Source organism: Drosophila takahashii, chromosome 3R (genome assembly GCF_030179915.1).
Source record: "Drosophila takahashii strain IR98-3 E-12201 chromosome 3R, DtakHiC1v2, whole genome shotgun sequence".
Classification (NCBI taxonomy): Eukaryota; Metazoa; Arthropoda; class Insecta; order Diptera; family Drosophilidae; genus Drosophila; species Drosophila takahashii.
In genome coordinates this window covers 26,799,185-27,009,620 of record NC_091681.1, presented here as the reverse complement: position 1 = coordinate 27,009,620, position 210,436 = coordinate 26,799,185, and the positions used below count along the sequence as shown (strand labels likewise).

The following is a 210,436-nucleotide window of genomic DNA, read 5'->3' as shown; positions in this document are numbered from 1 at the left end:
TTTGACCATATTGTAATATGTTCTAAGGCCCCTTTGACCATATTGTAATATGTTCTAAGGGCCCTTTGACCATATTGTAATATGTTCTAAGGCCCCTTTGACCATATTGTAATATGTTCTAAGGCCCCTTTGACCATATTGTAATATGTTCTAAGGCCCCTTTGACCATATTGTAATATGTTCTAAGGCCCCTTTGACCATATTGTAATATGTTCTAAGGACCCTTTGACCATATTGTAATATGTTCTAAGGGCCTTTGACCATATTGTAATATTTTCAAAGGGCCCCTTTGACCATATTGTAATATGTTCTAAGGCCCCTTTGACCATATTGTAATATGTTCTAAGGCCCCTTTGACCATATTGTAATATGTTCTAAGGCCCCTTTGACCATATTGTAATATGTTCTAAGGCCCCTTTGACCATATTGTAATATGTTCTAAGGGCCCTTTGACCATATTGTAATATGTTCTAAGCCCCCTTTGACCATATTGTAATATCTGTGAAGCCCCCTTTGACCATATTGTAATATGTTCTAAGGCCCCTTTGACCATATTGTAATATGTTCTAAGGCCCCTTTGACCATATTGTAATATGTTCTAAGGCCCCTTTGACCATATTGTAATATGTTCTAAGGCCCCTTTGACCATATTTTAATATGTTCTTATGGGCCCTTTGACCATATTGTAATATGTTCTAAGGCCCCTTTGACCATATTGTAATATGTTCTAAGGCCCCTTTGACCATATTGTAATATGTTCTAAGGCCCCTTTGACCATATTGTAATATGTTCTAAGGCCCCTTTGACCATATTGTAATATGTTCTAAGGCCCCTTTGACCATATTGTAATATGTTCTAAGGCCCCTTTGACCATATTGTAATATGTTCTAAGGCCCCTTTGACCATATTGTAATATGTTCTAAGGGCCCTTTGACCATATTGTAATATGTTCTAAGGCCCCTTTGACCATATTGTAATATGTTCTAAGGCCCCTTTGACCATATCATATTGTAATATGTTCTAAGGCCCCTTTGACCATATTGTAATATGTTCTAAGGCACCTTTGACCATATTGTAATATGGTTTAACGGGCCCTTTGACCATATTGTAATATGTTCTAAGGCCCCTTTGACCATATTGTAATATGTTCTAAGGCCCCTTTGACCATATTGTAATATGTTCTAAGGCCCCTTTGACCATATTGTAATATGTTCTAAGGCCCCTTTGACCATATTGTAATATGTTCTAAGGCCCCTTTGACCATATTGTAATATGTTCTAAGGCCCCTTTGACCATATTGTAATATGTTCTAAGGCACCTTTGACCATATTGTAATATGTTCTAAGGCCCCTTTGACCATATTGTAATATGTTCTAAGGCCCCTTTGACCATATTGTAATATGTTCTAAGGCCCCTTTGACCATATTGTAATATGTTCTAAGGCCCTTTGACCATATTGTAATATGTTCTAAGGGCGCTTTGACCATATTGTAATATGTTCTAAGGCCCCTTTGACCATATTGTAATATGTTCTAAGGCACCTTTGACCATATTGTAATATGTTCTAAGGCCCCTTTGACCATATTGTAATATGTTCTAAGGCACCTTTGACCATATTGTAATATGTTCTAAGGCCCCTTTGACCATATTGTAATATGTTCTAAGGCCCCTTTGACCATATTGTAATATGTTCAAAGGGGCCTTTGACCATATTGTAATATGTTCTAAGGGCCTTTGACCATATTGTAATATGTTCTAAGGCCCCTTTGACCATATTGTAATATGTTCTAAGGCCCCTTTGACCATATTGTAATATGTTCTAAGGCCCCTTTGACCATATTGTAATATGTTCTAAGGCACCTTTGACCATATTGTAATATGTTCTAAGGCCCCTTTGACCATATTGTAATATGTTCTAAGGCACCTTTGACCATATTGTAATATGTTCTAAGGCCCCTTTGACCATATTGTAATATGTTCTAAGGCACCTTTGACCATATTGTAATATGTTCTAAGGCCCCTTTGACCACATTGTAATATGTTCTAAGGCACCTTTGACCATATTGTAATATGTTCTAAGGCCCCTTTGACCATATTGTAATATGTTCTAAGGCCCCTTTGACCATATTGTAATATGTTCTAAGGCCCCTTTGACCATATTGTAATATGTTCAAAGGGGCCTTTGACCATATTGTAATATGTTCTAAGGCCCCTTTGACCATATTGTAATATGTTCTAAGGCACCTTTGACCATATTGTAATATGTTCTAAGGCACCATTGACCATATTGTAATATGTTCTAAGGCCCCTTTGACCATATTGTAATATGTTCAAGGGGCCTTTGACCATATTGTAATATGTTCTAAGGCCCCTTTGACCATATTGTAATATGTTCTAAGGCCCCTTTGACCATATTGTAATATGTTCTAAGGCCCCTTTGACCATATTGTAATATGTTCTAAGGCCCCTTTGACCATATTGTAATATGTTCTAAGGCACCTTTGACCATATTGTAATATGTTCTAAGGCACCTTTGACCATATTGTAATATGTTCTAAGGCACCTTTGACCATATTGTAATATGTTCTAAGGCCCCTTTGACCATATTGTAATATGTTCAAAGGGGCCTTTGACCATATTGTAATATGTTCTAAGGCCCCTTTGACCATATTGTAATATGTTCTAAGGCCCCTTTGACCATATTGTAATATGTTCTAAGGCACCTTTGACCATATTGTAATATGTTCTAAGGCCCCTTTGACCACATTGTAATATGTTCTAAGGCACCTTTGACCATATTGTAATATGTTCTAAGGCCCCTTTGACCATATTGTAATATGTTCTAAGGCCCCTTTGACCATATTGTAATATGTTCAAAGGGGCCTTTGACCATATTGTAATATGTTCTAAGGCCCCTTTGACCATATTGTAATATGTTCTAAGGCCCCTTTGACCATATTGTAATATGTTCAAAGGGGCCTTTGACCATATTGTAATATGTTCTAAGGCCCCTTTGACCATATTGTAATATGTTCTAAGGCACCTTTGACCATATTGTAATATGTTCTAAGGCCCCTTTGACCATATTGTAATATGTTCAAAGGGGCCTTTGACCATATTGTAATATGTTCTAAGGCCCCTTTGACCATATTGTAATATGTTCAAAGGGGCCTTTGACCATATTGTAATATGTTCTAAGGCCCCTTTGACCACATTGTAATATGTTCTAAGGCACCTTTGACCATATTGTAATATGTTCTAAGGCCCCTTTGACCATATTGTAATATGTTCTAAGGCACCTTTGACCATATTGTAATATGTTCTAAGGCCCCTTTGACCATATTGTAATATGTTCAAAGGGGCCTTTGACCATATTGTAATATGTTCTAAGGCCCCTTTGACCATATTGTAATATGTTCTAAGGCCCCTTTGACCATATTGTAATATGTTCTAAGGCCCCTTTGACCATATTGTAATATGTTCTAAGGCCCCTTTGACCATATTGTAATATGTTCAAAGGGGCCTTTGACCATATTGTAATATGTTCTAAGGCCCCTTTGACCATATTGTAATATGTTCTAAGGCCCCTTTGACCATATTGTAATATGTTCTAAGGCCCCTTTGACCATATTGTAATATGTTCTAAGGCCCCTTTGACCATATTGTAATATGTTCTAAGGCCCCTTTGACCATATTGTAATATGTTCAAAGGGGCCTTTGACCATATTGTAATATGTTCTAAGGCCCCTTTGACCATATTGTAATATGTTCTAAGGCCCCTTTGACCATATTGTAATATGTTCTAAGGCCCCTTTGACCATATTGTAATATGTTCTAAGGCCCCTTTGACCATATTGTAATATGTTCTAAGGCCCCTTTGACCATATTGTAATATGTTCAAAGGGGCCTTTGACCATATTGTAATATGTTCTAAGGCCCCTTTGACCATATTGTAATATGTTCTAAGGCCCCTTTGACCATATTGTAATATGTTCTAAGGCCCCTTTGACCATATTGTAATATGTTCTAAGGCCCCTTTGACCATATTGTAATATGTTCTAAGGCCCCTTTGACCATATTGTAATATGTTCTAAGGCCCCTTTGACCATATTGTAATATGTTCAAAGGGGCCTTTGACCATATTGTAATATGTTCTAAGGCCCCTTTGACCATATTGTAATATGTTCTAAGGCCCCTTTGACCATATTGTAATATGTTCTAAGGCACCTTTGACCATATTGTAATATGTTCTAAGGCCCCTTTGACCACATTGTAATATGTTCTAAGGCACCTTTGACCATATTGTAATATGTTCTAAGGCCCCTTTGACCATATTGTAATATGTTCTAAGGCCCCTTTGACCATATTGTAATATGTTCAAAGGGGCCTTTGACCATATTGTAATATGTTCTAAGGCCCCTTTGACCATATTGTAATATGTTCTAAGGCACCTTTGACCATATTGTAATATGTTCTAAGGCCCCTTTGACCATATTGTAATATGTTCTAAGGCACCTTTGACACCTTTGTAATATGTTCAAAGGGGCCTTTGACCATATTGTAATATGTTCTAAGGCCCCTTTGACCATATTGTAATATGTTCTAAGGCCCCTTTGACCATATTGTAATATGTTCTAAGGCCCCTTTGACCATATTGTAATATGTTCTAAGGCCCCTTTGACCATATTGTAATATGGTCTAAGGCCCCTTTGACCATATTGTAATATGTTCTAAGGCCCCTTTGACCATATTGTAATATGTTCTAAGGCACCTTTGACCATATTGTAATATGTTCTAAGGCCCCTTTGACCATATTGTAATATGTTCTAAGGCCCCTTTGACCATATTGTAATATGTTCTAAGGCCCCTTTGACCATATTGTAATATGTTCTAAGGCCCTTTGACCATATTGTAATATGTTCAAAGGGGCCTTTGACCATATTGTAATATGTTCTAAGGCCCCTTTGACCATATTGTAATATGTTCTAAGGCACCTTTGACCATATTGTAATATGTTCTAAGGCCCCTTTGACCACATTGTAATATGTTCTAAGGCACCTTTGACCATATTGTAATATGTTCTAAGGCCCCTTTGACCATATTGTAATATGTTTTAAGGCCCCTTTGACCATATTGTAATATGTTCAAAGGGGCCTTTGACCATATTGTAATATGTTCAAAGGGGCCTTTGACCATATTGTAATATGTTCTAAGGCCCCTTTGACCATATTGTAATATGGTCTAAGGCCCCTTTGACCATATTGTAATATGTTCTAAGGCCCCTTTGACCATATTGTAATATGTTCTAAGGCACCTTTGACCATATTGTAATATGTTCTAAGGCCCCTTTGACCATATTGTAATATGTTCTAAGGCACCTTTGACCATATTGTAATATGTTCTAAGGCCCCTTTGACCATATTGTAATATGTTCTAAGGCACCTTTGACCATATTGTAATATGTTCTAAGGCCCCTTTGACCACATTGTAATATGTTCTAAGGCACCTTTGACCATATTGTAATATGTTCTAAGGCCCCTTTGACCATATTGTAATATGTTCTAAGGCCCCTTTGACCATATTGTAATATGTTCTAAGGCCCCTTTGACCATATTGTAATATGTTCAAAGGGGCCTTTGACCATATTGTAATATGTTCTAAGGCCCCTTTGACCATATTGTAATATGTTCTAAGGCACCTTTGACCATATTGTAATATGTTCTAAGGCACCATTGACCATATTGTAATATGTTCTAAGGCCCCTTTGACCATATTGTAATATGTTCAAAGGGGCCTTTGACCATATTGTAATATGTTCTAAGGCCCCTTTGACCATATTGTAATATGTTCTAAGGCCCCTTTGACCATATTGTAATATGTTCTAAGGCCCCTTTGACCATATTGTGATATGTTCTAAGGCCCCTTTGACCATATTGTAATATGTTCAAAGGGGCCTTTGACCATATTGTAATATGTTCTAAGGCCCCTTTGACCATATTGTAATATGTTCTAAGGCCCCTTTGACCATATTGTAATATGTTCTAAGGCCCCTTTGACCATATTGTAATATGGTCTAAGGCCCCTTTGACCATATTGTAATATGTTCTAAGGCCCCTTTGACCATATTGTAATATGTTCTAAGGCACCTTTGACCATATTGTAATATGTTCTAAGGCCCCTTTGACCATATTGTAATATGTTCTAAGGCCCCTTTGACCATATTGTAATATGTTCTAAGGCCCCTTTGACCATATTGTAATATGTTCTAAGGCCCTTTGACCATATTGTAATATGTTCAAAGGGGCCTTTGACCATATTGTAATATGTTCTAAGGCCCCTTTGACCATATTGTAATATGTTCTAAGGCACCTTTGACCATATTGTAATATGTTCTAAGGCCCCTTTGACCACATTGTAATATGTTCTAAGGCACCTTTGACCATATTGTAATATGTTCTAAGGCCCCTTTGACCATATTGTAATATGTTTTAAGGCCCCTTTGACCATATTGTAATATGTTCAAAGGGGCCTTTGACCATATTGTAATATGTTCAAAGGGGCCTTTGACCATATTGTAATATGTTCTAAGGCCCCTTTGACCATATTGTAATATGGTCTAAGGCCCCTTTGACCATATTGTAATATGTTCTAAGGCCCCTTTGACCATATTGTAATATGTTCTAAGGCACCTTTGACCATATTGTAATATGTTCTAAGGCCCCTTTGACCATATTGTAATATGTTCTAAGGCACCTTTGACCATATTGTAATATGTTCTAAGGCCCCTTTGACCATATTGTAATATGTTCTAAGGCACCTTTGACCATATTGTAATATGTTCTAAGGCCCCTTTGACCACATTGTAATATGTTCTAAGGCACCTTTGACCATATTGTAATATGTTCTAAGGCCCCTTTGACCATATTGTAATATGTTCTAAGGCCCCTTTGACCATATTGTAATATGTTCTAAGGCCCCTTTGACCATATTGTAATATGTTCAAAGGGGCCTTTGACCATATTGTAATATGTTCTAAGGCCCCTTTGACCATATTGTAATATGTTCTAAGGCACCTTTGACCATATTGTAATATGTTCTAAGGCACCATTGACCATATTGTAATATGTTCTAAGGCCCCTTTGACCATATTGTAATATGTTCAAAGGGGCCTTTGACCATATTGTAATATGTTCTAAGGCCCCTTTGACCATATTGTAATATGTTCTAAGGCCCCTTTGACCATATTGTAATATGTTCTAAGGCCCCTTTGACCATATTGTGATATGTTCTAAGGCCCCTTTGACCATATTGTAATATGTTCAAAGGGGCCTTTGACCATATTGTAATATGTTCTAAGGCCCCTTTGACCATATTGTAATATGTTCTAAGGCCCCTTTGACCATATTGTAATATGTTCTAAGGCCCCTTTGACCATATTGTAATATGTTCTAAGGCCCCTTTGACCATATTGTAATATGTTCTAAGGCCCCTTTGACCATATTGTAATATGTTCTAAGGCCCCTTTGACCATATTGTAATATGTTCTAAGGCCCCTTTGACCATATTGTAATATGTTCTAAGGCCCCTTTGACCATATTGTAATATGTTCTAAGGCCCCTTTGACCACATTGTAATATGTTCTAAGGCACCTTTGACCATATTGTAATATGTTCTAAGGCCCCTTTGACCATATTGTAATATGTTCTAAGGCCCCTTTGACCATATTGTAATATGTTCTAAGGCCCCTTTGACCATATTGTAATATGTTCAAAGGGGCCTTTGACCATATTGTAATATGTTCTAAGGCCCCTTTGACCATATTGTAATATGTTCTAAGGCACCTTTGACCATATTGTAATATGTTCTAAGGCACCATTGACCATATTGTAATATGTTCTAAGGCCCCTTTGACCATATTGTAATATGTTCAAAGGGGCCTTTGACCATATTGTAATATGTTCTAAGGCCCCTTTGACCATATTGTAATATGTTCTAAGGCCCCTTTGACCATATTGTAATATGTTCTAAGGCCCCTTTGACCATATTGTGATATGTTCTAAGGCCCCTTTGACCATATTGTAATATGTTCAAAGGGGCCTTTGACCATATTGTAATATGTTCTAAGGCCCCTTTGACCATATTGTAATATGTTCTAAGGCCCCTTTGACCATATTGTAATATGTTCTAAGGCCCCTTTGACCATATTGTAATATGGTCTAAGGCCCCTTTGACCATATTGTAATATGTTCTAAGGCCCCTTTGACCATATTGTAATATGTTCTAAGGCACCTTTGACCATATTGTAATATGTTCTAAGGCCCCTTTGACCATATTGTAATATGTTCTAAGGCCCCTTTGACCATATTGTAATATGTTCTAAGGCCCCTTTGACCATATTGTAATATGTTCTAAGGCCCTTTGACCATATTGTAATATGTTCAAAGGGGCCTTTGACCATATTGTAATATGTTCTAAGGCCCCTTTGACCATATTGTAATATGTTCTAAGGCACCTTTGACCATATTGTAATATGTTCTAAGGCCCCTTTGACCACATTGTAATATGTTCTAAGGCACCTTTGACCATATTGTAATATGTTCTAAGGCCCCTTTGACCATATTGTAATATGTTTTAAGGCCCCTTTGACCATATTGTAATATGTTCAAAGGGGCCTTTGACCATATTGTAATATGTTCAAAGGGGCCTTTGACCATATTGTAATATGTTCTAAGGCCCCTTTGACCATATTGTAATATGGTCTAAGGCCCCTTTGACCATATTGTAATATGTTCTAAGGCCCCTTTGACCATATTGTAATATGTTCTAAGGCACCTTTGACCATATTGTAATATGTTCTAAGGCCCCTTTGACCATATTGTAATATGTTCTAAGGCACCTTTGACCATATTGTAATATGTTCTAAGGCCCCTTTGACCATATTGTAATATGTTCTAAGGCACCTTTGACCATATTGTAATATGTTCTAAGGCCCCTTTGACCACATTGTAATATGTTCTAAGGCACCTTTGACCATATTGTAATATGTTCTAAGGCCCCTTTGACCATATTGTAATATGTTCTAAGGCCCCTTTGACCATATTGTAATATGTTCTAAGGCCCCTTTGACCATATTGTAATATGTTCAAAGGGGCCTTTGACCATATTGTAATATGTTCTAAGGCCCCTTTGACCATATTGTAATATGTTCTAAGGCACCTTTGACCATATTGTAATATGTTCTAAGGCACCATTGACCATATTGTAATATGTTCTAAGGCCCCTTTGACCATATTGTAATATGTTCAAAGGGGCCTTTGACCATATTGTAATATGTTCTAAGGCCCCTTTGACCATATTGTAATATGTTCTAAGGCCCCTTTGACCATATTGTAATATGTTCTAAGGCCCCTTTGACCATATTGTGATATGTTCTAAGGCCCCTTTGACCATATTGTAATATGTTCAAAGGGGCCTTTGACCATATTGTAATATGTTCTAAGGCCCCTTTGACCATATTGTAATATGTTCTAAGGCCCCTTTGACCATATTGTAATATGTTCTAAGGCCCCTTTGACCATATTGTAATATGTTCTAAGGCCCCTTTGACCATATTGTAATATGTTCTAAGGCCCCTTTGACCATATTGTAATATGTTCTAAGGCCCCTTTGACCATATTGTAATATGTTCTAAGGCCCCTTTGACCATATTGTAATATGTTCTAAGGCCCCTTTGACCATATTGTAATATGTTCTAAGGCCCCTTTGACCATATTGTAATATGTTCTAAGGCCCCTTTGACCATATTGTAATATGTTCTAAGGCCCCTTTGACCATATTGTAATATGTTCTAAGGCCCCTTTGACCATATTGTAATATGTTCAAAGGGGCCTTTGACCATATTGTAATATGTTCTAAGGCCCCTTTGACCATATTGTAATATGGTCTAAGGCCCCTTTGACCATATTGTAATATGTTCTAAGGCCCCTTTGACCATATTGTAATATGTTCTAAGGCACCTATGACCATATTGTAATATGTTCTAAGGCCCCTTTGACCATATTGTAATATGTTCTAAGGCCCCTTTGACCATATTGTAATATGTTCTAAGGCCCCTTTGACCATATTGTAATATGTTCTAAGGCACCTTTGACCATATTGTAATATGTTCTAAGGCCCCTTTGACCATATTGTAATATGTTCTAAGGCCCCTTTGACCACATTGTAATATGTTCTAAGGCACCTTTGACCATATTGTAATATGTTCTAAGGCCCCTTTGACCATATTGTAATATGTTCTAAGGCCCCTTTGACCATATTGTAATATCTTCAAAGGGGCCTTTGACCATATTGTAATATGTTCTAAGGCCCCTTTGACCATATTGTAATATGTTCTAAGGCCCCTTTGACCATATTGTAATATGTTCTAAGGCCCCTTTGACCATATTGTAATATGTTCTAAGGCCCCTTTGACCATATTGTAATATGTTCTAAGGCCCCTTTGACCATATTGTAATATGTTCTAAGGCCCCTTTGACCATATTGTAATATGTTCTAAGGCCCCTTTGACCATATTGTAATATGTTCTAAGGCCCCTTTGACCATATTGTAATATGTTCAAAGGGGCCTTTGACCATATTGTAATATGTTCTAAGGCCCCTTTGACCATATTGTAATATGTTCTAAGGCCCCTTTGACCATATTGTAATATGTTCTAAGGCCCCTTTGACCATATTGTAATATGTTCTAAGGCCCCTTTGACCATATTGTAATATGTTCTAAGGCCCCTTTGACCATATTGTAATATGTTCTAAGGCCCCTTTGACCATATTGTAATATGTTCAAAGGGGCCTTTGACCATATTGTAATATGTTCTAAGGCCCCTTTGACCATATTGTAATATGTTCTAAGGCCCCTTTGACCATATTGTAATATGTTCTAAGGCCCCTTTGACCATATTGTAATATGTTCTAAGGCCCCTTTGACCATATTGTAATATGTTCAAAGGGGCCTTTGACCATATTGTAATATGTTCTAAGGCCCCTTTGACCATATTGTAATATGTTCTAAGGCCCCTTTGACCATATTGTAATATGTTCTAAGGCCCCTTTGACCATATTGTAATATGTTCTAAGGCCCCTTTGACCATATTGTAATATGTTCTAAGGCCCCTTTGACCATATTGTAATATGTTCAAAGGGGCCTTTGACCATATTGTAATATGTTCTAAGGCCCCTTTGACCATATTGTAATATGTTCTAAGGCCCCTTTGACCATATTGTAATATGTTCTAAGGCCCCTTTGACCATATTGTAATATGTTCTAAAGCCCCTTTGACCATATTGTAATATGTTCTAAGGCCCCTTTGACCATATTGTAATATGTTCTAAGGCCCCTTTGACCATATTGTAATATGTTCTAAGGCCCCTTTGACCATATTGTAATATGTTCTAAGGCCCCTTTGACCATATTGTAATATGTTCAAAGGGGCCTTTGACCATATTGTAATATATTCTAAGGCCCCTTTGACCATATTGTAATATGTTCTAAGGCCCCTTTGACCATATTGTAATATGTTCTAAGGCCCCTTTGACCATATTGTAATATGTTCTAAGGCCCCTTTGACCATATTGTAATATGTTCTAAGGCCCCTTTGACCATATTGTAATATGTTCTAAGGCCCCTTTGACCATATTGTAATATGTTCTAAGGCCCCTTTGACCATATTGTAATATGTTCTAAGGCCCCTTTGACCATATTGTAATATGTTCTAAGGCCCCTTTGACCATATTGTAATATGTTCAAAGGGGCCTTTGACCATATTGTAATATGTTCTAAGGCCCCTTTGACCATATTGTAATATGTTCTAAGGCCCCTTTGACCATATTGTAATATGTTCTAAGGCCCCTTTGACCATATTGTAATATGGTCTAAGGCCCCTTTGACCATATTGTAATATGTTCTAAGGCACCTTTGACCATTTTGTAATATGTTCTAAGGCACCTTTGACCATATTGTAATATGTTCTAAGGCCCCTTTGACCATATTGTAATATGTTCTAAGGCCCCTTTGACCATATTGTAATATGTTCTAAGGCCCCTTTGACCATATTGTAATATGTTCTAAGGCCCCTTTGACCATATTGTATTATGTTCTAAGGCCCCTTTGACCATATTGTAATATGTTCTAAGGCCCCTTTGACCATATTGTAATATGTTCTAAGGCCCCTTTGACCATATTGTAATATGTTCTAAGGCCCCTTTGACCATATTGTAATATGTTCAAAGGGGCCTTTGACCATATTGTAATATGTTCTAAGGCCCCTTTGACCATATTGTAATATGTTCTAAGGCCCCTTTGACCATATTGTAATATGTTCTAAGGCCCCTTTGACCATATTGTAATATGTTCTAAGGCCCCTTTGACCATATTGTAATATGTTCTAAGGCCCCTTTGACCATATTGTAATATGTTCTAAGGCCCCTTTGACCATATTGTAATATGTTCTAAGGCCCCTTTGACCATATTGTAATATGTTCTAAGGCCCCTTTGACCATATTGTAATATGTTCTAAGGCCCTTTGACCATATTGTAATATGTTCAAAGGGGCCTTTGACCATATTGTAATATGTTCTAAGGCCCCTTTGACCATATTGTAATATGTTCTAAGGCCCCTTTGACCATATTGTAATATGTTCTAAGGCCCCTTTGACCATATTGTAATATGTTCTAAGGCCCCTTTGACCATATTGTAATATGTTCTAAGGCCCTTTGACCATATTGTAATATGTTCTAAGGCCCCTTTGACCATATTGTAATATGTTCAAAGGGGCCTTTGACCATATTGTAATATGTTCTAAGGCCCCTTTGACCATATTGTAATGTGTTCAAAGGGGCCTTTGACCATATTGTAATATGTTCTAAGGCCCCTTTGACCATATTGTAATATGTTCTAAGGCCCCTTTGACCATATTGTAATATGTTCTAAGGCACCTTTGACCATATTGTAATATGTTCTAAGGCCCCTTTGACCATATTGTAATATGTTCTAAGGCCCCTTTGACCATATTGTAATATGTTCAAAGGGGCCTTTGACCATATTGTAATATGTTCTAAGGCCCCTTTGACCATATTGTAAAATGTTCTAAGGCCCCTTTGACCATATTGTAATATGTTCTAAGGCCCCTTTGACCATATTGTAATATGTTCTAAGGCCCCTTTGACCATATTGTAATATGTTCTATGGCCCCTTTGACCATATTGTAATATGTTCTAAGGCCCCTTTGACCATATTGTAATATGTTCTAAGGCCCCTTTGACCATATTGTAATATGTTCTAAGGCCCCTTTGACCATATTGTAATATGGTCTAAGGCCCCTTTGACCATATTGTAATATGTTCTAAGGCCCCTTTGACCATATTGTAATATGTTCTAAGGCCCCTTTGACCATATTGTAATATGTTCTAAGGCCCCTTTGACCATATTGTAATATGTTCTAAGGCCCCTTTGACCATATTGTTTTAAAAGCAGAAGCATTTTAAGCAAATCTTTTAAATTCATTACTTTTGAATTAAAAGTTTATGAAATACGCATCCGAGTTTACTTTTATAATTTTATTTAATTTTTAATTTTTATTGAAGTATACAATTTAAATGCAATTCAGGGTCTAAGAGTAACAATAATTTTATTTTGTAAACAAAAAAGCAAGCACACAATGCCTAGAAAGAAATGATTTACACCGAAATCATTCAATCCTTTAATGGTCTTTACCTTTCTTTCAATTTTAAAAATTTATATTAAATGAACAATGTTTAAGCACAGACAACGCACACTAGGAAAATTATAAATCCACTTTCTGAATCCACACCAAAAATTTTGCCGTATATTCAGTTGTATGGGCGTTACACCTCTTAGTGTTTATATTCTCTTTGCTTTGATCATATTGAAATATGTTTTAAGGCCCCTTTGACCATATTGTAATATGTTCTAAGGCCTAAGGTTCTAAGCCTTTGACCATATTGTAATATGTTATTTGCTTTCCCATTTTATTAAGTTCTTAAAATAATTTGACTACTTTAATAATGATAAAATAAAATTGTCAAATTTTTTAATAAATATTATAAAGATCTTAAAGGCTGTTACAAAAATCGTTCATTAAATGAAAGTTCTAGATTTTTTCAGTTTTATTAACTTGCCGGTCTGAACTTATATGTGTCGACGATGGCGGCACCCAAAGCGCTCATAAATCAAAAAAAGCTGTTGTTTGCTCGCAGGCAGCAAACCACCCGGCAGCCCCTTTGTTGTGTGTTTGTGTGATGTGTGTATAAATCACAAAGCATGTCCTTTGCCAATACAAACACAATTGAGCATGCATATGCAACAGCAGCCGGAGAAAGAGAGGGAGGACGCGATAGAGAGAAGGACAGAGCAGAGCAAAAAGTAGTCAAAGAAATTGCGTTAAAAAATTTGATTAAAAAGTTTGTCGCCGATGGGCGTTGGTATTGGTGTGTGCCTCACTGTGTGTGGGAATGTGTGTGTGTGCCAGGCTGTGGGTGTAACTGTCACAGACACACACTCTGCCGGCCATTGTGCTTATCGATACGCGGCCATTGCCATTCGAACCCACACTGCACCCCAACCCCCTGGTCATGTTATAAATCTCTCAAAAGCCAAACAAACTGGGCAAGAATTCAATTTTACAAACTGACAACTAAGACAAGGCACAGACCGCAAGGAAAAATCGCCAACCAAGGTGCCGATTGAGGTTCGAATTTAAGTTAGGGCGGTATGGCACTTTATAAAAAAAAACAAACATTTTTTTGTTGAGATTTATTGACTGTTTTCTGTACTATAAAAAATAAAATAAAAAAATATTTAAAATATTTTAATATTTGTTTTGAGAATTAATCTCTAAAGATTTTTAGGCAAAAAATATTATTTTGTACATATAATCCTTATGCGTTTATTCAAGTAAAAAAGTGTAGCACCCCCTTAGCGAATGGATTCCAGTTTTATAAAATAATGTTTATAATTAGTCCAGAGACGTTTGTCAAAATGCTTGTCAGTTGCAAATGTTTTTCTGTGTTTTCTGTGGCCCACTAATTGGGATGGAAACGTTGGAATAACTTTCACCAAAACTCACACAGACACCCGCACACCCTCCCACAACTTGAGCTGCGTTGGCCGTGTCACACCTGTCGTATGCGCAATTAAAAGTTTGCTTTCACTTCGATGTTCCTTGGTTTCCTTTTTATTTTGCCCTGCTGTCGAAAATGTAATTGTCATTTTATAGGAAACGTTGAACGTTGTTAGCCACGATCCGTCCTTGCGCTCATTTACGTGCCGGTGTGTGTACACTATACGGGTATGTGTGCCTTTTAGTTGGTCTAATGAAATTAGCATTGTTAGAAAAGCCTAGTACTCAGTTCGGCTAAGAGTTTTACTAGTCGAAAAATATTAATATTTTAGGGTGACCGAAGTTTTCGGAGTTCATCCGCAATGCATGTAGAATGGTCTTACTCTCAGCAAGCAAATTAACTGGCGCCAATTTTGAAATATTACAAAATGATTAGCCGACCTAGGTCGCAAGCTTTAAATTTGCTGTTGGAATGAGGATATGTATTGCTGCAACTCCTATAGGCAGTTTTCCATTGGTTTTTGGGGTTTTCAATCTATTTATAATATGTTATTGGCACACCGCTTCTGCACAAACACAGCCAAAGATCAAATTTTTTATTCTTTGGGCCGCGGCTAAAGGCGTTCATCAGAATTCATCCGCTAAATCTAGTATTTTTGTGGTATTTTCTTACTATTTCCTTAGCTCAACTGAGTACCGCGGTGAAAAAAGTCCCCGGCTAAGGGCTTTAGCTACCTATTTGCCTCTCGCTTACTCCTATGCTTAGCTAGCAGTTTTCGTCGTACTGAGTACTAGGCTAAAGCGGCAAAAAAGGGAAGGTGGAGGAAAACTAACAGTTTTCGTATCCATTGCAACAAGTTCAAGGTTCTGCACTCACACACACGCACCGTATGAGATTGTGGCAAATGCGGCACTAACAAGCATTTTCCTACTCATATCCACAAAGGAAATAGGTTTTCCGTTGCATTTGTTACAAAAAAAAAGAGAGCACACACTGGGCCAGAAAAAGCGGAGAGAGAAAGGAAAAAGCCAACTGGAGGCGGGCAAAAAATGGCTTTGTGTAGCAGCAGTTCCCAAAAACCAAAGCTTAGGCTGCCAAATGTGGAAAGAAAATCACGTCGCAGCCTTGCAACAGCAACAAAGTGCTACAAAAAAATGCGTAACAATGGCACCAACCTTAAATGTCGGCCTGAAAGTATGTATGCTGGGCTAAATGCCAGCCGCCTTATTGGGCCAAACGAAATCATGTGGCCAAAAAGGCAGGCGCTTAGTTTTGCGGCTGGCTTTTACTTTTAGCATTCGGCTTAGCTGGAAAAAGGTGCATGGTAAACTTTTAAGCCTGACTATGTGTGAATCCAAGGCCAATGAGACTAAAAAAGAATTAAATGTTGTCAGAGAGAAAAATTTAGAATTTTTAAAGTGATTTATAAAGGAAAAAATAAGGAAATATAGGGGGAAACCATTTTATATGAACTAATTTTAGATCATGTCTAAAACGTGTTTTATAAAACTTTAAGAAAACGAGATATTGAGAAAAATTGTTTTAAAAAAGCGTTTTCTTCGACATTTTTTTAACATATTGAAATAATTCTTTGAAAATTAAAAATAAATTAAATTAATTACATAACTTGCAAACTATCCGAGCTTTCCACCAATTAAAATAGTCCTTTGTATGTCCTTGGCTGAAATTGCAGGATATGCAAATAAATATTCGAGTCCGTCAACGATTTCCAATCTTAACCTGCCGCACACATTCGCATCTATCCGCGCATAGGTGAGAGCTTTTACTCCGTGTGTGCGCGAGTGTATGTGTGTTCGTGAGCTCAGGAGTGTTGTAATTGAAATCGCATCGAGACGTGAAATGAAACGTAAAGTCATCGAATCAATTGAAATGAAAATTAAATTAAATGCATGCGCTCATACATTTATTCATATGCCTCAGACGCAGACGCACACAACGGCACCAGCACTCACACACTGACACAAACTCGAATCTTAATTAAACACGGATACGCATATTGAGTTCCTTGAAAGGCAAAAGCAATCGCCTGACTTCTCCAGTGTGAGTCTGTGTGAGTGCGAGAAAGAGGGAGAAAGCCGGATATGTTCGGAGAAAGAGACGAGGATGGAGTATGCTTTGCTTTTACGATTTTGCCTTTCAGCTGAAAACATTTTTTCATTCATATATGAGCAAAGTATACCCGACTTATGCACAATATATGGGGATATATGTCAGGCGACAAAGGTTTTCAAAATTGTAATGCCTACAAAATATATGAAAATTATTAAAAATCAAATACAAATGATAATGTCATAAATTCTAAAACTTTTTTATATCATTGTAGATATAGATATTTTTTTTAAAACAATCATTTAAAACATATTTTTTATGAAATTAACATTACGGTTCATTTTAGGTTTCGATGTAGATATAGTATTTAATTTTATTTATAACAATCAAAATAAGTAAGGGGTTACCTAAAAGGGCTATAAGGGTCTTTGGTCGCCTGCTTCTTATCATTACATTGAGTATACGTATATAGGCTTAATGACTCCTTGGCATGCTTTTCCACACACGTATTCATAAAAACTTTTCCATACACTTGAAGCGGCATGGAAACTTTTTCCCGGCACTGGCCAAGGCCAACTTTGTTCGGCTTCTTTTAAGCCTTAATTCATTTTACAATTCTACTGATTCGATTAATTTTAATTTTATTAACCTGCACCCTGACCGCGTGTTTGTGTGTGCTTTGTTGGCTCTCGTTTGTGTATGCGTTTTCGTTTGATTTATGAAATGTTTTCACAGCAAATGATTGATTGATTGATTGATCGATGGGCGAAAGAGTGACTGAGTGCATGTCTTTGATGTGTGGCAAAGAATAAATTTCGGTTTTGGGACGAAAGCAACGATAACAGATGCTAATTGAGCGTGAAGTTTTCCGAGCTTTCCCGGCCCCGCAAGTTCATGCGAGCAAAGGAGGAAATGAACATGAAATGTGTCAAGACAGCAAAAGGAAAACCGCAGCCACGCAAAACTCAAATGAATTTTATTAAATTGAAATGATTTTGAGAGTGTGTATAGATGTTTCTGTTTCTGGGTTTCTTTGTTGTGTGCGGCGTATTTATTTAGGCAAATGATTGCAAAGAGCTGCAAATGAAATTTCAGCGGTTGAAGGAATGCTTTTAAGGCGGAAAGCCCTGAGCTTCAATTGGCAGTGAGTGAAGCTGGGTGAAAGAAAAATAACGAGCGGCAGATTAACGTCGGTGGGAAGGTGAATCCAAAGAAATCTAATAAAGGCGCCTGGCCATCGTCAAATCGAATTTTAGCTCATCCAATCGTCGCATAAATTTATGGCATATGCACAGGATGTTTATGTGGTCCTCGGGTCCTTGGCCAAATAATGCAATTACAGCGCCAATCGAATCTCCATCAGTCCACCGTATAAGGGAATTGAAAAAGAAAAATAAATAAATCTTTACATATTCTTATATGTTTGTAACCAAACAGAAAAGCAAATTACTTGTATCAAACAGAAGGAAAAAGTAGAGGATTTTATATAACATCAAAAACCAGTAGGATTTTTACAAAATTTGATATGGCATATAAATTTTATTTCAATTGTAAGAATTTCATGAAACAAATTGGCTTTTCTACACATTTTATAAAAACTGCTGACACTTTGCTGACAAAAACATTGCTTTTTTTAAAGACTCGCACTGTACATTTTTATTAAATATGTACGCTTGGTGAGTAAGCTTATGGTATTGTTTAATAGTTAATCTTATTATTATGTTTGTTCAGTCGCCCACTGGCTCGATACCTGAATGGTAGCAGTCTGATCTTGAGGCAGCTTCTCATCCGAAAACCTCTGACCTCGGCTCGCCTGCTGGCCAGCCAAGGATCGAAGGATGTCAAGGCGAGTGGACCCACGACAATTGGTCCCGGTGGTAATATCCTGGTTCCTCCCGTCACCCTGAAAGTAATACCCTTTCGCATGCCCCCCGATTTGCCCTACGACGACCGCAATATGTTGCTCGGGCGGGAGTTGTCGCCACACTTGACCATCTACAAGATCCAACTGACCTCGACCTTGTCGGCCTTTTTGCGTATTAGCGGCTTTGTCCTGGCCGTTTTCGTTTGGGTTCTGGGAATAGGAGGCCTCTGCCTGCAAGGCGATATGGATGGATTTGTGAAAAAGGTCGAGAAATGCGACTGTCACGGTCTTGTGACGATGACCAAGGTTATGGTGGTTATGCCATTTGCCTACCACCTGGTTGCCGGTACCCGACATTTGATCTGGTATTTAAACAAATTCCTCACGATTCCGGAGATCTATGCTACCGGCTATGTTTCTGTGGTCCTGTCGATTGCGCTGGCGGCCGGTTTGCTAGCCGTTGACGTCGGCGAGAAGGCCAAGGAGGAGGTGGATCTTAGCAAGCCATTGAAAAAGGGCCAAAAGGCACCACCGAAAAAGGACGAGAAGAAGAAAGAAACACCTAAGGACGCCAAAAAAGATCCCAAGAAGGATACAAAGGGCAAAAAGAAAGAAGACGAGGGCAAGCCAGCGAAATGATCACAAGGGAATTTCGTTGTAGTACAACATCACTCTGAAATCCAGGACACTTTTAACGGAAATCGCAATGCTTATTTAGTATGATTTTAAAATTTAAAGGTATTAAATCATTAAAATAATAATAAATTATTTAAAATATTAACTTATTTAAATATAGTTAAATTGGTTATTTTCTAAGCAACTTTCAGCCACAAGAAGTACGTTTTCATCAAAGGAAAACACAACTGTATAAAGAGTCAAGTCAAAAGCCATTTTTTCGCCACTTTCAAGTTCAACAACGCCACAAAATCATTCTGCACTCAAATTTCATTCTAAAGTAGGCAACAGCAATCAAGTGCAGTATTAAGAAATTAACCCAGGCAGAAAGTTGCTTCGGCCACGCCAACTTCAAGTCAAAGATGGTAATTAGAGTCCATGGAAAACTTGTCCAGGCCTTAGGGAAAATATGAATATGTGTTGAGGTGTATGTCTATATATGCATATGCAATCAAACAAATTTCTACACTTGCACAAATTAAGGATTTTTTGTTAATTATAAAATAATAAAACGGTAATAATAACATAACATTTACCAAATAATATTAAAAAAATATATTTTATTTTATAAGAAATTAAACATCACTGTTGAAAGCCCCAAGTCAATTTAATATGAATATAAAATGAATGTAATTATAAGTTATGGATCTTTAAATACAAGTCTTAAACATTTTTGTGGTATCGATTTAAGATACATATCACTATGGACGGCAGTCCATGTAGTGACGAAGCGCACCAGGAGAGGGTGCGAAGGCGACTACTATATATACACGAAGAAATGAAAATCTACTGTGATGGTCCGATCATAATGAATGATACACCTATCGAAAGGTATTGCGAAAACTAACAGGATTGCATACCAAGACTCTAAGAAAATCAATTGGCTTGGGAGAGAGAGACGTGAAAGTGAAAAAGTGAATATTTCGAAATTTGGAGCTGTTGGGGCCGGTGGGGATAATTGCCCCCTCTCAATGTTTTAGTTGTATTCCTTTTGAAAATACCCGTCGAATGAGGGGTCATTTGTCAAAATCCGACAAAATCCGTTCAAAAGTTATAGCCAAAATAAGATTTTCTTCGTCTTCCCAAAATGAAAATTTAATTCTGTTTGTCAGTTTGTCAGTTTGTCAGTTTGTCAATTTGTCAGTTTGTCCAAAACATGTTTTCTAAGTTTTGAAAATTTGATATGACGTTCATCACATCGATATAAAAAACTTTTGTTCTACCACTTTTGGAAAAACTCGCTAGTTTAGCGGGAAAACAGCTATAAGTAGCTAAAATTCGGAAAGCCGTAACTTCTATACTACTAAAGCTACAGACTTGTGTTATATCTCGTTTGAAAGGTATTTTTAAATGCTATAAACGCTTTCTATATGCTTTCTAAGATTTTCTCATTCGGCACGCTGCAATAGAAAATGCCTATGAACGTAAAAAGGCTAAAATAGTATGCTAGGGCGGGCCGAATGAGAAAATATTAGAAAGTCTATTTAATGACGAGTGTAATAATTTTTCGTCACAAATGTTGATATCAGAACTTTTGTATGTTGAAGGTGCGATCGTCACTAGTTTTTTACCTCGTTAAGAGGTGTTTTTATTTGATTTGTTATAACGTGATTTTGATATATTTTCCAAGATTTTTCACACTTTGTTTCGGGTGCAGCTAGCCTTCGAGTGGGGACACGCCCATAGGCATTTTTCCACTCCACTTGACTGTGGTCGGCCTGTGTGCGTGCAACAATTGTGCGGCCTGGGCAACTTGGCCAACTTTCGGGCCAAACTGCACGCAATGCAGCCACAGCCAGTTGAATGAGTTCAAGGCTTTTTTGGGGTTTTCCCCTTTAATTATGAACCACTCAACGCCAGTCAAGTGTGGTTGTTGCCATTATTTTTACTCTGGCTCCTGCCTTTCTCCGGCCACTTTCCCCCGCATTTGGCCCCAAGTTCAAATGGGTGAAAGTTTTAGTTGTGTTTCTGTATTTGTTGCTTTTTTTCGCCCCTCTTCAGCTTGCTTAGCCCTCCCTTTTTTTGTTTCATTTGGGGCGAGGGACAGAGGGATTTTCCAAATGCGCCACACGATACGAACGGCTGCTTGGGTCCGACTGGGAAATCTATGCTAGACAGGCCTCATTATGCTGCTAATGGTTTGGCTCAAACTTTTACAGGTAATTATCGACACTTTGCAGGGCATTTGCTGCTTGATCGTTGTTCTTGTTGCCACCGAGGTTTCCATTTGCTTTTGCTGCTGCAGTTGAAAAGTTAAGCACCGCATTCTGGGGGGCAGGGTCCTCAGCATTTTGCGGAAGATGGGGCACAACCGCTTCAGCTTTTTCCGACTTGACTTTTCGGGTAATTAAGTGTGTGGCCAAAATATGCTTTAAACGTTGATAACATGGCGTATGCTTGATGTTGTGTCTACTGGGAGGTGGCCACTTGAACTCCCTCAACTGTAAAATGAGTTATGAAAAGTTTAGTTTGGACCAAAGTTTTTGTTTTTCAAAGGCAATGATTATTGCGGTTTTTTTTTTAATGACTGGCTGTTGGCCATTTTTTTTTTAAGTTATATTATTCTAATTCAAAGATTTTAGAGATAAAAATATGTAAATAGTCTAAGGCTAAGAAGTAACATTCATTTATTGAATACAATTTAATTTCCTTTTTTAAAATTACATTAATAACTATAAAAATGTTAATTAACTGCAGATTTATAGAGATTTTTCATTATTTTCCCTATTACCTTTGTTAAGTGCTTGACTGAATCCTCATTTCTCCTTCGAAATGCGTTAATGAAATCCCGCGAAACCTCCTCCTTTATTGGTATAAAAATACCTTCGACTATGAGTTCACTAAATTTTTATGCGTGTCGCCAAAGTGCTGAGCAAATACCCGGGCAGCGATTTTAATTGAAAAATATTTACCCACACTAAGCTTTCCAGCGTGCTTGACATTTTGACGCGGAACTCAATGACCCCACTACCGTCTATTAGGTATTTCAATGACAATGCACTGCAAAAATTTGGCGGTTAATATTAAAAAACTATAATAATTTTGATAAAGAATGTTTTAAACATTATTTAATTTATATTTTTAAGGATTAGAATCATATGAAAATTCTAACACTAGATGAACTTTAAAGTTCTGTCCCTAAAATTAAGTTGTTTTAAAATTTCCAAGTGTAAACTGGATTTAATTAGTTCTCATTCGGTTGACTACTTTTTGCTGCTGTGTAAAGTTCAATTAATATGCGAATGAAATCCGCTTAAACAAAAGGAAAGGCAAGAGCAAAATCGGGAGGAAAACGATGCCAATCAAGGACCGCCCATTCCATTCCGCAAACCCGAGTGATTTGCGACATTTTGTCATTTTCGCTGATGCAAAGCCGACACTCGAAATCGTCGGAGGAGGCTGAGGAGAAGCGATGGAACGTTCAAGTACACTAATTAAGATCAAACGTTTCGGGGGTCCAAATGAGATTCCATCGCAAGGGGCCAAAAACTACCCTCCATTTGGCGGCCATTGTTGTACGTATATTCATATTAAAATCACATAATGAAGTGTCAGCGAAAACGACGCCGTCGCCCCCTTCAATCAAAGATTAACGTCAAAAGTTGGGATGCGAGTGTTCAATCAAAACTCTGGAGTGCCAGTCAGCCCTCCCCATCCATTGTGTTCGCTGTTTGTAATTTATTTGGCCGCAGGCGGCCATCAAAAGGTAAGAAGTGTCCTTAAGTGGTTGCCTTGGCTCGACTCATTTCGGCTCATCTGATGGCTTAGACGGGACTTCTTATTCTCCGCCTTCGTCGCAGGTCGCACCGGTAATTAATGAAAAGTAGGCACTGGGACAGTTGGGGGTAACTAATTAAAGATCCTTAATAAAGTTAATGGATTCCGCAAAGACAGCGGCCAAGGGTCCAATGAGCTGTGAGCTCTTTTCTCTATTTATAGCCCCGCTTATTTTTCTACTTCTTTGTTAATGTTTCTGTCCCTTCGCCTTCCTTTTTCTTAATTTTCTTCATAACTTTGCATTTGTATTAAATGAGGTGTAGCGCTATGTGACGCATTTAATGCCCTCGTCAAGGGTATTTCAAGTATGGCTTTGAAATAGGACTAAGAAAATGTATCACTTAAAATTAATTTAGCATTCGTACACCCTTGAAGAGGTCACTCTTAATTCCAAAATAAAGCAATTAGGTTTAATTGAGTAATTGATGTTCGATGTTAATTCGAATGTGCAATTTTGTCATGTATTCTTTTTATTGCAAATCAACGCTCTACATTTTTTTCTTGATTTTAAATCACTTACAAAAAGGTGAACCGGTTATTCTGAGCAAGACTTTTTAAATTTTCTGCCAAAGATAACTTTTGGCGTAATATTAAATATTAAAAGGCAAACTGTGTTTTACCTACTGAAAAATGCATGGGACACAATAGCAGCAGTGGAAACAAGAACCGAAATGTTGACTATTCGCGTAGCCAAAATTTCAACGTTATTTTCATTTATAGTTGAGAACTCCCTGTGTGTCTACGATATATGAAAAATTATATTTTGTTTGACATTTCTCCTTTATTTTATATTTTTTCTTCTGCTACTTTTTTGCAACTCAAGCGTTTATGACACATTCAGTCAGAAGTCAGGAAACCAAAAGGAAAATGTGTTAGGGTAAAGTTATAGAAGAAATATTACTACAGTAGAAGATCGAAAGAGAGATTTTCAAATGTAAAATAAAATTAACCAATCAATAATTCATAGTAAATTAATTTTGGTTTTGACTATTTAAAATAATTTAATTTCCAGTTAATTTAAAAATATATTTTATTTTAGGTGATATATTTTTCAAACCTTTCTGCAATTAAATAAATATTAAATAATTTAACTATGTATTTATTTTAGTTACTATACCTAAATGCTCTATATGTTTGTGATTTTCTGGCCAAGGGGGTGGAGCTCAAAAATTTAAACGTACATAAATATATGAAAAGTTAATTTGAAAAAATCTCTTTTGACAGCGAATGGCGAACAGCAAGAGCCAAGGATGCGAGGTGTTGTTACAGCTCCTCGGTTCTATTTGCTGCCCCTGCTGCTTTTTGATGCTTTTGCTCCCGAGTCGCAGTCAGTCACTTGCAGGATGCTCTCGTCCTGCAGCCATACACCGATATATGCTCACACACAAAACACACCAGCACACACACACACGCAACCGTAAACGATGAAAAATGGCTAAAAGGAGAAATATACGCGATATTCGCTGGCTCTCTCTCTATGGGGAAAATGGGAAATGGGAAAAGGGGCGCTGCTGGTTGTCCTGCTGTTCCTGTTCCCGCTGTTTATATAGCCTGGGCTACGTGTATAAATAACGGTAACATTTTAAATCAGTCGAGTGACTGCAGGAAAACGCCAAAACGAAAAGCTCAAACTGGTGCCAACATCTGACAAGCGGCCCTAGAAGCCAGAAGCTGAAGCCCCAATCTTGGCGTCCCCAGGATCCCGAGGAATCAGGAACGGGGAACCATTTCCTATTCAGCTCTTTCGCTGACATTGATGTGCATGTGTGTTGTTGTGTGTGCGTAACCGCAAAAATTTCATCCTTCATACATTTCCGAGTATGTGTGAGCTGGACTTGTCCTTTTCCCCTTTCACGTTCACGACCATGTCCATTTCGTGTCTCCTTGTCGCTGTCCTTGTCTCTCCTGTATCTTCCTCTCTCTGTCTCTCTTGGATCCTTCAGCTCTGACACTCTTTTCACTTTTTTTTTCCTGCTGCTTCATATTTTCTGCAAAATTTATGTAATTTTAACCCATTTTTTCGCACCCTGCCATGCTGCTGCTGCTGCTGTTATTAAATCTTGTCGCAGTTGTAATTGGTTTTTTAAATTTTAATTAAAAGCCAGAATAAACGATAAGTTTGGACCGAGTGGTTGGTTGGACGGGTTTTTGTTCTTATACACATGTGTGATTTATGACAGCCAGGGATTAAGCGATGTCTGTATTTGGAAATAAATAATCAAGCAGCCAGCGCTTTTCCTTGCTTAAGAGTATAGGGTGAACATTACTCCAAGCTGACAAGGAGCTGTCTAAATGAGTTATCAATTTTATTATATTTTAAAATATTTTATTAAATTTTATTACATAATGGAGGATACTCTTAAGAATCATGCAAAAAATAACTAACTGAAATTACGATGTTATCCCAAGTGACTTACCAAATCAGATCAGATTGATATGTTCAGGTACACTTTATATTGTTAAAGATCAAGTATATAATATTATATAATATATAATAATATAATATAATATTTTTTCTAAATTTTTATGAAATAGCTGATATGATATAATATCAAGTTGATATGTTTAAATCATATTGGCTTTTTATTGATATAAAATAAGATAGAATTAACCGTATTTCATATCGAATTTTTCCTGTGTATTCAAAATCGGTAGAGTGAATAAGAGAATCATTAAATCCCCAAAAGCCCATGATTTTTGGGCAGGCGTATTCTAGTGATTGTTTTTCCTTGGCCATTTCATTGATTTTGGCTGCAATGATTGCCAACTTTGTCATTGCCAATTGAAGTACTGCAGACATAAATCAGACAGAGGCCACAGGCTTCTGCAGTAGTTGCAGCTGCCGCCGGGGAGACCACAAAATGTCAGCCTTAAAAATGATCCGCTGCAGCTGCGACTTCCGTTGGCCATTAAGGCGCCCATCGTGTCCGGGCTGTATAATTGTATTAAAGGTAGAAAAATTACAGGTAGTTAAGCCAGGACACGATTGCCTCCTGCCACTGCTGCTGCTCCACGTCCTCGTCCTCCTGCTCCTTGCAGCTCCTGTCTAATTGAATTTTTCTGCGCAACGCTCATTTATTAATCCGATTTCAATCGGCACAGAAATCCCCAAAACACCCAGCTGTGGGACATTGCAGTCGCCCCACCGAATTAATGGCATTCATTAGCCGCATTTAGATAGCCATCACAACGAAATTGAAACGAAACTGAAAACGAAAACGAAAGCTAAGCTAAGAAATACGAAATTGCATTGCAGTTGGATGATATTTTACTTGTCCTGTCTTGAATTGCAGTTTATGAGGTATTCACTAAGTTTGGGATAAGGTTAATCTTATCGAATATTGGTGGAAGTATAACAATATGTGTGTTAAAATAATTGTACTACTTTAAAACTATGTAAATGGATATTTTATAGCCTGGTATGATTTTCTTTTACCCCTTTAAGGCCAATTCTTTTGCATGATGGAATGGGATTTAAGTTCTTTCGGTGGATATCCAATTAAATTGGGTCAAACAGCACCGCATTTCCCAAGCTATCACTCTAGGACTCCGCTTCTCGTTCTTGCCTTATTTGGACGCCTTTTAATTAGCATGTTTATTTGACTTTGCTGGCAAGCGGAAAGTTTTCTAGGGGACTAAAGGCGCTCAGCCTTCGTCCCGGGCACACGTGCCGTATGTGTAATGCGAGTTTCGGGCCACGTTGGCCTGTGGATGTGTGGGTTGAGCGGAGCAGCTGCTTGTGCGTCGAGTGTTGATTAAACAAATTGCAAATGAGTTTCGGATTTTTTTTGCGGCCCTTGTAGTTGTAGTTTCCGTTTTTGTTCTGGCTAAATGTAAATAAACAAAGAATTGGGTAAGACATGCACTTGAATAAACTCTTATAAAACTAAGCAAACAAAACGGAGAGAGAGAGGCAAACGGTTGTAGTTAAATGCACAAATAGACGGCACATGTACTTCTCTGTGTGCGAGCTGTGCAAATGACAGTGAGTTATTTAAGAAATGCAATTTCAATTAAATATGCAAAATACTCAAAAGTCTAATTTAGACAATTCTCAATGCCGTCCGGGAAAAGGAAGAAGGACGGCAGCAACAATGCGCAGATACTTAAATATTTATATAACCAAAGGGACCGAGGAGGGCGGTGGGCGGGGGGTGTGGCACAGAGAAAGCGGGGCGAAGCTGCAGCAACAAAAGTTTGTAATCAACAATTTGCATATTTGCTTTGGCAATGGCAAAAACTCTCTCTTCCAAGCCTCTCTCCTGCACCTTGCGCGCATTTCCCATTGTTCCTCCCCTCGCAGAATCCCCACTCGTAATACCCAGTAATCGCGGGGCCCAAGGGTATATTATAGTCGTAAAAAAATGAATTAAAATAAATCCATTAAATAGAATAGACAACTTATGGATACTTTTCCTACTACTCTTTAATTTTATAGTAATGAATCTTAACTCCAAAAAGTATGCTACAAAGGATTGCCGGGTATTCTACTTTCGAGTCCTCCGCTTACAATGGCATTTCCGTTTTTTTGTTTTTATTTCTGCGTTGTTAACAGTTGTTAGTTTTAGTTGTAGTTGTTGCTACTGTACTTTACACAGTTGTTTGGCTGCTTTTTGCACGCTCTTAAGCATTGCGCGGGCATGAAACTTACTTCATTTGCGTTTATGTGATTTTCTGCTCTAATAACTTTAAGTAGAGTGAGAGGCTTACCCAACAATAAAAACTACATTACAATAATAATAATAATACTGGGGAAAAAAAAAAATTAAACTCTCTGCCGACAAACCGAATTAAGCCGGCCCACAAACCACTTCAATCCACTTTCGTGTGAACTTTTTGCTGCCTTGTTTGCAGCTTTAATTTTTATGTTAATGCCGAATGTCTAAGGGTCAGGAATGGGTTAAGGATATGATTGTGCTCGTGCAAGGTTCAATGTCAAGTGACCAATTTGCTGGATTTTTAAAAAGGGTAAAAGTCTGTGGGTTTATCTTTATTTTTGGCTTGTAAAAGCAGAAATATGATAACACTTAATTGATTTCTTATAATACTTTTTTAGAACTATACTAACAATTCAGAATATTTTGGTTCATGCTAAAGTAACAGCAAATGAAATGCAACCTATAACCCACTATTTAACTTATCAGTGATGAGAACTTTTGGGCTTTATCAAGTCACCAAATCAAGTGCCTAGTTTAAGCCTTTATTGGCTCCAGTGACTGCCATACGCTTAGGGCTTAAATGCGGCCGTACCAGCCTGGACCTGCCACTAAGTAGTCGCTGCCACTGGGCGCCACTAACTTACTCACTCGCAAAAAGGGGGTTGGAAAAGAGGGAAAGGAGGTCCCTGGGCCCCCTGTCCATTCATTCGCTCGGCCATTCAGCGTTTGTTGGCTGGATAATTATGTTGTGCGTGCGAGATTTATGCGCAGACCCCCCGAGGACCTCGAAAAACACGGAGTTCGGGTCCAAATTCGCAAAGCCCGCCCAGGATTAGAAGGTGCAAAGACGCCATTTTCGGATGGAAGCTGCCGCCGCCGCCATTACCACTGCTGCTGCTTCTGTTGCTGCCGCTGCTGCTGCATGTGTTGCAAATAAATTGACTGTCTGTGGCGATGAGCAAACAAAGCGGACCAGGCCGAAAGCCCAAAACCAACGACCCCGCTACCAGGTCCTGTCCATCGACCATGGCCACTAAATAAGCAGGATCGTGTAGGTGCAAATGGATGTGCGAGGGTATTTGGTATGCGTGCCAGGGGCGCAGCTTCGAGGGGGCATTGGCATGGGCTCTCTGGCAGGCTCTACATTGATTTCGCATTCATTGGCTGATGAAGAGTTTATCGCTGTTTGGCTTCTCCCGCTTGTCGACTTTGGCTAGTTGACGTTGTACTAAACGGGATTTGCTCTAGGCTGGATGGCTTTAAAAGGTTTTTGATAAAGAATAATATTTAAAAAATTAATTAAGAATAAATTCCATTAAAATTACCTGATTTTATGAAATGGATATAAAGTAAATTTTAAAGGTTATGTTTTTAAAGAAAACCTTTAAAAGGTTACCTTTAAATCACTCAACTGGAACTCACCGTAAATCCAGCCCCTTTTTTCCAACCCAACTGCGACCCTGTCTGGTGAGTGAGTATCCGTGGAAGTCGCTCCAATATTCAATATTGCAGGCTCGTCCTATGCGTGCGTGCTCTGAAATTAAATGTCGTTATAAGTAGGCATTTATATACAGAGTAAGACGGTCGCTATATGAAGCGAAACACTCACACCCTTGTAATGCTATATCTCTGTGCCATGTCAGCGTGTGTGTGTGGTGTGCCATTGTGTGTGTCTTTCAACACACAAAACAAATATTGAATGAGAAATAAACGCAAGCTAAATAATACAGAATGTCCCCCATCTTAGACAACGCATTTGCCAGTCAGGCAAAGTTGATTCTAAAGAAAGCTGACGCCGTCATTAACTTCGATAGACTTTTATCTTTGCCTTAGTCTTCGGCCTAGCAATTTGTTTTGTTTCGTGCAGTGGTTGTTGGCTAAGCAAATTTTTTTTAAATTTACAACAGATTTGGTTATAGATGCATTACACTGATTGTTAATTAGTTTTAAGGGAAAATTAGTTTAAAACTTTTTAGAATTATTATTAATAATTAAAACTAAAAATAAATTAAGTGGTTATGAAACTGTAAAAAAAGAAAACGCGAGTTCTTTAGCAAAACGTCAAACTGTAATTGTTTTAAGTACACCCAGAAAAAAAAGAACGAAAAAAATCAAGAACATTTTTCTTGATTTACGAACAATCCGTTCGCTATTTTTCGTTCATGAAAAACGAACGCCGCGGGGTCAAATCATGAACTTATTGGTAAAATTATGAACGCGTCACAGAAAAGTGTTGAGCTTTGAACGATTGTGGTCAGATTATGAACAATGGTTCTGAAATTGCGAACGCTGTTCATAAACTATTTCTTTCCCGGACCGAAAAACATGCAAGTCTAGTGCCCCGTTTGTCCGTACTTGAAAAATTGGTTCCGTGGTCCAGCTGTTAGACCGTCTGCCTTTGACATAGAGTAGCCCAGGTTCGAGTCCGCGAGAGGACGTCGTGAATCGTAAGTTTTAATAAAATATTATTTCTAATGTTAATATGTACTTCTAATAATAAATAAACTATATGACAACAACAAATTCTAAAATATAACATGTATTAAAAATAATTCAACCACTAAAAAAAAGAATATTAAATACATCTCTACCAGGCGCACAGTAAAAACAGCAAGTGGCAAGTAGAGAAATCTTGTTTATTTTTGTTTTTTTATGAACTTTTTGTTCTCAAATTAACCCCAAAATGTTCTAAAACTGACCCCATTCGTTCGCAAAACATGCCAAATATTTCGGTCAAATTTTATGAACAAGCGTTCATGAACTGACAACAAACGGGCTTACGCACTTTTTGACCCCGTTTGGGCTTGATTTTTGAACGTTTCGAACGGATTTTTTTCTGGGTGTAATAAAAACAGTGGTTTAACTAAGCTAAAATAAATACTCAGACTTAAACGAATGATGTCTTAACTTAAGTGTTCACGCATTCCTTCCTGACTTCAGAGCGCACTGCACCAATTGATTGGACATAGGACTATTATAGGCACTAGCCCCGAAACCCATGACACTCATCTAATTATTCTCTCAATTATAAACCGAATCTCCAGCATCACCGCCCCCTTTCCACCCGCCGCCTTTGTGTGGCTGGTCGGGGCATTGAAAATTAGTGACATGGCGCATGCATTAGTGAGCGCTCGAGCAGTCGATGGCAATGCAAATCATTGTCATCGCAGGGCGCAACCACACACAATATCCCCGCCACACCCCCGACACCCCCGGAGAACCCAACGCAAACCCCAGACCGAGAAAACCCCAAACCCTAACCCAAATCGAGAAGACCCCCTTGCAATTTCCGCACAAGTTTGTGGCTGCCGCGGACCCCCAAGTCGTGTGCTGCAAGTGTAATGAGCTTTAATCATAATTGATTTAGTGTGTGAGCCCTGCTGCCTGCCTGTCATCAATGCCAGCCGAACCGAACTTGCCAGACAAATTATGACGACAGTCAGCTGCCCCGACTGTTGAGTTCATTTTTCAAACGGCCAAAAGTTGCGCCGCTTTGCAGCTCAACACTCGCTTATTGACTTATAGCCAAGCTAAAAGCCGAGACCCACAAAAAAAGAGGAAAGAAGTAAAGGAGTCGAGCCTGCCACAAAAGCCAAAAGTTTTCGGCTTCTACGCTTCGCTCTTCGTTCCTCTTTCTGCGCGAGTGTATGCAAATATTTCCAGCCAGGGAAAACTTTTACAATGGAAATGCGGGGGTTTTCACTTTGCCATTCAGCGTTGTGTGCTTTTAACAACTGTTAAAATCAATTGCAATATTGATATGGCCTCGTCGGATTTGGTGATAGATTTAGATTTAGTTTCTTAGAGAATTTTAAATGTTGTTTATAATGCTTAGACTTCTTAGGCTTGTCAGGTTTTATCCGGTTTTTTATGTTACTGTGACTATATCCTAAACGGTTATGGGAACCCATTGGTTTAAATATTTCAATGTTAGTTTTAACAAAAGTGTTATCCGAAGAAGTTTTAGAACCATAAAATATACTGCAGCTTGAGGAACAATCTAAACAAAAAACTAATTCCTGATGAACTTTGAAGTTTAATTCCAAAAAACCCAACACCAAAAATGGCTGAGAAGAATTCAAGGGAGACAGTGAAGACCGGCCAAGACAATCATTTGTCAGCTGCAGCGCCACTGATTGGCCATTTAGTTATGCGCCGTCATAAAGATAAGCAAGCTGGTCCAAAACACATTCGGATAAGTCTGGAGAAAATGACACCAAGGTAGGGACCACAATAAGAGCACACTGCAAAAAATAACATATTTTAAATAATTTATTTTAAACTTAATAAAGGTACTGTTGTTTTAACGATAAAATAATTACTCGATTTTAACATTTTAAATTTAAATTGGACATTGTCTACAAGTTTTTATTTTTATATAGTTCGTCGGAATCTATTTTTCACAGTTCTCAACCTTTTAAAACACTGCATTGAACTTCTTGTTTTAGAATTTAATAACATTTTTATTATCAAGCTTTCATATGAAAATTAAAAATTATTTTCAAACTCTGAAAGGAAGATTATCGTCTGAGTGCATTCGAAGGCAGCTGAGACTTGGCATTCATTAGCACTGGTCGAGCTGCCATCTGTCGCCCATGGTCCATGTTCCATCCTCGATGCTCCTGTCCTTAGGTTAGTTAGTGCGAAATGCAAATTTTCATGGCTGCACTTCACTAGCTTCGAGGCTCGAGATCCACTGCCACTTTCCCACCGCTTCCATCTCCGTTCTCCGTCCGAAAGTTCTTGACTTTGGCTTTTTTGTTTGTTTAATAAATTTGCCTCGGCAAAGACAATTTTAAATTCTTCTAGCAATTGGCAAACAGCAGCCACAGCTACAGCCACAGCCACAGCCATAGCCCAAGGGCAGCCGGAGATGCGGAGATGATGCCGGGGAGAGATCGGGGACAGGATTTGGGTCCAAAGCGGATGCAACCCCATTACCGAGGGCCGAGGACAAAGGAAACCAATTAACAGACGCCATTGTTTCACTTGGTAATTCAACTAAATTGCATGGCATTGCAGCTGTAAGCAAATCTACCGGAGCTCCAGCTTCCTCCCACAGCTGAATCACCTCGCCATTCCCCCAACCCCGACCATTCAGAACTTCTCATTCTCATTCAGGATTCGGGCTGGCTTATTGGTACAACATTTCCAGCAATGTGTGCCAGTACCACCGGACGTGGAAGTGGACGTGGATGTGTAGGTGGTGCCAGTAGTATAAGTAGATGTTGAGTGCTGAAAGATAACTGGCAGCGGTAGCGAGTGGAAACAAATGAGTTGGAAGGGAATTCATTCGAATGGGGCATTGTGAAGAAAGGGTAGTGTTACTTGTGTGGTCTCGGCTTCCATTTGATTTTCGGTCGAAGCCAGCAGGATATTGCAGAGAGAATGCCACAAAGGCTCTGATTCGGCTGATTAAAACCTCTTTGGGCAATTGTTTTCCTCCTTTGGGCAGGCTGAACAAAAGCTCAAGGAAATAACGATTGTCTCTCACTTTATGATCAGGTCCCCCCGAACCATTTGCATTTCGATTGGTTCAACTATTTTTATTTGTTTTACTCGGAATTGCATTAAAAATAAAGTAAAATAATAATATAATTACAATTATACAAAGTTAAAGGTGAGAAAAATAAGATCGTTAAAAAGTTATTCGAGCGTGGGCCAAGATTTATTTTGTATACACCCAGTGAAAAGAAGAGATAAGAGTCTGTACTGTAGACTCTCTAGGGTAGTAAAAAAAAAGATTACTTTTGGTCTTAGATCATTTTAATTTTACAAATTTAAAGGGCATGTGGTAGGATGGCATATTTATTAGTAAATTGTTTAAGAAACTAATGGTAATCTGATATTCTAATTTTTATTAATTGCCATAAATTTGTTTTATTAATCAAGCTGATACAATGAGTGACACTGATAGTCAAATTATTTTCCTTGAATTAGAAATCCGAATCTTAAATTAAAAAATCTTAAATTATACGTCTCAAAAAGTAAGAGATATAAACAATAATATCTGAATCTGAATATCTGAATCTCATCAGCATCATTGGTCTAAATTGTATATAATAAGGTATATTATTATATATTATATTATTATATTATATTATTATATTATATTATTATATTATATTATTTTAATCACTATGGACGGCATTATATAATTATTGGACCTCGAATTTTGCACATTTTTATAGGATAGGGATAGATCAATTCCGAAAACACCAAAGTTTGTTTGTTAATTATATTAAAGTATAGGTTTGTGGTTTTATAAACAGGCTTTCAAGGCTGTATTTGCAACTGTATCCATTCAATGAATTTTTCAGTCCTTGTGTAAATAGCTGCTGCTCCACACGGGCTGCTTCCTCCATAGGAAGTAATGCCTGCTAAATACACGAATTCTTCGTCACCGCGTTCCATGGATGCCATGAGCGGGCTGCCAGAGTCCCCCGTACATGTGTCCGATCCATCCTGCCCACCGGCACATAACTGAACTGTCGTGTTGATCCCCAAAATGGGGTAGCGCCGTGAGCACTCATATGAGTTTCTTCCCTTGATTTTGGCCTGCGAGAGTATATAATTCGGATCCGATCCTCCTGTAACGCCCCATCCGGCTATTTGCAGGGGGTAGTTTGAAAAGTAGTGAGTCGTAAGACTGGCGCCGGGCAGAACGCAAATGGGTTGGATCGCCCTGGTATAGCTAAAGGGGTAGAAAGATAGATTGATATTAAAAATCAAAATGGGTGATACCACCTCTCACCGTACTGGCTTTTGAAGACGCAACAGGGCTATGTCGTTATAGTACTTTCCATCGACGACGTTATAATTGTTATGCACGATTGAGTTTTCCACGCCGATATCCAGATGTGGTAAGGCACAACGACGTTTCCCATTTGTATCTTGGCAGTCCGGATTGGTCCGGATATTATGCTCGCCCAGGCGCACGCCTTGCAGCACGAAGCCATTTCTTTGTAAACTCTCGTCGATCACACAATGGGCTGCAGTCAGGACGTATCGGTTGTTGATCAGGGAACCGGCACAGAAATGCCTCCATTTTGCGCCATTTCTGTAGAGTAGCATTGCCATCCAGGGGAATTCGTTGAGAGCCGCCTCTTTGCCACCAACAATTCGCAAAGCGCCACTGCTTTGACCGCAAATCGTGCTGTTTGGCAGAACGTCACCTTGCATCGGGCAGCAGATGTAGACCCTCTCCAGTAAGGGCTTGTCGCCAGACCCATCATAATTGCACTGTCCGTCCTTAAATAAATGCTCATCGGCTGTCGTCATTCCGCTGGGCAGAAAAAACGGAAAAAGAGATGAGCACAGGTCGATTCGGGTGCATTTCTCATCAGGTTGGCAAGTGTGAAAGCCTGTTAGGGATTATATTTAAAGAAATAAAAAAAAATGTTAGGTAATCACTTTCCAGTTTTTAATTTGTGTAAACCAAATATTTGTTAATTTATAAAATATTTTCTATTATTTCGAAATGTTTTAACACAAATACGAGGATTTTTGCGAACTCAAGGTCAAAGTTGGTTATAAATAACTCAACCATTTTAGCATTTCAACGCACTTTTTGGAGGAACAATTTATTTGTTAAAAGTCTTGGTTTCACTCTTAGTTTGTAATATCCCTGTCTCTAATTACCAGGATGGGCTAAAATTGCCACAAGAAACGCAAATAGAACGATTAAAATATAAAACATGTTGAGCCGTTGAGGCTTAGAGAGATACTGACCAATAGCTGATTCCATTGCACAGACTTTATAATTGCCTTATCTTGTCCACGAATTCTAGAGATGCAATAACAAAATATTTTTGGGTTCGGTCTGAGAGAATTCCGACGTTCTCAAGTGAGCTTCATAAAGATTCGGGTATAAGTGATTACTATTAACGATTCGCCCGAAAGGTCGCTATGGTGAGCATCTATAGCCGAGTTATCTATTAGACGTTGCTATTTTAATTCAGATTAAAAATAAATATTATTATAGAGTTCAGTTTCATGTGATGACGATATCACGCTTTCATTTCGTGGTTTCAGCCGTGTAATTTGGAAAACACACGAAAGTTGACTATGATTTAAGCCTCAATAAATGAGTTGGCGAGGCACAGTCCTAATTAATTTCCTAAACAGGTTGATTTTTATATGGTGCTTTTAAGAAATCATGATTCTCATAGCATAAACGTAGTATATGTTCGCTTCAGGATAGACATTTAATATGATTCCCTGATCCCTTTCACACAATCATTGCAGTCTGTTTAAAATTAGCAATGAGTTAAAATTTCAAAGCGGAAGCTTAACGTATTTTCTTCAGTTGGCAACCAAAAACGAAGCCGAAAAACTAATGCCGAATCCCAAAACCGCAGCCACAGAGACAGCCACTGGTAACGAGGAACTTTTCATTAGCATTTGCTATAACAAATTCTGGCAACTCACTTCCTACCCAAAAATTCCACTCCCTCACGCACACGCCCACTTCCACGCCCACGATTGGAGTCCTGCTGGCGTCCTGAAAGCCAAGTGCATTGTGAGCGGGGCAAACATTTTCATTGGTTTTCCTTTCGTAGGGAAGGGAAGTGAAGGGGAGAGGGAGCGGATTGGTTGGCGGCGCATTTGAAGCGCGTCGAAAATGCATTTGCCCAGCGAGCGATCGAAAGCGGTTCCCTGCCTGGATGATTATCCTGTGCAAGTGTTTCAGCCTCTGTGTGGGTGTTTTTGTTTGTGCGGGTGCGAGTGTGTGTGTCTCTCTGCCTGTTTGCCAGGATAAACGACGTAATCCACACGAAATGGAACTTTTCACATTTAACTGCTGCTGCTGCTGCTGCTTCTGTGCCTTTCCATGCTCACGTTGGCTTCAAAGGTGGGGGAAATGGAAAATCGGGCAAGGGCAAGGGAAAAGTTTGGGAGGTGGTCAACGGCAGCTGGCAAACTTGGCCGGTGAAGAGTGAGAGGTGCCAGGCTTGATAATGAAAACTTGAATCATTGTAGGCAAACTGCAATGCCTGGACGGTCTGCGAAATGGGCTGCCAACTAGGCGAATGCGCAATGTTCCTGCAAACGATTTATGATATAGAGTTAACAAAAATTATTAAATCATACCTAATATCGTATTATTATAATCAATTTTTATTTATTTTAAACAGAAGTCTTGCCTTTAAAATCTTGAAATTATAAATTAACAAACGGAGGGGTCATAAAGCTGTAAAACTATTTTTACGAACGTATGGCAGTGCATCGGGAAATGCAGCCGCATCATCAGGACGTAATGATCGGTCCCTGAACTCCGTCTGCAGACTCCCTCCCTGTCCTTTTCTCAACAGTCTCCTTCTCGCTTTTGCTGCCTGCCTGTAAAGTGTTTTCGTTTCGTTTTCGTGGTCCGTTGCGTGCCAAATCTATAAGGGCGTGCAATGGCCGCAAAAAGTTGCAGGACAGAATGGGTTGGCTTGGTTGAAGATGGGCGTGCACTGTTAGGAAACACCTAAATTATCACGATATTTATGAGAATTTAAATTTAACTAGAAAGTTCTCCGCAAATAAATTACAAAAATATTTTAAAATGGTCTTCAAATTTTGTTTTCAAAAGAACAAATTAATGTGAAAGGAAACACGTCGCGGTTAAATCGATATGTGCATGGTAAGCTTATTTCAAATTTATTTGGATAGAATAAAGAATTTTTTAACAATTTTCTCCCAGTGTAGCCAGTGAAAGGGAAGGGCTTGTGACGCTGAGGGATGGTGTTGATGCTGATGCGGTGGAGAAGGAGTATTGGGTAGGGGACAACACTCACTGGCCATTGCCTGCGTCAACCTTTAGTAGCCTTTTGATGACTTTTTGCCGCCGATGCTGCTACTGTTGTTGTTGTTCCTGCTCCTGATGCTGATGCTACTCTAGATGTTGTTGCTGGAACCGCAATTTTCTTGTTGTAGTAACACGCCCCATTGTTCTTGTTGCTGCCGTTGCCGCTGTCGTTGATGGCGTTCAAATGAAAACTTTTCCAATTATTGCGGTGAGATGCGAGCGCCGAGGAGTCGGAGACAACAGGGCGGGCGTAAAAAGAAGAAAGCCAGAAAAAGAAGTAGAAGAAAAAAAGGGAATCCCGGCTGAAAGAAAAATCATGGGGCAGACAAACAAGTAAATGAGCATCAAATCGAACTCGTGCGGCGCATAATGAGTGTTCAGTTCACTTCAGATTGGTTTGGGGTTTTTGTTTTTGTCCCGCTCTGCGGTCACCCCACTTTGCAGTGCCACCCCGGTCATTAATCTAATTTGATGCCACAGAACGCCTACGGGCTGGTGAAATTTAAAATGATTTCTCAACCGAACTGCTGGGGTCCCCTGGTCCAAGGTGTAGTATATCGATCAAAACACTCGGTCCGGCCCACCAGTTAATGATGATGACGCCCAGACAATGGGACCCAACAACCACAATGACACCCACTAAGCTGTGCGGCACGCTTCATGACAATGCAATGTGGGCTGCCTGCTGTTAATACGCGACCGGAAGTGACGCCATATTGTTTTCAGTGCCTTCCTCTTTTTTATACCCTTTTTTGGACGATAGCATGGCCTTTGTGCATATAACAACCGGGGCAAAAACCTTTTGTTTTCAGATTTTATAAACATGTTGGACAATTCTCTTTCAGAGTTAATAGTTCAAAATTTAAATCACTTTAATTTATGTTGCATAATTTAATTTTATTTATTATTCATTCAAGAACTTTTATTTGTTAGAGTATTGAGAGCTTCGATTCCAAAAACCCGTAATATCCGAAATATATTTTTCCCTTTTGTCATTTACCGCCTGGCTTTCCCCCATGATGACAATGTGTTTTTTCTTCTTGGCGTTCCTGTGGGTGGGGATTTTGGATTCGTGTGGTGTGGGTTCGCAGGGCTTAACAATGGGAAAAGCGGATATAATTTTGTTTGCACGCGGAAGTTATTTGTTGTTTCGCCGCCGCCACTGCTCTTGGTTAAATCCTTTTTGCTTAACTAAATCACCAAATTGATTAATAACACAGGCCAACAGTGTTTTTGGTGCAGCCCTATGGGCATTAAATTGTGTTAATACAGACGGATATAAGCATATCTGCATACTTAGTTTTCGAGTTTAACGGGTGGTATTTGTGCAATCGCGGTTTGATATCTTCGAGGGTCTGTGCTCAGTTGTAATAAAACCTATGCCAAAAAATTGCTTAGATGCCCTTCTACATAATTGCATTTAAAGTTCCATCATTATTTGAGTTAATAAAAGCCTAAGAGCCATTGAAGTAATTTGTTCACCTCTATTTACAACCAACTTGATGCGGTGAACAGGCTTAAAAAAATACAAGGAAAAATATGTGCCCTAAAATATTTTACATGCATGTAGAGGCGTCTTTTGCCGAATTTTTGAGATAAATCCCACTATTGTACTTCGAAAAATGGAATTTATAGAATTTTTTCCGTAAGAATGGGAAATGTAACAAGTATTTTAGAGTCACTCTTACGTAACGAGTGTGTCGTGATTTTACACAGTAGGCTTTTTAAAGATAACAGTGGCGTCGCCTTAAAATTGTGGTGGGGATTTTTTTTAAGGCATATTAACCCCTTAAAAATATAATTTGTCTATGTTCGGCGCCTACTGCTAACCAAATTGAAAGGCACATTTTTACGAATGTGTCAGATCAAATAAAAACACCTCTTAACGAGGTAAAAAACTAGTGACGACCGCACCTTCAACATACAAAAGTTCTGATATCAACATTTGTGACGAAAAATTATTACACTCGTCATTAAATAGACTTTCTAATATTTTCTCATTCGGCCCGCCCTAGCAAACTATTCCAACCTTTTTCCCTTCACAGGCATTTTCTATTGCAGCGTGCCGAATGAGAAAATATTAGAAAGTCTATTTAATGACGAGTGTAATAATTTTTCGTCACAAATGTTGATATCAGAACTTTTGTATGTTGAAGGTGCGGTCGTCACTAGTTTTTTACCTCGTTAAGAGGTGTTTTTATTTGATATCAGAAGTTTTTGTTTGTTTACTTTTGCTCTCATAGGAGCTAATATATACATTTAAATTTAAATTGGTCAATCATAATTTTTAAACTATTGTATTTTAACAAATTGAGTTAAAAAGGCGTTGAAGTATTTCAAAATACCTTTTAAACGAGGTATAGCACATGTCTGTACCTTTAGTAGTGAAGAACTTACAAACTAACGAAATTTAGCTATTTTTAGCTCTTTCCCGCTAAAGTAGCGGCTTTTTCCAAAAGTCGTAGAACAAAAGATTCCTATATGGAACTCTTAAGTGCAAATTTACTGATTCCATGACCCTAAAATACAGTTCGGATACCCTCCCACAAAATTCAATACTCAGGGAGCGTTAATTGTTCGAGCTGGCAACAGTGGCTATTTTCGTATAAAAATAACTATTAAACGTGACTTTTTACAGTAATGTGTTATATACCAAAATTTAAGGAATCTCAAGGGCTATACAGTTTAAGGTTTTAAAGAAAATCGTTAGAGCCGTTTTTGAGAAAAATAAAAAAAAGCTAAAAAAAAAGTTTTAAAAAATTGTCTTTTGTTCATATTTTTTTAACTATTACATTTACACAAATTGCATATAGAAGGCGTTTATAGCATTTCAAAATACCTTTCAAACGAGATGCAGCACAAGTCTGTAGCTTTAGTAGTATAGAAGTTACGGCTTTCCGAATTTTAGCTATTTATAGCTGTTTTCCCGCTAAACTAGCGAGTTTTTCCAAAAGTGGTAGAACAAAAGTTTTTTATATCGATGGGATGAACGTCATATTAAATTTTCAAAACTTAGGAAACATGTTTTGGACAAACTGACAAACTGACAAACTGACAAACTGACAAACTGACAAACTGACAAACAGAATTAAATTTTCATTTTGGGAAGAAGAAGAAAATCTTATTTTGGCTATAACTTTTGAACGGAGCGTCGGATTTTGACAAATGACCCCTCATTCGACGGGTATTTTCAAAAGGAATACAAGTAAATCATTGCGAGGGGGCATTTATCCCCACCGGCCCCAACAGCTCCAAATTTCTAAATTTTTACTTTTTCACTTTCACCGCTCTCTCTCCCAATCCAATTGATTTTCTTAAAGTCTTGGTATGCAATCCTTTAAGTTTTTGCAATACCTTTCGATTGGTGTATTACTCATTACGATCTGACTATCACAGCAGATTTTCATTTCTTCGTGTATATATAGTAGTCGCCTTCGCACACTCTCCTGGTGCGCTTCGTCACTACATGGACTGCCGTCCATAGTGATATTTATGTAAAATGGGATTTAAAAATAGTTGTTACTTTTTAAGTTCTTACGGAAAAAATTCTATAAATTCCATCCTTCGACGTACAATGGTCTTATTTGTCTTAAAAATTCGGTGAAAGACGCCTCTAGATGCCTGTAAAATATTTTAGGGCATATATTTTTCCTTGTATTTTTTTAAGCGTGTTCACCGTATCAAGTTGGTTGGGAATAGAGGTGAACAAATTACTTCAATGGCTCATAGGCTGTGATTGACTCAAATTATGATGGAACCTTAAGTGCAATAATGTAGAAGGGCATCTAAGCAATTTTTTGGCATAGGTATTATTACAACTGAGCACAGACCCTTGAAGATATCTTAAATCAAAAAATTAAATGTTGCTATTTTTTTCAAACCGCGATTGCCCAAATACCACCCGTTAAACGCGAAAACTAAGTATGCAGATATGCTTATATACGTCTATATTAACATGTTTTAATGCCAATAGGCCTGCACCTTTTAATAAAGTCCATTTTGTTGACCTGTGTAATTGTCGTCATCGTCAATGGCGGCCGTGACTCTTTGTTTATATAAAAGTTTAATTAAAGTTTAAGCGTTTGTTGCATTAGCATCGCCTTGCCAAGCCGCTCTTCCATTCATTCTTAGCGTTTCGTGGGCGTTTTTTGCGGCTGGTATATGTGTCGATTAATTACGCGTCTCGTCTGTGCCAGTGTTGCAAAGTTTAATTAGTTTCGCTTTTAATTGACAGTTGAAAAAGTTCAGGCAGCCTGCCGCATGTCAAATCGAAGCGGCAGGATGATGGCTGTGCTGGGAACTGGGAGCTGGGGGCCCCACGTCTATTAGTGTTCGCTGGCGAAATCTACTCCAAATTGGCCAGGGAAAGAGTGCGAAAATTACTGGGTCGTTCGCCACGGCAGTTCAATGAAATTTGATACAGTTATATAGTTCACTTGGCATTGTTTATTGCTCATCGGTTGCAGTTAAGTTCTTGAAGAAGCGGGAAAATTTATGAGTATTGCCTTAGGCTCATAATATTTAGTTAACTTAAAAATATAAAATGTAAAAAATATTTACAAATGAATAAAAACTATTTTATTTAATATCTCTTGACTTAAATTTGAAACGTTTGTTATTTTTTCATATATATTTTAAAATCTATCCTCTATACATCATCAAACTCCTTTATTGTTCCCAAAAATTCCAGACACAGCACAGTTAACGCATTTCCATTTAAAATGTCAGTGGAAACAAACATTTACACTTTGTCTTAATTGTTTGGGCCAACAGGCTTTGCATCTTGAAAGGACTCCACTGCTGTCGTTAGCCAGGACTTAAATGCTAACGGCTTCCGTTCCAGCTCCTGTTGTATTCCCACTTTTGCGGCTGTTACTGTTTCTACTTTGGCAGTTGGTCGTAACTGTTTCTTGTTGCGTAAGTCAACAGTCGCAATGTTGTGTTAATGCCGGCTATACGTTTCTGCCCCCACTATCCCACCATCCCCCGCCATGTGCTGCGTGTGAGTGAATGTCCTGTCATTTGTTGACCAAATAAGTACATGGCAAGCAATTTGTATTTGTTTTACTTCTGCCAAGTGCTGAGTCCTGTCCGGTTCTCCAGATCTCCAGCTTGCCGCACGCACCGAAGCCAAAAAGCAAAGGACTCAACTAATTTCATATTAAAACATCGTTTTGCATGCAGGGACACAGTCAGTAGCCCAGCATCGGCAGTCCAAAAGCCAGGACACATCCCGTTTGCCCTCAGTGCGAAGCGTTTCTAATGAATTTGATGTCCTGGCCGAAAAATTCCTTGCCCTTTTGCCCAGTGTGTGTGTGTGTGATTGTGTGATGGGCTGAGACGGGAGCCACATAATTGTCGGCCTCATTCCAGGCAGCTGTCAGGAGACAATAGGGCCAACAATGCAATTAACATTTATGGGATTTTTTAGACCTCTTCCTCTTCCCCTCCACTCGCTTTCCAACGGGGGCGTCCAACTCTCCAGGCCCCCGAAAATCAAAGTCGGCTCGATAATCCAATGAGTCGGCATTTCATTCGATTCTATGCCTCCTCTCGTTCGCTCTCAAACGATCCATAATAAATTGCAAATAAATAGACAGTGAAAGTGAATTACAAATGAGCCGAGGCGCAACGAAAAAAGGGACACCAAAGCGGCCGACAAACCCCGGAATTATCGAAAATTTTTACTCATTATTGAGGCCAGAAGGGCGGACCATAAATTTATGGGCTGTCCCTTTTTAGCTTCGACCAGGAAATTGCCCAAGCCAACAAGCTGAAGTCAGGAGTAATGCACTGTGAACGAAGCTGTTTCATCAATCAGTCTATATAATTAAAAATAAAGAAAATATTTCAAATAATAATATTTTAAAATAAGAGTACCTATAAAATCATGCGCGAATAATCGGGAGGATATATGAGGATATTGGGTATTAAAAAGTATGCAACAAATAATTAGTTTGGAAAATACCCCCCACAACAAAATCCTGAATCCGCTACTGCATAAAATTATACAAAAAACCACAAACTCAAATAATATTAATTCATATATGTTTAAGGTAAAATCTTTTCTCTCAGTGCCAAGCTTTCAGTTAAGCGCCATTGAAGCGCTTCTAATCAAAAGGAGAAATGCCATAACAGATACTCAGGCTTATATATATGTAGAAGGCCAAGTCTGATTCTGATTCCGGCCTAGGTCATGTGCGAGTATTTGCGTTTGGCTATTTTCAAATGTTGCTCTGCTCGTCGTCGATTGGCAATGTAATAAGGCTTTGGCCGCATCATCTGTCCATGGCATTCCGCACACATAAACCTCCTTTGGTCTCTCCGAATCGGATGCGAGCACAGCGATGATTGAGGCAGTGAATAAATCACGAGCCAAGTGGCATTAGATTGGCCAAAGAACGTGGAGTGTTGGAGGCGTTTGCCCGATGAAAATTTCATAAGACATAGGTTTTAAGTAATTAATAAATAAACATGTGGCTATCTAAACCAACCATTGGTTCATCACTGATTTATTTTCTAATATACATTAATAAATATTTTTGAACTTCACTACACAAAGGTTTCATCATTTAGTTTAAACTTTAAATTATTTGGTTTGCTTAATTTCTCATGCCATTATTAGTGATTAATCCTGATCATTCATTTATTCCATGCCATCCTTTAATCCGTGCCCTTTTCCTGGTCGCCGCGCATTTCCAATCGAATTTCCGTTGGCTTTGTCGCACGCCTTGATTTCTCATTTATCGACTTTCCACTTTATTTGAGCGGCTCCGGCTTTGGATTGACCATTGACCAGACAGCAGTTGGCATCGTGTTTCATAGGTGCCACGCCTCCAGCAACCAACGCCGCCCCCATTGACCATCCACTCTGCGGTTGAGTGGGGCATCATTATTATGCCATGCACAGTTATGTGTGCCTGACCCGAACGGAAAAATATGTAAAAAGGCCGCGCAAAAATCCTTTTCCATTTTCCATTTTTTCTTACTTGCTTTTATACCCTAGCCCAAAATTTGACATATAAAATTCAACTTTTGTGTGGAATTTTTGAGTCCATCTGGGGGCGGAATGGGCGGTGGGTGGTGAAGGTCACAGTCTGTATGTGTGCGTGTGCCTAATGTCAACTTTTGGGAACCGCCCTGGCAGCAGCTCAATTTCGCTTTATGTTAATTTAAACATGTGCCGCTATGCGCATAAAATATGAACTCAACCTCTCGTTCAGCTTTCTCTTGGATTTTCCCCGCTTTTTTGTATATTTTTTATCCAACACCCCCCTGCCCCTCAAAAAAAAAGGATATCCAGAATGTCCAAGTTGCTTTGAGTTCTGGCCCCTGCTATTTGTTCATTGTAGTTTCGGGTCAAGTTAGTTTTATTTTCTGTGCGAGAGAGTGTGTGCCCAAAGATTTTCCTTTTCTCCTTTTGACCAGGGAAAGGGCAGAGGCAGGGGGGCGTGGCACGTCTGGCATGTGTGGCCAAGTGATTTGTATCTGTGTGTGCTGGTCATATGTTTGCCTGTATATGTGTATACATCTCTCTGATTTCTTCTTGTTGATTTTTATGTTAGCATACTTTTTTTCTGGCCAGTATGTGTCTGGCAAACAAGGTTCTTCCATATCTGTTGTTATTTCTACAGAGGTGCTTTAATGGGTATTATTTCATAAATTTTATATACTTCTTGCGAGCAAGCTGAAACAATTCAATTTATTCGGTCTGATTGAAGAGAAGAATGCGAAATCCTTTAAAAATATTTTGAAGTTTAGAAATACAAATTAATATATTATGTTGCAGGACATCTGCTAGTCGTCCTTATCCTCCAGTTATGAGCCACTCTTAGTCAATTTCTTTTTCATTTGTGGGATAAACATGAGATTAGTGCTTGTTCCTCGGAACTTGCTCCCCACAATCCCTTGACCTTGATGCTAAATTATGTTTGCCTACATGATTTTCGGTTGGTTTTTATTTACCTTTTCTGTTTTTTTTCTTGTGGGTCCTATGAGCTAAAAATTTTCATTTTATTTCGGTTTGCTTGTTCGGGGTCCCATTTGTTGTGCAGATGTATGTGCCATTTAAGTAAATTGAAATGCAGGCAGTTTTCTGTTTGTGTACGCTCATGTGTTTCGGTCAAAGGCCTTTGTCTTTTTCTATTTCTGTTTCATCTTCTAATTATGAGCGTTTTTAATTAAATGCTTAGGTTAAAAGCATTAAAAGGTCTCGTTTTAATTAAAAATGTTTCCAAGAAATCAAAGGCTGCGGTGTGCAGGGGGGGTAATCTATCTGGGCAAATGTTTTATAGGGATGGGAAGTTGTTGTCGTGTCCTCGGCACATTTGTCAATTTATATTGCTTTCACTTGGCTTTCTGGCTCACTGTCCCTCTCCCTCTGACAATTTTTCGCTGCTCGGGGGCATTTATCAAAGCAATTGCCATAAATTTGCAAGTGCCCCAGCAGATTAACAGTCGAAATAGGCTATCTCTGGCTCTCCGGCCCTTGTTGCTCCACTGTCGAAACAACAATTTGTGGCAAACAAAATGCAAAATTAACTGCATTTTGCAGGGCCCATCCAGCGAGTGTGTATAGAGGATATTTGACCCTATCTGCGAAATGCGAGTGTGCAACGTGCGCCACTTAAAACTTTCCCACCACTCAAAGCCCCTAAACCACCCCTTAACCACCCCCTTACCCCCCAGCACGCACACAATGACCGGCTTTTGAATAGGGCTAATTGTATTGGTAATGCGCATGAAAGCTTTTGATTATGGCCGCCATCGTGAGTCGCCAATCTCTACCGCCTCTCGAACTCTCTCACTCCCTTGCTGCCTCACTCCCATTCCATCTCTGATTAGCTTTTACAAATTGCAACAGTGTCATTTGTTACACACAGCAACAGCAGCAACAACAATGCACAGTCCTCACTGCATTTAATTTATTTGCAGTGCAACAGAACACTGGCCCAACAACACGAATAGCAATCGCAATCGCAACACCACGGCAACAACAATGACTCATTGTCGTGTGCGTATTATTGGCTTAGTGCCAAAAAAGTGTCAATGCATAAAATATTTATTGTCTGACCAGGACAAACATAAACGAACGATTGCCATAACCACCCGAAAGGGGGCCACAATTTTCACCCCCCTCCCAACGGTTTTCACTTAGATCTGAACCAAATTGACATTGAACACGGGGAGATGAAATGAAATCAGGCAGGCAATTTAATTGAATACGAATTAAAGGTTAAATTGTTCGGGAAACTATCCAAAAGGGTTGCACTTGTAAGGTTTAAAGTTAGGAATTTTCTAGAATTTTCATAAACAGATAATTAAATATATATTTTTTTAATTGAGATAACTATTGAAATTGAACAAAATATATTTTATAGTTTATTTCCTACTTTTTTCCCTTATGAACACGGGGAGATAAAATATAATCATGCACACAAAAAAATTTGCTTGGTAAAATTGACAAACAAAGATAGTTACGTAACTATTAAAATAGTTACGTGTATTTTGTTTTTGCTTTGGGTTTGTGTCTTTGCTAATTGTGTGTATTTTGTTGTTGTGAAATGACTATTTACTTAGTAGAATTGACAATTTTGCTGGTTGGGGCCTGTTTGACAATTATTACAGTTGATTTTACTAAGTTTTTTTTTTTGTGTGCAGAAACTTAATTAAATATGAATTAAAGGATAATTGCTAGGAAAATTATTGAAAAAAGGCTTCAAGCTAGGAATATTTCAAATTTTGAGACCCAGATAATTAAATTAATTTATTTTAACTCATTTTATTCAGATACTTGTTGTATTATTTCATTCGGTTCTGTTTTGTTTTAAACCCCGTCAGCTCAATCCAATTGTTAAGACTTCAATAGACTATTGAAATTTTAAAGCTACCCTGAACCCAAGTAAGACAAACTGTTATCTTGCTATCAGTTTCCTTGGAGCAATTGCCTTGTCACAGCTCAATGGCAATTAAAGAACTCCTCCACTATGCATTGGAACTTCCAATTTTGCTAAATAAACAAACTTTGCACAAGACAAACAAAGTGACAGGCGGACGGACAATGGCAAACTGTTCGTTCAGAGCTGGAGCTCCTGCTCCTGCTGCAGTTCCTCTGCAGTTTCTCCGGTAGAAGAACAACATTTAAAATGCTCAGCTTTTCTCCTCAGAAAGGACTGCTAATCAACGACCAGAGACCCAAACGGCTGCCATTTATCTCAGCCTTTTTTCGGGGCGATGCCAAAGTTTTGTTCTCATTCTCGTTCTCGTCGGACTCTTCTCCTGTTTTTTTGTATCTCAAATTAATCGATTTAATTGAAGACTGCAACGGGATGTAAGGAGAAGTTGTTCTCGACTCTGCCACGTTATTTCAGTTTATTTACAATTGAAATTTTCCCAAAGGAAGCGAAGTTCTGCACAGGAGAAAATCGAAGCGGTATCAGTATCGAATTTTCCAATCAGTTTCTTTATAATCAAAGTAATCTTGATGATGATAGCACAGTGTGCTAAGCACACAACACTAACTTGGATTTTTAATTGATTAATAAGAGGCCTTTTTTTGTTATTCTTTTTTTTGGTAAAAAAGTATTATTTAAATAAATTAACGTTTAAGCAATTGAGATTTCTCTCTGTGATATTATTTAACATCCCCAGCGAAAAACAATCAGCTGCCGGTTATTTTGGAAGCGATTGATGCTGTCCGATGGGGAAAAGAAGGAGCATTCAGCGGCTGATGAAGCATCTTTGCCTGGCAGCGTTGAAAGGTGCACGAAATGGCGCACATTCGCATTCCCTTTCCCATTCCCAGATAAAACCGAAGGTGCAGGAGGTGTCTCTCCTGGAGCTGCTCCTCCGCCAAATGTAAATAACTAAGCCGCCGGCAAGGTTGCCCGACCCACTGAAGTCGTGTAGCACTCGTAAATAGTTTTTGCCTGCGAGTGAAAAGTAAACACATTTAGTTTGAGTGCAAATCGAGTTTGAATTTGCTTAAAGGTGCACAGCGCCGGAGCCTAGACTTTTAGCCCCTTGGACCCGTGTTTCCTGCTTGGGCTGAGTGGTGGTGCTGTGGAAATGGAGCAAATGGAGCAGCTCTCGCCAGCAGCAACTAACTAGATTTGCCAAATGCATTAAGCGTGAGCGAAAGCAGGAAAAAATATATTTGGCCCAGGCTAAATGTGCGGAAGGTGCTGCTCTCCAAGAAAATATGGAGTAAAGTGGAAAATGTGCAGTGAAAAGTAGACGGCAGAAAAAAGTCCAAAAACTTCATAATTAAAAAAAATTCCCACTTTAATAATTAAAATAATTTAAAATCTAAATTATGTTTAAAATTCGAGCTGCAGTTATCACAAATTTAAAACAAATAATTTTTATTTTATTTGGTATGTACTATACCATTTAAATAGTTCCCAAAAAGATTTTTTCTACCCAACTTTTCAACCCTCACTATTCGTCCCTGACTTGTTTAACAGAACTCTTTTAATGGCATAATGTCAGCTGTCTTCCGTGTACTTCTGCATTTACTTCTTTTTTCCCCAGCCATTTCGAAAGCTGAACAATTCAATTAAATGCTCAGCGAAATTATATTTCCACTGCACGCCGCGAGAAGTTTTTGTTGAATATTGCCAGTGACAGTGGCAGTTGGCAACTAAAATAGAACTAATTCCATATGCCTTGTAGCCAATTGGCAAAGAGACTGGGGAGCGGTGGGGCGGAGGATCGGAGGAGACTGGCAAACAGCTGCCCAACTTATGACATGAAAATAATGTGGGCGAAACAATGAATTATGCACTTGGAAATAAGTTTGGAGCTCGGTAGCGGCTAAATTGGAACGCGCGACGATGCGGTGTGGCCGAAACAAAACCAGTTGGCAAATCACTCATAAATGGCCCAAAACTGGGGCTCCCTGTCTCTCTGGTCATGGCTGCAACTTGCAACTTGCAACTGGCAACTTGCAACCACGGCCTGAACTGCAAAACTGGTAAACTTTTCGGCTGGCTGGCAAATGGTTGGCAGACAAGGGCAACAACAAAATTCGGTGCCATAAAATGTTGCCAAATGCAAAATGCGTGCATGGGGCTCATAATAATTCATAAGCAACATTTTGCAATGGCAGAGGAGATGGTCCGCCATCCCCTCACTCGGTTTTTCATCCACGCGAATTTGTGTGTGTGGCGCGTTATATTGCACAATAAACGCGTTAAGTTGAAAGTAATGCATCAACGTTTTGCGCGCGCCCCAAAAATGCAGTCAGAAATAACACTAGTCTACAAAAAAATACTTTTTTCCAAATCTTACATGTAAAGAAAATGTTATTATTAACATTTTATCAAATTAAATAAAAATCATCATGTAAAATAAAATTTTATTTTAATGACAATTATTTTGAATTCTTTAAAACTGTTTAATAAGTAATTTGTTTCATAATTTTAAAACCACTCTTGATTTAGAGTTACAAAATGTGTAGCCTAGTGTAGTGGCAGGAACACCAGCCACACGAGCAGCAACAATGCGGAGAATGCGCCTCCATATGTTGCCATCAGGCAGACTGACAAGGATGGAGTGAACATAGGCGACTGGATGAGGGCGCCAAAGCTTTTGAAAGATGAAGGAGCAAATGAGGTTGCAACAGCGGACGTGGAAACTGAAGCCAAATGCAGCCAAGGAAAATGAAGTGAAGTGCGAGGCAGACATGAATATGTTTGCCAGGCAGCGACTTTAAGGAGTTGCCACCGATCTGCGGATTAAGTAGTGAAAGGTGCTTCAGAAATGAGAAAGCCAAGCTCTAGGCGATTGGATAGAGACATCAGAAATATTTAATGGGATTTTAAGTAGGGCAACTGCGAAGCTGTATGTAGGTATTAAAGAGATTGAGGAAATAAACTTTTGAAATGGTTAAAGTAAAATCGATTGTTACTTAAAGAAGCTTTAAATTAATCAGACACGGTTTTGATATAATTCTGTTGGATCTGTAACCAATTAACAATAACTTCACAGCTAAAATATTTAAAAATTATAGGTCTTCTCTGGGGTTTGCTTTCTGCCGAGCGTAATTGCGCATCAAAAATAAATGTAAATGGTAAATAAATAATTATTCGATATTTATTATCATTGTAATTTAATCGACATGTGTTGTGCTTATTTTTGAAGCCATTATTAAATTTCATCATGGCTTAATACATTTAAAGATTTTTAAAACGTTTTTAAATGGAAGAATTTTGTTAAAGAATCAATAACGATTTTTGTCTAATTATTCACAGTTAAATATATAAAGCCAAGAACAATCTGTTAATCAATTTTGTGTTGTTACCCTGCCTTATACTAATTAATAAGAACTTTGAACCCTCCAAACAGCGTCAAGGAACCTCAGAGACCTATTTTATAAAGAAATGCCAAGAGAAAAGAAACTTAAGCTCCATGAACAATATAACTTGTTATTTGAAACGCCAAAATAGTAATTTTGGTCGGCAACATGAAAGTAAAATTATAATTAATAAATCCATCATTAAGCTCCCGCTGGTGCTGCAGTGGCTATCCCGCTGGTTATTTTCACTTTTGTTTATTTTTTTTTTACTGTCACTCCACTCATGTCGAGGACAGGCAGTGCCACGCCCCCTGCAGTGTTAATAAAATGCGTGAAATTTCCATAGCCAGCTTGGGGGCGTTTATGCATCAGATGTGTTATGAATTTCAATGGGGCGTCAGGAAAAAATATAGACCGAATTCGAACTGAAAAAGTGCACTGCAAGAAACGAAAAAAAAGGAGTAAGTAAACGAGGCTTACTGGCATTGAGTGCGTTTTTGCGAAAGACTTTTTCTGCTATTCGGGGGCATATAAAGTTCTTCACGCTTTCGCTGACATTTCACATTACGTAAACGTATTTATGCAAATGTGCTGCGAGTCCTGCTTGCTACGTGTTTGAGTCCTGCTGCTCCTGCTCCTTTATCCTTGTCCAACTACTCACTACATATCAGCTTCTTTCGCCGAACTTCGGGTTGAGTTGGTTTTTTGTCGATGCGCCATATTTGCATGCATTTTAAATGACTCGGATATCAATTTTGACATATCACTTGACAGCTTAAAAAGGTTTATGTATTTATACAAACGAACACGCCAAACTGACTGTACTTTCTCTCTCTCTCTCTGCTTTTCCCTCTCTCTCCCTCACGCACAATGAGTATTGTGGACCTTTTTTCATAATAAAAAAGGCGGATTTTAAATTTATTGCTTCATTAAAGCTTAATGCCCAACGGCATGAGTGTGCGTTTTCGTTTTATTCATGTATGTATGGATCAGGTGAAATATTCAGGAAGCGGCTCTCACTTTTTCCAGTCCTTGTATTTCGTTACTTCCTTCACAGTTAAACAATGTTTTTAGGCGGCTTTAAAGCATTTGAAAGTCATCCAGCATTAGTTCCCGTGCGTTAAGTTTACCGGCGATATTTTATTGTTAACGCCACCATTGCGATGTTGCAAAATTAATACATTTGTAATGTAAATGTTTTGTTGCCGGGCGAACATTGAATAAAATTGCCCTGAAAATGTGCATGTAAAATGCATGTTAGGTATTCGTGTTATTAAAATGTAAACAATATTAGCTGAAAAACGGCGAAAGCCAGCCTAAATTCGTTGACTTTCCCTGCAATAATAATGCTTTAAAGAATCAATTTTAAGGTCGGTTTTTCCGGGGAAAAGTTAATCATAATGCTAGACCGAAGGAGAGGGCGGGCGGGGGTCAATCCATTAGTTTGGCCCACAAAACTCAAGTCGAAAAGTCAGAGTAAATAATTAAATTTGCTGCGTAAATAAAACTTGGAGTGTCCGCCAAAATGGCCAAAATGTACGGACCAGAAGCCGAGGAAACCACTTGAGCAGCTTGTCTACAATGTCAAAGGCAGGCTCTCCGACAGCCTCGGCTTTCAACCGACTTTCCCCCGACTTTCTCCGCACACTTTCGCCCCCTTTATCTGTCAGCTACTCCGATTGTGGAGCTGCTTTCATTTGGCATTCAGTGAAATTGCTTTTATTAGCGTATAAATCAACAGTGCAAAAATCGTAGCATACTTTCCAGCAGTCCGGCGTTTAAATTAAATTTATGCGCCATTTCGACTTGTTTACAAGTTGTTTGGCCGCCAGAGGAGGAAAGCCAACCCGAAGACAAAACGGACTAGCAAAATGGGTGAAGAGGCAATCGTCGTGTGGCGATTCACACTTGAAAAGTGCATGAAAGGCCGGGCTTAACGACTGCTCGAAGGAGTGGGGTCCTTCTCTCCCCGATACTCGCGCCATTGCCCATTATTATGCCCAGAACATAATAATAAAACTATAAATTAAATTAACTCATAAAAATTCCGTGTGCATAAAAGGGCAAGACCCCACCCAGCGTCCGAAACCCAAATAATAACTTTGTTTTTGTTGCAGCCCGCTAAGGAAACCGAGTGGGTGGCCAATGGGGGCGGCCATCTATCTATCTGTCTATCCGGGGCGATGTCAGTCTCAGGCTGCTGCGTTGTCCAAAAACTGCCCGCCAGAGACCGTTCGCCACTCCGTTCCGTTTCCCAGCCTTCTGGCTTCCTTCGGTCTAAAGCACTGAGAGAAACAAACCGGTAAATTCCTAATTTTCTATTTTAAATTATATAAAAAAATTTCTAGAGAAAAAAATTAAAAGTATTATAAAATATTACTTTCTTTGATTAACTTTTGATTTTAATTTTTCAAAAATATAAAAATAAATAATCAGTAAATACAAATTGTTGAGAAATATTTTTAGTCAGTATAACTAAATACATATGGAGATTTTTAAAGGGTTTATATTTAGAAAATCCTAAAAGTAAAATAATTAGACTAGGAATTTATATTTATATGCTGAAAACATGATCTCTTAATTCCAGTCTAATTATTGCACTTTTAAGAATTCGTTAATTTTTTCTTAGTACAAGATTATAAACATTTTTTTTTCAGTGATCTGTCTGACATTTTTCCACTTGCCCATTCTGCACTCGGTCTTGCTCGCATTTTATGGGGCATACATATAGGCGCTTTGGCTTGTAAGTAGCATGTAAGTCGGATGATTTAAATTCTTGTGAGCACACCAAAGCAAACGACGCTGCTGCTGCTGCTGGCTCCTCGGTGCGATATATAAAGCGTCAGCGCGCATATTTGATTTGATTTCATTGCCAGAACTGAGACTGGAACTGCCCAGTAGGCCATTCCATTGAAGAGGACGCGACGTGCCTGTAAATATTTATTAATGCTGTGCAACTTTCCATTGGGCTGAGAACGAGTATCCAATGCGATGCTTCTTCAGTGGCTTTGATTTTTATTGAACTCGGTTTGAAAATGATTTTGTGGACGCTGCCCAGCCAAACTTTATTTCAAATTTTTATAATCCGAATGGAGTGGCAAACAAGGAAATTGATTTGGCGCTCATCTATGGCTTTGAATTGGCTTTGATTTGAAAATTGCCTAATTTAGTGTAAAATATTTTTAGAAATAAGATAAGCGGTAATTTCGTGATTATCTATTTTTAAGGTTGACCGTAATTGGATAGTCCTCGTAATTAATTTTTGATGATAGTTTAAAGCGACCGATATTACATAATTTCCCCATTTATTTTATTCTACTTTCTTCTTTTTCTGTATTTTCCTCTTAGTTTTACTATCTGCTAATCTGTATTCCAGATGTTCGATAATTAAATACTTGATGCGATTCCTTAAGTGAAGATGAATCAAGTCCTTTTGTCTTAGCTTAAAGGTTTTCTTTGACTTGGCAATGCGTTTCTTGATCCGAATGATTTTCAAATGCTTCTTTGACCTTTGCTTGCTGATAAAGCCGATTTCCCGCCATGGATTGTTCATATCATTGGATTATCTAATAGGCTACAGCTGAAATTTTGTAACAATGCCGAACCAAATTCAATATTGATTGCTAAATCAAAACCAAATTTAATAAACTTCAGCAAGGGGGCAAACAAAGCGTAGCCGTCCGACAATAACAACAATGAATGCATTCAGCTGCGGAGCAAGAGGCTGTGATGATGACGTTTAAAGCAATTACAAGGGAAACCAAGCCAAAGTCCACGCCCACTGCCGCCCCTCTTGAACAACAATGTGCCTACAAATGCAAATTGCGCCCTGGCATACGTTGCGTATACGTAACGCCAAATGCCAGCGGCAAGAGAGCGCCAACAACAATGCATTTTCGCATTGCGTGAACAAAATAGTTTTGTGTTGCGGTTGTTTTTAGTGGCTCCACGGGTGCAAGTGCAAGCGGGTTTTCTGTGGGCGGTTAACGGTGGCCTGGGCTCCGGGGTGGGCGTGGCAGGCGTTGGACAAGGACTACATCTACTACAACTACTACAACAAGTGCAATGGCAATTACTGGGCGTGTAGCAGCAGCAGTCGTCGTAAGGCATGAGCTCAAAAGCAGAGACCAAAGGGGCAAAAGCTAGAGTTGCAATTTCTTTTCGCGGGCTTAACAAATGCATAACCAACTAGGAAGAACAAGCATGCAGCTGGGCCACTTGTAAAGGCAACGAAATCAGAAGTTCCCTAACTCAAAATTAAATGTGTTGAAAATATATCATTTAAAATATAGTCAATCATAAATTTTGAATTTATTATAATATACATTTTATTTATAATTAATCTGTTTTCACTTACAACTAATATATTTCTTTTTTTATGATTTCAATGATTAAGAAATACTAATTTATCTATGTACATTTTAATAGATAATTTAAAAAGAATTTTAGTTCAAACTTGTTTTCCTTTAGCTAAGAGAATTCATAACACATGCATTAATACCCTATCCTAAGCTAACCCCGCGGCATTGTTGAGTTTTGTTTGGTTGATTGCTGGCTGCTCGGATGGTGGGTTGCATTGTTGTGTACATAGTGCAGAGCTGTTTCGCGTGCTGAGCATTTAGTGACACATTTTAGTGGTTGCCGGGAGCAAATTGCAGGTGCAAATCGAAAGATGTTGTCGCCAGGCCAACGGATCGCACATAAATGGTGAGTGGCCCAGGCCCATAATCTCAACCACCACCGGGGGGTTCACCAACTCAAAGCCACTCCCACACGCATCAAATCATGGCAGGGAAAACCAAAATTGACTCGAAGAAAATGGGGAAAAGAAAAGACAACACTGATAGAAATTATATAAATTTATGTTCTAACTATTTTATAGAAACATAATATTATTATGTTAATAACATCTTTAAATTCACATTCAGAAACTTAGAGAACGCATTTGAAAACTTAAGGTCTTTCAAAAATTATTTTTAAGAAACAGCTCAAAGATTACTGCCTTTTTCCTTCAGTGAACTTTTCCCATCCTCAGTCGTGTATAAATAAAGCTCACAAAATAATAGAAACCGGCTTGGGTGAACCGTAAAGAAGGGAGTGGGCTGCCGAGGTCAAGTTCGGAATCCATTTGTGTGCATTTCAGTTTCGGTTTAAATCAAGAGCGGGACACAGCTCCGGACAATCATTCAGGCTGACAGGATGTGCGCTTCACTGCGCTGATTGTGAGTCGAAAAAGGCTAACGAAATGCGAATGCCCATGCACAGAAGCTAATATATTGTGCAGGATTTCGTATAGTGTTCTTAAAGCCCAGCCATCGCCCCTCGAGGCCACTTTGCTAATTGAATTTATGCCGACGCCACTTGACAACTTCCTGTAACAAGCGGGGGGATGGAAACCCCTACCCCTACCCTTACCCTTAGCCTTCGTCTGGCAACAGTTGGCAACGTGTTAATTTAACAAAAATTACAATTGCAAGGCAGCCAGGCATCAGGCAGCCTCCTCCGTCTCCATTTTTATCCTTCATCTTGCCTTTTTGCTCATTAAGCATATGGCAACAAGGTGTAAATATGTTTGCCACCGCCACTCCGTCAGGCTGTAATATTTTTTTTCCCAGTTCGCACAAAAAGCACAGCCAAGCGAGCAGACATTTTCACCGCCGCCACCCTCTCTCCCTCATTTTCCTGCCCACTTTTAGACCAGCGACAAGCCTTTCTGCGTGTCCTTGTAGTCGGCTGTCGTCTAGGCTGCTTGCCATGACAATTTAAATGCCTGTTGTCTGCGCACATCCTGTGCAAAAAAGGGGTGAGCCGGCAGGTGGAGGGGGTGGAAAGTAATAGCCGCTTCTAGCTGCGGTTCCTTTAGAATCATTTTCCATCTTATCGAGGGTAGCAAAAGGGCTATTACAGGCCATCTAAACGTTTGAAATAAAAATATTGAAATTAAAAATATCAAAAACACAGCCCTTAGCTCTTTATTAAGAAGTATTTATAACCAATTCTAGATAAATTTAAATATTTTTTGAAACTTTTTTTTAGATTTTTATCTAAGCCATGCAATATTAAAAAATTTAGAAAATGAAGGGGGCTAACATTTCTTGTTAATTTGTTCTAAACTGATTTAATTTCATCTCTCGAATAAAAATTCTCCTTCAACGAGTCAACATTGTGTCGAGTCTTTTACATCACTCGTAATTGTTAATAAACAAGTTTTTTTATGTTGTATTCACACTTTAATGAATTGCATGTAATTACAAATGTATGCGCTGTTGATGTCGCGGCTTTCGCAGTCTTCGCTGGGGGTTTCCTTCTTCAATTTATGGAGAAGTGGAATAGGTCGAGTGGCGGAACAAAAGTAAAACCAGCGAAGGGAACATTGCCATTGTGGTTGAGATTTCAATAAGTGGGAAAACGAAATGACTTTGTCAATGCAGGGAAAGAAACTTTTAAAAAACCATTAAATATTATCAGGGTCTTTAAAAAGGTATTAAATGGATGAGCCTGTGGAGCGGGTATCTTTAAATTAGGATTGCTTTCAAGTTTTATCATTTTCAATATGTTGGTGAAGCTAAATGGAAACTTAAATTTCCTATAACCTTATCGCTTTTACAAAAATATTCCCCCAAAAGCAAGCTTTATTTTACTAAATTTATTTATTAATTTTAATAGTTTTGAGCAAATGTTTAATATCATAAACAAAACCATCTAAAAGACACATAGAAAGAATTCTTATTAAACCAAAATTACCTTTACTTAGAACTATTTCCTTGCAACCCCAAACTTTAAGCATCAGATAAGAAAGCTGGGAAAAATAATTTGCGGATGGCATTAGAACCCATCTCCGCACTTGGGGTTGCTCCATTTCGGGAAACCAATTTTGTCATATCTTTTGCATGAAATGTAAGCCACTAATTAAAACTAAGTGGCGGGGGCGGGACATCGTCGAAAATATCGCGCCCATGCCGTAACCTCTATTAACCCGAGCGACGCCCAATTACACTTTCGGCTACCGTTTTCCTTTTTTTTACGCGTTCTCATCGTCGAGAGTGTGCGAAGAAAAGTGGGCGGAGGCGCGCGGAAAATGGCGCTGACTACCCTCGAAAATTTTTGACATTTTGACAGGGCTACAAGTTTACAAGCACCGCAGGCTACAAGAGGCAACATCATCGGCAACAACGCCAGCACATGGGAACGCATTACGCATACGCAGCGTGGCCGGGGAATATGCGGGGTGTATATGTGCGAGACCCAATTCTAATTTGTTATGTAACTGTGTGTGCAGGCGTTTGGGTTAGATAGAAAACCGTATAAGTGATGTTATAACGTGCGGAGTTTTCGGCGCTTCAAGCATTTTGACCCGGCTCATTATGCTCCGTGCGGCAGAGGAGATGTTTGGGTGGTTTTTTAGTAGAGAGGCATATAAGAAAGTTGATTACTAGTGTAGTGCTTGCTTACATTACGTTGCTTGTTCTTCCCAATCACCACACCCTTGATGTGATCGCTATAAACGGAGCACAATATTTTGGAAAATAAATAAATAAAAATAAAAGAAAAAAAAAATAATTTTTAAGAAATTATATCTTTAAATGAAGCTATTTTACAATTGCTTCCATTTAAATGTTTTTAATAATTTGTTATTCTGCAAAACTTTTTAGTTAGTAGCAGTTCTTACAGCAGCATGTTGATGCCTAAAGTTTGGCTGTGAATTAAATATGGCAAAGTTTAATTTAATATCTAGTTGCAAAGGGTATTCAAAGCTGGATAGTTTGGCTCGAGGCGCAGTAGTTTTGAAAGGCCCTCGAGCGGTGTCACCTTGCGCCCGCCTGTCATCCTGACAAATGGCGCACGTTTTACATATGTAGTTACCTCGAACCCTCCTAATTTTCCTCCTCCTCCTCCGCCCACTGCCCCGCCCACTCTCTCCGGCGGACTGTGTAAATGTTATACAAAATGCCGCAAACGTGTGCGTGGCAAATTTGTAAAGTGCAAAATTTATGCGTAATGTGAGGGCGTTACGAAGGCGACCCCCTTTCACTGCGGCTTACAAGTTTCAAGAGGTCTCGGGATCCCTAGTTCAGTACCTCTCTCACTCTCTTTCTAACACTCGCCTGCCGTCTCTTTCTTTCGCGCAAATGTGGGGTGTGAAGTTTTTGGCATATTCAAGTGCGAAAAGTTGCAATTTGAGGCTGCTAACCAAAAAATATAACTGTCTAGTCTAAAGCCGAGTGCGAGCATATATGTGTGCGCGTTTAATTTTCTCACCAAGCTAAAATGTTTTCGGTGGCGCAGCAACATCCTCCATCCTCCAGCCTCCATCCTCCGGGCTCTTCCTCGCGCACTCATGCAAATATTTGGGTTGACTCTGGTGCTTTTGCTATGGCAACCGACGAAATGGCGGCAAAAGGTTAGCAAAATAACTTCATATGCTCACCGACGCATATTTGGATTTGGTGAAATTCATTAAAGTTTATGTTTGCCTTCGTGTTAGGACAACAATAATGTCGATTGCTGACTTTTAGGGCCTGCCTTTTTGCGCTTAATGTGTTAAAACTAATTTAAATTTATTTCAAGATGCCGCCGCCTTGGAGGAGAACATTTTTGGGCCTCTCCCACGCACACCGTTCAAGGGTTAATAAATAAATTACATTTACGTGCACATAAATCCAAGGAGTCAGGGGCCAAAAGTTCAAAGCACAAGGCATAATTAAGTGTACGAGTGTGTGTGTGCGCCGAAGAACTTGGTGATTGGCATCTATTTTGTGTGCCGAATGTAGCATTAAATTAGCCAAATTACAGCGATCTGGGAATCCTCGAGCTGCGGTGTCGAAAAGGGATGCCATGCGTTTTTAAATGCGTCGAAATGTCCCTTTCCTTCGTTGGGCTTGAATAATTCTGCTAGAAACATTTTTAATTTCGGCTTGGACCAAGGAATAACCTTTGTGCTATTATTTACAAAACGAAACCAAATTGTTGAAAGATTTATAGGAGGCGTGGGTGAAGCTGGTAGGTTCGAAAATAGGCTGGGAGTTAAATATTTGGGTGCTGACAAAATGGGCGATGCACTAAGAATTTTTCAAAATAATAAAAAAGCCTAGAAAATATATACATTTATTTTACAAAGCTTTTTAAATTAAATTTAAATTTATTAAAATAAATATATTTTTTTAAGCTACCTTACCTTTTTAATTCTTATTTTTTTTATAAAATAATACATCTTTTACATTAAATATAAATATCTAAAATATATATTTTTTAATCCTATTATTACTGTAGTTATATCTATTGCCTATAGGCAATCAAAAATCCTTGAGAGTCAAAAGTAGCCTAACCGTTTCCGTAGCGTGTCACACGGCCTGCCACAAAATGTACACTAAAATACTTAACAATGCAAATAAAGCATTGAAATTTCTGTTGCGTTGGCAGTTTAATTAAATATGAGGTAAATACGTTTTTGCTGGGCCCACTACCATAAAAGAGGACATGCACAAAAATTGCATGAGACCGGCTAAAAGGGGGTTTGAGGAGGGGATCAGGGGTCAGAGCGGCGAGGCATGAGGCACGAGGCACAACAAACAAGGGGGACAAACAGACAAACTAGTTAAAGTGTGTTGCCTGTTGGTTCTGCTGCTGTTCTGTTTCTGTTTGGCAGACAGGCCAAAGGCCACAGCTAAAGACAAAGGCAAAAGGCAAGTGGGCACAGCTTTTGGGTGGTAGGGTGGTGCAGCCACTGGAATGCTGGGCAACAAAAATATGGGTAATGGGGGCGTGACCCCAAAGCGACACAGACATTTAAGTGAAAGCGTTGAACGTTGACACGCAACGAGCACAAAAGTTGAGCCGCCTCGCTTTTTTCGGCTCCTCCTTCAATGTTTCAGCATTCAGTATTTAATTTCATTTGGCAACTCGTGCGTTTTCAACGCCCCCTCTTTTTCTTTCTTTTTGTTGATAAATCGAATTGTACAAATTGCAAATTGTAAACATGCTATAAATTAACAACTTGCAAATTAAATTAAATTTCATTTCATACTCGGCATATGGGCTATGGGCCGACTGTTGCTGCCATTCCGACATTTCTGGCTGCCAGCTGTGCTAATGAAATTTTCGTAAATAATTGCTCTACTATATAGGCCGCCTAAAAAGGGGAGTGGCGTTCGGTGGTCCAACTTGGCAGCGGTTTGTTGCCCTCGGACGGGCGACGCATTAAAACTAATGCTGATGCGGCGCTCAAATCGTGAGTGGGAGCGAGAGGATCAGACAGACAGTCTTAGAGACGAGCTTATGGACAAGTCCATAAGGCCGACCGTTAACACCTTGTAGCAGCAGCCACGTCCAAGTTGCCTAATGCCAAAGCTCAGAGCCATTGCCACAAACTGTGTCAGCAAAGCAATTTTTAATACCCTAGACATTTCTTAGGAAAATTGAGGGTTTATTAGCTGTTGAAAAGATATACTTTACTTACTTTTCTTTTTATATTTTTTTATTTTAACCTATAGTTTAAAGATAAAGTGAGCTTAATATATTTTCTAAAATATTTTCACTTTAGTAAATAAAAAACTTACAAAGGTATTAACTTTGTTGAAATTATTCATTTTATCTAAATGTGAATTTCAGATGGCATTATATGTTTTGAAAATTTAGATTATTATCATTTTAAAAAAGGTAAACATTTTATTTATTTTTTCACGCTTGCCAAATAATTTATTGTAAGTTAGTTCCAATAATATCTTATATAATATTTATTAAAAAATATTTTTTTTATTCAAAGTATTTATAATCTGTATTTTCTAGTTAATTCGAAAGCAGGGTATTTTATTGTGTTCCATACCCACCAGTTACCTTCAATTTTCGGTGTGTGAGTGTGACCCCGAGCAAGATGTTTCCACCCGCCCTAAAACCCCAGACCCACGCACATGCACACATATATAAGGGGAAGGCTAAGACATTTCGAGGGGGAGGACATCCCAGGGGGTGGCAGAGGGTTAAGGCGGGGGCAAACCTTCATATGACGGCGGGAGTGTGTGTGGGTGGTGTGTGAGGGTTTGTGTGTACGAGTGTGGCTTTTGGTATATTTGTGCTATGTAAACGTGTTTTTTGACAGTAATAGTTTGTAATATAAATTCACACCAGCATGCCAGCGCCAAAACGCACAAAAGGAAGCATCCTCTTTTCTCTGCAGACTTCCAGACTACCAACCCGGCACATCACATCCACATCCTTCCCTCTGCCACGGACAGACAACAAAGTATTTTGCTACGTGTAACAAAAAAGCCATTTAAGCATTTTGAGGTCGGCGGCAAATACAGGAGTTCGTTCGGAGGGGACCTAACCATTTAATGGCTCCACACTCCAGGGGAGAACTTCTGCGATGTGTGAGCTGCCCTCGGCTGATCCCTTTTTAATGCACGCTACACACCGAAAATATAAAAAAGCCAACTTTCTCATTACTTCAAAACAATTTTCCATAAATCGACGACCGCGAAGATAACAGATATTGGTAGCGTTTCCTTTTCCAGATGTCTGTCCACTCGAGATTATCGGTCTTTTGTGCGGAAATCTGGCAATGGAAATGGAAAACTGAAACTGAAAACTGTCACATGGCCAGTGGCCATGTCCTTGTGCATCCTTCGCGCCCATTCAGTCATCCATTCGCATTGTTGATGATGCACATTTCATGTTAATGCAATTAAGTTTTAATTGTTGAATTGTTGATCTTAACGCATGATTTCATATTTATGCGCATTAATGTGAATCGGTTTGGTTTGGCCGGTTTCACTCGCCTCATCCTCGTCCTCATCCTTTCTTTCCATTTCGATTCGCTTCCGTGTCGGTCAGCATCGTTGTCATTGTAATTGCGCGTCCGATAAGCAAGGCATTTAAATGTCGCATTTATTGTAATTACACAATTCTCCCTCTCGCTCGCTTTCCCACTCCCCCTGATCTCATTTTTTTTCCATCCCCTTTTGTAATCATTTTTGATATGCGTGAAAACCCATTTGACTTTGTATATGGATTTATTAATGCCCCGACAAATGGGTATGCTGAAATATATGGAGAAACGTAAGTGTTTTTTTTTTCCCTTTATAAAATAGATTTAGTTCTAAAATATTAAAATCAGAGAAGATATAAGCATAATATTTGAAAACGTTATGGGAAAGAAATTAAGAAAGCGATCTTTCTTACTATAAATAAATGTAAAAAATTTAAATAAATACGTAATTTTAATTTTTATTATTTTTGAACTTAAAAAATATAAAACAATTTCTGAAATGAAACGTTAAAATATAAAACTATTTTTTACAATTACATTAAAATAAAAAATTAATTTTTTAATTTATGTTAAATTTAACGAATATAAGTATATAAGTGGTCTGCCTTGACTTTTCATTAATTTGTTGCCCCTTAATCCTTCGGACTAAAGTCGCTGACATGTATTGTGATCGGCTTTTGTTTATGTGTTTTATATTGTAATGAATTGATTCATCTTTGCCGAAGTCGGGATTTACGAGCCAGTGACAACAAAAATCTGACAAATAGCGTCGAAAAAACAGATTAAACACCAGAGTGATCTAGGATAAATTGCTGGGGAAGAATGTAATTAAAAAGAGGAAATGGAAAGTAATAAAAGGTTTTCAGGGCGAGCAAATAAAGCAAGTTCAAAAGTTCACCGTTCGCCCCACTAATTGCTTTAGTTTTTTATTGCACTTTTCTAAGGCAAGCCAAGAGGTTTGGAATATTCAAAAAATATTTCTCTTATTACACTTTGCAGCAGCAGGTGCTACTAGTGCTCCTCATGTTGGCTCCCAATACTCGTAACTTTCAGCTTTGTGTGTGGCAGCAACTAACCTGGAATTTGTCATAAGACAAGGGAGCGAACGAGCGGGTTTTTATTAAAATCTTGCCAACTTGCGAACCTCTCAGCTTTCCGCTTTTTTCCCCTGTGCTTTTAGTTTTAACACGCGGTATTTTCGGAAAATAGGGGTAGTGTGGATTTGTTGGAATAAAAACTGAGATTGAAATTTCAAATATTTTTCTAATTAACTAATTAAGATAATTAAGATAATTGGAAAATTAAAATTAGTTATGAATTCAGACAAACCAATTTTTAGAGTGATACATTTTAATGGGGCAGATCTGCTATAGGTGTAACTCAGAAACATCAAAAAATATCATGTATCTTTTAGTAGGAATTGTTTTTGTTAACCTATTTTTACATTTAGTTATACATTTTTTTTATAAAACTGGAAAAGGATATTTCATTTTCGTGGCCGGGAATCTGAAGTTTTTGCTTGTTGTTTTTGCTGCTGCCTGTCACCAGGCATCCTCATATTATGTTTTACCTCCACTGCTCGTTTTACTTTTTGTGTTTTCCCGGCGCCTTTGTTCTGCTCAACCACATGCAACAAAGTCAAAGTTTTCAATCACATGTCAAACGCCGACTTGACTTGGGTGCTATATGCCGTATATGGGTGATGTGCTGTGATGTGATGTCGGGAGATGAGTTCGAGTGCGAGTTTGGGGCACGTCTTGAGTCCTGGCATTTTCAACAGTTGCCACATATTGCTCATAAATGTTGAATACTCGGGAGCAGCGCCCTTATCCCTTCGTCTTTCTGCTTTCTCCGCCCTGCTCCCTTTCACTTTTGGTTAACCGCAGCCGCATGCTGCAAAACTTTCGCCTGTCACAATTTATGTGCCAGCCACATAACCCCGAGTCTTCGGCAAAGTGTCGCAATCAACTGGTTGAGGTAGTTTCGGGACCCATGCTATACCATACCATACCATCGCTAGGAACGAGTGCCAAAAGATTTGCTTAGCAAGTTATTAATTGCCTGGGCGAAACGAGGGGGTGCTGACAAAACAGCTGCATAAATAATTAAAATTTTCCACTTAAAAATCACACAGAAAATCGGTTTGTTTTGTGCCCATTTCTCTCGTTCGAGGATAATCAACACGACCCACCGCAAAAAGGGTTAAGGGTTTCGTTTGTGCAAGTGTGAGTGAGTTTTCGGGCGGCCAATCATCATTAAAATTTTGGCCCAAATTAGAGTTGAAATAAAACAATTTTTGTCCTATTTGCTTTACGTCCTGTCGATATTTAGTTTTGGTTTTCATTTCTTTTCTCTTTTTGCAATTTCTGCTGTCCTGTTTTTGTTTTCATTTTGGCTCTCTGTTTTGTTTTTCGGGTCATTTTACGGTTCAGAGCAATCAAAATAAATGTTGAGGGTTAAAGGGGGTTTTTCTAATGTTCCCATTCTCGTTTTCGTTCACGTTGTTGTTATTGCTGTTTTTGCTGTTGTTCTGTTGCTGATATTATTGAAATGAATGTTGCCTGTTATTGTTGCCATTACCATTGTTTTTGTACTTTAATAAAATTACCTTTTCTCTATGCAAGGGGGCGTATGCGGGTCCTGAGTTGTCAAAATGTTCGACGTAACAAATTGCGTTGAAAACCGCAAATGCAAAATTTTGTTTACTTCCAGTTCACATACACGCATACAATAGCACAACGAAATTCAGGCATATTTACGCATACCGACACAGGCAATTGATTAGCATATTCAATTTTAATTATTGTTAAAATCTATTTCAGCAGAGAATTCCCATGAATATCCTTCCATGGGCGAGAAACCGTAAATAATGTTTACATTTTGATTGATCAATTTTATGTTGTGGGCCCGAAAATTGTGTTTCCCTTTGGCTGTGTGCAGATTTGGTTATTGGCATTGTTAGATACAATTTTGGGGTTTTGCAAATGTTGTGATTGAATAAAGACCAAATAACCAGAGACCCGAGAGGAGAAAGTATTTTTGAATTGCATTATTTTTACAATGCTGACATTTTTCAGATCAATATTGCATTAAAAATGTTCCAAATATATCACCAATTGAATTGTACTTATACATAATTTTGGGAGTGTTGTACGAGAACATTGAAAAGCACTTAAGGAGCGCACAATATCGTTAACGTATATAGGCCACATAATTTTGGTTTTTATTTAGCCTCATTCTTGACTACTTTTTACGTCGCTTCTCAACGGATTCCATTCTCTGTTTTTGCACAGAGCAATAAAGGGCATATTGGAATTTTTATGCTGGTAGTTCTAGATTGGTTTTATAAAAACCAAATTTTAAAATTTTTATTTTCCAAACGATTTCAAAGAAAATATTTAATCATTCTTAACTTCTTTAAATTAAATTCTTAAATAAAATAAAAAATATGTATAAATAAAATTTCTTAAAATATGTTTTTTAAGTAAAGTTAAAGAATTTAAATAGATTTACAAAAAGGTAGAGAGTATATTTCAGTCGAAACAAAGCCTTGAATCTTCTTGCTTTATCGTGGGCTCTTCGTTTTTAAATCTGTGCATAAAATATTGCTACAAGTAATATTTCAACCATTTAGTGGCAGAGGCAGAATTCCAATACCGAGAACTGGCATTTGCATACTTTCCTACGTTCGCCGTCTCTTTCTTCTCCGCTCGCTCCCTCTCTCTCGCACACACACATGGCCGAACCCATAAATCTTGGTGACTGGCGGGCAACTGGAAACTCAAACAGCTTCACTTCTGCATTTGATTCATGAATAACTCCGCTTTTCCCTCGGCCTCTCGTGTTCTTTCACTTTCCAATTTTGATAGATTTCCCCCGTACTTGAATGGAGTGTTCATATTGAAATGGGAACCGTCGTCTTCCGCTGGCAGGCTGCAGTTGTCATGATCCTCATAACTAGACTCATTTCAGCACAACTACAGAGCTGCAACGTGTGCTGCAGTTTAACGCATCCAATTTAAGGCAAATCAAATAGTAATCCAATGCGAAGTCCGGATTTCGAAGACTGGGGCTGGGCAAATATTGTGCTGGGCCATCAACATTGTTTCAAGCAGTTTGACAGTGGTGCCCAGGAGCCACAACAACAATAATTGCAATAATAATAATAATAACTGACCAAACACTGGGCAGCAGGAATCCTTCGCCTTCGCCTCGCTTCATGCTTGCCTAAGTAAGTTAATATGCCATTTGAATGTTGTGATTTTGAGCTGTCCCAGACAGACTGCAATGAATTTTAATTAATTAAATATTGTTTGTGTCCAACTCTCACGTAATGTGCATTAACCACAATGTCGGACTACTGCTTGCCCTCCTGCCCTTCACCTCTTCACCCTCTTAACTCATACTTGATTGCCCCAGAGGTCTGCAGATGGTCAGGAGCAGAACAAACCAGACCAGGACAAATGTTTGTCCAACAGCGGTGGGGCATATTTTGATATTGCAACATTTTGGAATATTGGTTTCTGCAAAATCACATGAAATATCTCCAGCTTGTGGCCTAAAGTGCAGTTAATCAGTTTGTCCGCCTGGGCAGGAAAATATGTCGGTGATGGATTCCTTTGCAAAGGCAGTGATTCCTTTCTGGTTTTGTATAATTAAAATTGGGATTTTTGTTGTAATTAACTTGGGACTTTCATCACAACTGTATTAATGTTTAACAAACATAATCGAATAGCTGCTAATATTGTGTGTCAATAAGACGTCTTTGTGAATACACACACTCATAGAAATTTTTACCCTAAATCGCCCTAAAAAACTGACTTTTCGCCCGTGGATTTAGAAAATCGCCCATAAATCGTATCCGCTGGCGATTCGCCCGTGTATTTAGAAAAATTTTCTAAAAAATCCCGATGGAAATTTGGTTTAATTTAGGGTGATTTTTCTTGAAATAAGAAATATTTTCCTGTTTTTAGGGTAATTTGCCCTAATTTTAAGGTGTATTTTTCTAAAATTAAGGGCGAATTTTCTGTTTTTATAGGCGAATGCCCTAAAAAATTAGACAAATTAAAAAAAATCGTGTTTGAGCATGCTTAACTGAATTTGGGAAGCATGTTTTTTTTTTAATCGTCTATATTCTGGGAGCTGGGACTGCTTTAATTAAACAACACCGGCGGAGGACACCGTTGCATATTATTGTATTGGTGTGTAGCTTATATGGGAGCCGCGTTAAGAGGGGGGCCCGATCTATACAGCACAGCCGTTAGAACTGAAAAATCATGTTTGTAAATGAATTAGGGAAATAAATATGAGGAGAAAAAACAACTTACTTTTTTTGGTCATTGCGAGAATCGAACCCACGACCTCTCGGTTTAGAGTCTAACGTCCTACCGCTGCACCACAGACCCCTCGCGCAAGACGACGAACAAACTCTGCACACATCTTATTTTCTTGAGGTCTACGTTATAATATGACTAAAGGCAACTAAACCGTATATTTTTTTTCCTGACGACTGTGACAATTAGTCCCGTTTTCTTGCCCGCAAACACAAAGTATGCTTTTAACTCAAAACTCCCATACGTTTTTAAGGTTTAAAGACTACTTTAATTTAAAATTCGGACGAAAAAATGTCCTCAGTATTATAATGTTTACAAAAAAAAAAAAAAACATAAAAATCAAGTTGAATCACACAGGGTTCGAACCCACAACCCCACGACCTTAGTCCTCACATAGCAAAGTTGAAAGCGCAAGTGATTAGACCGCTGGGCTACCGAATTTCACACTTTTGGAGTGATTTTTAAGGCGAATCGCCCTTGTATTTAGAAAAATTTTAGAAAAAAAATTAGGGCAATTCGCCGTTGGATTTAGAAAAGGTCAAAACGAAGCAAATCGAAAAAAATCGCCCTAAATATTAGAAAAATAGAAAAATTAACCCTAAAAATATTTTTTTATGGTCACCTGCCTTAAATTTATGGCAAATTTGTCGTAAAAATAGAAAATTTTTCTCAGTTCAAAGGCGAAAAATTTTTTAGGGCGATTTTCTAAAATGTAGAAAATTATTTTTATGAGTGCATACTTAAGATTAAAATATTAGTTTAAAATGATTTTTATTTGAATTAAAAAAGGATTTTTTTAAGGATTTTTCTTGCATTATTGTTGTTTTTACCCCACAAGTGCTTGTAGAAGGACTTTTCCAACTTAACACATTGAGTTGATGTTTAAACAACGATGTAAAGTTCCCACCTAGTGACCTTTCATCACTGGCCGAAAGGGCAAACCGAGTAGAAAAGCTACCCTACCGAATAAGATGACGAAGGTTAATAAAAGTCAGGATTGGACTAACATATGTTGCCCGAGAAGTGGCCAGAAATGCTTAAAGTTTTGTGCTCGACAACATTGTTGCTACCATAATCTAACATTTAGAGGGGGCGAGGAACGGATCCTGCCCAGAGTATCATCATAAACGTTTATTACGCCCATAAATAGGTGAGAAATTACGGTGTTTGTTTTCCAGCTTCCGTCGAGGTAGCAACTTTTCTTTGAGCTTCATCTTTGGCTGCAATTTTGTTGCCTCACTCAATTTTCCTGAATATTTCTTGCGTCTCTCTTTGAGATACTTAAAACTGGCCGCAAATGATTAAATAGTTTGCCACACCCTTACCTTAAAAATCCTCGTTTTACATTGTAGCTTTTTCTTGTGCGTTTTTGGTCGCCAACAAAGTTCTAAAGACGAGAAAAGTGTATCAAGTATTTTGAACTAAAAGTTAAGTATTTAGAGCGCATAGTTACAAGACAATTAAAAAGACCTTATAATTAACTATTCAAAAATATAAAACCCATATAAAATCGAATTAATAAATATTTAATAAAACTTTATTTAAAAAAATAAATTAGCATTAATGTGACGATTTTCTGGTCACATTTCGCGGAACATTTGCTGCCAAGCATAGATTTTTCACACTACCATATAGGGGGTATTCCAGAAGAAGAAAATAAAGTTTCAGGGAGTGGGGCGTGGCAAGTTGACAAATGAGCGGTAATTTGTTGCGACGTAAATTTGAATGGAAGTGCCTTGATTGCCACTTGAGACATTTGTGTGGCAACAGCTGCCAGCGAAAGGGATTCCTCTCGTTCTCGTTCTTGGCCTCAGTCCCATTCCCATTTTCGCTCCCATTTCCACTTTCTTTCCGACTTCGGTTCCAGTCTGCTCTCATCCTCCGCCAGGATACTCAATTTTCCAACAGCGCCGGATATGCAAATTATAATGATATATTGGCTGTGAAAAATTTGCGCGACAGCAGCTACCCGGCCAAAAAAAAAAAATGAGAATGGTTTTCGGGGAAACTTTTCAGCCAGAACTTACCGCTTAGCTGGGGACACAAAAGATGGATATCTCAGGCATATTGGTTCAAACTGGGGGTCAGTTACAGATTGTTGGTTCCTAATGATAAATGTGATTCATTTGAAGGCGAATTTTGCAATTTGAGAATAGGTTGCATATTTATTTGGTAATAAGTCTAGGATAAATGGTGACGGAAAAGAATTCCCACAAAATAATTTTGCTAACCTGCTTTATAAAAATAAACTGAGCTTAAACAATTTTTAATGACATTTAATACATATTTGATCTTCATATACTAAAAAATATTCAAAAAAACCATAGGTACTTGAATTTAAATATTAATGATAAATTCAAAAAAGATAAGGGTTTTGATTTAAGCATACGTACATTTTGTGCAATACCCAATAATACGTATTTTATTACAACTTACCTCAAAAATAAAGATTTAAGGGGTATCAACAATTCCCTCGAATCTTTCCCCTAAAACCCTTTTGTTGCTTTATGCCTTTTGTCTTCTGATGCCGTCGACGTGGCTTAGGATTACCGCTAACGGTAATAAATAGACCTGCCACGCGTGTGTAATTTAGACGGGCCGGGAGACAGCAGGACAGCAGACTGCAGGAGGAGCGGCCAAAAAGGAGTGGAGCGGCTCTGCTCTACAGCAGCCATGCGGCGGTCGTTGACAGTAATGAAATTATGACATTGCTAATAACAGAGCCTCCCGACGTGGCCACTGTTCTTGTTGTTGCCCTTGCTCTGTGTCTTGGCCAAAAGCCTTGAAATATGATTAGCCGACATTCGCCGTTCGCCACCTGCCATGCAGAAAACCCTTTTTCGAGGCGTCCAAAAAACATTTTTTCTTCCTCTCCGTCCGTCAGTTGAAGTAATTTATATTAATTAAAATTTACGCTGATGAAATGCTGTTGATTAGACTTGAAAGAAGCCTTCAGACTGCAAAAAAGGAAAGGCAGAAACAAATTGCGAGCCGTTCTGTTTGACAACACTATCTGTTTTTGCTTTATTTATTAAGAAATATAATATGTTCTTAAATTTTAAATATTTACATATTAAGAGCCCACAAAATTGGATTTGTTTCCACAAAAACAAAAGTTGCGTTCTTATTTTTATTGAAAAGTTAACCAATTTTGGGACTTAGAAACATAACTGCGGCCCAGCGCTAAAATTACTTGTTTGCTTTTGTGGAAACCATAAAATACCATCTGAAATAGCCATAAAGTTTTTAGTTTTCATGTTTCACTCTTATTACCCAAATCTGCTGACTGCGCAGATGGCGACGGAAACTTTTCCATATGTCATACGCAAAGCAAGCTGAGTCTTAAAAAATGTCCCTGTGCTGCAAAATATGGCTCTATGTGGCAATGCAGAATGAAAGAAAGTCAGAGAGTTGGGCCAGGCAACTAAGCAGAAATGTTAAGACGAGGAGGAATTCTTAGGGAATGCATATACACTTCCAGCGAGGACGGCTATTATTTATGAGGTCCCTAAATTAAAACAACAAGAAAATTTTAAGTACCAAAAGAATTCAGCCATAAATAATTTAAAAATAAATATGGTTTGTATTAAAAATATTAGAAAATTGTGTAAAACTTTCCCATTTGAAGAAGATTAAAACAGATTTGTATAATAAAGACCTTAGGCCATTTCCTTAAGATTTGAATAACTTACTGGATATAGTAGCTCCTAACTGAACCCCCTGAAGTAGGCAATTGACTTTAGTCTCCGCATTCAGAATCCCATCGTAGCGAACATGCATGGCAGTAATTACCCCGAATGAGGTGGGCTATTTCTTGCTCCTCCCAGCTGGTGATGATCGGGCTACAAGCTCGCGCATTTGTTGGTGGTGTCAGATGCTCGGGCTGCAGGTCCCAAAACCGATGCCTTCGCCAGCTGGCTGAGTGCTACAATAAATCACTGTGGGGCATTTCTTTAGCTGGGCTGCTCTGCTACTGCTGCTGCTCGCTCTGCCTCATGTCTTTCGCTATTATTTCGCTTGACATTGCGCTTGTCTTGCATGTCCCAGTACCAGTTTTAGCCAGAGTCCCAGTGCATTTGTGTCAGCGAGCGCATAAGGCAGCTGGCTGCTGGTGCTTTTGCCTCCAAACCGACATTGAGTTACAAGCAACAAACGTATTTTGACAAGTGAACATGCACAGGGCCAAGAGACAGAGCGTTAGAGACAGAGAGACAGAGACCGAGTTTGAGCCAAAGCCAGCCATTCATGCAATATGCGGGCGGGCGAGCTGTTTCCACCAACATGTCCGACATGACACACATGGAGCAGCAGCCAAAGGACCGGGAGAGTTATGGAGCCATTTGCTTGTCTGTGGGCCGGGATAACTTGAGACATTTGCTGCTGCTTAAATTACTCAAAATTTATGCATGTGCCCTAAACACACGCCCTCCCCCCAATGAATACACTGGGTGTGCATATACTATGGCCACTTCTGAAAGTCAATCTCATGTCAGGCAGCCGACTCATACTCATTTTCCTCCTGTTCACACAAATCAATATTGCTTTGCATAATCAAAAGCAACAGTTAACCGGAAATCCTATCAAAAGGTTTCGAGTCGCTGGCAGATGCACAGGAAAAATATCCGAAATTGAGTTTTAGTTCCAGGAAACTTTTGTCTTATTTTGATTTGAGCATGAAGGGTGTATTAGTAGTTCTTGGAAACTATACCAACTATTTTTGGAATTCCAATTGAAAAATCAGTAGTAAATATTAAATAGAAAAGAAGTATTAAAATAAATTTGCTTTCTATAAACATAAAATAGTGCTAATAAATTGAGAATAAAATCATAAGTCCCTTTAACATTACTTAATATATTTACGCAACATTATTTACCTTTTTCGAACTTCATCTTTAATAGACTTAAAATTGCTAGAGAAGACAAACTACAAATTGACCCTGTTACTCGTGCTGTACTTCCTTTGCATATTGTGTAAATATTAATGCTCTCGGCTGCTGCCACAGTCATCGGGATCATTAATTTTTCTTAGTTGAAAACGGAGGCAGTCGGTGTCTAAGAACGTGTCCGCTGTTGTTCAGGCATCGCGACCTGCCCGAAAAATTCCATTCGGCATTCCAGGGGAACTTCTTGTCACCTGAGGGGAGATGGGCGATGTGGGATGGGAGATGGTTCATGAAAAAACAAAGCCTTCGCGCTGGTTGTTAGCCATGATTGGCGGGGCGGCTAAACTGGTGGCCAGAGTGAGGCTTAGCTTTCATCGCCTCTTTGTCACACGGTCCATTTTGTTTGCCATTTGCGATGATAAATCGACCGGCTGCTGCTACTGCTGCTGCCTCAGGTCATAGGTCAGTTATTGGATATATTGCAAATATGCGCGCTGCTCACTTTGATTGATGGTCTGTTGACTTTGGCGGAATTTGTTTGATTTGCAAACTGTGTGCTGGCTGCGACTTTAAAGTTGCCTCCTGTTTAAATGGCCCGCCCACACATGGCGAAGCTGAGAAACCACATACAGGTTTTTAGCCGCTGGCAGTTGAGCTCCTTTGCTGCCAGCCAGTTGGCCCTGCCTCTGCCTCAGTCTCTGCCTCAGCTTCAGCCGCATAGGCAAATATAAAAAGATCATAAATTTTCATTCAATTTAATGCCTCAGCAAACAATTTTTATAGTCGGGGCACAAACTGTCAGAGGACTTGGCTGCAGTCAGAGTTCTGAGCTGCTGGCAGCTGTTTTAACAGCTTGTTTTGTGGCCTCCTTCATAATACAAATACCAGTTCATATATGCGGATATATATATGCGGAAAATACATTTTATGTGGGCGCCCATTTCATACATGATAGCATAAATGGCTCAATGCAAAGTTGTCTGCCAAAGGAGTCTAACCGGGGACCAGGACCTCCAGAATCAGGACCCTTTCAAGCTGCCGCAATTCTCCGGCTTCGGTTCTGTTTTCTGCTATCTGTGCTGCAAGTTATTGACTTCAAAATGGTTGGGGGCGCAGAACAAAACATCTCGGTGCTCATGGAAAATAAATAAACTGCGGAGTGGTCCTGACATTACGCATCTGAAAGGTTGATTTCATTTTGGAAGCATACTATTATGTACTTCACTTTAAGTCAATTTTAAAAAGCCATAAAAAATTCACCTGGAAGTATGGATAAAACCATTTAAATTATTTATATTTACATGCCTAAAATCTTTCACCACCCTTTTTTGTTCGCAAACTTAGTTTTAATTTTATTACAACTTTTATATGACTTTCGATTGTGCTTACTAATTAAGTTCTATCCTATCAACTTTCTAAATTGTCTGCAATAGAGAAGATAAATAATTAATAAATGCTAGCAGAGCCACCGACAGATGAAAAGTATGCTGGGGATTTTATTTTGGACAGCTTCTAAGCTTTAACTTGATCTGCTTGACTGTACGGCTTCTAGTGCATATCATAAATCACAAAATTAATCCTTCTTGAGTTTATTAGCGAACATTGACGTGGCTCGTTATCTGCAATGTCCCAAAAGCGGGGCTGCCCAGACAGTCGCAACAATAAATTATGCGCACATCGAGCTCTTCTCCTCGGCCTCCCCTTCAAGTTGAGTCGTTCTAATAAAGTTGGCAGTCAATTTATTAGTGACCAAGTACAGTTTCACGTTTAGAACTCCATTGGCTTTTCCTAGCTTAGCGATTCTTTAGGGGAATTGGCTGAGGCCTTGAGATGATAAACGATTTGTCTTTCGATTGCCAACCTCAAAGCCCTGGTTCAATGCACAGACCTGACTTTGAAAATGCAAATGTCTCGGTATAATAAATATATAAAAAAATACTCCCAGCCCGGGGCACAAGTAGTCTAAGGCCCGTCTAGACACAGCCGATGCGATTCCTGATGATGAAGTTCAAAATAAGGCTGCGTGTATTTCATCGCCTTCAAAGGCCCTATCGCAGCAGGTGGCGATAATGAAAAATTGCACATAAAAACATGAGTTCAAGGTATCAATGCGACCTTAAGAGAGTTTAATGTATGCACCTTAAATACGAATGAAGCAAATAAGAGTATAGACAGTGGATTTATGTGCTTTCTAAGAAAGTAAATCTTAAATTTGGATTTGGAATGCTATTTTTATACGTAGAGTAAAATTTTCAATTTTGTTGCGTTTACTAATACCTATCGAAGTGTACAAGAATTTTTCAAATCGGACCTTTCATTAAAAAGTTATGAGAAAAAACTGAAATGGCTGCTAGGTGGAGCCAGTAAATTTTTAAATGTGTCTGGCGCTCACATCTTTAAAGATTTTTTAAAAAGTATGAATGCAAAGTTGTTGTGTTTATTTTCTTTAATTTTAAATTTTTAAAATCGGACTAAATCGGACTTCTCTTTTGTTAAAATTAGAAAAGGACTCTGGCGATCTTTCCTCAAATGCACAACTAGTCATTAATTTTGGAAGGAAAAAGTATAAAATCTTAGAACCAATGCTCTCCATTACTTCATGACTTTAAGTCCTCTGAATGAGTCACAAGAAGTTAATCCAAAGGAAGGACCAAATTGGCATTGAAGACATCGGACTCTCGGTAGTTGTCACGCCAAGCATCCTTGAGCAAAGTTTAAAAATCCTTTCATCCCAGTGCTGAATGGCTCAATTTCCTTTCTCTCTGGCCCACTTTACACTTAGTTGCTACTACTTCCACCAGTGGCCACTCAAGACAATTGCGTATTCGACATGTGTGCCAAGGCACTCGAATGCGAAATCTTAGCCGGCTACGTTCGCTGCTGGGCTTGCATTAATGGGCAAATTGAGCCCTAATGACATAATTTACTTTTTTTTCAGCTAAATAAAAATGTTGTTGCCAATAAAGCCATCGAAGCATTAATGCGATGCCGAAGGGGAGGGAGGGGGAGTAAATCGGGAAAAAGAGATTGGCAAGTGGAAATAACAAATTGAATTTCAACAGCAAATTATTTTGAAACTGATTTCGATTCGATCGGTGGGGTGGGTCAAGAGCGTGCGACAACCAGTTTAAAGTATCTCCTGCTCAGGAGCAAACATTCTTTCGCATTCCAAGGAACTTTTCCCCGGCTTTCCCTTCGCTTTTCTTCGCTTTTCGCGCTTGGCTTGCAAGTCACGTGTTGCCACAACAACCGCCAAAATTGTCAACAGCGAAAAATTGTGCGGGCGTGAGTTCGGCGGTGGCTTTGAAAGTGGGCGGCGTGTCCTGTTAAGGGGGCGTGGCTGCTGCAAATGAGCGCCAGCAGCACAAAGGAATTTCCGGTAGTTAAAGCGCTGCCAACGATTTCTCAGCTTTCTCAGCATATTTTCATGAATTTTCTTTCATTCTTTTTTATTTTTTGTATCTTTTGCTTTGAAAAGTATATTGTATATTTCGCTTTCTTATTCAAAAGAATTGCTAATGAAATAAGCAGCGCAATGTCAATTGGACCGCGAGCCAAAATATAGACACCCACTAAGGGAAAATATTCTTTTTCCCTCTGCGTTCTTTGAGTGGAAGTCATAAAAGAACTTACACAAATATATATGTCTCTGTATAAATAATAAATAATATGCAAATGTAATAAACAAAGAGACGATGATGAAGAGCGAGCCAAACTGTTGAATGAATTCTTAAGCACACTTGACCACATTAAGATGGTCTGGGCCGAGTGCTCGGTCTCGGATATTGCCTGGGTTTTGGTTTGGGATTTAACAAAAATATGGACAAAAAGGAGAAAAAACATATTGAAAAGTTGACATGCGTCGTAGCATAGGCTTTCTATTTATTTTCCTCTTACCTACCTATTAAAATGTATGCATATTTTTACGGTGGAGACTCGCTTTTCGTTTCGTTTCGTTAGGCCGGCTGTCAAAATCACGGAAAGCCAACGAACCAAAAAGTTGATATATACGCCAGCATATATATGGCCATTCGAAATTCTCGAAATGCGGATCAGTGTGTGTTTTTCGGGCCAAGTTATGCAAAATGGCACCCGAAAAACTATGGCGAGAACGGCGGCGGGGCAGCGGCAACGCATTCCATGCAAATGTTGGCAAAACAGATTTTTAACCACCTATTTTTTTCGACCGCTCCTTTCCCGGAAGGATTTCTTGGCCAGCTGGCTGACAGAGTGACTCCCGGGCTCGGATAGTTAGTCCCTTACCAAATTGGCTGCCAGCCAGCTTATGTAGATTTCAGCAAGCCAAACACGTGCCCGCATCCAACTTGAGTTTCGTTTTCAGTTTTCGGTTTCTATTTTCGTCTGAGCAAGTTGATGATGGCTTAGTTTGCATTGGACTGGGGATAGGAACAGGGATGGTTTTGGGGCAACCGCTTTTTTGGACTGAAGCCTACAACTTGGTCTGGCTATATTTTTGTAATTTGCATAATTATATGTGTGATTTATGGATTTAAAACTGTATACTTAATACGCCTCGTCCCCTGGATGCCCGGTTCATCTCTATCCCCATGTTTGATTTGTTAGTTCTTTGGCTACTGCAAGTTTGGTGAGCTGGCCTAATTGGATGGACTTTTGTTTTCTCTTAGAAATTATAATTTTAGGGATGATTAACTTTTGAAGTAGGTGTTTTTTTTTTATAACTAGCTGAAATTTTAGCTAAAAATAATGTGTTTATTTATACAAAAAAAGATAATGATTGTATAGATTGTAAGGGTTTACTATCTTTAGAAATCTGGCACTTGAGTGACAAAATTACGATACTGTAAAAAGTTTTAAAGTTTAATTTAGGGTGCCAACCAAGTTTATTACACATATTGAATAAAATAAGTATTTTTTTTTTAATTTTTACAACAAAATGTTATTATTTTTTTCAGATCTTAAAAATCCTAGTATAAAAGCCTTAAAAATCGTGTGTTATTTATTCAGCCGAATATTTTGAAGGGCATTCGGAAATCAGGCAGCGAAAAGAGCAAATTAAATGTGTATAAAAAGAAATATTAATCAAAATGTTTCAGAGGATGCTGCGGCTGGTGCTGCTACTGTGGCAATAATTTCAATTTTCGCTGCAATGTGACAGGCGGCAACAACAGGACAAACAAATAGCGCGGCAGATGAAAGACAAAAGCACAGCCAGCACACAAACACTTGTCCTGGAAGCACACAGATACGACACACACATACATACAGGGATCAGGAGAGGGTGAAAGTAGCGTCCGCATTGCATATGCAACATGTTCGAATTCCTTGCAATGGATACGCCTTCCAGGCATCCGAGGCTCCACTGTACCACTCCACCCTGCCCCTCCAGCTCCTTGCCACTTGTCGCTGCTATTGAGATAAGGAAATTTATTGGCTGCGCATGTTCTTTGTGACAGATTTCGATTTATGTGCCTTTATGTGCAACGATTTTTTCGCTCTGGCTTTATTTAAATTTCTCTGCCTGTTCTGTGACCGCAGGCATTCCGCCCCCTGCTCCCACCCACTGGGTTGACATTAAATGCTTGCTTACCTTAAAGATATGCTGAGGGGCTCGAATGGAGGAGACTGTTGGCAGACATTGCAATAAGCAATGAGCTGCAATTGAAAACTGGCAAATTAAAACGCGTCGGCATAAAAAGATTCATCACTTCGAACTATGAATACTCTACAAATTCAAAATATTAGCAATATTATTTTTTTGTAATTTATATTTAGTAAGCTCGACTCATTTTATACGACAAAATTATTTCCAAAAGTTGATCCTTTGAAGTTAAACTTATTGGGTGATACCTAAAGTTGTTTTGCAAATATTATTTAAAGTATTTGAAAAGTATTTTAAAACAAAATTGCATATCACATATGTATTTAACAGGGTTGGTAAAAAAATCGTACAAAAAAAAATGTAATAAGGGAAAATATAGAAAAGGAATTTAACAAAAATGTTGGAAAAAAAAAGAGGCAGCTGGTATAAGAGAAAAAAAGGAAGAAAAAATGTTCAGGCGATAAGAAGCCGGTCAATACAGAGCAAAATTCAATGAATTGTGCATGTGGTTAATGTCCATTTGGCAGCCTTTTGCCAGCCCAGCCATCTGCACTTCGATTTGCACTTCTTTTGCCGTCCAAGTCTGTCTTTTAGCCGGGAAATCTGGCCTTCTGCTGGCCTACGGACTACGGTATATGCCATATATATATGTGTGTGTATATGCATGGTGTGGCTTCTGTTGCTGCCTCAATCCCATTTAATGCTGCAATCAGCTCTGCCTTTTGAGCCGGCTGCTGCTGCCTTGCCCTGTCTGTTCTTGGCTTTATGTTAATCATACGCTCTGTGGCAGCGGCCACTGCAGGCCATTCGCAGTTTCATGCTCTCACTCGCCGCCGGGGCGGTTCGACATTTTTATGACCACATCAAAGGCGGACGTCATAAAAATAACTTTTGCTCTATCGAGCGGGCTCAATCTATCGTATATCATCGATGAGGGCTTTCCGCATGTGCCAGTCTTTTTGCAATTAACGCTCTTTTTGTTGCAATAATGCGAAATTGCCTCAAAGTTTTTGGGGGCCAATTAAAACCCTGCAAACGAAAGAGAGAGCGAGAGCAGAATTGCCTCAATTAAATTGAAAGCTTTTTAATCGTTTTACTTTTACTTTTACTTTCACTTCGAGAGGTGAGCGGTTTTCCGTCTTTGAATCACTCCCTGCAAATTCTCATCTCTCCGCCCTTGGGAAACTTTTTCTGCCTTCGTATTTATGCTCTGTTTAATTGCTGTGAAAAAATATTTTAATTATATGCACAAGCGCAAAAGAAATATTTTACGAAAATAGCTAAACGAAACGAAACGAAAATTATGCAAACGACTGCTGGCTGTCGCTTTTCATTTTAGGTGACTTGCACACGATTTCAGGTTATTAATTAGCATTGCAAGTTTAATTGGCTCCGGCCAAGCGACACTTTCCATTTGAGAAAATCTCCTCGCCCCTCGGCCGGTGTTTACTTATGCCGTTTGACTTTCCCTTTTCCGGGGCAGGGGAAATTTTCACTTCGTCTTGGCACTTTTCTTGAAGGCTGCACACGTCAGGCTCGGCTGGCAAAAGTTTTGTTTGTCATAAACGAAAGCAACGTTGGCCAAAGTTGAAACAAAAAAAGGATGGCAGCAAGAAAAACAAGACCAGAAGCAGCAACAACCCACTGACGAACGCAAAAGTAATGAAAAGCCAGCCAAAGTAAACGAAAGGCACAAAAAATACATACCGAAAAAAAGGTTGCAGCGCCAAAGTTTAAAATACCCTGAAAAAGTTTGATTTCTTAAAATTTTCGGAAACTTAATAGAATTAAAAAAAACAGTTTAACAATTGTTTAAATAAAATATAGGTATGTTTTGGAAAGAAACTTTTCGGAAACTTAAATGTAAATTATTTCAATCGTTCAAAAACATATTTAGAATGTTATAAAAATACTATACTTGGTTCTACGATCCAAGGTACGACACTTCCTTATTAAGGGTGTAGAAAAAAAGGTCAAAAATGGAAAATCAGCTTGGCTTGGCAACTGAAAAGAAACGCAATTACAAACACAAGTCAAGTTTTTCAGTGGGCCGAGAGAGAAAATCGGAGGCAGAACTGACAGATAGACTGAGCAAGGAAGCTGCAATAGAGAGCAATGTAAAAAGGGATCAAAGTTGCTTTTGACTGCTCGTAATTTAATTAAAGACCATTCCCTTTGTCATGCCCTTGCCTTGTCCTGCGACTGAGACTCTGAGACAGATACTCTGGCTCACTCAAAATGCTCCTTGCCGCTGACCAAGTGACTAAGCTGGCCATTTGCCTGATTCCTTTCACTTGTCTCTGCAGACTCGTCTTACGGTTTCAATTTCAATTTTCAGTCATCAAGTGGACTGTTTACGAATGTCGCTTGTCCTGCAGACCCTCCGACTGTTTTGTGATATTATCCAATTGGCAATAAGTGCCCTGCCCTTATGATGGTTTCGTTGACATTTTAATTTAGTTTGAATTAGGCACCACGAAGAAAGGGAAAAACAGGAGCTCGATTATGAAAGAGATGCTTAACTGATTGTTTTATTGTTTATTTTACATTTCTACAACAAAAATATTAAACTGAATACTGCATTCATTTCTAATATTATTAATCGATCCTTTTAGTGTCTAAAACAACTCTTGACAAAAGCAGTGACAATCGGACCTTTCTTTAAATTTTCGATAAATCAAAAACTTTCTGATTTTAAATTCCAATTTATTAGATTGTAAGCTGTAACTAATAAGTTTCGTTAACCCATTCCTTATAAATTAAAAAAAAACGATAGATTTGATAAGCTACCTCATTTGTATAAAAACAAATTCTCTAGAGAAATATTTGTCAGCCTTTTGCCCATCAGAGCTTAGCTTTTCGACCTTTGGCCAAAGTTCGACTCTATTCTTAGAAAGGGATCAGCCCCAACCACTTGACCTTGGACAGATGATGACGAAAGCGTTTTCTAATTAGCCAAATGGCCATTTATTGTTACAGCTGCTGTGTGGAAGCTTCAGTGACAGCTTTTGGCATTGGACAGCGTTTGTTACGTTTGTTCGCAATTCAACAATCCCACCCACTCCCGTTCACCACCCACCGAAAGCCAAGTGCATTTTTGTTTATTTGTTAGACTAAGCTGCTGTTACATCTTGACTCAAACCCAAGCCTCCTGCTTTTGGCCAACAGCAGTTTGTCTTTCGCTTTTCATTTTGCCAGCGTCTTTCTTTCGCTTTGTTTCGTTTCGGATGGTTCATTCTGTTTTGCTTGCCGCCCTCGCTTTTGGCCCTGCATTCGTTTCAATTAAACAAATCCCCTTAAGTGCCAACGAGTGTACGTGCAGTGGGCGGGGGTGGTTTGAGGGTAGGGTGGTTAGTAGGGGTGCAGCATTGGGGCCACTTTGTCAACACAGACTGAAGTCTGGGATCTTTGCGTTAAACAATTAAAGGAATGCACTTGAAAAAAGGCCATTACGTATACGCCGCGTAAACAAAGCACTCATATCGGTGGGAAGTGCACGGAAGAAAATGGATTGCATACAAGAAATATTACCTTAGGGCCAAAGAAAAAATTTTGAAAATGTTACGGCCCATTAAAACTTCTATAGCTTGAACAGGAATTGTATTACAAATTATCTTTAAATGTTATTAAATTAATTAATCAATTTGTGCTATTTTTTGTCTTCAGTGTTTTCAAATCAAAGGTGCATAGGTAGCAGCGGCGGACGGCCAATGCGAATGCGTTGTCTGATGACAAGTGTTTGATGTGTCGTGCTTCCAGCTTCCAATGCCCCTGGCCCGCATATATTTGCATACGTGGGATCTGCAGGTGGTGGCTGGGATGGCAGCAGGGGATCCAGAGTTGCGACAGGATGTGTCGGGGATCCGCAGGATTCCGGATTCAGGCTGCAGGAAGTGCAGGAGTGCAGGAGTCGCCGCTGCCACCGTCACCCCTCACAAAGTATAACTAAGCGCTGTGGATTTGATGATGTGACGTTGAGTAAAGATGATGGATTCATCAGCGTATGCAAAATGCTGTCACACGCTTTGTCGTCCGCTCCTTCGCATCATCATCCAACCAATCCCGCTTCCATTCCCGTTCTTTATCATGTCCTTGGCTGTCTGTGCGCTCATCAACATCAGCATCAACATCATAGTCGGGACGATGTCGCCGGCGATGATAAACGAACGTGATTTTGTTGCTGGCTTTCTGTCTTTCCGTCAGTCCCGTTCAGTCCCGTCCCGTCCCGTCCCGGCACCTCTTCCCGCCCTATTTTCTGGCCAAATCCGTCTGCTGGCTGGCATTGCATAAGTTTCAGCGTTTCAGCGTGCGGCGCATAATGAAAATTTCATGTAAATGAGCATGAAATATCTTTTCCATTTCAGTCAGCCAGTCAGGCAGTCAACGTTGGCCAGCGAGACAAATGTCAGCTTATGAATTAAAATGCCTTATGATGCTGATTTTATTTCGCCCTCAGTCTCCCTTTGTTTTGCTCGAAATCTGTTCTATTTGTCTGCCCTGCCGGGCCATTTTGTGTATATAAGCCAGCGGATAATTGTCAGCGATCTTATTGCAGTTGCCAAACGTTCGACTAACGATCCAAATTCGCCTTCTAATTAGCGCGAAGGGGGGAAAATTAATCCACTCAAGGCAAAGGAGCTTGGCCTCGTGTCGAAGCACTTTGAGCTGTTCCACCCCACCTCCCCATCGCGAACGTAAGCCACTTGATAATGAGCATGACACCTTGACGCCAAGGGCTGCACCACCCGACCGCCGAGATGTCGTGGCTTCACTGACCTCTGGGCGGCAATTTAACCACTAATTACATGCAGTGTCAGGCGGGACGGGCCCAACTCACCTGGGGTCATAATTAGTGTAAGCAAATGTAGAAAAGAAATCTTAGCCGAGGCCAGAAAGAAATGAAAATGAACGGCGACTAGGCAAAGAAGCAAGAAAACCGCGGAGAAGAAAATGTTTAACAAGTGAGAGCAAAGTACAGTGCTATAAAATGGAAAATCTGAAAAAAATAGCCAGAAACTTACAAAATAAAATATTGTTCAATTAATTCCTTAATTATTTGTTAACATCCTGAAAGCACTTCATAGTACCTAATTTTAACGATCTACGAATTTTTGGATGGATTTTATAGTTAGGAAGAATATATCAAAGGGAAACTTTTAATAAATTTATTTTTGTTTTTTTTTAAATTATCTGGCGAAATGCTAGGTAAACCGACATACCTCTTTTTACACTGGGTGCTAGAAGTATAAGAAAAATTGAAGAAGAACTCAAACTGTGCACAAAGTTTCGGCCAGGTCAGGTGGATGTCTCTCGGCTCCGCTGCTTCACAGCGCATTTGCTGGCCAAAAGGTGTGAAAACACAAACAGTTTGTTGCTGTTTTCTGCATCTTCGCCGTCCGCCGCTTATCCCTCGCCTTTCTATCACATTTCTCCTTTCCGCCGTCCTGCTGCCAAACTGTAATTAAAATTAATTGGAGGCTTTGGCTGTGGTCAGCCCAAGCCGGGCTCACACAGCACCTTAATTAACACGCCTTTGCCGGAAATTCGCTAATGAATTTTCACGCTTTAAAATTCCTAGTGGCAAGCGGAGCTAAGGCAAACGGCCACTGCCGCTTTTGGCCTTTCTGTAACTTCTGTTTACTTAGCCAGCATGCGCAGAAGCAAAACTTGAGCGAAAGTATCCCAAAAGCGCACTAAACAAAACAGTCAATAAATTGTTTACATGGCAAATTGATCCCCAGCGTGCATTAGATGAGAAAAAATGAGTTGACTTTGAGTGAGAACAACAAGCCAAGGCGAAGGACCGCTTCGGAATGGAAGCGGAAGAGCTGGGAGCTCGGCCCTGGACATTTGGGCCATTCATAAATATCAGGATCTGGCAAATGGTGCCGGGGCATCGACTTGGCCAAGATAGTTATCTGCCGGGTCGTGTCCGAAGTGTTTTATGTTGAGATAGGTCGCAGAATGCCTAAGAGGCGAATACGTAACATCTGACATGCTGGCTACAATAAGAGTCTCATTTAAGTTTGGGGAAACTACTCGAGTTTAATAAAAAGAAGAGAGAACGCTATAGTCAAGTACACCGACTTTCAGATACTCGTTACTCAGCCAAAAAAAGTGCAAGGGAAATGTAGATATGCATGCAGCCAAACGATTGCTTGCACTGCTTGATTTACATTATTTGCTCTCAACTTTTTAATGAATGATCGGATTTGAAAAATTTCGTCAGCATTTCGATAAGTACAAATAAAAACAACAACATTACATTTCAACTTTTTGGAAACCAAAGATGTGGGCTCCAGACACATTTAAAAGTCGTTTAAGGTGATTAAGCTACGAGTAACGGGTATATTATTTACTATTATTTGGAAATCACATTACCTCGAACACTATTGTTCGCATTGAGAACAATAAGAATGTCTAATTTCGATATTGCAGCTAATATAATGTATACATTTACCTAAGCTTAGCCAAAGCATAAGCTCCTGACCAGATAACCGTGGAATTAACCCCATTGTTTGTCCCGATAATGTGCCTTCGATGGCCTGTCGTGTTTGCTTTGGGCCAATGTAGCCAGAGAGCCATTGCTTGACCCAAATATTTATGCGCTAACCCACCAATTTGCCTATTTGCTGATGGGCTAAGTGCAGACGCACTAATAATATGTACAGGCCGGCCAGCTGAAAATGGCTCACTCGCACATGAAACGCAGTTAAGCTTAATAAGAAATCGATAATAATCAAAGCTATGACAGCTTTACAGGCGGTGTGCATGATAATCATGATGATGATGCTGCCACCGCCGCCCCAGCTCCATCCATTCCATTCCAGTCCATGCCATTCCAATCCAATCGAATATCCAAACCAATCCAATCGTCTCACTGCGTTATTGCGGATGTGCAACGCGGCGTATGAAATTAATGCCGTTGCGGTTTGTAACACATTAATTGATAATTAATTAAACATTGCGCAAAGCGGCGGGTCCTGCGGCTAAAAGTGCATTTTATGCCCAATCCCATGCCAAACAATGTCACGCATACGCACTGTGGCCGGCCAATTCCCCTTCTTCTTCGGTCACATGATAAATAGGAGCTCTTTGATAGGGGAGGCGTGACAGCTCATAAATGTTAAACATGAATTCCGAGCAACATACTCAAAGTGCGGGTAATAATCTACTGATTGGTCAACGAGCAAATCCTTGTTTGAGTTGAATGCAAAATAATTTTCTGGCCAAAGTGCAGAATGTTGTTATCGATTTACTGTCACAAATATCAAGTTTGTTGCACTGCTGTCTTAAAATGCAAAGGTTTTTAAGAGTTTAAGGATTCCTTAAAAAGCCGTTAAGCTAGTTGCTGTTCTATAAGTTCATTTAATCCCACTAATAAATGGGTTGCAAAATAATAATTAAATATGTTCTGTAAATAACAACCTCTCGCAAAATTAAATATTTAAATCTTAACGTGTTTAAAGACACAAATTATTTGCTCTCCTTGACTGCATGGAAAACATTTAAAGTGTATCCTATAAGATGTAACTAATCTGTGAAATCCTCGGGCTTTAGAGAGTAGCAATAAACGAAATAAAATACAGAAAGTGTGTTGAGCTAAATAAATAATAGCAATCCGTTGGACCTTGAATAGATTTTCTGACATCGGCACGGAATGCACTTAGACTAAGCCAAGCTGAGCTGAGGGAAAATAATGACAGGGAGCAAATAATTTTCCATTTGGCCGGAATGGCCTTGAAATGCAATCGCAACCCCCCTCCCACCGGCAGGCGCACATAGTTTTCACCTGAGCTCGGACTTGGATTTTGGATTCCATTCCATTCCTGCCAAGGCAAACTTTTCCACCTCGTTGGGTCATGCAGCGCGTATTTGTGTCATGGCATATTTTCCCAGTTGCGAGGTTGAGTTTGCCCCGAATTTCCTTCTCTTTTTTTTGTTGCTCGGCGCTCGGCATTCTTTCCTCTCGTTTGTAGCATGCCCCAGATGCTTAAGGCTTGTTCCAGGCAGCGACTTGGCCGCATATTTGCAGCTGCACCACCATCTACCAACCCCACAGCTCTGCCACCATAATGCCGCACATATTTCGGTGTGTGCAAAAGTTGAAATATATTTCATATTTTACTTGGGCCCGGGGAGTTACGGGCTCTCTTAGCCGTACTGCATGGCGTATACGAAATGTGTAGTGCAGCTTCTTAAGAGTGCAATAAAATGTTTTGTGCTCGCAAAACTTTTGTTTCAGCTTCGAACGACTGCCGCTGAGTTTTTAGTTGGATTTGCAGTTTTATTTCGTCCTGCGCGATCTCTGTCTCTCTCTCGCAGCTTCCCAGTGTCCTTCTGCTTCTAGTCCTGGCTCTGTCCATATGAAAAGTGTCGCCAAAACGCGCATTAGACACTTTTTCCGGCATCGGCAATGCCACAGCGATAAATGGCATCCAGATGGCAGTTAAAGTTTTCGGGTTTCGCCAAGTTTGACTGAGGTGGTGGCAAACTCTTTCTGCAGCCAAAGCAATTGCTGTTTGAAAGATTTTGATGATGAGAGAAACACAATTGATTCACTTGAAAGTTGCTAGCGCCAGAGTCCATAAAGCTTTCGTGGGATTTCACTTCAAATCGGGATGTAAGCTATGCAGAAGGGATTTAATATTACATTTTACCAAAATATTGATACAAATATTCCATAAATTCCTTTAAGAAATAATAAGCTAAGCTCTTTTTGTGGACCCTCCAAAAATTGACTGCCATCCGCTCGGAGATTCCCTTTTTCCATTTTGGCGCTAACAAATGGGTTCAATCATATTTGCATCAGTTTAGACAAATTGAATACCCAGCTCATTTGTAAGTTGGCCAACATCCGGTGGAAACCCGAAAACCGGGCAAAGCAAGATAAATGTTTTCTGTGTCAGAAAACTACTTTTGCAACGACTGACACACTGAGTGTAATAAAAGTCAAACGTGGTCGCTTTTGTGAACTAATAAGACGAGCACCGGATATGAGAAACTCGGCTACAGATACAGATACAAATACAGATACAGATACGGATAGAGCTGCAGAAGCCAGCAAGGGAGGACACAAGTCCGGGGCTAATAGATCATTAGTTAGCAGTTGTGCTGCTGTGACCATTTTTGGGGTTGTCTGGCATTCCTTTTCGGCTCGGACCGAGCCATTTGAATATTTATTGCAGGCGTAACTGTAATTTATTGGCCAACATTTGTCATGCGAACTGCAAGATCTCGGTACTGTACTTCGTTTCGAGTTCCATCTGCATGTGAAGCATTTGTTAATTATGCCATAGCTAAAAACAAGGAACAACGCGCTGGCTTCAAAGACATTTTAATATCGAGGGGTGGATGCCAAAACTTTACCACTGATGATTATGTTGATGACAACGTTGTCGACGTCGCCGGGGGGCGGGCAAAGAATAATACTCGCCCGCGATAAGGCAGTCTACGAGTATCGAACGAGCAAACAAAGCCCCGCCAAGTCAAAGTGCAATGCAGCATAAAAAATGCAGGAAAAGCAGGGGGCCCCAGAAATGGTGATGGGAAATGGGGCTGGGAAATGGGTTCGGTTCGGGGAGCAGACGCGTCGAGTGCATTGACAGCTGACAGCAAAGAGGCTGAGCAGGCCCCGAGTTATGCATACGAGTACGTCTGGGGCAGGAAAGGGTGCTCCGTTGCTTTCTTTTGCAAAATTGCTTGTTTACTTCAAAGCAAGCAATTCCTGGAGCATCAGCTGCGTCATGGCGCAAAACAATGCTGTCAACTTGGGCGTCGCTGCCATCGCACAGCGCCATCAGCACGGCAGGAGGAGCAAGAAAAGTGGCAAAACTTTGGGAGGTATACCACTGGCAGATACCCATTAAAAATGGCGGAAAAACATTATGATTTTTGTTCGATTTTTTTTAAATATCTTAATATATATTCATAATATATTTATTAAGATATAAATGATTTATAATATTTTAATGGTGTATAAACTTTTTTAACCTTAACCAGATACCATTGAAAAGCCAGGAAAAATAAAGGATTTTTTGCGATTTTCATCTTACTTTGCCAATATTTTAAATTATCATTTTATTAAAATCTCAACTCGTTAAAAAATAGCCATCGAACGTGAAAGGCTGTTAAGAAGAATAATTCGAATAAAAATTCAGGACAAATAAATTAATTCTTTTCATTTTAATCTTATCTTGCCAATATTTTCTGACTTAAAATGTGCTCATTATATCAATCAAAATAAAAATTCTTTATAATCATTATTTATTATCAATATATTCAAATTGTCATTTTATTAAACTCATTAAAAAATGGCCATTGAAAGTGAAAGGCTGTTAATGAGAATAATACAATTATTTATCATGGTATATAGATACCATAAGTGTCGATGGTATAGTTTCTAAGACAAATTGTGATCGCTAAAACAATTTTAATATTTATTCATCAGTCCAAAAACCCAACAAATAACCTCTACTTCCACCAAGTGCTGGGTATAAGGAGGCAGCAACAATGGCCAAGAAGCGAGTGCTTGAGACTGGCTCGAGGTCCCCAAGCTCTGCCGAGTGCCCCGGCGGATATTGTTAGGGAAATTGATTGAAAGTTTCGAGCATCTTAAAAGTAATGGTAATGAGATTGTTTTGCTTGCACTCGCATTGCTCGAATGCAGCTCACATGTGCCGAGGATGGAGGAGGCCGTAATCCCCGAGTGCAATAATTATAAATAGTGCTCGAGAGTGCGGGCCTGTGAGTGCGATTACGGATTGCCTGGCTGCACTTCGTTTCGTTTTGCTTTGTGGATGCTCTGTCAAATGTTATAAATACGCCTGCATTATGCGCCCCGATTCTGATGAATGGGTGTCCAACAAATCTCCCCCCACTCTCCAACCCACCAGGCTCCCTTGGCCAGGATAAACTGACCTGGTTGCCATCGAACGGAACGGTGTTTGGTGCTTGGTCTGCGCATAACAAATGGCCAGCAGATAACAATGGATGGTGGGTACAAAAGCGAAGAGGAACCAACTGAAGGGTTGTTCAAGTGCCAGCCAACCAACCAGCCATCCAGCCATCGAGGGAGCCTGATTGAGGTCCCTTTCATATCCCGTTCAGCATGGATCGATGGTGCCTATAAATATGCATGGGTATATGTGGCAAAAAAATGCTGCATTTTATAGAATAAATGCGGCCTCTCAATTCAAGTATTTTCTTTCTTCGCCAAACTCTATCTTAAAGCTCTTCCGTTTGGCCAACAATCAGATGTTTCACACCGCCTGGCAAATATGTTTAATTGAGCGTAGACTTTACAGTTTTTAATTTTGCCAAATCTGTCACCAAAGCAAAGAGCCAACGACATTTTCTGCCCGATAAAGGGCGTCACATAAATTACTCCGAAAGGAGTCTCCCAGGGCTGTCGGACTACAAAGTGACATATGAGGCAGTCCGGGACCCGAACTTTGTCTCATTCTACACTTTGCAAATAAAAACAAATTTGGAATAATGCATCATGTCAATAAAATATTTCTTGTATTTCTTTTATCAGAAAATCAAATTGGTTAGAAGTCTATAAAATGCAAATAAATACTAAGAAAATATATTTAAGCCTTTAAGAACTAAAAATACAAATAAATTCAAGTGTAACTCTGAACGAAGTCGTTATTTTTGGACTACAGCTTCATTTTCTGTCCGTCCAGCAATCACAATTTCTGTCTCCCGTTCTCTCCATTTTGGGAGCCATTGTGTGTGTGTGCTTTTTAATTTTGGACCAAGCGAAACAAAGTAACGCAAATACTTTGAAAGACCGAGAAAATAACCAGAGAGCAAAGACACGAGCATCCCGGTTAGCTTGTCAAACATGACCATTGCCATTGCCAGGCCACAAATCCATGTGATGTCTCCTGCTGTCGTCTTATTTCTCTTAGATCTACGCTTCGCTGCACATGCAAACGTTTGCCAAAAAAGAAAGAAAAAACGAGCCCACGACCAAGGAAAATGAGGAAAGCCAAATGGAAGAGATGTTTGTGTCCCGCTCACATACACATGCCCAAATAACTCATACGCCATGTCGTCGCTTGTCCTCGCCTGTGTCCATTTGAGTGCACAATTTGAAAAGGCTACTTGCCTTGCTTTTGGCCTTGGGGCCTCCGCTGCAAGAAGACGCCAACAACATTGCATTGTCAATTTATGTCCGCTAGTGTGAGTGTATGTTTCTTATTGTACACAGAGGAAAATATTAGGTCATATTTAAAGCCAGTGAAATGATAATAAACCTTGGTATGTCAGCTAGCTAACAATAATACCTACACGCAAAACTAAAACACGTCGGGGTCAAATCGATATGCGCATGGTATATTTCTAGTATTGCATACGCATTCGAACTGACATGTTGCTTACATTTCGAGCATATCGAATTGAGGGTCCAGCATATTAACTCAGTAATATTAAGTCATATTAATCAATCATCGTTGATATCAAGTTTTTTTTTGGGTGCAAAGGACAACATACCTGAAATATAATAGAAATCCTTTTTTCTCTCACTGCATTTGTGTGTGCATTAAAATCGTTGCAACATTGCTGCAGTGAAAGCCTTGTCGCTAATGGGCCGAGACTTCTTTTGAGCTCTCATCGCTGACTGAGAAGGAATAATGCCACCAAGGCAGACATCTGAAATCGGTAATCTGAAATCTGAAAAATCTGTAAGCCCGCTCTCAAAGTAAAAATACTCAGCTTTTCATTGAAATTTTGTATGGATTTATTTGGTTGAGTTCATTCAGTTGTTTGCTGTTCAGTTTGTTTCTTGTGTCTCAAGTTATTATTGTATTCCTTGTATTCATTGGGATAGGGGAGGGGTATTTTCAATATCGTTTCGAGTGCTTAATAGTTACATACATTCATAATTCATTTGTAGAGTATATGCCTTGCTTTAGACTAAATCATTAGTATATTTTACAATTATTTTTTATGGCTTCGTTTAGATGTTAAATTAGCTACACTTAGTTTTTAGATTCATATTGGTTGGAACACTTACATGCAGAAATATACGCATAGATGATGACCGACCTAAATATGTACGTTTGTTTGTATATCATTCTAATTGATGTAAGAGAAATCACTTGTTTCTTTTTTTAGTTTTTGTTTATTTTTTGGTTTTTGTTCTTTTTGTCTTAACTAGCTTGAAATGGAAATTGCCTTTGCCATGCTGGGCCATTATTCTGTCTATTACAATTACAGCTCAACTTGTTGTTTAGAGAAGTATAGCTTTTGTGTATTCACTTCTCCATTCATTAAACACAAATATTAAAATGTAACAATAATTTACAAGGTGCATTTATTTCGTTATTTTTTATACCTTTACACAGTTCAAACATTGATTTATACATTAAAGAGAAAAAATACAATTTGATATATAAATGCAATTTACAAACAACAAATTTCCCCTTTATTTTTCTTTATCTGGTTTTTGTTATTTTTTGTTTTCAAAGTTTACATACCAACGATAGGTCCTTGTTGTGTTTTCTTTTTTTTTTTTTGTTATTTATAGTCTTTTGGAGTTTCTCGTAAAGAGTGCGCAACTAATTTACATTCATTAGTTTGCATCGCTTTTGTTTGATTTGCTTTTGGGTTTTGTAAAATAAATTTGATTTACGATTTTGCTATTTACACATTAATACTTAGTATTCATTTATGCTAGGCTAATTGCAGCTAATTTGCGTGTTTTTAAGGTGTGAGTGTTCGTTTTATTTATACTGTTTACCATAGATTCGAATAATGTAATTTATTTTCAATATAATTGCCAAGAAGTTGCGCCTTCGCGTTGCTCGCCTATCTTTGGTTGAGTGAGTGTGAGCTTTAAGTCTATTATATCAAGGATATACTTACTAATTATATGCTAGATGTATGCGATCTTTGAGCCTAATTGCTAAGAACTGCAGCCCTTTAAGTGCCAGCTGACATTTACAAACATTTACAAAGTCTCCTTGGAAAATCAATTCATACCTCTCGCTTGTGTGGATTAATCTGTTGAAAAAATATTGCATAGACTGTTTGTCCATCTGAGTGCTTACTGTAAGGAAGGAACATTCTTCTTCTGCTGCATCATTTTCTTGTAGACCTAAAAAACTAAATTTCTCTGGCTGCGTTAAAAATTTGTCTCTTTAAGTGGGCACGGCACTGCTATAAATAATGTATTCTTCTTCTCTGCCTATGCTCAGTAATCGATTTTGATTTATTAATATTATTACTGGATTGCTGAATTTATTGTTCAAATATTTATGATGCTTTACGGTTACGTGTAAATAATAGTCTCATTTTTGTAAAAAATAAACAGTTTAAATTACAAACACAGTTGCCAAATATTTTCAGATATTTTATAGTCGAATATTAAAACTTGGGCCTATATAAAAACAATAAAATAATTAAAGAGTTCAAACAATTGGAAGTAGATGGTTGACAATAGATGTGTATTAAAAAATTTGAATGATGTTCAGAAGATTTAAGGGATAATATGGCAGCCTTGCGTTAGGGTTTGCTTCTAAAAAATATTCAGTTCCTCGACGAGCACACAAACGATACCATACCATTCCATTCGCTTCAATTCTCCTCAATGCTGCAATTTAATTCAATTCAATTCGTTTTGGCAACACTTAGCCTAGACACCAACCACGAAGAGCTCAAGACTTACATGACTAGTTAATCGTTAGTTAATTTGGGATCTGGGACTGGGAACTGGGTACTTGGGCGGTTCGGATTGGATAAATCCACGGGTGCCTGGGAGACCTTAGACGCAACTCTCCTGCTGCGAATACATGAGCGGGGTGCGAACGGTGACGATTTCGCGCGAATAGGACTTGCCCACGCCCGAAAGTCCCGATAATGAACTACTGGGACTGGCCACTGCCGCCGTGGTGGAGGCCAATCCACTGCTGTTGCTCGAGACCAGCATTTGGCCATGGGCCATTTGCTGCTGCTGCTGATGATGATGCTGCTGCTGCTGATTTTGCTGGTGTTGCTGGTAGGAGGGCGGCATGTTGGACGCAGGATGGTGGTGCAACTGCTGCTGCTGCTGCTGCATCATTTGCATCATCGAAGCGGAGTTCTGCGGACCGCCCGCCAGCTGCTGCTGTGCGTGATGATTGTGCGGCAGAGTGTGGTAGCCGCCAGGATGCTGGGGCAGGGTGTACATCTGCACGGTGCCGGGCGAGACGGTGGAGGGTGTGCCGTGCGAACCGGGCGAGGAGATGCCCTCCCTCAAGCCCGAACCAGCTGCACCTGCCTGCCCGGCCGTGTCCACCTGCATCGTCTTGTACGCATCGATTTGCGCATATATCGTCGGTTCCTCAAAGTAATCGTAGTCGTACGTGGGCGGCGGAGCGTGCTGGTGCGGATGCTGCATTCCGCCCGCATTTGGCTTGTGGCGCTGCAGGGTCGCCGTCGCCGGAATCGTGGGCAGCAGCTTCCGCATACTGGACCCGTGCGGCAGGGTGCCACCCATCAGGGGGTGGGGGTGTTGCACCTGACCCTGCTGCTGCTGCTGCACCACCTGCTGCACCACCCCCGGCTGCCCCTTCTTGGAGGCGCCACTGCTGCCGGACGGCATGTTGTTCAGCGACAGCTCCGCGTAGTGCAGCTCATCGTCCTGCGGGGGGGAAAATGAGTGAGGTAGTTAATAACTGTCATCAGAGGTCTGCCAGGAATTTTAAAGGCACACAGCTGGATTGAAGTGTACAGTCGAAACCCCAAAAGGGAATTCTTTTCGTCACTCTTTGATATCCTATTTTTAATGTCTATTCCCATTTCCTTTAAAAAATCTAAATATTTATTATTTCAATTTATAATTAAACTCTAAGTTGTCGCAAACTTTATTTAAACTTCATTTATTAAAATGAACTTTATTTATTCAAATAAACTTTATTTTATAAAATTAATAATAATAAAAAGTACTATTCATCAATTAGGAAAATACTGTAGAAAATGCTTCCTTCTTTACATTTCTCCTGATTTAATCAAATTGTTTTCAAAGGCATTAGGGTTTTCCGGGAGTTCTTAGAAATGAGCTACACAAAATCAAGGCATTTGTCAAGGTAATTACAAGCCACACAAATTTCAATTAAATTTAAAAACAACCAATTTGGCCTTCCAAGAAAGAACAGGTGAACACAGGCAAGATAGCTCCTTAAGGGAGATACCTTCCCCAGGGTGAAGCAGAACGGATTCTTTGCAAACTGTTCTCCGGCAGGGCTATAATCACAAGTTTATTTTCTAATCTGGCCCAAATTGTTTTCAAGAGCATTAAGATTTTCGCAAGAAATTTGCGACATCAAATCAAAGCATTTGTCATGGCAATGTTGTTGGCACTCGGGGGAGTGCTGTTCGTCATAGAGTAGTTCGACTGTAATTAAAACTTTTCGGTGGCCAAAAGTTTTGGGCCGACTGGCGGCTGCCGACTCACCTTGCTGCTCTGATAGGTGCCACTGTCCGCCGAGTTGGCCGGGAGGATTCCGGTGCCGGATGTTGAGCCCGGCTTGCAGCTGATTTCCACCTCGCTGGTCGTCGAAAGATGTCCCGATGGCGTTTGTGTTGCTGATTTTTGTTTATATTCGCCATCAACTGGATGGAAATTTTCAGATGGGGGGGAAACGAAACCAAACGAAACGAAACAGAATGGAGAACGCTTAGTTAGTTCGAAAAGTTTGAGCTGGCCATCGTCGTTTGCGTCGTCGTCGTTTCTGTTTTGTTGTTAAGTAGCCAGAGAGCAAGGCAAAAGTTTCTGGCCCGGCCGACGCCCTCAAATCTTTTGGTGATTTTCGGCAGCAAGTTTTCTTCCTGCCCAATTTTCCCACCGCCTTGGCTTTCGCAACAGCAGCTTCCTTTACTTTACTCTACTTTTTTTTGGCCATGAAATTGCTTTACGTTTGGAAAATTGATTAAATTGTTGTGCTGTGCTGGTCTCCTTCTGCTTTTGGCTGCCGCTTGATTTCTTGATTGCCATTAATCAAGCGAGCACGTGCAGTGAGTGAAATTGCTGCTGCTTTAGCTGCTTTGGCGAAACTCCACCCCTGTTTTTCTGTTTAAAGGGGTCTTTAAGGCCCTCGACTGCAGACACACGAGCAAACAAGCTAACCGGCGAGGACCTGACAGCAATTAGCTGTCATTTAAATATTTCAGCACTGGCACAAAAATGCAGCCAGCTCTTCAGGTCCTGTTTGTTTTGCCTGCATGAGCCGAACGGCCTGTCAAATGCATTTGCATAAGGGGAGGCCTCAAGCCAGCGTCCATAAATTGTGAGCAGAACAGAAGCCCGGGCAGACGCCATTTATCTTGAGGGGACCGGAGCCAGAAACCAGAAAACCAGAGGGATGGGGTTACAGAGTTACGGGGAACTTACCCTCATTGTAGGGGACAACATCGGGATTCTTCTCGTCGTACATCTCCTCGGAGTGACTCAATGGCAATGAGATTTTGTCCTTAATTTGCAAATTGCCCGGACGTGAGAATTTCGCATTCGGATGTACGAATTTCTGTTGCTGCTGGTGCTTGTGCGAGCGCAGCTTCAGTGCGGCAATGGTGCCGATTCCGATGCACACGATGGCCACCAGAATGCCCACGAAGATGCCAATCGAGAGGATCGGTGTCAGCTCAAAGTTATCCGGACTCTGGGCGCTGCCCTTGTACGAGGTCAAGGCGACTGCAAAGGTAAATTGGGTGGAAATTGTAAGTAAAATAAATAAAATTTTATTTTATTTAAATTAAATAAATAATAAAAAACAAATAGTAAAAATTATGTACTTTCTTTTTTTTTTTTTTTTGCTATTTTATATTTTGTTAAATATTTTCAATTTAATTTGATTTTTTTCTTTATTTCCCTTTATTTAGTACATTTTCTATTTAATTTTAATAAATTCTTTAAATCTTTAAAAATCATTGCGTACTTTTGTTTCATACCCCCATTCAATTCTAACTTCCTGTCCCAGCAATGGAGACTAAAAACCATTCCTTTGACTCAATGAATCCTCTGCAAATGCTGATCATAATCAAGCTTAACCTTTGCTCAGAGCATCCACTCTTTGACCTAGCCAAGACAATTTTCTTTTCTGATTTCCATCTCTGGCTGGCTTTCCTTCTGTTTGCTGTTTGCTTTGCACTTTTCCCCGTTGCCATTGCTCCGACTGACTTTATGAAAAATTGAAATGTCGGCTCAAGTTGTTTACACAAAATGTGACTGCCCCTCCGAGTTGCTCTTCCCGCTTTCCGCTTTTCGACTTCCTTTCCTCCTTTCCGCCCTCAAAAAGGGAAATGTACAAAAATGAAAATAAAATTCTAGTCAGCTCTTCCTTTGGCTAATTAGCATTACAATTTCCTTTTTCGTTTAGACCCCTTACCCTCAATAAAGAACTCTCCTTCCGCCTTCTGCCAGTCCCAATTCATTAATGCTAATCATTTCAGATTTTTTGCGCTACTTTGTGGGGGCTGCATAAAAATTTGCGTTTACTGTCCCCAAACTGCAGGCGAAAGTTTTGTGTCGCGAAATTTACAATTCATTGAGCAGTTTAGCGTAATTAAATTGCGAGGTGGCATAATAATCATAAAACCCGGAACAATCTTTGGCGGGAAACTGATACAGAGGCTTAGCCGAACGCAAAGTTATTTCGTTTTGTGCAAAAGAGAGTATAAGTCTTGATATTAGCATAAAAAATGCATAAAACATCAAAGTCACTGGAAGAAAAAGAAGGCAACTTTATTTACCTATAGATATATAGTCTTTATAAAAATAAACTTAACTAATTTTCAAGTTCTATATTAAATATTCTAAAATATTTAATTTACAGATATTTTTTTAAGAACTTTGCAGATTATTTTACCAGTTTTCTCATAATGTTAAATACTTTAAAAATTCATTGTTTTTAAGGGTGGTATATCGTCACTTACCAGTCTGCTTCTCGGCCGCCTTTAATGTGTATCCATCAAGGGCTATGGCATCGCTGCGTCCGCGTCCATTAACGGCATACACATAGATCCTAAACAAGCGCCCGGCATCCAATCCCGTAACGCTCAGGGCCGCAAACTTGGCACTGATGTTGGCCTGCAGCTGACCGCTGTGCTGATCGAAGATTTCCATAAGGAACCACTGCCGCATCCCGCCATCGAATCCTGCGGAAATAGAGGGAGACAGCGATTGCATAACTTGTCACGAACTGGGGCTTACTTAGCATATTGGCTGGGATTCGCAAGGGGACGGGACTTTGAGCTTATTAATATTAAGTAGTTGCCAATCGACGGCGGGTCTTATTTATACTTTGCTTAGGGGTTTGCCCGGATTTATTTATGACTCCAAATGCTTGGCCAGGACTTTTGTTTGTGTATTTCTTTGATGCCAGGTACAACAGATAAATGGCATTATCATAATGTTCTTCTGTGATTGGCTAAAAGTTTTAAGCTGCAAAACTCAATCAAAATCAGTTAAAGTTAAGGTACCTTGATGAATATTATTTTTAAGTATTGGAAGTTAGTAAGAAAACCCCATTAAACTTTATAAAACAATTTGATAAGTGCTTTGGGGATAACAACTTATTTTTAGATTTCCCGTTTTCCCTAAGCATGTATCTATTCCTATCTGTTTCAACTGCCTCTTAATTCATAAAGTATTTCCCAGAAGCACTCAACCAAAGGTCAAACCTTTGAGTGGAGCTCACTCGTAATTGAAGGGGCCCTCAACTCTTTGCCGACCGCCGTCGAAATATGTATTCACAGTAATCTAAAGTTACATTTTAAATGCCATTTAATCACACCACAAAAGAACTGGCCAAACCCACTCGAGTTCGCCCCTTTGAGTGGTGAGTGTTGGGTGGAGGGGAGGGGCGGTTTTGGCCAGAAAGTAAGAGGCTAATGTTGGGCCACTTCTTCAGCGGCTGCCTTTGCTTAGCTTTGGCAGCTCAAATGGCACTTCATTGTAGACACAAAAGCCGACTTAAAACACTTGCGAAAAATGTTAAAATATTTTGCAATAAAGGCAGCAACAGCAGCGGCCAGTGAAAAGGTTCTCGGGGGGCGGGCTCCTTCGACCAACTAATTCAGTGGGCCACACGCCCCCGGGCCAGAAGGGAAGGAAATTGTTGTGGAAAATGTTTTATATGTTGCTATGAATTTTAGTTGTTGTTGGCCACTTTTTCAGCCACCCGAATTCGCCGGCACAAAGAAAAAGGGCACGGAAATAGAGTAAAGAGAATGTGCTTGGCCTTTGCCTCAAAGCGTCATTGTTCGGAGGGTGGTTGGGTTGGTGGGTGGTTCGCTGGGTTTATTCCATTCTTATTTTCTACCCTCCTCCTTCTCCTCCTCGTCGGCGGCCATTTTGTGCGCACTTTAAAACGTTTAGCTAATGAAATTTGCCGCAGCTCCGTTGTCAGAGCAAAAAAAAACTTCATTGTAATGGGTTAATTTTATTTACTTGGCTACAGCAACAATGGATGCTGCGCAAGTGGAGTAAAAATAATAAAACAAGAGCGGACACAAGCAGAAGCAGTAGTACACACAGAAAAATAATTCCTAAAATAATTAAAGCTTATGATTAGGTTAATATATACCAATCGAAATGTAGAAGGAAATATGTAAATCGGATTATTCTTTAAAAAGATTAAATACTAGAATGCAAGCAGTGCAAGCAGTCGCTTTGCTAGTGTCGCTGTAGAGCTTGCATATCTCCATCTCTCTCACACTTTCTTTTCCTAAGTAAGAGGGTACTCGAAAATAGCGTTCTGTCTTGTTTAAATTAATAATCCTACAATTTCTTCAATAAGTAAAAAATTTTTTGAAATTCGATATGTTCTTAGAATGCAATTGCTGTTTTTTATATTTCCTTTCCTGCTAAATTAAATTGTTTCCCAGTGCAGCAGCATCGTCAGCAGCGAAGCAAAATGTTATAAACTGAAATTTTATTATATTAAACCGACGCTTGATGAGTTTGGTTAGTTGCCGTTCCCGTTGCCGCTGCCCTGTCAGTTTGTTATATTTTTGTTTTCCGAGCAAAGAAACAGTAGCAGCAACAGTGGCCAACCGAACTTGGCCCCCTAAAGATGTGGAGTTGTCTTCAGCGGCGAACATTGGATTCAATTCGAGTCGGGCAGAGTTGGTTTAAGTTCAGTTCTGTTCGGTTCGGTACGGTTCAGTTTGAGCCGAGTTGAGCTGCGGCGACGGCCACGTCGAGTTGAGTTGGCCAAGTTGCGTGCTGGCTTATTAAAGTCGACCGCAGCTAAAGTTGAGTTATTATAAAAACAAACGACCAAGGGCTGTGGGCGGGGTTTCAGCAGTCGTTCGCCTTAATGTAGAGTGCAATATAAAAAGTATCGCATTGTGCGCGCTACCCTGATCCTGATGCTGCTGCTGCCGCTGCTCTTGTGTTGTGCTTAAACAACTTGCGTTAAAGTTTTAATGATGCTGATGACTATGATAATAATGTGGAGCCACTAAATTAGCAGCCTCAGGGGCGGAAGAGGGAGCGGAAGTGGGAGTGGCAGTGGGAGAGATGCGGTAATAAGGCGAACAATGGCTTTTCGACGGAGAGAGGGGAAGATGGGGTGGTAGCAGCTTAAAGCCATCACTGCAGTGCATACGTAATGATACCTAAAGTTCGGTCATCAAGTATACGCAGTGTAGTTGCTAACCGACAGATAAGTAAATAGTTCGGTGTTTTTTTTAAAGTTAAATGATTTAGAGATTACTTTAAGAGTACCGAGTTTACATATTTTTTTGATTTTAGATAGTGTTAATTAGATAAATAAGTATTAATATTGCCTTTTAAATAAAATTAAAACCCCTAAAGATGCATTTATTACAAAACAAATTAATAACTAAAATTGCAATATTTTAAATTGAAACTTTAAAATTTTAACTGACTTTATAATTAAAGATTAAATACATAGAATGATTACTACCACAAAAGTTAACCCAGACGGCATTTCAAACGTAAAAATGGAAAAGCTCAAGCATTTCCGTGCCAAGTCTCGTAAATCGCAACAATGAAGGCATTGCCAAGGAATTTCCCAGCATTTTCCCATTCTGCAGCGCGTAGTAATGCAATTACACATTACGCATACGCGGAGTGGGCAAGCACTTGAGACAACATTAAGTAAGCACAACAATTGCGATTGCCAGCAATTGGTGGAAAACATTGAGCGCTTTAAGCGGTGCGGAGGGGGACTAAAAAAAGAGAAAAGAAAAGTGGAAAGCGGGGGCGTAACAAACAGTAACGGGAAAGAGCGCTATTAAGTATGCAGTTATTATGCGCTTTTTGTTGCACTTCTTGCAGCAGCCGCCTCGTTATGCAACGCTTTGATTTGCGTTGCCTTTTCGCAGGATCCGCTTGCCTTTCCCTCCGGTTTCCCCCCGGTTTTCCCCCTAGTTTTCCCTCTGTCTCCGGTTCGGCACTCAAGGACTGCATAAATGCATCATAAGCTCAGAGCTGCTGCAATTTGCGAGGACATTTCTCTGTCTGCGCTAATGTGCAACTCTATCGCTGCGAACTTTGAACTCGGGGACTGCAATTTGTGCTGCTTATTTTGCGCTTTGCTGGCATTTTTCTGTCTTTGCGTTTTCCACTCTTGCGCTGCGCATAAAATATGCGAATTGAATTTGTATTTAAAGTTTCCGCTCTCCTTGTGCTTCTTCTTGTTCTTGGGCAACTGTGGAAGGCAGCAAGTTGCCTAACAAGCCAAAACATTTTGTATGTACAAATTTGCGCTTAACTTTCGGCCGTGCCTTCAGCTCCTTCGGCTCACTGTTCATCACTGGGCTGCTTCTATTTTATTTATTACTGAAAATTTTAAACTGGAATTGAAATTTTAGCAACATTATTTCTAACCCCTCCCGCTGCCTGCCCTCTTTAGCCATTCTACGATGCGTTTCCTTTCTAGTTTTATGCTTTCATTGCGTTTTTATTATTTGTGTCTGCATCACGAAAGGAAGTTGGCTCTGCTTTACGATACTGTGGATGTGTGCGGGTATACGAATACGAATCGGTATCTGTATGAGTATGAGTGGATAGACATACTCGTAGATGGCTGCCAAAGTGCACTTAAGTTGCTCATGTATTTTAAATGAGTCTGAAAAGCGTTGCAGGAAACTCAACATATACACGTTACATTGCTCGCACACTCGTGCTCATGCTGCAAAGGAAGTCTCAGGACATGACCACTCCCCCTTTTCGGTCTTTTTGGCCCTGTGCAACACCCAACGCCCACTGCCGCCCCCCATTGACCAATGCCTTTTTCGGCCATTGATTGGCTCATCAGCAATTATAGAAACAAAAAGGAAGAGCGACCGAAACGAATGAAAAAGGGCAACAAATTGGCTAGCAATTTGACGTATATGTATATATGTAGGATCGTATTCTATGGGTCATATAACTCACCTTCAATGCAATAAACCTCCAGCGAGTCGGACGTTTGATTGACCACCGTACAATTGGTGGGCGCTTCCGGTTTGCCAGCGGCTATCAAATGGAACACACAGGGCTCCTTCTGCTGACCCACATTGTTGTCGGCCCAGCACATGATGGTGCCAAAGTCCATTTCCTGCAAAAAGCGTAGGAGACAGCGTTTCGTCAATACTCAATGGCTGAACATGGGTTAAAAATAGACGCCACACAAAGAAAATCATTAAAGTAGGTCTTATAAATATCATAGTCATCGAGTTATTCGGTTAACAGTAAATATGATATCGTATATGCTCCCATAAAAATATTATTTTTAAATGTATGTAGACTTTCGGTAGTATTTTGGGAGAAATAAAAAATGTTCAATTTTATTTTAAAATGTTTTAAGTATAACTAGCATTTTTATAAAATATAATATTATTTTCTGCCAGTGCAGCTACTTGAATTTATCTCTTGGACACACATTTAAATGGAATTCAAGCAGCCGCGCTCGACATCAATGTGAACTTAATTCATTAAATCAATATGGATACGGGCCAGTGTGTTGTCAGAGTTGCCCCTGATTGATTGCAGCTGTCAATAAGTTTTTCATTAATATAATTTCATGTCATGTCAATGCAGAAAGGCCAAGGAGAAAGGCGGAAGGAAAAATGCCTGGCAGTAAAAACAAATGAAGCATTTTGTGGTTCCCCCCACGGCCATCACATCACATCGATATACGTATCCCCATATATATATTCGTGCGAATTGTGGGCGAGGAAGGAAGTCATGTTAACATGGCCCTAATGCCTGTCTATCCCATTGTAGCCCAGTGCTAAGTGGCCGCCTGCGGTCTTGGCCATTGTTTGTCCCTCTTGTTTATTTGTTTGCATTTTGTCAAATGTTGTGCTAATGAAATCCTTCGTCTCCGGTCAAGTGCACACACACCCACCAAACTAGTGAACCGTTCGCATTCGCATTCGTATTCGCTCACGTCCCCAACAATCGATATCTCCATATCATTGTTTCTTTGTGGGGCGTGTTTACCTTTGTCCTTTCCCATTTCCCACTCACCATTTCCCGTTGACTGGGAGCCCCAGAATCAACGCACTTAATCAACTTCAGGCGGCCCGGCCTCATTAAAAATTGAAATCACTTTCGGGTGCACGGCGAAATGTCAACGCAAATTGCAGCTTATTTATCAGTCCGCACGCGTTTTAGCCGCCTCTCTTTGCTTTCGCTATCTTTTCGACTCGCAACTGGGCGTGGCTGTCATTTTAATTAGGGCAAGAAAAGAAAAACCGGGGGAAAAAACGGAACACGCCAAAGGGAAAGTTTGCTCACAGCCTGGGGAGAAGTCGAGATTTATGGAAATCGGGGAATGGGAAGGTTCTTTTTTTTTGGATTTTCCTTGATGGGAACTCCAATCATCTAGAAAAAGAGTTGGAAATTCCCCAGCACTGATTGATCATCTAGTCAAGCCTATGGCTTCCTTTCTAATAAAAATCGATTGATATTGCTATTAGGCTCTTTATTGAGTTCACGAGACACAAATATCAAATCAAGTTATATTGATTCGATTTTTATAAAATGAATTCATCATTATTATTCAAAATATTTATTTCATACCAATTATAAAAAGAATTGGTAACTGTTATTGCATTAAATCTCTGTCATACTATATTGTTTAAATATAAATTAAAACAAAATATGATAGTTGCATTATCTCTATTGAATAAATAATAAAAATCAATTATTTACTCTATTTTCGTTGTCAAATAATTGTCAATAATTGAATTTCGCCTTACCATTTTAATTGTGACATTAGTATTCTCTCTTCTGCCAATTAAATACAGAATTGAAACTAACTATTAAAATAAATAGAAGCTTCTTTTCCCTGAGACTAACTGGATTAAATCGAAATTAAAACGAATTTCAAGCCCCGCAACTTTCTTTGTGAATAAACAGTTTTACCTGCCGTCCGGAAAATAAATTGCAAATATTCTGTAGCCTTTGACTCATAATTTAAGCAACAGTGCTTATGCAAATTTATGACAAATTTATGAAAATTAAAATAGGTATTTATGTGTGTGTGTTTCTGTTGAGTCAGCGCTTGTGTGTGCGGCAAAAGTGTTTTCACAAAGGCGCCAAGTTGGCAGCTGCCAACACTGCGCATCAACACCAACGGGCCAAAAGGGAAAGTGGCCGACTGCAGCAGGAGCTACGACTATATAATAATGGAGCTGCCAGGACCAAAGGCACATAGTCAGAAATTGCCTGGCATTTTAGCATTTTAAGTAATAATCAATGTGGGAGATGCACAGCACGCTCTGCTTTTTCTATTTGCAACTGTCATCGCCCGGGCCGACAATCCTTGATAATTTCTGCTGCCTGGGGCCCTTGGAATTTATGCCCCTCTATTTATTATGATTATTTCATTTTGTTTATATTGTTCTAATGTTGCGCCAGCAAAAGAGTAAATATTGTTGCAGGAGCAGCAGCAACAGTAGCAGCAGTAGCAGCCGTAGAAACGAAAACAAAATACATAAAATATTTGTATGTACGATATCTAGCAACGTATACTTGATATTTTTCCATGTGTGTGCATCTGTGTGTGTTTAAGGGCCCTAAAGAGGACAAAATGCCACTTCTAGGCATTGCATTCTGTGCATTTCGTTTCCAGTCAAGTCTGCTGTTATTATTTATGCATTTTAATTAAAAATTTAAACATTTAAGTGACATTTTAATGAGTTTCTTGCACTGGGGTTCACACAGAGCGTCAGAGCCGTGCTCCAAAAAGCCGAAAGCCCGAAAGACCGAAATTTATTTTTGTGAAATATTTGAGAAATTTATATGTCAGCAGCGGAAATTGCTTGACATGAAAGCCTGGCAAAAATTGCTCTGCTCACACATAGAAAATAGCAATGGAATTGGGAAAAAAATGTGGGGAAATGGAGAAAGAGGAATGCCCATGCACAAAACAAAATTAATGAGCTGTTGGCTGCCTTTGAGCAAATCGCTCGGGTAGGAAGAAAAAAAATGAAAAGAAATTGGGGGAAAAACCGAAAAGAAGAAGAGAAATCCCAACCGAAATGTGACGACGTCGACGTTTGAGCTGCGGTTGGCGGAAACCGGAAACAGCATATATGACAACAGAACGGAAGGGATTTTTCATATTCAATTGAGCTAAATGATTTATGTCTGTGTGTGTGTGTCGGCAGGGTGTAAGTGTACATGTGTGTGTGTGTCCAATCAGTGCTGTGGACGAGTGTTTGTGAGCGGAACTCATTTGAATGCCGTTTGACTGCCTCGCAATTCGTTCGTTTGATCGCTGAAATGTAAGCCGAGGTTGTCGCAGCCAGTTTGATTAGTTCCATACCAAAAAAATAAAAAAGAAGGGGGCGAAAAATAAAAGAAAAATACGTAAAAGAGACGAAAAAGCACGGAAAACTGCAGAAGGAGCCGCAACATTTTAAACTGGGTCAGCTAGAAAAACCAGACGGAGCGAAGGACCCTAAACCAAACCAAACCAAACCAACTGGGTGCCATGCAACTTGAACAACTGTGTTGAGTGCCTCCTTTCAGCAAACCCCTCCTCCGCCCTTCTACCTTCTACCCAATGCCATTTACAGCATCCCGTTGCAGCTCCTCCACTGTCATCGCATAATGGCAGCCATGTTGGCTTACAAGCGACCACAAGCCCAGTCCGAAAAACTTAACACGTTTGTGGTCAGACAGCCAAGCGGAAATGTAGGTGGCGGCCGGCTGATGGGCAAAATCTAGCCATGAAAAATCTCTGGCAGGCGGTGGCTTGGTCTTCAGGATCCCAAAAAGTGCTCCAATGTTGCGGAGATTTTTATGAAAACTCCATACAACTTAAATGTAATCACTTGTTAGGAATTACAAAAGAATATTATCACTCGTAGAGTCTGGCGCACAAAAAAAAAAAAATGCAACATTGTTGTTCTTATTAATACCTTTTGAAATAAAGAACAAATTTTTCAAATTTTTTTCAAGTCATTAAAAAGTTATGAGCAAATAATAGAATTCAAGCTGTGCAAGCTGTCGCATTACTTCATGCAGGTCTCTATTACTATGTTTATACGATGAGATTCACGATTTCTTAAAAGCGCGATCTAGAAATAACCCCTGTTTATACGACAGCCGAGAATTCATGCTTTTATTCACTCTCAGCTGATAGGGATGCCGGACCGGTAAAAATAGGTGATCATTTCTAGAGAAATAGCCTATGAAGGGGCTTCAATTTCTAGCGATGTGGCAACGCCGATCATTTTTTGAAGAGTTCCCAGATCTCCCTATCACCAAATCACGCTTTTAGGCTGAAATCATAGTCAACTTTCGTGTGTTGCCGAATTCACGAAATGGCGTTTATACAAGCACGAATCGGCCGAAAGCGTGAAATGATAGCGTGAATTCGGCATCGTATAAACACAGTATCTATGGCTCTCTTTTTATTAATAACAAAATACCAAAATAAATTATTTCTAGACTGTCATTTTACACCACTTGATTTAAAGTCCTTATGCCTTATAAAATGGCAAAGCTGCCAATTTCGATAGACAGCTTCACATGCAACTATGTTTTGGCTGACCGTAAAAATTTACACATCAGCCAAAGCACCATCTGCTGTCGAGAGACTGACATGTGGAATAGGAATATCAAATGCAAAAACCCGAAATCCCAATGATTCGGACGGTGATGGCAGTGCAGCTCATTGATGGCCAATTTGCTTGGCCAATTGCTGGGGAGGAGCGCCGAAAACTGCAATCGCAATAGCTGTTGGCCATTGGGGCTATTAATGCCGAAATGTTGCCAAAGAGCGACAGAGACGGGTCAAGTCCAAGAGAGAGATCGAGAGAGAGATGTGGAAGGTGCTTAGCTTTATCCTCTTCATTTTGGCCAATGATGATAACTATTAAAGTCAATGGCATTTACTTCCAATAATTTTCCTGCTCTTTTGTGCTAGCTTTTTTGTTTTTCCCATCCCTCCCTCCAATAACCTTTGACATTCGATGGTGTTGTTGCGGACGATGATGATGGTGATGTTGATGGGGCGGTGGCACTGCTGCTATTGGATTTTTAATTAGAAAGCAGTGCTAATAGAATTTTTAATTAAAATCGCTCGACTGCCCCGAATGGCTGGCTGTTGTCTCTATCAGGAAGGACTTTGCTCCACTTTACTTTCCCTGTTGCTGGCTGACAACATGACACGCACACAGGCCAAAATAAATGGCAACAACCATGTGACCCGCCTATTAATTAAAATTTTTGCTATTCAATAACAGACAACCCCCGTGGAGTTCAATGGTAACTACCATGCACTGAACGAATAATATTGCTTTATGAATTTTAAATTTAAGAGCGAACCAATGTTCCACAATAATATTTTTTTAATATTTGTAATTATTAATGTAAATTTCTTTGTTTCTTTGTTTTTATTTAAGAAAGGTAATTTTCTATTTTTACTCATTGTAGAGTAAATTTAAAAATCAAACAATCCATTAAAAAGTTATGAGCAAAAAATGAAACAGTCGCTTATCTCAATCTTCCTCGCACTTTAGCTGGGTATAGGGTATCTGATAGTCGAAGTACTCGACCAAAGTGTTCTTTTTTGTTTGTATATTCTTTTTGGCAATTTTTTCCCCCAGTATGGCCAACAGCCAAAATGTCAAATGTGTCAATAACAATTTCACATTAAAGGCGAACGCCGCGAAATATGAAATGAAAAATTTATCAGCGAGCCGCATGCTTCCACCAGGAATGAATCGAATGTCTGACGTGTTTAGCATTTAACGTGACGAATGGGTCACGCAGCTGCAGACCTCGGTCCTACCGACATTTGTCGGTTCCCAGGCGACTTTCCCGACTCCTTTGGACCTCAGACTCAAGACTTTCGGAACTTACCTTGACGGGCGTGTAGGTGAGGGTGGAACCCTGGGCAGAATGGGGCCGGAAGCCGCTCTGCGGCATGTCGAAGGTCTCCGCCGTGTTGTTGAAGGACCACTTGAAGTTCTCCGGCGGCGGAAAGGCATCCACTTCGCACACTATTTCGGCTGCCTCGTTCCGAGCCACTCCATAGATTTTCTTTTGATCGGGCCGGCAAATTGGCTTATCTGTAAGGCAAAAAGGAAAAAGGCGGGGAAAGCATTCGGTGAGTGCGGAGATCGAAAAGTTGGCTGTAGTGCATTCTGCTGTTTGCATCTGCATCTGCAGCTGGAATCAATAATCGCATAAAACTCTTTGTTTTGGCCTGCCTCTTCACCGGTTCAGAAATCGTAGGAAAGTAGAAAAGTTTACTCTGTTGTGTGCTCACCCCAGCTCCATTTTTGGCCATTCAGGCAGCCAAACAAGCTGAGAATGAAACGGCGTACTGAAACAAGAAGCCGAAAATCATCGAAACGGATGGATCAACAAAAAGCGGAAGAGAACAGCTAATTTTGAAAAGCTTGAATACCTTTGCGGGGCTTCAAGATAAATGAATTGAATTTAAAGGCCAATAAAATGCATCTCAAATGGGAGCTGAATTTTTAAATTCTTTTTTAAATATTTTAACAATATAATCCACATAATTTTCAGAATTATAAATTTAAACCTAAAAATAAATTTAAAAAATAATATTTCTCCCTTCAGAACTCAAATAATTTGATAGCACTACCAAAAGAAGAGTCGAGTGAAAGAAAAACTTTGAGCAGCGAAAACTTTCACCAACAGCAAGGGAAAATGCCAGGAAAAGCTGAGTTGAGCAGGCCAGGGAATATTCAATTTTCTAATCCTTGGCCAGCGAAAATCTTTCCACTGTCTCTGCCACAGCCACGAAAGTTGCGAAAGTTGCAAGTTGCAAGTGGCGAATTTATTGTGCCATTTGACAACTGTCGATATTGCATGCCAAACTGGCCAAGCCGTAAACAAATTTTTAGCTCAGCTTGGGGAGCGGGGGAATACACTGTCAGAAAAGGGGGATGGGATGGTGATGGTGACGAGGGAAACGCCAGTTGGACTCTGAGTTTTGTGGCCAGCGGAAGCTCTGCTTAAAACAAAAGCCCGGCCAGCTCAGAACAGAACAGAAAAAAAGTAGAAATGGAAGAGATAAAAGGGAAATGGCACCGGAAAAACCAAAGCATAAGGCCACAACGGCAGACGGAGTGGCTAAAGGTTAGGGTAGCGAAAATGAATAGAAGCATCTCTGGCCTGCTAAATTGCTCGAAAAAGGCAAACTAATTAACCAAAGTTTGACTCTAGACGGGGCCAAGTTCAGGAATCCGGCACAAATTGAGCAGAAGATTTGCGATCCTGTCCTTTAAGAGCAGAGGCCCCAAAACAAACTTAAGCTGAAGGCCCAAACACTTTAAAGAGTATAGATACTTAGGGAAATGTTTTGTATACCCTTTAACACAGTTATTTTGAGTGTTTGAGACTCGTAAATCTATTTAGATAATTTAGAAAATAGTACCTACATTAAAAAAAGAAGATAAAATGTAAAAATGTTTTCAAGTAAATTAGTACAAAAAAAATATTTTATTTTATTTTAAATGCTCGATTCTTAGTTGGGTAGTGAAGTCTTTCTTTCAGTATTGCGCCACCAAAGTTCGAAGCGAAAGATTGGTGCTTGTGAATACGCTTTACTCTTTTCGCAGATCCACTTTTTCGCCCTGTCCACAGCTCGGCGGCACACAAAGGAGCATTCAAGCAGGGCACAATAATGGGGCGTATACGCAATAAAACTGCAAGAGGCCCGCACGAGCGCACAATGCCGGGAGTTCTCCGCTGTTTGCCATCCATCCTCATCTCTGGCCATACTCGAACACTCAATAATGCTCGTTTTTGTGTGTCAAAGGTCCACTCGAGAAACCAAACAGCAGCAGCAGCGGCAGCAGGAGGAGAAAGAGGACCAGCGAGAGCGAAGAAGGATTTAAGTGGGTGGTTTTGGGCCGCAATTCGATTTTCTATTTAAGCCTCCGCCGAAGCATTCGTTAATGGCCCGAACGCAGCAGTTCGAGGGCGTTTTTATGGGTCAGCCAACACAACAATGCGAGGCGCACAATGGCATGTGTGCTGAGGTGCCACAAATCAACATATTCCGCAAATATCCCTGGCCACTCAACGCGATACTCACACATCACTTTCAGCTCGACCACATTGGAGTCCCCATCGCCCTCCACATTCGAGGCGGTGCAGGTGTAGTTCCCCGCCTGGTGACGAGTGACACCCTGGAGGGCCAGATCTCCGCTGCTCACGATAACGCCCGCTCGCTGGTTGTGCTGGATGATTTGGTGCTGCAATTGACAGGATTAAAAATAATTAAAAGGATTGCGGGAGAAATGTACGTAAACTAGAGATAAAACGATAGGGAGAGAGAGAAAGAGCTCTGTTGGCCAATGCTAATTAGATTTTATTCATCTCGTAATCTGCTGATACCTGCTCTAAGCTGGCTGAGTATGCTTTTCATAGAAAAAATACTTACCTGGATTTAGTACCTGACAAGAGCTCAGGAATCTATGAAAAATTGGATGATCTAATTAAAAAAAATGTACAAAATGTTCTTATTTAAAAAATGAAATGGGAACTTTTTTAGTAAACTAGTAACTTCTCAGGGATTTCTTTAAAATTAAGTTCGCCTAACCAGCTTTTATTCACTTACATCCTTGGGCTACAAGGTCACCCATCTGCGCACTTTCCGGCCCCCGGAAAATCACTCATAAATGCGCGCATCAGTGAGTTCGCTTCGCAGCTTCATTAGGGAGCTGCGCCTCGGATGGCTACGTGCTTGGCATCGATACTGAAAAATCAGCCGATATTTACTTTAAGTTTTCCCTTAAACACACAAGTCGTTACGCCCACATGCCAAATGCTTACAGAGGCTTGACCTTCTGGCCCCCTTTCTCGCACTTTCGCTCTCATTTTGAAATAATGCTCGGAGCTCGAAGCCCGATGTTCGTCTTTTGGTTTTGTAGCCTTTTCCCCAACAGGCCGGCACTCGACAACATTTTGACGCATTTCCCCAGAGCCTTGTGCCATTTAGCAGCAAAACAAATTCGCACTTTGCCCGAGCTCAGCAAACAAACAGGCGGCGGGAGGTGGGCGGCGGGAGGTGGGCGGCGGGAATGGGGCGGCAACAATGAAGGCATTGAAATAAATAGAAATAGAAATAAAAATGTATATAAATATGATCGACAAAAGTCAAAAAGCCAGAGCCAGCCGAACAAAGCCTCGACGACCTTAGCACACATCCATACCGAGATGCCTATATCTGGATGTGTGAGCAAATAAATAGAAACAATGCAGCCAGGCAGGCAACCCTACACTTATATAATAGTGTTGTCGACTACACTCGAAAAAGTGTGGCCAACATAATGAATATTTTAAATATGCATTGGAAAAAGTAAATAAGATTTTGAAATACTTGGAATATTTATTTGAAAAATATAGAATGCTTTTTTAAATTAAGATGGCTTATTATTTTAAGAGAATATTTTTATTTCGAGTCAATAATTGTTTATGATAGTTTAAAGTGTACATAATAGGCCAAGCTCTTCTCAGCTGAGAAGATATAGAATCAGTTCGTACTCAAATGCACTGGGAAGGGGGATAAAAGATCCTGGGAATAATATTCCGCGTCTTTTGTATGGTGGCCTGTGGGGTGACCTTTCCATTGTGCAGATGTAAACAGTTATTTCGATGGTTAGACATTCGGTGAATGCCGGGTCACGACAATGTTTGCTCACTACTCACATTTCGGCTATTGAATTCCATTGCCATTGTGTCGGAATGATTGATACTATTGGCCAAGTGTCAGTGCTATCGGAATCAAGATTGCAGATACAGATGTATCCATTACATATGCAATGCTTGGCCGCTATTAGCATTTCCCTCGACCTGTTTAAAGATCCTTAAAGTGCAGAAGAGCCCCAGAGGCGTAGTGTCCCCAGACCATGGAAGGAACCCTGCTCGTTTTCCGCACAGCCTCAATTCCCGTAGGGCCTACTTAAATAGCTCGAAACGGGAACGAGAACGAACTGCGGCTTGGCTCAGCGACCTTGTTGTCATAAAACAAATAAAAATGTCGCCAGGCATATACGAAAAGTAAATAAAGTTCAAGGTTGTCGCAGCCAAAAAAAAGGGAAAAAATAAAGGAAAGGAGACGAACCAAAAAGTGTAAACAAAGGCAAATAGAAGGCTGAAAAGAAGGTGGGCCTGCAGAGCCGTTACGGCCGAGTGGGCGTTGAGGATTATTTCAAATAGTTCGGGGCACATCCGCTGCAGAATTTCCGCCCAACGCCCGACGGCCGAGGTCGCCACCCTACCACCCACTTCCCGCTGACTTGATGATGTCTGCACAACCCTTTAGTGCCCCTCAATGCTAATGGCGCATTTTATGCGTTGCCATTTCTGTTTGTCTGTCTCTCGGCCGTGTTTTCGACTTGTTTGCCAGCCACTCCTCAAGCGCCAAGCTCCAAGAGCCCTGAGCCATGAGCCACAATCCAATCCAAGCCGCCCTCTCCTGGGCGTCTGTCATTGATGTTTGTTCCGACTATAAATACCCAATTAGTGTCCGTAATTTATCTGATGGCTCGGCCTGATTGAGCGGATTTGGTTTAGCCTTTCCCTGGGCGCTTTTTACACGGCTGCTCTCCCTTAAAAATGTTCTCAAGATTTTTAAATTGGTTTTAAGACTTTTTAAACAAATATCCTTTTAAAATAAAATAACAATAGAATATTTTACAATATTTTAGAATAGAATAGAATATTTTAGAAAATGTTTTCAAAAGGGATCAAATCCATTAGTTATTATTATTTAGCTTTGGTAATGTTATTAATTTAAGAAATTACATTTTCTGCAAAGCATTTAAGTAAATATATTATTCTCCAATTATCGAATTCATTTGATTGAAAATATGAATGTTCGTTAACCCGAAACTTTGCTCTTAAGAATTCAAAATAACGCATCAAAACATTTATTTAAATCATTGCAAATTTTGAACTGCCTTTCTGGTCCAACCAACCAAGCATTGCCGTTCGCCATGTAGAACTATGTAAATATTTATGCTCAAGTTGCTGCAAAACTCTAAAGCCGTTTCCACTGACTTTGTTCTCTAATCAAATTTTCCGGCCATGTTTGCTATTTCTGCGGTTCCTGACGCAACTCAGATAGATGCGAGTCTGTGGGCCAAATAACTTTTACTGGCAACAGGACTCGGATTCATTCGGAGCTAGCTAGCTGGTTGCCCTGGCAACGATTCCATCAAAGTTCTGCTCATTCTTCGGTTTGTTGTTGTTAATGAACATGTGAAAACTTTTGCTCGCACGCACATTCCAGAACTTTCACCCCAGTTTTTGCTTGTATGTGTGTGCAAGTTTAATAAAACTAATTGTTAATTTAATTTGCCAGCTCGTCGTTAATTGTCAGCTTGTCTAATTGAATAATAACAGACGAAGATAAGTTGCCCTGCGGCTGTTCTGCGAAGAAGAATGGGTTTATTTCAAACCGAATCGATGTGGTGGCAAAACATAAATTAATTTATTTCTTAACTGGCTGCAGCCGAGTTGATTTAACTTGATTTGACTTTTAATTGCATTTGAAGGTTGCACTGTCGCCGTTGCCTTTGCCGTTCCTGTTGCCAATTAACAATTGACTTTTAATGAACGCCCGACTTGGCTTCTTCGCCTTCATCACTTTGGCCCAAGTCATTTGCAATTTTCCGCTTGGCCTTGAACTCATTACGCATACGCCATGTGCACAGCTCGACCAAGTGTGGCTGTCTGCTGCCTAACCTCTCTGCCCTTCACTACTGCTTTCCCTGTGTGTGCTCGCTGGCTTAGTTTCGTATCCATTTCATTTCCATTTTTGTACTGCCGCAGTGAACTTTTATTGTTATGACACTCGGCTAAGGGAAAAGTGTGTGGGGGATTTCACGCTGAGCTGGGTAAATGTAAGTGACGATTGCCATCTAACTAACTAACTGCGCTGCTGCTGTCGCTTTCTGGCTTGTTAGCCAGTCATACATATTCTGAGCCCCGTTAAAGGGATTCACTGAGGCTAAAACCTCTTACTAGCTTTACCTTATAAAATAGGTTTGATTTTTAGGTAAATAAATAGATTTTAAAAGCTAGAGACTTTTAAATATCTGACTATTTAATTGCATAAAATATTTAGGGATGATTAAAATTAATAGGGTTTCTTAAAATTCAAGGGTATTCAAGTTTCGATCTTGACCACTTCAGCCGTCAGTTGATTTGCATTTAACATTGACTTCTAAAGCTCATTGATTGTCCCTTTCCCACTCTCTCTACCTTTTACTTTCACTTTCCCCATCTCTTTGCCATCCCCGTATAATTAGCATTTTGCTCGATGTAAGATAGAGTGTAATGGAATCAGCACTCGAACCAAAACCAAACCAAACCATCCCATTGTCTCTCGGGCAAATTATTATTTCATGTAAAGTTTTTATCTACCTACCCTGTTCCCTGTTCCCTGGGCAAATGTCTTGTGGAAGTTCTTTTGTACTAAATATCCCTCGTTTGCCGCCCCTACTTCCAAAAAAGTTTTCGGTCGTCTTCGAGTATTTGTATTTGCTTATTGTTGTTTTCGGTAAAAGTTATGACTAAGTTGTTGGCTTTGCCGTTGCCGTTGTTTAGCTTAGCTCTTTGTTTGGTCATGTACTTCATTGTGAATGAATTCAATTAGCATTCATATTATTCATACACTTGATTCGTTTCTTGTTCGGCATTGAATAACTTTTATTTGGCAGCCATTGTTGCTGTTGCCGTGGTTCAAGTTCGGGTTCTTTGTGCTGCCACTAATAAACAAATGATTTGCCTTGTAAACTTGTACTTGGACTCCTGGAATTCGCCTCCCCTGCCTAAACAAGCCTGTCTTATGCCAGCCACTTGACTCAATTGCCTTAAAATAATTGGCCAATAATTCAGTAAAAATGACCACTTAATTTCGGCTTCATAATAATTTACCCAGCCGGAGAGCGAATCGTGTGTGGGAAAGGCACGCCAATGTCTTGGGAATTGCCGGAAGTTCGGCAGTTGTACGCTGAATTGCCCTGAGTGCAGCATTTGAAGTATGTTTGAAGGTCAGGAGAAAAATTACAAGAAAATTTGGAAGTAAACGGTATACATTTGTCACTTAAAATTCATTGGGAAAAAAAGGTTTCACCTAAAAAATATTTTATTAAAAGAAAACAAAAAAAAAATTTTCAGTATCTAGACAATTTTTATATTTTTTTTCTGTGCATCCAAAGACGTCTAAAGTGTCGAAGCTTCGCCAGCTTTAGAGCCGAATATAATATATTTTATATGGCACTAAAAGGTATTTTTTGCCAAAAGTTTACTTTACACTTTGGACCATTCTCTTTCTCTCTCTCTCGCTCTTTGTATCTGTCTCAATAAAGAGTGCTCTTCTATTGCGAAAGAGCCCTTCATAAATATTGCAAGTCAAGAAAAGTTTCTGTTTGCTCACTTACATTATGCTTCCATACAACTTTATAAGCAGCCGGATTTGCATGCACTTTACACTCGAAGTAGACATCATCGCCTTCCTCGATATCCTCCGGATTTAGATTGGAGCCCAGGTCCAGCTGCAAGGTGGGAATGACTGCAAAGAAAGTGGGTAGAGCAAACAACAAAACACTGGATGAGCATTGTATTCATTTGACTAAGGCAGTGGACTTAGACCTGGATTGGGATTCGCTCGGAGCTCGGAGGAGAGTCCATCAGACGTAATTTGCTGTTTTGGATGGACAATCCTTCGGCTCGGGCCCAAGAAAGGCATGAAATGGGTGGAAAAAGGGGGTTAATCCGGGCTTATCCGTGATTAGTGTCGCTTCGTCTCCGCCTTCTATCTATCCATGTATTCCGGCCATGCCCCTCGGCTCTTTGCCACCTTCCACTTGTTTATTATTATTTTGCACATTGTTTTTGGCAACTTACCTACCCCCCTGCCTGCTCTCGTAGTTTTGGTCTTGGGTCTCTGTCTGCTTAGCGCTGCTGCCTTTTTCTTTTCCACTTTCTGGGGTGGCACGTTCTATAAGCAAGTTTCTTTAAGCCGATTTCGTCTTTTGCAAAGACTTGTTAATGAAAATGAAAAGTGCTTTAACACACACCATCCCAGAAATGGAAAGAGAATGAACGTAAACCGAATAAAAGGGGGAGGTGAAGGGGTGGCAAGGACAAAGCGGACAGGAAGAACGAGTCAAAGCAGTTTGCATAATTTAAAGACTTTTCCCACTGTCCCAGCATCGCTCTGTGCCCCTCATTGTGTCTATCTTTTTCCCGCTCAACAAGTTCATTAGCGATGACTTTAAGCCGGCATAGAAAACTAAACAGAAACGAAAGGACCAGGGAAATACAGGATATTCACTTGGCAAAAAAAGTTGACTTTTGGGAAGTTTAGAAAAGCAATAGAACCAAAACTCACAAGAAAAAAAATTATTTGAAATAAGGAAATAAAAAGAAATGTTTTATTTTTCTTTTTTAATCAAAATTTAATCCAATACATTTTAAAAAAAATTAATAAAATAAAAACGTATGTAACATTCTGTAAATCTAGCAATTAAAATCAAAGTTAATCAAACTGTATAAGTGCCTCTGATTTTTTTAACTGCATAATGACAGTGAGATATTTTCCGAAGGAAGTTCCAAGTGGCTGGCAGGCCACACTGTTGCGGTTAGGATGGGCTTAAGTGGTAATAACTGTCACTGGCCAAGCTGGCCAACTACGTCTGGCTAATGCATTTTATGGTCCTCCATCTCGGCGACCCCTTCCGACCCTCGGACCCCTCCTTCGGATCCTTTGTGGAGTCCTGAATGTCCCGAAAACGAGAGGAAAAACCAAAGCAAGCCCATCCCAGTCGTAACTGCAGCTTAACGTAACGACTTTTGAGTGCCAGTGCCACATTATGGTGCAGCTGCAGTTGCAATTGGAAGGATCTGTGTGCCGGCCAGTGTGTGGGTGTTTGTACATGAGTGTGGGTGGAGCCTGTCATTGTCTATTGCCCCAAGTTGAACCAGTTCTCGTTAGCAGTCCTTAAATTGATTCCACTAGCCTCTCTTCCCATATAAATTGCATCGGGCTGAAAGCTTATTTCAGTCCTCCTACTTTTAAATCCTTTTTGAACGTAATTAAGTTATATCGAAAAGTTTGCAATACATTCGCAATGCAATAAGTTGTTTATATTTTTGTAATAGAAAAATATTGCAGAAAATAATCTTCGAAATACTATAAGTCTTCTTTAAAAATGTATTTTACTTACTTTAAAGGGGGTTACTTTTATTACAAAACTTTCTTCCATTTCTTATCACATAAATAATGAAAAAGGTTCCCTTTCTATGCTCAAAACCTCACCATGATTATTATGAAACAAAAATCTGCCCCGTCATTAAGTTTATTGCGGATATGACTTTAATTTTTGTAGGCCTGTCTTCTCCCGTTAATTTAATTTCAGGAGCCTAACCTGAGTTGATTGTGTGGAAAATAAGAGGTCTGCCTGCGTGGAGGCTCTCTGATTAAGATATTAGAGATAACTTTTTTATGGCCCCGGCTAAATGTGATGTAATATAATGAGAAAATTATTGGCAGCGTCAACTTCAACCTGCCCCATCTCATCTCTGGCAACAGCCGACATTGCATCAACTTTTCAATTTACCCCCGTCGCAGGAGGCAAACAAAGAGCGCGGTTAAAAAAGACACAAAATCTTTTGCTGGAACGAGGAAAGTCGGGCGGGAAATATGAAATCTCAGGAAGTGTCGGGCGAAGAAAAACGGAGGGGGACCAAAATATTTTAAGCACGCTATAAACATGTAAATGAGCATGGAAATTGAAATTGTTATCTAATTTTTTATATCAGCGCTCGCGCAGAAGGTGCGCCCTACTCTTTCGCACAAGACAGGCCCGCACTGAGAGAAAAGCTGGGATAAAATATTTAAAAAAGATATTAAAAGATATTCGTGACCAAATATTAGTCTTATTTGGGAAAATTATCAAAGAATTGGAACTTTGGTTCTATGAAATGAAATATATTATCAAGTTATGTTTTTTATTAAAAAATTATGTGTTCGGATTCCATTTCTCTCAGTGCATCATCTGCTGCAAACCGGAGAAGCATCCCCATCAACTCGGCTGCCACCGAAAGGAGTAAAAGTTTCAATGACATTGGGGAACAACGAGGCGGCAAGCTTTTTAGATAATAGACGTGGCAACTGTTTGCCCAAGACGCTGTCGTCACAGCCCAGAAGATGAGGACACGAGACCCCGGGACTATTGAAACATTAAGGGTTATCCGCGCATATGTGTGGTTGTGGGTGAGACGGCTTGGCTTAAAGTGAGCTTTTCCGGCTTGTCGTATAGTGTGTGCACTACTTCCTCGGCCGCTCGCTCGTTTTTAATATTTTGCCATAGAATTTTTATTAACAAACTTCACCCCGCAGCAGCACATTGTTGACGCGGCCCATAAAACAAACGTTTGACATACGAGCCAAGCGAACGCAAAAAAGAATTGAATGTATTATGTAAAGCCCGGCAATATTTGGAACAGGGTTCCGAAATCGCGCCTACCCCCTGTTATGTCACTATGGCATTGGTATGCAAAACAGTATTGATTCCCCAAAGGACATGGGCGATAAGCGGTTGACATAGTTTATGGGATCGCACGAGAACCAGAACGAGGGCCCATCGATGGTTTATGGGGCACTCATAAAGCAGGGGCATATGTCAAACGAGGGTGTTATTAAAGCGCGGAATGGGACGGTTGTTCCTGGTACACAGAATATTCGGGGGGAATAATCGTTGACAGTGCTTTTGATTGATTTTAGGACAAAAAGGGGAATTAAATAGGTGACCTTATTCTATTTATTTAGAAATATTTATTACACGCAATATTACCTATAGTTATTGAAATCATAAAGCTATGAAAATTAAATAAAATATTTTTCCCTTTAATCTTTATTTTAATTGCGGGAAGTTTGCAATATTTTTATTAAAAATGTATGTTGCAAGCGTAATGTTTAACACGTTTAATGGCTTCCTTAATAAGCGTAATTAAAACGTTTCAGTTTCGATTGATTTATTTATTATAAATATATATTTCTTTTGTGGTTGGTTAATGTACTTACAGAAAACATTCAATTTCATGGCCGTTTCCCGAATGCCATTGCGTACGAGTTCGTTGGTTGCCCGACAGGATAACGCCTTGCCATGATCTTCTCTGGTGGGTGTGATCGATAGCACCGAAGTGCTCACATTACCGTCCTCAGAGACCTATGGGATTATTTAATAATTAGGTAGTGAAAAACCTACGAATCGTATTTAATTTTACCTTCTGACTGTGGCCGTGCAGCTCGAGGTTGCCCATCCACCAGGTGATTTTGGCCGGCGGCCTCGAGCCGATCGCCTGGCACTCGATCTCGTACTTTCGATCCGCTGACATCGGCTGATTGTTGAAGCTGATTTCCACCAGCAGAGGCCGCACTGCAATGCAAACAGTTTGTTTATGAACGCGCATTAATTTCCCTCGTTAATTTATTTGCTTAAATGACATTTAAGGTTGGTTTTTACTCTCTCCGAGCCCGTCTCCCCCTGACACTTTTCTGGCTTTGTTTTTGCTTTCTGTATTCTGTGTTTGGTGCGACAGCAGCTTTTTGTTGATTTATTCAAATTGTGTGTGAAAAATCGAAATCGAAATGGAAATGACAGGCAATGCAATTAAAATTAATTGCAACAAATTACGATTGCCACCAGCAACAGGAACTGCAACAAGAACAACTGGGGAATGCAACAATATCGAGCATAGGGCAGCAAATATTGCTGTTTTCCATAAAGGGACGCATAATATGAAATGATAAATGTCAGGCGGAAAAGGCAAAGGAACCGACACGAAGCGAAACGAGGCGAGGCAAAGCATCATCGAACAATTTTCGTCAACATTTCCAATATTCCAATATAATTAATTATTTATTTTTGCAGGAAAACAACGAATACTTGATCAAAAGTTAATCATTATGGGTAGCAATTATAATTGCAAAAAACCCGTATTAAAGGCTGTTCCTTCCGGTTGAACAAATTCAGCGAAAACTTTAAAAGGCTTGACGGGAAAGGCCTTATTTCCGAAGCGCGATGGATGACGGTTTAATAAATAATTGGCATATGGCCAATTGGCATAGGCCATTGTCAGATTGGTGGATCACAAACAATGCATTAAATTTCAGCCAATAAATATTCATGCAATTACATTTATGTAATTTGAATATTTGTTAATATTCATGTTGACAGCAATTTGTTTACCCGCAAAATTGAAAATTGCCCAAACAAATAAACAATAACAAACATATTTTTTTCCGCCACCCAAACATGGTCACGTAGAGCTTTGGAGTCTAGGTTCATTATCAGCATTACACAATTTCCCATCGATATCGTTGTCATTGCAATTGTTTTCGTGTTTCTCGCTTTTAGTTTTTTCGATTTGCTGCATTCGTGGGAAATTATGAATTACGCTTTTTGGTTTGCAATTGGTAAATTATTACAATTCGGCGATTTATTTTGATAGCTGTTTAAAAATATTTTTGTGAATTTACAGAAAGGAAGACTTAGTCAAGTATTCAAAGTATTCTCTGTTACGCAAGGAGGGGAAATAAACCGCTTAGAGGGTATCATTTTCCAGAGACCTTTAAGAACACATTGCAATATCTCTTGCAATTTAACGAATTAAGCCAACTGTTGTTACTTTTTTCTGTTGTTGTTACATTTTCTGCGGTTGGCCGCGCATTTTATGCGTTAATTTAAAGGCGTGACATTTCAGTTAAGCCCAAATGCGATAATAAAAAAGGAAAACCAAAGGGCGACGCATGGCAACTATCTACAATTTTATTTATTTCAATGCCATTTAAACATTTTTTATTTTTTTCTCCTGCATACATTACAATATTATTCCACTTTTTTATTGTTTTTATGGGCATTGAACAGGTTTCAATGCGGTTGTTGTTGCTGCCGCTGCAACGCTTTATTGTAATTAAATTAATTATGCACATTTGCATTGGAAAATCATTTAAATGTTTAATTAAACGCACTACACCGGCTAGCATAGAAGACCAGGCCCCAAGGACTGAATTGCGACCAATTATGCAAACAGATCCATTAAATTGTTAAAGGCTTGAAGACTGCAGAGGTTATTTTCGAAAAGAAAAGAGAGTTCAATTTTATCGATAGCTTATTTTTCATTAAATTTTTATTGGTAATGCAATCAGATGTGAAAGACGAACAAAGGAGCTCCAAGGAAATCTGAGCTGCAGCTAAAATGACAAATGCAGAGGGAACATTTTAATTCAATTAAATGCTGCAGTTCGACTTCGACCAGCCCTTTTGGGGCCTTAAATTGTGTGCTAATGAGGAACTCTCATAATTGTTTTATGCGAGGGACCGAGTGTCGTGACGGGCGTAATCTAATTGTTAGTGGCCATAAAATTAACTAATTAAGGTCGTACTTATTATTCAACTGCCCTGTTTCCCATGCTCCTATTCTGTCATTACACGCGAAGCAAAAGCAGAAGAAAAACAGCAGAATTTCTGTAAGGGAAAAGTGGAAAAACCTGGTTAAGTCCACCACTCTTCTCTCCATCGTTTCAAGGTCATTTGTTAATCGTAGTACGAAACTGTGGCCACATTAATTGACCAAGTCAACGACATTCCACCGCCTCATCTTGGCCTTTTCTTATTGGCGTGTTAACTTTTATGTCACCGCAAGTGCGACATATTCCTATGCTCTCCGCAGTATTTTCCCCGAACCCAAAGCAATAATATCAAATATGCGCATCACCAGCTGCTGTCGCTGGAACATTTCGGCATTATTTTCCGGGCACTGGGAGCCTAAGTAGGAATTGACGTCCAATTGCTTTGGCGTTTTGAGAGCCATGACAGACGCGCCAAAGTGCCATAAAATTCTATGGCCAATCTTTGGCTGTTAGCGCAATGCCATGGGCCTAATAACCGAGCATCCAAAAAAATATTACATGGCAACGGGGAGACAACAAAAAGAAGAGGTAGCTGAAACTTAGGGATAATGCATAATTAGGTTCGGCGAAAAGTTGGTACCTTAATGGACTTAATTTGATTGAAACCATGATTTGCAGTTTGAGAACTTCTCTTTTTTTTTAGAAATTTAAGTTTTCCAAAAGCTTTTGTCACTTTTGTCGCTCCACTAATAAAGCTGACGGAATTGCAAATACATTTTCGTCGCAGCGAATACATTTTTTGCAAACAGCTTTTCCGAGCACAAATCTCTTAACCACTCACCCTCACAGTCAGGCACTCGAAATTGGCAACAATTTAATTCAATTTAACAATTTGCACAGCTCCTGTTCGTGGAGAGTGTGGGAAAAGGGCATTTAAAAAATTGTCACAAAATAATAAATCCATTCGGGTCATGCACAGTCCACTAACCTGAACGCAACTTCTATATTTTCAAAAAAATAAAGAAGGAAAAAACAGGCAGTTCGATATGATGTTGGGAGTAGAATATGTGCCAGGTCAGAGGCCACGGTAGGTAGGATAAGTTACGCACTGGAATTTCTGTTTTCCCTATTCGCTGTGTATTTTTTTGGGACGTGGGTATCGCATGCAATGCTACTGCTGTTGCCGTTTGCATTTTGTTATATTTGCATAAGCCATTTTATTATCTATTTTTTTGCTGCTCAGCCTCTCTGGGTTTTTGCTTATTTTTTTGCTTTTGGGGGAATGGCTGGTTCGTTTTTATCTGCGCAGCTATTTGTTAAAACTTTTATCGCAATGCTTAAAACCGAACAACAAAAGCAAGAGCACACAATCAGGATCAAAAAAGAGTGAAATATATACAATAAATAAATAAATGGTTTGGCAAAACGCTTTTAGCACCATATTTGGGTCGTTTTAAATCGCCTCACTGCTGAAACGGTTTTCAGTTTTTATTATAAACTGGAAAGTCAGAAGGCGCTCAATGAAACAGAAAGCCTAAATCTGGGCTACTGAAATTTTAGAAAGAAAAATAAAGCTGGGCTTTTTAAAGCCACTTGGCTAAAAATCCTTAGAAACATTTTTTTTTTTGTGCAAATTATTTTATTTTATAAAAGCCTGTTCTTATACTCACGATAGAGCTCGATGGTTATGTTGGTGGCCACATATTTCTTGTGGAAATTGCTGGCCTGGCAGGTGTAGACCGCATGCTGGTGGATTCTTGACAGGTTGCGAACCACCAGCTTGCTGTTGATGGCGCCATCGTATGTGTAATCGACAACGCTGTTCTGCAGCTGCCCATTCATCAGCCAGATGACAGTCGGCGGCGGAGATCCTGGAAAAAAAGAAAACAAGGATATTAGTCATTATTAAATAATTAAATTGAAACAGGAAAGTAAATAGAATCCAAATATTATAATGAAATTATTAAATTATTAAACTAAATTATGAAACTAAGCTAATTCTTATTCCTTTTTAAGAAACCCCCATAAAACTATGTACAATATCTAATACTCATAAATCCTTTTCCACATTTCCACCAAATGGACTAGCTACTCGTTATGAGCATAATTATCCATCACCTGGATTAAAGTGCCTGTTATAATCTATCCTTAGAACCTCTAATTTAGTTAGCTGGTGGGGCTTGTTGACTAGCCACCATCTCCAGCGGAGTGGTGCAATTGCTGAATGGTGGGGGCCACTTAAACCAACACACAGACGCACAGCCACATTACTCATACGCAGCGTGCGGCACTTGGCCGCTTTTAACGACTTCAACTTAATCAAGCGCTGAAATTAGCTTTTGTGTGCGTATATGAGCGCACATTAATTTAATAGCAACGGGTGGTCGGTCACTCATTCAAAGGAGAGCAAGTAATACACTGCGAAAAAAATAATAAATCAAATGTGCAGTGCAGAGGATTAAGTAGATAACTCTTTTCCAGTTGAGTGTTAGTCTTTTTTAAGCCTACTCTTTTTAATTAAAGTTTATTTAATAGCAGGCAGTTTCTTAACTTTTCTGCCAGTGTCAGGGGCTGACACAAATAAATTCTCTGACAAGCTTGTTGTATATTTTTCTATTATTACTTAGTTATTACGCAAAATGCTTGATGAGTAGCCATAAAAAGCAATGCGACTGAAGTGCCATTAAATCCACCTGGAAATTCACTAAAACTAAGCCATGGATGGGCCGAAAACTGCACTTGATATGTTTGAAAAATGTGTCGCTCGGGCACATATATAGATTTTCCTATATGTATATGCGGGGACATACAGCGAGGTAAACGCACATTACTTTGATTAATAACTGCCATTTGGTAGAGTTTTATGTTGTTTATGAAAATATTTCACATACTCGCAGAGGGCCTCTCTGTGTGTGTGTGTTTTGGGGCAGAGTAGATTAGCGCATGTGTAGCAAGGCGGCTTAATGGTCGTCGGTGATTTATTGGCCTCTCCTCGAACAGAAATACAATGGTAAAAATAAAAGGACAAAAAAAAACAATGCAAAAAACAGATTGCAATTGTTTCTCTTTTTTCATCACTTAAAACCAACAATTTCCTTTTTTGAAAATTCAACTGACTCTTGCTTTCGCTTTAAAGTCACAGTCAAGTTTGCTTGCAAGGGACGGGCGATGTCTGCTGTTTTTTAATGTCAACATAAGGTGCCCCCACCCAAAGAATCGCACACAAACACACTCGCCAGCAGCAGCTGACTTGCATTTACTCCCCACACAAACACACTCAAAGTTTGCACTACTTAGTTTTTTAGACTTTCTCCCTGCTTTCCTTTCTTCTTACTTCAAGTTTCATACTCTTGCACAATGGCTTCTTACAAAATCTACACAGAATGTAAGTTTTAATATAAAAACCCTACTTTTTTATTATATTAAAAATATTATAAATCTATTTATTTTATCTTTAAAGCCCTAAAAAAATAAATCCGAAAGTAATATTTTTTTAATAAGTATGAAATTTATTTTAAACCCATAAATTTGATGGTCATTTTTTTTTTAATATTTTTACTGGATTGTAATTATTGAATTCAGCAAAATATTTAACCTATCCAGATAGAAGAGTATTTTTAGCCTTCGTTCCTCAAAAAAACCACGCCTCTTTCTTTTATTTCCTTTTGCTTTTTTGCCAAGTGCTTTGCCATTTTTAGAGCAGGCATCAAAAAACGGGTTTTTGTGCCAGGCAGCAGAAAAGCAGTAGCAGCGGCAAAAGCGACATTAGCATTTCTTTGCCATGTCCACCTGGCGTGCACCTGCCCACCGCCCACATCCACACCCACTTTCTAATGAGCGGCAGCATTCAAATGCGTGCCAGTTTTTAGCGTTTCCTTTTGGCGGAGACTTAAAGCCGCTGCCAGCCAAGTCCGACTCACTTATGCACTCTTGCACACACGTTACCAGAGCTCAAAGAGTCCTTATTTCTTGCTTCATACGAGAATTGTTCTGTTTATCCACATCGTACCGAAATGCACAGCGGGAAGAAAATTCCATTGAAAATACCAGTCGATTCTGGTTTCTTTAGAAATGTTCTCTAAAAATATCTTATAAAATATTTTAAGCTTTTGAAATTGAAATGTAAATAAAGTCCATGCCTTATCTATTATTTTTATCAAAAGATTGCGATTTTATTCAACCTTCATCAGCCTCTTTTCCTAAGCTATTGATTAAAATGCTATTTTTATTCAATAGAACTGACCATTCTGTTGATTTCAGCATAAGTTTATTTGTTTCGTTAAAATAAATAATGAAATTAAGCTCCGATGATGGAAAAGTACTGGTGATATTGTTGTTAATCTTTGTTTTCTGTGTAAAGAAAACAATAGAGAAAAGACCCTTGCATATGCACATGAAAACTTAGACCATGCGCTTTAGTTATGCAATGCTGAAATATTTGCTTGTTTAGTTTTGCATATCTTTGCATCCCTTGCATCTGTTTTGGCTTTGGATTTGTCTCTGGCGAAATAGATACACTGCTAAAAAAAAGAAGGGTGTGTGGGGGTGGGACCACGAAAACCAAGCTCTTAAGAAGAAACAGCAGCAAAAATCTAGAACTCGTGATGGTAACATAAAAAAAAGTAAAAGGAGGAAACTCTGCCATGCCACATAAATATATTTTATGTTGTTGTCTTTGGAACACTTTCTGTTTATTCAGTTCGCATTTCTGCCCCCCTGACTCTCCGGCCATTTTTTGCTTTTGTGTGCTCTTTGGCATTTGACCTTTTGTCCAGTGAGGAAGCTGTAAAATAAATTTAAGGCTTGCCGGCTTCAAGGGTCCTTTTAAAGAACAACAGAAATTGCAACACTCAATTGTCATTTGTACTTTGATTATGAAGTTTTTCAGTCGAAATTAAAGTTCTTTTTTCTGAAGAATTTCAAGCTCTAAAGAAGGCAGAAAGGCGAACAAAATAATAATTACAAATACTTTCAAGGTTCTATACCTCTTATGGCGCCTTTTCAGAAAGCCCATAAATGAAAAATAAATGAAGTTGAAATTATGCAAAGTTTTGTGGCAGACAATATACTATTTCTTCTCCCCCTTTCGTCTCCTTAAGTATTTCCCCCATTTTGTTGGTCCTATTTTCGCTTTAGTAAATAACTTGTGTTGTTGCCTGGCTCCGTATTGTTGCACTTCCGTGCACCGAAATGTGCCACAACAACAGGCCAACAAAAGTAGTCGTAATAATAATAATAACAACACGAGAAAAGTGAGGAGAGAAATTTTTATAAAAATGCACACAATTTTGTACTCGGCAACCTGCCTAGAACAACAACAGCAAGCACAATAACAATATGGCCAACGCTCACTTTGGCCAAAACGGAAAACGCCTGCACTTCCGTTTGACACACAGAACGAAAAAAAAGGAATGGAGGGTAAAAAGCCATTTTTAGCACACTTTTACTATGCTGGGAATTTAAAGGGGTATATAGGATATTTAACAGAATACGCTTTCTGCTACGTTTTTGAAGATGGGAAAAAAAAATGGACAGATTGCAAAATCATAGACAAAATAGACCAAAATTTAAAATTAAAAATTACGTTAAGATTATTATTATATTTTAAAAACAATTTAACAACAAATCTTTTTACAAAATAAGTTAGCCAAAATGCTAAACCGAAATGTCACCCTGCCGCTTAGTTGATGTTTTCTGCCGCGAGGTGGCTCTTTTAATATATACTCTTTGCTCCGGAGAGTTTCTGGTTATGGGATAAGATGGGGAATTGGAGTCGGAGGGGCAGAAACCACCGTGTGTAAAATTCATGACGTGCAAAAGAAGGCAACGCTGAATATTATGCATTAGTGGCCACATAAACCCAGGGTTTTCTCCCGCTTCCCGCTTTTCCCCCGCGCGCTTTTCCCAATGCCAGCGCACAATGGCTGCCCCCGGTTCCAATGTATATATTCTTTATGATTTGGTAGGGGCGCTCTGGCGGAGGGGGGATTGGTAATTTTTACTACCCACACAGACTGTGCTGGTTGGTTTATAACTTCATTTCGCTCCCCGTTTCTCCAACGTTTTTCGGGGCTGGCGTGTCGCGCTCATTTGCAATTGTGGCCCTCCTCCTAGGCTGCAATAAAATTTACTGCTCCTTTGTCGATTTCGCACACTCTTAAGCCCAAACCGGCTGGCTTTCCCATCCAAAACACCGACCATTTCCATCCCGGGCCGCTCCTTCCTCATCGCCTGCCGCTTTTGACTTACTTCTGCTGATTGCACTTGTTTATGTGGCAACTTTTTCAGCACTTTATGCTCCTCCCACTGCCTTCTGCCTCCTCCCCGCTGGCTTTTTGTTTTGGCCACAGAATTGCAATTTCTGTAATGGACATTGCATGTTGAATGCCAAAGACCTGACCACACCAGACCCAGAACCCCGGAACCCAGAACCCCAGAACCGAAAGCGGCTAAGAATGGAAATGGAGATGGTGCCGGACTGAGCATAATGTCAGCATTTGCCTGCAATTTATATCCGTCCGCTGTTTAAGATTTCAGTAGGACGGCTAGCATTTTCAATTTCACACCATTACCAAGTCGTTCCAACATAATTGGGATGTTCAGCGGTTAAGGGGAAGAACCTGTCCGGTTAAAGGATAATAGTTCTAAAGTGCACTAAAAAAAATTAAATAAGAGAAACTCACGGAAAAGTTTGCCAGAATATTTCATATTTTTCTGTTCGACGTGGTGTAGGGTTGTTAAAAAATCGATAGTGCCGATGTTTTTGGCTATTGATGGTGGTAACTATCAATATTATCGATACTATCGAAAATTAAAGAAAATAAATAACAAATTACAAAATACCAAAATAATCACTTTTAAAATTGTAAAATTAAATTAAATATTTTATTTTCTTTGAAATCCAATTTTATTCGAGTGCAGTCATTTTCCTTCCAACTCGGATCAATTTGTTCGTTTTAACTGTCAACGAGCCTGACCACACACACTCACTTTCTCCCACTCGTTTTGTACAAGTTTCAAGTACTCCAATTGCTTTTCCCCACCCCCTCGCTCATTTGCCAACATCAACAGACTTCCTTTTTGCTTGTCAACAACTTGGTTGTCCACTCTCCCCCTTTCAGACCAACCAACCCCTGCAGCTTTCCCTCCAGCTCGTATGTATTCACATTTGTACATTGGCAACATTTTCCTTGCCCCCATTTAATTGGCACATACAACATTTTGAGTGCCCAATTTTTCCTGCTTTCTTTTTTCCCCTTTCCACCCCCTGCGGACTCACCCCTTTCGCGGCCATCCCTCCGCCCCCCACAGTGCCGCCCAGAAAACTACTGACCAGTTAACAGTTGCCGGGGCAGTTTCAAGTGCAGTTTGCTGGCTTGGTGATTTATTTTATGTCAACGTTGACATGTCAAACCATTCAAAGTGGTTTCGCTTCCGCCCAGACCCAGAAAACAAAGGGGAGTACGCAGCGATAAAGCACGCGATTGTCGTTGGCTGGTGACATACTTATGTCGGGCATTGTGACGGCTTTCGGGAGAAGGCAGCTATGGATTCTCGAATTGCGGCTCTCGGACTTCTCTGAGTCCTTTTTTCAGCCTCGTATTTCCCGGCGAATTTATTCGATCATCCAATCTTTACTTTGGGTCTTATTAACAACAATTGACTTAAGGGTTTTGTGTGCGATTCTCTGATTGTACACGTTGAGAAAAGAGTTAAAGATATATTGCAATTTAATCTCATCTGATTAACATTCAAGTAAAGAAGATAAGCAAAAAATGCTAATTTTGTTAAGTAAAATAAGTGATCCTTAATTAAAATATCAAAATGTTCCTAAGCAGTTACACTATTTTCTGTGTAAAGCCTTTGTCAACATATCAACCTGGGAATCATCGATAACAAAGCCTGTTGACTTCGGCGGAACTCCTACAGTATTCTGGCCTTTTTCTCCTCCTCTTTTTTCCCTGCTGACTGCTTCTTTCTCTTGAGCATTTTTAATCCTTTTGTTAAGGCGACACATTTGCGAAATTAACTTGGCTCCCTGAACTCTTGCCTCCACTGGCCCTTTCAATTGGCTCCTGTTTCACTGACATCTGTGTTCGCTTTCCTTACAATTGAACTTTATTTATTGTTTGTTGTTTATGCTCCCCGCCTTTGTTTGCATGCCAACAAAGCTTAGTTACTCACCCCCGCCAGTAGCGCGATTTTAATTTTTGATTGTGTTCGTGCCGAATACTTTTATGTTTTTACAGCCAGTTGTAAAGTTTAATTATTGATTGCATTTTATAGGGCTGGCAATTAATATTTTATTTTGCTGTAATCCCACTGCCCCACATTTAGTTTATAAGGTATCTGATCAGCATTAATGGGACTTACCACCGTAGACAACGCAGGTGACTTCCAGGCTGCCTCCCTCTTCATAAGGACCTGCCCTCGAATCGATTCGCAGGCGACGCTCGTTGAAGATAATCGGCTGCGTCGGCGGCACTGGAAAATTAAACAATTTGCATTTACTACGACTGTTAAATATTTAAAAACCTGCAAAATAACCGGTTAGCTTACAATGATTTTAAATAGCCGCAAATCAGAAATAATTTGGCATTGTCAAAAGCAATGCAAAGGCAAATTTATACAGCGCTTTTACTCATATAGCTCGCATAATAAATTGTAAGTTTTGCGGCTAACCGAAAAATCATTTCAGCTAATTTATGTGCAACTCGTTTGGTTGGTTCGTCGTGTGTGACTGTATGTTTGGGTGTGGACGAAACAAATATTAATTGCTTTTATAATCGTTTCTGGCTGGCCATATTTATTTATTTATTTATGTGAATGTTGATTTCATATGCACGTAGATTTCACATATATTTATTAATGGTTCTTTTTATTTAAACTGGTTGAAGTGGAAAAATTTTAATTGAGATTTGAGTTGGACAAACAGAAAAGGATCTGATTTTTATTCGTTTATCTACGCTTTTGCCAACATAGTTTGGCCATCTTTGTTTATAAATTAAATAAATATATCCTATGAAAATATTGAAAACTTAATAGTGCGAATTATAATCCAATTGTTCCATTGAGTTTCGTAAATTTTAAAATGAATTTGTTTTTGTGATAGTTTAAATTTGTACTTGTTATGATAGACATATATATTGGCGGTTAATTAAATATTATTGTGGCTAAGTTATAGATTGTACTCGAATTTTGACCTCGATTTGCAATTTGATTAGTGTTTATTTTACTTTTTTTGGTAATACTATAAACTTTACCATAAGTGCGGGTAAAACTTTTTTCAATTTAGAAATTCAATTTTAATTTAAAACTGTTTCATGTTAATTAAAGGGAAGTTAGATTTTATCAATTATTTATTCGAGTGTGGGGCAGCCGAAATAGATTGGATTCCTGACATCTTTCAGTTCTGGGTATACGCACCGACAACCTCCAAATTGACGTTGCTGTTGCGGGTCTGCGAGAGCTTGAAGTCCACGCGACAGCGAAAGTTGCCCGCATCCTTTTCCTGAAATGAAATTCCAATTATAGAGCGCCGCGCTGTTGACACTCGCGATGGGCGGTGCTGAGGGGAAAGGGAAAGTGGGAAGTGGGATGGTTACCTTAACCGGATTTATAATCAATTCGGCCGGCTCCTTGTGCGTGCGAAAGACGGCCCGATCCTCGAGGACCTCCTCGTCACGCCAATGCGAAGGGGTGCCTGCGTGGGCGCCACGTGTGTCGTAGCTGTCAAAGGGATTGAGATACAGATGCAGGATTCAGGATACAGGCTACCAAAAACAGATAGACACGCTCGCAGTGCCCAGATTGACCTACCTGTAAATGGGTAAATTATTCTTGTACCAAACGACCAGCAGCACTTTGTCATCGGCCTGGCTGGAGCCCACATCACATTTGATTTGGGCCGAGCTGTTCACCAGCACGCGCAGGATTTCGCCATCTGAAAGTAGAGAAATGCCATGAGAAAAGGAGTCACTGCTAGTTGGCAAGTCTTATTTCAAAGTTCTTTGCTGCCGGCTGAGAATGGAAGTCAATTTAGCTGGCAAATTGATTTTCAAGTGGCTGCCGCAACAATTTGTCAAAAAGTGCTCAACAATTGCATTACAGCACAAACACACAACTACACACTCACTCGCAGCAGGAGTAAAGGAGCATTATGAAGTTCTGAAAATTTTGATAAAGTTGTTTGTGCCAGGAAAACTAGGAAAATATTTCATATTTCCTGGCAACCATTCAACGAATTTCGCTCTGATAAATGTGGCTACTTTTTGGCTAGCGAAAGGGTCGCTCCCTTCGTCCCCTTCTAATTAGCCAAAAGCTGACCAGCGAAGCCTTCGCTCGCACCATTTGGCTAAGCTTTAAAATATCGATCGATCTGCGGCTGTTTGAGGCCTGAAAAATGAAAACCAAAAATAGCCGAAAATCGCCAAACAAAATCACAACATTCATAGGGAGATGGAGATAGCGGCGAAAGGGCGATGGTGATGGTGAAAAACCAGATATAGTGGGCAAAATGCAGCGACAAGCGACCACATAATGCTGCAAAACAAAACAGGAGAAAAAACCGAACAGCAAAACCCGGCAAAAGCCGTCGCACGTGTGAAGGGAGGCTGAGGGGCTAAAGGGATGACGATGGCCAGGGGATAGTGGCAAAGCGGAGCTTAGGGGTGATTACCCAGCCACATGCGGATTACAAAATGGCCGCCATTTTCGTGTTGTGCTGCCCAGTGGCTCCCCGCCCTGTGTCAGTGTGTGTTTATGCGGTAAAAATGCATTGGCAAATGCGTCTGGCTTGTAAAAAGAGAAGGGAAAAAAGCAAATACAGAAGCGGAAAATATAAAAATATAACCTCACTGATCGAAGATTTAATTACCCTTGGTCATACGGACAAAGATCCTCTTAAAATTTAAGAAAAACTATAAGAAAGTTATAAAACATCTCAATAAAGTTTATTGAATAAACTCGAAATGGAATCACAAATTATTCCAGATAACTTCACATTTTTTTTAAAAGGTTATAAATACGAGTATTTCTAGTTAAAAACATTTTCTGTAGCTACAATCATCAATCAATTGAAGATCCAATTACCCTGGTCATACGGATCCTCTAAAATCAGCTATAGAAAAAAAAATCAGAAATAATTCAAAATGAAATCAAAAATTATTCCATAAAATTCAGGATATTTTCTTTAGATCATAGACTCGAATATTGCTAGCTAAGCAACATTTTCTGCTGCTACAATCATCAATCAAAGTAGAAGCCATGGAAACGGATGCATTGACCCATTTTCCGGCATACTTGAGATATGTGACAGGCCTGAGCCCAGTGAGCTGACTCTGACTTCTGTTGCCAGCATACCCCATGGATAGCCTCAGGGTATTCTGGCCGGATTGGAGCGACAAGTGCCTTGGATGGCAAACGACATCGAACTTCACTTGCTGCGACCAAGGGTAAACGGTAAACGCCTTTGGCAGAGCTTTTGTTTCTAATTTTGCACTTGTGTGCGCAATGTGGCCGCAAAAGGCCTACGCAATGGGGCAATCGCCCACTTTCCCCCCAACTGGCACCGCTTTCTCCGCTTTCCCCACCCATTTAGGTGGCCTGGGGCCCCTGGCTTCACTTCACTTTGTCCACACAGAGCACACCCGTAGCGGACCACATGATAAATAATCGATAAATTATGTGGACACATGTTTAATCTAGCATGAAATGGAATCATTTCCCTTCAATTTGTTGTTAGCCAGGCCAGCCAGCAAAACAACAAAGCAAACGACCGAGCGATAGGACAGCAAAAAGAAGAATACAGCGAACAGATGTGTTTCGGGTGCGTGTGAGGGGAAAAGGACCTATTTAAATATAAATAATGATCAAATTATAAACGACGGCGAGTGTCCGCTGTCTGCTGACTAAACACGTCGTTGCTACGAGGGAATTGTTTGCTCTGCACTAAATTATTGCGCATACGCCATGTTAACGCACTTGGCCAACTTGGCACAGTGTCAACTTGTCTGGACTCCAGACAACATAGCCGCATCTCTGCGGCGCTGAATGATTCATTCATCATTTGCTTAATTGCATGCCAAACATTACAATTACCCGAACGACAGCTGAAAATGTCCAACGATGAAACCATGTTCAGCTGACATTCCAAACTATCTCTCTATATCTATTCGTAGCTCTATGCCTGTCTGCCGTCTGGAGTTTCTTAATTAATATTTTATTTCATTAGCAGATTGGTCATGAAATGACATGTGTCGTCACAGCAAGCTGTCAGCCCTTAAGCCGCACTTGATAAGGTTTTCGGGGGCCAAATGGAGACAATTAGCTGGGCAGCAAAACATTTTGAAATAGATACGAAAATGCCAAGTTAATTGTCCTTGTCAATTGCTTAGGTGGGTGCAATTTAAATTTTCCCTTGTCCGAAATGCTGCTAAAAGGACTAAGAAAGGCCATTAGTCTCATTTCACAAAAGTCTTCAACACTTAAGGAAGATAGATTCATTAGTGGGCATGTTATCAACTTTGTTTACATTAAAAAATATTGATTTAAATTATTTTTAAAATTTTTTTACCATTCTAAAATTAGTTGTATTTAAAAAAAACATTTTTTGAACCCTCATACAAATTTTTCTTTCTAAATAATTTAACAATTTTGTAACCATTTAAAAATTTTTTTAGGCCTCATACCAATTTTTCTTTTAATATAATTTTATAAAATTAATTAGTTTAAAAACATTTAATTTGTTTTTCTTTTTGGGATTATTTCTGTGTATTAACAAGTATTCAATGGCCTCCTTAAAAATAAGATGTTTTTAAATTATCGAATGGATGCATGAACATCCATGGATAATTAAGCCCAACCATGTAGGCCTCCTGCCAATTTATATGTCTTCATTACGTACTCAAAACTACGCCCGAGTTGTCCTAATTTCGTTGGCATACTCGTACGTCTGTGCGACGCTGCTTTGTTGTCTGCGGCACAAAAGCACAAACAACGACACTGACAATGACTCTTTGGATATCCTTGATGGCGATGCCTATAACAATGCCGCCACTTGTTGTTGCCTGCTCCCTCCTCGGCTTAATGTAATTGAACTTTTTTTCTAATTGACACTTGTCACTGGCAAAGACATTTAAAAAGCTACGGCTACGAAAAAGAAATAAACTTAATTTTGACGCATTTACACATACATTTATTTCAATTTCCCAGCACAACAAAGGGAGCGAAGTAGTCGCAGTGGCAAACAAAACAATTCCAGCTCAACTACCGCACACACACACAGCCACTCGCATCAGGATAACTACACCCACACAGAGGCAGGCAAACAAACAGGAGTGGGCAAGTTGTATCTGTGTTTGTGGCACAATGAAAAGCTCCTCGACAATGGAACACAGAACGCAACTCGGGCTGGCGAATTTATTGCACTGGTGTGAGCTTGAATGTGAATGCGAATGTGAATGGGAAGTCATTGGAGTGGTTGCAGTAACCGCAAAGAAAAAGCTGCAGGAGCTGCGGCGGCAGCGACAGGTGGAGGCGAAGAACAGCAGGCTGGCATCCTGGAGGACACAACTAAATACAAAAACCACGTGACAATGTCTCCCGCCCCTCCCTCCAATGACGAGCGGTGGCCGGAGAGCAACCATTTCAGTGGATGTATCCGTGTAGCCACCAGCCAACAGCAACTTTGTGTCGCATTCGCAGAAAGAAAACCGCACGGGAATGCATCAAGCTGTGAGGAGCAGGCAGCTGAAAGCAGACGGCGAACGCCGCAAAACTGGATAACTGGGCGTATGCGTGATGTGTGGTTGTGGGGGGAAAACTACACAAACTCAAAGGTGGAAATTCTAGATTATAGTTTGCCTTGCTACATTGTTTGTCAGAGATCATTTATTTTTTCTAAATTGTATGTGGTCATTTTCTAGTCCTAACATGGATTCCTAATGTTATATTTAGAAATTAAAAAAAAACAAGTAGAAGACCGTGAGTCTAATACATATGTGTAAATGTGTAGAAAAATGTTTTAGCTTTTTAGCATTCAGACTTTAATGTTCCCTTTTGATGGGACCTTACTTTAAATACTCACAAATTAAAGTAACATCGTGCACACTCCTTTAAATATGAATTGCATGACTTTACAAAAACATGGCTGGGAATGGGCGCACATGTCGTATGCGCGTTATGCAGTGCACTTCGTTAAATCCAATAACAAGACAGACAGCGCCCACAACAACAACATGGGGAGCAGCTAAAATAACATACAATCAACAGAGACAGTTAGACAGGCAACCCTCAAAAAAGAGTGCTTGCTGTTTTTCCAGAGCAGTGGGATAAAAAAGGACGAGGGCGAGGAGCTCCAGAAGGAGACAGCTGCCATCCAACGGTAATTGACAGAAGTCGCTCAGAGGAACGTTCGTATGTAGTTGTGGAATGGAACTCCGGCCTGCAATTGCAATTGCAATGATAATGTCAAACTGATTTCACTACAGCTCAAACCCAGACAAGTTTACTGCGGTTACACGTTTTAATACAACCCAAAGGGTCGCTTAAAATCAAGTCCGAAAAGGGCAACAGAAATGTATAAGAGTCAAAATCTGCCAAGTGGGCCACCCCTGTTCCGAAGGTCCGATTTTCATCGAACTTTTTTACTTTTCCGGTTCACAACGAAAATATAAGAACTTCATTTGAACGGTTTTGCGAAATTTTGAGTTTTACCGGAGTTATAGGGGTCAAAACATGGCATTTTTGACACTTTTTCGAAAAAGTTGCACTCAGTCAAAAATTCATAACTTCGGAACGGTAAGAGATATCTTTATGATGTTTTCACTAATCGCTCAAGAATTATTATGGCTTTCCATAAAAAAATTTAAAAAAAAATTAAAAATTTTTTTTCTTAAAAATAAATCAACATTTTTTTTTAGTTTTTATTTTTTTCAGTGTTCTTCACCAGCTATAGAGTTTAAAACCATTTGAAAATGAAGTTTGATTCATTACGAAAAAGATCAAAAAAAAAAAAAAAGAGGGGCCCGGACAAAGGTTTTTCGCAATATCGATTTGAAGAAGGGCGCACAGCGGTTTTCCATACAAAAACGGCTTGCTCGTGAAAATTGGCTGGTCAACACATGCCGTTGCGCGCGTAGCGTCAGCCGACTGCAGCTGTCAATGACGCACTTTTTGTCGTTTTGTATGGAAAACCGCTGTGCGCCCTTCTTCAAATCGATATTGCGAAAAACCTTTGTCCGGGCCCCTCTTTTTTTTTTTTTGATCTTTTTCGTAATGAATCAAACTTCATTTTCAAATGGTTTTAAACTCTATAGCTGGTGAAGAACACTGAAAAAAATAAAAACTAAAAAAAAATGTTGATTTATTTTTAAGAAAAAAAATTTTAATTTTTTTTTAAATTTTTTTATGGAAAGCCATAATAATTCTTGAGCGATTAGTGAAAACATCATAAAGATATCTCTTACCGTTCCGAAGTTATGAATTTTTGACTGAGTGCAACTTTTTCGAAAAAGTGTCAAAAATGCCATGTTTTGACCCCTATAACTCCGGTAAAACTCAAAATTTCGCAAAACCGTTCAAATGAAGTTCTTATATTTTCGTTGTGAACCGGAAAAGTAAAAAAGTTCGATGAAAATCGGACCTTCGGAACAGGGGTGGCCCACTTGGCAGATTTTGACTCATAAATCATCCAGAGAAATATATGGGAATCAAGAATGCAAAGCCTGCAGCGACATATGAGTGAAATATAAACCCAACCCGAAACTCAAACACAACCAAACGTTATGGATCCCCGCCGACACGTGCTGCTGTCCCTGGAAAATATATATTTTTCTTTCATTGCTCACGGACATCGTTAGCCCAAATTGTTGTGGAGCAGCGGAAACAGACGGAGGTTGCAAAATGCTGAGCTAATGCCGGGACCTCAAATCAAAGAGGCAGACAGAAATCAAGTTGAAGTTCAAAAGCATTCGTTAACCAGTTGGCACAATCAATTTCAACTGAGAAAATAAAATATTTGAGATTTAGTTAATAAAAGGAAAAAGAAACAGAAAAAGTTAAAACTTTTATGGTGTGAAATGTTAAGATGCGATATAATTTTTTATTATTTTAAATTAAGATTACTAAAAATAAGAAACAAACGTTGATGTAATTTTACGTTGATGTCATTATACCCGTTACTCGTAGAGTAAAAGGGTATATTGTATTCGTGCAAAAGTATGTAACAGGGAGAAGGAAGCGTTTCCGACCCCATAAAGTATATATATTCTTGATCAGGATCACTAGCCGAGTCGATCTAGCCATGTCCGTCTGTCCGTCTGTCTGTCCGTCTGTCCGTCTGTCTGTCTGTATGAACGCTGAGATCTCAGAAACTATAAAAGCTAGAAGATTGGCATTTTGCATGCAGATTTTAGGAGTTCCTACGCAGCGCAAGTTTGTTTCAAAATGGTGCCACGCCCCCTCTAACGCCCACAATCGCTTATATACGATTTTACAAATTTTAATATTTTGGAAAAGTAAAAATGCAGTTTTATTGTGTTTATCAATACCTATCGAAATGTAGAAGAAATTTTTCAAATCGGACCATTCGTTAAAAAGTTATGCGTGATCAACGTTTTCTATCTCTATCTCCATCTCCCTCGCACTCCCTTTACCTGAGTAACGGGTATCTGATAGTCGGGGCATCCGACTATAACGTTCCCTCTTGTTTTAAGATGTAATCTTTTATTATTCTAAACATTCTACTACAGTTATTATATTTCGGTTTTTAAAGGAAGATCATTTTTTATACCTATTAATCTTAATTAATCTTTTATTATATTAAACATTCTACTACAGTTATTATATTTCGGTTTTAAAAGGAAGATCATTTTTTATACCTATTAATTTAGTTAGAATCCATAAGTCAAAATAATACAATTTTTTGTCAGTTTTGCGTACGTGTTTCGGATATAGAAACCTCACATTTAAATCTTCTTTATTTTACCTGCTATTTCTTAGAAACCCACTTCTCCGCTCACATATCTCTACTTCGATAAATCACAATCGGTCTTTGGGCAACGATCGCGACACGTTCGCGCTGCCACAAAGTTTATTAAACGTTTCGCGACTTTGGCAATAACTTCGATTTCGGCGCTCGCTCGGGATTGCAATAAATTTGCTTTAATGTGCAATTTATGGGACACCATTTAATTAGTTTCGGTTGTGTTCGGCGGGGCAAATTGATGTTGACAGAGATTATTGGTCCGGGCACGTAATGCAGCTAAAGCCCCCTGGCGTTCCGTTCCGTTTGCCTTTTGCTAATGGGCCAAAGTTGACTGGCGGCCGGAGGGGCATATGGGCATCTTCTCGAGGAGCTGCCCCCAGTTTATTTGTACGTGTCGTCGAACGACTTGCGCCCCGACTGAAAGACTATAACTTCCGCTTGGCGCCCATTGACCTCGTCAACATTTATCTAATGGTTAAATGCCAGACACACCACACACACACACACTGTCACACACTTGGGGGCGCACAATCACACATCGTATCTGTATCTGTTTGGGGGCCTTTCGCTTTTGTCTAAAAGTTTTTCCCTGCCAATTTATTTGTGTTTTGTAGTTGCCAAGAGAGCCGTGTGTTAGTTATGATTATGACCGTGTTTATGGCACTGGCTGAAAAGCCTTTATCAAGATTAATTGCTGGAAAATTGTTATGCCCCAACGACACTTTTAGCCTAATGTCTTTTCTTCTCGGCCCCGTGGTTGTTGTGCTAGTTAAATATTTACCAGCACGTTGGATACTTGAATGGCTAAATAGTTTGGCCGAATCGATCGATATGCTCACACGCTTCGTACGTTACATTATTCTAATGAAAAACCGTGTTGGGTTTTGAAGCTGTCTCCAGAGGGCCGGCGTTGGAGTTCGCAGCAAAGTGGTAGCGTTTCCCTCGAAATCGTTTTCGTTTTCTTTGACGGAACTCTTTGATCCCACCCCTGGCACCCTGGCAAGTGGGTATGTAAGGAACCCATTACAACATGCAAATAATAATTGCGCTATTAAAAGTTGCATATTAAATGCGACACGACTACAACATCAACATCGGCCTGCAACCTGCAACGTGAAACATTCAGGCTCAAAACAAGTGGCGGGAATGTGTAACGCCGACGCCCTACTACATTTTAAGCCCCTCGCATGGAACAGCACTCTTAGGGTAAATGGATGTAAATAAGACCACAGTGGGAATGCCCTCTAAATAATACTTAAATAAATGTAGAATATTTCTGTAACTAAAATAAAATAAATTTACTTTAAAATATATTTTTTGAAAACGAAAATAATATTTAATTTCTCATGATATTAGGGAAATTAAAAACTGCCTTAAAAATCATTTCAACATTAATTTTCTTATAATTATAAGATTAAATCTCAGACATGGAAAAATAAATTTGTTGAATAAATACTATAATCTACACTGTAATTCCACATGTAAAACTTAAGGACCGTCTTAAACACTCTTCATATACAAATACATATTTGTGGCACACACACATTCGCTAGAGAGCCGCTTTAAAGTGTGTGCTGGTGTGCGTTGGCCAGTGGCAAAACCTTGGCACATAAATTATTCATTGATTAGCAACAAATGCCATTAAACATGCACCCAAAGTGCTGGCCTCTTCAACCCTTCGGATTGTGTGCCTTGGTAATAGTTTACGATTCTCTGTGTGTGTTTGTGGAGACACTTTAAACTGTCATTTGTTTGCCGGTTGTGTTTGTTTGCCTTGCGCTTTCGCCGCCTGCATTTCTGGTTATTGCCCAATTGTCTGGCTCCGATTGCGATTCGGTTCGCTGATGGTTCGCCTAAAAGCAAGCCATAAATTTTTGCTGCTGCCATCAAAGAGCGCTAAACGGCTTACATGGTCACGCCTACAGCACCCACCGCCCACCGCCCAGTCCCATAACAGTTAATGCCGCCAGCGGAGGCCATGAAAATTTTTTTTATTCACATAGGCGAATCGCATATACCCGCACTCCCAAATATATAGACCTATGTATATATAGAGAAATTTTAATTTAAATGTTTTTGGCAGCCTTTTGGCCGCTCACCGCTCCCGCACACATATACGCGGCTTTTATGCGCTGATTTTGTGGGCCAAGGGGCTGGGAAATCGGGAAAACAGGCGACTGAGTGGGCGAGAGAGCTGAGCTTGATGAAAATCTGAAAATGCCCGGCAAAGCGAACATTTTTCAATGGGATTTTCTGTTTTATTTTCTTTTATTTTGCGCTCCAACCAACCAACCCAGTACATTTTTTTCCCGCTTCATTTTTGTTTGCCATGGTAAAAATTTTCTGTAGGTGACCCTGAACTGGGCGGTGGGTTGCGGCTGCGGTTTTATTTTTTCAGTTTTCCAGTTTTTCAGCTTGGCTCCTCCTCGTTGTTTCTGCACGTTAGCCGGCATAGAAAAAGGCTCACACACACGAGTTATGCAGCTGCTCTCGGTGCGGCTTTTAATTTGCTTAATTTTGCGCTTAGCCACAGCAGCTGGCAGAGGCTACTTTGAAAGCGAAAGGATATGGCCGAGTGACAGGGGCGTAGCTGTCGGGGAAGGAGGCTGAAAATCCACGCTGAGCCATTCTCAGCCTGCGGCTAATGTGGCAACAGATGTTGGGGAATTCCCCTCTGGTTTTTTTACATTTAATGAAATGCGAAATGGGGGCTAGGGACTTTGATTAATTATTGTCGAAGTTGTTGGTAAATTGCTAAAACCATAAAAAGGTAGGGTTAAAGCAGGATAATCCATATGAAAAGAAGTATATACAAAATAAATTTATGTTTAAATTATACATTTACATAAAAAAAATTATTAAAAAATAATTTACTATTACCTATTTAAAATTTATCTTACTGAAGACCTGACATTTAAATAACCCGTATATCAACATCCCAATATATACACACAAAAAAAAGCACGTCGCCGTAAAATCGATAAGTCCAGGTAATTTTCTGGTTATTCCTACTCATATCGTTTTTACCTGAAATATTCATAAATTTACATTAAATAATATCATTTTGCCGAATTCTCTCTCTCGGAGATTCTCTAACTTCGAAAAAGAGCGCAAGAATCAATATGGCGAGCAAAATGACATGAGTGGAAGGGAGAAAGACTGATTCGAAATTCGAACTGACGTACTTCAAGCATGTTTTCTCGCTCGCACTAGTGTACGTTTTGGTCAGAAATAAGATTTTTTACATTTCGAACATATCACATTTACCTGGCCCCATATCAAGTTAAAAATGATCTTAAAAAAGGTCAAATTGACCTACGATTCATATCGAGTTTTTTTGGGTGTATACATATCTCCTGTTTTGGCCCAGCTGGCTCCATTTTCCCATTAGAGCTTAGGCAAAGTGCAGGAAAGTTGCCCTTCTGCAGAAAAAGCCATAACCATAGCCATATTTTGATATAATCGCCGACACACACTCGCACGCATATATAAACCCGATCCGGGCGAGATTAGTGAGCTGCCGGGGCACGCCTCGAAATTGATTTCATGAATATTTCAAAAGGTTTCACGCACACGCCAGCAAAAGGTGGGGGAATTGGCTGGGGCTGATGGGAATGTTGGGAATCAGAGAGTTAGGGTAGATGTTGAATCTGCGGTGTCTGTGTATCAATTAGCCTGTCCCTCTAACACTTTGTTGTGGTTGGCGAGGTAAAACGAAAAGAAAAAAACAAAACTCTGGAGGCTTTACAAGAAGTAAGCATATTACCCATACGCCCCGGTTCGTTTTCGCTTTGAAAATGAATTTCAATCAGGCCGCCATTTTAATTGACCGCCAATTTTGGCAGTGACCAAAAAATTTTACTACTTTTTTTTATATGCCCAGAAATTTAACCAAAAATTGGTTTAGTTATTGACTTTATCACGTTTTGTGGTCGGCCAGAAATTGGCATGGCAGACAAAAGGAGGTGTGGCGGGCCAAACAAAATGTAGCTGACCTTGCAAAGCCTCTTCAGACAGCCACAGCCATTCGCATGTCGAAAGTTGTCGGCGCAGCAAAGTCAAGACTCTATGCAAAATAAACCGGAGCTGGGAAAAAGGACAAGTTCATCGCACCAAAAGGACAAGTCCAGACAGCCCCCAGGCATATCCGTATCCATGTGTGCGTTTGGGTCCTGTGTTTGACTTTGGGCTTGCAGCCAAAACTGTTATCAGCCATTTTAATAATGGCCAGCTTAAAGTGTAGGACAAGAAAAATGTTTGCCAACAAAGGAATGGCAAGGAAACGTACCGAAACGAAACGAAGGAAAGGCCCTCAAGAAATTGTGAGAAAATCATTAAAAATTCCCAGGGCAGAGACATTGAGTTGGGCCAGAGGCCAATATACCTGGCCCTAGACTCTCATCGCATGCTGAGTATTTAGCCGAGGTCAAATTGATATGTCTGCCAGGACGAGAATGGGACAAAGGACAGACAGGACCAGACCAGAGTAAGAGATGTATGGCTGACAATTGTCCGTATATGGGATACAAACACGGATGGCATTAGTACATAAGAAAATGTGATAATCACACTGCAAAGTAAAATTAAATATTTATTTTTTTAAGAAATATTAAAAAATTTATATAATGTTCTTAATAAAATAAATTTTATATTAGTTTGTCTTTTCTATTTACTTTTACCACTTTTGAATTATTGCTCAGAAATAAAATATTTCTTGCTCTGTATTAAAAACGACTTAGCCTCCTTATAAAGAAGGGGAGATGATATGCTAGTCATGGCTTGCACTTTCCTTCTTCCGTTGCTGATGACGACTAAATGTCACTCGAGTGTAATTTACAAGCACTAGAAAAAGTGCCATCCAGACAAAAGCCGATTGTGCGTGGGGCTGGGATAAAATCCTGGTAATCGCAATAAAGTGCGGCAAAGGCTCAGACCTTGTAGTTTAACTGCATGCATTTGACGAGTTTTCCAAGGACCACAAGTGGCTTTTATTGTACGGGGAAAGTAAATTAAAAAAGCAGTTAGCAGGGGGGATGATAAACTTAGAAATTATAATGAGTACCAAAAGTGATTATTTATAAAAAGATTTCGTTAAGTTTCTTAAAGGAAATCGAAGAAATAGAACAGCAACTAAAATCCGATTGCGTTGGAACTCAAATGTCGTCAGCAAAAAGCACCACACAAACAATTCCCGGAAAAAATAGAATAATAAACCCGTGGGCACGAACCAAATAAACTCACAGCGAGCACAAAAAAAAAATAAGTGTGTTGGAAAATTTATTTCATCAATTTAACAGTAAATTGTTTAGAGTACACTTTTTTCGCAACAACAACGACGACGAGACCATAAACAGCTTAACCCACACAAAAACACGTACATATACGCACAATGGCATTCACAAAAGCAAAATAAATCGATAAATCTTAAAAATCTTTTTGTTTGGGCCAGGTCGAAACCAGGCGAAAGTAAACACAACAGGCGCTCAGCAAAAGGACTTTAAAGCATCAAATATTACGCATACGCAGCGTGTGCGACGGGCAGAAAAAGAGTGAGAGAGATCGAGTGGGCGACCGAGCGAGATAGAGCCAGTTGAGGCCGGCTTACCCGCAGAGCTTTTGCCAGATAAACGGACCATGGACTGCAGCAGCCACAAGAGTTGTACGAGTTCCCGCCGACTACATGTGTAAATTACGCCCGAACGAGTGGGGGAAAGAGAGAGATAGTGCCGCAGAGAGGGAGACGGCAAGTGGCTGAAAGTGTACGTAAAAATGCATGATATATGGTAAATGTTTTGTGGCATTTTTGGCTTAGTTCTGCTGCGCCAAGCGCCATGAAGCCTTGGCTATATCTCCGGCAGTATCTGTTACTCGTAGCAAGCATAATGCATACAAATTGTGGCATTTTCTGTGCCAGCTCAACTGCTCCCTGCGAGAGAGAGTCCGCTGTGGCCTGGCATTTTCCCTGGCATTTTCCGAGGGCATTGAACATGACATTTAACGATTGCCCATTGATAAGGGCGTGGCGCTGCCCTCGAAACAAAGTGCACTCCAGCATCCGACGAGGCGAAAAGGGAAGCTCACTGCGAATTTCAAGGGTCAGGTGTACGGGAAATCGTTTCAAGGGGCTTCACTTCCTCGCTCGACGAATAAGTAAATATAGCTTTTATATGTGGAACTATAATATATATATTTATATATTAAATAAAGTCGAATTTCAAACCGTTGCTTTCTTTTTATTAAGTAAATCTTTTTAGTATTTGAAAATATACATTTGGTTCTTTGATAATCATAAATTCCGCAAAACCATTTCCCCAAAACATAATAAAGTTGAATGTAAATGAAGGCAGTCTAAAGGAAACCACAAGCTCAAAGTTCTTTTTTCGGAGGGCGGCGAGTTTAGTAATAGAAACCTAAACACTAAAATTGAATTATCCGCTTTGACCAGAGCACAATTTAAAAATTACTCGCTCGGAAAATTCAATCAGCCAGCGGACTAAGGAGGAAGGACACCTTTCCTGTTCTCCCGCTTCTTTGGCGAAAGTAAATAAATAAAATAAAAACCCGAAAACAATTTGAGAAGGTAGCCAAAGGAGAGCGGGAGTAAGCAAGGCGCCCAAACATCTTTAAAGGGCCAGCAGGAAAATGCCTAAGATGCTTAGTATTTTTGGTTCTTCTTTGAATTTTTTTTTCCGGCCGCTCAGGCATGAAAAAAATTTACACAATTTAATGTGTTTTTTTTCGGTTGCTTACAAAGGCTTCAAGGAATTCCGGGGCTTACTCGTTGTGTGTGTTGACTCTGGCTTTAAGCTGCTCAACTGAAGCGCGAAACGACAATTTGCGCTGGTTGTTTGTTCCACTCCTGCTCCCTTTCGGCTTTTTCCTTTTTTTGCCTCGCATTAGCAGCGGTAAGCAGGCCGAGGAAAATCACTTGGCCGCCTAACTAAATAAACGGCTTTCCTCGCTCGCCCCCCTTTTTTTGTTGGGCCGTGGGTGTTGATTTTCCTTAAAGCATAGACAAGCACCTGCGGAGGCTCGCATGTTTACGGTTTGTTAGTTTATTTTGCACTTACTTTTCTGCCACGCCCCCACGCCACGCACCCCAAGTGCCGCCCCTTCAAATCGTGAACCTTTAATGATGACCTGGCCAAAAGCAAGTCAAGGTTAAAAGGCAGCTCGCAGAAATCCGGCAACTGCACAAATCGTTTGGGGTCGTTTAATTTCTGTAATCATATACACGAGTCCTTGACAAGAACAACGACACCTGAGGGCACTTAAGAAATCACAAGTAAGAAATTTAGTAAAATACTTGGGATTCCCTGAAACATTTATTCATTTGTTTTTAGAATTTCGGATCTGTTTTATAAGTATATGAAAATAAAAATGTTACCAAAAATAAATATATTATTATTTGGATACTATTTTGCGACTGTAATAACAAAGAAATTCTCATCATTCTGTAATTTTTATTTTGAAATTTTTTCCACATATTTTTCGGTTGTTTTTCTGAGTGACCTTTTTTTTTGGGAGCCCACATTCCTCGCATGAGAGTCTTATAGAGTTGATTTTAAGCATCCTTAATCCTGCTTATTTCCACGGCAGCTAGGGGAGAAGGCGGTAGGAAGCCAAGGGTTCAGCTCTCATTATTTATAGCCTGACATAGGATCTCAATAAGAAAACATTTCCTGTTTTCCTTGCTTTGAGTCTAAATTTCAATTGGATTATTTATGGCAAGAACCACAATTCGCGGGGAACTCGAGGGGTATTGCTGGAAACTGTGTGTTACACATTTTCACGTGTGCGACATAAACACACAAACTCGGCGAAAACGAACACAAATTCATTACAGCAGCAACATCGAATAATGGCTTTGTCTGTAAGTAGCTTGTGATTGAATTGAGCCAGCAGTCGTTGGCCCAAAACGAAGTCTTTTACCTTTCGCTCACCTGGCAATTGTTGTCAGTGGGTGTGTGTATAAGTAAGGGTGTGGGTGTTTTAGAGTGAATGTGTGTGCCTGTGTGTGTGACAAGCCGAATGAAAAATGAAATCAAAGCATTTAAAGCGCGACATGCGCTGACAATGTAAACGACACCAACGCTGCGGCTCTGCCTCTGACAGCATTCCACTCGCAATCGCACCCTTCTGCTCCCCCTATTCTCTTCTCCCCTTTGGATTAGCACTCGAGATCCTTCGGTTATTTATGTGTGTGTGCCCCATAAAAAACGAGCTAGATCCCCCTACACACACACGTCCATGCTGGAAAACTCTGAAATGTACACACACCGCGTGGAAACCTTTTCAATTATTTCTCTGTGCAGTTCGCTTGGTTTTGGGTTTTGGTTTGGGGTTTTCCTTGGATTTCAGTGAGTTTGCTTAACTCTAGCACACAGGACACTCTCAAAATCCCATAATTGTTAAATCCCTAAAATAAGGACTAAAGCTATTAGATTTACATGACAAGTTTTGTTTGTAATTTTCTTTAAAGACCTCTTATAGTCAGGATTTTTCCAGCCCAATTATTTATGATTAAATAAAAGCACCCAAACAGATCGATTTGCCATTAGCGAAGGCAATTCATCATCGGTTCACACATACCTTCCATCCAACTTTCCCTCGGCAATTGTGCCACATACTGTGCAATTATCATTGTTGACATTTCGGGGACTGCCGTCAATCCCGTTCCGCTCATTACATGGCAAGTGTGCGTGGCCTGTTAGCGCCTAAAAGCAATTCGATGTAACTATTTTCTATGGGGCCCAGCCATTAATGTCTCTTTGCGTAAACAATTTTAATTTCCCAACGACTGCAGCAAGTTTTGCATTCGCACTCGCACTCCCTTTTGCATTCGATAAGAGGCGACAAGCCCCGCAAATGTGCTGGAGATGGAGCGCCACCACCAACCTGGGGCACACAAACTGGTGGCAAATTATGGTAAAACATACAGGGGGCGTGGCCGGGTAGGCGGTGGCATATGAAACGAGGACTTGGCATGCAAGCCAGGGAAGTCATAGCCATGGTAAGTGAAAAAGGGAACGAAGGCAGACAGGCGAGCCTTGCATGCCGTTTGTCTATCTCCACACTCTGAGATAAAATCGATGGCTCTCAGCCACAATTAGTCAATCTACATAAGTTCAAAATTATTAAAGAAAATAAATAATATAAATAATAAATGAAATAATAACATTAAAAATAAATATAAATAAATAAAATCTAAAAATTTGTAATAAATTAGTATTTGAATAAAAAATTTTAACGAAAAACAATAAATGTTAAACAGGAAATATAATTTCTAGCCATTATTGCAAAAATTTAAGTAAATGCAATTTTTAGATTTAAAAACAAAAAAAAATTTATTATCAATAAAATCTTAAATCAATATTTTATTTTCAGTGTGTCCTGTCTGCGTGAGTGTCTTTGGCACAATGCAAGTGACAGTTTATGGCATGCAGGTATGGCATGCATTTTATTTGCTTTCGATTAGACTCAACTAACTGTCTCGTCTGCTGCAGTTTGTTTGTTTGCCATTTGTTTATGGCGACTAATTTCGTGTTAAGAAATTTGCAAACAACCCGTTCGAAGCTTGGTATTCGCCAGCTACCAACCACCAGCTACCGGACCCATTTGTCATGCCTGAATGGGCGTTTTTGGAAGAGTCTAGACAAGGGTCCGCACACCCCACCAACCAGTCTCAGTCCGCCTGTCACTCGCAGCTGTTCTTCTGTCTGTCAAAAGGGGCCGCCCGCCCTGAACTTGAATTTTAAACGCCGAACCGCAAATAACATGTGTGTGTGGTGTGTTGTCTGTGGTCATTAAATGTCAGCTGCAGACGGCAAAAAATCAAAATCTCAACAGCCCCTCGGAGCACCGCATATTATGCATTAATAAGCCGGTAGGGCTTCTCGCCTAAATGACGCCAATAACTGTCATATTTGACATTACCGATCCGCAGACAGGTTCATTAATTTTAGTTCGGGGGAAAAAGAACATATGGAATTTTTATTTTTAATACGATGGTTCTAAAAAGTTCATTAATCTATTAATTAAAATATTTGAAAATGTACCAATATTCCAACATATCATTTTGGGTACATTTTAACCTTTTAGCCGCGTTGTTAATTAGTTTTGCCTGTGTGGAAATAAATCATTTCATGAAAGCACAGAGTTGAAAAACGCTAAATCAACAGATTCCCGGAACCCCTCTTGATGATATTGTCACGTACGGCGTCATACGCTGCGTATGCGCAACAAATCGGGGCCAAAGCCAAATAAACATAATTTTCTCCTTTTTTGATGCTGCCGCTGTTGCTTTTGCTGTGGCCCATCAACAATCAAGCTAAAAGCCACGTTCAGGTGGAGTTTTCAGTATTTTTTCGTTTTTTTTTTGGAGGGGGAGGGGCACTGTGAGAATGTGAGTGTGTGTCGCATATGTAACAATGTTTGCTCGGCCAGATTAAAAATTATGCTTTGTTTGCCCAACTGTCAGCAGAAAAAGCACGAGCAACAAAAACATTGGCGACATGGAAAAACCTCTGAAAAACGAAAAAAAGAACATGAGCAGAATAAAAAACTGGTGTAAAAAACTTTTCTGGCCTACACACAGTGACAGTGACAACAAACCAAACAAAAGTTGGCAAAGCCGGGTTCCGTTGTTCTTACCTTGCCCCGAAAATGTGTGTCAGCTGATACATAAGAGCTACTCACCCGCCGCACACCACCCACGCATCATAATCATTTTTTTCGGCCACACTGTGTTGTTGGTAGCAATCAGCATTTTTCTTTATTTCTGCCCATTTTGCAAGCTGAAGTTTATTTTGTAAACATGCCACTAAAAGTTTTCCACTTTGCTCTAAAATACTCAAACCGAATGCCAACACCAGCGACAACGTGTCCCACCCACCCCCACCGAAAAATAAACCCCTCCTTTGTGTTTGCTGTTTTTTAGTTAATTTAAAAAGTTTTTTTCCAGCTCCTGGCTTGCAGAGAAATTTTCTGTCGTTTCTCGTTTTTGATTTGCAGCAGTCAGAAAAATTGGTAAACGATTCTTCGAAATGTTGTTAGGGCACCACTACACACACAAACAGAAACGGAAACACAAACTCAGAGGGATATTTTTGTAGTGGCAGTTGTAGTTGCGGCCGGTCGAGTCCTGGGAAAACTGACATTTGTGCGCCTTTTTCTTCTGTATTTTTCTTTACACTTTTCTCCCTCGTTTTTGGCAAGGAATTGCTTTTACAGTTTTTTCGTCGGTTTGCTTTGCTTTTGACTGCTGCTGCTCAAAATGTTTCTTTTATTTATGTGCTGTCACCGAAATTGAATTAGAAATCGCTTGTATTGGCAGCCAAGCTGGGGGTCGAATAGGATCTAAGCTCTCGAAAATGTGTGATGAAAGGGCATGTTTTCACCAGCTTAAATATTTACTAAAATACTGGTTTTCCTGTTCTTTTAAAACAAAAGAAATAACGACGAAATGCATAGAGTTTCGAAAAAATATAACAAAATGACTTGATTTTCTATTTATGATGAGTATAGAATTATAGATATTTCTATATAAACTCTATAGAGTTTAACACCTTGTAACACGTAATGAGTCTTACAATAAATTTAACAAAATTGTTTAGATGAAATTTACTTTGTTTTACTTCTGGTAACTAAACTAAAGTATTTTCCATTTAAAAACAACTAACCAAAAATATTTTAAATCTTTATTGTAATGCAAATCTTAGTCTAGCAGCTACGAAACCAGCTTAAAAACTGTATTTCCTAGTTTCCAGATTTCATTTGAAAGCAAAGCCAGTCTCTTAATGGCCCTCTTAACCTCTCCGCAGCATTTCAATGACCACGTTATCTGGCCGCTTTGCTTACCAAAACATTTGCCATTGTCTGGCCGTCTGTTTTGCCAAAGCATTCAGCCGGAGCCGTTAACTGCACTCGCTGAACTGCACGTTCGGCGGGCTTTAATTAGATTTCAGTCGAGCAAGGACATCGTCGTCCTGCCGCTCTGCTCGTATTATTCTTCCCGGACATCGACGCCCGTTGACAACTGGCTGCTGTCCTGCTGCGCCGCGCCACTCTGCATGTATCTCCATCTTGCTAAAATTTTCGCTTGCTCTTTTTTGCGTGAAAAATGATGGGAAATAATTTGCCAACGATGTTGTCCTTCGCCGGCGAAAAGGACCCAGAGTAAGTGGGTCGTGAACGTGCGTTTGACGTGGCCATTTGGCGCACCTTCCTGGAGATGGAAGCACAGAAGTGGGAGGAAGTGTGGCAGGGGGTGGACCACTGAAAGATGGTTTGTTTTCTCAGGGATGCTGCCTTTTTCTCGCTCTGTGTATTTAGGTGAAATTTATTTTACTAATTATTATGTAAGCGGCGGCGCTTTGAAGCTCCAAGCGCATCGCCATCAAGTGTTGGTTAATGAAATTAAAGCTCCCCGCCTCCGCCTCCAATTTTCCCTTACGTAATTTATGTGCCAGATGTGTCTAACACGTTTTTAAAACGCTGCATCATAACGCAAATGATCGATAATTTATACCCATAAAATAAAGTTAACCTTGCGAAGAGAAATCCTCGAGCAGCGACCTCTACTCTTCACCCCGCTCTGTGCAATATGATAATGTTCAGGTTTTAACTCAATTTCGCATGCCAACGCCGGGCGAATTCCCCTGGCCCAAAATGGACAGGAAAATAAATTTTGTACACACATATCCAGTAAAATAGCAACATTCCTACATATATATTTACTATACTATATATAGTGCGATGTTATATATTTTTTATAGCTCTCCGGGGATAATCAGCGGGCGAGAGCAGCAGCATCGGTGGCCAAGCTAATGTAAAGTCCAACGCAGACACATAAAAATGAGAATTTATGCATTTTTTTCGAGGCTGCGAAACAGTGAGCCAAAGTAGCCACCGCAGGGAGCGGGACCAGCTGCCCAGCATCCTCCATTCATTCCGGCGTCCAGGAGCAGCCGAGGTGACACAGGTGACGCTTTTGTGGATTTGTGGCCAACATTGGCGTTTATTACTACTGGATGGCGCGGAGAGGAAGGAAGTGGGCGCACATGTCGCCCAGGAAAAAAGCTACGGCAACAAAATATCCATAATGAAGTTGTAAAAATTGCAAAATTTTATTTCTTTCTTTTCCGTATTAATTTAAACATTTCCACCTCTCGCGCTGGGCAAAAACTTTTGTTCGTTTATGCAAACGACACATTTGGAATAAAAAAATCGCCTGACCACATTTTTAAATGTTTGGTCGGAAAAAATATGTACTGAACTTCAAACAATGGATTTAAATGTTCAATTAAGGGCAGCGCGTCGGGGGAAATGAATAAATTGTTAAAGGGAAAACTCGGATGATTTCAATAACACATGTAGACATCAGAATATTTGCATTTAAATTTCATTACAAAAATGTTCGGTCTTCTGCCTAATTAGCTAAATAAACCTTATCTCTCGGAAGACTTTTCCGGGACTTGAATTCGGCTCCTTCGAAACAAAGTCTCAAACGACTAATTAAAAGTGTATAACTTTTGCTGCATAATTAAATTTTATTTGTCCTTTGCGTAAGACAAAAGTTGGAAAACAAAAACTCTGCCGCTTTAAAGCCTCGCTGAAGGTTGGAAAAAATTTGTGTAAACAATGCGGATATGAAAAATTGCCATTACAAATGAAATGGAACCCGAGCAAATACGCCAAATGGCAGGGTAAACAATTGTAAATAAAATATACCAGTCGCAGCACACAAAAAAATAATTTTTAATTATCACACAAGAAAAACACGCCGGGATTCAATCGATAAGCGCATGGTAAATTTCTAGTACTTATACGCATATCGTTTTTACCATGCAATACTGGTATTGATACTGCAATGTATATTAAGTAATATCATTTTTCCGAATTCTCTCTATTGATATAGCGAGATAGGGCTTAAAGTTACATGAGGGGGAGCGAGAAAGTCACATTAGAAACTGGTTTTCTTAGATCTTGTTATTTACGTTTCGACCATATCGAATTGAGATGCCGCATGTCAAGTCAAAATTAATACCACATAATATCAAATTGATCACCGCTTCACATCAAGTTTTTTTTTTGGGTTCAGCTGTGGATGGAAACTTACCTGGCTTAAAGCCATCGGCATGCTCGTGCGAACTCGCGTAGGTTATGACCCCAATGATCAGGCAGATGAGGAATGAGACGGTGATGGACATGGTTGCTCCAGATCCGATTGGCCGATTACTGGTGATTACTGACTAGTTGGTATTCTGCACTTGGCTCGATTGCGGCACTCACTGCTCGGGCATTGGCATTAAGTATGCAAATAAAATGGGCTCGGCCTGCTCGAACATCGCTTCAAATATTTAAGCTCGTTGCTCTAATTCACTCTCTCAATGATTCTTTTTTTCGGTGGCGGTGTTGGTTTTTATCGTTTCCACTCGTGTTTTCGCTTTTCACTTAATTAAAAACTTTTGCGCTGCACATAAATTCATTTTAATATTTACAAACATTTTCTGCCCGGCTCCTTAGCTGCTCCGTTGGCTGTTTGTGCAGAACGCATAACCGTTAAGATGAATTTTTAATAGAATTTGACGAGGCTTAACTTTGGTCACCTATATATGTATATGGTTGTGTGTGCCTGTGCTTGTTTATAAATATTTAAAATAAAACGCGCACGTGTTGCTCATTTCGCGCTCTTTTTCTTGCCCACTCTGCATTAAAAATGTAATTTCAAATCCTTTTGCCTCGCATCCTGAGGCTTAGACGTGTCCTTGCCTCTCCAAGTGATAACTGCAATTAAACAGAAAGAGAAAGACAGTTGAATATAGAGTGAGATGGCAGATATATAGCGGTCGTTTCATGTGGTTAGTTGGGTTTTAATTAAAATGCTCGCATATTTGCCCACTAAGCCAGTTCGTTTTGGGGGATTTCCCGACACTGCTCTGCCATAAATAAATGCTCATTAATTCGAAGGCCATTACATAATGCCAGGACACACACCGAGCCCAACTTAATGCCAATCAATAATGATGGATTAGCCAGGAACGCACACACACACACACACACACACACAGGGGAACTTCCATCTATCTGCTTGGGTTACGCAAAACGAATAGCCCAAGTTGGGCTTAGATGGGAATTAATTGGGGGAAGCGTTAAGTAAAATAGCACTGAACAAAAATACCAACTCAAAACATAATTCAGATGATTTTTTGATGTATTAACTCTCCAGATTCCGATTCCAGAATCCGGGTAATATATTTCTAGGACAACTTTTTAGTGGGATTTATTTTTTACATTTTTGTATGGTATTTTTTTTACTATTTAACTATTTTTCCAGTGCATCGGGACAAGGAGATTCAAATACAGAGACACAGAAAGATCTCAGCCCATGACATTTCCAATCGCCTTGTCAATGGCCTAATGCGTGGCCACAGTCTTAAGCAGAGAAAACTCTGGAACTGTGGAACTATAGAACTCTAGAGCCCCTCCCACGCCACCTGCTTGCTAACTAACGGTAATTGACAAAAGAGTCATGAAAACTTTGACTTGAAAGTTGTTGCCACGTTTTTGTTTAACACGCAGCCAAACAAGCTGACAAACTTGTATGACAGCCAGTCAAGCGAAGTTCTCCAGCGCCTGGGAAAAAAGGCTGAAGAACTGAAGGCGAAGGACGCAACAGGATGTGGGTGCAGGTGCAGGTGCGATGGGTCAGAGGAGCAGACTCACCTGGTAAATGGGAAATGCCAGCAGTCACACCCACCCATACACACATAGACCTCAGGGACAAGTTGTGTTACTTGAGCAAGTTTGCATTGGGTAATTAAGAGCTGTGCAAGTGTTTATTGAGAGATTGTCGGCGGAGAGTGTCTCTACTTATGTGGATGGGTTTCTGTGGGGGGAAAAGTTTAGTTTTTCCAAGCTGAGCTGAACAGACCGCAAAAAAAGGAAAGAAGGAAAAAACTTGGAGTGCTAAAAACGATTAAGGACGTTAAGATACTATCTTCGTTAATATTCTCAAGACATAATTGTGCGGGTTATTATTATTACAAACACCCCATTATATACATATTCTAAAGAATTATCTCGTTACTTATTCGTGGTACTCTCTATTTTATTGTACATATTTACTTTTTTTACTTTTAATTGGTAAACCATTTATTTATTTGTATTATTGAGGCGCTTGTCTTTATAATTGCCCCGTTTAATAAAAAGTATAACCCCCTGCGATAAAGATCTTTGCAAGTCATAATTCTGCACTGCCTTTTCTTTTTCCCTGAACACGGCTCGACAAATTCCAAGTCACTTGGCTAGTCAGTGAACCCATTTGCCTATGCCTATAGAAACAGTCAACAAATGGCACATTAGAGCCCGGAGCCTACGACTAGCGGCTGAAAAAACGGGTGAACAAATAAAAACCATTGACAAAAACCCAGTCAATTATGCCAACAATATGCACACATTTCAAAAACGATGCCAGTCCAGGAACCAGTAAAGGCAACAACTGCAAAAACAACAACATCATCGGCAAGGACAACACGGATATTCCATAAAACTATGGCAATGTTAAGCAATAACAAAAAACAAGGTGGTCGAGCAGCAGGGAAAATACGAGGAGAACAAAACCTAACCGAACCAAACCGAACGGAATGAAATGAAATGAATAAGCGATGGAGGTAGTGGTAGTGGAGTCCAGGGAAATGGAGTGGAGTCGGTGTGAAGTTGGTTGAATGTTTTTTTGCCCTCTGGCTATATTTTTATTTTTTTCCACGACTTTTTTACGCTCTTAAAAAGTGCTTTAGCTCTCGAATGCATTTTAAATCATTCAAAATGAGAATTGTTTGTAGATTTAAACTTAAATTGGTTGTGAAAAATAGAATATTTTATTTTTCCTTTTTTATTTAATAATTTCTATTATGTTTTGCAATAATATTTCTATTCAGCTTGAATGGCTGTAAGTGTATTCAAATTTTCGACTGGGTAAATGCACACTGCCAGTCGTCTCTTTTTTATATTCACTTTTTCATTGCAAGTTACCTGGCAATGCCTTCGGGCGCTTAGCGTATAAATTGAGCGCAGCAATTTCATTTAAATGTGCACAATAAACTTAGTTCATGACCCTCGAGCATTTTGGTTGGCCTCCTCTCCTTGGGTGTTGTGTGTCGTTTATGTCTGCACATCGTCTAAATTGTAAATCACATTAAATTTGCGAGCAACATGCATAATGCAGAGAAAGCAGGCAAAAAGACGCAGCCAGGACGAATGACAGTCCAGGAACAGCAGGAACCGGAAGTGCAGCACACAAACACACTCACACATAAGTGATTCTTTTTTTTTATTTTGTGGGGCAATTGAAATGAAATGAATTGCGGTTGAGTCGGCAAACAAAGCAAAGTCAGCAACATGAAACAGGAGAAGAAATGGAAAGACCGTCGCGAAAATTGCGCTGGAAAAACTGTCGTTCGGCGAAATCGATAAACATGAGGGAAGAAAAGCGGAAAACGAAAGAAGAATAAGAAGGAAACTTAAGCGATCGGGCTGAGTGAGTGGCACCCAGCATAAAGGTAATTTAGTCGCTTGACATGCTTTTCCAACTGCCAAACGTTTTTCATTTCACCTCCCATCGAGATTTCCTGCACTTGTTTTTACAGCATTGAATTTGATTTGCATTTCCTGCGATATATAGATAGTTGGTTAGATAGCTTGTGTGTGTCCATCTATATCCATCTGCGTTTGTCAGGAGATTTGGAGCCATTTGACAGCGGGGAAAATGCAAATTGATTGGCTAAATGAAAATTAATTTAAAGCAGACAGGCACAGGCGAATGCATCTCCGCTGGCGGCCACTCCAATTAAATCCTGCCTTCAGCTGAAACCCGCTCCCCGTTCGCATATAAAAATTTAAGCAATATTTTAAAAGCCTGTCTCACGCACTCAAAAAAAAAACAGCCTGAAATCGCCATTAAATCAAGAAATTCGCCATGAATTTCAGTCGATGGCGATTTACCGTATTTTTTAGAAAGGAATTTTCTAAAATTTAGAAAAAAATTTCTGAAAAGCAGAAATACTTTTCTAAAATCAAGAAAAATTGCCATAAAATTGCGAAAAATTTCCTTAAATCCAGAAAGTACTTTTCTTGAAAATATATTTTTTTTTCTTAAAATAAGAAAGGAGTTTTTTTATTTTCAGAAAATTTTATTTATTTTAATAAAATGTATACATATTTATTTTACTATTTTATTTCCTAAACAAGAAAGAGAAAAAAAATAAAAAGGATGAAAAGAAAATTATTAATATTTCCTAAACAAAAAAGGAAAACAAAACAAAAAAGATAAAAATAAGATAATAAATATTTCCTAAAGAAAAAAGAGAAAAGAAAACAAAAAAAGATAAAAATTACATTAAAAATATTTCCTAAACAAAAAAGAAAAAAGAAAAGAAAACAAAAAAGATAAAAAGTATTAATATTAATATTAAGTAGGTATTTAATATATTACCTATTATTAAAATTTACTTACTTACTGCCAAATTATCAACAATACCTGAAATTGAAATTATTCCTGCAATCGAAAATAAAAATTAATATTAGAGAAGGATGGTATTTGCGGCCTGCAATAGTATGCCCTTTGCTTACCATAAATTTTCACACACTTACCAAATTTATATTTAAATTTATTTAAATTGCTTACCTATTAATTGCCTCTTAGAGGGATCGCACTTTAACTTTCTTAAATGGGCTCAACACAAACTTATTACTTTGAATGCTCATCCAAAACTGAGCACAAGAGTTCAAAATGCAGCGCAACGCAAGCAACTCTCTCGCGAGAGACTGCATTTCCAAAACAACAACGCAATAAAAGTTACAGCTACGCACAAGAAAATTCTCGATCATACGCACAAACACACATAAACATATACATACATACGCCAAAAACTGTCGTCGCAACGCGCCGCGGACTAACCCCTTGTCTTCTTCTTTTTCGTTTCGAAGAAAGAGTGAGAAGCATAAAAGAAATACAAAAAGTTTTTCTTAAATCTATGGTGATTTTCTAATTCTACTTTTCTGTTTTCAAGAAAACATTTTTTTTTAATTCAGAAAAATTCTTAAAATTTAGAAAAATTTACCGTATTTTTTATGGCGACTTTCTAGATTATAGGAAGGGCTGAAGTACATTTTTTCTTAATTTAATGGCGAAATCGCCATTAATTTAAGAAAATTTTTGGAGAGCAAACTAGAAAAAAACACCATTGATTTAAGAAAAAAAATCATTTTTCTAAATTTTAGAAAGGTTTTTCATAAAATTCTGTTTTTATGGTCTTTTTTCCTAGATTCAAGAAAACAATTTCTAAAATTCAGAAAATTTTCTAAAATTAAGAAAAAATTTCATTTTATGGCGATTTTCTAAAATTTAGGAAAAAAAATTTTTTGAGTGCGTCTGCTGCATATTTTATGCTTTATATTTACAGCGTACGGAAATTTTCGGGATGAGCCGAGGGGCTGAGTGGTCGAGCTCCACTTTTGCACCTGCAACTGCAACAATTTCTTCTGGCCCTCGTTGTTAAATATTTTCCTCTCTTCTTTTTTCGTATATTTTTTGCCTGCCTCAATTTCCGGCAAACTGCCGACACGGCTTATCCGTCAGCCCCCCGCCCTTCGGCGCCTGGACCATGCCCACTTTCATTTCAACTACACGCTCAAGTGAACTTTGCTAAATAATACAACAAATTGTGCAGTGGGGCCCACTCCAAGCACCCTCGACGCAAAAAAATTTAAAACATTTTCGAGAATATAAATATATTTTTTGCAACTTGAATTGCATTTTTAAAATCGAGCAAGGTGCGCGGGTGGCGACCTAAATATTTGCCATGTTGTTAAATTAAAGGAGAAGGAATAAAAGCAGCGTCAGCATTACTAGTGCGAGAAATAAAAGGCAAAACTAAATCAACAAACGCCTCCGGGCCAAAGGCAGACATTATGAAAACGGCGACAAACGACCGGAAGTGGCCACCAGCACACACACGCGCACAAAGGCACACACAAATATATATATATACAGAAGTGTGTGTATAGAGCACATGGGATAGTATTGCCCGTAGCTAACCTGGCGCTGACTTCCTGCGATTTAAATATGGCCAAGCCGCAGCGCCAAAGCCAAAAGCCAAACAGACGACAACGCATGCAAACAGAAGGACGTGGAGGGGGTGGGTGGTTGTGGGTGGCGTTTCGGAATGGAGTGGAAGGGGTGGGGCATAGGAAGTGGGACAGCGTAGGAAGCAGCCAGCTATATAATGAGGCTGAAGCCACGCTCGCATTTGCCCGCTGCTCATTTCCAGGTCGACATAATTTGTCCATAATTTGTCTGCGTCTTGCGCAGAGGGGTCGTCGGGAGGGGAGTGGAGGGTGGGGGTGGCTCTGTGGAACACCGTCTGAGGGTTTATCTATGCCCCACTGGGAAGCTATTTATGTCCTCTTTTGGGGCTTCCATTCACCCCACACGAAATTCGGTTGCGGCAATGGGGGAAATGTAAATTATGAAACTGAGTCGATTTTTAATAGAGAAATTGGGGGAGTACGGAATGTGGGATACACTGAGGGAAGAATGTGGTATGTGTCCATAAAGTGCCATGTTAAATAAAAGATTAATGGCCATTATAATGTTTAAATTTCCTATTATGGTTTAGTAAGTACAATAACTTGAAATACTAATATTTATAGATCGCTCGAGTATTGTCTTTATTTATTTTCCAGTGTAATTATAGGGGCAAAGCAGAGCCACCACTAAAAGTGTGATAAGCGACATGCACACGTGAAAATGACCTACTTAACCACCCCCCTCCCTTTTGAGCTAAGGCTAACCATTAATCTAAACCACTTTGGACACGGCACAAACAATTGGCGTGTTGGCCCCCGTGTTAACAACTTTTTCACGGCTCTCACTGACCACGGACTAATTAAACGGGACGGAGTCTAATCATGTTGAATGTGTGACCACTGATTGATTGATTGATTGATTGCATGCTCGGCCTCGGAAATGCGAAACTCTTTGAACACTTAGCCAGAATGAAGAGGCGTTTGAATGGTCATTGCTTGGCCAGAAATAAACCGAAATCAATACAGAGTTTGACCTTTTTTAGATTGGAGATTAATATTTCTTAATAGCCTTAACCTTTCCATATTTTTGCTTATTAATATTATTAAACAACCTTAGCTCAAAGTTCACAAAAAATATCAAATTCTTTTTTCTGTGTTTAATTAAACTTTTAAAGAATTTTTACAAAGTAGGTGGTTAAATCTGTGTTACAAAAATGTTATTTATTAAATTATGGAATATTGTAGTGAAAATGATGATTTTTAAAACATGTGTAAATGCCACTTAAAAAATGTTATGAAATTTCGCGCCTATCAGGGCAGACCCATAAAGAATAACAACCAGCCAAGCGCTCACACTGAGAACAATATTTTTACTTTTAATATATTCATGATGCTTCGCTGGCTGTTGACAAGAAGAGGAACAACAGTGGCAGCGGCGAAAAAACAACAATAATAATAAAATGCAGCAGTAAGAGCAACAGCTGCAATGACAATAACTCCTGGCGTTGCACATGCACATCTACATACACACCCACACCCACACCCTCACTCTCACGCACACACCTATGGAAACAGGCACTGATGTTGCCCACATAAGTATGCTGCACTTTTTCCAGCTGCCTTGTAAAATGGCGGCGTGCATAGCACTATGGGGAATTTGACCACTTTTTTTGGCCAAAACCCATTTTTTTAAAGTCGTTAAACTAAAATTGTGTTTTCTAGAATACTTTAACAGAAGACCAATCTTCAATGTTACGTTTCAGGAATTTCGATAGAGGCCGCCTCTGCTAACTTACAGCTGTTAGATCAGCTGCTGTATGTTGCATTTTCACGCCTCAGAAATTTGACGCAATGCTGAGACTATTTAATTGCTAAAAATAAGAGTCTTAAAGCAATTTAAGTGGAGTTTTTTGAATTAATTCAAGGGAGGGTAGTGTGCACTAAGTATTTGTGTGATTAAACAATCTAAATTAATCGTGGTTTTCTTGTAATCGATTATTTTTGTGACCGGTCTAACATGAATATTTTTAAAGAAAACCAATTTTTAAATAGAGATACAAAGCGAGTCCAGCGGAGTCCATCCATCAAAGCTTAGGGAATTAAAGAGTAAGGAATTCTCTTTAAAATTAATGTAGTCAGAAAATTCACTTTTTTCGATTCTTGGAGAAATTTAGTTTTTTAGATCATAACCTCAAATTTTGCAATTGCCCCTTTGTTTGCACTGTGGAAGAAAGATATCAATAGACATACATTTGAAATGTCTTCTAAAGTAAGGCAAAAACACTTATCGCTACCATTTGACAATAAAAGCGGACTTAGGAGGTTGTAAAAAGAAAAATAAAGCTATAACTGTATCAAAAAATGAAAGAAATGGCATGTAAACTCTGAGAATTTTCGGTTCTATGAAACTAAAAGAAATATTCTTCCGATTTTAACACAATTTTCTGTGTGGTTTTAATACTGTATTAAAACAGTACTTATCAAGTTTTATGCATTTATCTCTAAAAATAGCAAAGTTGATCTGATCATTCCTATGGCAGCTATATGATATAGTTGTCTGATCCGAAAGATATTCATGCAGAATATGCGTTGTGATAAATAATAACGATTGCTAAAGTTTTACTTTGATATCTTTAAAATTGATGGAGTTATTAATATTGGCCAAAAAAAGTGGTCAAATTCCCCATAGTGCATAGGTGAGCGCGTATGTGTCTGCATTGTGTATACTTGTATGTATCTATGCAAAAGCAGCAGCTGCAGTTGCCGCCAGCCATTACAAACACCCTTCACCACCTCCCCCCCCCCCACGTTTGTAATTGAAAATGTTTTGTTTTAATTAACTGAAGCGAATTTTTACAGCTGACATGTGTGTGGGAACGGATGTGTGAGTGTGTGTGTCTTTCGGTGACTTCTAGGCCTTCGGCGGAACGGCTTCTTAAAGCAGAACCTTCACTTATTGTTATTATGATGCGCTTTATTGTCACGCGAAGCGAAGCGAAATACTTTTGATATTTCTTTACGGCGTCAAATTTATGTTTACAGCACAAGTGGGATGTGCAATGAAAAGCTCGCCGAAACAATGCCAAAACGGAAACGGAAGATGCTGGAAACATAAATGTGACTGTGTGTGTGGGTGTCTGTGGCACTCAAAATGTTTGGGTTATATGAAGACATAAAAGTGTTTTATAATAAAGCAAAGCGTGAAATAATTCACAGCGCTATGTGGTCCTCGTCCTTTGCGAAAGCGAAAGACTGAAACGCAGCAGCCGCAGAAGCTGACAATTTTTATAGTCCCTACAGCACACAGATATACGTATGTACACACCCACACACGCACTCCCACACTGGTAATGATGTTAAATAAAATATTGTTTATGTGGCAACATAATAAATGGCCAACTGCCGCCAACCGACTCGTAAAGCACACACCTAGACACCCCCATTCGCATTCACATCGACATTATTATGACCGAGAGCAACTCATAATGGTTTATATATCTCAGCGTCAATAGGAGCCCACCGAATGTTTCTCTATGGCTGCACACTTGACAATTACAATAATGACAGATGTGGCCGACGTGCTGGGGCAAAACTGTGGGCCACTTCAAGTGTAAATAAATGTTTAGACGAGTGTTTGTGTTGAGCAAAGAGACACAAAGAGGTTATGGCTGCTTATGGCTTTGCTCCTCAGGTGTGAGAATCGGAATTATATAAGTTATTTCAAGAGGTTAGGCTTACGTAAAAGAATGATAAAGCACTATAGGAATTTATTTTAATGATTTAAGATTTTTAAAATAATTAAAAAAGAGAGTACTGATTTTAAAATATTCATTATTTAACATTAAAAATAGTTGGTTTTTTTTCAACTACACCCAGAAAAAAATCACATCGCGGTCAAATCGATATGCGCATGGTAAATTACTGGCATATCGTTTTTCACCATGCAATACCGATTTCTCTATTCCGGATATTCCTTGACTTCGAAAATGAAAGATAGAAGCAATGTGACAACTTAAATTAGTGGGAGCGAGAAGTAGAAACTCCCAATTCAAAATATCAAGTCAAATTGATACCACATACCATAAAATCGATCATCGTTTCATATCAAGCTTTTTTTTCAGTGAGTTGACTTACAGGAACATTTTCAATTAGCTGCCTTAACACAGATTCCCTTTCTATTTAAATCAGATAATGTATTCAGTAAAAACCCTGCATTTCTGCATATGATTATTTGCATTACTTCGCTTTCTCATGTGCTGTATTATTTAGCTACTTTTTGCCTTCGCTTAGCCCAGTTTTATTCCCGCTCTGCAGCCGAGTGACCCAGTTGAGCCCTGGGAACCTTCTTCGCCCACCTCGCCCGGCGCTGTCATGTTAAGTGTCAGACCCTGGACACGGACACGAGCAAGGTCTTGGGCCAAATCTCCCGGCCACCCAGCCTCCCTGCTCCAAATCCAAACCCACTACCCCGTAAAAGGGGGTAAAAGTACCAGCACATTGTGTCCTGTCCGCTCGCTTCTTTTGCGGGGAAAAGGTTTTTTCGGGGGCCACAAAAATTTTCTAATTTATTATTTTGCGCATTTAAATATTTTAAGTGCCCCGTAGGACTTGAACTCGCTTTTTGTGTCCCGCTTTTACGCCCTTCCGCTCTTGATAAACTTGCAAGGACACTAAAAATTAGTCGCCTGGCCGCACTCGCCCATATGTGTGTGTGTGTATCGCCGTCTCCCTCTTTTTGTATCCCTCGGTCTCTTTCACTTTTTTGTGCTCTGCAGCTGCGACAGCAGCCACGTTACAAGTTAATATAATTTTAATGAAAATTAACATGAAGCCTGGCACTTTTTGCCACGCTTTAATTTCCCCAAAGACGAGCCCCCAGCATATGTGTGTATGTCTCCGTCTCTTTTCCCCAATCTACCCATCTCGCTTGCTCCGAGTTGGTTTATTGCACACGCCGCTCCACTATTAAGCGCATAGTTTACCAGCTGCCTTCATTTTTATTCCCCTCTTACATAAGCTTTTTGCTTAATTTGTTGCTGTCGAGTGCGTTCTCGTGTTGGGATTTACGCAACTAATTTCACGTAGGCAAAATGAAAAGGATGCTGCCGCCTACGCAGCCCCGCAGTTGTGGGCGTGGCAGCCACCTGGCTTTGATTTATAATACCCGTCGAGTTCAACTCAGTTCGGAGGAAGGCTCGCTGTTTACCTTTGGGCTAGCACAGACTCACACTCACACACAAACAGGCGCTCGCTCTCAGGATCCTTTGTAACGCGGTCCTGTTGCAACGGATCAAGTTTTACTTGCCACATACGCACACAGGGACACACTGGCACACCCACACTCACACCCTCAACCAGCGCGACTTTGATAAAATTAATGCCGCCAGGGACATTTGCGAGCGGTGCACTGCCGCCATCAAATTTCAATATGTCGGTGCACTCTGACGGTTTTCCCCGGGCACTGCGACTCACACAAGTGCGCCAGTATGTCGGGGATCTAACTGGCTTTTAGCAGCAGCGGAAACAAAGCCAAATGTGTAAAAAATTCAAAAGTTTTTATTGATATTCATAACGGAAACCCTAGTTTTGCAGAAATCTTTTGTTTCCAAATAAGCTTTTAATCTCACAGATTTTGTTAAAACCCTTTTCACTCGATAAGTTGGTAAAATAATTTTGTACGGGTCTTTAATATATTTTTCATAATATTTTTATTTGCGTATTTATATTTTACATTTTATTTAATTTTTCAACATTTAGCAAAAATAAAACTCAATTAATACGCATTTTATATAAGTTCTCAGGAATTTAGCTTTCATTATTATAATTATTTATAATTAATTTTTTTTTAGTTTTGAATACATTGTTTATAACTGACAAAAGTTAGATAAATATGGTCAATATTTATTGGTGATAATCAGTTATGAAATATGTTAAAATCAGCTAATTAAAATGGAATTACAATAATGTAGTGAAATGAATGACAGAATATTAGAATTTAGTACAAAGCCACAAATGAATTATTTCAGATAGCTACAAAAACAGTAATAATACATATTTAAGTCCGTCTCTCAGGAACTCACACTGTTCTCGGTCATTAGTCCTGTCCAACCAAGAGATAATCAGCCACAAAAAAGCCTCGAATCATTTTGGTTTTGGCCAAGTTTGTTGTGTTTTTCCACTGGTAGGGAAATATGCTCATTTATCAGAAACGAAGACAGAAGCGATGCCCTCGAGAATCTGATTTTTCAGGGTCTGTGGGATGGTTGTTTCGGATTGGGGGTGACACGAGTCGACCTTGACGGGAAGCAATTAGTTAATACATTTTGTAAGTAGCCTTGGCTCGCTTATCTGCAATCGGTAATAAATAAATTACATGACTTTTGCTTTTTGTCTGTGTGTCTCAGAGAAAGGAAGGGAGAAGGAAAAAGATAGAGAAAGATGGTGTGAAAGTAAGGTGTCGTCTTAACACAAACATCTAAAAGTGACTTTGACTCTTTCGCCTGTCTTGGCCAGAATATCCTACAACTTAACGTGTCCTTGCTGCCGTCTCCCATTTTTTTCTCACCCTCCTCCCAACCCACTTTTTTATTGGCCTCGTCTGTCTCAGCCCCGTCTGTCTATCTATTTGTGTCTGTTTGTTTCCCAGCTCGCATTTCGCAGTTTCCGTTTCCCTGCCATGTGTCGTTTATTTTATTTGTTGCCAGCATTTCAGCTGCCGGCGGAATCGATTTTTATTTTGCACTCGTGTTTGTGTTTGGCTTTTGTTTTGTTTTGGCTCTCCTGTTTGCTGCTCTGCTGTTTGCCGAGAGGATATCGGTTTGATTTGACTGAAATTCAAACGGAGTCCGGGATTGAGACCCAGTCTGAGTCTCTGAGTCTGAGACTCTGGGCTTGATTGAAAAGCCCTTCGGAAAGACGTTGGGAATTTGCTTAGCTAATGCCGGGGCGTGTTTCTCTGCCGCCTGGCGATTCTTGAGCTCCTGTTTTGGGGTAACAAGTTTCCGTTCTTCGGTATCGATTGCCTTTGTCCTCTAATTAGTGACGCTCGCAACTTTTGTAATTAGTGCATTGTGTTTAAATTTCGGTTTCATTGATTTAACAATTAGGTGAAAGTTTCGCGTAGCGATTAAATTTAAATTATTTGGCAGCTTCCCCCTTAAATCCCAATTAGGCATTGGAAAGTGGTCACTGGCAGCTGTCCCGGCAACATCTTAAACTGAAGGTTTTCGAGGAGCTGTAATTAAGCTAGCTCCCTGCTAATGAGCCAAGCGAAAGGGAGGCAAGAACCGCCTTGCTTTCACTTTCGCCTGCTTCAGCTGTAGTAGATTCCTCTTGTCACATGTCAGAGTTGAGATGCCGTAGCCTGTGGCTGAAAGGAGGAGATAAAACAAGCGAAAGGCGACCAACGACAAGCAAATAAACACGGGAGTTATTTGTGCACTAGAAATATTATTATATATTTTACTATACAAATTTAAGACATTTTAAATGTTATATAATAATAGTTAAGTCCATGGAATTCTAAAGGTGTTGCAAGTATGCAACATTATTCTTTGAAGTTAAAAGTCCGATGGATTTTTCCACAGTATAATTTTAGACACTTTTACAAGTGATTTCCAAACACCTGTCAGGATTATTTTAATATTAATACTTCAGCCCATAATTTCCGAGTATTACTTTTGCATTATTATTATTATTTTTTTCGGCGAGTGTAGCCAGGCCCCAAAGACGTGTCTTTCTCTTCCGCCCTTTTGTGCTGTGATTGGGCCCAAACACATGGATAGACAAAAGGTGCCGCCGTCAAAGCGGGAGCTATCACATAAGTGCCCCCATCCAATCCGCCCCCTCGCATCCTCCCAGCCCGCCCCTTTCTTTTTCGGCTTTCCCTGACAGGCTTTTCAGTGGGCTGTTCTCCCTATTTTTCCACCTTGCTTTCGGGTTTCTTTTTTTGGTAGCTTTGCACTCAGAGTTAGCCCACTTTTGGGCTTTTTGTATTGTTTGGCTGTGAGTTGGAGTGTGTGTAGGTGTGTGTAGGTGTGGGCCAAAAATGGAGCGCCTGGCAGATTTAGACGCTGATATGTTTGAGAGAGGTGTGTTTGCAAAGTGCCTGCTGCCTTACCAATTTGGGCGCCATACAAACTAATGCGCTTTGATGCCAACTGACAAACCCATCAGCCAGTTGGCACTCTTTTGGCCCAGCTTCCCGTTTTCCCTTTTTCTTTTTTCCCTCTTCCCATTTTCCGCTTTTCCCTTTCACCTTTGGACTGCGACAGCGACATCGACATCGAACCCTTTGGCGCAGAGCGGGAAGCCCAGCGAGTGGCCACATTAATCACATTAATCAAATCAAATTAGACGTCCGAAATTGATGCAAATTAACAGAGCAGCCAAACAGCGTCATTCGATATGTGAGCGAATCAATCAAAATCAATCGCCGAGTATGCCAGAAATTGAATAATCGATTCCTGTTCTCATTCCCCCGCCAAGGCGAACAAATAAGTGGGGAGTCGGGGAGGTATTTTGGTAAATTGTGTAAGCTTGCCATTTAAATGTGTATGCCTGGCTATCGAATTACCAAACGTGTCGCATAAAACACAAAGGACCTCGAGAACCTGGAAGACCTCGAAAGGAGGAGAGAAGGGGCGGCAGAAGGCCACGTGTCTCTTTCACCGGTCGCTTATGTCAGGCCACGGGGCGCATTAAAGGCTACAAATCGTTTTAAGCTCTTCACGTATGCAAACACAGACAAGAACACAAACACAAACTCACTTACACACGAAAATACGCTTGAATTTCTCTTGGCCCGCAAACATTCAGGCATTGATTGCACTCACTTATTCATGATTTTCCTTCTTATTTCTGCGGCATTTCCCTTTTTATATCCCCTCTAAAGGGAACAATAACGTGGCTCTCCGCTTTTCGCAGAAAGCTGCTCTCAAATACTTACATGCTTGCCAAGCAGCAGCGATGGCTATTAAGTTCTGTTTTCTTTTGCTCGAGTATTGTAGCAAATGCTCAAATCAGTTTGGCAAGGAAATACATTAAATGATATTATCGGACTTTAGAGAACAAAAATTTGTTCCTTAATATAGGAAAATATTGTTACAAATATTAATCTAATAAATAAGGACTTTTTACCTGCAAAATTGTTTTTTTTTCGATTGATTCCATATATTTTTTTTAATATTATATTCCATCTGTATTTGTAAATTGAAAACCTTGAACTTTGCAGCTCTATTCATCTTTTCAATACTCGGATTAGATGACAATCTTTTATAGCTTCGACAGCATAATGATTGCCGTAAATCGTGACCCTATAAGGTTGCATTATCTGTCGCATCTTTCTTTGGATATTATGCAAAGCACTTAAATGAATGCACAAACACATAGAAGCCGGCACTCGCACTCACACATTTACGGATGACGAGTGCTCTTAGCCGGATTCTCCTCTCCGGCTGGGTGTATGCTCCTAGTTCGGGCCATAAAATGCTCGACAGCCAGAGCGCGAAACAAATTGCATTAGGGTTTTGAACCCTGTGCACCTGTGCATGTACAGCTTGTGCGGCCAAGGTAAATATGATAAATCACCATTTCTCCGGTGTTTCTCCTTTCGCCATGACAAATGACGCGGGATGTTAAGGGAAAAGGGATAAGGGGGAAATTCTGATGCTGTTCTGTTCCATATCTGGGATATATATACAATAATCGATGCGATTTGATGAATGCCAACTGGTCGTGTGTGAGGGCCATAGCCATATATCGGCCGTATTATGTGCACAAATATCAACATATTTATGTCTGTGGCACAGCACATAAATATTCATTTTTATGTCGAGAGACGAGGGGACAAAAACGGGAGAGTGGAAAGAGAAACAGAAACGGAAACGGAAGCGGGCAAGCAGTTAAAGTAAGCTGAAATTATAAACGAAAATCACGTAATGCGTGTGCGAACAACTGAACCACTCGAGGCGTCAGGTGTTGCTGCAATGATTTTCAATTTTACGCCTGAAAGTCATGCGCTAATTTTCTCGTCCTTGGGCTTGGTTTTCCCGCACTTCCCGCACTTCTCGCGCTTTTTGTCTATTCATTGTCATTTGCCACACTTGCCGCCGCCGCCGCACTCTCAATTGACATTAATGACTTGGACAAATTGTCCTAATTGAGACAGAAGGTGAGTTTTATAATTAGCCCGTAGCCCGAGCCATTTACATTGATTTGCCAGGGATAGAAGGTTACTGGATAATGCTGCACTACTGAGTACTACTTGATCCTCATCCCGGTCACGTCCTTCCGACGAGAACCGAGCACCGAGAACATGTCACCGCATAAGCAAAAGCGAAGCACTCAGCCGGCGGACTTGACCTTTGCCTTTGACAGCAGCGGCGCCCCTTCGGAAAATGGCTTATATAAAGTTGTTTAGAGCAGCATATCAGGATAAAACACTCTATTCCCCAATCCTTTTCACTGCGTATGTATGTTGGTGTGTGGCCAAAAATGCGTTGAGAATATAAAAGTCACGTAACTGGCTGTCGTTTCCTTTAGCACCGCACACGCGCTTCACCCACACCAATACACCTCTACACCAGCAGCACCACTACACACATACGTCTACATCATTACCCGGAAACTAAGTCCTGGCATTAGCATTTGTTTGTGTTCGGCTGCTTTGATTACGCTTCGATTCGAAAGCTAGGTAAAAAACTTTTACCAAAACTTTTCTCTTCACTTTTTTCCTTTTCCCTGATTTTTTTTTTTGGATAACTTTTGGCTAGGTTTTTTCCTGTGCGTGTGTTCGAAGTGGAGTGTGGGTATTAGTGGGCCAAAATGACTTTATTTATGTGTATTATGGAAATATGAAGTGAAAGCCAAAAGGGGGAAATGTATATGGCTCTATTGGCATTAGAGCTTAGTTAGTGGCTCAAGCTCAGGCAGGAAATTTCACTTCGGTTGGGATTAATTTAAATGCAAAACTCTTCCCTCGTTTCGCCCGAGCATTTCGAATATGAAAAGTTTAAATTTATCAGACAGTCAAATGGCAAGGCAAATGCTGATGATGCTCACGGCAGACAGAGCACAAACAGTGGCAGAAAGAAGCCTCTTCTCGGTACCTTCTCTCATTTTCGCCATTGGCAACAGTCAACTTCTTATTTATTTTGATGGCACGCTAAATTGCGGAAAAATATTGTATGTATAAGGCAGGGCAGGAAAGGCGATCTAAATGAACCTCAAAATACTCTTGCAGTTGAGGAGTTTGCTAAAATTTTGTATTGCTTTGTTGTGAATTTATAAGTTATTTAATTTTGAAGAAAATAAAATTCTACCCTTAAAACTCTGAAAATTAAATTACTATAAACAATTATTTAAGACTGGTGCATTTTATAATAAATATATTTCATATATTATATCCACAATCCTAAAAATATATATTTATAAAACCCCATGTACAACATTATCAAGTGTTATTTTAAAATTTTTTAATATTTTAAAAATAATTATAAATTACAAAAATTTGTATCCTAAAAATGTATATTTATGCACCACATTATCTACTGTTATTTTTCCTATACCAAAGGACCCTCTTTTAGGGTAGGCAAAAAAAGAATATCAAAAGACAGCAGCAGAGGCAAAAATGATGTGCTTGCCAACACACATTCATGCGTGTGCTGGCATCATTTTCATATGCGTCGCAAAAGTTTTGCAAGCCAAGTTAGGGCCTAAGCAGACGGATGTGGGCGTGGCCCAGCGGGTTGGTAAGGGGGCGTGGCTGGGAGAGGGTCGCTGACATGCAACGCGCTTTCAATTTCAGGGCTTCAGGCTGTGTGTATGTGTATGTGTGTCTGGGAAATCTTTAAGAGCAGACAGGAAATATTTTGTTGGTTTTTTTCTTCTTAGCAATCACCATCATCATCATCATCAACAGCAGCAGTAGAAAAGCAGCAACATTGTGGCCTCTGCTGCTTATTGCGAAAAAAAATCCTTTTGCAGTGTCCTTGCTTTTTGCACACTTTTTTAGGCCCCCGTTTTAGTTTTCTACGTGTGTGCGCGGCAGTTTGCTTTTAATAGTCCGCCCGTCCTGTGTTTGCTGTTTGCTGTTTACTGTTTGCTTTGCTGTCAGCGCTTCATGCGTGACAAACACACAGGGACACTCGAGACGCAGAAGTTTGCGTGACTCGCGCATAGAAATTATGGCAAAAAAGCAAAGGAAAATGCCAAAAACGGCAAGAAAATCCTACGGAAATGAGACAGGGACCAGCGGGAAAAGCTCACATTCGCCCGGAAAATTAGCTGAGCCGGGGGTCAAAAAGAATCCCTGATTAAAGAGTTAAGCGTTTGTCACGCCATTCCCCCTTAGCCACAAAACTCTGCCCTTTTATCTGGGTTAATCAAATGTTTTTCTGACATTTTCCGTCACTCTCAGTCGGCCACGCCCCGCTCCCCCCTTTTTGATGTTCATGCCCGTGTTTGCCCAAAATGTCAAACATGTCAAATTAATTTTCATATTTGTTTTGCTTTTTAGATAATTGAATGTCTCTTTTATTTGCTCATTTCATATGCCAGAAGTCTGCTTTTCCGTCCTCTCATTCCGCCTCCATGTTTGCCTTTCTGTGGTTTATCTTCGTACTTTTTGGGTATGTAAATGTTTCTTTAAATATGAGTTGCAAAACTTTTCAGCTCATGCTGTTATCGATTTATGTGAGAAACTTAAAAGTGAGCAAATAAGCGTGAAAATACATATTTACCAACCAGAGAGTAAGGTAAAATATTAGCTTATAATGCTAATATTAAATTCTATGGCTCCCATATTAAAATAAATATTCAAAAGCTGGATTGACAATTGGTTAAACTTTTTTAAGGTTTAAAAAAATTAATATCATTATAAATTTGAATGGGCCTCTAAATAATATTTTGGACTTGATAATACAATTAACTGTTAAAATAACTTCCAAGTTGAAATGTTTAAATAAATTGTTGCATATCAGTCCCACTTAATAAAAATAAAATAAAGCTGACCCAACAGCTGGAATGGCAATCAGCCTGACTTGTTCCAATATAAATGAATAATTCAATTAAAATTATAATGAAATTTGTGGAAAATGTGTGTCGATGCCGTGTGTGTGTGCGTGTGCTATCTATGTGGCTAAATCGGCAGTACAACTGGGAGGGCTAATCAAGTGGCTACCCCAGTTCCCATTTGTAGGACCCTTGGCATATACATAAACAATTATACTAAGTGCCACAATTTACTAAGGGCCATAAATCAATAGGGCCAAGCAGTCGGAGTCTCGGTTTCGTTTTATTAATTATTATTATTGAAATATATCTGCCACAGTCGCACTGACAGTGCCCTCTATTCCCTTCCCCTCCCCTGCCCACCCCAGTAAACAGGGAATTACAGACATTAGACAGTGTCAATAGAGACGGAAAAGCTGACACTGGGCAGTCTTAAATTATAGTGTAGCCGATTCTTGTTTGTCCTTAGCCAGTGATAATCCCGGCGAAAGTGCAGCTAAAAATTAAGCAAAGCTCTTAAGCGGCCCCCACTAAAGAATGCGATGGAAATGCGGTAATAAAGCGAAATGCGATGGAGGGAAAGTCCGGGAGTGGTCTAAATAATGCGCCAGAACGGTGAGCTGCTAATAAAAAATGCAGCAGGCCAAGCGGAAACGGAAATAAGCAAGCAGCCTGAAATCAGCGTCAAAAAAGGACGCAGCAGCTGCAGGAGCTTCTCCATCCTGGTCACTTATTTCCTACACAAAGTACATATTTTACTTAAACATAAGCAATGGCTATTATTTTAAGTTACCCACGCGCTCGCTGATTTAATTTCAGACTATTATGCGCACACAATGCCAGCGGTAAACGCAAAAAGAAACTAGAGGAAAAGTAAAAGCCCGAAGGAGGCGAAAAAAGAGTGGGAGAAAGTGGTGGTGGAAAGTTGCCCAGCAAGACGATGCTTTTAATACACTTTGCATAACTAACTGTCGGGGTTTTTATAGTTTTACGATATGATGGAATTACCTTTTGATGGAAATGGCAGTAAGAAAATGAGGGATAGGGAAACTGGCTATCCAATCCTTTATAGATTAAAAAATATTTTAATAAATTCTAAGGTTCCAAGAACTCTACCTAAAATGCATACTGTAATCCCTGTACTCTTAACTCGTAACTTGTGCAAAGTTTACTACTTTTCCGGGCTGCAGCAATATGCCAGTGAAGAAGTTCTGGCCGTGGTTTTGAGCTCATGTTGCTCTTTCACTTTTTATGCTGTTGCATTTCTTCATTTTCCTGCCCCAGCAGATTTGGGTCGACCATTTCAATGGGTTCATATTCTGCAGTTAGCTGAGGCAGCCCCACCTAAATTTTTTCCTTCGGCCCCTGCTTTTTTATGGTCCGTTTTCCCAGCCCGTCGGGCTTCCATTATTTTTGTGTACTGGTCAACATTGGAAGTACATTAGCCTTTTCAGCTATTTTGTAAAACGTCGGGCAGGCTTTGCCTGCTTATTGGCATGATAGGGAAATCGGAGGCACTGATTCCGAACTGAACGCATGGCTTCACATTCCAAAACAATTTGGGCTAATTTCAAGTCGTGATTATTGAGAGCAACCGTACAAGCGCAAATAGAAACCCCGAGAAAAGAGTGAAAAGTAGAAAAATCCAGGACTAGAGTTTGGATTAGGATTGATTGGAGAGGAATTTGAAAATGTCAAGCCTTCATGGTTGAAGGAAATTTAAAATTCTGGTGAAACCCCTAATTGCCGTATTGATGTACTGAATAAAAGTTCAGGTTCTGAAAAAGTTTGAATTAAAGTTTTGTTTACAATCCGCTGCTTATAATTAAAGGTTAGCCAAACATTTAATTAAAAAGAAAAACAGGTAGCCGTATAAGGCCGTTCAGGCTACTCAATCAATTATTTAAGCCCCAAGAAAGTGCTGTCTTCCTACAACTTCTTGATGGATTTTTCAGCAACGAAACTCAATCGGGCCACAAACAAACACAGTCAGTCAGTCTGGTCTAGACTGAAATCAAATGCATTAGACGAAAAATAAAATTCAAAGAGAAAATACCGAAGCAGCCTGCCATTTGCCATAAATACAGCAGAAGCGCAGCCCGTAAGCAGCTTTGATTACCGACACTCACAGCAGATTTATTTCCCCTTTGCCCGGGCTTCGGCTGCCTTTTTGCGCACAGTGTACGAGTGTGTGTGTGCTTAGGCATTTGAAACCTGATTAGTTGTCAAGCACTTCAAGTGCCCGGGCTCGAGTTGTTCGGGACCGGCGCTGCTCTGGTCTTACCTCTGCAGCTGTGTGTGAAATTTATTGTTTCAAGTTAATGCCACTTGATGGATTATTTGGCTTTGTACAGCCAAAGCTTTGATTTCTGTTCTTCTTTGCTTTGAAATGTGATATTCCCCGGTCGGGTTTTTATTTCAACCGCCTTTACTTGGAGGCAGGGTAGCGTTTTAGCAAATCGAAATTCACGATTTAAAAGCATGAAGCGTACTTCAATTATCTGCCATTTAAAAATAAAATTTAATTGGATTTACTTAAATGAAATGTTATAAATACAATAATACAAAAGTTTAATTTTTATAACATTTTTTAACCAGGTTTGTAACTGAAACTTGTTTTTTTACAGGTAAAAACCTAAGCATTCGATCCCTATTATTTTTTGATTCCAAAAAGCTGCATTTATTTGTTATTTTGTATTAATTAATTTCTCTCCATATTTTAAATGAAAAAAAGTAGAAATTTATGAAATCTGATAAATTTAAGGTCCTGTAACTAAAAGTGGAATGTGTAGTTCAAGTTATAAATGGCTTTAGGGTTTAGTTTTCAGTTCGGGGTATTCCCACGGGCCTGCTGTTTAGATCGGATGTGCCAGAAGTGATCTTGGAGAGTTTCGCTATTAACTATTAAAATTAATTGTGAAACTTTTCACTCCGAGTTTGATGCGAGTCACACGCTTCGTCTTCCATTTGGTCTCATAAATCTCGGCTGTCTACACACACACACACTCGTATCCTTTCAGCCGTTGTCCTCCAGAGCCTGTCAACAAAGGGCCAGTGAAAGTTTTCGTGTGTCATGACAATATTTACATGCTGCATTAAACTTGCTCCCCCTGACAGGCGAAACTTTTGCAGCTGCTGCTCATGTTATTAAAGTTGCGCATACGCCAGGTTGTCCCCTGGCCAGCTTGATTTATGCGAGACGCCTTAAGTTTTGGACCAGGCTTTTAATAATTTAAGCTGTGCAGAAAATCAGAGACGAGATAGCTGCTCCTGCATTTCCCCCGGACTTTTCCTCTGGCCCGCTGCCAAGCCACGTTGCGCTGACTGAGCCGAAAAATGCAAAAATTTCCTGCTGCCGCTCCTCGTTTCTGGCCATGTTGACAATGGCGGCAACAAAGCGCATTTGGCAAGCGCCTGCAACCTTGCAGGCACACATACCCCTACCAAAATCCACATTCACATGCGAAGACGTGCTCAGCAAAAGTGAAATGGCAACAATATATGTGCGAATGCGAATGGGAATGCGAATGTTACCAGCCCATCCACAATGCAACCGGGTGCGAGACTCACTGAGTTGCATACTACTCTGCATGCTATATATATGAATAAAAATAAAAATAAAAAGTAGGTTATGCACAGACAGCATTTTAATATGATTTGCATGGCTTACGTCTCCTCGAGATAGACTAACGCACTTCGCAGACTGACTAACTGACACCCCGGCATCAACACACAACATCAACAAAATGATCAAAGGCAATGGGAAATATTATCCCTGACACAGTCAGAGTCACATTCGCAGACAAATTGTAAGTTTCGCTCGTTTGAGTGACCCACTTTGCTGTTGTTTGTGGCTTAAAATATATCAGCTGAGACTTTCAGCCAAGTTGATAACTTAACTCTCTCACTTGGCTTTATACTGACAAAGCTCTGACAAATGTGTAAGCATGGCTTAGAAATAATTGCAGCTCTAAGTTTTTAGGAAACAAGTTTTGTTTTAAATTTGTTCATATAAAATAATCTATATGTGTAAATCAACATTTTTTTATAGGAATTTTTCTTTATTTGTGAAACCACAATTTGCAGCAAATAAAATATTTAATATTATTAAAAAAAATTATTTATTTTTCATATAAGTTAAGCATGTACTCTTTTTTTTCATATACCTACACTTTTGGATTAACCTTCGTTCTATATATTGTCTGTCTTCCCTTATTGATTGCCAATAGAAATGCGAATTTTCTTTTATTTTTGTTATTACTTGAATAAGCTAGGCTTAATTTTATGTTCTGATGTGGAAATATTTAGAATCTTTTTGTGATGTATTGATTTGTTTAGCTTTTGTTGCTACAATAATTGCTTCTATTTTTAATTCCTCCACCTCCCCATTTCTAGCACAATGCCCTGGCATTATTATTCCTAGCATACATTCAAGCGTTTACTTTTGACTGAAGATTAGGAAGGTATAAAATGAAATGTACATGTTTATTTTGGTAGATATTTACTCCCCACATGCACTTACCCCCGCCTTTGGCCGTCGTATTCGTATCCTTTTGCTGTGGCGTTTACTCCGCTTTTTGGCGTTCTTTACGGCCTTTGTAATAAAATCAGCCCGCAGGGGTTAGGGCAGCGTTGTTGTCGATGGAGTTGTTGCTGCTGCTGCTGTGCTTATTGCTTATTGCTGCTGCTGTTGAGGGCGTGTTGGCATCGAGCGGGTTTTATGCAGCCAGCGAGAGACGCACACATCATAACAACAAGGAGCAGGAGGTTTTGGAGGAGCGGCAGGCAATTGAGCAAAAAATATGGCAAAGTATTTGGCGGGTGCGAGGCATAAATTTCGATTTCGGCGGCCTTGCTTTTGCTTTTCTCGCTTTTCTGGCGTTCTCGTCTTCGAATCGCCGCCAGCCGCGAGGCCAATATTTAAAGTAGCAGCCGATGCGAACTTTATTTATGACTCAATAATGTGTATTTTGATTTATGCATTGTGGGCGCGTACATACGCGGGTACACTGTAACACACACACACAGCCAACTCTCGACCGCACTCACTCACACACACTCACTGTATTGTTGCCTGAAGCCAAAAAGGACGCGATTTGCATAACAACACACATTCAGAAACTTAACGCAGGCGTTTGAGATGTTTCTACTTGTACTTCAACTTCTATTTCTACTCCTGCTACCAGCACGTGCACTTTCGGCTCACTTGACGTTACGTTTTCAGCATTCAACAATTGCGATAACCGATTGAGATATACTTTTGAATCTCTGGGGCTGGCACTTGTTTCTTGATTTCCAGCTCAATAGCTTCGTTCGCCAGTTTTGCGGATGCGGACGGTCAACACTGCGGATACGCGATGTGAGGCGATGCGATGCGATTCGATGCCCGTACGACGGCGGCAACGACAACACGATAACGACAAAACGACAACGAGAAACGGCGACAACGGAGCACGACAACTACACAAATCCACGACCTTTTCAGTACTAAAGCGCCTGGCCATTCATTCGTGGCTTTGGCCACTTTTGCCATCGCCCTCCGCGATTCGGGTCCTTCGGCTAACGTTCGGGTCGCGCATTTTCGAATTGCCGAGCTGTCGAATCCTTTGAGTTCCGCTGTGTGTGTGTGTGTGTGTGAGCCTTGTAAGTGGGCCAACGCTTGCCGCCGGTTCGACATCGAAAGGCGAACGGCTGGCCAGTTCCGGATTATAAGAGTTTTGGGTGTAAAATCCAAAAGCCGTCGGAATTGTGGGGCTGTGGAAGCCATGTGGTCGGTAAGGTCTCCGCAGATTTCTCATGAACTTGAATTGTCAAGTTTGTCAGCGAAACATAAACTACCAACGGTATAAGATCGAAATGATGGTATTCTAAATCACTACAATGCAATCAAAAGTTTATTTTTTGAATTTAGAATTTTTTATTTTCCCTGAGATACTAATTAAACGAAAACGATTAATTTTAAATAATTTAAAAGTTTAATATTTATGTTAAAAATATGCAGATTAATGAATAATTAATTAATCAATCAATACCACAAAATATATTGCTGTTTTTGAGATACTTTACTAAAACATGATGTTAGCCCTGAAACTTACAAGATCATGATTTTTTTGCGACTCCCCTCTGCGGAGAGCAGTCGGTCCTACCTCAACACCCTTCAGCCCATCCGAACCCTCTACAAACACATTCCACCACGCATTTCTGTGGAACCTTTTTGGGTCTCTCTCGCCTTCTCTCTCCAACTCTCTCGCTGTCTCTCTTTAAGCGCGCCTCTCCCTAAATGAATGAGAGTTTCAAAAAGCGGTTACCAAGAGCATCTCGCCGTTACTGCAGCTTCGCTGGTCAAGGCAGCCAGTCAAGGATCACAGATTACAATGAATGTTGCACTAATATATCGCCAAGATACTTGCAGCGTAATACTGTGAAACCATAATGTTATACCCTACCCACCAAACCCTGCCAAATTCTGGAGAATAAATTTAAAGCCAGGCCGGATTTGAGAAACTTTTGTAAAACTTTAAAGAAATGTTTCTTAAATAGATAAAGTCAACTCTGAAAGAGATTTTCCCCAACCGAGAAGTTCATTAATTATACTTTCTTGATTGGTATCGCGAAGTTGCTGGCTAAAAATGGACATCTACAACTTAACCTACACCACCATTAAAATCACGCACCACACCGCCTACAAAAAACTCTACTACAATGGGGTGTAAGCGTGTAAGTTGACATGGGACCACGAGACCCGAGCCTCGTATCTCTCCTGCTTTCTCTCGACTTTCTCTGGCTCTCGCTTTCTCTTTTCGAATTCGAATCTGCGGTTTCGACAGGCATGCGCCCCAAACCAAAACGAAAAGCCGAATGATTTTTGTGGAACGCGAATGCTTGGCATGAATGGGATTTTTTCAAAATTTCCAACGGTTTCACTCTTATACCACTCAAAGAAAGCTCCCCAATCGCTAGAATCATTCCACTCGGAGAATGAGGAACGGACCCAAAGGTTCCACTGCAACAATTGCACAGCCTAATCTTATCAAATTTCATTTACACGCTTGGCCAGACTCTAATGGCAAATCCAATGCCGAAATGAAAATGGAACTAAACCACTTTCGTCAGCACACAAACACAGATACCAACACGAGGTTCCTTCTTATTTTCCACACTCCTATAAGGATGTGTTCCCTATACATATATGGAAAATGTTACTAGTGATGTTGTCAAAGTATTTGGCTGCTCAACACGGCATTCTTTGGGCCAAAATTGCGCTGGCTAAATATTAACTAAAACTGCAAAATGCCATCACACACACATAGAATCAAACACCCAGGATGACACTCACACTCATGCAGCTTCGTGTGTGGTGTAGATTGTCGGTCTTCTGTTCCAGCAAAATCTCAGCGCTCAACCGCCAAGCATGGCATTTCATCAGGCGGCAGCAACGAGAGCAGCAGCTCCAAAATCAGTCCAAAATTTAAAAGTTTGGAGTCTATTGATACCCATTACTTACATTACTGAAAGCAAACTTAAACAAAGTTTTAATAAGATTAAGAGGATGATTATTTTTAATCTTTTGAGATCTTAGTCGGCTTTTATTTGATACTTATTATATATAAATTGGATTTATTTTTAATAGCAAGTTTATATATAGTTTGTTTTCATAGTTTGAATTAAATTTGGAAATAGCTATAATTTTTTTTTGTTAAACACATTAACATATTTTATCATCGCAGTTTTAAGTTTGTAATCTTTTTAATTATAAAAAATAATATTAGCATGAAATTAAAATTGTTATTAAATGAAAATTAAGTAATTTAATAGAAATTTCTGCTTAATTATGGCTGCTTTCACTATTATCCCCAACTACCTTTTCCAGAACTGAGTAGCAGATTTAAAAAACCCTTAACCCCTTTTCCCTGGCTGGCGAAAAACCCCAGCAATGCGAGTAAAGGAAGTGCACTAAGTGCAGTGACCAAATAGCTGCCAGAGAGTCCCGAACCGGCAGCTGATCCTGCTGCTGGTCTCCTGCTACTGCTCCTTCTCCTCCTGCCCCTCATCATGGTTCTGTTTTTGCTGCTGTTGCCACCGCCAGGAAGTGGCAATGGTGTTGCACATGACTTTATAGCTTTTACATTAATGTGTGCGAGACTGGGTGGGTGTGTTTGTGTGTGTGCGACAGTTTGGCTATAAAGCAAAAGTTGCATTAAATTTAAATCATGAGACGGCGGTTTCTGTGGCCACCGCTCTCTGATGAACCCACACTGTAGAAAATCGGTGGTTTCACCTAATTAACACATTTAATTAACATAATTAAGAAGTAGCAAAGTTGTGGGTACTGCAAAAACCTACTTTGCTGCTCTGACTCAAAGGTATTTAAAGGCTGATCAGCTGATAAATGATGTATCCTTTTCCCATAATATAAGATTTTTATTTCCATTTTTTCTGAGTGCTCTGGGCTCTGAAATGAGCTGGGAAAAAGTTAGGGCCAAGCGCTGCTCAACGTTTTGTCATTAAAAGTTGAGCTGGTGCATCGGAAAGCTTTTGGCGGTGGGCAAAACTTGCGTTCAGCTAACCGCCTTCAAAAATCCAGAGCCCTGCAATCACAATTAGCCCGACAACACACGCAATTTGCATGCGAACACGATGCCCTGTGAGCAACAATTACATAATTATAACGCACTTTTGATGCATTGTCATAAATGGACGTGTGTAGGTGCCTATGTGTGGGCAGGGCAACTAATTAATCAGCTTTCGTAATCAATGCTTAATGATGCAGCACCAACAGCGGTAGCACAACGGTATTTAAATGGTCTATAATTAAATCAAACACTCAATTAAACAGGGAACGAATCGAATTGGGAGCGCCGGTCTCCAATTGGATAGGGTTACTGATGGCCTGCTAATGAATAACAAGCAACACAAAATTACATCCTGCGCGAGCCGAGTCATCGAGACCTTTTTCAACCTCTGCCGGGGCGGAGCGAACCTCAGATGGGTTTCACTCATTAATTAATCAAAACTTCAAATAGTAACCACAGAAACCGAACGGGCTGAGCCTCAGCCTCAGTTTCATTCTCAGCTAAAACGTGGCGCACATCAAACTGACCAAAGGGTACTCAAAGGATTGCTTTGTCCTTTGGCAAGCTAAAAAGTTATCAGTTAATTATTCATCAGGTAAGATATTCAAATGTATGAGTGCAGTGTGTGCAGAGAATGCTGATTTACATCTATTTGGCATGATAATTGTATTGTTTTGAATTTTGTATTAAATATACAGATTTTATCTTATGTTATTGAGAAATAATCCGTTGACAATTTTTATTGGTTACTCGTATTTGTTATAGCCTATTGAAAGCCTTTTTATTTGATTGAAAAATATTAAATAATGTTCAAGCGGTTGTAAATCATTTTGTAACTGATTATTTTCCATTATTACCTTTATAATGATCTGACATTAGGAAATCTTACAGAGTGTTTTCTGTTCGTTGTCCTTTCGCTAACTTCTTTACTCCTTCGTCTGTCCTTGCATCTTGCCCACTTTTGGTCAAGCTGTAAATTTATTTTACCACACATTGAGATACATTCCATCGGGAGCATGGCGGGGACAAGTCTTCTGCTTTTTGGCCAAGTGGCAAGTTTACCAAAACTTGCAAAAAAGCTGGAAACAGAAGGCTGGGGGAAACTGAGCTAAAAGGAAACAGCAGCGACGCCGGCAACTCCTTGTTGCTGCAATCCAGATTCACAGCCAGCCGCAGAGGTGTAACCAAGTCCTTGCAACAAAAACTTTCTACACATGTTGCTATGTGTGTGTGTTGATGTTGCTGCTAGTTTTGCTTTTGCTGTGCTGCTGTTAGCAGCCAGTGATGCAAGCAAAAGCAGCAGCGCCAGGACGATGGTCTATGGACGCCTCCTGGCCAGGACCAGGCTTCCTTAAATATTAAAAGTCCAAGCAGGAGAAGGACGAACACAGTTGCAAGCAGAAAACGAGCGGTGCAGCAGAATAGATCACTGAGAAAAATTGGCAGTTCAATAAAGGAATTATGAGAGCCGATTATGTTGATAATGCTCAAAATTAAGTTTAGGTTTTTATTACACTTTTCAATTGGTTTTCTCAAAAAATTTAAACAATCTTAAGTTTTTGGAAATCTGAATCTGTATAATTTATTTATTAAATAATAGTAAGCTTGCAATTGTTGACAGTCATATTTAAGTCTTATAATGCAAAGATTGACAAAACTTAAGATCCCTTAATAGACAAAACATGATTTTGTACATCATATCTCATGAGGATTGTTATTGCTTTTTAAATATCCCACTAAAATTTTCTCGCAGTGTTGGCCAGTTCTTTTTTGGCCAACTGCCGCCGCTTGTCGCACGTCGTCACTTAGGCAAAACGCAAAGTTTTCTCTTCGCAGTATGCTGTCAGTCACAGGACCTTCCCCGCCATCAGCCCCCCTCCCCCGCCCCACTCCCCTCATCCTGCATTTTTCACCCTCCGGTTTTTTTCTATATTCCTCCCAATTTTGCACCCCTTTCATTTCTCTTGCCTGCGGTCTTTGTTTAAAGTAAGAACTACAACTACACAACTGTGACGAGCGCACAAGGACACGCGTTAAGCTAAGCTAAAGTTTTGGCACACCCACACAATTGCAAACACTGTTGCCATTTCCCCCCATACACACACATATACAGATACACACACATGAATGCCGCGCATTTAACATAAACAAACTACACTAGTTACAACAAATTTTTTCTCTTGCTGGCCACGACTTTCTATTTGTTTTCTCGGTCTCTTGTTTTATTTTTTTTAGGATTTTTCCACCAAGGAAACGTGTTTGGAAAATTAAAAATAGTTAGACAGGGCCAGCAAATTGTTGTTTTTTGTTTTCTTAAGAATACTTTTGCGGGGAAATATATTTTCGGATAAGTTTTCATCGACAGCTAAGGATTCTTTTAAAAATATATATCAACGAATTGAAGCAGTAAAACAAATGCATTAAAGTTTTATAATATACATATTAGTTACATTTAACATTTACCTATAAATATGGTGAAAACACAGATTACTCGACATTCATCGAGAGCATTATCTCAAATAAGCGCATATGAAAATACTATTAAGTAGGGGAAAGCAATTCAGCTGGATACGCGAAAATTTTAGCCATTTCTGGACGGGGCAGACATCATCAGCCATTGTTGGGCTTCGTGAAATTTTTCCTGGAACTACTGCCCGACAGCCATTCCCGCTACATCACATCAACATTTTACAGGATGCCTCGGAGGCTGTATTACCCACCTTTCTCTCGGAATACCAAAAACCCCCCCCCACCTGATATGCAAAACGCACGGTTGAGACAGGAGCATAAAGTATAGACGACGCCTACGTTCCCGGATATACGTATATATGGGTGTTTGCCTATATATCTAACAATGGGATGGCTGCCTGGCTGCCACTGTGTGTATTCATTAAATTTGTATAAACAAATACAGTGGGCATAAATTCCCAGCATCCAGTAACCAGTTACCAGTATCCTGCAGGAGTTCAAGTTGCTCGAAAGCTGGAAACTGGAAATGGGAACGTCTTGGGCGGTGGAGGATTCACATATCTACGCCACATTATTCTTTTCCTACCTGCACTACAAATGTATCTCTCTGTGTTTGTGTTTGTTTGTTTGTTTTCACGTGTGTGCTTGTGTGTGTATATGTGCGGTCTAAAATAAGCAAAAATGGCAGCCTGAAAAAACAAGTAACAGTTTTACTCGACAAACAATGAAAACAACGAGCAGTCGAGAAAAGATAGAGGGGGAGGGAGAGTAAGAGCGAAAGGGAGGGCGAATAAAACAACAACAACAAATCAGCACTTTACCTTATGTTTGTTGATTTTGTTCGTTATTTTATTTCGCTTCACGTTGCCTTCAGACTCTTCCTGGAAGCCCCTCTTTCTACCCAGCTCCCCAACTAACAAGACACAAAATTTACAATTTCAAATTGTGAGCATGTGAATTACGGATGCATAGATACACATGCATTTCTACGGCGGAGGAGGATGCTCACCTGGCCATCGGACACGCCACGGCGCACACGGTACAGATGTTTTAGCACCGCCAGCACTTGGCCAAAAAACTTGGCAAGCGAATGGCTGAGTTTAATGGACACTTCCGCCCACCACCGCCATCGTCCCGTTACCGCGGTGACAGGATACCCAAAAGGACGAAAAGGGAGGCGGCAGCGGGAGGAATCGAGGAATCGCCAAGGCGGAGGAGCCAGCGAACTACAACGAAAACTTATCGATGTTGCACTTGCGAGGGTGCAAGCTTAGAAGACGAGGCGCCCCGAAAAGTTTGCAACTTGCTAAGATTATAAAAATGGCGTTAAAAGCTGAAAGCCAAGATCTGCACTGGGATGCATGCACTCTCGGGAAGAAGGGGTCTCGTTATTCCCAAACGAAAAGGATTTGAAAGGCGTTTTCATCGATCTGAATTTTAAAGTATTAAAAAATAAAACAAAAAAAAACGCATTTTATATAAATTTTAACAAAAATGAGGTCCATTTAATTTAAGTGGTTTTTATTAAAAAAAAAACAGAAAACATTACTACCTGAAAATTTACATTTACATTACATTAAAGTAAAATCTATATATAAGAGTAAATATATTTATTTCTAATAAAAAACATTTGTTACTAAAACTTTTTACTTTTAAATGCTTATCATCTAAATACAAAACATAGAATCCCCTTTTTTACATTTTTATCACATTCCTAGCCTGTGATGCATGTGTATTCATTTCTCAACACGTTTAGTTAAATCCCCCTTTTCGTGCAGACTCATTACCTTTCTAATTGAGTCCTCCCACCTGATTTTACCGGTAGCTTATCCACCCACTTCACTGGCCTCTGGCCGAGTAATCGATAACATCTACAATCTGTTATCTAATCTCCTTGGGGCTGTCCACACCCACAGCCTCAGTCGCCCTCTGTTAAATTGTCCAATTGTCGCCCAGTTAGGCGGCTCTGTCGACCTGCCTGTTTATTCATTACATTAAATCACCGGGCCGAACTGCTCCTCCTTCTCCGCCTCCTTTTCGGGCGCCTGTGCAAAGGCAATTAAATGTAATTAAACGTAAGATTAACTCTAATTATAATAAATTAAATGCGACGTCGTTTTGGATGAAGAGCCGACTCAAACGGGGCCAAGGCAAATATCAAAAATGCAATTAAACATTAACAATTTGTTTCGCAGCAAAAAGAGATCATGAATTAAACAAAGCGACGGAGATAAAACGCAACCAATGCGGCTGCAAAAATGGAAAAAAAAAAAGTAAAAGAAAAAAAAGGTGAAATCCGTGCTGATTAAGGCTCTCTGGTTAAAGCCGGCATTCCCATGGCCAGAATGAGAGAATCTGAATCCGAATCCGGATCGGAATCAGAATCAGAACCCGAAACCAGACCTGCTGGCCAGACCAATTCCATTTGCATAATCAATGCATATTTGGATGCGGCCATAAATTAACAAATAGAATTTAATTGCATACTTTTGGGGGCGACGGCGGCGCGTACGCAAATTAATAATTCATTAATGCGCATTAATTGTTACGCTGCAGCAGCAAAGCTGAAGGCTGAAAGCTGAAGGCTGAAACTGCCGCGGAAAATTGAAAATAAATGCATATGCTCATTGGTCGTTTGGTCGTTGGAAATTGGTCCCTTTCCCCACACACTTTCGGCCAGTCTCTATAATCGCCTCAATGCTGGCAAATTAATTGCGGCCTTTGTTTAATCAGACTAAAATAGCGCATTTATGCCAGCTTCGTTTATATTTATTGCGATTTTATTGCGAAGTGCATCAGCAGTCGGCCCACTCATCCTTTTGGCCATTTAAATTGCTACCTTTGTTGAGTGCTGCGGTCAACGAGCCGTTCGCTGTTTTTGTTGCCACTTTTTGTTGCTGCCACCGCCGCCGTGCACATGACATGCATTTATTAAAAGCCGCACACAAAAAGGAGTACCACCCCCCAGAAGAATCATCAGCAAAGGGGGGGTGTGAAATAATCGTGGGAAAATAAATATTGTATAGTCCGCTTTTGTTCGAGAGTCCTGGGAGCCATCTTCGTGTCGGCCAGATTGCCATAATTGTGTAATTGTGACACACACGCAAATTATGGCCGTTCACTTTAACCAGCCGCTAATGGAATTGTGATGGACAACACAATGGCATTTTTGCCACCGAGAGAGAGACCATCATGCAATAAGGGATATTCAGTTCTAATGTGGCCATACCTCTTAAATAACAAAGGATATTTAATGTGACCATGCCTCATAATTAAATGTATTATTTAGTCTTTATTTGTCATATTTACTCAATCATATACAGCTGACTTTCCTTTAAACACTTAAAATAGCAAATAAGATCCCTTTAATTGTCCTTGTAGATGTTAAACATTTGTTTATCTGAGTTTTAATTCGTTTTTTCTTCGTACCACTTGTAATTGCAAGTCTTTCATGTGCATAAACTTAACACGCATTATCGTCTGCCAAAGTCTGACAATAAAGCGCCTTTTTATTTCGAGCCTATGTGTGTAGGTTAAGTGAAATGCTGAGACGTCTGCGTATAAACAACTTTTAAAGCTGGCTGCCCACTTAGCGGCGTACAAAGCAAACAGCGCCCACTCAGAGCAAGGAGCAGGGATTGTTGAGAGGGTGGAGGGGGAACCCCGGGGCAGAGGGGAATCCTGAGATCCATTGACAGGATGCCCGGCCTGCTGGCATGCAGTCAGCGGCCAGGAAAAGCGGCCCAGGCTACTGCGTACCATGAATTCAATCAATTTTAATGCAATTTAAATTGCATTCTCCTGTGAAAACACACAATGCACCGCCGTCTACACACACACATGTGCGAGACAGCCACAATGCACCCACGCAGACGGAAAGAGAGGGAAATAGAGGCGGAGAAAGAGACAGGAGCTGCAAAAGCTACAGCAGCGGAGGCAAACGTGTGTGCGCACATTATGCTGCCAGCGGAAAGGAGGCATCGCCTTGCGTTAATTGGTGGTCATGCTTCTGGCCGTGCAAAGGATACGGATAGCCAGGACCTAGCCCCATGCAATCCAGGCATCCAAGAACCCGCAAACTGCCGTCGTCTTCGTGCGCGGCCGACGTTTATATTGTTTTAAATGCCACGCATTCATCGTTTGCCCCTTGTCGCCGCGACTGGACAGAATACGGAAGCACTATAAAAACGCATGCTAGGTCCTTCATATTGAACGGAAGAAATACCCTACATCCTATACCCTATACACTCATAAAAATTAATTTCTAAATTTTGGAAATCTCGCCATTGAATCGGCCTACCTTTGAAAATAGAAAAAAAATTTCTTGTTATTAGAAAATTGGCCTTTGAATACAGAAAACCTTTCTTGATGGAAAAAATTCAAGAAAGAATTTTTCTTAAAAATAGAAAAATGAAAATCTCATATGTTTGTTTTGCCGTCGCAGCCAAAACATTTTTGTACGTATTTAAGGACAAAATCACTTTTGAATATATGAATGAAATGACCCTAGAATATAGGAAAGTAGCCATTGACTTCCTTCGGCTGCCGAATGTTAACGACAAGAAAAACGAAGTGGGACGAAGGGCCTACTCGGCCCGACTTCTACCCGGCTACCGGCTACTCTGATCCCCCGAGCGTCAGTTGTGAAAAAAAATCGTGAGTGATGGACGTGATTTTCAAGCGGATTAGAGGTGAAGCCTTTTTCCGAATATTCAAAGGTATGTAAATGTATAATTTTTTGTATAGCGCGCGTACAATTGTATGTATGTAATTAAAGGATAAATTCCAAATCTCTTTACCAAGCTTATATCAATTAAGTTGAATTGTTTTTTAGCTAAGAGCTACGTACATACATACATTTGTACATAAATTTGTGGGTGTACAGTTCTATAATAACTTTATCTTATTACTCGCATTTTATTTATTTTTCAGAGTGAAAATACCTGCAGTTGCATCAGTCAAATAATTTGTTTGTCGAAGCTGTAATTTTGTTTTAAAACCTTCTAAGGTAAGAAAAATATGTTGTATTTGTTTGACATACTTATGTATGCATGTAAATATCTATGCATGTACGCGGCTCACCCGATCTTAAACCCGATTTTCAACCCTTTAATATTCTGCTCCTCTCTCTCGCTCGCTTGACCTACGCGTCGCGACGTTTCTCTCTTCTCCTTCTTAAAACTGACACGATCTGCCCTGCTTACATTCGGTCTCCCTTCGCGCAAAGGACTGTATGTAAATATATATGTATGTATGTACGTGTCTCTCCCGTGCCTCTCTCTCTCTGAAATTCGATTTTCAACCCTTCATTTTCTACCTGTCTTGCTCCTCTCTCTCGGTCGTCTGTCCAACGTGTTTGTATTTTGGCTATTATTAACATTACATTATTTCAAAAAAGTTGTTTATCTAAAAACAAATCATTGATATCCCAATAACTCTTTTTTTCTAGATGAGGAAAGGCGAAGAAAATGGATCACCTTAGGTCATATGAAGTTCAACAGACCTTGGGTAATAACAATGTTTTCTTGAGTCAAAAATGTGTTATTTAAAAATGTTTAAATGTTCAGTGTTAAATGTTTTAAATGAAAATAAATATAATATGCAAAAGAAAAAACCAAGTTACATTTTATTTTTAGGGTTTCAGTGTTAATATAAAACTTCCTTTCAAGAAATATTATTTCTTAAATCAAGAAATAACATTTCTTGAAAGGAAATTTAAACAAGAAAGAATACTCTTGTTTAAAAGGTGCCTTTCTAAAAAACCCTTTCTTGTTTTAAGAAATTTAATTTCTTGTTTTAAGAAATATTTTTTCTTGTTTTTATGGTGGCTTTCTAAAAAACCCTTTCTTGTTTTAAGAAATTTAATTTCTTAAAACAAGAAATATTTTTTCTTGTTTTAATGGTGCCTTTCAAAAAAACCATTTCTTGAAACAACGGTGAGGTCGCCTTTGGCAAAAATTCAAGAAAGAATTTTCTAGATTTTAAGGAAATTCTTCGATTTTTTTTTATGAGTGTACACTACCTTTCTACGATTTTTGAGGTATTTTATAAACCATTCTATTCCACTTATAAATATTTTTATGAAGAATAATACAAATTATATTTATATTTTTCTCGTAAAAACCCAACGACCTCTAGAAAAGGGTATGGATGGCATGAATCCGGGTCAGGGCAAGATAACTGTTGCACATCCAGAGGCGTCGGAAACCGACATGCAATTATACGAAGCCACGGACGTTGTCAGCGCCCATCCACCATCCAACAGGCCCTCGAATCGCATTGCAGCCGGTCCTTTTATCAGACTACAATCATTCAATTTTCAACTGGCACTTAATCAAATACTTGGCCCGGCTAACCATCCTCGGTTGTTTTCGATGCTCGCATCGGTATCGAATCTGAATCTGAGTTCGGAGTGGGCACTGAAATCGACACCGAAATCGCAGCCCTAGATTGTTTGGTATTGTTGTTAATTTAATTGTATGCAATTAGGTAGGACAATTGGGTAAAAAAATCAATTTTTTATTTCTCTACAAAATACAAAAAAAAAATACGAATTATGTTTTAAATATTAATGTGAAATTAATGGTATTACTATTTTCAATTTTAATTTTAAATTAAGATACTATTATTATTATATTATTATATTTAATAAAAAATGTTTAAAAAATCCCATTTTCAAGAAACTTACCATAACATTTAAAAATCCAATAAATGGACACAGAAATATAAATATTATTATTTACTCAAAATGATTTCAATTTCTCCAACCCTTGAGCCTGTCGTTTAAAGGGGCTTACAGCCTTGCCTAAAATAATAAGCGAAAATTATTTATTTAAGCCGGGCAGCCCGCAAAACGCTAAACCATCGCAAACACGCATGCAAGTGAAAGATAATCAATAACACTTCCCTTCAATTGATTTAGATATTTATGCGGCTATATGGTATAGTATAGTATTCTTGTATCGCCGCGCAGCCACATTGTTGTGTTGAATTTTTTATGAGCTATTGCAAACCGCGAACGGGCATTATGCAAGTGAATTGCTCATTATCGCATTTGGTTTGGTTTGTCTCTGGCATTTGAATGCTTTTTCAGAAATCCCTTTTTAATGTTTGCGCAATCCCTTTTAATGCGCACAATTAATTCCGTTATGCTTTGTCGCCTTTGGCGCCCCGCCAGCCCCGCGCCACGTCATCGTGTAACAATTTGCTAAAATGTCGGGGCTTAGAGCATTATTCGCAATGGTTTAGGCTAACGCCGCTTTAAAATCCTCGCATTGCATAATTATGACCGACTCACATCGGCTGCGCTTCGAGCTGCGGGAAATTTTCCCAATTTTCCCATGCAGCCGAAACGTAATTAAAATTATTTTATTTTCACACAAACACCCGTGTAGGAGGAAAACATTGAAAATTAATTTTCATCTAAGCTCGCAGCGCCGCTTGGCATCGAAAAACCATCAACAAATTGTCAGGCCTTTCATTTATTTGCTGATTTTATTTGCCATTTTAGCCTGACAAAATGTTCGTGCCCGTGTTTACACCGAAACGTGTCCAGAAATTTTGTAAATTTTATTCCGCCATTATTGGTAAGCCTTTGGGTTAGGTTGGTTTAGATAAGGTCGAAGATTAATCAAACAGGCTTTGATTGGTGCTGTGATCCTCTATAAGAAAAACTAATAAGCCGAATAAAATTAATACTTAAAAATCGATTAATGCTAATTCCTATAGGAATTATATTATTATAGATAATATATATCTATAGATAATATCTTATCCTTATCCCCAGTTCATATTTCGTGTAACAATAATAATCATAATACTGTGTCTGCCCTGACCATCATTTATTTATTATTCTATCTCCTTTTATTCGACGTACTTTATTTAAATATGTGCATAACTTCTGGACAGATGCACCCCAAGCACCTGCAGCATCCTTGAAAAAAAACACACTCACACAAAAAATAAAGAAAACCCAAAATATATATGTTATAAAAAAGATGCCAACGTACAAAAGCATTTTTTCCGAGCTCTGCTCTCCGCTTCTGACTGCATATTTCATAGCAAAACAAGAAGAAAAACGGCTAGAAAATACAAAAAGTGGAGAAAAAATGAAAATGCTAAACAAAGAAAATAAAAGCAAGCGGCGAGCTATACAAAAAATGGGCGCAAGGCAAAACTAAAAGCCAAAAGAAAAATGCCGCGCTTTGGCCAAGAGTAGAGTGCAGGGATCTGTGCTCTGGGGTCAGGGGTCACAAAGGAGGGGTTCAGTTCGCATTATTTTGTATTACAGCGTCCCCTGTACATTCAGTACTGGACCCCCATCCGCCCCTCCTCCCCTCTCCCACCCGGAACCCCGGCTCAGCTTGTATTGCAATTTTTCAATTTCAAAAACAATTTTGCTCTGCCAACATACGTGTGGTCAAAGATAAGCTCTGTAAATATATATAACAAAACAACCAAAATGAATACGGCCAACGAGGAGGGCTGTAAAAAAAAAAGAAAAGCGGCGCCCGCCATAAAAACCAAAAAGCGGCAGCCAAACCAAAGCTAACCGCAGCTCAAGCAGCTATTGCAGCAGCTCAAAACTGGCCAAAGCCAGAAAGGCGGTCAACTAAACGAAAAAAAAAACACGAGTCGAAATACCAAAAATAAAAATGCTATATGGGTGGACTTTCTATGGTGTGGGCGAGTGTCAGCTTGGAACACAGCGGGAAATTGCACAAAAATGAATTGTGTTGTGCAGCATTTAGTGCTGAAATATAAGTGACCTGCTGGGCGGGACAGCTGAAAAGGGGGCCCGGCGATTTCAGGGGGTCCGCAAAGGGGCTTCTGGGCGACTGCCAGGCTTCCTCAGCTTTGTTGCCGGATTGATTGAATTTTCCTTGCCACCGCCAGCTTAAACCAGGCAAAGTTACAGCAAGTGCGGAATTTATTTCGACTTGAAAATCACAATGGTTCTTAAATCACTCACAAAGGTGTCTAAAAGTATGCAACAATATATTTAGTACATATTTTTAGACACTTTTTTGGGTGATTTCAAAACTCTAGTGTTTTTGTGGCATTCGTCATAAATTTCGTTAAGTGAAAGCCGACACTGTTGAAAATATTTATAAAATCTATCAAAATTATTTTTAACTTAAATATTTAGTAAAAATATGACAGACAGACGTTTATAAAATACATATATATGCAATAAATAATTGAAATTAGCTGAGATTTTGATTTATGTCGTACACACGTGAACTGTCACACCTAAACCTTAAAATTTCTTTAAATGACAGTATATCAAATTGAATTGCTGCTGTTGCCGCAAGTGTTGCTGCTAGTGTTGCTGCTGGGATTGCTAATGTTGCTCCTGCTGGCATTGCTATTGCTGCTGAATTCTCAGACCGCATGCACAAAGCAGCTTGCCAAGTGGTCAAGTGCATTAATGTCCTGTTTTGTGGTTAGCGCAATGCGTCGGAGTTATTACGGTGGTGGGCTGGTGACAAATGCAGCAAGAGAAGCACTAAGCAGAATCTCCGTAGTAAAATCATTCGTAAACACTAACATAACTATTGCGTGTTGGCTTTGACAGAAGCGAAGAAGTTGCATTGCCTTTGTGGGGAATTATTGCCTTGGCGACGGAGCTGCTTTACTTTTTTAGAGCTCATCTGTCTGGCAAATACGGTATTAAATGTAACATTCTATGGCAATAATAATACAATTTAATCCAAAGTAGTTTTTGTTTTACTTCATACATATTCTTCAGGACTTTCCACACAGCAAAAGGTAAAGCAATCTTTTTGGGCACTCAATTTAAAATAAAACCCGGCTTGATTAATTCGAAACTTCGCTTCGAATGAAACCCTTTTTTCGTCGATGGCGAGGCAAATGTTCTGATCCGTCGGTGAGTAAGTGCATCAGCCATTGGCGGAAATCGAATTTATTTGGGGCTTTCGCCGTCCTGCGGCAACAGTGCGTATGTGCAATGTGGCTTTGCCAACGCCAAATCGCAACGAAAGCGCCAAGCAAATTGACAAAAGCAGGGCGCCAGTCGTCGCCCAAAGGCACTCAGCGGTTGTGGCGGCAGCAATAACACAAAACCGCAAATCCCTAAGCCGCTATAACATTTCTCAAACGCTGCCAAACGGGCTGGCCCCCCCGGGGCTGTCGGGGTGGCAGGGGTGAAAGTGTAGCCAATCGGGGCATCGAAACCGGCGTAAGCCGCTAACAGAAGCAGAAGCAGCTGCAGATGTAGCTGCAACTGCAACTGCATCCACAGCCATGAGAACCAAGCCAAGCGGAGCATGGCGAAGGCAAACAAAAGCTTAGCGGGCATAAAAACAAAATGCCAAATGCGAAATGCGCCTCACCGAACAGCGAGATCCGCAGAGCCACCCAAACCACCCGACGAAACCCAAGTCCAATCGAAGGCAGAAGCAAATCAAAGCAAATGCAACACTCAATTGCCATTATCGACGACGCCATGGCAGCTCGGCTAAGGGCTGCCTTTGAAAACAGAAATGAAAATACCCCCAATGAAAACGTAACTGCTTTCAGCCCAAAGATCTCCGACGATTGCTGCTGGCTTTCCCTGCCAGGATTTTTATATTAAAAACCGCTTAATGGAGTGCAACTTATTGCATGTGCACTAGAAGGAGACAGAACGGTTTCGCCGTCTGAAAGGAGCTGCGCAGAATTGCAATAAAAATTAAATGAAAACGCCAATGAAATTTCCCTTCGGCCCACCGGCAATAAAAATTCAATGGCCAAGATAAATAGTTTTTGAGTTTAGCAAAGCTTTTAAAATCAATTGGTGTCGTTATGTAACATAACTTAAAATTTGTTTTAAGTTGAAATTTGTTAAAATAAGAGGCGAATCTAAATCGCAAGCTGATAAAACTTCTGACCGAGAGACAGAAATCGTTAAAATTATATTATTCAAAATCAATTCTAGCAGTTTGGCATGTAAAAGCGATATGCTTACCACAATTTACCACGCACATTTTCTGGCTATTAAAAATCAATTTTTAAAGTTTCGTAAAACACTATATTTTACAGATTGTGCAGTAAAAGCCGGCTGCAGCTTTATCAAATTTGTGTAGCCATAAAGTAACCCATAATCTGGGAAGCCGCCGGTGTTGATCACATTCTCGGCCAATGGCCCACACACTTCCGCCAGGGCTGGCATCTCGTATGCAGCACACTTTGCCTCGCATGATGGAGCAAGTGGGTCAGGTGTATAGGCAGGAACCTATCCACCTATCCCAACCCACCTGTCCCACCGAATAAGTGAGTTAAGAAGCACAGGCAAGAAGCTGCCTCTTTTTTGCTGTTCTTTAATTTGAAAAAATTGTCAAGCATCAAAATACTCTTAGAGCTTTCCTCGGCCCGAGGCGGTGGAAAACGGGAGGATGGAGGAGCCCAAGTTACTTGGGCAAGTTACTTGTCAGCAGCCGCGTGCGGTGCGTGCAAATAAATCAAATAAATTATGGAAAAACCAAAGTAAAGTGTGAGAAATGGTGGCGAAGCTCTCCCTTGCTCAATCCCTGGCCTATTCATATGCTTATGCTGATGCTGTAACCTACAGGAAAAAAAAAGAAAAACAGACAAGAAATGGAAAATCAGACTAAAAGTGTGAAAATTCCTGTTGGCGGCGTTGCAGCAACAGCATTTGAAGCAGTAGCAGCAGCTGGAAAAAAGGAGTAACACCGACCCATAAAAAATAGCAGCAACATCATAATCAACAGCAAAAAAATATTAATGGAGTTTTCATGTTTATAATGTCATTAGCTCACAAATGCTGCGGATGCTGTGGAAGCTTATGTTACTGTTGCTTTTGCCGTTGCCTCTGCCGTTGCTGTTGCACATGTGCCGTGATTCCCTGCCACATATTTTCAGTGATTTTTTCACTCCTGCCACCTCCTTGGGCCGCACATCCTTTACGCGCACACAGAGACAGCCGTAAACATGCAGCACACACATAGACACATCTATAAATGTGCGAACACTAATGTGCACATTATGTTGGGGCCATTATGCCGGGTTCTCTGGGTTCTCCCCGATCTCTCCTTCATGGCAAAGCCAAGGGGCCAGGAGCTGCCCACCAGACCATGCACAATGAGTTGGTGGTTTGGCTGCTCGGCTGCTTGGCGACGGGGTGGCGCTTCTACCAGTTAGCAAGTAAAAACCCTTTAACTCATTTGTTTTGCTTAGCACAGCGGCAACAGCAAAAGCAACAAATGGGGGAGCTTGTGAATGCGAAAAGAGGGCGGCGGCTTGCCTGTGTAAAACAGAAGGCGTGTGAAATAACGTTTAGCTTGACTTAATGGGCCAAGATGTACACAAAAACACACCATTTATTTGACAAAAAGTCCAAGATTTTTGAGTATTTTTGCAAACTAAAACATATTTTTAGAATAATATGTTAAGAATAGGGTAAGTCCAGTAAACGTTTTAATTAAGAAATTAGAATTACAAATTTATTTGATTTTACAGTCCTTCCTTTTTCAATAAATAATTGTTAAATGTTATTAATTACATTTTTGTTGAGTAAAATATGCATTTATGTTCAAACTTTGTATTAGATTGGCCTGATGCTAAAAGCATACATAGTTTCTCTTTTCATAACTAATGTCAGTCTGATCCTCGAAGATCCGTCATGGAGGGCGCACTTACGGGCAGATCTATTTGGTCCCTCTGATAGCCCTCACAAAACTTAAGCCCCGCAAAGTGCTCAATGTCACGAACATCACATAAAAATGATCGCAGATCCATTTCCTTGTCGACATCGGCATTTGGCACTACATAACCTTCCATTAGGGGTAAATCGCCTTCTTCACTATCGTCCCTAATGATCACCTTAAAAAAATGAGTTGGAACAGCGACCGTGTTCATGCCCATCACGTGATGACGTATTGACCAGTTTCGGAACGTTATCCTTTGCGGCATAAATAGAGGACCGGTATAAACGTAGACTGAACCAAATCTGAGCGCCATTTCCCTAACACGGTTTTCCAAGCGAAGCCAAATGTGGTTTTTTAGCCCCCTATTGATGGGTACGATGTTGGGAAACTTGTAGGCTTCCGTAAATCTCAGTATATCGCATTTGTAGTTTTGCGGCGAGGCCAAATGACCGCCAACCCAATCGCTATTTTTAAAGTCCCGCATATTAGCACTGAACATTGGCGGTATGGTGTTATCCGTTAGGTATTCATTCGGTTTGTGCAACGTCTTAAGATCTCGGATCCTTAAACAGTCCGAATTGAGGTGCTCACATACCCAATGGGCAATACGATTGCGACGATCGTAGGAAAGAACGAAATTTTTGTAGACATGAATTTCATCCATTCCTGGAAAGCCGTACTTCATAATTCCAGCCACATGAGCGATTTCCTCATGCGGATAGCCATCTTGTCCCACGGAAAATGTCATGAACATGATCTTAAAGAACCTTCAGTCACAATCGAGTCTCGTTTTCCCATATTAATTTGGACTCACTGCTTTATACGCCCTTGTCCGACTCCACAGAATAAATTGATCAAAAATCGATATACTATCTTGCCGTTCCGATCCCCTTTCTGCAGTGATTTTAGCCTTCCCTTCATTACTTATTATGGATCCTTTGGCCTTGCGGCCAAGAAAAGCTAACTGAAATATAAGTCTAAATATTTCATCATATAATAAAATACGTTAACTTACGGCTCTGAAAATATGTTTGCGGCATTGAAAAACATAGGGATCAGTGACCATAATAGTTCTTATTTTTCTATATGAGACATGTTGTTGGACAAGAGCCCCCAAAATAAAACCGGCAACTCCCGTTACAGCACACAATGATACCACCACATATGTTGACATTATAAGCGAAATTTTTTATTGAAATTTCAGAGTTTTTTGGAGGTTAATATACATTTTAGATAGATCCCTTGACGGGGGTTAACTAATCATGTTTATCGACAATTTAAAAAATTCAATTTAGAAAATATGTGAGGAAAAATAAAAACTTTTCAAAATTTTGACAATTTAAGCAAATATATTCTGATTTTTTCAAATGTTTCTTTTTGGCTAATATCCCTTTTGTTTATCCCTTTATTCATTTTGTAAGGAATTTAAACGTGTCGTCTGCTTATTGGTGACTATTTGCACTTTAACCCCAGCTCGTAAATATTATGAGTAATGTGAACTTAATGACTTGACATACTTGTGAGCAAGTTTAATGTATTTTAAAGTTACTTCCCACGCATATCGAAGGCATCTTTGAGCCCAAGAAAGTTGCCTGCTTAAAGTGAGTAGAACGGAATTTTTTGCTAATTCATGACAGAATCTGTAGCCCCAAATAGAAACCACCCCCTTGGCAACCACAACAAAAGCTAGCATTTTCCGCTCCCTTTCGCGACGTTTTTCTACTTTATAATGATAACATTTTCATGTTTTACAATGTTGTAATGCCTTGATATGAGTCCCAAAAGCGGCATCCTGCCCTATACAATGTTTTTATGACGTCATTTAGGGGTTAATGTATGGGAGTGTGCGCGTCATGGTGGATTCATTAATTTTGAGAAGTTTTCAAAACTATTAACAGCAACAATCTTTCCACAGAGGCATTGGGATTTTGTCAGCTGAGGTCTCCGAGTTTTCGTTGTCAATTAACATTTTTAGGAGAAAAGCGCTGCCTGCACGACTGCATTATTAAAGAGCCCAATCAGCCTTGGCCGGAAACGGAAGTGAATTTCAAGTTTTTATTTCTACACTTCCCATGGGGAAACTTTTTGGGGAGCGGGATGGGGAAAGTGCACGTTTACATCCGCGTTTAGTTCGCCTTTGTTTGAGGCCAGCAAAGTTAGCGCATTTCATTTATTCATGCCTCCTTGACCAGGCCCATTGCCCCTCTTTCCCTTTTCCTTTTTCCCCTCCCCCTTAACATTTGTTGCGCTTTCCCGTATTTTCCTTTTTCTCGAAGGAAACAGGAAGAGGCAGCATGTCGCGTCCTGTGCTAAATGTAATTTTCCGTTGTTAAATCCTGTTTTTCAAAACTTCTTTCCAAAGTGCAAAGGAAGTCAACTCGAGCAGACAACAAGCAAAACGTAACTAAAAAAAAAAGGAAGGGAGATGAAAAACAAAAGGAAAATCTGCAGTGCCACGAAGAAATATCAGACAGTTGAGGAGAGAAATAAATTACTTGGCACTCATCATCTCTTCAGCTGCAACGTGGACAGAGGCAATTTCTTCAAATAGGAAAATCAAATCCTTGGAAAAGTACAAAAATAATAGCTGTGATTAATGTCGTTTTAAGGGAGAGTCCACATAAAAATACAAAATTACTCCTTGCAGATATATTTCAATGCACGAAGTAAATACGATGCAAATTCTTTATTTCCTATATACAGCTATTATCCTTTTATCAAAAATGTATTTTTAAATTATTTTAAAATTCATTTAAATACCCTTAACAATATTTAATGTTTTCTTTTAACTCAATTGTAACTGTATTTTATTCATATTTTTCTTAATTTCAATTCTCGCCTGCTTAATATATTTCCTCTCCCAAAAATGGCCCTCCTCCTTCGAGAGTTATGGTCCAACTCGATGGTAAATATTGTTCAAAGCCACGCCCAACTAATTACAACTTCTTATGTCCCGCAACACATTTACTTTAATTAAGTTATTTGCCCCGCCCTTCGTGGGTTCATTTTGGCTGGCCAAAATGACAAATGTTCGAGGGGGAACGCCTACCGAAAAAACTTTACAGCAGCGCGTAAGCAGGTCATAGTTTTTATATGTGCGAGTACATCTCCTGACTGACAGCCCCTCCTCCTCCTCATCCATCCTCTCTCTTCCTTTGGCCAGGACTCACTCTGTCCCCGAGGTCTTTGTCCACTTGCCAGGAAAACAAATTTACGGCATTGCTTTTAGTTGTTCCTCGTTATTGTTGTTGCACATTTGAAATGTACATAATAATTCACACTCTCTGGGTTGCGAGAGGGTCGTGGAGGGGGCTGGAGGGGGGCCACGCACAAATCTACGCCAAAAGTAAAGTCATAAGAAAATGCATAAAACATGCCCAACATTCGCCGTCAACGTCGCCAACACTTCAGCTGCCTGCCTGCCTGCCAGGCAAAAACTTTTCTCATCATCAACCACAAACAAAGGCCAAAACAATGGGAGAGCAAGCAAGACGGCAACATGGACTAGAGCGAGAGGAAGCGAGGGGGGCCCGAAAAAAGCTGAAGCCCGAATCGGTGGACCAGGCCGAAAACATAAATTGCTGCAGGACAGAATATTGTCCACACTGGGGGAAAAATTCCTTCTCAGCTATTATTTCCTGAAGAATATGCAGGGGTTCTGATTTTTTTTGAAACTATACTATTTTTGTTTGTTTTTTCACCAAATAAAACGTTTATTAAAATCCTAAGAATCACATTTAAATTGCTATGATTTGTAAAATATCTAAACTAATTTTTAAAAAATCTTTAAACTTTTACTTTCTTATAATTTTGACGAAATGGAAGCTGATTTCTTAACCAAGGAGCTACCAATCTTGTTCCAGTTAGCTTTATCTGTGACTTCCTCAAACGTTTTCCTATTAAACTATTTAAATATACAAAAAATCATTTAATATTCTGAAAATAATTACTGTGTAGACAATGGCATTGCCAAGTACCTCAAAGACCACCCCCAAGCCCAAGACCAAGCGCACGCCCACTGCCACGCCCGACCGGCTAAGCCACAACAACTTTGCAGCAATTAAGCCCCAGGCCAGTTCTGACATTGGGCCCAAAAGCGAGGCGAGGCGAAGCGGGGGCCGAGAGCAAATAATTTTTAATTGTGCTGCACAATGCTGTAAAATTAATTCATCTTTTTCACACTCAAATAAATTGCTGTTGACGCGACAACAACTGGAATGGAAGGGGTTGGGAAGGGAAGGGGGGCGAGGTTAAGGGGTAGGAAGTTGTTGTCGCCGTCGTCTGCTCAAGAGCGTAAATAATTACATTTTCTTTGTGCTGTTGCCAAAACGTTGCAATTCCTGCTGCTGCTGCCCCTTAAACTCGAATCCTCAGCCACCCACTTGTCCCTCATCTGCTGCTTTTGGCTGCAACCTGTCACTTGCCGGTGGCGAAAACGACAAAAAGTCCCAAGTGAAACAAAACAAAACACAAAAGTGCATTTGCGCGGCGGCATACATGGCGCATACGTAACGTGCTGGAGGAGCAGCAATTTCTTTAATATATTTACGCCCAATGCTTGTTGCAAAACAAACAATGACGCATACAATTTATATTTAATTATGCGCAAATTAGTCTGCTCTACCCTCCACTTCTCCTCCGGCAGCCCGCAATCACACACAAAAAACCAAAGCAGTTGGAAGTGTTGGCACATGACAAACACTCGCAACTTTTTGCCCCGTATATACCGAGTATAGTATAGTACATATAGTAGATGCGGGTCTTGGAACTGCGAGTTGGGTTTTTGTTTACGGTTCAGTTTCAGTCGGATTTTACGCTAATTTCCCTAGCCCGTTCATTGCGGCCTTGTTGCACTTTTTTTTAGTTATTGTATTGCATGCTTGCAAGTAATTTGCCGAAAACCTAATGAATATTCAGCAGCCGGGGGCAAGCAATAGCTTACAGTTATGACCCCAGCTAAGGCATCTCCCTTTCTCTCCCCGCACTAAATGCCGGCCGTAATCTATCCGTTTAAATTATTCAATTCCTATGCCCCGGCTGCTGTCGGGATTTGAACACCTCACGAGTTGGAAGAAACCCGAAGGCTGCCACGTGGCAGGATTAAAAGCTCTCCGGGCGATGGGCAAACTGTGCGTATACGCAGTTAATATAAGAAGAATAAGAGTCGGGAAATGAGGAAATGGTCTTTCAGAGATACAATTGACATAGCCCAGAAATGAATGGTAAGACTTTAATGATTAAAGGACAGAAATTTACATCAAAATCATGATATAATAATATTAATAATTTTTAAGCATTGATACCCTTTATTTCCATTTTTCCCCCTTTAATGAGCTCCCCAATCGATGCCCCTAAAATATATGAATATTTTCTGTGCGCAAAATTCTTTTGGCAAGAATCTCTATCGCTGGTGCTCCAAACTTCTACGAAAAGTGCTTCAGTGAAGAGACGTTCTTGCCGTGAAGAGTTTAACAATTTAAGTTGAGCAAGAATCTGCACAACTTTGTCAATCGAATAGTTTTGCTAGCAGGAAACTTTAAAGACACACCTCCGGGGAGAAGGACCCCACCCCCTTTTAATTTATCCCGCCTTCCTGGCCAACATTTCCACACTCATTAAACGGTGCACATCAAGTTGGTCCCCGAAGCCCGCACAATTTATGGCGGCAACTGCGAGTTGCATGCCTCCGTAATTAACTTGTTGTACCGCCTCGCATGCAGCACAGTGGGGCGCTTATAGGGGCTGCAGACGGTACAGGTGGCACTGCGGTGAGGGTGACTATTATTAGGAGCCCCGAAGCGATGGCAGGAACACTGAATTTATGAATGGCACACGGTTTGGGGGAATTTCGAGGGAGGGTCATGCAAATGCGAGAAACGATACGACTGTACACTGAAAACAAACAAGAACATCTATAAATGATGGATTTGTTATAAAGCATTACCTAAAATTTTATTTTTAGCAGTGATAATACATAAATTATAAACTATTATTACCACTGTTTTTAGCTAGGTCCTTTAATATTTTAATAATAATTTTAATAATATTTTTAACAGTAATAACTTAACTTAACTTAACTAATAGCATTTAGATATTTCTACATTTTTATTCTGGATTTTCTATTTGTGATTTTTATTCTTAGCTTGTTAATTTTTTTTCTATATGTTTTTCTTTAATTTTTTTATTTTACATATTTTAACAACAGTGATTCAATTGCGTGGGGTTCCTTTCTTTTAATTGAAACCTCTAAGGAATTACTCTCCATATGCCAATGTGACTGAAATTCGCCAACTGTCGCTGACAAGCAAAGGAAATAATACATCGCTGAAAAACCACGTCAAACAACAGCGTCTGAAAAGAGGAGAGCTGAAAAGGGCTGAAAGGAAAATGGGAAATGGAAAAGGGGATACAGACAGGGGTTTCCTTTCCGCTGAGGTCGCTGCATGCATGTGAATTGCTGAATTGGGTGCGCCGTCTCTTATAAACAACAATGCCAACAACAAGCCGAGCAACTGCAAAATGTCGCGACAACAAAACGCTTGAAATGTCTGTGACCTTTGGGGGTTCAAGGGAAGGGTTTGGGGTCACCTACAGGGGGAGCATCAAAGGCGCAACACCTTCGCAGACGAGTCCTTTGGGTATTTGGTCGCAAATTGTTCGACTCGGCAGACGCATTATACAAATGAGAAAATGAATTAAATAAATTCGCATTGTTTATGTTTTTTCGTACCTAAGGTCATTAACATGTGAACATTTTAAATAGAAAGGGAACTGCTTGCCATATTAATGCAGATTTCAGTTAGTTTCATTTTTTAAATAATATTTTTATGCTTTTTAGTTATTGTCTATTATTTATAATGCGTAAAGATCCTTAGATTTTTCTTGCAGTTCATTTAATCGAACTTTCTATTTCTAAAACTCTTCCAAAACCAAACCGCTTGACCCTCAATTAATTTATGTACATAAACCAATCGCCAATGGCAAAACAGGCGAGCCACATAATACTTTTTACTTCACAACCCCAAAAACCCAATGAAATATTAAATATTTTTACACACACAAGCACGTGGATACTCACACAATGCAGTACGTACACTAAGCCTTGTATAGCGACAAACTGAAGTTCAACTAATACTGATTTATTTATATATTTATGTAATGGCATAAATGTTATCGCTGGCAAACAATACAAAAAGCCTGACAAGGACGAGGGGCCACAAAAGGGGCGAAAGGGGTGGTGGGTGGCAGAGGGCATGAACGGGAATAAAAATGGGAACTAGCCAAAGGACCCTCGCAAATGGTCATTTATAACGATTGCCAAAGGTTACGGTGTGGGAAATGGGGATAAAGCATTACATAATAATAAAATAAACAGAGACTCGCATGAGCTGCACTCTAAAAAATATTATTCTCAATGAAGGAGAAAATTACGAAAAATGTATAATCCATATTTTGTGAGGATTATATCAAATTTTTATTTTAGGAAAAAATAGTTAATGATTAAGTGGGATTATATTTTTAAATACATAATTTTCAAAAACTGAATTATATAAATATTATTGTTTTATTGTTTTTTAACCAACGTCTTACAATTGTTATAATTAAATTCTTTATATTTTTTGCGTGTACATTTCTCTTTATCCCTCCCTGTTGTCCACACTCCAGAAAATAAGCCCCTCTTCACTTTTCATGTTGCATCATTTAATATGCGCCGCATTTGAACGCTTTATCTCAAGCGGGCCAGCGCGATCCTTCCGTCCGCCGACTGAAGTATTTATCATCAATCAACGCACGGCCTGCTGCACACACACATGCACACTCTCACGTACACCAGCCGAGTGGCACTCACACATATGTCCGCTTATGACTTTTGGCCAAAAAGAGAGGAAAACTGCGCATCTTCAACTGGACTTGGACTCTGGCCGGGGCTGATTGATGAATCGCACATGTAAATTAATTTTCTGATGTTTTCTTCATTCTCATTTCAGTCTTGTCAGAGTTGTTTGCACCAACTGTCTGTGCGTGGGTGCGTGTGTGTGTGTGAGTCCGTATCTGAGTTTTGGTCCTGGGATATTCAGATACTCACACAAGGATACGTTCTGCAATGGCTGGCATTTGTAAGCCGCTTAATTGCTTTATTTCGCCGTCTTTGACTGGCTCTTCTTTACTGCTCTGCTTTCCCTTATTCACTTATCATCCTCCCCTCCACTCACAATTTTCCCCCTGACAATTTCTCCAATTGGCTTTTCCACGAATTTCAGCTAGATACTATTTTGCCAACAGATTCTTCTGACGAGCCTGCTAACTGGGGTAGAGTTTTTGCATGGTCCAATAAATGCATTAAGTGGGTACATTAAAAATATAGTTTCGTATAAGTAATAAATTTGGATATATTTATTTGAAAGCCACATCTGTTGACTTACTGAAATTTTTTAACTATTAAACATTTTTAAATAATACTATTTTTACAATCTAAAAGAAGAAATATGGTACTCAAAGCAGCTCTAAGATTTAACACTCTTGCTAGGATAATTCATTAAACTTTTCTATACCCTTTTTTATATACCCTTTTTTACAGAGGGCATTCCTTAGTCGCCTCCTTCATTAGTCGTTTCTCTTCAGCTTGTTATTTATATGCCCGCTCCCTTTGATATATTGAAAAGCATTTTCCGCTACACAGTACAATTGCAAAAGAATGTGGCAAGCTCATAAGCCCGTGTGTGTGGCCCGAAGGATAAGTGTCCTGGGCACGCACTCCACCCCAGTTTTTGCGAAGCAAACCAACCCAATCCACATGGGCTCGTTGGTTTGTTTTATGGTACATTTAAGTTAATATGATTTACATTCGCCTGCGGATGTCAAAGGCAACTGGGTGGACGGGGCACGGGGAAGGTGGCTGGGAGCTGCCATTAAAGATCAATCAAAAACGTTTATCCTTGATTATTTGTCATTATCCTTTTTGCGGCAACAAAGCAAAACCGAGCGAACAAAGCCAGCAACATCGACGGCTTAAACTGTATCCGAGTGTGTAGGCTGGTGATTCAGCGAGTCCCTTATTTATTTTGTACATTTCAAATGCCTGCTAATGCTAATGCTAACCATAGCATCATAGCCCCATCCCAAATCACCATCCCCCGCAAGGCAGGCGCGTGATAAATGACATTAATCCGCCATGTTCAGCGTTTCAAGTGGCAGAGCCGCAAAAAAGCATGGAAATTTCCCGCCAGCCGACAAATGCCACTGTGGACCTCTCATGCAGAAACTATATTTGTTTTGTTAATAGTCCCACTCAACTCATCGGAACTCGCAGTCGGCCCAGCTGATAAGACAAGTGGCTTTGACGCTTGATATATGGACACAGGTGCGATTGGCGAGCAGCGGGCATTCATTCAGTCAGTCAGTCAGGCGACGATTAATATTCATTAGGTCGAGGGCCCAAGAAATGCCCAAGCAAGCCAAGGAAGTATGAAAGAAATGGCTAGATAAGGAAACTCAAATAAATATACAAATCAAACTGAATTTTGTAATCGAAATAGGAAGTTAAAAGAAATATAATTTGTGATTTGTAAATAATTTTCATATATTACATGAAAATTATCTTAATAACTTCGGTCATATAAAAAAACGATCAACGTATTACTATTTAAGAATTAAGAAACCAAGTATTGTTTCTTTAAATGTGTCAAAAATAATAAATTACTGGTACTTTTCCAAATTTATTTCTTTATTTTTCCACACTGAGACACCTTTCCGAAGAAAACTTCCACCCTCAAAGCCACCCTCTCCAACTTCCGCATCATACATCAATGTTATTAAAAGAGGAATTCCAAACAACTTATGCATACATTTAGATTGATTTCCCATAAAACCCAACCATTCTCAAACTCACCTTCTTTTTCAACCCCATCGACTGCACCTCAGTCGCTTTATAACTCGCCTTTCCTCCGCTTTCAGCGTCTTTGCCAGCCTGGCAATCATTAATTTATCAATGTGCCAGCGCCTTGGGAGAGCATGAAAATTTCTGAGATGGCTGCATGGCTCACGGCTTCTTTTATGGGCTTTTTTATTATGATTATTTCTTTCTTTTCGCCAAGACGACAACAAAGGGGGAATCACATACGGTCGCGGCTATAATGTGCGTTGGTGGGGATTTTGGGGTTGGATTGGGACCGGGGCTTCGGGTATTCTGGAATTGGGCTGGGCTTTGGCCTCGGGTCCTGGGACCGAAACGGGAACTGAGGACTGAGACTCGGGCGCCTGCTTGTTGCTTTTGGGCTGCCAAAATAAAGTCAAAAATCAAATGTTTTTGATATCGACTTTGACAGCTTCATGACAGCGCTCAATAAATTTTGATAACGTTTTTTTTTCTTCTTTTTTTGCTCGCTCCCTGCGTTTGGAAGAAATTGAAAAGCATGCGTTGAAGTCATGAAATCTCAGTCGACTGCCACAAACACACTGCCATATATACATACGCACACTGCCAGACAGGAGGCATAAAAAAGCAAACAAACTTTACGCCCCAAACTTGCTGACAGGTGTAGTCGTCTGGCAGCCCGAGAGTTCTATGTGGGCTTTTGTTGTCTAAGCCTTTTTGGTGTTTATGGGAGCACAAGAACGCGTAATTGCTTAGTGGCAAATGACATTGAATAATAAACAACTTTGGGTTGCGTAGGAGTTCGTTCTTACCCAGCAGGCGAGTGTGGGGCTGTTTATGAGCAATTAATATGCTTGCTCTTGAGACTCCGAGTTGTCTAATCGGGTAAGTTGTGAACTCCTCGGATGGTTGTCCTTAGGTCGTAGAAGAAGAATGGGGTTTATACATTGGTAAGACTAATTTTCATTAACCCAAATGATAAACACAATTAGCCATTTTAGTATTCGAGAATTCAAATTAAAAGAAAATGTGTTATTAAAAAGTATTTGTTTTGAAAACCCCCACAACAAACTCGTAAAACCGCCACATTACAAAAATATTTAAAAAAAAACTCGCAGTAAAGGCGCCCGGCAATGATTTTCTGCTTGAATTACAGCCTCCCTATCAGTGATAATTACCCAATTACATTTCAATCCAAATCCAAAAATCAGGCATCAAATAGGATGCCGAATCCCCCAGCCCCGACTTATTTCCACTTATCATCTTGTGTTCATCGCACTGAATGCCATAAAAAGAAGGCGGGAGCAGAAGTGAAAGCAAAACCAATCAAATGCCAGACATCAACTTGAAATCCAAACATTAAGCCAAAGCGTGCGTAATTTTATTTATTTATTGATAATTTGCACCGCCGTCACACACACATCGAAATAAAAATCACAAATGGGGGAGCCGCAAACAATTTTTACGCACATTTACGCGATATTTTTCGGAAGCTTATTTATTTATCTGCTGAAGTTTTATATTTCCTTTCGTCTGACGTTTTTTTGGCAATGACACAAATCATAAACAGTGAGATTTAACTTTGATTGATGGCAAATGCGTTGGATCCGGAGGCTTTGATCGGGCTGTTAATGCATCCCCCGAAACCATCTGTGTCTATCCCCTGCCCCAAAACTCTGGATTCAATGCACTTGGAGAAATGTTCGCTTCTGCCTCCAAGTTTTTCCATCCATATGGCGTAAACGTAATGTGCGAAAATTTAATTTAATGGCTGTACAACATATTTATGCAAAAATAGCTGCACGTAGCGAGTGTTACCTGTGCTGGCTGGGTAGAATGCCAATTTGTTTCATAAGTGCACGTCAAATTTGATCGCTTACAAATGCAGGAAGCGGAGCCCATACTCCATCTCCTTCTCATTTCCTTCAGCCATCTAGTCACTGTCTGTAATATGCGTACTATTTATGAATAATGTGCATGTGCCTGAGCGCCTGAGTGTATTTGCGTTTTTATTTTTATTTTAGTTTAAAATGACAGCACGTCGTGGGCGTATTATTCACTTTGGGCGCAGCTTTTAACGTGCTAAAGCGATGTTCTACTGTAGGGAAGAATGTGGGTATTTCCATTGGTTACATACATAATTATGCATTTATTGTATTTTATTTCATTTTGGTTAACATACTATAAATCTTACTTTTTTAAAAATAAAACTAAAAAAAAAAAGATAAGTTTTTTTTTAATTTTTTATTAAATTTATGATTGTAAATGGCTAAATTTGTCAGCTATTGTAACCGCTCTTAACAGTACCTAATTAATACTTTAATCTTGAAATTTCTTCGTATCATTTTGTAGTTTTTCTAATATTTTTCTATTTACTCCAAAAACCGCACAGAAATTTCCACGCAACCTAACTTTTCAACCTTCGCCCTTATACATTTTTCACACCTTCCTTCGTGCACTTTTACCCTGGAAAAACAAAACACGGAAGCAAAAAGAAATTGAAAGGAAAGCGGAGCTCATACAGCATATATTACGCAAAGGAAATTATTTTTTTCTCTCGCATGTTCCACCCATCGCCAGTTCTCAAGCTCAAAATGTAATACACGTTGAAAGAGTTGACAACTCGAATGCTTTTGGGAGCCCTCACCTGTGCCGCCTTCCTCAGTGGCTCCGCTTTCCTTTTTCCGTTTTCCGGTTCCGGCCAAGTCATTTATATGCAAGTCAAGCGTTTGGCAAACTTTATGTGAAAAATTGACGTTGGCGCAAAACACAAAGGTGCGAGGAGCTCGAAAGGGGGCGAAAACAGGGTGCTGAAGTACCGACAACATGCACGTGCATGCATTTAAAAATGTGCCGTGTGCGTTTTAATTTTCCCAAATAGCTAAGCATAATTTATAATACACTGAGTTGCAGGGGGCGGGCGAATCAAGGGGGAGGTCAAAGGATCCGGTTGAGTGCCAAAAGATATCGCACACATAAGAAAAATTGTACGGCAATTACACGTGCTGGATAAACGGATGCCCCATTAAAGTTGCCAAAACATTTATGACCCCCAAAGAAACACGTTGACAGGGGCCCAAGTGTCATCGAGAGTGGAGGTGGATGCGAGGTGAGGGACCGGGTGACAGGTACAAGAGTCAAATCCAGAGGCACTCGACAGCGTGTGCCGGCTATTAATCCCGCACACACTTAACCCCACAGTGCCGTCCCACCACCCCCTCACTCTCGCCCTGGCCCAGATAAAACCCATACCAAGGCACAGCACCTACCACCCAGCTGCTCATCAGGCAGCTTTTAGCAGGTCCGGCATACGGTAAATTGTGCACATTTTGACACATCATTTGACACCGGGTGTCAAACTGTGCGCCCGAGACAAAAATGAAAAGTTGTCCCTCACCCCAAAAGCCCGAACTAAAGAGATGAAGAGAGATAAAATAAAAGCGAGCGAGAGAGCAAAGCATAGGCACACAAAAAGAAAAGTTCTTCAAAAATCATCATTTTCTTAAGCTAAGAAAAAAATTTAATACAAGATTTAGAATAATTCTCTACATTTTGTAGATATTTTTACCCTCGATATACTAAAATTACACATTTTTAATGAATTAGAATTCTACATTTTCCGATTACATTTTTAAATTCACCTCGTAATAAAAAAAACTTTATACGAAGAGAAATGATTTTTATATTTTAAAGATATGAGACTGGAAAAATAATTTTTTTTTTGTGTAGATTTTTTGCCAGTGCATCTGTGAAAGCCTGGCCAAGGTGCAAAAGGCAAACTTATAATAAACACGCCGGCACACGAACCCTCCAACGGGTTCGAAGCTGCTCCCGTTTGGCCAACGTTTTTGGGGCCAGGAAGGAAAGTTTCCAGCGTCGCCGGCAAAATTACATTCTGAAAATAGCTATAGTTTCGGCCCGGACTCCCTGCTTCATTTATTTTTGGACCGAATTTTACAAGCTTCGACTCCGGGCCGGCAGCCTCTAAATTTCTGATGAGCAGCGAGCACTTAATGAATATTTTCGCCCGGCCTTGCATAATTTTCCAGTGAATTTTCAGAAAATAATTAAACGACTACTCGGTACTGAAAACGAGTTGGGTCTGAGTAAATTAGCTGTCACCAGATTTTTCGTTTCTTTTTTGTGGCTTAGGCACAGGGGAGCGTTCAGTACCTAGTCGAAAATATCTGAATTGGAAACTAATTAAAATATTTGTGTTAATTGACGACGAAGGATTGACAGCAATGGAATGTGCCGGATATTGAGTGAAATTAAGAGGGAGGATTGCAAAATGCTAAGAATTTAGAGAGGCTTTCCATCTTAAATCTGCATCGGATTCCTTGGGAATCTTTTATATTTATAAACAATTTTAATAAATTGACTTATGGTATTTAGGTATAATATATAAGAAGCGGAACCTCTTCGCTTGACCTAATTTTAGTGGCATCCATTTCTCACCTGACTGCCTTCATCCGTAAAGGAAGTCATCTCTGTCCCACGGTCATATATTATTCGACGTCAATAGCTCCATGTGCTGCCCTGGAAACTCCCCATCAACTGTTGCATACTTTACAACGCGGTCATCCCCCAGTAGGTTGCTCATATTTCAAAACCTGCACACACGCGCCCCATAAAAAGTTGTTCAAAAAGTGGGAGTCGCCGTGTGTCTGGCGTGGCCAGCGTTGATTTATTTAAAGTAAGCCAAAGTTATGCCAAAAAAGGCGCCATAAGAATGGTAAATAATGTATGTGGCAGGTGAGGCAGGTTGGAGGAGGCGAAATCGCCTGGGAAATAAGCAAACTTTATGCCGTGCCGAGCCGAACAGAGAGTTGAAAAAATTGATTAATGCACCTGCCAGATCATTTAATTAAGCCCCACACCGTTGACCACTCAGCGGCCCCACTTCATCATTAATGCACCGAACTCTCCAGCAGCCACCAAACCACCGCCCACCCGGTGACCCACTTAGCTTTGGCTCAAGGCATGCAACCGCAATACACTGAGGGAAATAACATCATTGATAAATTATGTCGGGAAGGAAATCGTTAAATTTTTACAAAAATATTCATG

At 39.6% G+C, this 210,436-nt stretch overlaps 4 protein-coding genes across 5 annotated transcripts; 1 reads left to right on the top strand and 3 right to left on the bottom strand.

Moving 5' to 3' along the window:
• Positions 1 to 18,746: 18,746 nt before the first annotated feature.
• Positions 18,747 to 19,802, top strand: SdhCL (Succinate dehydrogenase, subunit C-like). The gene is made up of 2 exons (XM_070217631.1): positions 18,747 to 18,881; positions 18,937 to 19,802. The coding sequence occupies exons 1-2, from the start codon at positions 18,871 to 18,873 to the stop codon at positions 19,706 to 19,708; spliced, it is 783 nt and encodes a 260-aa protein (XP_070073732.1). The 5' UTR covers positions 18,747 to 18,870; the 3' UTR covers positions 19,709 to 19,802.
• Positions 19,803 to 53,748: 33,946 nt separating this feature from the next.
• LOC108069592 (uncharacterized) lies at positions 53,749 to 54,892 on the bottom strand. Its single transcript, XM_017159728.3, has one exon. It carries the CDS (start codon positions 54,820 to 54,822, stop codon positions 54,580 to 54,582), a length of 243 nt encoding a protein of 80 aa, XP_017015217.2. The 5' UTR covers positions 54,823 to 54,892; the 3' UTR covers positions 53,749 to 54,579.
• Positions 54,893 to 93,546: 38,654 nt separating this feature from the next.
• Positions 93,547 to 196,436, bottom strand: side-VI (sidestep VI). 2 transcript variants are annotated; one of them, XM_044394047.2, is made up of 17 exons: positions 196,307 to 196,436; positions 152,803 to 153,470; positions 131,516 to 131,639; positions 131,302 to 131,425; positions 131,123 to 131,207; positions 130,070 to 130,180; positions 123,367 to 123,567; positions 119,569 to 119,720; positions 119,366 to 119,510; positions 115,719 to 115,849; positions 110,363 to 110,522; positions 108,154 to 108,362; positions 102,226 to 102,388; positions 97,752 to 97,973; positions 96,211 to 96,510; positions 95,275 to 95,432; positions 93,547 to 94,461 (listed from the first exon to the last, which is right to left on the bottom strand). In XM_044394047.2, the coding sequence occupies exons 2-17, from the start codon at positions 152,891 to 152,893 to the stop codon at positions 93,604 to 93,606; spliced, it is 3,234 nt and encodes a 1,077-aa protein (XP_044249982.1). In that variant the 5' UTR covers positions 152,894 to 153,470; positions 196,307 to 196,436; the 3' UTR covers positions 93,547 to 93,603. The 2 variants fall into 2 exon arrangements, with proteins under 2 accessions (XP_044249982.1, XP_016992680.2); XM_017137191.3 differs by lacking the exon at positions 196,307 to 196,436 and adding an exon at positions 176,305 to 176,340.
• Positions 195,261 to 196,893, bottom strand: Tengl4 (Testis EndoG-Like 4). Its single transcript, XM_017137192.3, has 3 exons — positions 196,508 to 196,893; positions 196,307 to 196,456; positions 195,261 to 196,249 (listed from the first exon to the last, which is right to left on the bottom strand). The coding sequence occupies exons 1-3, from the start codon at positions 196,664 to 196,666 to the stop codon at positions 195,443 to 195,445; spliced, it is 1,116 nt and encodes a 371-aa protein (XP_016992681.2). The 5' UTR covers positions 196,667 to 196,893; the 3' UTR covers positions 195,261 to 195,442.
• Positions 196,894 to 210,436: the final 13,543 nt, after the last annotated feature.

What these genes read in the sequence shown, in the direction of transcription:
- Tengl4 (XM_017137192.3), bottom strand. Translation starts at nt 196,666, where the DNA reads ATGTCAACATATGTGGTGGTATCATTGTGTGCTGTAACGGGAGTTGCC. An exon ending in GCAAACATATTTTCAGAGCC is followed by an intron (nt 196,457 to 196,507) that starts GTAAGTTAACGT and finishes CTTATATTTCAG; the next exon opens with TTAGCTTTTCTTGGCCGCAA. An exon ending in GGACAAGGGCGTATAAAGCA is followed by an intron (nt 196,250 to 196,306) that starts GTGAGTCCAAAT and finishes AGGTTCTTTAAG; the next exon opens with ATCATGTTCATGACATTTTC.
- side-VI (XM_044394047.2), bottom strand. Translation starts at nt 152,893, where the DNA reads ATGTCCATCACCGTCTCATTCCTCATCTGCCTGATCATTGGGGTCATA. An exon ending in TCACCTACACGCCCGTCAAG is followed by an intron (nt 102,389 to 108,153) that starts GTAAGTTCCGAA and finishes CGCTTTTTGCAG; the next exon opens with GAAATGGACTTTGGCACCAT. An exon ending in TGTTGTCCCCTACAATGAGG is followed by an intron (nt 95,433 to 96,210) that starts GTAAGTTCCCCG and finishes ATTTCCATCCAG; the next exon opens with TTGATGGCGAATATAAACAA.
- LOC108069592 (XM_017159728.3), bottom strand. Translation starts at nt 54,822, where the DNA reads ATGAACAATCCATGGCGGGAAATCGGCTTTATCAGCAAGCAAAGGTCA.